General features: G+C 41.9%; 1 protein-coding gene and 1 long non-coding RNA gene across 8 annotated transcripts; both read right to left on the bottom strand.

Moving 5' to 3' along the window:
- Positions 1–5,716: 5,716 nt before the first annotated feature.
- On the bottom strand, positions 5,717–162,827 carry FAM135A (family with sequence similarity 135 member A). Of its 7 annotated transcripts, XM_054022144.1 has the most exons (23): positions 162,051–162,616; positions 144,220–144,302; positions 143,200–143,386; positions 141,028–141,150; positions 105,225–105,304; positions 95,875–96,014; positions 95,699–95,769; positions 95,048–95,221; positions 89,845–89,971; positions 87,592–87,745; positions 84,271–84,348; positions 80,816–80,865; positions 77,303–77,458; positions 54,560–54,633; positions 54,126–54,280; positions 51,541–53,872; positions 47,113–47,273; positions 37,017–37,108; positions 35,662–35,759; positions 26,276–26,427; positions 23,735–23,845; positions 7,886–7,999; positions 5,717–7,213 (listed from the first exon to the last, which is right to left on the bottom strand). In XM_054022144.1, the coding sequence occupies exons 4-23, from the start codon at positions 141,102–141,104 to the stop codon at positions 7,008–7,010; spliced, it is 4,602 nt and encodes a 1,533-aa protein (XP_053878119.1). In that variant the 5' UTR covers positions 141,105–141,150; positions 143,200–143,386; positions 144,220–144,302; positions 162,051–162,616; the 3' UTR covers positions 5,717–7,007. The 7 variants fall into 7 exon arrangements, with proteins under 7 accessions (XP_053878119.1, XP_053878118.1, XP_053878117.1 ...); XM_054022143.1 differs by lacking the exons at positions 143,200–143,386; positions 162,051–162,616 and adding an exon at positions 162,771–162,827; XM_054022142.1 differs by lacking the exon at positions 143,200–143,386.
- An 11,134-nt stretch (positions 162,828–173,961) lies between these two features.
- LOC128834926 (uncharacterized) lies at positions 173,962–208,232 on the bottom strand. Its single transcript, XR_008444527.1, has 4 exons — positions 208,151–208,232; positions 197,485–197,589; positions 179,163–179,232; positions 173,962–174,096 (listed from the first exon to the last, which is right to left on the bottom strand). It is a non-coding gene; the product is annotated as an uncharacterized LOC128834926 (long non-coding RNA).
- Between the last annotated feature and the right edge of the window lie 13,273 nt (positions 208,233–221,505).

Here is a 221,505-nt window from a genome sequence, read left to right on the forward strand (position 1 = left end):
CATGACTCATGCCTTGTCCCTCTTGATTTTTGAGAGGACTTTGCTGATGAGTGGAATTGGCGGGAAGGCGTACATCATGTCCCGACCATAACAGGAGAAAAGTATTGGAAAGTGAGCCTCTGCCGAGGCCTTGGAGAGAGCAGAACTGATGACGTTTTCTGTTCTGTCTGGTGGTGAACAAGTCCACTTGGGGAGTCCCCCACTTCTGTAAGAGCCTCAGACACCCTCCGAATGGAGTGACCACTTGTGGTGAGAGAAGGATCTGCTGAGGTGATCCGCCAGCATGTTATGAATGCCGGGGAGGTGCAAGGCTTCCAGGTGGATTGCATGCTGAATGCAAAAGTCCCACAGACAGAGGACCTCCTGACATACAGCTGATGAAAGCGCTTCCCCAGGCCTGTTGACATAGAACATAGAGGCCGTGTTGTCCGTCAACACCTGCACCACCCGACTGGACAGCTGGGGAAGGAAGACAGCACAGGCTAGATGAATGGCCCTAAGCTCCCTAATGTTTATAAGTAATGCAAGTTCCTCTCAAGGCCATAACCTCTGAGTCTGCAGGGTACCGAATTATGCTCCCCAACTGAGGTCAGATGCATCCAAAACCAGGGAGACCGTGGGTCACGGACTTGCAAATGGCACTCCTTCCAACAGCAACATCCACCACTGCAGAGAGGTAAGTACCCTGGGAGGGATCGTCATGAGCTTGTCCAGGTGATGTCTAGACTGACACCAGCCACATTTGGAGGGGGGGCAGCCTGTGTCTTGCTTGGCGGATAACATATGTACATGCTGCCATGTTACCCAATAATTTGAGACAGACTCAAGCCACGGTGAGTGTTGATGCTGGCAATGAGATCAGACATTGCCCTGAACCTGACCTCTGGCAGAAATGCTCTGGCTCGGGTAGAGTTGAGTACCACTCCAATAAACTCTATATCCTTTGGACAGGGATTAATGTTGATTTTTGTTTATCAGCAGGCCCAGAGCTTGACAAGTGGCTTGCAGCATCTTGATGCTGCACTGGACCTGGACCAGACCTTGATGAGCCAGTCATCGAGGTAGGGGTAAATCTGGATATCCCGACACCTGAGGTAGGCTGCCACTACCAACATGCATTTCATAAACACTCTTGGCGCTGTTGCTAGGCCAAAGGGGAGCACCACAAATTGGTAATGGGTGATCCTAGCTACAAAACATAGGAACTGTCTGTGACCGTGGAATATAGATATGTGAAAGTAAGCATCTTTCAAATTGAGGGCAGCCTATTAGTCTACCGGATCCAGGGAAGGAAAGATGGAGGCCAGAGAGACCATGCGGAACTTCAACTTCCTGAGATACTTGTTGAGGTTCCACAGATCGAGGATGGAGCATAGACTTCTCTTGGCCTTTGGGATTAAAAAAATAGCAGGAGTAAAACCCTTTCCCCCTTAAATGCAGTGGAACTCCCTCCACAGCTCCCATTTGCAGAAGGCCCTGTAGCTCCTGAGCAAGCAGATGCTCCTGAGAAGAGTCCCTGAAGAGGGACAGGGACAGGGGGGAGGATAGAAATAAACTGGAGGGTATATCCCCCTGCTACTGTGCTGAGGACCCATCGGTCCGATATTATAACGGCCCAGGCAGGGAGGAAGGGGAACAGGCGGTTGTAAAATAATAGGGGAGCAGGATCCAGGACACAGGCTGGAAGATAGTCTTTGAGCGCACCCTCAAATGCCTGCTTACCACCTGGTTGGTTATGGGTGGAGCTCGAGTGAGCAAAGCATGCCGGCTGATGGCCTTACTGGCACTTATAGCCTGTGCCCTTTTTGCAGAAGGGCTCTGATCAAGGATGGCTCTTGAACCTGTAGGTTTGCTATGGCTTAAACCGCTTCCTTGTTGGCCCCGGCGTGTACAGACCTAGGCAGTGCAAGCTAACCCTTGAGTCTTTCAGGCCATGCAATTTACTGTCTGTTTGCTTGGAAAACAGTGCCAGGCCATCAAATGGGAAGTCCTGGATGGATTGTTGAACCTCCATCGAAAGGCCCGACGACTGCAACCAGGACGGCCCACCTCATCGAAATGGCCGAAGCCATAAGTCTGGGCCGCAGAGTCGGCTGCATCTGAGTCTGCTTGGAGGGCTGCCCTGCCTTCACCGAGGATAGCCAGGAATTCCTTCTTTGGTTCCTCTAGGAGCGAGTCTGAGAATTTAGCCATGGACTGCCAGATATTACAATCATAACAGCCAAGCAAGGTCTGATGGTTGGCCACTCTCAGCTGGATGTAGAATAAATTTTCTACCAAAAAGAGATAGAGCCTCTTTGCCTTCTTGTTCTTAGGCGTAGATCCCGATTGGCCCTATCTATTGTGCTCATTGGCTGCTGACACAACGAGTGAGCTTGGGGCAGGGTGGGTATGAAGATACTCATACCCCTTAGCGGGGACATAGTATTTTCTTTCTGCCCACTTGGAGATGGGGGGTACCGAGGAAAATGTCTGCCACAGGGCCTTAGTAATTTTCACCACTCCCTAGTGCACTGCAATGCCACCCTAGAGGGGGTTGCTGCACTAGGGCTTCTCGGCTTCCAGCCCCAGGTTTGAGGCAACCCTCTTCAGGAGCTCCTGGTGGGCCATGGCATCATCCAGAAGAACTGGGTGAGAGGGCTCCACTATTACCTCATCAGGAGAAGATGAGGAGGACGCAGATATAGGTGGGTCTGCCAGTTCCGCCGCATCTGCTGTGGGAGCCTCAGCTGAGGCTGGCTGGTCCTGGGGAACCTGCTCTGACTCCGCGTCCAAGTCAGGGGGTCGGCAAGAGAATGTTGCCGATCATTTGTTGGATGCCCCTGAGACCAACCTATGCCCTAGCGACGGGTGGGGATATCCCCAAGGGTTCCAGAGTTGCCGGGGGCAGGCCAGTGGCCCTGGAACCAGACTGCCACTGGTGGCCCATCAGGGAATGCCAATGCCCCCGATGGGAAGCCCTGGCCTGCGAGTAGTGTCGCCTCCTTGCTGTCGGGAGCCTGAGGAGGCGAAGACTTGTCTGGGGGACCAGGTCGGTGCCAAGGCTGCCTGTTTACCCCAATCCCATCAGCTCTGGCTGCGGACCTCTGTTGAGGACCTGTACGAGAGTGATGGCTCTCAGTGCTGCAATCCCGGTGACCGCTGGCAGCTTTCAGCAAATTGGCGATGGTACCCTGGCAATCTATGCCTCATGCTTAGCAAGCAGTGCTACTTTGTAGAGCGGGAGTGAGAAGACTGAGATATCATAGACCATCGATCGATGCACCCATGGTGAACTGTACTGGCAAACTGGTGACCTGGGATGGGGCTCCAGGGATCAGCGTCTTGACCCACCGGAGCGGTGCCAGGAGCTGAGAGAGCAGCTTGGGCACTCCTGTCACCAGGGCTCTGGGGACTGGTGCCGTGCCTCTACGCCAGCCCACTGGTGATTGACGCCTAGAGTCTGATGAATGTTGCCTTGAGTCTGGGGACTGACGCCGGAAATTCTGGCAGACAAGCTGACCCGTGTCTCGGGGCTGGTGGCACTGTTCAGGCGAGCGCTGATGGGGTAACCCCTGCAGCGAGGAGCGGTGCTGCACTGATGGGGACCATTGAAAGGATCCAAAGGCAAGTTTACCCCTTGAACAGGGCACCTCCGTGGCCAGCATGGGTGGCACCAGCAGGGACAGAATGACTGAAATGCCTCCAGCATGGATGGCACCACCAGGTGCTGAGTGCCTCTGCTGCTTCCTGGGGTTGTGGGCAGGTCTTGGAGTCAGCTTGACCACTCAGTGGGAGTCGGCACCTGGCCACCATCTGGAGGGGAAGAGCTGGCCTGCGCGGGTCTTTGCTCTCCTCCATCTCTCTTTTTCTCTTTACAGAACATAGGAGAATGTCCCATCCCGGCCTTTCTTTGCTTTTTAGCCGGTATTGGGGATGGGGATCGGCGCCAGTGTGAGGCTGGTGCTGGCAGTGCACTCCACACCAGGGCCATGCTGCTAGGAGCAAAATCTGATCTGGTTGGCTCTGAGGCCAGTGAAGGGCCAATTCCATAAGGAGTGCTTGGAGACGAATGTCCTGCTCCTTTTTGGTCCACGGTCTGAAGCTCTTGCAGATGCAAGAGTTGTCGCTAATGTGGGTTTCCCCTAAACACTTCAGACAGCTTCTATGGGAATCACTGACTGGCATGGGTTTCTTGCAACAGTCACAAGGTTCAAAGCCCAGGGACCAGGGCATGCCCGTCCATAGGCTAAAGTCCCGTTCGGGACTAACAAACTATCACTAACTCTATACTAAGGGTACTATAAAACTAGCAAAATTTTTAGCAACTGTATACAAAAAGTTCACAACTAGGCAGTTGTGAGTTGAGAGGAGTAAGCTTGCCAAGGCAAGGAGATGTTCCAGCACTGTCACTGGCAGTAAGAAGGAACTGAGAGCGGCGTGAGCTGGTGGCGCCCCTTACATACACATGCCACCCCAGAGGGCACCAGAGCAGGTACCCTACGAATACCACTGAGGGATAAACTTCCGGCGCCAGTGCATGTGGCGAGCACATACACCTACAATGGAATGGACATAAGCAAGCATTCGAAGAAGAACCAGGGGATTGGCTTTTTCTCATTTCTTTCAGGACATCCCAAAAGTATACTGTTTCAGCAACTAGGGGTGTGCTCTTCAAATATTTTAGATAAGACTTGTTACAACTGGATTAACTCTGAAAGAGGATTCAAGCACAAAATGAATAATTCACCCAAATATTTAGATACACTACTCTCATTCTATATGCAGATCTCACAGTCATATTAATGGGAGTTTTTTGCAGTGACAAAGGTAGAATATTGCTGCCAACAGACTGCTGATTCATGGAAAAAGGTGTTATGGATCTCTCATTTTTTCTCTCATTCTAAAGGCACCTCCAGTAGTAGCATAGTGCCATCTTAGACCATGTAGGGACACTGGTTCAGTATTGTCTCATAAGAATAGGGCCTATGGAATTACCAGTACCATCCTACTACCTGCAACATCCGTTTTCCTTGTCATACAAATAGAAACGAGGTCCAACTCTGCTTAAACTTGTAAGATCTGCCATTGCACAGGAAGTAGATGTGTGGCTGCACTGTCTTCTGCTGGATTAACTCCACTGGAATGCGATACACTTTTAGTTTGCCATGCTATGGCCAGGTCTAAAGAAGCATCTTCTAACAGGTTTTAAAACTGTTTCTTCTCGTGTGTTAAAAATGGTATAATTTGATCAACATGAACCAGGCAAAACTATTTGCTAGAGTAGGTCCCTAAACTAATATTGCAGTTTACTGAAGGCCAAAATATTTTGTTTCTTGTTGACAAAAATAGCTCCAAACATAATTCAAACGTTTACTAGAACCTAAAATAAAATTTTAGAGTAATACGAGTGTAAAATACTATTTACAACCACTAATAAAATAGCCATTTTCACAGCTGAATGTATTAATTACTGTATTCTCTGTCAGCATCATAAGGACTTGCCTCATGCAACTCAATAATACACCATTCTTTGAAGTGATCAAATGGCTGCACTGCTGACTAGTCTAAGGTGGTCTTTTGAAGCTTGTAAACTACAGAGAAAAAATAATTTTACAAAGATTACAAGAATAAACCCTATCAAAATGCAAGGTTACTTAATTATAAACTATTATTGATATAGCTAAGTGAAATAATACAAAATATATACAGCCTCCCAATATTTTGGAAACTAGCAAAAGATTTCAATTTCTTTAATTTTCTAGTAGAGTCATTTGTTCATTTTATTAACACCAGATGCAATAACACAATGCTAAAAATAAACATGCATTAGTTATACAACCAATTTATATTTTTCAAAAAATTCTGTTCATTACAATTAGTGAATGCACATATTACCTCCTTTCCACATTTAGTGCATTACTGTTTTAAACAGATAAAGGGGTAGGGAGGAGGAATTGAACTCAATGCTATTCAGCACCAGTAAAAAGTCAACAGACCTTTAACATTCCTGTATATCAAAAACATTTTATCTGCATCACTAAACATGTAAAGTTTATAATTTTGTTCCATTTCAAGATACCTTGATTTATATTTACAATACTTTGTAATCAACAAAACATTTTAAGAATATTCAAAAATTATCTAAATTCATAAAAGTATTGCAGAAATTTATTACATTTACTTATTTTACGTACATACAAGGAAGTCCATGTAAAAGGTTCATTTGAAGAACTGAACTGACAGAGTAAGAGCAATTTTATTTAATTTGCAAAACCCCAATTATTAGAAGGCAGCTGTCGTTTAGTTAAACATTCAAAAATCCCTAATTGCCGCTTACTTCTGAACACTAAAGTTCCAGTAATATAAGTGAATATGTAAACCAACATGTTTTTGAGATCATCAGTAGAAAATGTATTTCCACAGGCATAACATGTTTAATAATGATGATGATTTTAAAGAAAATTATTAGGCTGTAGTGATATCTGAACAGACGACTCAGTTTGCTCATTAAAATAATGGTCTTTACCAGGATTTCAGATACAGCTGTTTTCAATGTATGATATTTTAGCAGCTAATTGTTTTTTCCAGTTAGACTTTCTACAATGCTAAAATATAACAATCAGATGCATAATACTTTATTAGAATTTTTAAATTCCAATTTATTTTGGCATCCATGCCTCTATTAAAATGTAGCCATATAGCATTGACTTTTGTAGTCTAAGAACCAATAATAAACCAACCAAATGTACATACTGTAATTTAATCTCCATTCAATTAGGTACCCAAAAATTAAGAAAAAGTAATAGAAAGGTAAAAAGAATCAAATAAAAAAATATTGCACAGCCACATTACCTAGAAAGTAAAATTGATGTTAAAAAAGCTCTAAACATGGATGATATAAATTATCTTCCATACAAAAGTATAAATATCTCTTAAAATACAGCTGCAGCTATACTTCAATACCACACATTATTTGATTCATCTGTTAATGAGGTAATAGTCAAGTCTCTTACAATGCTTTTCTTCTACTGGAAATATTTTAGGGCAGCAACCAGAAAGAACTTTTCTAAAAATATTTCTGAATCAAGAACAGCAATGTGTGCAGCTCTCCCTATGAGAGAATCGGCTGTATTGGGCAATGCATTGATGACATTGTAACGGACCAAATTACATTCCTTGTTTTGAAGAACTGGCAGAAGCAGGTTCTGGATCATTTCTGCATAAATTGGTCCTGTAAAAAAAAAAAAAAAAAAAAACCTGTATTACATGCATCACCCAGAATGAGCTACAGTTATGTGTCCCTGAATATGAAAATATGAACACATTCTAGAAAACAGAGACCTATTTTATATTGTCTCGCTACTAAGAGAACATTTGAAATCTAATTTCCATAAACGTAAAAAAAAAAATCTTATAACCCATACATTTTATTGTTTGCATTTCATAGTGAAATTGTGTTTACCAGTACTAATTTATGACGACTCCAGAATATTTTGTCTATTTACTTTTCAGATAGATAATGCTATAGTATAAATGTGCCATAATATCTCATCATGAACTATAACCATACATTTTTCCGACTTAGGAAGGATCATTAACTTTCTTTTCACTGCTAGTATAGAATTGGGCCTCTGCTAAATAAAATCTGCCACTTTTTTTTTTTTTAAATAAATTACAGACACTATTCTGTTCCAAAGTCAACAGCAAGGCTTCTGACTGACTTCAATGGGGATATGGTCGTGGCTCTACAATATCACTGTTTAAGTTAAAAAAAAAAAAAGTGAGAAATCTTACATAGAAAATTTAATTATTTGAAAATAACAGTTTATTTATTTTGACATTTGTTATAAAGTTATCCATGGTCTAAAACACACAGAGACTTCACAGGCTACTCATTTATTACCTGATTGTTTATCTTTCAAAGCTGTTTTGCACATCTCTATGCGAGCAGAGTGATAAGGAACATAACGATCCTGCAGGGATCCGACTAGCACTATGTTTTTGAAGTAATGAAGACCTGCAGGAAGGGAAAGAAATGGTAAATATAAACAATATGCACCATTTGAAAATTTCTGCAGGATAAACATAAAATAAAAAATTCCAAACAGAAACCTGAGACTTATTTATTATTAGATATTGTAAAAAAGGAAAGGAGATTGATTTCATTCATTAGTGCTAAAAAAATAATATCCAATCAAGTTACATTTCAACCCTTCCAAGAACCCTGAACTTTTTCAAACAGCCAGAAATTATAGTCCAAAACCCAAACGCCTTTCCAAAATAGTGAAATAAGAGACTTCTTGAAAGAAAGCAACCAAAGTGAAAGTTGTCTTTTGAAAGACTAGGCTTTTCCCACCCACGCAATAGGCGATGCCTGAGGCCCACAGACCCAAAAGAACACACGGTGGGCTTTTGCTTTCTTTGCTTTCTGGAGAGAGGCCTTCACACTTGACTTCCAAAAAGGTTCTCAATTTTTTATGCACTTTCTGGTGGAATTCAGAGATTTACAGCCAAGTGGCTCTAGGAGCATATATCCTGGAGGCAGAAGCTCCCTCCACTGAACACTCAAATCAAAGAGTTAATACCAAGACAAGTCCACACCCTCATGAACAGTCTTTCAAATAGTTGTGACAATCACCAGTTTAAATGGTTTAGATGCAGGACAACTGAGTGTTTTTTTTTGAAGCTGCCCTGAAAGCCCTAGTGGGCAGTTGGGTTTGCTTCAACCCTGAGTCCAGTGCTCAGCTTAAGGACTCCCCCCAGATCAGTGGTGGGCAACCTAGGGCCTGTCAGGGTAATCCGCTGGTGACCGCAAGACAGTTTGTTTACATTGACCATCTGCAGGCACAGCCGCCTGCAGTTCCCAGTGGCCGCGGTTCGCTGTTTCCGGCCAATGGGAGCTGCGGGAAACAGCGGCCAGGACGTCCTGTGGCCCATGCCGCTTCCCGCTGCTCCCATTGGCTGGGAACAGCGAATCACAGCTACTGGGAGCTGCGGGTGGCCGTGCCTATGGACAGTCAATGTAAACAAATTGTCTCACGTCCCACCAGTGGATTACCCTGATGCGCCGCGTGCGGCCCGGGGGTGCAGGTTGCCCACCACTGCCCTAGATGTTTGCTTTGAAGATTTTCCTTTCAAACACTCTGTGCTAGATTTTGAGAGCATTTAGTAGACTCTCTCAAGATGCCCTGAGGGATTTGATGTACTTCACGAAGTAGGGCAGTGTGGGTGACATCTCCAGATAGATAGGTCACCTTACACACGATATCTGCAGCAAGTGTGTCTGCAGTCATCTTTTGCTGCATGGACCAGGGTGGATAAAAATCAATGGTTTAACATTTTTTAAAAAAAAATCAGATTTTTTATTTAAATTGGATTTTTAAAAATTTAATTTAAATACAACTTTATATTTCAAAATAAACATTTAAATTAAACATGAAATTAACAACCTATGTTAAGACCTAAACTTACTGTCATGTATTAAAATCATTTAAATTAAATACAAAAAGTAATATTAAGCAATACATTTGCTGCCAAATTTTAAAGATAGCCAAACCACTGAACTGGTGGAAGTCCCTGACCAAGCACCTAGAAGTAGACTTTGTTGGTGTGCATGGTGAACAAACTTTCGACAGCAGTAGCCTCTTCTGCAGGTGGAGAGAAAATATTTTCTTCATTTCAATCATTCAACTAGTCAGTTCAATGACTAGTTCATTCAAATTTAAGAAATCTATTGGGAGTTGAAGAAGCAGGAAAGATTGTTTTCCTCTTCCAATCTATGAATAAAAACTAGGTATGAGAGGGAGTGATCCTACTAATTCTAAAATTTTGAAGGCCATGGTGACCAGAAACAAATCAGTTCACTGTATTTGCTTAATAAACCAATTAGATTTAAATAAAAAATGTGTGTTGATAAACTCTGGTATACTTTTTGTTCTTATATATTTAGCACTTTTATTTAATAAAAAAATTAAAATGCTGTTTTTCTGTACTTTAATTGAATTTGAATTTCTACGCAAATAGAACTTGACACAAATCCGTTTAAAAAAAGCTCATAATAAGAAATGCATCATTCACCATTTTCTAACATAAAAAATTAAGAATCTAATAGATTTAAATTAAGCTATTCAATTGCTTATAGCTTAATTTAAATGTATTCAGATTCTTTATTTTTTATATTAGAAAATGGTAAATGATGCATTTCTTATTATGAGCTTTTTTTAAATGTTGGATTTGTGTCAAGTTCTATCTGGGTATCCTGGTGTATAGGGTATCCTGCTAGTTAGCAAAAAGGAGGACCAAATTTAGCATAAAGGCTATATTTAGTTGCAAATAACATGATTTAATGGTTACCAACTAATAAGAATCAACCTTTCTGCCCAAAAGAGCAGAGGTATCCCAGAAAAACGTCCCAAAGTGGCGGGGGGGGGGGGGGGGCGAAGGGAGAGGGAGGAGAGAGAAAAATATGCTGAGGCAGAAAATCCTAGAACTATAAAGCTTGATACAGAGTATATGCATGGACGGAGAGTATCGCAGGCCAGGGGAGCCTAAGCCTCCCCAAACGTCAAGCGTGGCCCCACCCACACTCTGCCCTGAGGCCCCTTCCTGCTTCCCGCTCTTCCCCCATGGCCTGAGCCCAGGATGCTCCTCTTCCTACAAGCGGGCGGGGAGTCAGGGTGGCTGGTGCTGGTGCTTGGGGTAGCCAGTGCTGGAACCACCTGGGGCTTGGGGGTGCTCGGGCCGCCCGCCGAGCATTCCAGGGGCTAAGGGTGCTGGTGTGTGTGTGTGTGGCTCAGGCCGGTTGACAGGCTGGGACTCGAGGCAGGTGGACAGCTTGAGGCTTCGGGGTGGGAGGGGCGGGGCCTCAAGCAGAAGGGGTGGGGCCGGGGGCTAGCCTCCCCGAACGGGTGGTTCACGCGCCACCCACGAGTACACGAGATCTTGGCTGCAGCAGTACAAGATAGTTCCTAGCAGAAAAGAGAGTGTTAAAAGCCTGGGGATCCCAGCATGCCCCAGACAGGGAGCTTCCTTAATAACCTTGGTCAAAAAGAAAGTTAGTGGAAGGTTTCAAGGGCAGATAGTGATTGTGTGAGCAACCACCAATTTGGGGGTCATGGTACATGCCACTATCACTGCCCTTAGATACCAATAAACCTGTAAGAGCTCTGTCTGCATGCACTAGAGAAGTGAGATCCAGGAGTGAGAATCCTGCACAGATCATATCTTTAGAGAAACACTAAGATTTCTATAAGCAGAGAAGAAATGGTTCCTGAGAACTGTCCTGGAACGAAAAAAAAAAAAATAGTAATCCTACAAACTAGAAAAAACAAAAGGGTTCCTGTGCCCTGATGTGCATGGCTAAGTATGAGAGAATACCTTTGATGTTTAAGAATACATTGATTACAATTTAACCTGGTCATTTTTTTCTAGAACTACATTATGATTACTATACTTGTCATATGGGTTGGTTTTCCCTGCCCGGCCCCAATTACCTCTAGAATATGCGTATACAGGCGTATTTGGTTGGGAGTTTGGCACAATGGCCTTCTAGCCACTTTTCTTCTCCTTTCTTCTATTTTTTTGCCACTATTTTCTCTATTCTTTAGGCTCAAACACATCTGCTACCATACATCTGAGGGCAGAGGTATTCCTTAATGTTGAAAACCATAAATGTACAGTTTCATGTGGAGACCAGGCACTGATGCTATCATGTACAGTATATGCATGCCAGCCCTTACTATTTCACAGGGATAGTTTGTTTGGTTCCGTCAGTTCTGTTATATAATCTGAAAAAACATGTAAGCTTCCAGAAACAGAAATATCATCAGCAGGATCATACCTGTGCTCTGGGTAAAACAGCACATTATTATTAATTATATTTGAACAAAGAATTTCATTCTGTTGTTATTAGGTCTGCAGAGGATATCCCGGACTGAACCTGATCCCTCCCTTTCCAGTAAGTACTGTATATGCCGGAACCTATGTCTGGCTCTACCTTCAGTTTTGGTATGGATGAGTATCTTTATTCATATAATGTTTCCTTTAAGAGGAGAGGGAGCTTATTATTTCATTTAAGAGGAGAGGGAGTGGTTATTAACCCATTTTGTAGAATTCTACTTTTTGAAAAAAGGCTCACAGGGATGGGCAAGTAAACTCATATACACCATAGCTTTGCCTTGTCTGCTAGAAGCTTGTGCAACTCTGGTATGTTGGATGGGTAAATCAGGTATCTGGAGGTGAATGGGTATTACTGAGAGATGATGTAGTATAGCTTCATTTCCTCTACAATTAAGATTAAGGTCTTCACACTTTTCATAGGAAAGTGGATGGGACATTTTGAATGGTTTTGTCTTACTGTAACAAAAGATGCACAGTTTCTTCTGAGGATTATTCAGAGAGGTTTTCCTTAAAATAACGGTAATCCAAGAGATTTTTGTTTTATGGCTGTCAAAGCCTCTACCAGAGATGGTAGCACCAACAATCTTCATAGAAGGAGTTCAAAGTAGGCCAAAACTCTGCAGCCGCTTGCAGTAGCGGGCAGATCCTCAACTGCAATGGAGCTATGACAATTTACACCAGATGAGGATCTGCTCCTACGTCTTCAACTGAATCATCAACATTGTTTGAGGTGATGATGTCTGAACATAAGAATGGCCATACTGGGTCAGACCCCATGGTCCATCTAGTCCAGTATCCTGTCTTCTGACAGTAGACAATGCCAGGTGCCCCAGAGGGAATGAACAGAACAGGTAATTATCAAATGATCCAGACAACTGAACTACTCAGCCCTTAATAAGTCGGGTGGGAGAAGTCTTATAAGCCTTTTAAAATGTAGTTGACTTTTAATTTTTACACTGTATGGTATTTGGAAATCTGAGATAGATAGGTAGGTAGGTATTTGGCCATGTGAGAAACTTGGCCAGAAAGGACAAGTCAAATCAATATCACTGGAAAGTGACACTTTCCAGGGAAACCAGAGCTTGTCTACAAAGGCAGGAGACTTCTGGGATAGAGACAGTACTCTGACTGATGAGCTCTTAGCCAATGGACCAAGATCAAGCTGGATCTCTGAAGCAGTCAAAACTGACAGTTCGGAGCACTGTGAGCAAGAGACACAGACTCCCAGCTTTGCTGGACTGCACTGCCTCATCACAGGTCAAGCATTTACAAGGTATTTTTCTTTCACCTTTGTGGATTCATGTCATTTTCACTGAAATTGTAATTAGACTGGCTATAAAGTGTAGCTAAACTAAGGAATAGACTATTCTAGATAAAACAAGAGAAAGACAAGGACTTCTGTTTTGCACCCTGTACAAGGCAGAGTGATACTAGGGAAGCTGGGAGAAAAAGGACAGTGCAAAAAAAAAAAAAAAGTAAAAAGAAAAAAAAAAGTGCAGTTTCATTTGGGCTCCTGCCTATTCATTATCTGACTAGACAAAGCACAGTTAGTATGGACTGTCCTGAAACAATCAGTGAAATGATATATGTTAATATACTGTGATTAATTACCTAACCTGTCATATTTAAAAAGAAAAATAATCTTCGGAGTATTTTGGTAATAGATTTGAAAACATCTAACTTGTCTAAGTAATTTTTTACTCGTTCTTTCCCTATTTTAGCCTCTGATCCTACCTCATTTTCACCTTGTTGGTGAAAACCGAAACAAAGAAGTCATTAAGCACCTCTGCCATTTCCACATTTTCTGTTACTGTTTTCCCCCCATCATTGAGTAACGGGCCTACCCTGTCCTTGGTCTTCTTGCTTCTAATGATGTTACCCTTTATATCCCTAGCTAGTTTGATCTCGTTTTGTGCCTTGGCCTTTCTAATTTTGTCCCTACGTACTTGTGTTATTTGTTTATATTCATCCTTTGTAATCCTAGTTTCCACTTTTTGTAGGATTCTTTTTTGATTTTTAGATCATTGAAGAACTCCTGGTTAAGCCACGGTGGTCTCTTGCCATACTTCCAATCTTTCCTACGCAGTGGGATAGTTTACTCTTGTGCCCTTAATAATGTCTCTTTGAAAAACTGCCAACTGTCTTCTATTGTTTTTCCCCTTAGACTTGCTTCCCATGGGATCTTACCTACCAACTCCCTGAGTTTGCTAAAGTCTGCCTTCTTGAAATCCAGTGTCTTTATTTTGCTATTCTCCCTCCTAACATTCCTTAGAATCATGAAGTCTACCATTTCATGATCACTTTAACCCAAGCTCCCTTCCACTTTCAAATTCTCAATCAGTTCCTCCCTATTTGTCAAAATCAAATCTAGAACAGCCTCTCCACCAGTAGCTTTCTCCATGTTCTGAAATAAAAAATTGTCTCCAATACATTCCATGAACTTGTTGGATAATCTGTGCTCCGCTTTGTTATTTTCCTAACAGATGTCTGAGTAGTTGAAGTCCCCCATCTCCACCGAGTCTGTGCTTTGGATGATTTTGTTAGTTTAAAAAAAGCCTCATTCACCTCTTCTTTCTGGTTAGGTGGTCTGTAGTAGACCCCTACCATGACATCACCCTTGTTTTTTACCCCTTTTATCTTTACCCAGAGACTTTCAGCAAGTCTATATTTTTCTTTTATGTTGATAAGGTAATGCTAGAACATGTAAGATTCCATTTTAAATTTTCGTGTATTTTTCATCTTTGTAGCAAAGATTTTTATGCACTGAACAGCTTGCATGTTATTGTAGCTGGCAAGCTGCTATAATTTCTTATCACAGTATGAAACAGACAATCATTTCTAAGATCCCAGAAATTAATAGACAGACTGTGACTGCTAAAGACAGGATAGGCAGATTTTAAGGATATTATTCCCAAAAGTAACGGCAGCATTTTAAATATTACCATAAAGAGAACAGCAACATTAGAAAACTGATCATCATGTTTGTAATAACCTTATAAAATTATGATAGCAGGAAAATTTCATTGGGTTAATAATGGTTTAAATCCCTCCAACATATATTGGCTTGTCCCTAAAATAACTGAAAACACAAAAGCTAATAAGCACAAACTTGGACTCTTTTCCTTCTGAATTATTCTGTTGTTTCTCAATCCTCATCTGCAGATTTTAAAATGCTAATAAGTTTCAAGAGCTCAAACCCAGAATAAACTTGTAATTGAAGGGCAAATTGAAGATGTAAGAAAAACTATTGAGGTACAGAATCCTGATATAAAATATTAAAAAGTTTTCCTGGGAGACAATGGATTGGTGTTCACCAAGTGTCCCCCGTAAGTATCCCGCTGCAGCTCATCTGTGGTCTGGAGAAACAGACGATCTAACTAGTAGATCAAATTTAAGGATTATCACAAATTTCAGTCACTGGTCAAACATATTCCTGATAATGATTTTCTAGAAGTAGGTCTGGTACTTAAGGTCCTCCAGCTGAATATTGAAGGGTTGTCTGCTGCCAAATGGGAACTTATTGGTGTTCTGGCAAAGGAAGTTCTGACTGACATCATTTGTCTACAAGAAACTCACATTGTGCTGAATGAAGCACATCAGTTTAAGATAATTGGTTTTGATCTGTTAAGTCCCAATCTTCATGTGAAACATGGTAGAGCCACCTACATCCATAGTAATATATCGGATGCTATACATATTGAATCTTCACTCTTTTGCAACACAACTGAAGTTGTTGGGTTTCAATTTGCATATGTATATAAGCCACCAAATGAAACATGGGGTTCACAAGTCCTCCCAAGGCGTAAACATCCAGCAGTATAGGTTGGCAACTTTAATAGTCATCATAACAAGTGGGGGTATGCGACTGCAGACCCAAATGATGAACTGTTTGGGTGGGCAATAAATAATGATCTGGCACTGGTCTATGACACTAAACAGCGTGGCACTTTCCATTCAGCACATTAGCATAGGGACTACTGCCCAGACCTGTGCTGGGTCACGTCATTTGCCAATCACCCACAGCCAGTGGCATGTACTGTACTGTTATTTTCCACACAACCAACATTGTCCATCGTAGATTCAGATGGGAATGCGTCTTCCAATTATAAGGAGCATTCCAAAGCCTAGATGGAACTTCCAGAAGGCAGATTGGGGCTCCTTTAAAGAGGAGCATTGTAACCATCCCATTAAACATCATCTCCATGGAAGATGTAAACTGTCGCTTCTGTTGTGCCATTTTTAAAGCTGCAAGTGCAACAAATCCATGCAGCTTCCAACCAGTGTGCATTCCATGTTTGAACAAGGATTGTACAGACTTTCTGAGGCAGTAGAATAGTCAGGTGATCCGGAGATTGCTAACTATCTTATAGAATCATTGGATGCTGCTTGCCAGGCTCAATAGGAGGAAGCGACATAAGCTGAAGACTAGTTCAGTCTTGATCTGACTGCAGCATATTATACGGTTTGGCACACAGACCTTTTGGTGAAATTGTCTAGAACTATGCCAAGTTGATTAGTATGTGTGATGGCTCTGCTTTTGAGAAATCACCATTTCCATGTGCATATTGATGATAGAACAAGTGCTTGGAGGCACTAAAATAACGGCCTCCTGCAAGAATCACGCTTATGTCTAAAGTTATTAAACTTGTATTCAAATGACCTACCATATATCAGGTCTTGTAAGTTTGTTTATGCAGACGTATGTCTCGGCACTCAGTCACACTCCCCTTTGACATACTTGAGAATGTTCTGAATGCAGATATGGCAGCTATGGCCAATTATTGTCGTTGGTGGCATCTGATACCAAGTGGAAGTAAGACTGTGTCAAGTGTCTTTCACTTACATCATGCACCAGTGAGCCGAACACAGTTCTCAATGTTAATGAATAAAGCATTATTCACACCCAGTCTATCTAGGCATCACATTGGACATTGTGACCATCTTACAAAGACAACAACTAAGGTCAAAATGCTCAACAACCTGGAAAACTGGCCGGAAAGACACGGGGCGCCAACGCCCAAACATTACACACTTCAACCTTGGCACTCTGTTACTCAGCGGCGGAGGACTACGCTCCAGTATGTGCTCGCTCATCTCACACAAAGATGATTGACATACAACTTAATTCCACCATGCATATTCAGGCACACTTACTCTATCACTAGTTCTCCGCAATATTGCTCTGCCCAGTATTCAAAGACAGGAAAGTGTAGCAAAGCTCATGACGAAATTGTGTGATATGCCATATCTACTGTTAATTAAAATACTTGTTTAATCCACCACATAGTCGTCTGCCCTCACATCACCTTGTGTGAATAAGTTTACTGGGTGAAAGGATTTATAGTAGAGGATACGTGGTGAGCTCCATGGTCTGCAGAGAAAAGTGACAAATAATTATCTTGTCTCTGACCCCATTCAACTTCAACCTGGGTTTGATTTAGCATGAAGCCTTCTGAACTGGTTTTGTACCAGACATGGAATTTGTGCTGCAGCGCAATTTTGGTGGCGTTTTAGAGACAGTTCTCTATGTCAGTGTGGGCAGCCACAAACCATGACACACATTGCTGAGGACTGCAAAATGACAACTTCCTAGAGGTATTCGTGCCTTGAACATCATTGATAAGAACGTTGTGGCTTAGCTTTACCGGACTGCATACGCCAAATAAAGTTTTCCCGAATAAGATGGTTCTCATGAATTATTTTAAAAGCAGAATTCACAATTGATAATGTGGTCATAAAATACAATTAAATTCCTCTTTCCTCCTTTCAGTCTGCTTTTGTAACAAAAAATGTGTGTACACTAACATGCATTCAGAAACAAGTATCAGTTTGGACACAGTAACCCAGAACAAGGATTAAAAAAAAAATCATGTTAGGATGTCAGAATTCTGCACCTACAAGACAAAGTGTAAGTTTTGGTTTGCTTAGGCTGCCTCTTACAATAATGGCTGTTACACTGATAAGTCGTTAACTATACAATGAATGACATTAAGTTGCATTTGACTTTTTTGGGGAAAAATCCACAACTGTAGTAGACTCATTAAACCTCTTCAGAGAGGCTTATCAATATTTGTCTTGAACTTTTCTGAACAGATCAAATAATCTTTATTCACACAATGAAGTTATTGGCAGTGAAAATTCTATAATGCCATACTCGACATGATAGGCAATGACTAGATTTCGTATCTCGAATATTCAAGAGCTGTTATGCTGTCATCACAGGACACTTCACGCACCATGTACAAGTGAAAATAGTACTTGAACGCTTCTGTCTTGCAAGGGAAAAAGGTGCAAAATATTTTCATATTCGTTAAAATTGCATGACATTTGAGCCTTGACAAATATATCAAACACTTTACAGTTGGCAAAAATACATCATGATTCAGAGTCCCTGGGGTACATTGTGGGATATGGTTGCCTTCAGTTTGCTTTGAAATTCTGATGGGAAAGCTGGCATTGCAGATTAAAGGAAGTGCCTTTTGTAGCCCACTGACTTGAGTTCCACTTCTTTTAAAACATTATGTACATCAGCAGCAACTTATTAAGCAGTGTATCAGTGCAATGTTTCAGAGGTGCATTTATTTTTATTTAGATTTTTCCCAAAAATACACAAAGAACAGATAACTTTCAATACAGTTCTTGATTTCCATTGTCCTCAACATCTTACGGCAGTTTAATTGCCTTCTTTGAGGTGACTGAATTCTTTTCTGTCTTTCACACTGTCCCAATGCTATGAATGAATTGTGCTGCCTTGAGCAAGGAAAACCATTGTGATGGCAAAACACAAGAGGGCACACGCAAAACCAGTGGGCTCACATTGTTGCTCGCACAGACTTTTAAAAAATGCTCACTTTTGGCTGCTGGCCATGTTTAAATATTGCTGGAAAATGTACCACAAATTTGTTGATGTTGTGGAACTCATCTGTTCTGATTGCATGAACAATGGCTACATGCAAAAGATGAGCAAAACATGGAATGTGCTGCAGATGTGGATACATTTCTTTCAGGTGCTTTACAGAGTGTTGGATGTACATCGCGGAATCACTGTTGACTGACACAGTTTTCCCACATTTGGTCATACCCTGGCAACACATCTTGATCCAGACTGAAATGACTCCTGCTTTTCACTTAAGAACAACAGAGGATTTTAATATAATAGTATTTATTGATTTATTTTTGTCATTGTAGAACACTGCAATGATGTTAATTGTTGGCTGTCCAGCAATTACTAAAGAGACTTCCTCACCACTCAACAGATCCTTAATTGCAGATTTGTGGTGAGCAAAACGTTCAGGCAAGTATATTTTTACCAGCTGATGACATTCTGGGTAAGTACATGCTGCTGGTGCCTACATCTGAAGCAGAGCTAATAAAAAGTTCAAACCACAGACAGCATTCATTGGAATCGTCTCAAAGCACAACATATATAAACATACCGTGTGGAAAATCCACAGCTTTCTCTCTTTGTTTGGTCTCAATTCTTCCCAAATAGGCTTCCATTGAAGTCTGGGTTCTCTTTGCTTAACTTCCAACTGACGCTTACTGTCCAAATATTGAGCAGTATAATTTGCTTGTCAAGAGATTTGTTTTTACAAACTCTGCAGTGCAAAATGTACTCTAGACTTTTTCCAGACATTTCCAGACCTTTTCACTGTTTTAAATTTGAGGTGAGAGTATTCATTGCAATATTCTTCATTTGCAACCCATTATTGAAATAAAACAAAATAAAACTTGGCTCTGTTACTGTGTAAGTGCAATCGGGCCACTCACCATAAATATAAATGCATTTATACTTTTCCTCAATTTTGACCCCAACACACTAATAAATGCTGCATAATTATCTGCAGCTCCAGCTCCACTAATGCTGGAACTGACTGTTTTAGCAGAAATGTAAATACATGCTTTATGAAGCATTCACTACAACATGCTTAATATGCATTAAGAACTTAAGATGGGATTTTAATAAGCAGCATTTTTCTTATTTTGTCCATCTGTAAATTTCAATTATTATTAATGGAAATATTTTTCATCGGTTTGTATGTGTACAGTGAAATGACATTTACCAACATTTACTGATAAACATCAATTCCTAAAAAAGATGCAATGATGAAAGTAGGAAAACCCCACTCCCATGCAGGTGAAGACTCTATACTTTTTCGCCTCCCCACCTTCCAGTCTTCTGTTTGCAAAGGTAGCCTTTAGAATGTATATAGTCTGACTCTGCTGCCAGAAAAACAATAAAACCTGGTATGATATAAGTCTCTTCCAAGTGTATCAGTATATTTTAAACAGCCACATTTTATGAAAGTGTTTAATAGAAGTTTTAAATAAATGGTTAATTAATTATTACAGTCTAACAGGTCAACCATGGCTTATAATTATCTATAACATGTACTCTTCTTGTTTAACATGCTTATCTGAACTATTAATCATTTAACATTTTATAAACTACAGTTTAACTTCAATATAAAGTGTGACTAATTTCACAGTGGACTTTTTTAATGATAATTTAGGGTCAGACTGCAGACCAACATGAGGACTGACGCAGGGAAGTAAAGCGGTGTAGTACCGGGGAAACAGCCTCCACAGAGCAAAGCCATAACGTATCCCCTAAACAGAACTGTTATGTAAAAACCAAAACAAGAGCTTTTCCTCTTACTGCTCCTTTATGGAAGTATAAAGATTAAAATTATTTAAAATTTTAGGCAAAGTAAACTTTTATTTTCCGGTTGGTGTTTGCATTAGAAATATCAGGTATGCTCTCTTCTCTTTGATAGAAGATCTAGGGCAGGTTCTTTAGAGGACCTATATAGGGATGGTCCATAAAGCTGTGACCTGGAGGGAGTAGAGGAAATGGTGTCTTAAGTGTTTCTGGAGGTCCCCAAGACTCAGCCTCCTTTCCCTTCCCTCCCTTTGAGTTGAGAAGCAGGACAGCTGCAGCTCAGGTCACAGCTTCTAATGACATTCCTATCCAGACCCTCCAAATAACATGCCCTAGGTCTTCTATCAAAAGAAAGAGGAGAGAATACCTGATATTTCTAATGCAAATGACAATCAGAAAATAATGTGGTGAAAGTTATTAGACATCACAAAGAAGCAGTGAAGAGCACAAAAGGTTTTTTTAAATAGATTCAAAGATTTTAAGGTCACACAACCTCACCCAGTAAGTGCTGAATTAAGCCCATAATTTCTGTTCAAGCCATAACACATCTTTTAGAAAGACATCCACTCTAGATTTAAATACTTCAAGTAATGAGAATCCACTGCATTTCTAGGTAAGTTGTTTCAATGGTTTGCTCCTTGGAGTTAATCTTTAAATGCTAATAATGTGCCTTATCAGCAGTATAATTATTATTTTGTGTTAGTCACTTGTGAATGGAAAAACAGCAAAGTTTACTAAAAACCATACATTTGATCAAATTTCTACCTCAGCCATTATTTTTCTTTTTGTTCCTTGCCCTTCCTCACCCATTTTCTGGGACTTTCTCTTCTTGGAAAAAGTGGTTACTGACCTTCATAACTGGTATTCTTCGAGATGTGTTGCTCATGTGCATTCCACGTTAAGTGTGTGTGCTCACCATATGCACTGGTACCGGAAGTTTTTCCCTCAGTGGTATCCGTCGGCCAAGATGTCAAACAGGGTATCAGAGGGTTCAACCAGCTCCTCAGCTACCAACCCCAGATTTGCCACCACCCACATTAGCAGCTCCTGGTATGCCTTGAAATCATCCTGAGACACTCTCTGGGACGGTCCCGCCACTGCCTCATGGATGAGGAGGCAAAGACAGGGGAAGGGACTGGCTCTGCGCCCCTCGCAGGGGTGGCCTCAGCTGAGGCCAGAGGGTGCTCCTGGGCACCTGGCTTGAACCTTTTCCCTGAGTCCAGAGGAGGCAGAAGACTGTTGCCGACCGCCCCTCCAATGCCCCCGACACCGATCATTGCATCTCTGCCGCAGTGTCAGGGAGCAATGCCGCAAGGATGGGGAACGTTGCGTGGGCCCCAGTGCCGGCTTCCCTCAAGTCTTTAGCATGGATGGAACCTTCAGGTGCGAGGGACCTCTGCCACTACCCTGGATGGCTGGTGGATCCCTAGGAGGGCTTAACCGCCTAGCTGGCGATGGAGGTACCTGGCTGAGCTCCAGAGAAGATGCACTGCTACACGCAGGCCTATGCACCTCTCCAGATTTCCCCTTCCCAGTAAGGGACATCAGGGAGTGCCCTCTCTTGGTGTGCTTCTCTGCTTCTTAGCAGGCACTGTGGACAGAGATTGGTGCCAGGTGGAGACAGGTGCCGGCGGCGCACTTCGCAGCAATGCCACGATGTTCAGTGCAGAGTCTGATTGTGCTGGTTCAGAGGCTGGCGTGAGGGTCGACTCCATAAGGAGAGCTCTTAGTCTTCTGTCCTGCTCCTTTTTAGTTCGTGGTGTGAAGCTTTTGCATATGAAACATTTGTCGCTAACATGGGTTTCCCCCAAGCACTTCAAGCAGTTTTGGTGTGGATCGCTGACGGGCATAGGTTTTTTGCAGCAATCACAAGGCTTGAAGCCCCAGGATTGGGGCATGCCCCGTCCCTGGGCTAAGTCTCTCAAGGGACTATCTAATTTATCGAGAGCACTGTTAAACAAACTATCAAGAGAACAATAAAATCTACTTATCTAAGAACTATTTACACAATGGTTGATAGGAAAAAAAACACTGGGAAGAGAACGCTTGCCGAGGTAAGGAGACGCCTCAGCACCATCACTGGCAGTAAAAAGGAAGTAAGGGAGGGGGGAGCCAGTGGCGCCCCTTATACTGGCGCATATGCGTGCCACTCCAGAGGGCGCCAGATATCCCCTACAGATACCACTGAGGGAAAAACTTCTGGCACCGGTGCATGTGGCAAACACACACACCTAACATGGAATGGACATGAGCAAGCACTCAAAGAAGAACTTATCTTCAGGGAGAGGATCAGTTGGGCAAGTCAACCTTCTCCTCTCTATATGTTCTCTTTCATTTGCTCCCTACCAAGTCTTTGGGGCCAACTGCGAGGGGAAATGGCAACATCACGTGTGACTACCTTGACGGAGAAGCACCTCCTATTCTTTCTCTATACAGTACTGCATTCACCACAAGCATTCCACCTCAGTGCACGCCTGCCTGACACACATTCAGCAATGTTTACCTGATGTCCCCTTGAGCCAGTGAACCTCCATCCACTTCTCAAGGCTTAAAGGTGACCAGCCTATTAACATCTCAGACACCACCTAAACTGACTCTTTGCCATTCACTTAATTCATAACACAAACAAATGGGAGTGGGGAAAAGTACATGAAGGATAAAATGGGGATAGCTAGCAGGTTAGTGAAAGATTTTAATTAAAATCTTTAGGTACAAGTGATAGGTTTTTATTATGTCAATCTCCTCAAGGACAAACGAACTGCCTAATCAGTGATCTTGGAACAAATATTACAACAGAAGTTTAGCATCTGAAAAAAATATATGTAGGTTATCAAACAGCTCTAGAAATGAAAAGATGTAACCCCTGCTTTTGGTCCTTCACGACTGTATAATGCATTCAATCTTATGCTCACTGAAACCACTGACAACAGTGGTGCAAGATCAGGCCCAAATACAGGTTGGCTAATTTGTTCATTAATCAGAAAGTTCCCCGATGATCTACCTACCACAGTACAAACACAATGTCTGATTTATTTCGGAAGTAATAAATAGTATAGATAAATAATGGACTGTAGAGCTGACAGAATGGTAGAACATGCAATTATTTCTCTAAAAAATATTTTCTATTTTTTTCTTTTTATTGATATCTTGTACTTACTTGCCTATAAGATGAACAACATGAACAAAGCTTACCTGCTTTTTTACTAAGTTTGTACAAGAAGGTTTGCCGCGGGTCTGAATGATCTCGACATGTCAATTGTAATAAAGAACCCGACTTTTTCCACTTCTGCATAAACCAGAGACCTGTATGGTTACATACAGTGTATGTAAGTATATTTCAGCAGCAAAATAAGAATCACTAAATGGCAATTAAATGTGTAAAGTAAATGTCCATACATTACATTCCCCACTCTTTATTTTATGTTTATGTTAGCATTATCAAGCCCACAACCATTCTATAGTTCTCTCAGCCATCATTGTTTTCTATCTGATATGTATTAATAAAGAATGAATACTGTCCTTAGTTAAAACAAAGTTAATATTCTTGGTGTTAGGTGAAAAAGTTCTTTCACCAAAATATCAAGGTGTCTTTAAATATTAACCACACGGTAACATACAGACATACCCTCAACATTTTAAAACAATGTTTCATATGTTTTGATGCTGAAATATATAACCTGTCCAAAATATAAGAGAGACTCAAGTGTCACATCTCACCAAAACAAATAACTTTTTAGAATCACAGAGGTCAAGACTCATGGAAGGTAGGCAGAAAAGAAAGGGAAGGCATTCTCTGGACTGGGGAGAGGAATGGAGAAGAGGTCTCATTATTACACCCTCCTGGATGTTGTGCAGCATCTCTTTTTCCCAGTTGATAAGTAAAGCCATCCGTCTAAATATGACTTTTCAGAAATTCTTACAAGCCCTTGTTATCACTATAAAGCAGAAGAAAACAAACTACCAGGTATTCTCAAGTGGTCACATATAAATATATAGCTAGTACCCAACGTTTTAATGCTAGTCATGCTCAGTCCTAAAATGCTATATCACATGTAATTATTTGAGTTTTCTGGAATATTAACTTAAAATTTATAATCCATTAAACATATGAAAAGCAATGAGGGTTATTGTAAGAAAATGGTATCTTGAGAAGTGATCAACCACAAGCGGTCCAACTCTTTACAGAGTATAAACGCTTTCTGTATGATACCTAGAAAGGTCTAACTTTATTACTAAGATGACTACAGCCAATCAGACTCACTGCTATGAAAATACTCATATATCCACATCTCACATAATCTGGAATACTAAAAGCAAATAATAGGTTGTTTGTGCTTAGTGTGTAATTTTTTGGGATAACTTACGGCAAGACCTTCCCCCCCGCCACAGTAAAGCATGCATTGAGGGCTACATATTGTACATGCCAAGTTTCAAAAGCCCACTCAATTTCACTGATATCCTCACAACTCCAGCAAATTATATTTGGGCAAATAATGCACGACAATTTTCACCTTTTTTCTATTCAGAAAATGTATGCACACAGATTATACATTTTCCTTAACTGTTTATTTGGTCTGTAGATTGTTAAGAACACAAGAATGGCCATATTGGGTCAGACCATTGAACATCTATCCCTGTATCCTGTCTTCCAACAGTGGCCAATGCCAAACAGCTCAAAGGGAATGAACAGAACAGGGAAATTATCGAGTGATCCATCCTATCGTCCAGTCCCAGCATCTGGTAGTCAGAGGCTTACGGACACATAGAGCAAGGGGGTTGCATCCCTGATCCTCTTGGATAATAGCCATTGATGGACCCATCCTCCATTAACTTATCTAATTATTTTTTTAACCCAGTTATACTTTTGGACTTCACAACATCCTAGGGCAACTAGTTCCACAAATTGACTGTGTGTTGTGTGAAGTAGTACTTCCTTTTGTTTGTTTTACACCTGCTGCATATTCATTTCATGGGGTGACCCCTGGTCTTTGTGTTATGTGAAAGGGTAAATAACACTTCCTTATTCACTTTCTCTACACCATTCATAAGTTTAAAGAGTTCTCTCATATCCCCCCTTATTCATCTCTCTTCTAAGATGAACAGTCCCAGTTTTCTTAATTTCTCCTCATATGGAAGCTGCTCCATACCCTTAATCATTTTTGTTGCCCTTCTCAGTGCCTTTTCCATTTCTAATTTATATTTTTTGAGGAGCGACCAAAACTGCACGCAGTATTCAAGGTGTGGGAACACCACTGTTCAGTAGCAGTTTGTTGAGCGCATTTGATATTCAATATTTGAATTGTGTTGGTTAGTTTTTATGAACGCAAAGATCACAGGTTGTTTTTGTACATTGAATGTATGTGTGTGACTGTTTATAGTATTTGTTTTCTTTGAAGATTTGTTGAATTATATCATAGCTAGGTATTTATCAATAAACTAATCTTAGAAGATTATACCTTGAAAAATATTTTAACATAAAAACTGGTTCAAACAGACTGATGTGCTCTTATAATTGTTGTCTTTTTTCCAATTAAGGTTTTACACTTGCCTCTTTCTCCGTTTGTTCCTAAAAGCAGAGTGTGAGAATGTGCCTGATTTTCCTAATCCAAAGAATACACAAAGCCCTAGAAGTGCCTTTTATTAACATTTCAAAGGCAAGAGATGCCTACTCATTTTCTCCTTAACATATTTATCCTGAATTCATACCACTGAAAATAACGTTGAAGCTTTTACCTGTATTAACAAGAGCACTGCTGTTGTAGAGGGTACCAAGATGTGGTCCAGAGAGAGACAGGAAGGTGTGAAGTTTGTTGAGGTAATATTTAAATCGAGGTCTTGTGAGTACTGAACGGATTATTAAATTGCCCAGCGAATGTCCAATAAAACTATTTAAAAAGAAAAACAGTGTAAAATGAAACCTTGGGGAAATTATTTTTATTTTATTTTTCCTTAAAGTGAAATCTGATGCCTTTATAAACGTTTTAAGGAGTAAAGAAAGAAAGAAATGGAATATTTCCAATCTTTCCCCCTCCCCGACTTCATAATGTTAAGTAATAAAACAAAACAAAAAAAACAAACTACTATGTTTCAGTATTTTCCAAACTGCCCAACTAGCTTAGAGAGAAGTCTTTTGTGAACTCCTCAGAATTGTTAAACACATAAAAAAACCTATTTCAGTTAACACATCGACCAATTTTTTTCAAGTTTACTGTTTCAGAACCAGTTACACACCAACTACAGAGAAAATTTTTTAAATGTGATGTGAATGACTGAATAAGACATCATTTTGGTATTTAATAATTGAGGTTAGTGGGATGGATGCTTATTAGTTGCCAAGACAACCTGTATGATGCAGATTCTAGAAGTATTCCTGGGAGGAAGAAAATCTGGATAGATACTTTATTTTTGGTGGAAGCAACATCTCAGGTGGGTTTGCTTGGGGAATGGACTAAAGAGCTGAATGCTTAGCTTTATGGTTCAGTTGTCCCTCCAGAGCGGTGAACAAGTTGAGCTAGCTGCAAAATTAAGATAGCTACGGCTCACAGGAGTATATCAAATGTGTTACTGCCACTGGTAAAGAGGAGGGGGGCTTTTCTTCTTCACCTATCTGAAAGTTGGGCACACCTAGCAGGACAAGTATATCCCTGTCCTAAGCTCTATCGTACCATACATACACCATGTACATGCCTCTCCTCTTATACTTAAAGCAATTATTTTGAAAGGATTTTTCCATTAAATATGCTGCAAAGTAAACTTGGCTCAAACTTGGGAAAGAGGCGTGAGATGAAGAAGTTTCACCTGGGGTACCAGCTGCTTCGGAACCCAACTTGTGCGCTGCCAAGCCCCATGCCTTGCCCCCCCTGCTGCTGGCTCCTGCCTCTGGCACCCCACAGCTGCCAGCAACAGGGACTACTGCAGAGACTCCCCCAAAGAGCCCGGGCACAGGAGAAGGAAGGAAAATCCCTGGCTCTGGTTCTCCCTGATTGCAGCCAGGTGAGCTCTCTCTCCCGCAGCTGGCTGAATAATGAATGAACCCAAGGACTGGAAGCAAAGCGCAGCACCCTGGGCACAGAGTGCAAAGCCACCCCTCCATCCTGCTCGCATTGCGCTCCTTAAACAACCCCCCACCCTCCGCCTGCCACCTTTCAGCTCCCCTAATCTCCTAGGTCAACTCTGATTCCCTCTCCAGCTACGCTTGGGGTGGTCAGTTTGCTTGCAGAGAGGGATGTTTGCTGCAATCCATTCTGCCTTCATGGATTTCACAACATGGGCCCCTTCCAGCAACATCTCCGCTCTGGTGAGTCATTCCCTCTTAGTGAAGGCTGAATTATGCACTGTGTGATTCTGCAATCAATTACATTTAATTATATTGTTCCAATGGAGGGGACAATCAGACCGGGTGCTTTCTACTGTAAATTGCGCGCCTGACATGACAGACCTGACCAATAAGAAGCAAGTGGTTACCGTGATGGCACTCAAAAGCTAATGTTCGGAATCACATGAACGTCTTCCACCCAGCAAGCAGTAAAAACTGAAAGGGAGCATTTTGTTTCTAGACAATGTAAAATATATTTAATTCAAGAGATAAATTTGATTTTTTGTTATTACTTCAGTTAAACCTAGCCTATTTTACCCATTTGTACCTAATGCTTCGGCCACTTTCTTACCGGTACGCAGTACTGGCTTACTTTCACCTCTGCTCACAAGGCATTGCAAATTTCAAGAAAATTGCACAAGCATGCAGATTTTAGAGCACTTAGAAGCGTTGGCCTTTAAAAAAGAAGAATAGAGAAATAACGGAAGGAGATGGCTTTTCTACACATCCACATACAAGGCTCAGAAAGGTGTGAAGTGGTCCATTCATCTCAATGGGATGTTCTCAGCTCAGTGAGAACACCGAGTAGAGATTACATCTCGGCGCTATTGTTTCAGGTTGTAGCATGAACTTTTCCGTTCATCTCAGTGGGTGTTCTCATCCCCCTTCTGTTGCACCACTATAATAAGCATCAGAATCCTTTCATTTTCCACTTCAATGCTGACAACATCCTTTGTAATAAAAGCCCTACACCCTGATAACCTACATAATTCTGCATTTAAATGATGCGTACTGGATCCTGAAGATACACATGCAGCTCCTTCCTTTTCTTGCAAAACATGAGAGGTTGCAAACACAGATCTCATATCATAATCACAGCTCTGTCACATGCTTCAAAGTAATCTGCATGTGTTCTCATATCACAAACACATCTTTACCAAGCAAGCCCAATTACGGCTTCCACCATATTGACGTCACCTGTAGGGTATGCAAAAAATTCCCATTGGCTACTGTCAGCTCCAGGGAACCAGAGAGAAGATGACATGGGCAGCTCCTCCTTTTCTGTTTAGATCCTTTAGTAATGTTAGATGGAATCCTCTGGGTGAGAGCGAATGGGTTGTAAAAGGAGGTGAAGAGCTTGTACATTTCAACAACTGTGGGGTTGGCACAGTAAAGGTATGTGCATTAACAGGGCATATTGGGGCTTTGCTGAGAGAGGACAGAGTTGAGACTGCATGGGCAATCTTAACTGCATTTCCTGGTTTTCAAAAGTTGTGAGTTTTGCTCAACTCAGTATTCTGCAAGGGGAGGACATAACACCAAGCAACCTTAATTCTGCATTAACAGTTTTTTGCCACTGAATTCATAGTTACAATAAGTGCCTACAGATTCCACCCGAGATCATGGCCCACTGTGTCAGGTCCTGATCTTAACAGTCACAGAAATGTGGAGTTGGAAGGGACCTTGAGAAGTCATAAAGTCCAGCCCCCCGCACTATTGCAGGACCAAGTAAACCTAGACCACATCTGACAGCTATTTGTCCAACCTGTTTTTTAAAACTTCCTGTGATGGGAAATCAACAACCTCCACTGGAAACATATTCCAGAGTTTACCTATCCTTGTAGGTTGGAAGCTTTTCCTAATATCCAGGGGCGTGCACAAAGAGGGGAAAGCAGAGGCCTGGGTTTCTCCAATAATCGGTAGGGGCACAGAATTCCTCTGGCCCCGGGGCCAGGGCAGCTCCAAAAGCAGCAAAATTTAAATTCCTGCACACACCCCTGCTAACATCTAACCTAAATCTCGCCTGCTGCAGATTAAGCCTATTATGTCCTATATTTCCTTGAGTGGACATGGAGAATGGTTGCTCACCATTCTCTTTATAATAGCCCTTAATTATTTGAAGACTTATCAGGTCCTCCCTCAGTCTTCTTTCTCATGACTAAACATGCCCAGTTTTTTTTAACCCTTCCTCAAAGGTCAGGTTTTCTAAACCTTTTATCATTTTTTGTTGCTGTCCTATGGAATCTCTCCAATTCGTCCACATCTTTCCTGAAGTGTGGAGCCAGAATTGAACATAGACTCCAGCTGAGGCTCCCCAGTGCCAAGTAGAGGCACTGCCTCCCCTATATTACATATGACACTCCTCTTAATGCATCCCAGAATGATACTGGCCTTTTTTGCTGCTGCATCACTTTGTTAACCCAATCAATTTCTGATCCACTATAATCCTTAGTTCTTTTTCAACAGTACTAACACCTAGCCAGTTATTACCCATTTTGTAGTTGAGCATATGATTTTTCCTTCCTAAATGAAGTATTTGCACTTGTCTTTATTAAATTTCATCTTGCTGAATTCAGACCAATTCTCCAATTTGTCAAGGCCATTTTTTATTCTAATCCTGTCCTCCAAAGTTCTTGCAACCCCTCCAAGCTTAGTGTTATCTGCAAATTTTATAAGCATACTCTCCACTCCATTATCCAAGTGACTAATGATAATACTGAATAGTACCAGACAGAGGACTGATCCCTGCAGAACCCCACTAGATACATTCTCCCAGTTTGACAGCAAGCCACTAATAACTACTCTTTGGTATGGTCTTTCAAAGAGTTGTGCATCCACCTTACAGTAATTTCATTTAGACCACATTTCCCTAATTTGCTCATGAGAATGTCATGGGGGAGGTCATAAATATAAAGAGAAGGGTAACAACCTTTATGTATGCAGTAAAATAAAATTCCTCCTGGCCAGAGGTACAGAATCATTTTACTGGTAAGGGGTTAATCAGTTCAATTAACCTAGTTGACACCTGACCAGAAGGACCAATGAGAAAAGAAGATACTTTCAAATCTGGGGGGGGGGGGAGGGTTTGTGCTCTCTTTGTTGTTCTCTCTGGATAGAGAGAGACCAAGCAGGCAAATCGTCTCTTGAAAAGATACCTTGAAATAATACACAGAAATTGTAAGTAAAGGCAAGGAAATGTGTTAGATTATCTTTTGTTTTAGCTTGTGAATTTTCCCTATGCTAAGAGGGGGGGTTATTCCTGTTTTTGTAACTTTGAAGTTGAGCCTAGAGGGGAATCCTCTGTGTTTTAAATCTTTTTATCACCCTGTAAAATTACCTTCCATCCTGATTTTATAGAGGTGCTTCTTTTACTTTTTTCTTTATAATAAAGTTTTTCTTTTAAGAACTTTATTGATTTTAGTGTCCTAAAAATAAAGGGTCTGGTCTGTACTTTTATTAAAGGCAATTGGTTGGTATATTATTCTCAAGCCTCCACAGGAAAGGGGGTGAAGGGGCTAGGGTGGATATTTTGCGGAAATAGGAACTTCAAGTGGTCCTTTTCCTGAATCTTTGTCTAAATCACTTGATGGTGGCAGAAATACCATCCAAGGACAAGGAAAGGTTTGTGCCTTGGGGAAGTTTTTAACCTAAGATGGTAGAAATAAGCTTATGGGGTCTTTCATGCGGGTCCCCACATCTGTATCCCAGAGTTCAGAATGGGGAAGGAATCCTGACGGGACTGTGTCAAATGCTTTACTAAAATCAAGACATATCGCATTGACTGCTTCCTCCACATCCACTAGGCCGTTATCACTGCCAAAGTAGGAAATTAGGTTGGTTTGGCATGTTTTCGTCTTGAAAAATCCATGTTGGCTATTCCTTATAACCCTATTATCCTCCAGGTGCTTACAAATGGATTGTTCCATAATTTGTTCCAGTAGCTTTCCAGGAATTGGAATTAGACTGTGTGATAAATGAAGGGGGGGCATAGCTCCCTTTTATGGACACCCAGCCAGCCAGTTAGCTAGCTATACAATCCCTGTTAGTAGCTGTTCTCTACTCGCTTTACCTGTAAAGGATAAAAAAATAAGCCCATAGGTAAAAAGAAGGGAGTGGGCACCTGACCAAAAAAGCCAATGGGAAGGCTAGAACTTTTTAAAATTGAAACAAGACTCCCCTTTAGTCTGTTGTTTTTGTTTTCCAGAGAGCGGAGACACAGAGCAGCAATTTGTAAGCAGCTTTAAAACCAGGTATGAAAAAGCATTAATTCATCCCTCAAACCTACTTATCTGAAACCCCAGATATTTAAGTAAATCAGGGAATGTCTAAGAAGACACGATTAGGGTTATTTCTTTTATTTCTTATTGGCTTGTGGACCCCTTTGTGCTAACTCCAGATGATTTTGTTTTGCTTGTAATCTTTAAGTTAAACCTTAGCTATCTTGATTCTTAATTTTTGTAATTTTTTTTTTTTTTTTTTTTAAGATTTAGCAAAAAGCCTAAGTTTCAAATGTATTTTCTTGTTTTGGGGTTTAATAACATTTACCTTTTTTAATAACAGGATTGGATTTGTGTGTCCCTAAGAGGTTTGTGCATATGTTTTTAAATTAAATTAAAATTAAATTAATGGAGATATCCCATCTCCTAGAACTGGAAGGGACCTTGAAAGGTCATTGAGTCCAGCCCCCTGCCTTCACTAGCAGGACCAAGTACTGATTTTGCCCCAGATCCCCAAGAGGCCCCCTCAAGGATTGAACTCACAACCCTGGGTTTAGCAGGCCAATGCTCAAACCACTGAGCTATCCCTCCCGCCCCCCACAGCTAATGTTGTTTAATTAGCTGGTGGCAACAGCTTTGTTTTTTCCCCTCAGCTCTTCCCCGGGGAGAGGGGGAGGGGGTAAAAGGGCATGAGGGTACCTCATAGGAAGGAATTCCCAACTGTTCCTTCTTGGGTTCTCAAAATGGGGAGTGGGGGTTTACACTAGGTTGGTGGTAGCATCTACCCATCCAAGGTCAGAGAGAAGCTGTGACCTTGGGAGTTTAACACCAGCCTGGAGTGGCCAGTATTAATATTTAAAATTCTTGTGGGCCCCCACCTTTTGCACTCGAAGTGCCAAAGTGGGGAATCAGCCTTGACAGGCTGAGTAGCCTATCATTCCCAGGGTCCTCTGTGTTCCTCTTTTTTTTTTTTTTATGTTTGGCCTTCTCTAGTCTTCTGGGACCTCACCTATCCCCTAGGAGTTCTCAAAGATAATTGCTAATGGTTCTGAGATTATTTCAGCTAGTCCCCTAAGTATCCTAGGATGAATTTAATCAGGACTTGAATACATCTAACTTATCTAAATATTCTTTAACCTTTGCTAATAGCCTAAATAGACAAGACAGAGAAAATGTGGAAGAGAGGGAAACTAATGTACGAAAAATGAAGAGACTTGCCCAAAGACACACAGGAAGTCTGAGGCAGAACCAGGAACTAAACACAGATCTCCTGAATTCCTGTCTACTGCCTGAACCACAAGACCATCCTTCCTCCTCATTCTACTACTGTATTCCTAAACAAAAACTATGTTAAAATGGAGTTAAGGCTGAGAATACTTATAAGTAATTTAGTCTAAAAAAATTTCATGGATGTAGTAATTATCTTCAAAACAAGAATCATAACCCAGGAAATTCAGAGTTAAGGTTAAACTTAAAGCAAATTCCAATATCTTAAGATATAGATGTGCATACAGTTAAATCAATCAATCCCCTTGCATGCATCTGATGAAGTGGGTATTCACCCACGAAAGCTTATGCTCCAATACTTCTGTTAGTCTATAAGGTGCCACAGGACTCTTTGTCAATCCCCTTCACTCTTCCCTAACTGTGCATTTCTATACAGAGCACCTCACATTTTAAGGGATGATATTTTGTTAAAATCAGGATTTTCGTTTCTTACCAGCACAGAGTTTGACACATCTTTATATCATTTTAGATCATTTTTCCTACTGCAGTTCTGAGGTCTCTACTAGAGAATGCAGTGGCACTGAGTTAGGATTGTGTTTTTCAATTCAAGTTGTAAGGGAAAAAACTCTGTAACCTTCTATGCAGTCACATTAAGACAACAGTAGAGTGTTTGAAGAAGACGACACAGCCTTGCATTTACTGACTTTCTGAATAATAAAGATTTGAGACAGTTCCCATTCCCCCTATGATATGTTACGTGAAGCATACAAATAAGCCAGCACAACTTCTAGCTATGTTCAGGAAATGAATACCCAAAGTTGCTGCCAAAAAAAAAAAAAAAAGTTACTTATTTCGAAGAACATCACTTACTGTAAGGGAAGTAACCCCCGCCCCTTTTTTTTTTTAAGTGACTATCAATATGTATTCCACTCTTGGAGACTCCCAACTGTAGAACCATACAGGAAGAGGGATACTGGAGTCTCAGAAAGGTAAAGATTGAAGGACTGTCTTGCCAAATGAAACATCAAGTGCTTTGTAAATGTATGGACTCAACTCCAAGTGGCAGCATTAAGAAATCTCTACACTAGGAGTATTTTTAAGAGAAGTCACAGAAGTAGTCTGAGCTCCAGTAGAGTGAACTTTTATCAGACCAGAAGGATTACATTTAGCATTCCAATAAGAGAAAGTAATGCAACCGGAAATAACTCTTCCGGCATAGACCTCGAACAATCTGGATGAAACTCTGAAGGTTTTGTTTAAATAAAAAGACAATGATGCAGCAACAAGTAAGGAATGTAGACTTCTTTCACATCATTCATGTGGGGTTTTAGAAAATATATAGGTAAACAAGTTGTTTGATTAATGTGGAAATCAAAGACAATTTTAGAAATAAAACTAGGGTGAGACTGAACTGATACCATGTCTCTATGAAAAGCTCTATAAAGTGAACCTGACATTCAAGTCTGAATTTCCCCCCATTTTGCAGGCCAAAGAAACAGCAACTGGAAATGGAGTCCTCATAGAGATGATGCAGAGAATACGTGACAAATGACTAAAACGGTGGTTTCATTAAAGCAGCTTGTACCAAATGCAAACACCATGAAGGAGATAAGTTTTTAAAAGGATTAGTACACCTAAGACACCATTGGATGGGAACAGACCTTATAGTTTTGAACTTGGGAATGGGAAGCCAATATAACCACTAAATGAACTCTTATAGTATTGGAGAGGCCAGCTAACCTTAGATATAGCAGATAGTACAAAATAAATGGGCTGTCTGTAGAAAAAAGTGACCCAAGTGTAACCAATGCAGCAATGTCTGTCTGAGTTTGCAGAGAGCCTAAAACATTAGTTCTGAATTGTGAATTCATAATAAAAAGCATGAATTCTTTCTTAAAGTGCAAACCACAATACAACTTTAAATATGGAGCTGGCAACTGGTGCCTCCATGAGTATTGTCAGTTAACAAGGATTGATGGTATGGTATGGCGTCCATCTAGGAAATAAGATCCTCCTCATGACATATCTCCTCCTTGATGTTTTCAGACAGGTTACTGAAGGCAATAATCCAGGAGGGCCCAGAATACATTACAATCAGCCCACGATGCCTATAATGCAACAGCTTGCAGTGCTGTCTAAATCCTTACCATAAGACCTTAAAATGGTCTTTAAATACTTTAAATACTAAAATACTTTAAATGGTTCTAGGATTGCAGAGCCCATCACATAATTCCCACAGTGTATATCTAAAAGTTAATATATTATATTCTGAGAACTTTCAGTTACTGATGAAGAAATTTTCCTTTTAAGATGTTGCAGACTGTTACATTTTTAAACAGTCAGTAACCTGCAGCCATAATACTATTTATAGCTTTAATATTGTATATTTAAACTTCTTTTGTTTGTTTTTCATTTAGAAGCCCACATCATCTAATTTTCCCTTACCTTCATTTCCCCCCAACCTTCTCGTTTGTACCTGAATATCAAGTAACTGCATGACAATTTAGGACAACTCATGTACTTTCTAGTGGGTATTATATATTTTATAGCAATAAAGTAATATACAATATAGGTATTACCTGATTTTTGAAATTGTTAGGTTGTAAATTTGAATATATTGTATTATTTCATCTAAAAGGCGATCAGTCATGGAGTCAAAATCAGCAAAGGTATCATTCTGTAGCAAGGAAAAATAATTACATATGTTCCAAATACAGAGAGTTATTTTACATTCAGTATAAATTCTTATTCATCAAATATATAACAACTAAACCTACCTATAAAAACATGCTTACTAACTTTGATATCAGAACACAACACTGCAGCACCCCCCAGGTGGGGTTTTTTTGGAAGAAGGGAATAAACTGTCTGTACATAGTTTTAGAAGTACTTTGCTCTAAAAAGCATTAAAACTAATATTAAATAGTACCATTAGTCTAACCTCTATCACATATGCACAGTTCTCATCAGCTGGACAAAGAAAAGACAAACCACATATCCCAGATTAAGCCACACTGTATCTGAAATGATAATATGAGGCAATTTATAGTAAGCAACTGTAGAATTTACTATATGCACCTCTCTCCTATTTCAAAGTGTGAAAAGACGACCCTTATTTCAATCTTCGGCTCCTTCTCTACACTAATTAATAACAACAAGTTACAGTGGCTGTAGACGGAGATCAAACGAGTTGTTTCACCTTACATCCATTAATAACTGGCTATCTGAAGTATCTCTAGAACATGTATTGTAATTGGATACAAATAATATTAAAATGTCAACGATATTTTTTTCAAGCTAAAGTAATTTGAAAACTATTCTAAAAAAAAAAATCAAATAAATTTAAGATTGGTAATTGCTACTGATTTATCATCATCATGCCAATATTGCAATGCAATGACCAAAAGAAAAGAAAAGAAAGGCTGGCTATTTTGTGGTTCTCAGATTCTGGTCCATGAAACATTAGCTCTTCTTTCTTCCCACCCTGGGCTTCACTCTTGTCAGCTAGGATGGGGAAAAATTAGGTGTGTTCTAGACTTAATTGGTTATTATGCTGAGAAGAAGAGAGGATTCCAGATTACATTACTATAACTCTGAATGCACTGTAGAGTTGTATTAATTTATATAATAAGTATAAATTATAATATATATTTAATTTCAAGGTCATGCCAGTTTGTACAACTGCTTTAGTGTATAATAAAATTAAACCTCAGATTCTGCCATGGGATTCACTTGCATGGACCATTTTATGACCACTGAGTCTCCCTAATTACAATAGTTATCTGAAACGGCTAAGCAGTCTGTATATATGGATACTTCTGCAGGATCAGGGTCTATACAATACAATAATAATGGTAACTAAGAAAACATTATTTTTTAAAAATGTATACAATTTCATTTATTGTATGAAAATCCTTTTGTTGTTTACAAATACCTGGTTCCTCTCAGACATAAGAAAATCTATTCGTCCTCCAGGTAGTCCAAGCTCAATGTAAGTCTTCACTAATCTTAGATCTGCACTATTACCTTTAAAACAAACAAACAAAAAAGGTTAAAAGGTTTGCTATGACAAAAGTTATCTTGCTATTTAACAAGGTAAATATACTAATTTAGAAACAAAACAGACAAAATGGACAGACAGACAATTGCAGCACTGGCACTTGCCAGCAAACTAATGCAAGTTTTATATTTTACCATATCAAAATTAAAACTAATTAAGCCCTCTGATGCTGTAGTAGCAAAACCAAACACAATGATACAATCACAATCTACAGAAATGACACAAAGCTCAGTCATTTTGGAAAACCCAGGACTTAAGTAGTTAAGTTTTGGTGACTACGTATATAATATTTTACATTCCCTGGATGTTAAGCAAAAAGTACAACAATGTACTAATTTTGATAAAATTTAATTAAATGAACTCAGTCTGGGGGAGGAGTAAAGGAGGATTAGAGAATTTGAGGGATGGGAGAGAGGAGTAAGGGACCAGTTAGAAGTAGCACTACATAAGGATTAGTAAAGTAGAAAGGCAAAATGGATTATAGAAAAAGAGATTACTGACCTGTTCAGTAACTGTTGTTCTTCAAGATGTGTTGTACACGTCCATTCTACTCTTGGTGTCTGCGTGCCCTGCCGTTGGAAACTTTTTTCTTCTGTGGTACCCTTTGGGTGACTCGAGAGCCTCTGCTACTGTGCACCACTGTGTACACGTATAAAAGTCAGAGCTGCCCCCAGGTCTCCCTAGTTTCTTTTTGCTGGAACTTCAAAGTAGAAGGGTAGGAGGGCGGTTTGTGGAATGGATATGTATAACACATCTCGAAGAACAACAGTTATTTAAACAGGTTAATAACTTTTTTCTTCTTTGAGTCATTACACATATGCATTCCACTCTTGATGACTCACAAGCCATGAAACTCAGAGTCTATTTCAATAAAGATTGTAGAACTTGTCCAACTCTACCATTGTCACTAGTCCTAATGTGCATACATTCCTCTTCCCTACTCAAATGTGGCTGTGGGCAGAATACGGGTAAGTACATTGACTGGTTGATATGGAAAGAGGACACCACCTTTGTGACAAACTTCAGATGAGGACGCAGGTAAACTTTGTCCTTAAAAAGATCATATAGGGAGGCCCAGACATTAAGGCACACAGCTGTTCTTCTCTTGTGGCTGAGGTGATGGCAACCAAAAATGCCACCTTCATTGATAGAGGTAGTAGAGAGTAAGTAGCCAAAGGCTCAGATGGGGACCCATAAATCTTGACAACACTAAGTTTAGACCTCCTGGGAGAACGGGGTCTTGCACCTGATGATACAGTTTGACTAGATCTTTCAAAAACCTTATGGACATGTCATTAGAAAAAAAAACAGATCAGTTATTCATTTTAGGGTGGAAAGTTGAAACAGCTGCCAGATGTACCTTGACAGAAAACTAACAGCTTAACCTTGATGGTTTCAGGTCCAATAAGTAATCTAATAGGTGTTAAATGGAGGAATGGGAAGGAGATACTCTGTAATGGAGAGACCTGTTGGAAAAACATCTCCACTTAGAGAGATAAGTAGTCCTAGTAAAAGGCTTTCTACTATTTAGCAGGATCTCTTGAACTTCTTTTGAGCAAAACTGCTCTCTAATGTCTAGCCATGGAGCATCTATACAATTAAATGGAGAAATTGCAGGCTCTGGTGGAGTAGGTGATCATGATTTTGGGAGTGTGAGGGGGCGTCTGCCCCACACTGGCCTGTAAGGGGTGGGGAGGCTGTGGGGAAAGCAGCCAATAGGAGAGGGGCTGTGATGAGCAGCCAATCAGGGCCTGGCAGGCCCATATGAAAAGAGCTGAAGGGCAAGGCACATGCAGTTAGTTGCTCCCTGGAGCTTAAGGAGGGAGAACAGGCTGCCTTGTAGGAGGAAGAAAGCTAGCACCTTGGACAGAGCAGTGCTGGGCAGGATCAGGAGAGACAGAGAGAGAACTCCTAGCTGACTGCTAAGACTGGCATGCTGAGATCCTGAGATAAAGATGAAGAAGGTGCTGGAGCTGCAGGGAAGTGGCCCAGAGAAGTAGACTGAGAAGCTGGAGGGGACACAGCGTGTGGCTACCATCTACAGGGTCCCTGGTCTGGGATCTGGAGTAGTGGGCAGGCCCAGGTCCTCCCCTCATCCCCACTGAGGACGTGGCTGGACACTTGGACTGCAGTACATTCCCCCAGAAGGGGGGGGGGGGAGCACAGAGTGTTGCACAGCTGGAAGGCTCTGTCCTGAAGAGGATGCTATGGTCCTTGGAATGACATGGGTCCAGGCAGCAAGACATCACAAGAAGGCGGCACAAGTCCAGCCAATCAAGGGAGGCAGGGACATGAGAGGTTATCCTCACCACTGTCTCTAAATTGAGACAGCTCGGTGAGTACACTGAGACTAGCCAAACCTGAAGAATTCTATAGGGCAGTCTGGTGTATTGAACCATGTATGTCCCAGGAGCCGCCAACAGTTTTGTACTTTTGTGATTTGTTGAGCTTTGAGATCTATAATAACTGATCAAATTACCTGATACTTCGATTTCAGAAGAAAAGTTCTGGCTTGATTCAAGTCTAGTACAGCCCCCATAAACTCTATTCTCTGAACAGGGATGGGCCAGTCGGGGACCTCAGAGGAAACTTCTCTGCATTGACTAGCAGTCCCAAAGCAGTGAATGTTGACTACATCAGAGATACACTGAACCACACCTGCAGTCTGGATCAGCCCTCGACAAGCCAGTTGTTCAGATAGGGATAAACTTGGACTCCTGATCTTCTGTGGAAGGCAACTACTACTGCAATAACTTTTGTAAAGATCCTGAGAGCTGCTGACAGATCAAATGGTAGTACAGTGAACTAATGATGATTTTGATTCACCAGAAATCTGAGGTACTTCCTGTGAGCTTGGTTGGTTGCCACATGGAATTAGGTATCTTTTAAGTCGAGAGCAGCATACCAGTCTCTAGGGTCCAGGAAAAGGACAACAGAAGCTAGAGTGACCATGCAAAACTTTATCTTTAAGAATTTGTTGGGTTGATGCAGTCTAAAATTGATCAGAGACCCCCCCCTTTGCTTTCAGGATCAGGAAACAGGGGGAATAAAACCCCTTTTCTCTCTGGCAGCGTGGAACCTCCTCTATGGCCCCAAACTGAAGGCGAGATTGTACCTTCTGGAGGAGGAGCTCCCTGTGAGAGTAGTCCCTGAAGAGGGGGAGGGAGGGATAGACATAAATTGAAGGGTATATCCCACTTCCACAGTGCTCAAGACCCAGTGGTCCAAAGTAATTCAGGACCAAGCACTGTGGCAGTGGGACAGACTGTTTGCAAATGTAGCAGGAACAGGGTCTGGAAATATGAGGTCCCCGACTAGCCCATCAAAATTGCTGCTGACACTTACCAGGTATCTAGAAGGGCCCAGAGCTGGAGCTGAAGCAGCATAAGGGTGAGGCCGGCACCTATAACTTCTGGACTTCTCTGACGGAACAGATGAGGATTGGAGTGGGAAAATGGTGCATCTACTGAGGATGATAGTGCTTTCTGATTGGGGCAAGACTGTACAAACCCATGGACTTCAAAGTGGCTCTTCAGTCCTTAAGCCCATGGAGCTTCCTGTCTGTCTGATCTGAGAACAAAGAAGGACCCTCAAAAGGCAAGTCCTAAATAGTATTCTGCATTTCACAGGGGAGACCAAAAAACTGCAACCATGAGGCTCTCCGAATGGCAACTGCAGAAGCCATGGTCCTAGCTGCTGAGTCTGCCACTTCCAGGCCAGCCTGCACCAAAGTTCTCATTACTAGTCTGCCTCTGTTCTCAGGGAGCAGCTCTTTGAACTTCTCCATGGAGCCCCATAAATTAAAATCATAATGCCCCAGCAGAGCCTGTTGGTTGGCAATTCAAAGCTGCAATTCCCCACTCAAAATAAAACTTCATGCCAAACAAGTTCAGTTTCTTTGCCTCTTTTGATGGGGAGGAAGGGGGGGAAGAAGGGGGTGAGCCTGATGCGCACTCCCATTAGCCGCTGTAACAACTAGCGATTCTGGAGACGGGTGGGAATAAAAGATAGTCAAACCCTTGGGAGGACACACAGCACTTTTGCTCTGCATGCTTTGAAGTGCAAGACAATGAAGATGGGGTCTGCCATAGTATCTTTATAGGCTCTAATATCACCTCATTGATTGTCAGTAGCACACTAGGTGGACCTGTCACTGATAAAATGTCAATCAGGTGATGAGAGGACTCCCTGACCTCCTCGATCTGAATGCCCAAGTCTAAAGTCACACTCTTTAACAATTCCTGGTAGGTCTTGCAATCATCAGTAAGGTCTGAAGTTGCCTCCAAGGAAACAAACTTCTCCAGAGAGGATGAACATGAAGCCAAGACTGGAAGTAACTGAACTTCCGCAGGCTGCGCCTCGGCTTTCTAAGCGCCTCTTCTTGACACTCAGTACTAGGCCCAGACACTTGAGATGGATCAGCTTGGTGCAAGGACTAACCCACCTGGATTAGGGCACAGAGTAGGCTTGACAAGAAGAGGATGTAGAAGTGCGGGGAACCCCCATGGGTTCTAAAATGGCCAATGATAAGGAGCCAGACTCCAGTGACCTCCTGGCCATGTTCCCAGATGATGGAATGTGGAGAAGGAGATCTCGGTGGGGACCGGTAGATCCTGCTCTGAGGCTGAGAGATATAAGATGCCACTTTTGAGTCAGATGAAGAGGCTTCCCCTTCCTCCAATCATGGAGGTGCTGCTCCAGTCGATGCCGGGGACTGGTGCAGAAAACTTGGCGATGGGCAGAGAGTCGCAATCATTGCTGGCTTCCCCTTAGGACAGTACTGATGAGCTGACTATCTGGGAAATAAGCAGCTGGTGTAGTACTGCATACTGTATTGCTGGCGTTGGTGTCAGATGTTTCAGTAGTCCTGAAGGATGCGACTCCTGAACCACCAGTGATACCAGTACTCAGAGGCAGAGTAAATTCCTTGCTGCTGCCAAGGCCTCTGGGGTAGTTGGCACTGAGATCGTATTTGTCTGCTGCAATGCCGCTGATATTGACACTTTTAGCACTGGACTCGACGGTGTCTTCTCCAGCACACAGCCAATTGTGCTGAATTAGACACTGATTTAGAGGAGGCGTGCTTAAATTTCAGTTGCACTCTACTAGACTGCCTCTCACCCCTCTTTCCATGCTTGGAGGGTAGAGGTCTTCCCCTGGTCAGATATTCTTTGGAAGATTTATACTTCTTCCGAGGCACAGGTGAAAGAGTCCCAGGACTCCGACAGTTGTGGAGGTGCACTTCTAACTGAAGTTAAACACTTGACACCAGGTTGGACCAGGATAGCTCCGAGGATGGTCTGAGCACCACCTCCATCAGCAGCAACTTCAGCCTAGCCTCCTTATTCTTTGTTGTCCTAGGCTTGAATTCCTGGCAAATCTGGCACCACAGTATTTGCTCCTCCCTCACATTTAAGACAACTACAGTGTGGGTCGTACACCAGCATAGGTTTTGAGCAGGAGGCTCATGGCTTAAAGCCCAGCAACCGGGGCATGCCTCAGTGCCAGCAGCAGAACATATATATATATATATATATATATATATATATATATACATATATACACACACACACACACACACATATAATATTTTGTTTTTTTTAAAACAAAACAACTAACACTTACTAACTATAACAAGTACTAAACTACAACTATACCATATATACAGAGCAGAGACCCAATTGTTTTGGCAATGAACAGGGGTTCCTCCAATGACCATCATGAGGGAGGCCGAGGGCAGCTCTGCCCTTTATACCTATACGCAGTGGCACACAACAGCAGACGGTGCTTGAGCTGCCCAACAAGTATCACCGAGGGAAAAAGTTTTCTGACAGCTGTTTGTGGGCACACAGACACCAAGAACAAAATGCACAAGTGCAATCACTTGAAGAATTACAGATATGTTGGGCTGGAAGCGACCTCGAGAGGTCTTCAGAGTCCTTCCCCCTGCATTAAGGCATGAGCAAGTATATCTAGACCATCCCTGACAGATATCTGTCTAATCTATTCTTAAAAACCTCCAATAATGGGGAGTCCAAAAAACTTCTCTTACTAGTCTATTCCAATACTTAACTATCCTTATAGTTAGAAACTTTTTCCTAATAACTAACCCAAAGCTCCCTTGCTGCAGATTAAGCTGATTACCATACTTCTTTTCCTACCTTCAGTGGGCATAAAGAACAATGGATCACATCCTCTTTATAACAGCCCTTAACACATTTGAAAATGCTGCCTCAGTCTTCTTTTCTCAAGACTAAACATGCCTAGTTTCTTAATTTTTCCTCATAGGTCAGATTTTCTAAACCTTTTATCATTTTTTGTTGATCTCCCCTGGACTCTCTCCAATCTGTTCACATCTTTCCTAAAGTGTGGCACCCAGATCTGGACACAGACTCCAGCTGAGGCACCACTAGTGCAGAACAGAGCAGGACAATTACCTCCTGTCTTGGGGCTGGTCTACACTGGGGGGGGTGGGGGTGGGGGGATCGATCCAAGATATGCAACTTCAGCTACGCGAATAGTGTAGCTGAAGTCGAAGTATCTTGGATCGAATTACCTGGGGTCCACACAGCGCGGGATCGACGGCCACAGCTCCCCCGTCGACTGCGCTACCGCCGCTCGCTCTGGTGGAATTTCAGAGTCGACGGGGAGCGCATTCGGGGATTGATATATTGCGTCTTAACGAGACACGATATATCGATCCTGGATAAATCGATTGCTACCTGCCGATATGGCAGGTAGTGAAGACATACTCTTATACAACATTCCTGTTACTACTCCCCAGAATTAAGTAAGCATTTTTTGCAACTGCATGATGTTATTTGCTCATATTCAATTTCTGATCCTCGATAACTCCCAGATCCTTTTCTGCAGAACTACTGCCTAGCCCATTATTCCACATTTAGTGTTTGATATTTCCTTCCTAAGCATAGTGCTCTGCACTGGTCTTTAGTGAATTTCACCTTATTGTTTTCAGACTACTACTCTAATTTATTGAGGTCCTTTTGAATCCTAATCTTGTCATAGAGTCATAGACTTTAAGGTCAGAAGGGACCATTATGATAATCTAGTCTGACCTCCTGCACGACGCAGGCCACAGAATCTCACCCACCCACTCCTGTAATAAACCCTAACCTATGTCTGAGCTACTGAAGTCCTCAAATCATGGTTTAAAGACTTCAAGGTGCAGAGAATCCTCCAGCAAGTGACCCATGCCCCACGCTGCAGAGGAAGGCAAAAAACCCCAGGGCCTCTGCCAATCTGCCCTGGAGGAAAATTCTTTCCCGACCCCAAATATGGGGATCAGCTAAGCCCTGAGCATGTGGGCAAGACTCACCAGCCAGACACCCAGGAAAGAATTCTCTGTAGTAACTCAGATCCCACCCCATCTAACATCCCATCACAGGCCATGAGCATATTTACTGCTAATAGTCAAAGATCAATTAATTGCCAAAATTAGGCTATCCCATCATACCATCCCCTCCATAAACTTATCAAGCTTAGTTTTGAAGCCAGATATGTCTTTTGCCCCCACTGCTCCCCTTGGAAGGCTGTTCCAGAAAGCACTTGCAACCCTTCCCAGCTTGGTGTCATCTGCAAATTTTACAAGTACTCTCTCCAATCCATTATCCAAACCATTAATGAAAATGTTGAAGAGTACCAGATCCGGGACAGACTCGTACAGGATTGCACTAACTATGTCCTCCCAGTTTGACAGCAAACCATTGATAACCTCTCTTTGAATACAATTTTTCAACCAGTTATTGATATTGGAAGATAAAACTAACATTCCTGTAGTACTACAAGAGGGACATAAGGATCTGATGAAAATCCCTGGGTGGGTTGATGACCTAGGGATAAAAATACCCACATTCTGGCTACACTACGGCTTCCACAGTTGCTACCATCAGTAGATCTGCTCTAGTGGTGAATTATACATCTGAATTTTGCCAGGGAAGAGAGCACTAAAGGTACTGATATTTCTCTTTTTTGGTTTGAGGTTCACCATATAGTAAAAATATTGTAGGATTAAAAAAAAAAAAGGGTACTCTGCTGCCCCATTTAAATGATCAAATTTATTATGCAAGTCAGTTCCTGATAGGAAGGAAGTTGGCTAAAATCTCCAAAGTAAGTTTTTCTAATCATTTTTTAAATCAATAGACGAGGAGTGTTTGATATGAGGTACAATAGGGAACAAGGACATGGTTTTGGCAACAATTTATTATGGATGGGTTAACTGCTGTATAATTCTTGGCATTACATGGTGTTAGAAAATCTGGATGGGGGGGAAACAGCATCTCCCAGCCCAGTGCATAAGTTGAATTAGACAGATACTAATAATGAATGCTCCCTAGACAGAGTCATGAGTTGAATCTATTTGGATATTTGTTTTTAAACATGGAAATTTGATAGCTGAACATGAAGGATGATTATGGTATATAGGAATTGCTATATCAGATCAGACCAGTGCTCTATTTATTACACTATCTTGTTTCCTTAACTGGCCAGTACCAGATGCTTCACTGGAAGGTACAAAAAAACCCGATAGTGGACAACTATGGAAAACCTACCCATAGGTAAAGTTTCTCCCTAACCCACACCAGTTAGTAGTCTGAAGCATGTGAACATATATCTAAATTTTTAATCCTTCCTAATTTCATGGTGGATGTTCTCATTATCAGAATAAATGTCTAATCGTTTTTTGAACCCTACTAAGCTCATGGCCTCAATATCTTGTGTCTATGACTTTCACTGGTAAATAGCTGGATAAACACACTTTTCTTCTCCTTGACAATGTACCTATAAAGCTTTTAAACAACATCAACAAAAACAGTTATTAACCTTTCTGTTGTTCTTTGAGATGTGTTGCTCATGTCATTCCATGTTAGGTGGGCACATGCCATGTGTACCATCACCACAGATTTTTCCCTCAGTGGTATCTATCAGGCTGACTCTGGTGCCCTCTGGTGCTGCACGCTTATGCACTGCTGGCCCTGCATCCTCTCAGCTCCTTCTTGCCGGCTAACTCTGACTGAGGGGCAGGAGGTTGAGTTGTGGAATAGACATGAGCAAGACATCGTGAAGAACAACAGTTACAGAAAGGTTAGTAACTGTCTTTTCTTCTTCGAGTGCTTGCTCATGTCCATTTTACACGAGGTGATTCATAAGCAGTACCCAAGAAGGTGGGCTTGGAGTTCATACTCATGTAGATTGCAACACTGCTCTCCCAAACCTGGCATCATCTCAAGCCTGCTGTATGATGGTGTAGTGGGAGAAGGCATCATTAACAGTCTGAGTTTAATCTCCCTGTCCTTTGTCCCAGACCTGAGGGCCAGCCAGAAGTTGCACTTCTGGGGTACATGGGACTCCCCCAAGCAATGGACAAACTTAGACTGGCTGTAGCTCACAAGTAGAGCTTCTCAACAGGAGAGGTAGTATTTGAAACCTGGCAAGCCAGGCATGCCCGGCCAGGGAGACAAGGCTCCGAAAAGTGAAAAAGAGAGGAGGAAAACAATCCTCTCACTACTTAATACTAACTAACTTTAACTTATACTAACTAACCCTAACAAACAACTATAGTGTAAACTAGAATATGAAATAGCTGAGGCACTCTCAAAGTGGACATGCTAAAGCTCCATCTCAGACCAACGCAGTAGAGAAGGAACTAAGGTTGGTTCGCCTGTGCATTGCTATACAGCCCAGTGTCTGGGACAAGAAGGCACAGGGTGCATACACAGGCCAAACAGGCACTGCTAATGGAAAAATCTCCAATCAAGAGTTCAAGAGGTGCATGCACACCTGAACTGGAGCACTCATAGGGACACTGCTCGAAGAACATCACATTCTTAAATCAATTTGATGAATCTATTTCTTTCAACACGGTTTAACTCAGAACTCAAAACAACAAAACCAAAACTTCATCTATCATTCTCAATTGATCTGTTATTCAGTAACAAGCAACACAGCATACCATCTAGGCCATGAACACAGACTACAAGATGTATTCCATCTTCTGAACCTTCATCCTCTTCTGTGCTGAAATAAGGTGCTGATGAAGCCAGTCTGAGAACATCACTATACATAAATCCAGGGAGTTTAAGTTGCTTTAATTCCTCTTTAGCCTGGAGAAAACTGGAACAAAACAATGCTTACTATAATAATTCTGTTATATACCTTATTAAAATCTAATAAATGTAGGGTCTGCAAGAACATAATTTTCCACTGCTTTTTACTTAAATATTTCATTTATTTAGTTCATATAAAGCATAAAAACATTTATTCCAGACTTAGGCACCCATGACAAATTATTAAAAAAGTGCAATCCAAGATAAATACAAACAGTGCCAAGCTAACAAAAGAAGTCAGTCCCCAAAATCCAAATTTTCCACCTCAGGTCTCATGAAATCCTATTCTCCCCAAATAAAGTCCACACCCACAAACACAAGCTCTCCATCCTCCAAAGACCTTTGCAAATTGGTCGACTTTGAGGTATATCATAAAGGTACACAGGATCCTGTTAACTGCAGTAACCAGCATTCATCTAAATAAATTATTAACGGAATACAATTGGGTTTAATTCTTTCTTAAAGCCTGATCTGAAGCCCACTGGAAGTCAAAGTAAGTAGAGACTCCCATTAACTTTACTGGAGTTTGGATTAGGCAGGCACTTAGGCCTGGATGCACAAAAGGACGTAGGCGTTGCAATGCATCACAGCGACATAGCTACCTCCTTTTGCAGAGGCAAGTGTTGTTAAGATAATGGGAGAGCACTCTTCCATTGACTTATATCAGAGTAGCAGCCGTGTTAGTCTGTATCCGCAAAAAGAACAGGAGTACTTGTGGCACCTTAGAGACTAACAAATTTATTAGAGCATAAGCTTTCGTGGACTACAGCCCACTTCTTCGGATGCATATAGAATGGAACATATATTGAGGAGATATATATACACACATACAGAGAGCATGAACAGGTGGGAGTTGTCTTACCAACTCTGAGAGGCCAATTAAGTAAGAGAAAAAAAACTTTTGAAGTGATAATCAAGCTAGCCCAGTACAGACAGGTTGATAAGAAGTGTGAGAATACTTACAAGGGGAGATAGATTCAATGTTTGTAATGGCTCAGCCATTCCCAGTCCTTATTTAATCCTGAGTTGATTGTGTCTAGTTTGCATAGTTCTGAAAATCAGGCCACTTACTTAAATCCATATTTAGACACTGTAATGCCTGATTTTAAAGTACGTACATTTTTTTAAAAAATAGCCTATGTTCTTAAGAGTTTGAAATGGGATATGGGAGATATCTGGTTCAATTCCGCCTTCCACCTGAGGGGTAAAAGGAATTTGAATAGAATCTGCCACCTTTCAGGTGAGTGCTCAACCATTGGGCTGCGGGATATTCTGATGTGAGGCTCACTTCATCTCTCTTGTTGAAGCTGCTGCACTGTAGATAAATAGTGAATGACAGTCATTTAAGCAGAGAGACTGTTTCTTGGATGACTGCTCTAACCATCAGACTACAGAGTCATTCTCATGCTTGTGCACATGTGAGAGAGAGACAAGTGGGTGAAGTAACATCTTTTATTGGATCAATCTCTGTTGATGAGAGAGAAGCTTTCAAGCTTACACAGAGTTCTTCAGGTCTGGGAAATATACTCAGAGTGTCCCAGCTAAATACAAGGTCAAAGCATAAGTAGTTAACACATATGTCAAGGGACCATACAAGGTGAAGTGGCCAGTTACACCTCCCCAGTCGTGAATGGAAAGGGGAAGCTTGGGGAGGAGTTTTAATGGATTAGATTGTTGTAATAAACCATAAATCCAGTCTCTCTATTCAGTCCATGATCTTTGAGAGAGAAGGGGCAAGAGTGAGAGCACACAAGCATGAGAATGACTCTATAGCCTGGAGGTAAGATCACTCATTCAAGATGTGGGAGACCCAGGATCAAATTGGGGTTTGAACTGGGGGCCTCCCAACCTCCTGGGGGAGTATCCTAACCACTTTGCTAAAAGTTACAAGAGTAGTCCTCCCCTTTGTTGTACTTTTTGCCTTAACATCCTCTGAGCACACCTATTGGATTGGGCCTTCTAAATCAAGTGTGGGGCCCAATCCAATAGGTGTGCTCAGAGGATGTTAAGGCAAAAAGTACAACAAAGGGGAGGACTACTCTTGTAACTTTTAGCAAAGTGGTTAGGATACTCCCCCAGGAGGTTGGGAGGCCCCCAGTTCAAACCCCAATTTGATCCTGGGTATCCTCCCATGGTTAATGAATCTTCCCATGGTTTGTGAATCGCTCTGTGTCTTAGGCAAGAAATAGATATCCAGGTGCCCAGAGGGAGGCAACAGGGCACTTACTCAGAGGCAGAAACGTAGGTACCTAGGAAACTTTTACTGTAAAAATTTAGGTGCTGAGTTATTTAGGAATCTACGGGGTTAGGTGGCAGCTGAGTGGGAATTTTGTGCATCTTAGTGGAGCCTAAAACTTAGTAGGTACTTAGGTGCAGGGACCAGAGGGATAGGGAATGGTAGGAAGGCCTAACTCCTTTTGTGCATCCAGGCCTCAATCTCTAGGTCAGATGAGGATGGGAGACAATGCTTAGAATTGCCTACCAGCAGCCCTTTGGAACAAACTGAGGAATTGGAACTGATGTGCTCCAAAAGAAACCATGTATCATCCTCGTGACTAGAGAAAAAGATCATTATGTGAGGTCTCTCAAGTGAGAGAGTCAGGAAAACAGAAAAAATCACTTCACCATAAAAAACAACCCTATTCTAAGTGCCCTTTTCCATACTTATTTATATTTGATTACTGTACATACAGTCCTTAGTATAGATCCAGACTTTATGAATTACTGTTCATCTATAGCTCTAATAAATGTAAATGGAGAGTATTTTAATGCTCCCATTCTTTAACAGTAGGGGGTTGCACACATTGTAGCTTCTGTAGGCCAAGCACATTGCGCCCACATTGTGCTTCTTACATCCCTCCATTCCTCCCCCCAACCCCCACAAGCAGCTTGTATGCCACCTTCCCATGCCCATCCATTTCAGGGACTCTCTGCTAGTCCCATCACCCCCTCCCTCAGGGCTCTGTGCATGTCCCCCATTTTCCTCCTGGTATCTGTGTTCCTCCCCATCCCATCTCCAACTCCCACCACCACGACTACAGTGTCTGCTCCCACTTCCCAGGGCTCCTCCTCCTTCCCTTACCATCTCTCCTCCCCAGTTCCTGCTTTCTTTTCCCCAACTCTACTCCCCAACCCTGGGTCTCTGCTTCCATGCCCACCCAACCCCCATCTGGGTCGCTACTTCCCTCATCACCACCACTCCCTCGTCCCAACCAATTCCTTGAAAGTTCCTGCTTTGCCCCTCATCCACTCACCCATATTCTGGGTCTTGGTTTTTCCCCCTTCGCTTCCAGGTCCCTCCATCCACCCCCTCCCATTTCTCTCCACTTCTGATTCTACCACCCCAACCCAAACCCCAGACATCACCAGATCCCTGTTTTTCCTCCCACCATTCCCTATCCTCTGGTCCCTCCTGCTTCCCCCACTGGATCCCCACTTTCCCTCACCCCCTGTCCCCATTTCCCCCCAAGCCTCCCTGTAAAGCTCTCTTATTTCTGTTACAGTCTGGGCTATGCACAATATCCCCCATGGCAAGTTAAGCTGCTGCCTCTGATATATGTAGGTAGTAAGGGGGCGGGGACAGAGAATTTCCTTTGCCTGCAGCACCAGAGCAGTGTGGGGGCCCTGATTTCCCCCTGAATCAGCCTTCTCCAGTTTTCCAATCTGCTGCAAAAATTAATAGGTTTGTGCCCATGGATGCCTGGAACATTCCCTATAATTTGGGAATTGGAGGGATGTAGTGTTTCAAAGTTATTGTGTTACAGACAAACAGATGACTGAAAATTGCCATTGAGTTGAGCATTACACCTCACTTTGCTTGGCCAGTTGTGCTGGGCAGCTAGTCTTGTTGTCTTAAACAATTTTGTAACACATGATGTCCCTTTTCTTTACCTACTATGTTAAGTTTTCATTTTATAAAACACCATTTTTCTTTTCTCTAAGATCCTGAAATATTTCTATTCTGTAATTCCTCATTTTAAAAAATGTTTTAATGTACATTTATTCAATATATAAATCTCAAAGTTTTAATTTTGCTTTAAATTTGCAAACAACGTGAGATGAGTAGATGTGATAACTGGAATTCTGTGTTAACATACACTTTCTAACAAGCCTCTAAAACCTGAAAAGTTAGTTGTATGCGCAGGAGAAAATAAATCCATAATTCAGCAACCTGGAAGATATCTTGATCAAAGACCATGTTTCTTTTCCCTCTGAATACCATATTTTAAGTTTTTCAAAATTTAAAGAGACTTTGTTTAAAAAAAATCACTTACGCTAGCATTTGAGGTTTGGGGGAGCTTTCATACCAGGAAACAGATGAAGCTGAGCTGCAGGATGTGCTGCCTGGCTGTTTTGTTATTGCATCAGATTTGCTTTTTGAAGTACATATAACACTGCAAGGAGAGTCTCTCAGCACAGAGGGAAAAGACAAACAACCAGGAGTACAGATAGGAGCCATATTCATTCCATCCCTTAGATGTTCGCTGTCAATCCTTTCAGATCTCAAAGTTTTTTCTTCCATTAGACCATGATTCTGCTCAAAGTCAGCATTTGTATCTCCATCTAAAATATTACTATCATCCGTTTCCTCATAATACCCATTTTCAACCATTTCTTGATCCTGCTCCTCCTCCTCCTCATCATCCTCCTGTTGTGAAGAGCCAACTGTTTGTTTTTCAGATGTTTCCTTTTGAGGACTATCAGGATTGCTGTTGTCAGTAGGGCAAATATCAGAAATATCTGTACTGCTTCTAGAGCCAAAGTAGTTTTCTACAAGACCTTGTTTCACAATATCGATACTACTGGTTGATGAGAGATGATTTGCATCTGGGTGAGTCTCACTTTCAACTGTTGGCAGTTCCTCAATTGTTTGCCTTAATTCTAGAGGTTTGTTATGTTGTCCCTCATTTGTTTTCTCTACATTACACTTAGCATTACTAGATACTGAACCTGAAACAACACATGGTTCTCCCAGATAAATAACTTCTGAATGTAATTCAGTTGCTCCTTCTGTAGTGTTCTGTTGCCTATCAAGGCTTTGAGAGTCCTTAAAAACTGTGTCAAAGTTTGCACGTGAGCTGTAACTTTTCATCTCAGTAGATATATCTTCTTCTGAAGCAACCAACTGTAAAGAATCTTTTAAGTTTGAAAGTGAGGAACGTAGAGAGACAGTTTCATTGTCTGAATACCCTGAAAATACAACACACTGTTGCTGTAAAATGATATTTGATTTTTTATTGTCATCACATTTTGGCAAATCAATTGTTCCCAGATCTAATATAGTTTTGCTGTCACTTAGTTGGCATTCAGGTACAATCGATATCTTTGAATTTTCATCAGGTGAAAGCTCATCATCATCTGACGGTAGAGAATTTATGGATGTCAGGGATGACTGTATTTCGCTCAGTGCACTAGTACTCTCAGTACAATAGCTTTCTATTGCATTTTTTATGTAATCTGGTTTTAGTAAAAGCTGAGGAAATAGTTTTTCACTATTGTAAGCACTTTGCCCTTGAATGGTTTCAAAAAATACATCAGGGTTGGAGTGTGTTGCAAAAGAGCTAGGTTCACTTTCTACACCTGAATCTGAAAACCTAGATGAGGCATAAGTGACACTAACATCTGGTAACTTAATCGTGTCTCCACTTATGGCAACATGAGTCTCTTTTGTAGAAAGAGCAGAATGATTGCTTTTTACTCTTGTCAATGCATCTCCAGTATGTTGGTAGTTCGTTTCTTGCACATCATCCTTTTCAAGCACCAGTACCTGTTCCCCCGAGTTAGCTTTACTTCCAGATTCTGCAGTCTGAAAGTTGGGCACCTGTAAATTCTCTCCATCTTGCAGAAATTCTGCCCAGGATCCAATACGAACAGTCACTTTCTCCCCTTCATAAAGATTCTTGTTACTTGGTTTGACCTCAACTGTCCTCATTCCTGATGAAGTTGGCTGACAGCCAGGACAACCTTCAACTATGCTTGTAGGTGTCAAAATGCTATCCACCTGTGTAACTCCAGTACCTGCCTGGGAGATATTAACTCTGCCAAAAATGGTGGAATTTGCACAATTAGAGACCACAGGACTACACTGGCTTTGCTGAACATGGTCAGTTTGGGCAGATTTTTGTTCAGTTCTAGATGGCACACATCTAAGTTCTTTTTGACTTATTTGCCTTGTGCAGGTCCTTGTGTCACAAGCAAAGCCACCTATTGCAGGATCCAGTCCTTTCTGATGAGACGAAGGCCTGCCTTCATAGCATTTAGAGACTTCCTCTGGTGCTGTGTTTTTCAAACATTTGTAGCCTACTAAGACCACAGAGTCCTTAGAGTTCTGTTTTACTATTTTTTTTGTGTTTTCAGTTTTCATTGTTTTCATTAGTTTAGTAACCTTAACTTTGGATTTGTTTACATCTTCATTTTTCCCTTTCAAAGACTTTGTTAGCTGCTTTTCACTTTCTGAATGCCAAATGTTGGAGGCACCTGCAGGTCTGATTTTCAACTCTGGGCTAGAAAAACCAGCTACAAAACCTTCTTCGGCCTCAAATTTATCCAGCTTATTGGACTCTGACCTCTGAAGATTTTCTACTGCCAACCAGGGTACATCCAAATCTTTTACACACACACACACATACAAAAAAAAAAGTGAGAAAAGAAAAGCACAGTTTATAACAAGATTATGCAAATTACTAAAGCTATACAACTTTCATTACAAAATTTAAAAAACTTTACAGCTATTCAAAATATAAACTAGATAAACATTCAAAACATTTCTCTATTGCTAGAAAATATACAGAAAAATATACCTAATTTTTCTATAGCTTTACTTATTCTTCAGAGGAAGAACACACAAGCTTGTATTTACCTTCAGTAATGGAATCTAAATACCGATCTTCAAAGATTATAGGTAATGAGTTCAGGTCTCCATCTAGTTCACTGCATTCAATAGGAAGAGGTGGAAGAGAACTGCAGAAGGAGGTGTTTTTGATAGCTGTACACATCTGTAGATGACTCTGAGCACTGAAAAATATTACCTTGCATTAAGAGAATTGTAAGAGAGGATGGTAATCCTACACAGTAAATTGTTACTGTTAATACTTAAACAGAATACACTAAATCTAAACTCCTATTAAATTAGTTACACAAGTACATACAAGGCATTTTTGTAATCTGAAGCATATTAAAGATAACACACTTGTGACATATGTTGTGCACTACAAGCTGTTTCTGTGCATTTAGCAACACGATTTGGAAAAGTAATAAAAAAAGCCTCACTATAAACTATTTCAAGTTACTCACTGTAGTTCTTGATATGCAAGAGCAGCTTGCCTTGGATGCTCAAGACAAAAGAATGCTTCGGAAAACCTTCGTACCTGAAAGATTCCAACAATTACAACTAGCAAAATAAGAATTCTTTTTACATAGAAAAAGCAATTTAAAAAACCAACAACATTGCTATGTCACGTCAGTGTCACGCGTGAATAAATAGTAATGTTTTCATGAAATATTCAGTCATCAAATTTCATGAACAAGAGTGTCAGTTGATGTGTCTTTTTTTTTTTTTAGCACGAACAGATATAGGATTGGGGCAGATATTGGTTTTGAATGGGAAGCACGGTCTTGAACAAATAGGGCAAATGTAACATGCTCCAGTTGCCTATCTGGACACATAACAGAGACATGAACAAAAAAAATTAATATAAATTTGAATAAAAGGAAGTTTAGTTAGTATCATATGAGCAAGTTCAAAAATGTATGATGGTTGTCCTCAAGAGTGGAAACTCATCAAATATTCTTCAGTTCATGAGAATGCAGCAGGCCAGAATTATACAAGGGTGTGTATTTTGACCTTTTTCTGTCCCAGATTTCAAAGTGAACAAAATATAGTACAGATTTTACATTGCCTTTACCATTTCTCCTGCAATTTACAATGCCAAAAGTACTGTGCCAGCAATGATTACCCATTAAGATTTAGTTGTCAAAATACATGAATAAAATAAAGCAAATACAATAATAATTTTTTTTACAGCACAAAGGAGCTTATATTTACCTACTGTCAAAATACAAGAATGAAATATATGTTATTAATTTAAAAATGGAGAAATTGGAACTGTGGAATATACAGTAATCTATTACATGTAAAAAATTACAGTAGTGCAATGTTAATATTCCACACGTGAGTACACAATAGTCAGGAACATTAGATCTCCCACATTGCATATAGCGGTCTAACCAGTAACCTCAAGTCCTACATAAATGTAACATGGGTAAATTAACATTGTTATGAGAATTTTTACTTTTGCATCTCCTCACCACTGTGTTCACACAATTTTAATGCTGCATTACAATAGATTTTACCTAGTTTGGTTGGTTTTAAAGGAGATGCAGAGAAAGGTGTTTGGGTATAGAACAGCAGAGTTTCAAGCTACTCCATATGCTACTATCTTCAGCACAAACATGTTTTATTTACTGGATATATAATAATTGTAAGAAATGTTTGAAATCACTCAGCCATCTAATTGTACCTGTAGCTAGTCTGTTTAACAGTGTTTTCTTGCTACTTTCTCTTGCCCATCCCCTCTGAGTACTTGATACACTCATGGTCTCTCTCTTAGATTATACACTCTTCAGGGCAGAAGCTGTCTCATTATGTATTTGTAGAACTCAGTGAGGCCCAATCCCCAATTGATTCCCCTGGGTACCACCATTTCAGCTACACATGTACACCAAAAATCACAGCTACATACAATACAAGGAAAATCTAGTCAAGCACTACTGAGTTCTACAGCATGGGATTATAGCACTATGCAATTCATGTGTACTCACAGGCAATATTTAAAATGAAAAGCCAAAATGACTTTTTGATTTATGTGTAAAAGCCCATTTAAATGTTATTTTTCCTGCCAATAAGTGTTCACAGAAAATATTTCTCAGAGAGAACTAGCCATATGTCAAAATCTGATTTCAAGTTTCTGTCATTAGAGTTTTTTTTAATGGAAAAATATATCTTCCCAGTTGCATAATTCAGAAAAAGAAAAAAAAAAAAACCCACAGGATTTGAGTCACTTTACCACAAAATTCACCTTTAGGCTATAACCAAGCATGAAAAGGTTCAACCACAAGGGAAAGTTTTTAAAAAAAGTTATGGGGAAACAAAAACAGCAGGTTAAAAAGGAAACTGCATTGCAAAACTTAACTTATGGCTTTTCTTATAGCTTTTACCAGCAGAGAAAGCTCATCTATTTTTCCTGTCACATGGAATCATATTTTAATGATACACAAATGTCCCTGTGTGTAGAAGTAGACTTTCAGTTATACTGTCTCCTTAGATCTTAAATTTGCTACTCTTGGCAATCTTGGCTAGTTGGTCTTTGTTTTTATCATCAGACAAACCACACTTTCCACTTCATTTCTGTAAGAGATTGCGTCCCTTTGTTCTGGAAAAATGGTTAAAGCATAGTCTAACCCAGAGACAACCCTTAAAAGGAAAAGTTATCATGCCATGGGAAATATGGAGAAAAGATCATGTTAATATCCCTTCCCTGGAAGTCTGAGGGAGAGCTTGGATGGGTCTTCAAATGGGAAAGGCATAAATAAAACAAAACAAAAACTGCAATGAGACATTTCAATCAAACATCAAGGGAAAAGTTCTTTAGAAAGAAATTAACTCTTCCTCTTTGTCATAGGATCTGGCCCTTTCACATGAGTCCGGGACCAGCCTACCTGTGACAGGCTCCTGTAAGGGAGAACAAGCCAACTTGGGCCCACCTGGAAGTGGTAGGTTTATTATTGTTAGGATTATGGTGGCACGCACATTCACAGAATACAGTAAAACAGTCCCTGCACCAAAGATCTTGTAATTTAGGAAAGGAACCCAGTGCATCATATTAATAAAAGTGATATTATTCAAATTATACAAAATTAAAGTACAATTGATTTTTGTCCTAAACCAGTGATTAGAAATGGTGGAGAGCTTGTAGTGGGTTATAGATTGCTGTAATAAGCCATAAAACCAGTGTCTCTATTTGATCCACGATTTTTAGTGTCTAGCAAAGTTATGAATTTAAGCTTCCAGGTGTTGTGCGAGTTTCCCTTGAGGATGAGGACTGACAGGTCACATACAGAGTGATCGCTTTGTGAAAAGTGTTTACCCACAGGTGATTTGGTGTTTTTGTCTTTCATCATTTTTCTGTGTGAATTCACTCAAGAGCATAGTGACTGTCTCGTGTCACCCACATAATTGTTATTGGGGCATTTAGGACACTGGATGAGGTACACCACAAGTTGTGATAGGCATATGTAGAACCCATGGACCTTGAAACATGTGTTGTGGAGGTACTGATTATTTTAGCAGTGGGGATATGGCTGCAGATTATGCATCTGCTGTTCTGGCAGGATCTGGTGCTCCTTTGAGTTTCTGTGTCCTATTCTGTGGAGCTTGTTTCTGATGATGAGCTTAGAGAGGTTGGGGGTTGTTTGAAAAGTGGGTTCAGGAAAGATTTCTTTCAGGATGTAGTCCCCATCAAACATGGGTTGTAAGTGTTTAATGATACTCCATATGGGTTCCAGTGTGGAGTGGTAAGTGACAACTAGGGGTATGCAGTCGGAGAGGGTTTTATATCTGTTTTGAAGCAGGTTCTCTCAGGGTATTTGGGTGACCCATTCCATGATGCAATCTACTTCTCTAATGGAGTGTCCTTGTTTGGTGAAGGCGGTTTTAAGTGAGTTAATGTTTATATCCCTTTCTCCTTGGAGCATATTCTGTTTTCTTGGCATGTCGGCGGTGGTTACTGGATCTGTGAAGGTAAGTGTGGTGATTCATGGGTTTCTTGTATATAGTTGTTTTTAGGGTTCCATCCATGAAGCTGATCATGGTGTACAGGAAGTTGATGTTAGTGTGAGAGTGGTCTAGAGAGAGTTTAATGGATGGATGGTAGTTGCTGAAGTTGTGATGGAAACCTATGCGGGAGTTTAGGTCTGCTCAGAGGATGAAAATATCATTGATGTATCCTCAGGTAGATAATTGGTTTCATGCTGAATTTGTTCAGAAATTCTTCTTCAAGGTCGCCTATAGATTGGAAGAGATTGGCATATTGAGAAGCCGTCCTAGTTCCCTTGATTTCTCCCATGGTTTGGACAAAGGGTTTGTTGTTGAATATAAAATTGTTGTGGGTGAGGATGAAATGGATGAGTTTGGGGATATGTTTGAGGTGGCTATCTGAGTGTTATCCATTGCCTTGAAGATACTTGAGGCAGGCAGCAATGCCACCATTTTGACAGATGGTTGTGTATAGGGATTTATCATTGATGTAATGATATATCTGAGATACATCAATGATATTTTCATGGGTCCTACAACAGTGCACTAAATGTTTCAATAACAACTATGTGGGTGAAACGAGACAATTAATACACTCTTGAATGCACTCTCACAGAAAAATGATAGAAGACAAAAAACACCAAATCACCTGTGGGGAACACTTTTCACAAAGTCTATCTGACCTCTCAGTTCTCATCCTCAGAAGGAAACCTGCACAACACCCGAAAGCTTAAATTCATAATTTTGCTAGTCACAAAAAATCATGGACTGAATAAAGACACTGGATTTATGGCTTATTACAAAAGTGTTACCCACAAAATGCCCCCCCCCCCCCCCCCCCACACACACACACCAACCATTTTTCTTCCCTATGACTAGACATAAGTTAACTGGCCACTTCACTTTGAATGGTCTCTTACAATATCTGTTAACTACTTAGGCTGAACAATATGCATTAACTACTTATGCTAAACAACCTGTTCCACCTTGTATTTAGCTGTGACACTAAAAATTAATTTCCCAGACCCAAAGAAGAGCTCTGTATAAGGCCTCGGCTACACTTGGGGATTCACAGCGCTGCCATGGCAGCACTGTGAAGCGCGAGTGTAGTCGTGCCGCCAACGCTGCGAGAGCTCTCTCGCAGTGCTGCAAGTACTCCACCTCTCCGAGGGGAATAGCTTGCAGCGCTGCGAGCGAGCGTGCAGCGCTACAGGCGCTGATTACACTGGCACTTTACAGCGCTGTGCTCGGGCAGGGGGGTGGGGGAGTGGTGCGTTTTCACACCCCTGAGCGCAGCAAGTTGCAGCGCTGTACAGCGCCAATGTAGCCAAGGCCTAAGCTTAAAATCTTGTCTCTTTCACCAGCAGAAGTTGGTCCAATAACTGGTCCACCTTGTGTCTCTAATATCCTGGGACCGACAGAACTACAACAACAATGCATTATATACAACTGTTTATTAAGTGAATTTTAACACTTACGAAAGGAGCTGGATTAACAGATCTAGATAGTTCTCTGTATATGTTGTTGGCAAGCTTGATCAAACTGCCGCAAACTTGACTTAAAGGAATCAGTACTAGGGACGCAATGGTAGTTCAGTCTCTATGTCTCATTGATGTTTGACTTTTATGTACAGACTACAATAACAAGGATATCAACTAGTGCCCAATATCCATGAGGAAATCAACAAATTACCAACACTCATTTAATACATGACACCTACCAACCAGCAGATGGCAATGACTTTCTATCATTACCAACTTCGGATGACTTCATAATAGAGACTTAGCTGTGAAAGGTTTTGTACCCTGTTATAAGTCATCTATCATGAAGTCCCCCACAATTGTGTTTTATGGTCCTCCAATAAGAAATAAATAAATAAAGAGGAGGGATCTTTTTAAAAAAAAAAATCGTATTATTGTGGCGAACACATTGTTGCCCAGAGATGCGCAGACAGGCAATGTGAGATTCTTAGTTTTCTTAAAATTTTAGTAGGGACATCAGGCTGGAAGAAATAGTTTCAGGATGTGTTCAGGCCTACCAGAAGATGTCACCATAGAACAAAAATTTATCATTACAAAATGTTTACATTCTAGATTGATTGATTTATATTATAAAAAATAACACACACTAATTTTAAATCATTTTTTCACATAACCTACTTAACCCAAAACCTCATTAACTGTACATTGTAACTGTGTACACACAAACTCTCACTCAACAAGACTGTAGTTATTTTTGTAATGTAGCAATCAAAATCTGTTGCAATTTTTAACTCAGAGGGATGATGTCTTATTAAAGGTAATCTGCAAGAATTTTAAAAAATAAAATAATTGCATTATGTGCTGAATGTTTCCAACAACAAAAATGCAGCACAATTGCTTCAGAAATATTTATATTGCAATATCAAGACATACAATAAGCATAAAAACAGACCCAGATGTCTTTGATAAACACCACAAAATCCAGTATAAGGAAAATCAGTCAGCATAATACAGGTTTATCTCAGGGAGAGGTGATGCTTTGCAGAAGGGATGGTCTATAAATATGAGAATGGTAAAATTAGCAAAGATTAAGCATTTAATAGAGCACATTATCAAGTAACGTATTAATTTATTGCAATAAAAACGCAAAAGACTTTCTGTGCCAGAGAGGACAATAAATAGGATCTCTCATATCATAACTAAATTTATTAGCAGCCTGAAACCAAAAAGGCTGCACCATTGTACATGAGCAGATCAAATCATAAGTGAGACCCCTTTTCACTGCAAGCTCTCCAGCACAAGGATATCTCATGAATCCCCAGACCATAAAGACTCACACTAGTATTTAGTGCATAACACAAAGTACTATATTGTGCATCCCAGAATTAGGTTCCGAGTACACAGTCAAACATTCTCTGAAATCGATGCTCATAAATTTACTATTTCTTTTTAAATTTTAGGTCCCCATAACTCCAGGATTGTTGGCTGCTGCTCCAATATGTGAACAGCAGAGTGTCTTCTATGGACTGTAACATGAACTAGAGTTTTCTGCTCAATCCTGCAGCCAGCCTATATGGGGTCAATTAAGTGAACGTGGATTTTTGGTTATTTTTCATTAAAAGGCATGTGTTTGCACAGTGTTTCAGAGAAACAGTTTTTTTTTAATCTTTTGATATAGAAAACAATAAAAATCACCTTTGCAAACCAGTGCTCTATAAACTTAAAAAGTTCCATTTAACTGCCCCCTACAAGTTGGCTCCAGGAGGGTTTACTAGTTGATGGTACATCACCCAATTCATGCCCAAACGTGGCGAAAGAGCTAGACCAGAGGTTCCCAAAGTGGGCGATACCGCCCCCTGGGGGGCGCTGGAACGATCCAGGGGGGCAGTAGTAGCCTCGGGTGCAATTTGGGGGCATTGAATAAAAATAAGGGGGCGGTGGAAGCATAAAGAAAGAAGAGAATATAAAAAAATTTTGAAAAACCATTCGTACATGTTTCATCTGTTGTGTAACATAGAGTTAAAGTTGTAGTGATTACTTTATTTTCCAAATAAATTCACAAATTATAACCGATCAGGTGTCAAGTCCGCCAACAGCTCTTAACAAGCAAGCGTTGGCAGGCGAGCATGTCGCGCATTGTCGGGAAGTCCAGCATGCACTGGCAGGAATATGTGCGTGTAATGACTTGTTTACAATACGATACTATAAATAGGTGACATGTATGAAATCTAATTTAGATTGTTTCTGAATTGTGTAAAAAGCAGTTAACAATAGTGCAATAAGTATTTAAAAATTTTTATTCAAATTCGATACCTTTGATCTTTACGGATTATGGATCACATACAAAGCAAATTGTATTATTGTTGTTTCAATAAAACAGCAATTTACACGTGAGTATGTTTATACATTTTCTTACATATTTACCGTATGTTTCTGTGTCTCTAGTGCTTACTAATAATAAAATCGTAGCAGGCTTGTGTCGGTACAGTACTATTTGAAGTGTACAGTCAATATATTTGTCATATTTTTTATTACAATATTAACGAAAACAGGGGAATGCAATCGTAAAAAAACTGTTAACTATTAACATTTATTTATATCTATCAAATCATCTGTGTTAATTGGTAAATAAGGCGTGTGTTAATAAGGAACAATTATTTAAATAAGGGCAAACTAAATTAAAACTATTAACTGATTTTTAATTGCATATTGATTATTTTTAAATTAATTATTTCTTGATAAATTTAGTTTGCTATTTAACAATTTAATATCAAATACATATATCTAATGCTGAGCAAACAACTAGTTTCATTAGTATTTTAGTTTGGTTGTCTTTTGCCGTCTTACGCAAAAACCACCGTATACCTGATGTCGTGGGTGATATTCTAATAACACATCTTTCTTTACTATATTGTAGGACATAGGTAGAAATATAGATACATAAAAGAATGCAAATTTGTCACTGCATCTTTCTGTTTGTTCGCTTAAAGAAGGTAGATTTCCAGGGGGCAGTAATTTTTTTCTGAAAAGGGGGCGGTAGGCCAAATAAGTTTGGGAACCTCTGAGCTAGACCCAACAACTTGAGTTTGTCAGACCTAAAGCAAAAAGAAAAGTTTAATATTACTTATGTCTTGCATTCCCCTTTCACCCTTCGATGTCTGGATAGAGCATCTACTGTATGGGAACCTTAAAAATTTGTTTTAAAAATACTTGCAGATCACTTTCGAAAAGAGATGCGATTAGCTTAGTTCTTTTTAGCTATAAAAAGGGTCACCTTCAAGTACAGAGCTGTCACTTCAGAAACATGGCAGAGTGTGCATCCCTCCGTACGACACTACATTGTGGATAACATGGAATTATTCCATCCCAACTTGGGGCTGTGAATCTGGATTTGCATCTCTGGGAAGTATATTCCTGTAGGTACGTTTGAAGATCTAAAAGTCTGGTTTTCTGCCAAAAAGGTAAATTTGAGCAATGTTTATGCTCAAAATGATTCTGAGGTCAAAAATAGCTTGAAAGCAGTCATCCCTCAACTTCAAAAGACAGAACCCAAAGCAGGACCACGTAGTAGCAAATGACTTTATTAGTACACAGTACAAGTTCCTTTTAAATACATCAGATCCCAAATGGATATAAAAAGAATATAAAGATAAAAACGCTACTGTAAAACCATACAATGCTGTCAAAAATATGGAGGGGACCTCTATAGAAACTCTGTGGGACATTACAGTGGAGTGGAAGCCAGCAGGGATAGGGATCGTGCGAAAAAATGTTTTTGATTATGTGTATATCTCAACCCAGTTAACGGGGTGTTCAGCATATACTGATGAAGTAGATTGAAATTACCTAAAGTAAGTGCATCAATATTTAATTTTCAAAGATAACTGAGCTAGAAAGATAAAAAATAATTAAAGTCAGAGGATATTTAAAAACCAGATACTGCCCATACAAATAATTACCTAAAATATTTTATCGTTAACATCAGGGCTGAGGTAGAGAAAAAATATTTATATTTTTGTATTCTTATTATACACAGTCTGTAAACATCAACATACTATCTGGGCTCTAATACAGCTATTTCTAAGTAAGAGAGTCTTCCCCTTTATGTCCAACCTCAGAAATAATTTGGAGGATCCTCACTATTGCTACTGATTTTACATGGAAGGTGCTCAGATACTACAGTGATGAGTGGCAGTGTAAGACTAGGATAGAAACATAGTTGGGTGGGGTCATCAAACTACTAATAAAATATCCTCCCTACAGAATTAGTTTTGCATTAAGATTCAAGGCTTAGTCTGTCCAGGGGAAACCAGTTCCACAGCCATGAGTTCTTTCACTACGAAGGCAGAGTACCCAGCTCTTGTGCTAGGTATACACTGGACTCAATCAAAGTGTCCCTGATAGAAGACGGTTACTCACCTTTATAACTGTTGTTCTTTGAGATGGTGTTGCTCATATCCATTCCAATTAGGTGTGCGCGCGCTACGTGCACCATCGTCGGAGAATTTTCTACCCTAGCAACACCCGGTGGGTTGGCTGAGGAGCCCCCTGGAGTGGCGTCTTCATGGCGCTGGATATACACCCCAGCCAACTCAGTGCCCCCTCAGTTCCTTCTTGCCGGCTACTCCGACAGTGGGGAAGGGGGGCGGGTTTGGAATGGATATGAGCAACACATCTTGAAGAACAACAGTTACAAAGGTGAGTAACCGTCTTTTCTTCTTCGAGTGCTTGCTCATATCGATTCCAATTAGGTGACTACCAAGCCTTACCTAGGCGGTGGGGTCGGAGTGAGACATCGCTGAGTGCAGAACCGCTGATCTGAATGCAGCATCGTCTCTAGACTGCTGAACAAGCGCATAGGGAGCAGCGAAGGTGTGGACCGATGACCAAACCGCCGCTCTACAAATGTCCTGGATAGGGACTCATAGACTCATAGACTCATAGACTTTAAGGTCAGAAGGGACCATTATGATCATCTAGTCTGACCCCCTGCATGCTGCAGGCCATAAAACCGTCCCTACCCCTTCCCTGGACTCTGCTGTTGAAGTCCCCAATCCTGTTTTAGGTGACTTCAATCGGCAGAGACCCTCCTGCTAGAGATCCCTGCCCCATGCTGCGGAGGAAGGCGAAAAACCTCCAGAGGCTTGGCCAATCTGCCCTGGAGGAAAATTCCTTCCCGACCCCAAAAATGGCGATCAGTCAGACCCCGAGCATATAGGCAAGAGTCACCAGCCTGACCCCTGTCAGCCATTATACGATTTACCTACCATTGTTTGGTTTTCCTTGACTACTATGTTTTACCATTAAACCATTCCCTCCATAAATTTATCTAACTTAATCTTAAAACCAGACAGGTCCGTCGCCCCCACCGTTTCCCTCGGAAGGCCGTTCCAATATTTCACCCCTCTGACGGTCAAAAACCTTCGTCTAATTTCAAGCCTGAACTTCCCCACGGCCAGTTTATATCCATTCGTTCTCGTATCCACATTAGTACTAAGCTGGAATAATTCTTCTCCCTCCCTTGTATTAATCCCTCTAATATATTTAAAGATAGCAATCATATCCCCCCTCAGCCTTCGCTTTGTCAGACTAAACAACCCAAGCTCCTCTAGTCTCTTTTCATACGACAGGTTTTCCATTCCTCTGATCATCCTAGTGGCCCTTCTCTGCACCCGTTCCAGTTTGAGTTCATCTTTTTTGAACATGGGAGACCAGAACTGCACACAGTACTCCAAGTGAGGTCTCACCAGCGCCTTGTACAACGGGAGCAGGACCTCCTTATCCCTACTAGATATACCTCGCCTAATGCATCCCAAGACAGCATTGGCTTTTTTCACCGCCACGTCGCATTGTCGACTCATAGTCATCCTGCGGTCTACGAGGACCCCTAGGTCCTTCTCCTCTTCCGTTACTTCTAACCAATGCGTCCCCATCTTGTAACTAAAATTGTTATTAGTCATCCCCAAATGCATTACCTTACACTTTTTACTATTAAATTTCATCCTATTTCTGATACTCCAATTCACAAGCTCATTCAAGTCTCCCTGCAGGATATCCCTATCCTCCTCCGAATTTACAACGCCTCCCACCTTCGTATCATCCGCAAACTTTATCAGCCCACTCCTGCAATCGGTCCCGAGGTCAGTTATAAATAGATTAAATAAAATGGGTCCCAAAACCGAACCTTGAGGCACTCCACTAGTAACCTCCCTCCAACCCGACAGTTCACCCTTTAATACGACCCGCTGCATTCTCCCCATTAACCAATTCCTTATCCACCTCTGGATTTTCATATCGATCCCCATGTTTTTCAGTTTAACCAATAATTCCTCATGGGGTACAGTATCAAACGCTTTACTGAAATCCAGGTATATTAGGTCCACCGCATTTCCCTTATCTAATAAATCCGTTACTTTCTCAAAGAAGGAGATCAGATTCGTTTGGCACGATCTGCCCTTCGTAAAACCATGTTGTAATTTATCGCAATTGCCACTAACCTCCAGGTCCTCAACTAGTTTCTCTTTCAGAATTTTCTCTAACACCTTGCACACTACAGATGTTAAACTAACAGGCCTGTAGTTACCCGGATCACTTTTTTTCCCTTTCTTGAAAATAGGAACCACATTAGCTATTCTCCAGTCTAACGGGACCACCCCCGAGTTTACAGATTCATTAAATATTATCGCTAACGGGCCTGCTATTTCCCGCGCCAATTCCTTCAATATTCTCGGATGAAGATCGTCCGGTCCTCCCGACTTAGCCCCATTAAGGCAATCAGTTTTGTTTCTACCTCGAATACGGTAATCCCCCATCCCGAATGCCCCTCTGTAGTGGTGCTAGTATCCCTAATACCTTCATTGGCCTCATTAAACACCGATGCAAAATATTCATTGAGATATTGCGCCATGCCTAGATTGTCTTTAATCTCCTCTCCGGCAATAGTCTTCAGCGGTCCCACTTCTTCTTTCTTTGCTTTCTTCCTATTTATGTGGCTGTAAAACCTCTTACTATTGCTTTTAATTCCCCTCGCTAGGTCCAACTCTACACGGCCTTTGGCCTTTCTCACTCTATCTCTACATTCTCGGACTTCACTAAGGTAAGTTTCTTTACTAATCCCTCCCCTCTTCCACTCTTTGTACGCTTTCTGTTTTTTCCTAATCACCCCTTTGAGTCGGTCGCTCATCCAGCTCGGTCTAAATCTCCTGCTTTGTAATCTTTTTCCCTTTTTTGGAATGCAGGCCTCCGACAGCTCATGCATCTTTAACTTGAAGTAATCCCAGGCTTCTTCTGCCTTTAGATCCCTTAATACGTTTGCCCAATCCACTGCCCTTACCAGTCCCCTTAATTTGTTAAAATTGGCCTTTTTAAAATTATAAACCCTAGTCTTTGACTTAATTCTGTTACTCCTCCCATGTATTTTAAACCGAATTAGCTCATGATCACTGGAGCCCAAATTGTCCCCCACTAGCACTTCCTCAACGAGGTCCTCACTGCTTACCAGAATCAAATCTAAAGTGGCCTCCCCCCTCGTCGGTTCAGCTACCACTTGATGAAGGAATTGATCAGCAAGCACATCTAGGAACATCTGAGCCCTATTATTACTACTAGCGTTTGTGCCCCAATCTATATCCGGGAAGTTAAAGTCCCCCATAATTACACAGTTTCTATTAGTAATTACTTCTCTAAACACATTAAATAGTTCCTTATCCATATCCTGGGTCGATCCCGGCGGTCTATAGCACACTCCAAGCACTATCCCCGGAGAGGCTCTAGTAGTCCTATTACCCAGCGTGAGTATTGCCCAGACGGACTCTGTGTTATCTAATCCATCCACTATTATTTCTTTACAGCTTATTTCACTGTTGACATACAATGCCACCCCCCCACCTTTACCTTTGTTCCGGTCTTTCCTAAACAGCGTATACCCCTCCATACCTGTGTTCCAGTCGTGACCGTCATTCCACCACGTTTCTGTTATTCCTACGATATCCGGTTTCAGCTCTTGGACCAAGAGCTCCAATTCCTCCATTTTATTACCTAGGCTTCTCGCATTGGTGTATAAACACCCTAATGTATGTCGTTTAGCCTGTCTCTCATTAGTAGCACTATATGTTGCGGGCCTCCTTGCGCCCGTCCCCCCTGTCCTTCCTATGTCCAATCTCGTCTCCCCGGCTATGTCTCCTCTCATTTTACTCACCTTTTCCATACTGGAATCTGGCGTGGAGATTAACTGTGCATCTCCCAACCTTCTCCCCAAACTTCCTAGTTTAAAGCTCTTTTGATAAGATGAGCCAGCCTCCCTCCCAGAAGTCTATTTCCTTCCCTACTCAGGTGAAGCCCATCCCGCGAGAACAGGTGTCTGTCCCCAAAAGCCTCCCAGTGGCCATACATCCCAAAGCCCTCCTTATAGCACCACTCCCTTAGCCAAGTATTTATTCTCACAATCCTATCAGCCCTTTGCTGCCCTTCCCTCGGAACGGGCAGAATCCCACTAAAGATAATCTGAGCCTCTATCTCCTTGAGCGTCTTCCCCAGCCTGGCATAATCTCCCTTGATTCTCTCTAACGAGAACCTAGCCGTGTCATTCGTTCCTACATGAAGGATTATCAAGGGGTTCTTACCTGCTCCTTTTAGGATCCTTTTCAACCGCAGGTCCACATCGCGTATCTTTGCGCCCGGGAGACAGCACACCCTTCTGTTCTCCGGGTCCGCCCTGGTCACAGGCCTGTCCAATCTCCTCAGTAATGAGTCTCCAATTACATACACCTGCCTTCGCCTGGCAACAGTGCCATCTAGTAATCTAGTCTCTAATCCCTCTAGTCCTGACCTGAGCCTGTTCCTATCTTCCCTAATGCTCCCCCTTATGCCTTCCTGAATCCTCCCGGGGCCCAGAATTGGTGCTGTCTCCATCAACTCCTCCCCTCTCTCTCTCGGACTAGCCGCTCTTCTCTTCTTCCTCACTCTCCCACCTTCAGCCGCCACCTGCTGCCCCTCCACCTCGCTATCCAAACACTCGAACCTATTCCTGAGTTCTATTCCCCCCTCACTGGCCCTTCTTTTCCTTGGCCTGCTTCTGACAGTCACATGGTTCCACCTCCCATGCTCTCCCCCTTCCATTCCCCTATCACCCTCTTCTGCCTCTACCTGCGCCGCAGGGCGTTCTCCTTCAGCCCCTCCTTGCCTGTCCTCCATCAGCTGCTCAAACCCCCGCCTAAACTCCACCAGGGTATCTACCTGCATCTCTAGCCCCTTAATCTTTTCCTCCAGTAACACTATCAGGCGACACTTCATACACACATACCTGTGTTCCGGCTCCCCTGCTAGGACCATATACATACCACAGCTTCCACATGCAGCCATCTGCATTCTGTCTGCTGCTGCTGCGTGGCTCATGCCTGCTGGGCTCCCTGCCCACGGTGCCTGTGGACTCAGAGCACACACCACACCGTGCCCTCCTGCCTCCCCCCTTACCTCCCCCTGCAAACTCCCTCTCAAACTCCCCTGTTAGCCGCCCTGTTTGCTGCCTCCGGTGCCGCTGCTCGCAGCTGTGCCGCTGCCTGGCTGGGCGGCCGCTTTTATGGGCCCCCTAATCAGCCAAGCCCCGCCCCCTGCTCAGGCCTCGGCGTCCGTCCCAGCACCCAGCCCCTGCCGGCCCCTACAAACCAAAACAAACAAACACCCAGGAACACCCAGGAACACCCAGGACAGATGCAAATACAGGTACCTTCTCCTCCAATGAGCCAGGAAGGCAGTTGAGGAGGCTTGGGCCCTCGTGGAGTGGGTGGTGAGGCGTGGCGTCGGGGCACCGGCCAGGTCGTAGCAAACACGAATGCAGGACGTGATCCAAGAGGAGAGACGTTGCGAGGAGACCGGTAAGCCTTTCATCCGGTCGGCCACTGCAACGAAGAGTTGTGTCGTCTTCCTAAACGGCTTCGTACGCTCAATATAGAAAGCAAGGGCCCTGCGTACGTCCAAGGAGTCCATACGCTGGTCTTGACGGGTGGCGTGCAGCTTAGGATGGAAGACTGGGAGAAATATATCTTGGTTCACATGAAAAGCTGATACCACCTTGGGAAGAAAGGCAGGGTGGGGGCGAAGCTACACCTTGTCTTTATGGAAGACTGTGTACGGAGGCTCAGACATGAGCGCCCTGATTTCAGAAACACGCCTTGCTGAAGTGATGGCTACAAGGAAGGCTGTCTTCCAAGATAGGTAAAGGAGTGAGCAGGTAGCCAATGGCTCAAACGGGGGCCCTGTGAGCTTGGAGAGAACCAGGTTAAGATCCCACGCCGGAACGGGTTGACGTTGCTGTAGGTATAGCCGGTCTAAGCCCTTGAGGAATCTGACGACCACCGGGTTAGAGAAGACCGAGGAAGCGTGTTCTCCTGGGTGGAACGCCGATATAACGGCCAGGTGAACCCTGACCAAAGATATCGCTACGCCCTGCTGTTTTAGAGATAGGAGATATTCAAGTATAAGTGGAATTGACGCCTGCAAGGGGGGCGTGGCCCGCTGCTCGCACCAACAGGAGAAACGTTTCCACTTGGCTAAGTAAGTGGTCCGTGTAGAGGGCTTCCTACTTCCCAGCAGAATCTGTTGCACGGGATGTGAGCATCGTAGCTCTGTCCGATTCAGCCATGGAGCATCCACGCTGTAAGGTGGAGCGATTGCAGGTCGGGGTGACAGAGTCGGCCGTGGTCCTGAGAGATCAAGTCCGGGCACAAGGGAAGCGTGATCGGAGTTTGTACCGATAGCTCCAGAGCGTGGTGTACCAGTGCTGTCTTGGCCAAGCTGGAGCGACTAGAATCATACGTGCCTTGTCTCTACGTAGCTTGAGCAGTACCCTGTAGACCAGTGGAAATGGAGGGAAAGCATAGAACAGCTGGTCTTTCCACGGTAGCAGGAAAGCGTCCGACAGGGAGCCCGGAGATTGCCCTGGGAGGGAGCAGAACACGTGGCACTTCCTGTTGGCGCGTGAGGCGAACAGGTCGACCTGGGGAAATCCCCACCTCTGGAAGATGGAATGGATGATATCCGGGCAAATCGACCACTCATGCGTCTGGAAGGATCTGCTGAGACGGTCCGCTAGAGTGTTCTGGACTCCAGGGAGGAACGATGCCATGAGATGTATCGAGTGGGCAATGCAGAACTCCCACAGGCGAATGGCCTCTTGGCATAGGAGAGACGACCGGGCTCCTCCTTGCTTGTTGATGTAGAACATGGCCATGGTGTTGTCTGTGAGGACTGACACGCAACGGCCATGTAGGAGACCGAGAAATGCCTGACAGGCTAGGCGCACCGCCATCAGCTCTCGAACATTGATGTGCAGAGCTAGTTGGGATGCGGTCCACAGGCCCTGTGTATGGTGCTCCCCGAGGTGAGCACCCCAACCTAGAGATGAAGTGTCCATGAGGGAGGGTTGTAGGGTGTGAAATGGCACTCCTGCGCAAACTGCCTTGTGATCCAGCCACCAGGTGAGAGAGGTCAAGACCGAGTTCGGAACCGTGACCACCATGTTCAGGTTGTCCCGGTAAGGACGGTACACCGATGATACCCAGGCCTGAAGTGGGCGAAGCCGAAGTCTGGTGTGCCTGGTTACGTAAGTGCAAGCGGCCATGTGTCCCAACAGGCCGAGGCACGTCCTTATCATGGTGATCGGGAAGACCTGGAGTATGTGGATGATGTTTGTGATGGTGTGAAACCGAGTGTCTGGCAGAAGAGCTCGGGCGAGCCTGGAGTCTAAGACTGCCCCGATAAATTCTATTCTCAGGGTTGGCTCTAGAGTGGACTTTTCTTTGTTGAGTAAAATGCCTAACTCATGGAATGTTTGTAGTGTTATCTGGACGTGAGCTTGAACTTGCTCCCTGGTGTGGCCGCGCACCAGCCAGTCGTCTAGATACGGGAACACCTGTATCCTTTGTCAACGAAGGTATGCTGCCATGACAGCCATACATTTGGTGAACGCTCTCGGAGCTGCGGACAAGCCAAAGGGAAGGACGGCAAATTGGTAGTGCACATTGTTTACTACAAATTGAAGGAAGCGCCTATGAGAGGGGTAGATTGCTATATGAAAACATACGTCCTTCATGTTGAGGGCGGCGTACCAGTCTCCAGGATCCAGGGAAGGGATGATGGTCCCCAAGGAGATCATGCGGAACTTCAACTTTACTATGAATTTGTTGAGTTCGCGTAAATCTAAAATGGGTCGCAGACCCCCTTTTGCTTTGGGGATCAGGAAGTAGCGGGAGTAAAACCCCCTGCACCTTAACTCTGATGGAACCTCCTCTATGGCCCCCATAGAGAGGAGTCCAAAAACCTCCTGTGTAAGGAGATGCTCGTGAGAAGGGTCCCTGAAGTGGGACGGGGAGGGAGGGTAAGGGGGGGGGGGACGAAGAAAACTGGAGATCGTATCCCCTCTCCACCGTGCGAAGGACCCAACGGTCCGAGGTTATAAGGGACCAAGCACGGTGGAAACGGGAGAGGCGATCCCGAAATAAAGGGAATGGATTCTGGGTAGTGGCTAGCACGCCGTCCAAGAGGGCACCTTCAAAAATTTTGCCCAGGCCCTGAAGGTGGTCTAGGAACGCCTTGGTTCTGACCGGGTTGGGAGCCGGTCAACCTCCGTCTACCACCTCGCCCCCGCCTTCTGGGGAAGTCCTGTCTTGGACAAGGAGGAGAAGGGTAGAACCTTTGTGGCTGGGGCCTAAAGGGCCTGCGCTGGGGTCCTGGGACATGCATCCCCAGGGAGCGCATGATGGTTCTGGAGTCCTTGAGGCTCTGCAACGGAGAATCCATCTTGTCCAAGAACAACCCCTGGCCCTCGAACGGCAGATCTTGCAGGGTCTGCTGCAGTTCTGGCGGTAACCCCGATACCTGAAGCCAGGAAACACGTCTCATGGCTATCCCAGACGCTAGTGTCCTGGCGGCAGAGTCCGCTATGTCCAGGGAGGTCTGCAAGGAGGTCCTAGCCACCTTTTTACCTTCCTCCACTAGGGCCCCGAACTCCTCTCTCGAGTCCTGGGGGACCAACTCTTTAAATTTATCCATGGAATTCCATGAGTTGTAATTGTACCGACTCAAGAGCGCCTGTTGGTTTGCCGCTCTGAGCTGCAGACCCCCACCTGAGTAAACCTTACGTCCAAACAAATCGAAGCATTTGGCATCTTTCGATTTGGGCGCTGCCACCTGCTGACCATGACGCTCTCTTGTGTTCACTGAGGAGACCAGTGAACACGGTGGAGGGTGTGTATAGAGGTACTCATGGTCCTTAGAGGGGACAAAGTACTTCCTTTCTACACCTCTGGCAGTGGGAGGGATGGAGGCCGGGGTTTGCCATATGGCATTAGAGTTAGCCTGGATCATACGAATAATGGGCAACGCCACCCGGGATGGGGCATCAGCTGAGAGGATGCTCACCACCGGGTCCTCCACCATCTCCTCTGCCTGTAGGTCCACGTTCCGTGCCACTCTACGTAACAGGTCTTGGTGTGCACGGAGGTCTATTGGAGGTGGGCCAGAGGTTGTGCCCGCCACCGCCTCATCTGGGGAGGATGAGGAGGACGCCTCAGGGGGTAAACGATCCAGATGAGGGTCTGGCTCCAAGGGTCCCTGATGTGCAGGATCCCCTGCACCGGGGTCTGGGACCTGCATGGGTGTCGGCACGGGAGCCTCCATGCCCCCTGGGGGAGGACAGGCGATGGTGGCCTCAGGTACCCTGGGCTCAGAGTATGCCGAGCGAGAGGCCGCTGGTGGAGCCCCTTGAGCTTGGTGATATGTCCATGGGGTCCAGAAAGACCAATGTGCAGGGTCCTGTCTAGGGTCCTCTGCCCCCTCCTGCCAATGGCCCAAGTCGTCTGCAGCCTGACCCTGAGCAGGGTACGCTGATCGGGAAGCTCCTTCCGACGAGCGAGACGCCGATCTTGAGGGCCAGGGCGGTGCCGAGCGTGATTGCAGAGGCTCGTCCTGGAACGGTGCCAAGCGGTGCTGGTCCACAGGGAGCGGTCTCTGCGCGGTACCGGGGAGCGGTACCGGGATCGAGAACGGTGCCGATGCCCATGCCAGTACCGGGATCCAGATCTGGATCGCGAAGACGAAGACCGGCTGTAGACTCAGTGCCAGGAGCGGCCTCGCGAACGGGAGCAGCACTCATACCGGTGCCGGGAACTGCGTCTGGACTCCGACCGGTACTGATGCTCAGGTCAGTGGCGAGAAGTAGACCGGTGCCGGGAGGAAGATCTGGGCTGCGAGTACGACCGGCGCCAAGATGAAGATCAGTGCCTGGACTGCAAGCGACGTCGGGACCTGCTCCGAGACTGGGAGTGGTGCCGCGAGTCCACGCTCGGAGATGGAGGGCATATCAGGGCAGGCTTGCCCCTGGATTGCACCGTGCAAAGGGGATGCGGTGCCGCGGTCTGAGCTGGTGCCAGCTCCGTGAGGGCGATGAGGTATTTCGCCGTCCCAAATGTCTCCGGTATAGAGGGGAGACAGGGTTCAACCACAGGACGAGGCGGTGAGCCAGTCCGCACCGGACTCAATGGCCCTACATCCGGTGCTGGAGTCAACGGTGTTGACGATGCCTGCACCCTCTGGCGTTCCGAAGCCGGACGCGGCTCTACCACCAGTGCAGGGGGAGCCGGTGCCTGTTGGACGGCAGCGTCCTGGGTCTTGCGGGGTCTTTTATGTCCTGGAGACAGGGAACAGCGCCGAAGGGCTTGCGGCAGACGCGATGCCGACAGAGGACGGTGCTGTGGGGCCTTATCCGCGTCTCCTCGCGGTGCAGTACCGGAGGGTGCCGCTGGGGCGCTGCACACCGAGGCGCTCCTCCATGAGGAGCTGCTTAAGTCTAAAGTCCCGCTCCTTTTTGGTCCTGGGCCTGAAAGCCTTGCAGATCTTACACTTGTCTGTCTGATGAGATTCCCCTAGACACTTCAGACAAGAGTCGTGAGGGTCTCCCGTTGGCATAGGCTTAGCACAAGTCGCGCACGGCTTAAAGCCAGGAGCCTTGGGCATGAGCCTGGCTGCGCGCCGGGGGGGAAAGGGGGGATAAAAGCCCCCTTAACCCCCGCTAACTATTTATAACTACTCTACAAAACTATTAACAACAAACTACTAATCTATAAGTATATAACCAACAACTATCTACAAGAATGAACAAGTAAAGCTATAAAAAGCAACAGAGGGTCCTGTGGCACCTTTAAGACTAACAGAAGTATTGGGAGCATAAGCTTTCGTGGGTAAGAACCTCACTTCTTCAGATGCAAGAAGTGCATCTTACCCACGAAAGCTTATGCTCCCAATACTTCTGTTAGTCTTAAAGGTGCCACAGGACCCTCTGTTGCTTTTTACAGATTCAGACTAACACGGCTATCCCCTGATACAAGTAAAGCTAGGGAGAGTGGAGAACAGCTATGCCGCGCTCCACAGTTCCAACGACCGTCATGGGCGGTAAGAAGGAACTGAGGGGGCGCTGGGTCGGCTGGGGTATATATCCAGCGCCATGAAGGCACCACTCCACGGGGCTCCACAGCCGACCCACTGGGTGTTGCTAGGGTAGAAAATTATCCGACGATCGTGCACGCGGCACGCGCACACCTAATTGGAATCGATATGAGCAAGCACTCGAAGAAGAATCATAACTGTGGGGCCCAAAGAGAAAGGTTTTTGAGACAGCTGGGTTGTAGGCCAGCCAATGCTTTGTAGAGGACTAGAACTTTGAAATGGACTTTATGTTGGATAGGTAACTACTGTAATGTATAAAGCACTGGTATGATGTGGCATGATGGGCCAGTGCTGCTCAGCAGATCAGCTGCAAAGTGTTTTACCAGCTGCAGCTTCCAGGTGACTTTTTGTTTATCCCAGATATAGTGCATTACAATAATTTAGCATGAATATGACAAAGTCATGGATTACCGTAGTTAGGTGTCATTCAATAAGGTCTGACACCGTTTCCTGATCAGCTATAAACAGAAGAGGTTTCTAGCTACTCATACTATCTCAGAGTCTACACTCCAATTTTGCACATAACCTTGATAAAAGGGATGTAAAATACTAAACAATTAAACCGTTAACCCCCAGCCCGGCCGTCTGGAGCAGCCCCAGCTGTGCTGGCCCTCCAACCCCATCCCCAGCTGTCCTTGCAGGAGCAGCCCTGCAGCCCATGCTGGCCGGCTGGAGCAGCCCCTTTCCCTTTAATCAGTTAACCTATTAAACAACATAATTGTAATAATTTAAATGGTTAACTTTTTTAATGGATATTTACCTCCCTACTTGATAATTGAAGAGAGGAGGGAGAAAATACCTTCAATTTGAGATTCCGGTCATAGTTTTTGCTTATTCTTGAAAATATTTTACTCTTAACCAGCATCACCTCTGTTTTGCCTAAAATAAGCCCATTTTATAAAAATATATAATATATAAAATAAAATAATTTCATGTTCCAGGTTGTTTCTGATTTGTCTCTTCTCTTCTAAGATTCCCCATAATAGGTTTTTCTCTTCAAGAAGTTATGAATGATATCATTAATTAAGTTGCACATTTTGATTCATGACTGGCAAGGAATGCCTACATGTAACAGCAAGTACAATGGGTAGACCAGCTAGGTAGGACTCCTAAAGAAAAATGTATTATTCTGCACAAATGCTACCTCTCCAGAGCCTGAAATTTATCTTCTAAGCTGGATTTCTTATTCAGAAATGTAATTAATTGCTGCTTTGTAGTAAACATATGTGTCTTTTAATTACCATATATACTCGTTCATAAGCCAAATTTTTTTTAGTAAAAAAGGAAAGCACCAGAGAAGGGGGTCGGCTTATGAACGGGTATAGAGAGGGAGAGTTGAGACACAGGCCCTCCCCCCAACAGAGGGAGCCAGGAGAGGCAGCACAGCCAGAAGGGAAGAGGCGAGCACAGAGTCTCTCCTCTTCTGGCCACGCTGCTCCCCCCAGCCTCTGAAGCAGCTGCAGCTCCGGGGCTGGCAGGCTGCAGCCGTGCCGCTCGGCCCTGCTCCCCAGAGCAGGCTGTGGCCACGCCACTGGAGCATGCTGAGGCCGTGCCACCTGGCCCAGAGACATCCTTCCCTGGCCCTCCCCAGATAAGGTGGGAAGGGATGGTGGGATGGGGAGAGTGTGGGGGTCCCGGGCTAGGGGTGGGGTCATGTGGAGGATGGTCACAGGGGTTTACTCCCCTGACTCTCAGCTTCTCCCCACCAAAAGATTTCCCCACCAGTTGCTGTCCCAGCCTGTCAGCGTAAGCAGCTGGCGCACCGGGACACTTTGTTTACACCGTGCCTGCAGACGCTCGAGGTAAACAAACCATCTCAGCCCACCAGCGGCTTATCCTGATGGCCTGGGAGCCAAAGTTTGCTGACCCCTGAATTATAGGGTCAGCTTATGAATGGGTTATAAAAATTTTCTATTTTTACTTATCCACCGGGGTGTGTGTGTGTGTGTGTGTGTGTGTGAGAATAGGCTTATAAACGAACCGGCTTAAGATCAAGTATATACGGTACTTTTTAAAATCACATTTCACCAATTAGCATCAATAATTTAATCCACAATTATAAATGTAGTACAAAAGATACACTCAAAGTTCTACTCTTCTGATTTTCACAAACATAGCAGAAAAAAGTAGAATTTGTAATCTCATTGAAAACCTACCACTTTACAGAATAAAAAGGTCATCAATAAAGTTTTAAAAGATAGAATTTGTTCTATGTAATGCTCAACTGTCAGATTCAATACTTACCCTCAATGTGTGATGTTCTTGTGCTAGTAATGCTGTGACTTCCTCCTGCAAGGTAATGATCTCTAGAAATTGCCCCCACAGAGCCATCAGAAGAGAGCAAAGCTGTGCAAGATTCATGTTTATAAGTTCTGCCAGTTCATCAGGATTTTCCATTTTCTGAAGTCAGGAAAAAATATTCTTACTAAATCTATAAATGCTTGTTTATAGATGATGCCTTCACATGTACACAAAACCAATGAAATAAACTCAGTTTCATATGGTAAAGTATTTACCCTTGCAACAATTCTACAAAAAAAGAACTCTTAAATTATAGCTTTTTTGTCCAAACATCAAAAACAATTCACTTAATTTAAAGTTACATTACTAACAGAACACTTTTTGTGCGGTTCCAGATGTTACCCTGGAAAGTCTTTTAGAATCAGGTCACATAGTCTTAAATTACAATAAGAACTTGACTCGTGTCAACTGTAATTTTAAAATGAAGGCCAGGTTGTAACCACTGTACTTGGTAGTGTTCTAAACTACAGTGTGAAGTACAAAAACTAGGAATCAGGAATTAGAAACATGACACACTAACAAAAATTGTGTCACAGCCAATGATGGGTGTTGCAGGGATAAAACTGAGATACTGATGTTATCTTACAACTAGTTTAAAACAAGAGTCATCTCCTCTCCAGAACTGACCCCACTGATTAGGACCGTGTGGTACTTGTATTTTTAAGTCAGTTTGCTTCCTCAGGGCCCACTCTCACGAGGTGTTAATAACCTCATAGAACCACAAAAGAAAGATACATAGGAAATGAGACTTTCCTTCTTCATAGTTTACTGCATCCCTAGGACATTCTCTTGTAGCATGGTTCTATTAGAGTTAAATGTAATTTGAGTGCTAGGGATGGTGTCTTGGTTAGTATTCCCCACAATAAGGGATCTTAATAGTCCACTACTATGTATATTTTAACACTAATCTAAACTGATCTCAAAAATACAGCACCATACATTAAAATTGCTATTGGACCAGCTGCATGTTCTTGAAGCCCTACTATAAACATATGAATGGCAGGAGAAGTGGTAAAAGAAGGTAATTGAAGTGAGAAATGATCAAGGTATTGAGGCAAAGGTTTTAGCAGCTGAGTCAGTAAAGAAAGAGCAGATTTTGGTCATGTTACAGAGAAAGAAGAATCAGGAATTACATGTAGTGTGATAATGCACAAGTCCTTCCTTCTTCAGTTCCTTCCCACTATTTGTTGCTCTCATTTGACATTTTGTCTGAACTTTAGGCTGCATGCACTTCAGAGCACAGCCCAGGCTGAAGGAGGGGGAGGGGAAGGGTAAAGGCAGCTTCCATCTATATTTGTGCCTCCAAGATTCTGTTTTGGGGGCTAATACTGACCATAGTGTAAATTAGAGAAGTCTAATGGGTTGCTCTAATTTTACCTGGCTGGTTATGGGTAGTTTTGCAGAATTGGGCAGAACTGCCGGACCAGAGTGTGCTCCAATCACCTCCTTTCTTGCTGCCAGCCCTGCTATATTCTGACACTGTGAGGTAGGCAATTTAGGGCTGCATCTACTGGTCCTATACGCTGCCCTTCCCCAGGAAACTCTTTCTGACCTCTGTAAACCACTGTAGCAGCATAGAAATCATAGCAAGGAAGGCTTAAAAGGGACATTAAGGAGTCAACAAGTTTAGCCCGAGCTGAAGCAGGACCAAGTAAATTTAGATCATCTCTGACAGGTGTTTGTCTAACCTATTCTTAAAAACTTCCAATGACAGGGATTCCACAACCTCCCTTGGAAGCATATTCCAGAACTAAACTACCCTTCTAGTTAGAAAGCTTTTCCTAATATCTTACCTAAATCTCCCTTGCTGCAGATTAAGCCCATTATTTCTTGTCATATATTTAGCAGACATGGAGAACAATTTATCACAGTCATCTTTATAACAACCCTTAACATATTTGAAAACTTATCAGGTCCTCTCTCAGTCTTCTTTCCTCAAGACTAAATATGCACAGGGGTTTTTTTAAAACCTTTCCTCAGAGTTGTTTTGTTCTGAACTCTTTATCATTTTGGTGCTTTCCTCTGGACACTCTCCAATTTTGCCCGGAACTGGATACAATACTCCATCTGAAACTGCAGCAGTGCCAAGTAGAACTGGATACGTACCTTCCATGTCTTACATAAAACACTCCTTTTAATACACCCCAGAATGATGTCACATTGTTGACTCGTATTTAATTTGTGATATACTATAACTGCCCCAATCCTTTTCAGCAGTACTGCCACCTAGCCAATTATTTCCCATTTTGTAGTTGTGCGTTTGATTTTTCCTTTCTAAATGTAGTGCTTTGAGATATCTTAGACATATTTGGAGACACAAGACTGGAGAGAAAAGACAAAGGACAGAGATTTGGTAATCATTAAGGTGAGGATGAGAGAAGAGATGGAGAACAGAGACAGAATCTCTAAGTGATACTAATGGATAAGAGAACAGGAGAAAGGAAATGATGAGACACCTCTGAAGAAGATTACATGGTGATCACAGCGACGACGCAGGGGAAACCAGAAGAATGCAGAGGTGAGGAAGCTGACAGAGGATCTAAGGAAGAGAGGTGTGATCAGCTATGCCCAAAGAAGGAAAGAGATAAAGAAGACTACATAAATTTAAGAAGCTTTCAGTATGTGAAGCAACGTTGGCCTGTGAAACACTTCCTAGTGGTCCACAGAGAGCTGGCTAGTCACGTGGTGCTGACTTTCCTTGTTTCCAGCTTTCACATCATATTAAATACAGGAAAATATTTATTTTTAGCAAATGTTTCTTTTCAACCTAAGCTATACTGCTGTATGCAACTGCCTCAGTAATATTATGCTATTGAGAATGAAGGGGAAAGTGGACTGCATATTCCTGAACAACAGGGGAGATGGACCACACTAAGAAAATATTTGTGAACTCCTGCTTTAAGCTTTAGGAAAGGAAATCCAAAGGCATACTTGAAATTGTGTGTGTATTAGCAAAATAAGGAAAGTTGAGTGAATGAAAGTAGTGAGGGAGACTGGGGCAGTTGTGGGATAGTAGAAGGAAAACATCAGAACCTGGAGAGGAGGTAAAGTAGAAAAAGAGAAGGCTGTTGAAAGAAAATCTTGTTTTTTTTAAATTTTCTCAGATTCTAGTCAGAGAAGGATTAGAAAGAGAAGAAGACATCTTAGAAGAGAGTAGAATGGAAAGAAGAGTTGGTAGAGTTTGGCAGTGAAGAGTCCATCTGGAGGAGAAAAATTATCAAAATTAAGATTGAGTCAGTAATCTTTTGCATTTCAAACACCACTAGTAACCATATCTCTCAACCTGTCACAATCCATAAGTGGGATACAGCATCTCTTGGAATAAGCAACAAACAACACAGAAAATAAATTACCAAAATCAATAATTTTTGTCTGCAGCAATCTATGAAATACTGATAGAAAATACTTTGCTTTTAACTTATTTTACATTTATTATGAATAAAAGACAAAAAGTACCTTTACTTCTTCACACAGTTCTGTAAGGCGAGCTTCTACATCTATGTTCTCTGGAAAGATTAGGATGCATATGCATGAAATTATATTTTACCAAATTCACACCCATATTTTCCAACTTGTAGAACAAATCAACTTCCCTCATAAAGCAATTTAATAAAAAAGACTCAAAGAAAACTTGATGTCATTTAAAGTAGTACCATTAATTTGAAATCTAGTACATTTCAAAATCTGAGCTACAACGTTTCAACTAATTATTAAGGCCCGGAGTCTTTATGTTATTGTTTCATTTTATTTTATAATTACATTTGCCTGTTTTTAAAAAAATCTCTCCTGTAGCTGTTTGAAAGACTTATAAAAACAATGGGAAATGAGTAACTGACAATACTGAGGGAACAGGGACACATGGTATGCTGACAAATACACAAAGAAAACCTATTGATAAAGAGAGAAAAAAATTTCCTTTGATCTTAGTAACCTTAGATATTACCTATTACAACTTAAGGTAAAACATTTTCATACAGAAGTGTGATTTTTTTAATTGATGATATCCCTTTAAAGTAAAACAGCATAATAGAATGGAATTGACATTTGTATCTTAGTGATTTGAAGTTCATGATTTAAATCAAGACTACGGTCATGATGATGCAATCAGATCAGTGTGGCTGGACCCCTGCACAGCCTCACTCACTTCAATAGGACTCATTTTCATGGATTGGATTGCAGGATCAGGGCCTAAGGGTTGATTATATGATGTACATTCCTTCTTTCAGGTAACACACAGGCCTCAATCCCCTTCTAAATGTGAAAAACTAAGCACATAAGTAGTCCTGTTGAAGTTGGTGGGATTGCTTGCATGACTAATACTCACACGTGTAAGTGTTTTCTGGAGCTGTTTCACAGTTATAAACAGTTATTTTCTGAACTTTATAAATTGTTCATTTTTCTCAACTAAAGAAAACTTCTGGACTAAAATGCTTTCATATCAATAGACAATTTTTGAATAATTAAAACTTTAATTTATTCTTTTAAGAAGTCTGTGTAGACACTGTTTTGTATGTACATAAGCATTTGTATTGTTGTACATCTAATGTACATATAATTTGTATATGTATTTATATACTTGATAGTGTAAAAATAAACATTTCGCATAAAATTTTCTAAAGCATCTAAATGACTTAAGAGCCTAAGTCTAATTAGAAAAGGGGCTTACGCACTTTTAAAATATTTATTCTTTAAAACTATTCTTTTAAATATCTGCCAACTGACGTTATCAGAAATACTGCAGCTCTGAAATAAATAACAATTAGAACTATTTTCTCTATACATTTGGAATGGCAGCATTTTTTCTTTTGAAAGAGTTATGCTCTAAACAGTAGAATCTGATCATGTGCAGGGCTGAGAATGGGACACAACCTATTTAAATAAAAAAGAGGGTAGCAACTGAATGCCAAGAACACTTACAAAACAACTGCATATTTCTCACCTACTCAAAAAGAATCTATTTTTAAAGAATTCTCTCAGATGAAATACCTTGTCAAATAAGTTGGCCAGGCTACCAAAGTTACCACTTTTGTTACCTTGATTCAAATTATTCAGGGAATACATATTTGTTCAAAAAGAACTACTCTTCATCATTTCAAGTTGTCAATATTGTGAAATCACACATGACAGCAGCTTGAAATTAGATCACAAAATGTGGATGACTTATTTATAAACATTCTACTTTTTGGACATTCTTATGTGCCATCTTTACTCACACTGTTTAATAAGAATAAATTTAGTGGTGAAATTAACAGGACTGTTTGCAGAGTAAGGTCCAGTTCTTACAAAGATTTATGCATGAGCCTCACATCATAAACTCTCAGTAATCTCACTGATTTATATTGCCAGGAGATAATTTATTTCTTCAATTGTCCTTGATTTTCATGATATTGTAGGTATTTCAAAAAATGGAATACCAGATAACTACCCTAGACTAATCTGTATACAGACACTAATTTAGGGAACATTCTGCCATCTTACTTCAGGCTGCATGAATAAGGATGGCAGAATATACCGCAAAATTAATTTTTGTGTTCAATTTGTATGGTTAATTCCATTTTTGAAACATTGCAATATCATAAAAATGAAGGACAGTGAGGAAATATATGAGTTAACACAAAACCTCCTGTTATAAAAATTTTAGGATATACTTAATATTTACAGAATGACAAACATTTACTTAATTTATATTAATGAATTTCTTACAATGTTTTGGGTAAAAATGTATTTAAAATACCTATTTTCAAAAAAGCTTGAAAGTAACACCAAATGACCTAATCTACATAACTAAAAGCCTATTTCGTTTTGAGAAACCAAGCTTTCAATTTGTAGTAATGCAAGTTGTCAGAAACTAGTAAAAAACAGCAATTAAAAACAATTACATACACTCGTATAATCTAAATGGCTGATAAAGATAATTATCCCATTCTCACAACAACTTAAATGAAAATTTGTCATCTGAGATACATTTTCAGTTGTGTGTGGGACCATGCAAATTCAGTTACTTGTGAAAAAAATTATTTGGCTTATTCAACCATCATCATGCTCAAGGTTTATCATGCATGTCAACTGCAACCCAAAATTGATTTTACACCCCAATTATAAAACTTTGAGGAACAAGCTGAAAGATGAAATTGAAACTGTAATACTATAATTAGCTGAATACAACTAACCTTCAATCATATCACCTTATAAAGTAAAATATTCTGTAACGGTAATGTTCATCCAGCAATGATTTGATAGGATTTCGCTGGATCGTTGGTTAAAAAAAAACAGTAAAAAATTCCAGACAAAACACAGTCATACTTGGTCTACACTAGGCCTACTAGAACTCTCTGCACTGCCATGTAAGAGACCTGTGACTGATTTGTGGACCAGTTTCTCTCTCCCCACATCTGAGCTGGAGTGTGCTACAATATCATCCTCCCCTGGCCACTTATGGAACAGTGCTGACAATCTCCAAAAAGAGAACAGCTGCAATTTAAGCCTTGAGAACAAGTTGGTTTAGAAATAAGAGAAAACAAGTCGGGAGGGCTCCAGCAGAGACATGGAAGATTCCCCAGGAAGAAAATACATTCATCTTTAGAAATTTAAAGTTGTACCAATTAATGAAGCTAAATGAAATTCTTGTTTTCTCCAGTTATTTGATTTCAAATCAGCTGAAGCCATTTAACTAATCAATCACTTCTATTTTATTAAACAGAAAGAAACTAAACTGCATATCAATAGTGGTAGCTCATTCCACTGATATACAGTGCTAGATTTAGTCCAGCCACTGTTTTCACTGGAGTTCCACACACTTGCATCAGGGTTCAATTGATTAGTTTTTTTGCTCTTCCTTAAACCTGAAACAAAAATACTCTGCACTAATAATAAAAATCTAAGGGATTATATCACCTGCTTTAAAAACATACCTAGACAGGCGTCTCTCTGGGTTCGTGGATATTTTCTTCTGAGAAGGCGTTCATAAAGGACCTGCATGCTGGCCTTGGCTAGTTATAAGGATTGCACACAGATGACTAGTTACTACACTCTTTTTTTTTTTTTTTTTTTTTTCAATCTGTGCTTATTTGCCTTAAAGTTAGTAAGAAAGTTTATTGCTAGCCTAGAAATTAGTGCAATTAGAATAGAACATTAAAGCATATAATTTTAGTAAAGTTTCTAGATTAGGTGTTACTCATGATGTACATTAACGCTGTTTTTGAAATTTTCTAATGCCTGTTTTGTTTTTTAAAAACGAATATTGATCAAATGCTAACAATTAAGTTTATTTATAAAGTCCAACAGTATTTTTCGTATGCTGTTGCAAATTCAATTTGTTTAAAAAAATACAGATCAACATTTTGAAATGAATAAAAATGTACATCATAGAATTAAGGGAACAAAAGAAACAAAATTAAAGCAAGATAAAGACATTTTATTTAAAACAAAGAATAACAATACTTTTTATGAGATCTAAAAAGGATTTGGGATTTTTCCCCCCAAAAGTCTATTTGAATCTCGGATATAAAATATACTTTACCATGTAAAAACTCAAAATAAACAGTAATAACAAATGACAAAAATAAAACGTGTATTATAGAATGTGAAAATCTAGTGTGAAAGGTTTTTTTTAGTTTTTACAGAAGTGCAGTTGTCTCTGATTATTGCTAGTTTTTAAAGAAAACAGTCCTTGTTCTTAGCTATCAGTAATGGTTATTTTCCAGAAGCAAAAAGTGAATAATGTTAGCAATGTTAGTATCTGTATAAACAGCTTTAGTCACTATTGTCATATAGTCCAGATATAGGTATATACAATATAACAGAACTAACAGAAAAAAAATTCACAGACAAGAAAAAAGAAAAGATATTACATACTAAACTGTAAAGATTGAGAAAAAATTAAAATATAGAAAATATCATCAATAAATGTATAGTATATATAGAAGACAAGTCTATTTTCAAAGCACTAAATATATTATTTTTGATTATTTCTGTTCAAACTTGTAGAATCTCAAAGTAAATTAAGATTCTGAAAGTAAGTATGAGCCTAACCCACGTAACACTATGGGAAGCTTTCCACTGACTTCAATGGGCCTTGGATGATACTCTACGGTTGTATTATTCAAATCCCGGTTTCTATTTTATTATATAGAAATTTTGTGTTAGGGAACTGAAGGAAAAGCTGTGATTCATTCAGGAGTTGAATCTGGAGTTTCAATTAAGTAATTTTGGTATTCTAAGCATAACTTTACATAAAGAGTAAAACCAATAGATACTATTTGGCACATAAGGCGTTTCCTTACTAAAAGCTGAGTCATTCACATAAAAAGGGTGCACCCCGCCACAGGAGGATTAAAGTAATTGGCACACAATATACTATGCACTGTGACTATAAGCACTGCTCCTGTTCTTGTTGATAGAAAGCCTAGTTTCTAGTGTAAATGGTACTTTAATGAACATAAATTTTTATGCAGGAAAAAAAAGACTATATCAAATAGATTACAGTAGAACCTCAGAGTTATGAACACCATGGGAATGGAGGTAGTTCATAACTCTGAAATGGTCGTAACTCCGAACAAAACGTTATGGTTGTGCTTTCTAAAGTTTACAACTGAATATTGACTTAATACAGGTTTGAAACTTTACTATGCAGAAGAAAAATGCCTCTTTCCTTTTTTTTTTTGGGGGGGGGGGTAGTTTACATTTAACACAGTACTGTACTGTGTTTGCTTTTTTTTCTTCTTCTTTTGTCTCTGCTGCTGCCTGATTGTGTACTTCCAGTTCCAAATGAAGTGTGTGGTTGACTGGTCAATTCATAACTCTGGTGTTGTAACTCTGAGGTTATACTGTATTTATGGGGTATTCCTCATATAATAAATTCTTTTCTTTCATTTTTTTTGCCAACACTTTTCATGTCTCAAAGTCCTGCATGGTAAATGCCTACTGATTACTCATCCTATAATGTTAACAGACAAAGCTAATTAACAGTAGACGAAATGGTAACCCCTATCAAATAACATGGATTCCAAAATGTCCTCCCCCCCCCATTTTTTTTTAAAGCCAAAAAGTTTTGATGTTCAACACAAACATGCTTGATGTAAACTCTAGTGGTCTTTAAGAATGCCAATGTATTATCCCTTTACACCTATGCCATCTTTTTGGTTCTACAACTCAAAACAGACATTATCTTAGTACTAATCTTGCATGTTAGAGTATGTCTACACTTAAAATGCTACAGCATAGACATTGCCTACACCAATGGGAGGGGATCTCCCATTGGCACAGGTAATCTTCCTCCCTGAGAGGGACCTAGCTCTGTCTACACTGAGGGTTAGGTCTGTATAGCTATGTCTCTCAGGGGCATGGATTTTTCACACTCCTGAGAGTCAAAGATATACTAAAGTAAATTCCTATTGTAGAACAGACCTATTATTAGAACTATATTTTTAAGCAGTATTTCCTTAGCTCCATTTGCAAAAGGTGGCTGATTCAAACTCTAGTCAGTCTCTTTAAAATTAATAAAATTTATCGAGTCCCCTTGCATGCTTTCTCATCGTAGAAATATGTTCTCTAACTGTTCAATTTTAATCATGACGAGAAAGTGGCTACTCTCAAAACTAAGCATAATCTTACTGACTGTTCAGTTACATAGATTTAGTCCATAGTGTAATCTGTTTTTCCGAAGTCTCAGACAATTAATATTATGTCAATTTAAGAGCATCCAGCCTTTAAAAAACAAAAAATTGACTTAGAAATAATTTCTTCTTGAGGCCTTATTTTCAAGTTTTCCTCATGATGTTCTTTTCAAATCAAAACTTACAGCATTTAGAATTTTTTTTTAGAATCAAACTTTAAACTTACTTATATACAACAATCATGATTCCTTACAGCATGCACATAGGCATAATACAGTATTTAGACTAGGGTGGGGATTTGCTTCAAATATTTTTAGTACTAATGTAATGATTTGAAAAAGCTTCAAGAAAATAATTTAATATAATGTAAAGCCAGTTTTTAAATCTTATTAACTTGATGGTAGTGTTTTTTGTTATATTTCTGATCATTACTATAAGACTCATTTCAATTCCAGTAGTAAAATAGCAGGTGCACAACAGGTACAAGATGTAAGATGAATTATATTTCAGTCTAGAAGAAGGGAGAGAAAACAGGCTTTTCTAAGGAGCACAGCAAGAAGACAGAAAATATCTTTGTGATAGAAAATAAAGTGATTTATTTTCTTGTGTTCAGCATACCCAGTTCTATTCGGTGAGAGGAGGGGAGCTCCTTTGCTACCATGATGAAATAGCTGTGTAACCCTTTAAATGCAAGCAGCAAACTGGCACAAAGTGTATAGTGGAGATTGTAGGCATGATTCAGGAAGGACTCCGTAATCACAAAACTGCAACCCTAAAAAAGGATTAGTATACATATTAATTACATACTATAAAATTGCACTAGCAGAATAACTAAAAAGATTTTCTATAGATCATTCTCCACCCCAAACTCATCTGAAACTGAAACTCATCCATGGGCCTGCAATTTCCACTGGAGTGCAATCTCACAAAAAAGATAAAACACACTAAATTAGAACCCTGGGTTTAGCAGGCCAATGCTCAAACCACTGAGCTATCCCGGGCGGTCAAGCAATTAAAAAAATTAACCACGATTAATTGTACTGCTAAACAATAATAGAATACCATTTATATAAAAATGTTTGGATGTTTTCCACGTTTTCATATATATTGATTTCAATTACAACATGGAACACAAAATGTACAGTGCTCACTTTATATTTATTTTTATTATAAATATTTGCACTGTAAAAAACAAAAGAAATAGTATTTTTCAATTTACTTACTATAAGTACTGTAGTGCAATCTTTTTATCATGAAAGTTGAACTTACAAATGCAGAATTATCTACAAAAAACAACTGCATTCAAAAATAAAACAATGTAAAACTTTAGAGCTTACAAGTCCACTCAGTCCTACTTCTTGTTCAGCCAATTGCTCAGACAAACAAGTTTGTTTACATTTGCAGGAGATAATGCTGCCCACTTCTTGTTTACAATGTCACCTGAAAGTGGGAACCGAAGTTTGAATGGCACTGTTGTAGCCGGCATTGCAAGATATTTACCTGCCTGATTTGCTAAAGATTCATATGTCCCTTCATGCTTCAACCACCATTCCAGAGCACATGCGTCCATGCTGATGGTGGGTTCTGCTTGATAAGATCCAAAGCAGTGCAGGCCAACGTATGTTCATTTTCATCATCTGAGTCAGATGCCACCAGCAGAAGGTTGCTTTTCTTTTTTGGTGGTTCAGGTTCTTTAGTTTTCACATCTCAGTGTTGTTCTTTTAAGACTTCTGAAAGCATGTTCCACACCCCGTCCCAATCAGATTTTGGAAGGCACTACAGATTCTTAAACCTTGGGTCGAGTGCTGTAGCTATCTTTAGAAATCTCACATTTGTACCTTGTGTTTTGTCAAATGTGCAGTGAAAGTGTACTTAAAATGAACAACATGTAGGGTCATCATCCGAGACTGCTATAACATGAAATATATGGCAAAAAGCAGGTAAAACACTGAGCAGGAGACATACAATTCTCCACCAAGGAGTTCAGTCACAAACGTAATTAACGCTTTATTCTTTTAACGAGCATCATCAGTGTGGAAGCATGGCCTCTGGAATGGTGGCCGAAGCATGAAGGGGCATACGAATGTTTAGCATATCTGGCACGTAAACACCTTGTAATGCCAGCTACAAAAGTGCCATAAGAATGTGTGTTCTCACCTTCAGATGATATTGTAAACAAGAAGCGGGCAGCATTATCTCCTGTAAATGTAAATAAACTTGTTTCTCTAAGTGACTGGCAGAACAAGTAGTAGGACTGAGTGGACTTGTAGGCTCTAAAGTTTTACACTGTTTTGTTTTTGAGTGCAGTTATGTAACCAAAAAAAAAAATCTACATTTATAAGTTGCGCTTTCATGATAAAAAGATGCACTATGGTACTTGTATGAAGTGAATAGAAAAATACTATTTATTTTATCATTTTTACAATGCAAATATTTGTAATAAAAATAATATAAAGTGAGTACTGTACACTTTGTATTCTGTGTTGTAATTTAAATCAATATATTTGAAAATGTAGAAAAACCCAAAATATTTAATAAATTTCAATTGGTATACTATTGTTTAACAGTGCAATTAAAACTGCAAATAATCACAATTAATCTTTTAAATCGTGATTAATTTTTTTGAGTTAATTGCGTGAGTTAACTGTGATTAATCAACAGCCCTACACTAAATATTTTAAGTTTTCTATAAAAGGGAACTTGAAACATATATCTCAGCCTTTTGGTAAAATTCTTCCCTTTATGGCATGTCACTAGGCATAGTAAAGTGCCTTTAATTACGTTTGCCCTTTATTACCATTCAAAAAGAATTATTACCCAATAAAGATCAGAAATATTATAAATAAAATAGTCAATCAATAATATTCTTACATCTGCTGATAATTGTTTTGTATAGTTATTGCCGAAGACCACACTTTCAAGAGTAGGAATCACAGTGTCCCTGTTCTGTGCTGGTGTGTTCCTGTTTAACCAAGTATTCTTCATGGGGCGGGGAAAGCTGCCAGAACCATTTAAAAACAGAGAAAAATATCCACTTGATTATAAACACAAAGTGAATTGAACACATGTAATAAGGAGTGTATGCCACAATTATTTATCATAGTAGCAGAAATTCTTAACACAAATCATTTGTGTTCTTAATGAAAGTCAGAGGGAATCAAGATGTTCAGGTAATTACTGGTTTTGAGTACGTTCTTACAACAACTGCAAAGCTTGTTTGTTGAAAATTTCTTGAAAAGTATTTAAAAAGGACACCTTGGGTAATTAGATTTTTAAAAGTATTTAAAAATATTTCTGGGTGAACTGGTAACATTCTGCTCCAATGATGACTATAGCAACATGAAAATTTCTACTTCATTTTAGTGTCTTTTCACATTATACTGAGATGAGATATAAAGTTAAATTGCTCCATTCACTCACCACTGTAAGAGCCAAAACTGGGAGGAAAAATTTGTACACACAGAACACCAGCAAATTCAAAATTTTTGCCAGTATTGTATAAAGGTGCCATGGAAGGATATTACCCTGATTCTCTGAAAACATCAGACATACAAATAAGAACAGTTTTTGCTAGCAAATATGAAATTTGTGCACCATAACTAAGGGGATACTGCAGCTTAAATAATAAATTCACCTTCCTGTAATATCGTTTTGAGGACTGACATTTACACGTGTACACTGTGCATTGGAACTCATGAGGAAGAGTTCAGGGAAAGAGAAGGAGCTGGCATGGAGTATTTGAAGATTTGGGGGGAGGAAAGCAAAGAAACATAATTTAAAGAAAAATCTGTGTTTAAGAAACAAAATCAGTAGTATTAGTGTGATGCTGTTTGTTTTTCCACCCACCACACTTGTTTTTGACGTGTTCTGTAAACAAAAAAAATTTTGATTCTCCCCCGCCTCCCCCCTCCCAACCCCATATGAGGAACAGTTTAAGAGAACTTGGGGAAGGTGTTTGAAGACAGAATCTATTGACTCCTGCACATTTAGGAGACTAGGCAAAGGATGACCAATAAAAAGGCAGGGCAGAAGTTAATGCCACTGTGGCAGTGACAAGAACCTCAAAGAAAAAGGTCAGGGACAAGGTCAAGGCAGCAATGACAGCAACCGCAAGTGCACTAATAGCAGCTGCTGCAGGCACCTCCTTGTCTATTGGCCATTAACCACATTCAGCAGCTAATCCTTTTGGCTTCTGCGTTTGAACCAAATAGTCTTCTTCCAGTAAATCACTACGAGTAGATGAGCCACCACTTTCTCTGACTAGTCTGCAGCATAAACTGCTGTATTGCAAGAGAAAGTATAAAAGTCACCTACTAAGGTCAAAGACATTGACGTAATATATCTACTTAGAGAACTGCATAAAAATGAACTTTAACAGTGTTTCTGAGTTAGTCCCAGACTCAGCACCATTGTTGACTTGTATTGTAAAACTAATAAAGAAGATGTGGTCAGGGTCACAAACAGAATGTATATTCTAAAAAGGAGATGGTAAAAGGAGGATGATCTTGTCGTTAAGATGCTGCTCTGAGATTTTGGTAATCTGGGTTCAGTTCCCAAGCTCTGTTGCAGACTTTCTGTGAAAGTTGGGTTGGTCACTAAGGCTATGTCTACACTGCACACCATGAGTTCCAGAGAGCAGGGTACAGTAACTCCTCACTTAACGTCATCCCGCTTAACGTTGTTACATCGCTGATCTATTAGAAAATGTGCTCGTTTAAAGTTGCGCAATGCTCCCTCATAACATTGTTTGTTCGCCGCCTGCTTTGTCCACTGCTTGCAGGAAGAGCAGCCTGTTGGAGCTAGCTGGTAGGGGCTTGGAACCAGGGTGGGCTGGCAGCCCCCCATAAGCTCCCCCAAGTTCCCTGTGCGGCAACCGCCCAGCAGGCTATCAATTGCTGGGCAGTTCTGGTGTCCCTCCCCCCATGCCGTGTGCTGCTCCTGCCCTCTGCCTTGGAGCTGCTCCTGGGAGCCTCCTGCTTGCTGTGCAGGGGACGTGGGGGGGAGGAAGGTGCTGATGTCAGGGTGTCCCCCTCTCCCCGTTCCTGTACCCCATCTCCACAGAGCGGCGAGGGGGACACAACAGGACTCAGGACGGAGGGAGCTTGCTGGCAGCAGTTGCTGTCTCAACTTGCTGATCTACTTAAAATGGCAGTGTACTTGGGGGGAGGGGTCACGTCTTAGAGGGAAATGCGTGTCTCTATCTCTCTCTCTCTCATACACACACACACACACGGTGTGTGTGTGTCTGTGTCTCACACACACACATGCACCACCCAGCACTTTGGAAAGTGGAGGGATTGATGTGCTCCAGTTGGATAGCGTGAGTTCATCATCACGTTCAGTTTCCGCAGGGAATGTTTGCGGCCACTGCCATGCATCTATTGTGTTTCCTCCCTCCATTTGTGCTGCCTTGTAGAGTGTGAGGCTATATTAACAACGTATTAACCCTTAAGGGCTCATCCGAGTGCTAAGTATCAGGGGGTAGCAGTGTTAGTCTGTATCCACAAAAATGCATCTGAAGAAGTGAGGTTTTTTACCCACAAAAGCTTATGCCCAAATAAATCTGTTAGTCTTTATGGTGCAACTGGACTCCTTGTTGTTATGATCTGAGTGCTAGTTCAACATTTAGAGCAAGGCATTCCCTGGGAAATATCCCACCCTCTTTCACCTTCTCACTTCACACCTCAACCAAGCTTCACAATCATCACTGCTGTGTACACTATTAAATTGTTTGTTTAAAACTTATACTGTGTGTGTGTGTGTGTGTGTGTGTGTGTGTCTGTCGCCGGAAAAAAATTTCCCTGGGACCTAACCCCTGATTTACATTAATTCTTATGGGGAAATTGGATTCGCTTAACATCGTTTTGCTTAAAGTAGCATTTTTCAAGAACATAACTACAATGTTAAGTGAGGAGTTACTGTATTTGTAGCTACACACCAGAATGAAAAGCAAGTTTCATCCACACTGTGGCTTGTAGCTACACAAGTTAGTGACGGTCTCTATGGCAATAGCGAGGTAGCAGGGGAAGGGGCTGGCAGCTCCCTGAAGCAGAGAAAGGCTCTGGCAGCAGGGAGCTGTCAGAACCTTTCTCCAACACAAAAAGAGAGACTCTGGCAGTGGGGAAAGGCTCCCACAGTGGGGAAGAAGCAGGATACTACACTGCTAAAAATAGCAGGGTACACAGGAGAGGCACTACTTGAGAGCATAGAGAACCATGTAGGGTACATACCCTAAGGGTTCTGATGTGTCTTTACTAACATAAGCAGTGCCTCACTGTCTATGTTGCTATTTACAAACATTCTAGAGGGACATGCAGTGTATGTATTCTACACATTGCTGTAAGGAGTGTGCAGTATAGACATACCCTTAATGTTTCTTTCCTCAGTTCTGATCTTTGTAATGGCAAGGGAAACAATACTTTCTTTCTAAATAGACAAGACAAAGGGTGAACTATAGTCTCTTAAAATGTGTATGTACAGCACCAAGCACAATAAGACCCTGCTCTCATTTGGGACATCTAGGTACTACTGTAATACAAATAATAAATATTCAAATAAAACCATGCAGTAGGTTCTCTTACTGCAATAATGGTAAAAGCTGCTCAGTTAAGTCCTATTTTTGTTGTTGAGTCACAATAGTACAGATGTAGAATATAAATGTAGGCTACAGAGCATGATATTGCTTATTTGTATGGGGGGGGGGGGAGGGGAGAGGAATAGATGGTTGTTTTGTTAATTTGGCATTATTAGTTTAGTTTACCTGTTTGCATAAATATATATACTACTTTAAAAAAAGGTTGGTTTGTAGGTTTTTCCATAGCTGCAGACAACCTAACACAACACTTTTAAAGCTCCATCAGTTAGATTACTGAAATGTAAGTTTCGTATGGTCATGTAAATAAGAAAAAGAAACTCTTAAAATAAACACTTTAATTCAACACATACTGGTAAGGCCATCAGAAAGGTACCAGTAGAGAATACCACCAAATACAGGGTCACTCCAAACCCTGCTAGAATGAGAATGTACAAGCCCACATACCCCTTTATTCATTATTCCACAGTGTCTTCCTGCAAAAAATAATTATAACATAACACTAATAATAATTAATAATAATAATTAATGGAGATATCCTATCTCCTAGAAATAGAAGGGACCTTGAAAGGTCATTGAGTCCAGCCCCCTGCCTTCACTAGCAGGACCAAGTACTGATTTTGCCCCAGATCCCAAAGTGGTCCCCTCAAGGACTGAACTCACAACCCTGGGTTTAGCAGGCCAATGCTCAAACCACTGAGCTATCCCTCCCCCCACACTGGGGGGGAGGGAAGTGGTGTTACTCTCCCAAGCTCCTCCACCCAGGACAAAATGAAGCATCACATGCAGTAGACTATGCTCAATTCATAACAGGATTATCCCTCTTCTTTCTGGCATATCCTTTGATAATCTATGTAATAGTTAAAGCTGATGTGGATAGTGTCATTATGCTTCAGAGTTAACTGTCAATTTAAATAATCAATGGAAGTTTACACCTCAGCTACTTTTTCAAGCTGCCTGAACACTCAAAAAGACACTATCATACTGGTTATACTGTGTTCACATTGTATAGCTTTTCTTCACATCTATGAAGGCTAGAGATGTAATAAAAAAATGAAAGCAGATTCTGGAGTACAAAGTGTAGAAATCAGGAAAGAGTACTAGCTCAACAAGCCATTGAGAGTCAGCTCAATTCAAATAAAATGGATAAAAAAGATAAATAAAATGAATAGATATCACCTCACGCTAACTACAGATTATATGAACACTAGCAGAGGGTAATATTGCTTGCTCTCTACTTCTTTTCTCTTGGGTGTATTAAATTACTACAGTTAGCTGTGTTTTACCACCTGCACTCCTTTTATTCTAGCACAAACTAGAACTCAAAATTTCACAGTTTTAGGAAAAAACAAAAAACCACCAAAACAGCTTCTAATCTAGAACATCATAAAGCACAATACATCATAAACATAAACTTACTCAAGTAAGTTATAATAACTAATAATCCAATACATTAATTGAATCTTATTAATGGGATATTACCTTATCAATGGCTGGTGTAGAGCAACCAAAGAAGCATGGACTGTAACAGATATGACAGAGAGGTGGAAGTAATCAAACATAACATTGACGTAGTGATGAAGGCCCTGGTGTAAGCTAAAGTGCAACTTTAAAGTTCGGCTACTAATTAGTTGCAGTGTGCTCAGATCATCTGGCCTTGAAAAAAAAAAAGTGTAATTACTGGAACAATGTTTTAAGTCATCCAATAATAAAATCCCCAATACAAGAAACAGCAAGCCATTATTTAAACGACACAAGGCCACAGCCATATTGGTCTTCAATAACTTTAATATATTAAATATAGTATTGTTTTATACCATATCATTTATAAATATAATTACATCTCTAAAAGGGAACAGCAGGATGAATAGGTAAACAACAAGAAATCTCTCCTAAACACAGTAATTAAAGTCTGCAAGCTGTCTCAAGAGATTAACCAGATTTTCTTGCCCATACAAATAAACTTCTAATATATGAATAGCTGATTTAAAATAAATTAAGCATTCTAGATTTTAAAAATGTTTGAGCAATATTTTGTATGCAAGATGTTATAATTTTAATCTCTCCATTTAAAAAAAGCAGTTAACAGGCATTTCACTTATTTAATAAAATATATATTATTTTTAAACTTACGAATAATCTGTGTCTGTGAAGTATAGATCTAAGGATAGCAGGAAATTCATTTCATTAAGGGATTCTTCAATCTGAAAAGGAGTTAAAAACATGACAATTATGTTCAGTATTTTGCAAATTATGCCTAAAGGATCTGAAGTATCTGAATAGTTAAATATACTTGAATGGCAGATTACCTTCCGTTCATCTAAGAGCATTTTAATTTTGAAGATCATAACATCATTCACAGAAACCTCCTCATTTTTGTAAAGAATTTGAAATGTTTTACTGCAAATTACATTGTCATGGACTGAAGCTGGAAAGGCAAGATCAGCACCTGAAAATCAAGCAGACATTGAAGTTTTAAAAGACTACAGTGAAGATAATGAAAATATTCTTTTGCTCTACTTTGAAACCTATGATTATTTTACAGCATCCAAATGTGTGCTAGACACCTTACAGCAGCCAAGGTCCTAATCTCGAAGAATTTCTATCAAATTTCAGATATGATGCAATGAAGTGAGCCAATAAAACCAGAGAGAGGGGACACTGCAGGAAGAATAGGGGGTTACAGCAATCAGATTACAGAGTTACTGAGCAAAGGTGTAACCCAGTGCAGTCAGATTTTTTTTTAATTAAAATTATATTATATAATGTAATATACAAGTGTATTTGTTGATTCACTTCTTGTGGCACTGGCTTAGAAGTGATTCTTCGGGAGTGATTTAAAATGAGAAGAGGGTAGTTAAATGTTTGCTAAACCTGTAATATATTACTTCCTCTTTGTTCCCTTATAAGATCCAACAGTCTCATGCTTTTTTTTCTCATTGGAAATCATAAACAAACAGTACAGTTAAATTCTTCAATCATATACAAATATGTACTACTGATCAAAAATGTGGTGGATTGAGGACACTAAACTATTTTTGCCTAATTAATAAACCAAATAAAGTAGTGATATGTAATGATGGGAAGCACACTGAGATTGCCTGAATCTTCAAAGCAATGATATTTAGCACTTTTCATCTCCATATTGTTTTACAAACTTTAAGTAATCAGTCCTCTCAGCATCCTGTGAGACAGTTACGTATTACCCACATTTTAGAGTTGGCAAAATTCAGGCAGAGAGGTTAACTGACTTGACCAAAGCCACCGAGTGAATCAGTGGATGATCTGGAATTAGAAAGTAGGTGTTCTTGGCTTCCAATTATGTGCACTTTACTGTGACTACATTACATCGCATCCAAGTCTTATATTTGTTCAATATGGCACATTTACTTTAAGGACAGGATGGACTGAAAAAAATGCGTGAACAGAAATATGGCAAGAATGGTTAGAGAAGTGGAGAGACTGACTTGAAAGGAAAGATTTAAAAAGTTGGGTAAGTAATGAATAGTCTACAAATATTTGAAGGATGTGACCAGAATGTAGAGGATTCATCCAGCAAACAGAAGGGATTTAGCTAGGAATAAATGAGATACAATTTAAAAAGCAAATATTTACTGATAGTGAAATGCATTAGCCTATTGAATAATGACCAAGGAAATACACTGAAACTAGAGTAGGCAAAATAAGAGTAAATGCACTGCTATGCAATAAGGAACAATCCTCAATGGGCAGACGGGGCTATATCCTAATAGATGTTTTCCACTTCTAGAGTCTGTGAGTGTGGCAGACAATGCCCTTCTATAACCCTGATAACATTTTAGTTTTGCCTTTTGCAATCTATCAGGAACTAATATAAGTATTAGTTCATTGAAGTGTTTATATCTACACATTCAAGTTACATTTATGATTACTATGAGCTCTATCCAACTCAAATTCAAGTTCTCTGTCTCCTGCCCTGCAAGCTCTCTGCATTCTTCTTGGATTAAACAGCTATACAAGCTGCATCCTATCAATCCCAAGGGATAGTCACCATTGATAATGACTTCAAAATGAGTCACATTTTCAGCTTTACACAGGTGCCCAAATCTTGTCCCTTTTATAGACTGCACCAATCCAGAATGGTATAGGAGAATGATGCTGAGGATGCACTGAGCTTACATGAGTTTGGTGGTGAGAAAGAATAGATTCTTTCAAGGCAGATCAACAGTCAGCAAAGAAGAATCTTTAAAGTCCACACACGGACAAACACAATGTAGTACCATGAGCACTCCCTCATGGCGCGAAGTCACTCTCCAGCACCTTGGGTTGCCAACTGTCTAATCGCACAAACCCAAACACCCTTTCCCAGCCCCCTTCCCCACCCCCTCCCCCAAGGCCATGCCCCTGCCCTGCCCCTTCTCCGAGGCCTCGCCCCCGTTCACTCCAGCCCCCCACCCCTCGGTCGTCGCTCTCCTCCACCCTCACTCACTTTCACTGGTGGTGAGGTAGGGAGTTGAGGTGTAGGAGGGGGTACGGGCTCTGGGCTGGGGCCGAGGGGTGCGGAGTGTGGGAGAGGGATGAGCCTGGGGCAGGGGGTTGGGGTGCAGGAGAGGGTGCAGGCTCTGGGAGAGAGTTTGGGTGCAGGAGGGGGCTCAGGGCTGGGGCAGAGGGTTGGGGTGCGGGAGAGGGTTCAGGGTGCAGGCTCCAGCCGGGAGGTGCTTACCTGGGGCGGCTCCTGGAAGTGGCAGCATGTCCAGCAGCAGCTCCTAGGCTCAGGGATGTCCAGGCAGCTGTGCATGTTGCCCTCACCCGCAGGCGCTGGCCCCGCAGCTCCCAGCCAATGGGAGCTACGGAGTCAGTGCTGGGAGTGGAGGCAGCGTGAAGAGACCCCCCTGGGCCTGCCTGTGCCAAAGGGCAGCAGAGACATGCTGGCCACTTCCGGGAACCGCAAGGAGTCAGGGCAGGTAGGGAGCCTGCCTTAGCCCTGCTATGCTGCCGGACTTTTAGCCGCCTAAAACCACCCGGATTGGCTTCAGTAGCCTCCGGGAGATCGAGCCCAGCCCCAGCCATGCCAGCCAGATCGACCCTAGCCCCAGCCGTGCCAGTCAGCCCTTTGATCAGTTAACCACTTAAAATATTTTTAATCATTTAAATGGTTAACTTTTTAAACGATATTTACATCCCTACTTCCCAGTATCTCTTGACTGGAGTTTGTCCTTCTCCAGAGGCCTTTTCAGACAGGCTATTCCAGTCTAGCCCTGCAACTTGGGCAGGGTCTCTCATAGGCTTCCCTGCCTGGAGAGCTTTCTCCTGAACTTCCACAGATTACTGTCAGGTTTCCAGCCTTTGGCAGTTTCAGTTACTCTTTCAACCACACTCCCTTGCAGCTTCCTGCTACCTTTTCTATTGGAATCCCCTGATTCCACTTACAGGAGGCTCATCTTGTAACCAGGGCTGGCTTAGCCCCAGGATCTCCAGCCCACCCACAAACCATTCTGTTACAAACACATATTCCTGTGAAGAGTCCTTTTGAGCTGATTCCTCAAGCCCAGTTATCAAGTAGGGGCCTATGAAAGCATCGTCTACTGCATCATCCTCCCTCACATTTACATGATTGGGACAGTTCTCTCTCCTCATTCCTCCCCGTTAATAAATAAATAAATAATAAAAATCAAACTCAAAGAGCAGTGATTGTGAGTGAGACCCGTTACCTATGTATGGAACCCAATGTGACAGAGGACTCGACAGACTTGACCCAAGTCTTGGCAGCATTGGCAGAGAAAGAAATTACTCCTTTGATACCCAGGCAGATACTTTTTTTTTTTAAATAACTACAGACTCTTCAGACTAGTCTCTCAACAACCTTCGATACACTCCAGGGAGTTAATTCCTGTGGGTTATGCAGTTTCAGGGTGGGGGAGACTGAAAGATCAAGCTAGGGAATCACTGAACAAAATCAGTGGAGAATTCATTCATTCATTCTTGTACAAACATGGAAGCAGCCAGACCATCCCTAATCTGATTAATCTTTTCCTCAAAATAACAAGCAATTTCCACACAACAGGAAGGACTCAGAGCAGCTACTGAACTAAAACTGTCCAGATTTATTAGACTGGGATAGTAGGCACTAATAATGTTAGAACAATTCCCAGGGGCATATGACTGTATCCCTTTCCTTACATCCTTTATATAACAACTGGTCTTAGATTGTAAACTCTAAAAAAAAAAGGAACCGTGTATTTCCACAGTACATTGCACAATGAGACTCAAGCTTGATTGAGGTCTTTGGGCATTTTTTTAATATTATGTCTACAAAATATATATTAAAAGAACGTTAAAGTTGCAAAATCAGAAATTATTAGGAAATACCAGAATTATGGTTGCCTATTGCAAACTTAATTCGTCCCCATTGAGCCATTATGGACTAGGCTTGTTGGAATTTGATTTTTATTTTCTTTGAATTTCGTTTGATAATATCTGTTTATTTTTAATTTTTTTAAATTAATCAATTTAAATTTTCACAGTTGCAGGAAATTATGGTTGTGTCAGACAATAATTACTTAATGAAGGCTCTTTAGACTTTAGACGTTAAGATTCAAAAAGTTAAAACTTTATAAACATTAAAAAACAAACGATTGTCAACATCATATGTCAAAATATACAAAGTAAATAGCCTTAAATCAAACTCTAAGAAGTTTTCAAGTAGGTTTTTCATACTTTGCCTTGCTGTAAATTTTGATCATTATTGATGGAATTAATGGGTGTGGGTGGTGAAACTGATATTAAGCTACATTTACCAGTAAAAAACTAATCCCTCCAAGCCTAGTTATGACACAGTCTTTACTTACACATACATTACTTTCACAAGACCCCCTGCCCTATTCAATGAATGGGTAGTTATTCAGCTTTTCTTTTTATCCTCCTCATTCAATGTGCAGCCCCAAACCTTCTTGGCTGGGAACACTATCCACACCATCCACTAGATACAAAATTGCTAATATAGTATCTATTTTTAAGAAAGGGGAAAAAAGCGATCTGGGAAACTACAGGCTCATTAGTTTGATCTCAATTATATGCAAGGTCTTCAAACAAAGTTTGAAAGAGAAAGTAGTTACGGAAATAGAGGTTGACGGTAATTCAAATAAAATACAACACAGTTTTACAAAAGGTAGATTATACGAGACCAACCGGATCTCTTTCTTTAAGAAGATAACTGATTTTTTAGACAAAGGAAATAGAGTAGATCTAATCTACCTGGATTTTAGTAAGGCACTGATACAGCACCGCATGGGAAATTAGTTAAATTGGAGAGGATGCAGATTAATACAGTGTGAGAATTGAAAAGTGTACGAGGAAATGGTTAAAGGGGAGACTACAATGGGTCATACTGAAAGGTGAAATATCAGGCTGGAGGGAAGTTACTAGTGGGCTTTCTCAGGGATCAGTCTCGGGACCAATCTTATTTAGCATTTTCATTCATGACCCTGGCACAAAAAGAAGGAGTCTGCTAATAAAATCTGCAGATGACACAAAGTTAGGAGTTCTTGACAATACAGAAAACCGGAACATCATACAAGAAGATCTGGAGGACCTTGAAAACTGGAGCAATAGAAATGGGATGAAATTTAATAGTGCAAAGTCATGCACTTAGGGATTAATAACAAACATTTTTGCTATAAGCTGGGGACATATCAGTTGGAAGCTACAGAAGAGGAGAAAGACCTGGCTGTATTGGTTAATCACAGGATAACTATGAGCTGCCAATGTGATGGGGCCACGAAAAAGGTTAATGTGATCCTAGGATGCATTAGGCGAGGTATTTCCAGTAGAGATAGGGAAGTGTTATTGCCATTATACAAGGTACTTGTGAAATCCCATCTGGAATACTGTGTGCAATTCTGGTCTCCCATGTTTAAAAAAGATGAATTCAAACTGGGACAGATGCAGAGAAAGGCTACTAGAACGATCAGAGGAATGGAAAACCTACCTTAGGAGAGGAGACTTAAGGAGCTTGGCTTGTTTAGCCTAACCAAAAGAAGGCTGAGAGGAGATATGATTACTCTCTATAAACACATCAGAGGAATAAATACCAGGGAGGGAGAGGAGTTATTTAAGTTAAGCGCCAATGTTGACACAAGAACAAACAGGCCATCAACAAGTTTAGGCTTGAAATTAGATGAAGGTTTCTAACTATCAGAGGAGAGAAGTTCTGGAATAGCCTTCCAAGGGGAGAAGTGGGGGCAAAAAACCTAACTGGCTTCAAGACTGAGCGTGATAAATTTATGGAGTGCATGGTATGATGAGATGCCTACAATGGCATGCAGCTTATCTATGACTGCTAGTAGCAAAAAAAACCAATGTTCGGAGATGGGGCACTAGATGGGGAAGTCTCTGAGTTACTACAGAGAATTCTTTTCCAGTTGTCTGGCTACTGGGTCTTGCTCACATGCTCAGGTTCCAACTGATAGCCATATTTGGGGTTGGGTAGGAATTTTCCCCCAGGTCAGATTGACAGAGACCCTGGGTTTTTTTTGCCTTCCTCTGCAGCACGGGTCACTTACAGGTTTAAACTAGAGTAAATGGTGGATTCTCTGTAACTTGTAACTCTTAAATCATTATATGAGAACTTCAGTGACACAGCCAGAAGTTCTGTGTCTATTATAGGAGGGGTGGGTGAGGTTTTGCGGCCTGCAATATGCAGAAGGTCAGGCTAGATGATCACAATTGCCCCTTCTGGCCTTAGAGCCTGGGGCTCAAAAACAGCTTCACTGTTGTAGTTCAAACTTTCAACAACAACAGCATCAAAATTTCAGTCTGAGGCAGATATCCTACATGGAAAATATCTGCTCAAACAGTTAAAATTTGACCAAGTTATAAGCAACTGAAAAGGGGGTCTTAAAATGGGAAGTATTAAGCAAACTTATGTTAGGAATTCAACATGGCACACATTAAATGGATTGCTAACTGATAGGTCTCTAAATCTAATTGTAGATGGGGCATCATCAATAAACAGCTGTGTTTCTAAGTGGGGTTCTAAGGGTTGTGTTCTTGGTACTACACTATTTAACATTTTTATCAATAATCTGGAAGAAAATATAAAGTTTGCACATGACACAAAGATTGGGGGAATGGCAAATAATGAAGAGAACAAGTCACTGATACAGAGTGATCTGGATCGCTATGTAAGACGGGCACAAGCAAACAATATGCATTTCAATACAGCCAAATAGAAGGTCAGACATTTAGGAACAAAGAACATAGGATACAGTTACAGTATAGGGGAGTCTACCCTGGGAAGCAGCAACTCTTGGGGTTATGAGGATAATCAATAGAACATGAGCTCCCAGCGCGATGCTGTGGCCAAAAAGCCTAATGCAATCCTTGAATGTACAAGGGAAGCTCGAGTAGGAATAGGGAGATTCCTCTCTAGTAGTACCTCTGTCTTCAGCACTAGTGTAATTGCTACTGGAATATTGTGTCCAAAATTCATGAAGGATGGTGATAAATTGGAGACGGTTCAGAGAAGAGCCATGAGAATGATTAAAAGATTAGAGAACCTGCCTTACAGTGAAAGACTCAGAGAGCTCAATCTATTTAGCTCAACAAAGAGACTTTTATACTCTTGTGATCAAATCACCCCATAAGAATCTATTTTCGGAATAGAAATTTGATATAAGAGGGATTTTCATTGTAGCAGAGAAAGGTATAATGCGATCCAATGGTTTGAAGTTGAAGTTAAACAAATTCAGGTAGAAATAAGGTGTAAATTTTTAACAGTGGGAGTAATTAATCATTGGAAAAATTTACCAACGGTTGTGGTGGATTCTTCATCAGCAGAAATTTTTTAATCAAGATTCGATATTTTTTCTAAAAGATATGTTCTAGTTAAACCAAAGCTACTGAACTTAAAGCAGGAATTAATTGAAGAAAATCCTCAGGCTTGTTTTATGCAGGAGGTCAAACTAGATGATCACAATAATCCCCTGAGTTTAAAATCTATGAATAGTGCCCCTTTATAATTATAAGCAGGAGAGGTAACACCACCTAGTAGGGTTGCCTCATACTTCCTATTGCAAAACCTATTTACAATTGCTTATAACTTCGCCCAACTTTAACCATTTGGGCTGAAATTTTACATGCTGATTGTCAGCCTCAGGCTGACCTGTTTTGGGAAATTTCAGCAATAATGGTTCACCTATTTGCAAGAATGAGGTTAAAGAAAATACATTGTTTTGCCCATATTAAATTCAGGCAACCTTTTCTGAGAGAAGATTCAGCACCCACATGATGATCTGAAATTTGGCCAGGTTCAGTTGGGGAGGGGAAGCTTTTTTGTGTGAGAGTGTATGTGTGTATGTCAGCGATGTGCCTTTTGCCATTCCTATGGAAATCCACCCAGATTTGGCCAAGTGTGTGGAAAAACTGCAGTTTGTACATGCTCAGTAGAGAGTAGCTAGAGCTTCAAAACAAACTTCCCTGAAGAGTCCATCAGCCCAGGGCTGAGCCAGCCCTTCTCTGAAACCGCAGCTATAGGCGACAGGCTGGGCTGGATCAGAGCACCAGAACTGAAAGCAGGAAGCCTGTCTCCCTTAAGCTCTCAGTGATCCCTTGCTTACACCCAAGCAAGCATGGAGGAGGACTGCTACCTGATTCAGCTGACAAGAGCTGGACTGGGGGTGTGGGGTGAGGAGGAGAAAGGTATTAGATTGGGTCAGGGAGCCTGGGGTTGGGTGGGTGGAGAGACTGGGACTAAAAGCTCTTGGGGAGGGAGTGGGAAACTGGCACTGGGAGCTAGGTTGGGGAGAAGACTGGAACTGGCTGGACAAAGAGGCTGGGACTGGGAGTAGGGTTGCAGGGGAGGAAGGCTGGGACTTGTTTTGCAAGGAGACTGGGCAACACAGATTGGACAAGGAGATGGAGGAGGGGAGACAGACTGACTGGAAAAAGAGACTGGGATTGGGTGTGGGGAGGGAGACTTTAGGAAACAGTTATTTAGATGGTATCGTTAAAAGCTATGTCAGTAGGGCTACCCTGATTCTCCTTCCCCACTTCAGAGCTATGTTGTACTCTTGACTTTCAAGGTTTACACCAGGGGCAATAAATTCTTTTTCATCAGAATAATATAATATATATAGCATTATATAAAGGCAATGATAATTATTCAAACAAATGGACTAAAATTCTAATCCCATAAGTATATCAGAACATTTTCCCTTTCATGTGTGGGTCCACTTAAGGCTACTAGTTACTTTTAATAAAGTCATGGTGATTGAGGTCTCTCAATGAGTCTACATTAAATTTGCTCACTTTAAAAGCAAAAAGATGTCTTTCTACTTGGCAACCCTGCAAACTCAACACAAAATCTGAAAGTCAAGCTGTTTTATTTGTTTCTCCCGTATCATTTCCAATAATAGAGTGTACAGTCAGCTTCAATGAATAGTTCTGTGAAGATGAACAAGGCAGATGATTTACATAGGTCAGCACAAAAAGAGACTTTTTATTCTCAGTTACTATTACAGATTTTTTTTTAAATTATGAAATGAGGAATGTGAAGCATTGCTGGTGTTTAGCTTATAATAATTATAGCAAGTCAGACTCTGCACCTAAAAATCCTGGAGGTGTCCTCTTAATTAATGTAGTCAAACTAGACTACATTCACTATAAAAATTCCTGTACTTACCTGTCACAGGTAACAAGCTGGCTTCTAATCTGTGCGGAACTCTTGGAGGAATTTTCATAGATGCACGAATCTGGTAAAAACTAAAGAAAGAGACCAAAAAATCATTTGCAAACTATGAAATAAACAGTCACTCTCATATATTTACCAATATACAGACACACAAAAATTCTAATACAAAATACATATTTTCCTTTCATGACCTTCTTTAAGTTTCACACTTTTAAAAGTGGTGAGGAGGGAGGAGAGAGAGAGAGAGAGAATTTCAAACCTTAAAATGTGAGGTTACAATTGTAACTTTCTTTTATTATCCACATGATTACCTATCATTAACTATAAAGATAGGTAGAAAACTCAAATACATTCTGAAGCCTAAATTATACAATTCATTTCCATCTTTATTTCATCTTCTGGTTCTCTCTTCCCTATTTTATTAGTCCCTCCATCCCGTTCTAGTTCCTTATTGATACTGATTTGGTTTTGGGTCAAAATAGCTCAAGAAAATGTATCTTCAATATTGCTTTTAATCTACTGAACTCCTACTGATCACATCATCATGACATAAGAATCTAAAAGTATACTACATGATCTTTGTTCTGTCTATTCCCAGTTTTCATCATCATGGAAAGACTAGCCTGAAAGGTTTTACATTTAAACCAGCTCATTATCAGATTATAATCTCTTTAGGACAAGGACTGTGTCTACCTCTATTTTTATATAGCTCTTAACTTGGGAATTGCCACACTGCATTCAACCTAGTACTCTGTCTAGTCTAGTATCCCATCTCTAGGACGAGGTGCTTCTCAGGAAGGTGCAAGAAGCTCTACAGGGGACAATTAAGGAATAACATGCCCATAGCAGAAGCTTCTTCATAGAATCTCAGAGGCACAAAAATTGGTCCTTTCTAATTAAAAACAAATCTCATTTAATTCTCATCTAACATAATGGAGAATTTCTGATCATCCATATCAATGTCTAATCCTTTTTTTGAATCCCACTAAGATCAGTCTCACTAACATTTTGTGGGAATGAGTTCCACAAGTTAACCATTCATTGTGTAAAGAATTTATCTGTATCATTTTTAAGTTAGCTTCCTTTCAATTTCACAGACTGTCCCCACATTCTCATATTATGATAAAGGATAATTAGCAGTGAATGATTTATCATTTATATTCCATTCATTATTGTATGCATCAGTCATATTCCTTTATTCATCTCTTCTCTAAATGAAGCAGTCACAATCATGTCAATCTCCTGTGACTCATTTAAGTCACCCATCCTCCTCTATTTCTACTACATCTCTTCTGAAATACTGTGACCAAAACTGAACACAACAAGGCTCCAGTTACAGACACAGCCTCTCAATGCTACCGTAACATAAGAAAGAAGTAGGCAACTAAAATCAATTCTAAATTTTAACCCTGACACAAAAATAAGTTAAAAGAAAACTTCAGTTTGGCCAAAACTGTGTGACAAAAATAGTGAGATATTGGAAGACATTGTTAATAACTAAATGTTGATAATGTGTTCAATACTTGTACAAGAGATAAAAGGAAGAACATCTCTACCCTGAAGAATTTACACGATCTAGAATATCACCATTTTAAAATGTGATAAAACAGCACCCATATTACATTTACAAGCTTTGTGATTTTTCAAAAACCTGCAATGAAGCTGTAGAAAAAATAGGTATAAAAATAAAATACTCAAAGAAATGACTCATCACCTGTCAAGCATGAGTTAAGAATGATAATTTTTCATTAACTACATAAAAAATACATATAAAATATTTAAATTAGATATCCAACATCTTGTTCTATTACTGTAAGGAACTGAGGAGATTATTTAACTAAAGGAGAACTCTTCACAACAGAAATCCAATTGGGACGCATTGTAATACAGGAACTTATTTCTCATCACTGGATCAGCTATGACTTTGCAATAGGTAATACTGATTTCAGTTAAACCAAGTAGAGGTGGCATACTATTGTGAACTCTATGATGGCCTCATCAAAGGCCATTATCTTAAACATACAATATAGTCAAATGTATGTAATAATTTCTGGATCCAAATATAGCATTTTTCTAATTACCACCTAGATCTTGACATGTTATTCTAAATATTACTTTGGAATTTGCTCCACTCCTTGGTCCAAAATAACTAGACTATGAAGGTGATCAGGAACAGTCAACATGGATTCATCAAGGGCAAGTCATGCCTGACCAACTTGATTGCCTTCTATGATGAGATAATTGGCTCTGTGGACATGGGGAAAACCAGTGGATGTGATATATCTTGACTTTAGCAAAACTTTTGATACGGTCTCCCACAGTATTCTTGCCAGCAAATTAAAGTAGTATGAATTGGATGAATGGACTATAAGGTGGACAGAAAGCTGGCTAGATTGTCGGGCTCAAAGAGTAGTGTTCAATAGCTCGATGTCTAGTTGGCAGCCAGTATCACATGGAGTGCCCCAAGGGTCGGTTTTGTTCCAACATCTTTATTAATGATCTGGATGATGGGATGAATTGCACCCTCAGCAAGTTCGCAGATGACACTAAGCTGGGGGGAAGAGGTAGATACGCTGGAGGGTAGGGATAGGGTCCAGAGTGACCTAGACAAATTGGAGGATTGGGCCAAAAGAAATCTGATCAAGTTCAACAAAGACAAGTGCAGAGTCCTGCACTTAGGAAAGAAGAATCCCATGCACCGCTACAAGCTGGGGACCGACTGGCTAAGCAGAAGTTCAGCAGAAAAGGACCTGGGGATTACAGTGGACGAGAAGCTGGATATGAGTCAGCAGAATGCCCTTGTTGCCAAGAAGGCCAACGGCATATTGGGCTGTATTAGTGGGAGCATTGCCAGCAGATCGAGGGAAGTGATTATTCCCCTCTATTCGGCAGTGGTGAGGCCACACCTGGATATTGTGTCCAGTTTTGGTCCCACCGCTACAGAAGGGATGGGACAAACTGGAGAGAGTCCAGCGGAGGGCAACAAAAATGATTAGGGGGCTGGGGCACATGACTTATGAGGAGAGGCTGAGGGAACTGGGCTTATTTAGTCTGCATAAGACAAGTGTGAGGGTGGATTTGATAGCAGCCTTCAACTACCTGAAGGGGGGTTCCAAAGAGGATGGAGCTAGGCTGTTCTCAGTGGTGGCAGATGACAGAACAAGAAGCAATGGTCTCAAGTTGCAGTGGGGGAGGTTTAGGTTGGATATTAGGAAACATTATTTCACTAGGAGGGTGGTGAAGCACTGGAATGGGTTACCTGGGAGGTGGTGGAATCTCCAACCTTAGAGGTTTTTAAGGCCCAGCTTGACAAAGCCCTGGCTGGGATGATTTAATTGGTGCTGGTCCTGCTTTGAGCAGGGGGTTGGACTAGATGACCTCCTGAGGTCTCTTCCAACCCTAATATTCTATGATTCTAGGGGAAAGCATCTCCTTACCCCATTTAAAACTGGGGGGAATTAGAAAGGTAGGAAATTGCTGACGGTGACACTGATACAAACTTTTAACTTCCCTGTCTCACCTTTGGTGGGTTATAGGAAATTGTACTGCTGCACTGAAGGTATTATTTGTGATATATCTATCAATTATGTCAAAAGCACCTAGAGTATATGCCCTTCTTAGCATTTGTTTAAGTCTACTATTTATTTAATTCTAAAACAGCTGCTCTCAAACTGTGGTTCAACACAACTGGTAGTTTTCAAACTCTTGCTGGTAGTCCACCTCAGATTTTCAGCAGAGTAGTGCACTGTTTAAGAAATTTAGGTTTTTGAAGTAGCATGAAAAATGTGTGTACTCTATAGAATAAATATTTAGTTTTACGGTTTGGAAAGATGTCAGCCACCTTACTCAGAGTTCATCCCATTTGAATCTTTACCTAGAAAACTGATTCTCTAACACACACTGAGAATCATGTGCGCAGATCCTTGCATCTGCACAGTTTTCAATGCAGGTTCAGGACCATAGGTCGCAGTTCAGCAAAGCACTTTAAGAACATACTTAACTTTAAGAACTTTGCTGCATAGGGATGGTTTGCTGAATTGAAACCTTAATTAGTCCCTTTGGCCAGAGGCAAGCAAAAAGCAGAAAGAGTACTGAAAAGAAAACGGAATTTGGAAAAGGTATGTTTTAAAGGGGAAAGAGAGATTTCTGAAATCTTTAATACTTCTTTTGCATGAAATAATTTAATTCACCTTAATGATACCACTTAATGACAATAATGTTTACAATCCAAGTTCTAAATTATTTTATGATAAATGTATCCATAGATTGAGGGATGTATTCGTTTAACAGTTAAATTGATTAAATGAAAAATACATTGCATCATCTTTATTTTTCCTCCCATTACTCACTTCCAATTCAGGAAAACTCCACATACGATTACCTGCACTATGTAGTTCAATTTAGGTTAGCTGAAGAGGGAAAAGCGTTGTTTGTTTGTTTTGAAGACAGGTGGCCTCATGATACTCAGTACAGATTTTTATACTTTAAGTAGTTTTTAATACATAAAACGTTTACCTTCTAATCCTAATATCAAAATCTTGTAGGGGTTCAGCTCAGGGCAAAGTATGTAAACAATAAATTAAAATCTCATCCCCTGATTTTTGAAGTAAGTAATGACTTAACTACAGTGATGTGAACATCCGCGTGCGTGCGCACACACACACACACACACACACACTCTATTTACCAAAACTGTAAACACACACACTCTATTTACCAATACACTGCCTTACTGATTTGAAAATACAGTACTGTGAATATTAAGGATCTAGCTGCAGACAAAGAGCTACAATGTGAAAAGGTATTCCAGTCACTGAGATATATGCATAACCTAGAAACTCTAAAAGAAATGTTACATTATTTGCCAGACTAAAGAAAATTATACCCTCCTCACTCACAAAGTATTTTGTTGCCTTTATCTCTCACACCCACTCTCTTTGCTCCACCCAAGCGTCACTCCTGACCACTCCCCTTTGCCTCTTTCGCCCTCTCCTATCTTTCCTGACTTTGTGCCTTCTCTCTGTATGCTTGGTTCAACTTCCCAACTAATTTATGCCAAGCTCCTTCCAGGTCTATTTTCAAAAGAATTTCTAACAATGGCCCACTCTATTAAGCATTTAAATGATGATGTTCTGTTTAAGTACTCTACTGTATTGCACCTGCTTGTGCCTCTAGATTACAATATTGCAAGGCAAGGACCTATTACTTGTCTGGCACAGTTCACCAGTTAAACTAGGTACCCTTACATTTCTTTATAAATCAGATGCAAATATGTGCATGAATTTACCTCCTATCTACCACAAGACGTACACAACATCTCAAACAGAAAATAAATAAATAAAAATAATAGATAAAACTTTGTAGGTGACCTTTAGGGTCTAAAAATTGTATGGATAATTAAAGATTAACATAATAGATTTTTTTTGATGAATAAACCAGGTTACTGAAAAGTAACCTATTATGTCAGAATTTGTGTATTTTGCTTATTTACATTTTTTCCTGACTATATTAAATGCTGTTGGATGTAGTTAAAATTTTAAAGATTGCATGGAAATCAAAAACAATTTGTGATAACACGATACGATGTAATCAAGGGAAAGTTACTCATTTTTTAAGAAAGGAAAGATCAATGCATCTTAGGACAGTCACTCTACTTTATGGTAACTGTGGTTCCTCGAGATGACATCAGTGTGTATCCTATTGTAGGTGTGAATGTACTTCAAGTGCACAAGTCTGTTTTTTTTTTTTGTTTTAAACAGCTGTGACCATCAGGTCACACATAAACTCCTCATGCTTGGGAATACAGAGACAACCAGCCACGACCCTCATTCAATTACCTCACAATTCAAAGCCCATGGTAGCTGAGGACTCAGAAAAGGGGACAGAGAATGGGTTGTGAGATTCACACTGATGACATCTTGAAAAGCCATAATTACTATCAGGTAAGTCACCATTCTTTCTTAGATTCATAGGTTATAAGACCAGAAGGGAACACATGTTCATTTGGTCTACCTTATGCCCTTGAATTATTTCCTGCTTCAAAATCCAATAGCTTTGGTTTAACAGGAGCATATATTTTAGAAAAACATCCTATCTGGATTTTAAAATGTCCAGTGATGGAGAACCCACCATGACTCTTCGTAACCTGTTCCAATGATCAATTACCTCCACTGACAAAAATCTGCACTTCATATCCAGTTTGAATTTGTCTAGCTTCAACTTCCAGCTACTGGGTCATGTTACACCTTTCTCTGCTTGATTGAAGAGCCCATTATCATACAAGTATGGCCTACGTTCTTTGTTCCTATATGTCTGACCTTACATTGGCCATACTGAAATGTATAGTGTTTGGATGCACCCAGCATACCAAGCAATCCAATTCTCTATGTATCAGTGACATGTGCTTTTCATAATTTACCACTCCTCCTTTGTGTCATCTGCAAACTCTGTCAATAATGATTTTACATTTTCTCCAGGCAACTGAAAAAATGTTAAATAGGATAGGGCCAAGGATGGATCCCTGGTGGACCTCATTAGAAAAAACAGTCACTTGATGATTATTTCCCATTTAGTAGAAGGGAAGGTTGGAAGAGGTTACAGAGTGATTCACAACTCTTGACCAACATATCACAGTGGACATTTGGACAATGATGAAAATTGTGTTACTGTAATCACAGAGGTTGAAAGTCACTTTTTCTGAAACATAGGCCCCTTTCAAGGTGGGTCATATGATCTATGATAAGTTGGAAATGGAACAGGACAAGATATCCAGACTACCTGAACTACTGTATTTTATACTGTATTTTCTTTTATTTGCAGGAGTGTAAATCCTGAGTGAGCAAAGCATTACCCTTGAATCTTTTAAAGAATGAAGAGATTCATCTGCAGTGTCATTGAACTGCTTTGTTCCATCAAACAGGAGATCTCTGACAATATTCTGCAGTTCTTTGGGGATTCCAGAACATTGCAAACAGGATGTATGCCGCATCACTGTTTCTGTTGCCACTGGGTGGGATGCAATACCCTCTGCATCCAACAAAGTTTGCAATGATGCCTTAGCAATAAGCTGATCCTCTGTAATAATTGTCTGGAATTGCTCTCTTTGTTCCTGAAGCAGATGTTCAATAAAAAGTGTGAACTTACTATACTGAATGTAATTGTATTTGGCAATGAGAATTTGATAATTCACCACTCTATATAGCAGTGAGGCCAACTAAGTCTAGACATTTCTGGTCTCTGTCATGAAAGGTGGACTCACAATGTTGTTGTTATGGTACTTATCAGCATATACCACCAATTAATTCAGTGTTGCATGTGCAAGTAAATAAATAAATATTCTGACCCTTTTTCAGGCACATAATATTTCTTGCCTGCCCTTTTACACGTTAAGAGGTACTGCCACTGGGATTTGCCAAACTGTTTTAGCCAGTTGAAGAAAAGCTTCATATGGTAGAGTTACTTGACCTGAAGCAGCAGTATGGAGTAGGTGAAACAGCTTATGCTCCTTTACTTCCTCTCTTCATGAGGTCCTGAAACTGCCTGAAGTCATCTGTATAGGAAGGAGGCGGCAGCAACATCACTGCCCCATAAAGCGAAGAGGAAGATATATTAGTTGATACTGCTTCCTCATCTGTTCTTCTTTCTTGCTCCTCAAACAACTCCTCATATTAAGGAGATTGATAGGAAAGATCCTGTGGTAAGGTGGTTTTCCTCTCTCATTCTCCCTACCCAGTTGTGTAGGCACCGGAGGAGAGTATCCTATTTGTAGCCCAAAGGGAAAAGGTGGGACTGCAACGCTGACTCGAACACAGAGATTGTTGGGTGGCCCATAAGTGTTTTGATCTTACAGACTCTCTGGGGGAAACTCAGGAGAAGAAGCCCAAGGAGGACATCTAGGTGAGCCCTGAATAGAAATCTGAGAATCTGAAGAACTCCCATCCTCAGACTCCAAGGGAGGGGCAGTAGACTGTGGGATGGCTAAAGACATAACTTCTGACATACATGGTACCAGTGAATGTGTCGGTACCAGAGACAAACAGGAGTCCCATCTTGAAACAGTCCCGGTACCCAAGAGTTGGCGGGATTCTGATTCTTTGGGTATCAAAAAGTCCTTAGATCAGTGGTTCTCAACCTTTTTTCATTTGCGGACCCCTAAAAATTTTCGAATGGAGGTGCGGATCCCTTTGGAAATCTACTGTCTGTATATATAATTGAATATAGTTGAATTCTGTTCAGTCAGTTTTCAGTCTAAGTCTTTCGCAGACCACAGGTTGAGAACCACTGCCTTAGATAACATGAACCTTCCTGGTAGTGAAGCTAGTAATGAAGAGGAATCCTGGAAGGATGGGCCCTCACAGGCTCTCAGTGCTGAGGGAGCTGCAGTTTTTTATTATACCAAATTCTCTTACTACAACAAGTGTTGGGCATATTTGAAGGTACATTCAGTACTGAAGATGAGGTATTTGGGTACCACACACTTATGCCTAGTCAAGGAGGCCTCCTTCGACTTCTGTTAACTGAGTACCAAACTCAAGGTAGCCACCAGTGTAGACTGAGGCTATGTACCAAGAAACTCAGGGCTAGGCGCACTGCTTGACACCCTCTTAGCCAATATGGGTTTATTGGCAGTGATAGATCTGGGAGCCTCAGCTGCACCCTTGCTTCCTCAGCTCCCGGTCCCAGATAAAGAGAAAATGAACATGAAAAAGAAACCAAGCCATCAACCCCAACTTAGCTCAGCATATACCCCTATTCTCTCAGGGAGGCTTCTATGACCCCTTTGTCAGGAGCCTTCAAGGTAAGTCTGTCCTCCCCCCAGCCTCCTCCTCCTGTGTGGGGTTGCTTCCTTTTCAACCCTGTTTCTGAGCCCAATACTGTGCTTTATCCCTTTCTAACCCAGTGTGGGGTTTGTATACCCCATCACAGAATGCTATAATAAGTAGTCATGAGGAAATTCTAAGAGAATGTGTTGAGTTCTAAAGATTTGAATTCCAATATCTATGTGCACACCAACTGTCTTCATTATATGAGGTACAGTTATAATAAATGGTGGAGGGATTAGTTATTACATTAATTACGTGTATTGCTGTAGTGCCAGTGACTCTAGTAATGGACAAAGGACCCCACTCTGCTAGGCCCTATACAAACAGGGAACGAACAACCGCCTGCCCCAGAGAGTTTACAATCTAAGCGTAAGAGAAGAGACAACAGATGGACACAAACAGATAGCCAATACAAAGAAACAATGAAAAATATTGCTCAGAACATCAACAGCCTAACCATTGTCAATTTTTTAGGCACCACAGAAAAGGAGAGAGTTTTGAAGGTGGATAATTAGCTGATTTTGCAGATATTCACAGGGATCTCCCCACATGGATTAGGGGTAACATCAGAGGAAGCACAAAGGTGATTTAACAAGTGGGTGATGGAAGCCAACATCATAGGCCAATCAAAGGCAAAAGTCGACATCTTGATTGTGAATGAGAGATAAGTAGGGTTGAGATAGGCTGAAAAGGGCCTTCAAAGTGAAGGTAAATAGCGTATGTTTGATGCCATGGAGAAGGGGGAGTCAGTGGAAAAATAAAGGGAGAGGGGTGACATGGTAACAGAGTCAGGATAGGGAAATGATCATTGCAGCAGCCCTCTGAATGGATGCAAATGGGGAAAGATTGCATTTGTCAAGGCCAGCAAAAAAGATATTGCTGTATGAGAGACATGAAGTGATGAGAGCATGGACAAGAGTTTTAGTTGCATAGATTAACAGAAAAGGCAGCATCTTTGAGATGTTACTCAGAAAGAAAGAATCAACAAGATTTAGACATAGCCTGAGGACCTAGAGAGCAGTCTGAGTTAAAATGAGATTAAGATTACAAGCATGGTGTTGGAACCTGCTGGCAAAACTGTTACTATGATATGACAAGAGGTGCATGTATACTTTGGAGGATCATGTATCCCTCATTTCAGCACTGAGTTCTGTAGATTTTGTCAACAGCAGTGCAAGGAGCTCTTGTTATATGAATTGTCAACAGTCTGGTGGCATACATGACAATGGCCTCTGGGGATTACTGAGGGGTAAATGAAGTCAGTGTCTCAGAAAGAATCCTGTGGGCAGAGTGAAGGGGTTCACAGATTCCAAGGCCAGAAATAACCACTGTGATCATGTAGTCTTTCCTCCTGTATAGCACAGGTCACAGAACGTCCCCAAAATAATTCCTAGAGCATATCTTTGAAAAAAACATTCAATCTTGGTCTAAAATTGCCAGTGATGGAGAATCCACCACAAACCTTGGTAAATTGTGTCAATGGTTAATTACTCTCACAGTTAAAAATTTAAATCTTATTTCCAGTCTGAATTCGTGTCGCTTTTACTTTCAGCTTTTGGATTATGTTGTACCGCTCTCTGTTAGACTGAAGAGTCCATTATCAAGTATTTGTTCCTCATGTAGGTACTGTGGCAAACTGCTGGCACTATTATGAGGGGTCCCGCACTTTCTCCTCTTGTGGGGGTTCAGGGCGCCGTTTCTCACACCTGAACTGGGGTATCAACTGTCCCACTAGTGTCCCAAAGAAGGGGAGTGGAGAGGGAGGTACCCGGGCCCGCCCTCTACTCCGGGTCCCAGCCCCCAGGGGCCCTAAGGATAGCAGCAAACCACTTGAACTAGTGATTCCTTCCCCTGGGCTACTTCCCTCTCCGGCCCTTCAGCTTGTGGGGTTTCCTGCCCTCTCTCTGCTTGGGCCACGTTTCTCCCAACCCCTTGTGCCTATAGAGTCCCTCTGCTCTGCACAAGCCGGGTTTCCCTTTACCTAGGGTCTTGGTCTTCTGGCCCGCCACAGCACTTCTCCAAACTGCTCTCCTCCCAACTGCTTTCCACTCCTACAACAAATCACTCTGCTTCAACTCTTTCAAACTGCTTTCCTCCAAACTGCTCTCTGATCCAACACCAAACCACTCTGCTTCAACTCCTCCAACTGTCTGATTGAAGCAGGGGGGTTTTAGCAGGTGACTGGCTTCAGGTGCTCTAATTGGCTTAATTGGTTTCAGGTGCTCTAATTAATCTGTAGCAGCCTCTCTTCCCTCTACAGGGAATAAGGCTCTCCTCATCCTGGGGCTCACATATCTCCCACCTATCCCTCTCCTGCTGCCCTCTGGCCATGCTATATCACAGTACTTATAGTCTGTAATCAAGTCACCCCTTAACCTTCTCTTTAACATTTACACTCAGTAGACTCAGGGCATGGCTACACTTGCAGATGTAGAGCGCTGGGAGTTAAACCAGCCTTCGGAGACAGCAGCAGAGAAAGCGCTGCCGTGTGTTTACACTGTCAGCTGCAGACACAGTGGCGTGGTCACATTTAGCAGCTCTTTAACGCCACAGAAAGCAGTGCATTGTGGTAGCTATCCCAGTGTGCAAGTGGCTGCAGCATGCTTTTCAAATGGGGGAGGGGGGTGGAGTGTGACAGGGAGTGTGTTGTGTGTATGTGGGGGGAGAGACAGTGTGTTTTGGGGGGGCACAGTGTGTGTCAGCATGCTGTCTTGTAAGTTTAAACAGCAGTAGGGGGAAACCCTGACATCAGCCCTCCACCCCCCATCTCTCTCACACACACACATGCACAAACGCCTGCCTGGGCAGCAGCAGCATTCCACGGTGATGGTTTGCTTTGTGTCCCGGAGCAGATAAATATGCCGGCTGTCAGAAACAGAGCTTTGAAAGGGGATACTCGCATGCCTGCAACCAAGTTCAAAACAATGACCAGAGTGGCCACTTGACTTCAGGGGATTATGAGACGTTTCCGGAGGCCAATCACAGCGCAGTAATGTAAGACATCGTCCACACTGACACCTGGGCATTTCAGCCAGGGCGACGCAAGCTTTATGCTTCTCATGGAGGTGGATTACCAGGGGCGCTCAAGCTGCAGAGTCCAGGTGCTCTATGTGCCTTGCTAGTGTGGACACTTCGGGAGTTAGGGCACCTGGGGCTGATTTAATGTGCTCTAACTTGCAAGTGTAGCCAACCCCTCAGTGTTTGAGCATAGGCCATATAGGCTTCTCCAGTCTGCTACACCTAACCTAAACCCAAGTTTTACCTTAGCAAAATCCCTTGACTAAATGTCCCTGTGACTTGCTTTCCTCAGTTCCAGTTGCCCAGGATGATTATATTAACTTAACTGCTTTCATCTTCCCTTTATTTAGTTATGCTTATTTCTTGACTTCTAAAGTAAAATAAAGTCTGCATGTGGATTTTAGAGCACTCTAGAATATCACTCTTAAACCAGAAATTTTCATCTCAGGGCAAAAATTCCGAGAGGAGCCCCTGCAGTCAGAGAACACGAAATATGTCTAACACACATTCTCTGCTGCCAAGGGTAGAGCTCAAATGCACAGTGCATGGCTGTAATACAGGTTTAATTACTACAGCATGTCTCTCAGAGCCACCCAATTACTAGCCTCCTCAAGTACAATCCCATCCAAAACCCAAGGCAAAGGGCAGCTAGCCCATCCTGAAGTTTGTGCTGCTGCGGCTACATGTGGTTTTCAGTGCACTAGCTCAAATCATAGTTAACGCGACACTGTCTCTTCAAGCAGGAATTTACACTTTTCTGCTCTAGTATATACATACCCTAAGTATTGTGGGAGGGGGAGGGAGAAACTGCACAAGGAATTCAGGGCATGAACTGATTTCCAGGTAGGGATCACTATCTTCAGTAAACTTTGCATGACCCATGTTAAGACATCACACAAAAAATGTAATATCAATAGCTGAAAAAGCTGCACTACTTGTGCCCAACCTAAAAATATAACATTTATGCCTAGCAATCATTCTCAAATGCCAACCAAGAGCAGGACTCAAATTCATAGTCAATGAGTATGACCAGGGTTCAATGATTATCACCCTGAGTTATTCCAAGTCTGTGATGTCAGATAGACTTCCACAGACTCTTCCCTATCTCAATACAGTGCGGACCTATTTCATTCTCTGTGAATCAACCCATATTTGATTTGGAAACTTTCGTTTGGGAAATGTCCATTAAGGCACCATACACTGCATTATGGTATACAGAGCAATTGTTCAAAATAAATTAAAAAATTTATGGAGATATCCTATCTCCTAGAACTGGAAGGGACCTTGAAAGGTCATCGAGTCCAGCCCCCTGCATTCACTAGCAGGACCAAGTACTGATTTTGCCCCAGATCCCTAAGTGGCTCCCTCAAGGATTGAACTCACAACCCTGGGTTTAGCAGGCCAATGCTCAAACCACTGAGGTCTTTTAAATTAACTATGCTACTCTAGAGGAGTTTCCAAACAGTGAAAAACCTCTATCCCACTTTCATAGCAACATGCCCAACAACCATTCATACATATCTATGTAGAATGGAGGTGTAATGTGTTATTTATCTTTCAGAAATAGTTAGAGCCCCTTTTAAAAGTACTTTGCAAGCCACATTCCCCTAAAGTATAAAACTCCCTTGCTACAGATACGAAGAGGCAACATGGCCAACAACTATTCTCAGATTCCAGATGACACATTTGAGTATAGTTGGAGTTCAATGACTACAGCATGTCACCCTGAGCTGTTCTGCGACCAATGTCAGGTATGTTCAGGGCCATCTGTAGACATTTTGGTGTCCTACGCAGCCCCCACGTGGGGTGGGGGGGACTAGCCCCAGGCCTCCGCGGGGGCACAGAAGCAGGCTTTGGAGGCAGGGGGGAACTGCCCCCCACCACGAGCTGGCGGAGCAGAGTGGGTTGGGTCGCTCCACTTCCTGCCGCCTGGTGAGTGCAGGGCAGGCCCAACCCCGCACCCACAAGGCGGTGGGAAGTGGAGTGACTTGGCTCCAGCCCACTCCATTCTGCTCCCCCAGCTCCCAGGCTTGGGGGAAGGGGGGAAACCGCCCCACAGCACTCACCGGCGGCGCAGCTGGGAGCCGGTGGCACAGAATGGGCTGGGTCCAGGTTGCTCCACTTCCCCGCGCCCTGGTGAGTGCGGGGCGTGCAGCACCCGACCCCTGGGATGTTGCAGTCCCCTGGGACGTTGCTCAGGGGAAGGGGTGGAGTGGGGGCGGGAAGAGGCAGGATGGGGGCAGAGCAAGGGTGGGGATTTTGCAGAAAGGGTGGAGTGGGGGCAGGGCTGGGGTCGAGTGGGGGCAGGAGCCATGGGGAAGAGGCGGAGCTGGGGTGGGGGCACCTTTCCTGGGCGGCTCAGCCGGCTGTGGGATCGGGCTGGCTGCTGGAGCAGTACACAGCTGCATAGGGCACCAGGAAATCTGGGGCAATTTGGTGGCCCAAATTTCCTGGTGCCCTACGCAGCTGCGAACTTTGCATATGGATAAGGATGGCCCTGGGTATGTTTCACCATTCTATTCCTAATCCCAACACAGAGCATACTCACTTCAATCCTTTAGGTGTGTCAGTTTGATACATGTCAGCCTGAAGTTCCCAACTGAGTAACTTTTTCAACATTGCTTCCCCAAAAGGGCAATGGGAGCTGTGCACTAGCGGACATAAATTCCAAGCAACTGAGATCAGTTTGTGGAAGATCATAGCCATTGTTGGAACCCCAGATGTGCACAAAGAAAACCTTCAGAAAAACAAGGCGATTTTGTAAAATGCAAGGTAACTCGGGAATGCTTTGCTCAAATTACTCAAATTTTGAAAACTAGCACTGTCACTACTCCCATGTGGCACAGCAAATTTCAAGGCAATCTGAGTCAGAATGCAGAGTTTTAGAGTACTTAGAATAGTTGACCTTTAAACCGAGTGACACTTAACCTTAACTATAGCAGATCTGGTGTTCCACTATAATATTTTCAAAGAAACAAGTAATTTTCTCTCCTTTAGCCACCATCAGAGGATGATGCCTGTTTTGTTTGAGGGATTTTTTGGCTTTGGTATTTGGAAACTAAATTGAGAACCATATTCATCTTGGCTAGTATGGAGCTATTAGGAAAAATAAATGCTGACTCTCCTTTGCTTTGCCAGGAACCTTTCTACTAGAGATTCTGATGGAAAGGAATACAAGGGAATCCTTCCTTTATATAAAGAAAGCATCCCATCCCATCTTTTTGTGGTACTGTAAGTAGGAAACTAGTATGTTCTCATGGGGTAAAGGAAAAAGAGATACAAATAAGAGATATAAAACAACAGGGAAGAGATCATAATGCTAAAAGAGACAACAAAAGCCCCTCCTAACAAATGTAAATAATTATTTCCAACATATTAAATCTGACAGAAGAAATAAATGAATAGTAAAATAAACCTGTTTAAAACCTGAGGAATACCCTAGGAATAAGAAAGAAATACAGCCAAAAAGTTGCCTGGTTATGGCTACTGAAAGGAGCAGTCCAAGAAAGCTCCTCAGTTATTAGTTGCAAAAAGGAACCAACAGCTGAGATCAACAGTTGGCTGGTACCACTAACACAGCAAGGTTGAAATTAGAGCTAGACAGAGAGAAGATATGAATCCCTATCTCATACCTCCCAAGTGATTGCCTTAATCATAGAATATCAGGATGGAAGGGACCTCAGGAGGTCATCTAGTCCAACCTGCTGCTCAGAGCAGGACCAGTCCCCAGACAGATTTTTGCCCCAGATCCCTAAATGGCCCCCTCAAGTATTGAACTCACAACCCTGGGTTTAGCAGGCCAATGCTCAAACCACTGAGCTATCCCTCACTTTCTCTCTTTTTCTTTGGCCCAATGAATCTTTAAGTATTTATGCTGACTGGAACAGCTCACAGGAGAGATTGAGTGTAACCAACCCCAGAACAGCAGATAACCTGGTGGTTAGGGTGCTCACGTGGGATGGGGGCAGATCTGAGTTGATCCAGAGTGAGGATCAAACCTGGGTCTCTCACATCCCAGGAAAGAGCCCCAACCACTGGGCTAAATGTTATAAAGTGGGAGAGACAGATGCATTGACAGATGAGGACTCACAGGCCTACACTACAATGGAACACTCAAAGCATGGAGTCTAGGAGCCCACGTCAGCTGACTTCGGCTCATGAGGCTTGGACTAAAAATTGCAGTGTAGACATTCAAGCTCTGACTGGAGCCTCCTCACTTGTGAACTCTCAGAGCCCAGGCTCCAGCCCAAGCCCGAACATCTACACTGCAGTTTTTAGCCCCACACCCTAAGGCCTGGTCTACACTAGGAGTTTATGTCGAATTTAGCTGCGTTAAATCGAATTAACTCTGCACCCGTCCACACAACAAAGCTATTTAGTTCGACATAGAGGTCTCTTAAATTCGACTTCTGTACTCCTCCCCAACGAGGGGAGTAGCGCTAAATTCGACATGGCCAGGTCGAATTAGGGTAGGTGTGGATGGAAATCGACGCTAATAGCTCCGGGAGCTATCCCACAGTGCACCACTCTGTTGACGCTCTGGACAGCAGTCCGAGCTCGGATGCTCTGACCAGCCACACAGGAAAAGTCCCGGGAAAATTTGAATTCCTTTTCCTGTCTGGGCAGTTTGAATCTCATTTCCTGTTTGGACATCATGGCGAGCTCAGCAGCACTGGCAACGATGCAGAGCTCTCCAGCAGAGATGGCCGTGCAATCTCAGAATAGAAAGAGGGCCCCAGCATGGACTGATCGGGAAGTCTTGGATCTGATCGCTGTGTGGGGCGATGAGTCCGTGCTTTCGGAGCTGCGATCGAAAAGACGGAATGCAAAGATCTACGAGAAGATCTCCAAAGCCATGACAGAGAGAGGATACAGCCGGGATGCAACGCAGTGCCGCGTGAAAATCAAGGAGTTGAGACAAGGGTACCAGAAGACCAAAGAGGCAAATGGACGCTCCGGATCCCAGCCCCAGACATGCCGTTTCTACAAGGCACTGCATTCCATCCTAGGTGTGGCCGCCACCACTACTGCACCACTGACCGTGGACTCTGAGGATGGGATATTGTCGACGCCCGCTTCCTCGGAGATGGTAGTGGACGGGGAAGATAAGGAAGGAGATGAGGAGGACGAGGCATTCGACAGCGCTTACAACGCTGATTTCCCAGACAGCCAGGATCTCTTCATCACCCTCACAGAGACCCCTTACCAACCGTCCCCAGGCGTTAACCCGGACCCAGAATCAGGGGAAGGATCAGCCGGTAAGTGTTTTAAACATGTAAACATTTATTGAGAACAGAACATTAATATTAACTGTGGGTTTTTCATGATTAGATTGTCCTAGGCACTTAAAGTTTTAGTCTTTGGCAGTGCAACTGCTGCAAAAAAACCCCTAAATGTCCGGTATATCTTGATTGGTTTGCCCTAGGCGCTCTATTGTTTAGTCCTTGTCAGTGCAGCTACAGTAAAATTCAGTCTGTATGTCCTGGGATAGAGCAGAAATCCTCATGGGACATCTCCATGAAGCTCTCCTGGAGGTAATTGGAAAGCCTTTGCATGAGGTTCCTTGGGAGAGCGGCCTTGTTGTGTCCTCCGTAGTATGAAACGTTTCCGCGCCAGGCTATCATCAAGTACTCCGGTATCATTGCCTTGCACAGCATGGCGGCATACGGCCCTGGTATTTGCAGGCTTTCACGAAGCATGCATTCTTTGTCGCTGTCTGAAATCCGCATCAGAGTGATGTCGCTCATGGTGACCTGCTTTGAATTAGGGGAATGTTAGTATTGGGACTGCTTGCCTGTTCCTTTACAGAACTGTAACCGGCGGTTTACAGCCATGCGGTGGAGGTGGGAGAGGGGCAGCAGAGAGGGATCTTTCCCAGGGACAGCCACGAGGGGGTGGGACAGGGGCAGAGTTCATGCTTGCCGGATTGCTGGCAGCAAGAACTGGCCAACGCTAGGAGCATTGCTTTGAACGTCAAAGTAGGGCAGTGCTATTATTAAAGTTTTAAGGTGCCACAAGTCTACGGCTTACCATGTCAGCCTGCTACCCAAATTCCGCTGTCCTGTTCCGCTTCTGTGATCTGCACTGCAAGAACCCAGGGACTGAATGCGAAGGCTGAAAATTCGACCTTGTCCCGAGTGCGCATGTGATAGGTGCTATGAATGGTCTTGTTCACAGAGAAAGACTATTTTCTTTGTTCACCAAAAAATTTATCTTTCTGAGGAATTCACTCCCTTTTTCCCATCCCACAGCTGTGACTGTCTCCTGACCTACCCGGTCATCAGACTCCCAGAGGCTGGCGCAGATTAGACGTAGAAAGAAAAGGACACGGGACGACATGTTCTCAGAACTTATGGACTGCTCCCGAGCTGAGGCAACCCTGCAGACTCAGTGGAGGGAGAACATGTCCCAATACCAGGGAGCACACAGCGAACGGGAGGAGAGGTGGCGGCAGGAAGACCAGCAGGCAACTCAAACGCTGCTTGGACTAATGAGGGAGCAAACAGACACGCTCCGGCGCCTTGTGGATGTTCTGCAGGACCGGAGGCAGGAGGACGAGCCCCGCTGCAGTCTATCTGTAACCACCGTCCCCCACCACAAAGTCCCATACCCCCCTCACCCAAAGTACCAAGAAGGAGGGGCAGCAGAGTCCGTGAAAACTGTCACTGTACCCCTGCAGACTGCTCAAGTGGCAGAAGGCTGTCATTCCCCAAAATTTGATAAGTCCTTTCCTTCCCGCCTCACCCAAGCCCCCATCCCAGTTTCATCCCCTGTCTAGTTGCTAATAAAAAATATGTTTCTGTTAATTACTGTTTCCATCATGTTTTTTTAGAGGACAGTCTGTTTGAAGCGGGGGAAGGGAGTTGGTACAGACACGGGGGCAGGTTCAGCAGCAGGTCACACACACAGTGCAGTCACTGGGCACTCTGGTCAGTCTGGGAGGTGGTTTTCATTTTCTGTGGGGGGGGGGCTATGTGACTTTGTGGCAGGGGAGGGCGGTTAGAGATCTTAAGCAGCGGTCCTTATCCTTGATCACAGAGCCACGCAGCAGCGGATCTGTAACCATCCTCCCCCTGCCACAAAGTCACATAGCCCCCACACACAGAGTCCCGAACAGGTGGGGGTGGCATGCTCCATTGAAACAATCAGTCCACCAGTGCGGACCACTGTAGAAGCAGGAGCCTGTCATTCCTCGAGTTTAGAAGCGTCCTTTGCATCACTACACTACACCCGCTCCCCACCACAGTCTGCGCCCCAGTTTCAACACTTTACCGCGAAAACAGTAATAAAGACAACATTATTCATTAACAAATTTTCAGTGATTTTATTTTTAATCGTGGGTTGGAAGGGGGTGAATGGGGTATGAAACTGGAGAGGATAGTGAAGATTCACTGGGTAAAGAAACGGGGGCAGGTTCAGCTTCTCTGTAAAAAAACTTAATAGTCACAGGTTACCCTGCTCACTCAGGAACCTAGGTTTCAAAGCCTCCCGGATGCACAGCGCATCCCGCTGGGCTCTTCTAATCGCACGGCTGTCTGGCTGGGCGTAATCAGCAGCCAGGCGACTTGCCTCAACCTCCCACCCCGCCATAAAGGTCTCCCCCTTGCTCTCACAGAGATTGTGGAGCAGACAGCAAGCTGCAATAACAATGGGGATATTGGTTTCGCTGAGATCAGAGCGAGTCAGTAAGCTTCTCCATCTCCCCTTGAGACGTCCAAAAGCCCACTCCACCATCATTCTGCACTTGCTCAGACGGTAGTTGAAGAGTTCCTTTTCACTGTCCAGGGCGCCTGTATAGGGCTTCATGAGCCAGGGCATTAGCGGGTAGGCTGGGTCCCCGAGGATCACTATAGGCATCTCCACATCCCCAACGGTTATTTTGTGGTCCGGGAAGTTAATACCTTCCTGCAGCCGTCTAAACAGACCAGAGTTCCTGAAAACACGAGCGTCATGAACCTTGCCCGGCCATCCGACGTTGACGTTGGTAAAATGGTCCACCAGTGCTTGCAGCACCATTGAAAAGTAACCCTTTCGGTTAATGTACTGGCTGGCCTGGTGGTCCGGTCCCAGGATAGGGATGTGAGTTCCATCTATAGCCCCACCGCAGTTTGGGAATCCCATCGTGGTGAAGCCATCTATGATGACCTCCACGTTTCCCAGGGTCACTACCTTTGACAGCAGTACATCAACGATTGCATTGGCTACTTGCATCACAACAACCCCCACGGTAGATTTGCCCACGCCAAAGTGGTTCGCGACTGACCAGTAGCTGTCTGGCGTTGCAAGCTTCCAGAGGGCTATGGCCACTCACTTCTGGACAGTCAGGGCTGCTCGCATCCGGGTGTCCTTGCGCTTCAGGGCAGGGGACAGCAACTCACAAAGTTCAAGGAAAGTTCCCTTTCGCATGTGAAAGTTTCTCAGCCACTGGGATTCATCCCAGACCTGCAGCATTATGCGGTCCCACCAGTCCGTGCTTGTTTCACGTGCCCAGAATCGCCGTTCCACGGCATCAACATGACCCAGTGCCACCATGATGTCCACGGCGCGGGGTCCCGTGCTTTGTGACAGGTCTGTGCCACTCTCAGACTTCATGTCCTCATTGCGCTGCCATAGCCTCCTCGCCCGATTTCTCAGCATCTGCCTCTGGAAAATGTGGCTGATAAGGTGCGAGAGGTGTTGACAACGGCCATAACTGCAGCGATGGTCACAGCGGGCTCCATGCTCGCAGTGCTGTGGCGTCCGTGCTGTCACTCAGCAGAAAAGTGCGTGAATTGATTGCCCGCCGGCGCTTTCAGGGAGGGAAGGCGGGAGTGATGGTTGGATGACGACAGTTACCCAAAACCACCCTCAACACATTTTTTCCCCCAGCAGGCATTGGGGGCTCGACCCAGAATTCCAATGGGCAGCGGGGACTGCGGGAACTGTGGGATAGCTGCCCACAGTGCACCGCTTCCAATGTCGACGCTTGCCCCGTTAGTGTGGACTCACACAGTCGAATTACTGTTCTTAGTGTGGATACACACGTTCGACTTTGTAATATCGATTCCACATATTCGATTTAAGTGAAATCGAACTACTCTCGTAGTGTAGACATACCCTAAGTCCCATGAACCCAAGTCAATTGACCCAAGCCATGCATAACCATGCCACTGGGTCTTTTATTGCAGTTCAGACATACCCACAGATGGTATACTGGCCTGGAAAAAGTTTTTCCCAGCAAAAATTAATTGGGTCAAATTCAGGAACAATTTTATGTTGGCTAAACCTGACATTTTCAGTGCATTTGTCTGAAAAATTTTGCCCAGCTCTATCTGAAGTGTTCCATCTCTTAACGTGTGCAGGCTACAAACCTTTCACCTTTGGGACTTCTAGATGGTGTTTGCACAGAGTAAGAAATCCTGAAAAGATGGTCTTCTTCAAATACTAAACTATTTTTCATTTGATTTAAAAACTGAGAAACGAAACCCCCCACAGTTCTACTACTTTTAGGTTTTCGTCAGATTGTACAAGACCTACATTTTGATTTAAAAATCAATCTAACAGTGCCCCTTTAATATTGAGGCAAAGGTATTAGTCGCCCATTCCATTGTCCTCTGTCTCTTTAGAGTTCAGAGAATTCTGGTTTAAATTTTCACTTTGCTATCTTTAGGGAATCCATTTGCATCCTGTGTTGGATCTAATATCTTTAAAAGAATCAGAAAGGACATACCCTTTGACATTTTGGGAAGCTCTAGATTTTTCATTGGCTGTAACAATTTAATGTGTGTGTGATGTGGGGCAGCTTGACACTTTTGTATCCTGTTTATTTATGAAAGTGTTTCAAAAATAGACAATAATGCCTTGCGTAAAATTCAGCAATAAAAAGTATGATGAAAACCAAAATGATTTACAGACAAGCAGAACAAGAGCTCCTCTTCATTCATTGTGCATATCAGTCCATGGGAGGGCTTATAATGTTTAAATCAGTTCAGTCAAATCATGACCCCACATTAACTCTTCTCAGATGTTAGGGCAACTACATGTCAGTTATTGGGATAAGCTAAGCTACTTATTGGTGGACCAACAGAATGCTGCAAACTTTAAGTATACCTCCATTTGGCAGCCCTGCTTAAAAATGCCAGAATGAGATGTGACACCAAATCTTGGTAGTTTCAGGCTCTCTTCTTTAGCTACTGGAATATAACAACATAAAGCTTACCCAGGGCTGGCCTTACCATGAGGTGAACTAAGGTGGCCACCTCAGGTGCCAGACTGTGGGGGGGGGGGGGCCACTAGGACCCAGAGTGTAGAAGATTGTGTCTGCTGCTGGTGCATATGTATTCTCTCTGCTCTAGATGCATAAAGATAGTGGAGTGCTGTGCTGGAGGAAGGCAGGCACAAGAGACATAACAGGCAGGCAGGAGAAAATGTGAGAGGGTATAACAGAAAGCAGCAGGAGCCTCTTATGTACTTCTCTAGCACCCCCAGGAGCCTGGGCTGATTAACACCAGCTTCTCAGGGAGTTTCCTGTTTCCTGCTGCTTCCCTGAACCCACTTGAGGAGAACAGGCAGTCAACTAAAGAAGCAGGAGCCAGTTAGGCCCTTAAGACGCTGATATCCTCTCTCACTCAGGCCCTGCTACCAGCCTGCTTATTTGTCCCCTTCAATTGAGTGTTGAGAGCCACTATAGCTGGCACAGAACAGCAATCAGGAGTGAAAGAAGAAAATGCGCCTCTGGGGCAGCATTCAGAAAAAGAAAGAAAGCAAAAGAAGCTTTTCTATCTAAGCAGGAAGGAGCTCTCCTGAGATACATAGACACAAATGTTCACAGTGAGCTTTCCGGCCCCAGTGAGGACGTGAGTGGTGAGGAGATGCCTGATCTTCCAGTTAGTCAAAGTGCAGGTGACCTGGCAGCTACTGCAGCATCCATATCTCGATCTCAAATGGATGTAACCATGCACATTCCTGAAGAAAAGTGTAGATCAGAGAACAGTGTGGTGGAGGTGCAAGAAACAGCTGCTGGTCAGTTTAGTTCCTTAAGTCTAGATGATCCAGGACTGTGGACCCACTTGAGCAGTAGCCTGAGGGACTTCACAGCAAGTGAAAAACTTCATGTTCCCCAAAGACAATGAAAACAGAAGTTTCCATCCAACACATTACTGACATGAAATCCCCAATGGTGACAAAGTGGAGAGGCCATGGCTTATGTACTCAAAAACTCAGAATGCTGCATACTGTTTTTGTTGCTAACTCGTCCAGTCTAATGTTCCAGCCACATTGGGTTTTACAGGAACAAAGGACTGGAAGAATCTGGCTAGAAATCTGGCATGCCATGAGAAGGCAGCAAATCACCAGAGAGCATTCCATACGTGGAAAGAGCTTGAGATGAGACTAAGGTTAAAGGCCACCCTAGATGATCAGCAGCAAGAGAAGATTGCATCAGAGTCTCTTTACTAGCAAAATGTTCTAAAAAAATCTCATTGCCATTGTGGGAATGCTTGCTACCCAAAACCTAGCACTGTGTGGCACTTCAGATCAGCTGTATGTGCCAAACAATGGAAACTTCCTTAAAATTGTGGAGCTGATGGCTGAGTTTGATGCGGTACTCCAGGAGTATCTAAGAAGAGTCACCACTACCTTGGAAAAACAATTCAGAATGAGATCATACAGTCACTGGCAACAAAGTCAAACAGAAGATTGTGGCAGATCTGAAGTCAGCAAGATATTACGCTGTTATTCTAGACTGCATACCTGACATCAGCCATACGGAACAAATGACTTTAATGGTGCGTTTTGTAACAACAACAGAACTTAGTGAAAATGTCTCTGCAATGGTGACTGTCAAAGAGCATTTTCTAGAATTTATTGACAGGGATGATACTACAGGAGCTGGTATGACAAATGTGCTTCTTAAAAAGCTGGAAGATACGGGAATTGTGATAGCTGACATGAGAGGTCAGGGCTACGATAATGGTGCCAACATGAGAGGAAAAAACAGGAGTGCAGACACGGATCCGAGAATGACACCCTCGAGCTTTGTTTGTCCCATGTAATTCTCGTTCATTCCACTTGGTGGTCAGTGATACAGAATCAGCTTCTAGTGAGGTTGCTGAATTTTTTTATGTCGTTCAAAGCATCTATGTATTTTTCTCTGCATCAAATCATCGATGACAAATTTTGAAGTAACGTCTGGGAACATCCTCTCTGACACTGAAACCACTGAGTGCCACACGATGGGAAAGTTGAGTGGAGGCGATAAAGCCTATCAAACACCAAATTGGGAAGATGGATGATACCACAGTTGCCATTATGGAGGATAATGCTATGACAGGAACTGTTTGTGGGAGAACAGTGGCAGAGGGAAATGAAATCACCAGAAACATACATAACTTCAAATTTCTGCATGGCTTAGTGTTGTGGCATGACATACTGTTTGAAATAAATGTTGTAACAAGAGACTCCAAGGTGTTGACCTTGATATATCTGGAGCAATAGAACAACTGGACAAAGCAAAGTCATACCTACAGTCTTACCGGTCAGATCAGGGATTTCAAAAAATTCTGAAGAGTGCACAGAAATTGGCAGACGAACTTCACACTGAAGCTATTTTTCCACCCATTCAAGAATACAAGAGTCACTGAAGAAGACGACATTTTGATTACGAGGCACGGGATAATCCCATAAGAGACCCCAAACAACAATTCAAAGTTGAATTCTTTAACCAGGTGCTAGATTGTGCAACACAGTCAGTTGAAGAATGTTTCGTGCAGCTCAAGGAACACAGCAGTATATTTGGGATGTTGTATGATAGCCCAAAACTCCTCACTATACCTGAAGAAGACCTACCCCAGCAATGCAGGACACTAGAGACAGTGTTGATACATGATGATATGCGCGATATTGATGTGAGCGATTTAGGTGATGAACTGAAAGCCCTTTCAAGATACATTTCAGCAGGATCAACTCGAAAGGCTGTTCTGGAAAATATGTGCACAAATAAGATGACCACCCTCTTTCCAAATGCTTTTGTTGCTCTGCGCATACTTCTAACACTTCCTGTAACAGTTGCCATGACACAGGAGAGGCTGGTCGGCCTTGCAACCACCTCAATAGAGCATGAGCTGGCCCAGACTGTGGACCTTCAGGAAGCAGTTCAAATCTTTGCAACCAAGAAGGCACAGAAAGCACCACTTTGATTATTCAAACAGATAAAAAATGCCAGTGTTTACTGTGCAGGCAAGAAAAGTTAACTTTCAAACGCCTGAACAGCAAATGTAAGTGTTACTTAAAATTTTTGAACAAGGCATTTTAAGTTGTTAGTTCTCCTTTATTGGGGTAGGTAGCAGAGCAGTACCATGAGAGGAATAGAAGAGGAAGAAGGCAGAACTGAGACCTTTCAAAGTTTTGGCCCAAGCTGGGGAGCATGGGGGCGTCATTTGAGCTCCCCGCCTCAAGTGCCAAAAAGTTGTGGGCCTGCCCTGAGCTTACCCAAGATGAAACCAGGAGGGTCCATCCTGCCGAATGAAGAAACATAGGACATGACATAGCTGCTGTACATAATCACTGGACATAGCTGCACCCTGAGTTAGTGTGATTGAAGCTGATCAAGGTACTAAGCACAGAAGAAAAAGTTGCCTATCTTCACCTGGTTAAAAAGTTAAACTGCCATATGACCCTAATGGCAATGATATTCAGACAATAGCCAAAGTGAAGGAAGAAGAAGCCTATTGAACAGGTGTGTATACTTTTGGGATTTGATTACTAATTAAAACATCTGTAGCAAGAAACCAGTTAGGGGTAGGCTGGGAAAACTATCCCAGTGCAGTGAAGAGATATCTTGAGGGATACTACTATCTTCTTTGTTCAGTTCTAGAAAAAAACAAATCTGCCCATCACACTTTACCATTGTCACATGACAGTGGGATAGTCAGACAAGAAAAACAGGAAAAAGACAACTAGACATATTTCTAACATCACCTCAAACATTTAGCTTGTCTGTTGTTGGCCTATTATTTGTCTGTCTTGTCTATTTAGATTAGACTATAAGCTTTTCAAGGCAGGGATAGTGTTTTTGTGTTTGTACAGCACTCAGCATACTTTGAATGCTATCACAATACAAATAATTATTGTTAAAGCCCCACATGTTGAATATGATTTGCATCCAAACCTAACAATGTTACAATACAAACCGTATTAATTCTACAGACTAACTAGGAAAGCGGCATTTTGATCCACACCAGACACACTAGGGAAATGTATCCATGCCTTATGTGAAAATTTCCTTTCTAGGAGCAATGAGGTCCACAGATCATAGCGTTATGTCTCTTTTCTACGCAGTTTTGGTGGCAGACCAGACAAGGAAGGTGTATGTCCACCTCTGAGAACTCAGCAGTTGGGACACTTCCACAGCCAGGAAAATCTCTAACCACTCTATACACCACTACCTCAGTATAACGTGACCCGATATAACACGAATTCGACTATAACACGGTAAAACAGTGCTCCGGGGGGGGGGGTACATATAGAGTACCTATCTATCAAAGGTAACACCAGATGATGACTGGATATCCAACTGGTAGAATCTGAAGAAGGCATGGACAGTTAAACAGGCGGCTGCTTTGTATATTTCCTTGTTTGAAGCAAGTGATCTTTATGTCCATGAAGTTGCCAAAGCTCTGAAGGAATGATCTCTCATTTTGGAATATGGTATTATGTTATTTTGGCTTGTTTGCCTTTGAGATATATATAATCTCTTTTCCCTCTGGAAATTTTGATTTTGAGGCCTTCTTTCCCTTCCACATCACGTGATAAAGCACAAAGAAAGCATTCACCATTCCAAACTGAGCTGTGCAGTGAATATATACTTTGGAAGCTCTGTTAAAGTATGCCACAGTTTCTCTTCAAGGTGCACTGAAGCTGGGCAGAAGCATGGAAGGACAATTTCCTGTACTCTGTGGGCCAGGAGCTAATCTTTGCTATGAAGGCAGGATCAATTCTGAGAATCACTTTATCTTTATGAAAGGTGAAATACTGAGGTTCCAGAGAAGGAGCTCCTAACTCAGACCCTTTGACAGCAATCACCTTTACTAGTTTCTGGTTTCCCCTTTCTTCTTAGCCTTTTCCCACCATGCTGTACTCCACCATGCTGTACTCTGCATGGGTGAACAGGTACAGAGTCCTAATGGGGAGAAAAGGAATTCCTTGTGCCAATAAAGGCAGACCTTGAGAGCCTGGAAATTTTAAGCCCATTGAAGCTGGTTTTTTTAATTAATTCTGCAGCAGAAGGAGCTGGTCTGCCTGCCTGCAGCTGTGAAAGCAGGTGAAAAACTGCAGCTCTCTCTGAGATGGAATCAGACCTCTCCTGCCACTGATTGGCAAAGTTGCATAAAGACCCACTGTCATGGATCTGTGAACCTCATTATGAACAGAAACAGTGTTACAGACTGCTCTCTCTAGTACTGGAAAAATGATTGTCAAAAGCACAGTTCTGGAAGAATCTTGCTTGAGAATCATTTCTGAACACAGCTACAATAGCTAGCACCATTCAAATTTTATTACCCTCTAAACTAGTGTTGTGGGAATCTGGCAGACGTAGAGGAACAGAATTAAGGCCAGTTTAATCCAGAATGAGAGTGTCCATACAGGGATTTAATGCCGTTTAATTAATCCACTTTAAATTCACACTTTTAGTTAATTCAGATTAACTTTTCTGAGTGTCCCTGTGTAGACAAGCCCTCAGTTTGTTAGTAAATGTACAAAGGACCATTATATCATAATGCTAGGCAATCAGCTGGATACTTAGTTCAAAAATAAATCACAAGGACTATACTGGATGAAACTTTCTTCTTAGGGAAAGAATGGAGACGTTACTCACCTTGTGCAGTAAGCAGGAGTTCTTTAAGATGTATCCTCTCATGGGTCCTTCACTTCAGGTGCATTTGTGCTCTTCACCTTTGATCAGAGATTTTTGGTAGCAGTGCTCATTCAGCCCATGCATATACCCCACATATCCTCCTGCCCCCACAGGAAAACCCCCTCAGTTCCTTCTCTACCGCAAAGTCTCATAAGGGCGACTCTGAAGCAGAACGAAAAGAGGGCGGGTAGCAGAGCACTCCCAGGAGCACACATCTCGAACAACTGCAGTTACTGCACAAAGTGAATAACCTCTCCTCCTTCCTCCAGCATGTTCCTGTGGATGCTCCACTTCAGGTGACTGCCAAGCAGTATCCGCCTAAGGAAATGGGAGGTTTGCAGCAGAGTCCAATACTGAAGAGAGAATTGTGTTGCCCACAGCCACATCTGATCTTGCTGCAGGCACGAAGGCACAATGTTTAGAAAGGTATGAACAGAGGACCAAATTGCTACTCTACATCTGTCTACTATTGGTGCCTATTTAAGGCTATCGATGTATATAGTGCTCTTACAGAATGTGCTATCACTCTTAAAGGGGTTTGGACCTGAGCTCTCTTGTAACAAGTCTCAATACAATGGGAGATCCACTTTTACAACCTCTGTTTCAAAACTACCAAACCCTTGTTTCTGTCCGCAATGGATACAAATAGTCTAGGAGATTTTCTCAATAATTTAGTCCTGTCTAGATAAAAGGCTAATGTCTTCCTGAATTCTAGAGTATGGAATATGGCTTCTTGACTAGTCTGCTGCGGTTTTGGGAAGAAAACCAGAGATGAATGGTTTGATTAATGTGGAATTCTGAGGACACTTTAGGTAAGAATCTTGGATAGACCCATAACGACACTTACTTTCTGGAGAACACCATAAATGGGAGGTCCATCATTAAAGCCCCCAATTCTCCTACCCTTTGGGTGGAAGTGATTGCTAACAGAAAGGCTGTCTTCATAGATAAATCTAATAATGAACATTTAAGCTAGTAGTTCAAATGGATGCTTCATAAGGCATTAAGAACTAGGTCCTGATCCCAGCTAAGAGTAAGGCTTCTGAGCTGTAGATAATTGTCAAACCTTGCAGGAATCTTGCCATAGCAAGATGATAAAAGAAAAGAAAAAGAAAAAAAACTATGGATACGTGAAAGGCTGTTATTGCCACTAAATGAACCCTAATAGAATTCACAGAAAGACTTGATGTCTTCAATTACAAACAGGTGATCCAGTACTCTAGGAAAAGAGAGCAAGTTGGTGAAATCTGATGACTGTTACGCCCAAGATGGTATCATTTCCAGAGATATGTATTTCTTGTAGATGTTTTTCTATTATTTAATAAAACACTGTACAAATGAGGAACAAGATCTCTCTATCCCTAAGAACCATAGAGGAACCATGCTTGGAGCCACAGAATCTGTAAATTGGGGTGAAGTGTTTGACCTGCTGTGACGTTATTGACATAAACTGTGACCATATAGATCATTGTTGCAACCACTGTTATATATTTGCAACAAATATTGTACAAAGGTTGTCGTGTGAGGTGTCTATAAAAAGGTTATGATTTGCTGGTTATGATTACGCTATCTGTATATGTGTATCATTTTTGTAGTTGAAGTTATGAATATTAGCTATGTACTTTGTATCTCAATGTGTTTGATTCTAAGTAGCATTAGTGAAGCATTTGGTCAGCTTCTTGAGAAAGGAATTTGCAGATTAAGTGTCCAATCAAGAAACACTTAACTGACAATGGACCATGGGAGACTCCAATCCACATAAGAGAAGTCTTCCTGGGACGTTCAAGGTAGCATGTGAGCAATGGCTGCCACCTGCAAACTGAGTCATGCATGAACATGTGACTTGCCCAAGTGGTTACAAACTCCATCTTGTTGCTGTGATTTTGCACAGGAGAACAAAGGGGTTTCTGCCAACAAGAGAAAGAATATAAAAGGCCCTAGAAACCCCTCCATTTTGTCTTCAATCCTGCTTCTTACCTCTGGAGGGACTTTGCTACAAACTGAAGCTCTAAACAAAGGACTGAATGACCCATCCAAGTTGTGGATGTACTCCAGAGACTTGATTTGAACCTGCAGTTTATTCTATCACTGCTATGCCTGAACCAAGAACTTTGCCATTACTGTATATAATTGATTCCATTTAACCAATTTTAGCTCTCATCTATATTTCTTTCTTTTTATGAATAAACCTTTCGATTTTAGATTCTAAGGGATTGGCAACAGCGTGATTTGTGGGTAAGATCTGATGTGTATATTGACCTGGGTCTGGGGCTTGGTCCTTTGGGATCGGGAGAACCTTTTTTCTTTTACTGGGGTATTGGTTTTCATAACCATCCATCCCCATAAGAAGTGGCTGCTGGTGGTAATACTGGGAAACTGGAATGCCTAAGGGAATTGCTTGTATGACTTCTGGTTAGCCAGTGAGGTGAGACCGAAGTCCTCTCTATTTGGCTGGTTTGGTGTGCCTTAAGTAATAAAGGACACCCAGCCTTGGGCTGTAACTGCCCTCTCTATGCAAATTGTCCTAAATTGATATTCTCAGTAGTGTCCCACCGGAGGCCGCATCGTTACACCTGTATCTTAGGTCAGTAGGTAAGGACTGATTGGAAGCTTCCATGAAGAAGAGGTGAGTCTGATGAGAAAGGGATACCAGACTTGTTTTGGCCACCTTGATGCAATTAGTATGACTCCGGTCCAGTCTTACTGAGAATCATCAATAGTAACTGTGTTAGTAGATACATGGATGAAAGGACTTCCCTATGTGTGATGAGAAATGCATTTCCTAGAGACAGGGGATCAAGACTCCCTCTGGAGCAGTAAGTGATGCATTTTGCATTTGCTGCCATGACAAACGGATCAACCGCCAGGAACCCCCACACTGAGAATATCATGTGAAGGACTCTGGAGTTTAGTTCCCATTTGTAATTTAGAGAGAAATGTGTGTTGAAGTCATCTGCCATGGCGGTTTGAATACGTGGGGGAAAGAAGCTGGGATGAGTATGTGGCTGATTATGCACCAATTCGAGTTTTATCACTTCACCACAGATTGGTGGAGAACTTGCTCCTCCTTGATGGTTGATAATACATGCATGACATGTTGTTTGTCATTATCTTTACTTACTTCAATCTGATTAGAGGTAGAAAGTGTAGTTAAGCATTTCTGAATGCTCTCAATTCCAAAAGGTTTATGTGGAGAAGCTGCTCTTGTGGATACCATTTACCCTGCTCTTTGTGAGGTCCCAAGCACAATGTACTACAAAGACACATGCAAATATGTCCCAACAGTTGAAGGCAATCTTTTACTGTAATTTTCCCTTGAATCCTGGAGATGTGGTTCACTAGTGTGAGAAATCTGCTGGATGGTAGCTATGCTGTGACTATCAAAGCATCCAGGAAAGCTTCTATGAAATCTAGACACTGTAGTGGAGTCAAAATTGAGTTTCTGGGGTTGATTTGAAGGCTCAGGCTATGAAACAGAGAACACATGGTCTCTACTGACGCCAAACCTCCCAACAAGATCTGCTCGTTATCAGCTAATCATCTAGACACGGGAAAATTATTATGCCCAAACGACAGGTGGCCAGCAATTACTGCCGGAATCTTTGAGCATATCCTTGGTACAAAAGATAGTCCAAAAGAAAGCACCCTGTATTAGCAGTGTTCGTTGTTGATTTGGAAACAAAGAAACCTCCTGTGTGATGGGTGAATAGCAAAATGAAAATATGCGTCTTGTAGGTTGCGACTTGTGACCCAATCTCCTAGCTGTAATGATGGAATTATTTCTGCCAGGGTCATCCTCCTGAATTTTAGCTGTTTTATGTTTATGTATCTGTTTAGCAGCCTGAATTCTAAAACTGGTCTCCATTCCCCCTTCTTTATGGGTATCAGGAAGTAGTTTGAGTAGAATCCCCTTCTTCTGTGTTGCTCCTAAACTTAACAGTGAGGTCACTTCTTGTTCTAGTAACTGACTGTGAGAGGAGTCCCTGAAGAAGGACAGGGATGGGTAGGAGAGAGAGAGAGAGAGTCTTGAAATGTATTGTGTAACCAGAGATTATGGCTTCCAAAACCCATTTGTCTGAGGTTATACGCTCCCATGCATCCTTAAAAAGGGGAAGAAGCAGCATCCAAAATGTAAAGTCCCATTGACTGGATGGTTAGAGACACTCAACCAAGCCATCGTAATTGTTGACTGAAGGACATGGATGGCTGGGAGGATGTTGTTGAGTACCTTGGTCTCTTGGCCAGAGGTTCAGAGAGCGTATGGTACGTTGAATACAGGGCTGGGCATGCTCTTTATGCCATATGAAATCTATAAAATCTTCTCCTATTTACAGGAACATAGATTCAAAAGGATCTCAGTGTGACTCTTGAGTCCTTTATGTAAGCAGAAATCAACTGAGTCCACAAAGGGCTTGCAACCGTCAAAGGGGAGATCTTCAAATGGTACTTTGAACCTCTCTCAGAAGTTCCAACATTTGCAGCCAAGACGTTCTTCTCATGACCACACAAGTGGATATAGACTGTGCTGCAGTATCTAAGGAGGCTTGGAGGAATGTTTTTGCTAGAGGTTATCCCTCCTGAACAGTGGCTTTAAACCAATCACAGTGTTTCTCTGGCAGATGTTCAATAAAGAAACTAAATCTGTTGTAATTTACATAGTCATATTTGGCCATGAGCACCTGATGGTTTATTATTCTGAACTGAAGTGTGGCTGAAGTGTAGGATTTGAGGCAAAAAAAAAAAAATAGAGCTTCTTACAGTCCTTGCTGTATGGAGTGGACTTAGAGCTATGTTGCCTGCCCCTTTCATTAACAGCCTCTACCACTAGAAAGTTCAGAGCTGGGTGAGAGAATAGAAATGCCGATTCCCTGGCAGGAACATAATACTTTTCATCCACTCTTTTGCAGGTAGGCAGTATTATAGCTTGAGTTTCCCAAACTGCCTTAGTGGGCTCCAAAAGAGCTTCATTCACTGGAATAGCAATTCTCATCATGATGAGGTGTGTGGTGGGACTCCTGAACATCCACCAAGGGAATCTGAAGTGTGTCAGCAATTTGCTTTATCACTTCCTGAAACTGTCTGAAGTCATCTGCCACAGAAGGTGGTGGAGGCATGATACATCAGGTGAAGAAGAGGAAATATTTGAAAGAGGTGTCACCTCCTTGTCTGCCCTTGCATCTTTCTCCTCACAGGTCTCTTCCTCTGGCATGGGTGGTGACAAAGAAGGTTGAAGATAATGCCTTCTTCTCAGTTTCCTCCAATGGTGTGAAAACCTCATCACGAATTGCTGGCGTTAGAACACCCACAGATCCCAGCAAGGCCACTGGGAGGCCAAAAGGCATAGATGGAGGCATCCATCTGTGTTCCTGCCAGGAGGGTGTCATTTGAGGTCTATTCTCCTGTAAAATATCAGTGCAAGAGGGAGAGTGATGTGTTCTAGAATAGACAGGGGAACCCTACACCAAGACCTGAGAATCTGAAGAGTCTTTTTACACATTCTCCGGGAGTCAGGGAGGGGAGCTGTTCAATTTGCAAAGTAGATTAGGACAAGCCTGGTTCCCTATTTGTTACAGAGATCAGTGATTGAGAGGATCTTGATGCTGACAAACCCCCAATACTCGTTAATATGGTGGACTCTGGCTCTAGAGACTATCTAGTGTTTAGGGTACCTAAACTCTTGTGGTACCGACCGTAACAAAGATTGGCCCAGGACAGAGCCTATGGAGGATGGCTTTGGTACTGATGTAGCCAGCACTGAGCACTTGGCCTGTGAGTGCATTGGCTCTGACCTCCTCAGTATTATATGGGGTCTAGTGGTCTCTGGTACAGTTGACTTCCTTGATATCGATACCGAGTGCTGTTCCGGGACACCCATGTCTCTGCCAGTCAGGATCCAGATACCCAAAGTCGGTCTTAGACTGAGTTTTCTTCTTTGCTTTTGCAATACCTGCATCACTCAGAGCCTACACTGAACTCCCCTTGGGACCTGAGGTCTCTGTAGCCCTGTTGTGTGTTGGTGACCAAGATCTTCTTGGAGATTTACACCTCCCTCCTTCTCTTTAGAGGAAGATGTAAATGAGGACTTCAGTACCACACAAGTATTCAGTGACACAGTACTGCCTACGTCTCTAAAGGTTTCCGATGACCGAGATCTTGTGGGGCATTAGGAGTACTGAGAGGTCTATGTACAGGGGGGTTCTTCTGCCTCTGGATCTGCAGCTGGACATAAGGCTTGTTCCATCATTAGTAGTTTAAATTTATCTCCCTATTGTTTTTCAAAATCTACCCTTGAAAGATGTGCAGATCTTGCACTTACTAGGAATATGGGTATCACATTAACAGTGGAGGCACTGAGAATGCCTGTCACTGATTGGAATAGCCTCACAGCAGGAGAAGCACCTCTTTGAATCCTGAGGAACCTGGCATTCCTGAGAAAAAACAACAAAAGAGACAACCCCAAGAAAGGGAAGTTCTAAACTACTATCTAACCATATCTAAGAATAAAAGGATTTTATTTTTAGGAGAAAACAGAAAAAACAACTGAAACACAACGAGGTAAGTAATTATACCTTATCTGACTCCTAAAAGGAGAACAGACACATGTTGCAGACTCCATCTCAGGACAAAGGCAGTTGATAAGGAATTGAGAACAGTTCACCTGCGCAGCTCCAAATAGCCTCGGCATGGGGCAGCAGGATGTGTGGGACCACATTCATGGACCAAATGGGCACCGCTACCAAAAATCTCTGATTAAAGCACAGGGCGCACACACACTTGAAGTGGAGTACCCACAGGGACACTACTCAAAGAACTGGATATTTTGTAATGGTTCCTACAAGAACATTTTACTATATTAAATAAAAAAGTATATTTTATATACACACACACATACACACACACTTTTTAAAAGCTTAGACACATACAACGATCAGGGGGGTGATGGATCCCAGTCTCTGCAGCTACTTGCCAGCCTGCACTGTGGTGTCTCCCCCAGGCCAGAGGGGCCTGCTGTGGGGCTCGCTGGGCTGGGACTCCTAGTCACCGCGTGGTCAGCACTGCCCCTTCTCCCTACCGGCTGGATAGAAAGCAGCAGCAGTGGTCTGGGCTGGAGCTGCGCTCAGAACAAACTGATCCCTACCCCAGGTCAGGCTGGGTTGGACGAGCCAGCACCATGGGGTGAGAAACCTCCCCATTCGCCCACTCTTCCTGGGATAGGACTGGCCCACTAACCTCCAACGAGCAGCTGCAGCCTAAGTAGGCAGGCAGAAGCAGAATACCTACTTCCCCCTCCCCACTGGGGAGGGAGAGGGCCTTCCACCTCCCGCTGGGTAGGGAAAGGACCTGGGGGCTGTGCATATCCTGTGAAATTGGAACATTTACCCATGATACTACTGTAATTTTTTTTTAAAACAAATCTGATTTTTTCAGGGCCTGATGAAGTAGAAGAACCCATGCAGGTGCTAATGGAAAAAATGGACAAGCAGGCAAGAGAGACGTCTGTCTTGAGGCACGATGCAATGAGATGAAAGACTAGATAAACAGGAGACGCAGTGGAGGAGCTCGCATTGCCACAATAAGCTAGGAAGATGATTTTGGCAGCAACATTTTAAATGGACTTGAGAAGACAAGTTAAAACCAGTGAGATTACAGTAGTTAAGGTGGAGGAGGGCAAGGGCCTGGACAAGAGCATAATTCACATTTAGAATCTGTAGCCCTTTCACCCCTCTCCAATCAGACTATAAGGATTTGATATTAGCTGAAGTTCTATGCCTAAGATTTTTGAACCTCTATGTAAACCCCAAGAAGGTAGCTTTCCCCAGCTATCTTTCTAATAAGCAGTAAACACTTAATTTTCAAGTCACCATACAGAACTAGTAATAAAACATGAAACGTTACTATGGCAAAGATAGGCATATCTATTGAACTTGGTTTACAAAGCCAGTATATCCACATACCTTAAAAGAATAAGTATACTAACAGAACTTAAACATTAAGATTTTTCAGTAACATCCATCCACTACAGTACAATTTCCTCTTCATTTTGAAAGAATGCAGTACCTACCCTCTTTGAAACAAATCCACATTGTAGAATTTGTGGAGCTCCACGGAGAATTCTACCATAGCCTGTACTTCACTCATTTTTATGTAGACGCATAAGCCAAAATTGTTGTCTGCACCTTAGTTACTGGAAACAAACAGAGAAAACAATTTTTTTTTTTTTTTAGTCAGAGGCAAAAAGACACCTTTTTTCTTTTCAGGACCAGTATGTGGCATGGGCTGTGTATAAGTTTCCACACTGCCCCTCTGCACTTTGAGTCTGAGTGCATTAGGGGTAAGCAGATGTTGCATGCCAGCAGTTCCTACTGCCACTCCTTGATTCAGCTCCACGTCTCCACTCCAAAACATACTTGGCTAGTGCAGCTGAGCCAGCATGTGGGATGGGGGGTTAGTAATTTAAATATAGGTGTTGGCCAGTAGCAAATTACTACCCCCAAAGCAATGTGAGGGAAGGGAGTCTTGCTTCTCTAAGGCACAATGCTTTCCCTGCATTGCTCCTAGGTCCAGTGCACCTTCATACCATCCCATACACAGGGCTTCTGGCAAAACCACTATCTAGTCCTTTTAAAAAATGATTTTATATTTCTTTTCTAAGAAGTCTTCTCATCCATTTGCAGCCACAAAAATAAAATGAAGAATATTGCTAGGACCCCATTTAATCCTAACCACACAGAACACTATTTTGACATTCCTCTGCTTAATTCACTTTTTATGATGGTTATCAGTTTTAAAAACAGACTGAATCACTATGTTCCACTTCAGTTTAAATCATGTCAGTGCAAGCAAGAACAGTGTTTTAAATGTCAACATTCTTCCTACTGTACAGTTTTAAAAGTTACAAATCAGTTACAGATTGTGTAGGGTTGAGTTTCTTCTCCAACAATGTTTGTTCATATCTATGATTTCTGTTTGTTACATATGTTGTAGCACCAAAAAAGCTGAAGTAAAAAGAAGAAAACAGAACCTTAAAAGTGTTTCTTTGCACATGGCCAAAACCTGATACCATTGAAATCAACAGCTACATTTCCACTGACTTATTGGGCCAACTTCTGCTGGAGAGAGACAAGTGTTTGAGCCACACAGAGCTCTTCTTCATACCTGTGTGGCCCAAAAGCTTGCCTCTACCACCAAAAGAAGCTGGTCCAATAAAAGATATATTACCTCTGTGACATTGCACTCCAAATGATTTTATGAAAACATGCTAATGAGTGTGAATATAATGTAACTGGAATATGCTTCATGCAAAAGGTCTCTTGTAAGGAATCATTACAAAGTTTATAATCTACTGAGTGTGTTCATCCTATTTGTATGAATATATCATTCTTGTATATGAAACAGTAGTCTCTAAGGTGCCACAAGTACTCCTGTTCTTCTTTTTAAGAATATAAAATATAACTCTGAGTGTGGGCCATTAATGGTGGTTTAGAATCTGGATGGCTCCCATTAACTAGGGCAATTGACTGTAGATGGCTCTGTTTACTTGCAAGCCTTCCTGTGTGTCAGGCTGGGAAGAATGAAGGCTTGGGATTTCACAGGACCATGTCACCTGGTACTAAAATCCATTTTAAACCTGGTGCTTTTCTATTTAGAAGGAAGGGTGGGGATCCAAAGAGACAAAAGATTCCTGCCTTGTGCCAAAGGTATATAAGCGGGTGGAACAGAACAAAGGGGGTGCAGTCATGAAAAAATCCGCTAGCTACCACCTGAGCTGGAACAAGAACTGTACTGGGGAAAGGATTGGGCCCAGACTAGAAAGGAGTCTACTGTGTGAAAGAAGCTTATTGGAACATCTCCGAGTGCGAGGTTTCATCTGTAACCAGTTTCTTACTGTACTAGGCTTAGACTTGTGTGTTTTTGTTTTATTTTGCTTGGTAACTTACTCTGTTCTGTTATTACTTGGAACCACTTAAATCCTGCTTTTTATACTTAATAAAAATCACTTTTTGCTTATTAATTAACCCAAAGTAATTCATTCCTGGGGGAGCAAACAGCTGTGCATCTCTATCAGTGTTATAGAGGGCAGACAATCTATGAGTTTACCCTGTATAACCTTTATACAGAGTAAAACGGATTTATTTGGGGTTTGGATCCCACTGGGAGCTGGGTGCTATAGATAGGAACACTTATTAAGCTGTTTTCAGTTAGGTCTGCAGCTTTTGCGGGACGTGGTTCAGACCTGGGTCTGTGTTTGCAGCAGGCTAGCGTGTCTGGCTCAACAAGACAGAGTACTGTAGATCCAAGCTGGCAGGGAAAACTGGTTCAGAGGTAGTCTCAGTACATCAGGTGGCAGTCCCCAGGGGGTCTCTGTGATCCAACCCATCAGAACCTCATCCAATGTGTCTCTCTAATATCCCGAGCTACACCTACATTGCACACAACAGGAGTCAATGCAGTTATGTAAACGTCAGACACTACAGCAGACCTTATGATGAAAGTGAAGTGTATCATAATGCAAAGACCAGAATTAATGCAAGGTTTTAGTAAAAGTACAGTAGCTAGTACAAAGTACAGTAGAACCTCAGAGTTACGAGCATATCGGGAATGGAGGTTGTTCGTAACTCTGAAATATTCGTAAACATTCGTAACTGAACAAAACATTATGGTTGTTCTTTCCAAAATTTATAATTGAACATTGACTTAATATAGCTTTGAAACCTTACCATGCAGAAGAAAAATTCTGCTTTTAACCATCTTAATTTAAATGACACAAGCACAGAAACAGTTTCCTTACCTTCTCAAATCTTTTTTTATTAAACTTTTCCTTCTTCTTCTTCTTTTTTTTAACGTTTACGTTTAACACAGTACTGTACAGTATTTGCTTTTTGTTTTTTGACTCTGCTGCTGCCTTATTGCATACTTCTGGTTCCAAATCAGGCGTGTGGTTGACCAGTCAGTTCATAACTCTGGAGTTCGAAACTCTGAAGTTCTACTGGACTGTGTCTAGTTCTTTTACACAGGTAAAATCTGAAGATCATTTTGAAATCCAATAGAATTAAGCACTAAGAATGGAAATGCTTACATCAAACTAAATTAGTGATTCAGATGTCAGTTACAATCATTCTATTCTATGCTAAGAGCCAAAATTCTGCTTTCATTTACACCTTTAATTCTCACTGGCTATAGTAGGAGTTGCATGGATGTTAGGTGACAAAAGAGGGTCAATAAACTATTAGAAGAAAAAAAACTTTGTTCTTACCTCTACTGGTAAACAATCCATTTTAATATGTGAAATAATCAGTCTTCCAAATCTCCATTACTGCTATCAAAAACATGTTTGCACTAAAATAATAATAATAATAATAATAATTAATTGTACCTCTTAATGTAAGCACACATAGCTCAACATCCACTATTTTTCCTAACTTTTCCTCATGTGTTTGTTAATCTATTACCTTCAAAATGTTAGTGAAGAATAATTCTATCTCCACCATATTCGTGAACAATCCAGGCTGTTAAACAAATGAAAGTATTGTCAAAGACTTTGATTTTCCCAATCTGCTTTGGATTTCAGGCAGGCAGAGAACAGGATTCAGACATATTTCAATACACTGAACTCTTACTTCTTTTTATTAAAGATAGTTCAAACAGATAGCAGTTTTCCCTTCTGTATCTCTCACAACTGCAGAGAAATAGTGCCCAAACTTACGTCTGTAGGGTTGTACAGCTGTAAAATTTAAACTGTTGTTGCCTTAGCTTCAGAGGGGGAAAAAAAAATCAAGAAATAAAAGTACAGTATAAAAAAATATACATGCAATTTCTTAAAATTGGCATTATTATTTGTTGGATCAGTCTTAACGCAGTGCCTTTAAATCCCAAGGATTTTGTCAAAAAATCCTTAGGTGAAAGCCTGCTCCCACTAATGTCACTGGCAAAACTCCCACTGACATCAATAGGGCCAGGATTTCACTTCCTTTGCTTACAGAGTGTGTAATACATATTTCCCCACACTCATTTTTAAAAAGGGTTTAAGATCTAAAGTAGGATAACTGAACTTGGAAAAAACTCAAGTTGAGTAGTTGACACTTTTAGTCCTAAAATCCTACAGATTCAGTCACAATTTAAATTTTGAGGAAGTAGCTGATCATCTCAGCCATTAAAACACAGTGAGAAGAGACTGAACAGCAGAAATACATAAAACGATGAAGGGAGGAGAGAAGACAGTAAATTACACGAGTTTGTAATCTCGTGGTACTCCTATGTCTCTTACTGCTCCTTCAGTGAGTCCTGTGGAGGATAGTCCTCCAACTTTTTGGGGGGACTTCTACAGGCCTCTGTTCTTGGTTCCCCTCTCTTCTCCCTCTACACCTTATGCAAACACAAATTCAATTACCATCTATATGGCTGACAACTCACAGATCTACCTCACTAATCCAGAACTATCTTCATGTGCCGTAACCAAAATCTCAGCCTGTCTGACATGCCTCATTGACATCTAGCCATCAACTCAAACTAAATATGGCTAAAACAGAGCTACACAGTGTAGTACTGCAGAGTACACTTATTACAGCAATGGAAGAGGTTTTTTTGTCACTGTAGTAGCCACCCCAAGAGGCAGTAACTAGATCAATGGAAGAATTCTTCCATTGAGCTAGCAGTCTCTACATCGAGGCATAGGTCACCTTAACTACATCTCTCAGGGGGGTGAATTTTTCATACCTCTGAGCAACATAGCAAGGTTGACCTAAGTTTTAGGTATAAGCCAGGCCTGAGATACTGCCTTTCCTATCCACCCACATAGCTAAAACTCTCATCCAGAACTCATCATCTCACATTTTGATTACTGCATTTGTCAAAGCCAGAGAAAAGGATGGCACAACTTGGACCCGGCACATCCATTCAGAATCAATCTTTTTTCTAGTCTGTTGATTTGACCATGTCACCCCTCTCTTTGCATCTCCCCGTTGGCTCCCCCTTCTCTATAGCAAATACAAGCTACTAATCTTCTCTTTCAAGGCCCTTCACAGCCAATCCCCACCCTACCTATTATCTCTCATTTACTATCAAGATGTCGACTCCTACCTCAGATGAGCCTATGATGCCAGACTGTAGCCCACTTGCTAAATTTTCAAACAAGCACCTTTGGGCTTTTTCCCCATGCTGACCCTGACACATGGGAGGAGTTCCCTGTAAACATCTGCAAAGCTTCCTCATTATCCCCTTCAAAACACTCATGATGCCTATGCAAAACTTGACAACAGTTAAGCCACTGATGAACTGATACCCTTGCCTATCATACAGGCCAATACTGTCTCATTGTTTCCTTTTATTCCTCATCCATCATCATCTTTTCTTATATTTAGATTAACAGGTGCTGGAACTAGAGGTGCTGCAGCACCCGCTGGCTTGAAGTGGTTTCCATGATATACAGGGTTTACAGTTTGGTTCAATGGCTCTCAGCACCTGCACTTTATAAAAACTGTTCCACCAGCCCTGTTTAGATTGTAAGCTCCTTGGTGCGGGTGCAGTCTTTTTGTTCTGTGTTTGTACAGCACCTAACACAATGGGATCCTAGTCCATGACGAGGGATCCTAGGCTCTATGGTTACATAATAATCAGCAATAATACAAAAATGATTATTAGAGTTTTACAGAGGCTAAAAAACCCTCATCATTTCAATCTTCCTACTTTATTGGTTTTTGTGACCATTATTCTGAGATTTTTATGACAAGTTTGTGAGAGCTTGGATATTAGAGGGAGCTGATCTCTAACCAGTGTTTGCACCTTATAATCGCAGCTAACTACGAATTGAACAAACACTCTAGTCTTTAACGATTGTGTATATATATATATACACACACACACACACACATACACACACACAAAGATGATATTTCATATTCTAAAAAGTGACTGGTTCAGTTAGGAGATATTGGTTATCTGTGTGTACTTAGAGTCAAATCTATTTTATTGATAAGTTTTTACTATGTTTTACTCCTGATAACCCTGCAGAGCTATAAACAACTCTAAGAACAGGTTTACATTCTGGTCCGCTTATTACCGCAACCTTTGGCTAAGTTCAAATGGCAGAATTTTATTTTTTACTGAGTATAAGACAGTTAGAAACAATCTTGTTTTACTTTCAACTCTAGGGCAAATATACAGGGCAGTGCAATTAATTAAAGACCCAAACTCTCAACCATGCCATCTTTTTAATAGTTAATTGATTAAATAGAATAGAAGCATTTAAAGACACTAAATATGGAACCCCACAGTGCCTTTTATATTATATATAACTATGGACATATACTATAAGCACAGTCAACATTTTTGGAAGAGTGTAAGATGATCTTTAAAATACAGCAAGATCTGTCAATGATTTTAAACCAACTTTGATCCAGTTTTGGGCCCCACACTACAAGAAGGATGTGGAAAAATTGGAACGAGTCCAGCGGGAGGGGACAACAAAAAATGATTAGGGGGCTGAAACATATGATTTAGGAGAAGAGGTTGAGGGAACTGGAATTATTTAGTCTGCAGAAGAGAAGAATGAGGGGAGATTTGATGCTGCTTTCAACTACCTGAAAGGGGGTTCCAAAGAGGATGGTTCTAGACTGTTCTCAGAGATACCAGATGACAGAACAAGGAGTAATGGTCTCAAGTTGCAGTGGAGGAGGTTTAGGTTGGATATTAGGAAAAACTTTTTCACTAGGAGGGTGGTGAAACACTGGAATGGGTTACCTAGGGAGGTGGTGGAATCTCCTTCCTTAGATGATTTTAAGGTCAGGCTTCACAAAGCCCTGGCTGGGATGATTTAGTTGGCGATTGGTCCTGCTTTGAGCAGGGCGTTGGACTAGATGACCTCCTGAGGTCCCTTCCAACCCTGATAGTCTATGATTCTATGATGATGCCCCATTCAGACGAAACAATGAATTACAATGCCCAGCAAAATTCAGACTTGCTAAAGGAACACTACCCTTTTTTCATGCTATAAACAGTCAAGAATTATGCATATTGTAAAGTGAAGCTGCTGACTGACATTTACAAAAAATAATTTGACATGATTGACATGAAAAACTGAGACTGAAAATGTCCTAGATAAGATTCTTCTATTTAACTGGCCCTATCTATATCCTTGGAATGTACCTCAGTTTCATAAATGCATAGGAGGAGTAGTCTCAGACAGCAAAACAAAGACTTGTTTAAACTTCTGCTACCGATTTATTAAATCGGAATACTGCACAAAATAAAGCAGAGGTGTTGCAATTTCCCCCAACCCAAGCACATCCACTGGAAAAAACAAACAAACATTTTTATTAACTGAAACACAGAACACGCAGACTATGTGATTCACTTTGTAAGTACAGTTATTCCTCAAACATAAAAAGGCATAAATTATCCAAAATGAAACTCTTACAATGCTGGAAGTACAACACAAAAGCACAATAATGTCTTCAATCTAATTAGTTAAGCCACTCACTTCTACCAATTTAGGCCCCAGTCCTGCAATCAGATCTGGGGGTGGATGCTTGTGCGGAGCACCAGTCGTAGGTGCCAACTCCAAGAGTGCTCCAGGGCTGGAGCAACCACAGAAAAAAAATTAGCGGGTGCTTAGCACCCACCAGGAGCCAGCACACCAGCGCCTCGCGCCCACCGGTGGCCCTGCCAATCAACTCCTCCCCTCCCTCCCACCGCAATCACTGTTCCTCGGCGTGCAGGAGGCACTGGGGTGGGAGAGGAGAGGAGAGAAGCAGGGATGAGGCGCACTTGGGGGAGGGGGCAAAACTGCCCGGGAAGAGGCGGGGTGGGGGCAGAGCAGGGGCAGGAAGAGATGGGGTGGGGAATGGGTTTTAGGGAAGGGGTGGAGTGGGGGTGGGGCCTCGAACAGAGCAGGGGTAGGAAGAGGCAGAGTGGGGGTTTGTGGAAAGGGGTAAAGAGGGGGTAGGACCGGGGGCTGGGCGGGGGTTGAGCACCCCCAGGGAAAGAAGGAAGCCGGCACCAGTGATTCCACTGAGACTTCATGCAGGTGCAAGGGAACGCATAAATAGATATGAGAGCTGGATCAGAGCCTTATTTACTTTTTCACCACCTGATGTGCTAAAACATGCCCAATTGATTCTAAGCTGTTTGTATATGAACACAGGCCTTTTAAAAATTGACAAAACTCTGAATTCTGTCTTCCATACGTACCCAAACACACATACGGAGATATTTCATATTCTAAAAAGTGACTGGTTCAGTTAGGAGATATTAGTTATATGTGTATACTGTTCCGTCTTATGCAATTTTTCACCATTTGGATGGAAAGAACTTTAACACAACATTCTCTGCACACACATTTAGGTGTATGGTTTTAAATGCTAGGAGAAAAGAGGAACGAAGTCAGATTTATATTTCATTAGACACACAGCCTTTTTATACTGTTATAGACTCAACCTATGACCTTTATTTGGTATCAGTTATGGTGTTGCCATAGCATCTTCATTTTTTGTTATTAATTTGATCAAATCAGATTTCTGCTGAAGCTATAATAATAATAATAATAAATAATAATAATGTAATATGTTCTTCAAAGTCCAATGTCAAAGCGGAGGAGAGGGACAGAAAGGAGGGAGCTTGCTGGAAGCTGTTGCTTCCTGTCTGTACTGGCTGATCTGCTTAAAAGGGCAACGTACTTGAAGTGGGGTAAACATGCACGTCTCTCTCTCTCACTCATGCACGCACCCCCCAGCACTTTGGAAAGTCAGCACTTGTGCAGCCGTGCATGTGCTGTCAGGAGGAAGGAGTAGTGCCCTCCAGCTGGATAGAATGGGATCATCATCATGTTCAGTTTTTGAAGGGAAGTGTTTGCAGCTACTGCCTTATATCTAGCGTGTTTCCTCTCTCCTGCCTCAGTCCATGCTGCCTTGTAGACTGTGAGGCTACATTAACAACAGTGTATTAACCCTTGAGGGCTCAGTCAAGTGCTAGTTCATCATTTAGCAGCAAGGCATTCCCTGGGAAATATTCCACCCTCTTACTCCACTACCTCAACTAACCTTCACAATCATTCATTGCTGTGTACAGTATTAAATTGTTTGTTTCAAATTTATACTGTATATGTATATAATGTCTTTTGTCTGGTGAAAAAAATTTCCCTGGAACCTAACCCCCGCATTTACATTAATTCTTATGGGGAAATTGGATTCGCTTAATATCGTTTCGCATAGAGTCGCATTTTTCAGGAACATAATTACAACGTTAAGTGAGGATTTACTGTATATGTTTCAGAAACAATGGCCTTGAAAACGTATCAAACTTAATGACCAGCTCTAACACCTTCAACAGACACATTTAGTCACATAATTGGTGATCCTGATGAATCCAAAGGAACCAGTTTTCTGTGTTTTTTGAGAGGAGCATGAATCCTTTTAATGTTACTATTTAAACTACTGACGACAACATTTACATTAGAATAGTTATCTATTAATTTGATTTTTTTTTCCTACTATTTACTTGTTATGTTGAATCTGAAATTCACACACTGATTTTGGTAAACACCAGTTTACAGCTTTTAAATTTATTTCAGTTAGAATGAGAAATGACCTATTAAATACAATGTTATGAAGAATAAAAAATAAACTGAACTGATGTACAGATCCAGGTTATTAAGAAGCCCTGCTCACCTTCCAGGTATTTAGATTTTAGCAAACAATGCCCACCTTATCACTCAGTTTCACACATTCCCCTCCAGAACATACAGACAGCTGATCCTATTCACTAGCAACATGCCCCTCTATCAAATCACCATTGACTCCACACATTCTTCTTCTCATGTAGGCTTCTAAACAGTTCAATAACTGTTATTGTTTCCCCAACAGGAACAAGAAGAAACTCAATTATTTTAACTTTTTTTTTTTAATATTTCCGTTCATAGTCTAAAATTAGAGTCTAATGCTTGAAGCATCAGAACACTTTCAAATATAAGGAGTTTTAAAAGGTAGCATGTGTCTTTTGTTCTCCTCCACACACACAAAAGATCCTATTTTTAAAAGTTGCCAAGTAAGGGAAACAACCACCCTAACTTTGACTACATAAGGCTACCGAGGCAACAAGAACATCCATTAAGGATGGTAGTGTGGTCTAACAGAGTAAGCACAGGGTTAGGACTAAGTGAGGAAGACCCAAGTTCTACCACTCTCTGTGTAGCTTATTTCCATAGGCTGTGGCTGCATGTATCACAGATCTTGTGCACTTTTAGAGTTTGCCCATGGGCTTTAGAAAAATTATCCATGTTTTGAAACCTTTCTAAAATTAAAGTGTTCCACACTTAAATAGCTATGTATAGTTAGGAAAGCCACATAGTTATAATAGCTTAAAATGACCATATTCACAGGGACCTTGACCCACTGAACAAAAAGTGTAACACTAAAACAGAGAAATATTAGAAAATTATCAATTTTAGTAGAGACATATATTGTTCATGTGGCATGGTTAGCAATGATGTGTACAATAGTTAGGCATGGCAAAATTCAATTTTTATTTTTATAAATTCAATGGATAATATAGGGTTACCATACGTCCGGATTTTCCCGGACATGTCCGGCTTTTGGGGGCTCAAATCCCCGTCCGGGGGGAAATCCCCCAAAAGCCGGGCATGTCCGGGAAAATCGGGAGGGAGGGCTGGGCCGGGGTCGCGGGGCCGGGCGCGCGGTGCCAGGCCGGGAGCCGGGCCGGGGCCGCGGGGTCGGGCCGCCGAGGGGGTGCGCGGGGCCGGGGGGTCGGGCCGGGAGCCGGGCCGCCGGGGGGGTGCGCGGGGCCGGGAGCCGGGCCGCGGGGGGGTGCGCTGGGCAGCGGGGCCGGGAGGTCGGGCCGGGAGCCGGGCCGCCGGGGGGGTGCGTTGGGCCGCGGGGCTGGGAGCCGGGGAGTCGGGCCGGGAGCCGGGGGGGGTGCGTTGGGCCGCGGGGCCGGGAGGTCGGGCCGGGAGCCGGGCCGCCGGGGGGGGGGGTGCGTTGGGCCGCGGGGCCGGGAGCCAGGGGGTCGGGCCGGGAGCTGGGCCGCCGGGGGGGGGGTGCGTTGGGCCGCGGGGCCGGGAGGTCGGGCCGGGAGCCGGGCCGCCGGGGGGGTACGCTGGGCCGCCGGGGCCGGGATCCGGGGGGTGCGCTGGGCCGCCGGGGCCGGGAGCCGGGGGGTGCGCTGGGCCGCCGGGGCCGGGAGCCGGGGGGTCGGGCCGGGAGCTGGGCCGCCGGGGGGGGGGTGCGTTGGGCCGCGGGGCCGGGAGCCGAGGGGTCGGGCCGGGAGCCGGGCCGCCGGGGGGGTGCGCTGGGCCGCGGGGCCGGGAGGTGCGCTGGGCCGCCGGGGCCGGGAGCCGGGGGGTGCGCTGGGCCGCCGGGGCCGGGAGCCGGGGGGTGCGCTGGACCGCCAGGGGCCGGCTGGCAGTGCTGGGCGGGCCGGGGGTGGTCGGCCGGGGGCCGGGGCCGGCACCCCAGGGCCGCAGCCGAACCAGGCTGGAGCCGCCGGGGGGGCCAGCCTGGGCCGCACCTCCTCCCCCCACACCGCCCCTTACCTGCCCAGGCTTCCCGCGAATTAAATGTTCGCGGGAAGCAGGGGAGGGGGCGGAGACTTTGGGGAGGGGGCGGAGTTGGGGCGGGGGGAGGGGGCGGGGCTGGGGGCGGGGCCAGGGCCCCGTGGAGTGTCCTCCTTTTGGAGGCACAAAATATGGTAACCCTAGATAATATGTTTATCTAGGCATTTGTTTCCATTTTTATTTTCATAGTTGCAGGAAACTGGGGGAGGTCAGACAATTTTATGATAAATTTTATAATGATAATGGACATAGAGATTCAAAAAGTTAAAGCTTTATAACCACTGAAACACAAATTGCCAAATAATAAAAAGTAAATAAGACTCTAATAAACTCTCAAGCTGCATTTTTCTTACTTTGCCTATCTGAATATTTTGATGATCATCAATGGAAATTTTTTGGTCAGTTTGTGTGTATATGGTATGTGGGATAAGTATGAAATTAAAGAATTAAAGTTTGCTTAAATTTGGTTAAGGATCTAGATAAGTATTGTAAAGAAGGCCCCAACCAGGAAGTAAAAGAAGGCTGTGAGAATAATAAGTACTATTACTTGTAGTGGATGGGAAGGATGTATGGCTCTAAAAGTAACTAATAAAATAAAGAGCTATAGTAACAAGACAATGAAAAACTGTCTAAAGAGAAACAAGCCCAAATCTTCCCATTGTTCTGTAAAACAGGGTGATGGGGGGGGGGAGGGAGGGTTAGGGGGAGATAAGAAAGGAAAGGCCTTGGGAAGAAAGGATGGTGTAAATCTTATCTGGATTAAAACTGGCAATAAGCATGAATTGTCTCAAATTGGTTTTTAGCTCAAGTCAGCAATTGGCAATGACATCACGTGTTTGTTAAACGGTATCGAAAGTAAACTCTTATCAGGTTTATTGTTAATACCTACCTGACTATGCTGGAGCCAACCAGTGTGGATCTAAGCACTCCTGAGATTAGCCCATTTGTAAGTATCTTGATCAAATGCTTATAAATGTTTTGTTACTGTTTGAATGTAGTAAATTTCTTACTAGTTAGGCTTTTTAGGTATGTTTAGAGCAATTGTATAAATACCATTTGGCCTTTATTAAATTTAAAGGAATTTATGGTTAAATTGGTATTTGGAGATTTTCCATATCAAGATTAATAATTTCAAATATTAATAATTCCAACATGGTGAAATTGATGATTATTGATACTTACCAATAAAAATCAACTCCTTCCACGCCTAACAACAATTGTGCATAATGTGACTCTTGATCTGTGGTGATGATCGTGGGACAGAGTTAAGGTTCCTGAAGTTAGCATTCTTACTTACTCCTGCATTGTCTCCTGACTGACTTATGTTGTTTTAAGATGGGTATCTCTAACTTTGCACTTCTCCTATCCTTTTTGTGATGCCCATTTGCAATTACCCAGCTAGGCTAGACTCTGCTAACTGCAAGGAGAGGCAGAGGCAAACCAAGACAAAGGGATAAAGTTCTAAAAATTTTAAATTATAAGGGAAAACCCAAAAATTGTACCAGGAAGCTAAATACTTACTACTGATAATAATGAACTATAGGTTACCAACACATTAACCTTTGCGAGTTTGTACATGCTACTCTTCCTTACTCTGTGCAGTAAATAGCAAATGCATTATTAACAAGAATAAAAGAGATTACTCAACAATATACTGCCATTTCAGAGAAGAATCAACTTTTCCTCTCCTTTGCTGTAAATCCAGCTCCATTCTTTCTGTACTGTTCTTTGCTTTTCTTTGGCTTGAAATGCTCCTTAGATTTGATGTTCCTGTAGCTGTACCTCTTTGCATCAAGTTTATTCAAAAGCAGAGTTTCTTCACCTAGTGGGCTCCCTCTATTAGGTACCTTTGAATTGTATTCCATCAACAGAAGTTCAAACAGTCATTCTCTCTGTTCATATACTTTAGATTATTCATGGGTGGGCTTGTTATTTACTGTTTTCATTATTTGTTTTCATATAACAGCGTTTTGATCAATTTCTTTTTTCACCAATTATATTTCCTTTCAGTTATTTTCCTTGAGACTCTCTAGTATGTCGGTAGATTTTATTTTCCTTTACCTCCCTTCTCTAAACGTGTCTGCTCACACACCCAAGTTTATTTTTTTTAATGTTTCACGTGACCTGAAACCATTCCTACTTTCCTTCTTCTCACTTCCAAGTCTCCTACTTTTACTCTCCTGTTCTTTTATCACTTCATCTCCTACCCCAGCTTCAGTTCATCCACTGGCTCAGCATCTAGATTTTTCTCCTTTCCTCCTTCTTTTCTAATAGCTTTTTCCAGCTGCCCCTTCGGGGCAGATTCCAAACCCCATCCTCAGATCAAGCTGCATTCTCATTGGTTGTCTCTCTCCCCAGGACAGCATTCTGTGTTGCTACATCACAGCTGCAGCAGGTGCCAGTGCCAGTGTTACTAGATAGGTTCTGTGGCTTAAACAGTGGAGACTCACCTACAACATGGGGGGGGGGGGGGAGAGAGAGAGATTCAGGCATTTTCAGGCCAGAAGGGATCACTGCATCATCTTATCTGACATCCTGCACACCAAGGCCAAAGAACCTGTATTGAGCCCAGTAATTGGACATATTTAGGAAATTAAGAAGACTTGTAAAACAAAGGCCATGAGCTGATTAGTGTGAATGGGTTGATTTTGATAAACAAGATAGCTCCATATTTCAGAAGTGTCAAAAAAAAAAATCACAAAAAGGAAGGTTCCTGCACAATTGATTAATATTATAGAAAATAAAACTCTACTGTGTTGTTTCTAATATGAAGGATGATCGTATAAATAAATAACAAGATGCTACCACATTCAGAAAAATGTTAGACGGTAAATATGCTGCTGGAGGTACTGTAATTGCCCCTTTTAATGATTCTTGAGACAGGAAGAGAATCCAAGATAAATCACTCAAAATTAAAATAAATACAGAACACTATTTTTAGTTTTCTTTATACAAATCCTGCAAAGGAGGAAAATAAAAATATTGATGAGGAGTTCTCTGTATTCTGTTTCTGACAAAAGTATAACAATAAAACTTTTCTGTTTTGAGATATATCCTCCACTCCAAAACTTCTAAGAGTGATGAAAAAAGGAAACTGAACACAGACTATAAGATATAACTATCTGGTGAAGATTAAAGTGACTGATGTGGTTTTATTCCCTCTGTCAAACTGTGTTTATATTTGGTATATGTCAATCTGTGTTCAATCTACAAACTGCAGTCACAGATGTTTCATTCTATTCCCTGTATTTCCATTTGTGTTTGTCACAGGAACTGTGCTGTCATAGTTTTCTATTTTCTGGTTAAAATAAACACAACTTGCTCCCCTGACTTCTCACTGACCCCAAAGAGTGGAAAAAAACTCTTCCTCCCTTCCTGCTTCCTTGTTGAAGGCCCTGTTACTTTTATTGTTGGATGCTTTGTGCATTGTTCTGTGAGAAAGAGAATTATTAAGAAAGACTTTTCTACAAGTATTTATAAAATTGCATTTACTGTAACAAATATCTGCTCCCATAGTTAGAAATGAGAGAGTGTGCATCTCTATTTAACTCCTACTTTCATATTTTAGAGGGTAGGGGGAAAAAAGTCTGTATACAGTTTACTTCAGGATGTAAGTGAGAAAGTGTTCTATGCCAAATAGAATATCTGCGTAGACCCGAATATAGCAAAACATTAATCAAGCACTTAAATGCATTTCTGTTCAGCAAAGCGTGTGCTTAGTCTCACTTCAGTGGAAACTTAAGCACATGCTTAAGTGTTTTGCTGAATCAGAACCATGGAGCTTGACCCTGGAATCACTGATTTTTGCTATGGATGTATGGAAAGTTTCCCTGATGCAAAGTCACTTTCTAGGAGTCACGAGATTTTCTACAAAATCAAAAAAATTAAAAATAAACAAAAACAAAAAGCTCATACCCCTCCCTTCCTAACTCTTACAATAAGGAAAAAAACAAATGTCATATCATATTTATGTCTACTGAATATGTGGCATTGGTTAATATGCAATTCATGAAATTTTTAATAAGAACGTATGTTGTCTAAAAGAAAAATCAATGTGAAATCAAATGTATTTGCACTAGGGCTGTCGATTAATCGCAGTTAACGCACGTAATTAACTCAAAAAAATTAATCGCGATTAATTGCAGTTTTAATCTCACTGTTAAACAATTAAATACCAATTGAAATGTATTAAATATTTGTGGATGTTTTTCTACATTTTCAAATATATTGATTTCAATTACAACACAGTATAAAAAGTAAACAGTACTCACTTTATATTATTTTATTACAAATATTTACACTGTAAAAATGCAAACAAAAGGATTAGTATTTTTCAATTCACCTCATACAAGTACTGTAGTGCAATGTCTTTATGGTGAAAGTGCAACTTACAAATGTAGATTTTTTTTTGTTACATAACTGTACTCAAAAATAAAACGATGTAAAATTTTAGTCTACAAGTCCACTCAGTCCTACTTCTTGTTCAGCCAATCGCTAAGACAAACAAGTCTGTTTACATTTACGGGAGATAATGCTGTCCGCTTCTTATTTATGTCTCCTGAAAGTGAGAACAGGCGTTCCCTTGGCACTTTTGTAGCCGGCATTGCAAGGTATTTATGTGTCAGATATGCTAAATATTCCTATGCCCTTTCATTCTTTGGCCACCATTCCAGAGGATGTGTGTCCATGCTGATGACGCTTGTTAAAAAAATAATGCATTAATTAAATTTGTGGCTGAACTCCTCGGGAGAGAATTCTATGTCTCCTACTCTGTTTTACCCATATTCTGCAATATATTTCATGTTATAGCAGTCTCGGATGATGACCCAGCACATGTTGTTCCTTTTAAGAATACTTTCACTGCAGATTTGACAAAACACAAAGATGGTATCAATGTGAGATTTCTAAAGATAGCTGCAATCACTTGACCCAAGGTTTAAGAATCTGAAGTGCCTTCCAAAATCTGAGAGGGATGCTTTCAGAAGTCTGAAAAGAGCAACACTCTGATGCAGAAATTACAGAATCTGAACCACCAAAAAACAAAAGCAGCCTTCTGCTGATGGCATCTGACTCAGATGATGAAAATGAATATGCATCGGTCCGCACTGCTTTGGATGGTTATCGAGCAGAACTCATTATCAGCATGGACGCATGTCCTCTGGAATGGTGGTTGAAGCATGAAAGGACAGATGGATCTTTAGTGCATCTGGCAAATAAATACCTTGCGATGCCGGCTACAGCAGTGCCATGCGAACGCCTGTTCTCACTTTCAGGTGACATTGTAAACAAGACGTGGGCAGCATTATCTCCTGCAAATGTAAACAAACTTGTTTGTCTGAGCGATTGGCTGAACAAGAAGTAGGACTGAGTGGACTCTAAAATTTGACATTGTTTTATTTTTGAATGCACTTATTTTTTGTACATAACTCTACATTTGTAAGTTTGATCTTCATGATAAAGAGATTTCATTACAGTACTTGTATTAGGTGAACTGAAAAATACTATTACTTTTGTTTTTTTACAGGGCAAATATTTGTAATCAAATATAAAGTGAGCACTGTACACTTTGCATTCTGTGCTGTAATTGAAAACAATATGTTTTAAAATGTAGAAAATATCCAAAACTATTTAAATAAATGGTATTCTATTATTGTTTAATTGCGCGATTAATTTTTTTTAATCGTTTGACAGCCCTAATTTGCACTGAATGTAAATGCCTACTTTGGACATTTGTGGTCTAGCGCAATGAATTTACAAAATCGACTATTTATCACATATAACAGTGGACTAGCAAAACTGTCAAGAGCATTTACCTGCTCATACACAAAAAATGCTGCTCATCTGCCCTTATCAAGATAATGAAAGTTTAATGATATTTTATGTACCCATAAAGTAACTAAAACTCCCACCCCTTGGTTTATTGAGAGAGTAGAATTTGGTACAACTACATTACAGCCTTTTGGGATTTTTGACTTAAAAAAAAAAAAAAAAAAAAAAAGCACAAAAGAATTCCGAAACAAGCGGCAAAAAGGACAAAAAGGCGGGTAGGTCTGAGATCACAAAAAGAGAAGGCAAATTATTTAGATTTACAAGTGAAGAAAGAATGAGGGGCATTAGTCCATACAAATAACATTTTTAATAAAGGATGCTGGTAATAAAATCTTTAGTTCTAACTTCCTCTGCTGCAATTAATTTTAATCTTGACCTTAAAAGGTCCACCCTCTAGTAGAAAAAGCAATTCATCCACTACATTAGCTTAGCCCTTGCATGCTCCCAATCATAATCAACTACTATTCATGCCAAATTCTAACAATGACAACATAAATGTTGTATTTTTCACCTGAGTTAGATTTAAGGATACCATATTCATTTCACTAAAGGCAGCATCTCATTCTCCCTATTAAAAAAACTAATACCTTTCATTCACTATATCAGTCAGTTTCTGTAACTGGATTAAAGTACTACATTTCACATAAGTTAATTTAAATAATTTCAAAGAATACTTTCTAACTCATGTTCTATTATTTTAATCAGTTACAAGCCAGTACCGAGGGCTTGTCAATGCAGCGGCATCGATTTAGCTCAGTGATTCTCAAACTTTTGTACTGGTGACCCCTTTCACATAGCAAGCCTCTGAGTGTGACCCCCGTCATAAATTAAAAAACACTTTTTTTATATATTTAACACCATTATACATGCTGGAGGCAAAGCGGGGTTTGGGGTGGAGGCTGACAGTTCGCGACCCCCCATATAATAACCTCACAACCCCCTAAGGGGTCCCAACCCCCCAGTTTAAGAACCCCTGATTTAGCTGGTCTGGTGAAGACGCGATAAGTCAATGGGAGAGCGGTCTCCTGTCAACTTCAGTACTCCGTTTCCCCAAGAGGCGGAAGGTGAGTTGGCGGGAGAGCATCTCCTGCTGACACTGCGCGGTGTAGACACTGTGTTAGGTCGATGTAAGCTAAGTCACTCAGGGGGGTGATTTTTTCACCCCTCTGAGTGATGTAACTTACATCGACTTAAGCTGGAATGAGAGATGAACTATGCTGTGAAAGAAACCTAGAAAGACGGGGGTGGAAGTGGGGGAGGGAGCAGAAGTAAGGATGAAAACAAACACAAATTAAGGCACCCTGTCTGGTGCAGATTGGTGGTGTATTTCTCTCGTGTGGATGTTCAGAAAGTGACTAGGGTAGTCACTAGGATTTAGATGGAGAGAAGATGATAGGCTTATACCTCATTCATACAAAATTCAAAGATACATCACTGAGGTCTGATTTCTTGTTTGCTTCTTATAGAACAGCCCTTTCAGGTTGAACAGGCTCAAGGAATTTTTTGCAGAGGCTATACATGTAGGTTAAAGCACTTGATGCACTATTCCATAAACCAAGAATTGTTCCAGTATGACAAATAGCAATGATGCTCCCGCAGAATTGATCCCTTACTGATTCTGATTGTGTTAGCATCCTCCAACAAGAGCCAGGCTCCCTTTTGAGTTGTTTTTCACACGCATAATGTTAACAGATTTCCGTATTACCAATCAGGGTGCTGGAAGCATCCCCTGGCTTTAAGTGGTTTCCCTCATAGAGGGTTTACAATTTTGTTCAATGGCTTTCAGCAGCATCATAAAAATTGTTCCAATGCCACTGTTAGCAATACAATTTAATCCCTTCTACAGTAATAAGAATCACCTCAATAACACTTTCACCCCCTGCCAGCTCAAGAAATGAAAAATTGAATAGGATTTGCATTTTGATCCCCGAAATAATAATGCAAATGCATTCAGATTAACTAAGTGGGCTGATTTAAAAAAAAAAAAAAAAAAACACAAACAAACAAACAAAAACAAAAAAACAAAAACCCCAAAACTTGTGCCTTGTCCACTGATAAGGTCAGACTCCCAAACTGAAATAAGTTTACCCTCCAACACTAGCAGGAAACACAGAAACAGAATAGGTGGACCTTAAGCAAAAACAAACAAAAAACCTTTTTTTTTAAAAAACAGATGGTTTTAAAACTGACATTTTCTTACTTAGAGCACCACCACTCCCGATTATCATAATTAGATTTTTTTAAAGTTATTTCCATTTATTTGTTATGTGTGCTGTGCAATTTCTCTCACAGACTAGAAAAATCTAGTAGTCACTTCTGTATGGGGTCAAGTTTGTACTCAAATTCACATTCAGTGTCTCATGCACTAGCATGAAGGGAATACTTGTTTAAAAGCAATTTTCAACAGAATTCAGAAAAACATTTATATTGATCGTAGATTTCATATAATATTTCAAATAACCTAAATATGATACAAAATTTAACAAAGAGTCCCATTAAGTAAGTCTCTTTAGCCAACTCTTATTAATTAAGACTATTCCCAATCCTACAACATTCAAATTCACTATAATTGTGCTAATATTTTGATTTATTCTCCCTTTAATATACACACAGCTATTCCTGATGCTGAGTGAAGAACAGATCACTTATTATAATATGAGTAAAGTACATTCATTGTAATACAAATATAATTGCACAGGTTACATTTTTTTTTAAACAGGATGGAAGTATGCTTTTGTTTCTGCAGCAGGAATGGTAATAACATATACTTTTTTTCCATAGAGAAGCACATTGCCCTATGTGAAGTTTCTGCAGAGCATTAAATGATGGTATCCAAATGTATTTGGCAAGTCCTTCAAATGCAATTCCTAAGTAGCTATGTGTACCAGGAAATAGCTGTAAAATATTCCCAACCCACGTCCAACAACTTCTAGATTACACGAGGAAACAACATTCAATTAGCAATGCTGATAATTCTTCAAACAGTGGGGCAATATTAAGAGCTGTCCTCAGAAAGAACCTGAAAAAATTCAACAAAACCAAGGAGTTCATCTAAGTGTACACTAACTCACCACATTTTGATTTATTTCCAATACTTTCTTTTACTCAGATTAAACACATTGAAAAAAATCCTACCCAGGCATAACTTCTTCATAGACAAAGTACCAAAGCACTAGAATTATCCATTAGCTAAAGAAACGATAAAAGAGGAAAAGGGACAATGTAAATGATTTCACGCCTTCTGCTACAGTGAAAGAGGAGAGAGCACTGAAGAGTTGCTTGCCGTCAGTGCTGCCCAGGGGGACGCGCAGAGGGATGGAAAGGGCACCCATCCGGGGCCCTCCGCGTCCCACAGGCGGGGATAGGAAGGGAAGTGCCGGAGAGTTTTCCTTCTCTGGTTTCCTAGTCTCTCCTGCTGCTGCCCCATTACGAGGCGGGGTTACTATGATCATCGCAGGCCAGAAGGAAACAAACAAGCCCCTGCTGTTAGGGTCCGGACTTCCCGTCCCAGGGGCACAGGCCAGACCCAGGAGGGCGGTAGCAGGCGCGCTCGCTGCTGATCAGAGGAGCTTTCATTCGCGTGCTTTGAACGCAGACACCCTTACCCCACCCCAGCTGCGGTGGGGGGCCGCGGCGAGGGGATCCAACCCTCCCTCCGCTCTGACTCCGGGTCCACTGCACAGGCCCGCACCAACCTGAGCCACAATGAAGCCGCCTCTGGTATCCGGAGATCGCCCGCCCCCTCCTCGCCCTGCTCTGCTCTGCTCTCTTCGGCGGAGTCCAGGCCTCGGCAGCACCGGGCTGGCGTAGCACATGCATCCGACGCCAAAGCCTACTGCTGCCGGAGCGGCCCGTGTCGCCGGCCGGCGCCCCAGTCCTCTGGGAGGGCGGGGGCTTGCTGGCCGGGCACACGCCGCTCCTGCTCCTAGGAGCCGCGCGGCGGCCGGAGCCCAGGAGGGCTGCGCGGGGGGGCAGAGGCCGGCGGCGGTTACTGCCCCGCTACCGCCGCCACATCCTCGGTTCCGCGTGCCTGGGTCTTGCCGCGGCCGCGTCAGGCTCGGCGGCGCCGCCAGACCCTCCCGCTGCTCCCGGTTCCTGTTCTCTGCTCCGAGCCGGGCGCCTGCTCCCCCTGCGGCTGCTGCTCGGGCTCGTGCTCCCCCTGCGGCTCCTCCGAGCCGGGCTCCTGCTGCTGCTTGCGAGGGAGGGTCGGACTGAAGCCTGCTCTGTGCTAGTGGCGCTGCGGGCGGGTGCAGCTGTCCCGGCCCGAGAACAGGGGAATGACCAGGGCAGCGGGGATCGGCTGCCACCCAGACGCCTCTGCCAGCCGCAGGGCGGCTGGGCTGGCCTCCCGCTGCGACTACTGCCCGGGGAAATGGGGGGGGGGGGTGAGCCGATAACAAGGGGACATTACTCACACCTAATTCTGGCTCGGAGGCATCGCAGGGACTCCCCCCGCGCTGGGTCGCAGCTCCGTGGGCGACACAGCGAAGGCTCCTCGCCAAGGCTTGAGACTGTCTGACAGCAGCGGGCGGGGTAGTATAAATCAGGCCCCCTACTGGCCGCTCATGGCCGCCCCTGTCACTCACAAACGCTGCCCTCCAAACATGCCACTCCGCTCCTTGGCTGGAGACACCAGACTCCCACAAGGAATAGCCCGTTTAAAATAATCAACATTAGATCTGGCCTAGAGGTCGTACACACACCAAAGTTCAAGAGAAAAGCACCTCAAAAGAGAGAAATTCTGAAGAGGGGGGGAGAAGGTGAGCCAGAATCCTGCAAGATAGTGGCTTCATAGAAGCAGAATTAAAGATGATTAGTCTTCTCTAAGGACGCTCACCAGGCAGCATTCTCACTCCTGGAAAGAATTGAGGAAGGTACTGAGAGAAAATGAGAGCACATCTGCAAAAAGAGGCAATAACAAGAACAACAGTGCTACTAGGAAAGCAAGGGGGCTAAGATGCCTCTCAAACTCACTAACAGGCTCCATTCAGATAGGTAACCCACCGGCCCCCAAAGGTTGCTTAGTGAAAATAAGAGATATTCCCTGCCATGGCCCAGAAAACAAAATCACTCTAACTAACCGCTCCTCCTACCTCCATTCCCCAATTTCTTTAATGATGGGACAACTTGGCCTCCCCTGCCTTGGAAACAAGTTCTGTAGATGCAAACTTGGATTTCTGTCTGAAGTCCAAATCCAACATGTAGCTGCTTTGTAGATGTTTGTGTTGGAAATGTTTATAAGACAGGCATGGTTGGCAGACCTGCCTTTAGTCTTATAAACCTTGTAGCCTTCCAGCTTCATGCCAACCAAGTCATCACAATGTTAAATATGATCAGACCTCCATTTAGATATGGTTGTTTTGGTAATATTTTCCAGTGAACTGTTGTCAAAAGAAATAAAAAGATGAGTTTGGAGCTGTAGTCTGCTCCAGATAGAAACCCAAGAACTTCTTCGCATCAATCATATGGCGGAAAGCCTCACTGGGATTGGCATGGAAAGAACGCTAGCAGGATTATAGACTGATATTGGTGGCACTCCAAAAGCACATTTGGAGAGGAATCTCCAGTGAGTCCATAACACCAGTTTATCCTTGTAAAATCTGATCAGAGATAACTCAGACACTATGTCCAGACGTTTATTCACTCTGCAGGCTGAAGTCACAGTCACCTGCAAGATGAACTTCCTTGTAAGAAATTTAAGTTCACAGGAAGTAAGTGACTCAAGAGAAGCTTACATCTGCTTTATCAGGACCTCATGACTATACCAGGGGCTTGTTATAATGGAGCTTTCCAAAGTGTCAACACTGACATTCAAACCTGACAACATGAAGTTAAAATGATACTGATTTACCTTTGACTATTTCATGACAGGTTACATTCAGACATATGAGAAAGGTACTGAAACAGTTTTTGTGCAAGGCATATAAAAGGGTGTACTTGATATTGATTACACCACACAACAAATCTTTTCCACTTGGAGATGTAGGTCTTTCTTATAGATGATATCTGAGAATGAGATACCAGAAGCACACAAGCAACCTGCCCAGAGAAATCATCTGTATGGATGCTAGGAACCAAAGTATTGCGAGAAGGCTCCTGTGTTGTAATGTAGAAAGGTATCCTGATTCTGAGTAATTATCCAAGGCCAAACTGACACTATGGTAGGATTAGATTTGGATATTGCAACAGAATTAAGAAATATACCTATCTGGACTATTATATCTTTGTCTCTCCTGAGCTTTTCTAGAACTTTTGTTGCCAGACGAACTAGTGGATAAGTGTACAGGAAACTCCTTAGTGAAAATAAGAGATATTCCCTGCCATGGCCCATTCACCAGTGGATGGAGAAATAGTTTCTTCTAACATAATCTTTTTTCAAGCATAAGCAAAAGACTGATAGCTTCTTCAGATGAGTGGCAGAGATTCATCTCCCACCAGAGAGATCTAATTTGCCATCCCCTGGTCCAGAGAGAAACTACTTGTCAGGATCTGTCATAGATCGACTCAATCTATGATCATGTTCTTCCTTTCTAGGTAAGTGGCAATGAGTTTAGGACAGAGCCCACTGCCATTCTTGCTGTGCTTCCCAGTACAGAAGGTGTGCAATCCAGTACGTCATTGATTGCTTATGTGAAGTAAGGCTTGACAGTCCTTTTTAACAAAGAGCACCCTTTGGGATACCAGCTTTTTGAAGGTCCTGACTGTGTACAGAAAACTGCCCTCACCTCCAGGGCATTTCCATGGAACTGCTATACCTGGAGAGATTAAGTTTCCTGGTTGTAGAGTCCCACTGAATGGACTCATCTAAGGTTGGATGCATTCATAGATATGACAGTTGAGACAAAAGGTGTTTGGAACTTCATTCCTAGTTACATATTTATCCCATCAACCACAAGGCCAGAGAGGCCTAGAAGACATCATTACTTGGCTGTAATGCAAGAGTCCCTTTGCTGCCTGCTTCTGCTGGGATCTCAGGTTACATTGAGGCACATCTCAATGTAACCTGAGATCCCAGCAGAAGCAGGCACTATGCCTGAGATCCCAACAGAAGCAGGGAACTATGACTATAGGTGCAGACATTAAACCCAACAATCATAATACCATCTGAGCTGATAAAACCCAGGTTGGCTCTTGCTTGTTCTTTCTATCAGACTGGTAATATCTAATGTACTGAGAAGGAAGTCTTTGAGTTGAGTCATATCTAGCAGAACTTCTATGTTTTTCAGTTTAGGGTTTAAGTTGGGCTGGGTCAGCAATCTGCTGTGTTGTTTTTGTTTTTGCGGCAGCTATCTTGTTCTTTGTAATCTCATATTTCATTTAAAAATTAGTCTCTAGGCTTTATAGCTCTTAGAAAACACAAAAATAATCTGACCTGTAAAACCAGAAGGCCAGAGGAAAGGAACAGAGCCCTTGGACCCATCTGAACTCAATCAAGAGGGAGTAAATTGCAGAATCCAAAAGGGTATCCAGAATTCCAGCGACCCAGCCCCACCCCTACACTAACAAGGATCTGGTGTACTCTGGTGTTAGGCGTGAGGCATCTGAGACCAGGTTGCTTCTTCCCCAATTCAAATTGCTGCTGCATGCTTCTCTGCAGGCTCAGGGAGACACAATTGCTTCAGTTACATTCAGTTCACATCTTCAAGCTTTTCTTTGCAACTATGAGGGCTAGAATTTTGTTCTAAAACGAAATCTGAGATTGATGTTATTTGTACTAAAGCTAGGCCATTTGTACCTAGTGCTAGTTTAAGCTACAGATATTTCTCTTGGGAAAGAAAACCAGTCAGGGTTGGAGCCATGATCTGGTTAACCTTTTATCTAATGTAATCCCTGTGCTACAGTAATGTAGTTGTCTAGGGTAAATTTCTTAAAAATGTGGTCAGTGGTCCTTCTGGCCATTTACACCAAGCAGCTGTCATAGACACAGTGAGTTTTGGGGAAGGATATAAATTAACTGCCACCAAGACTGGGAGAGGTGTGACAGATCTCTTACATTATAGGTCCAAAATAGGATGCAAGAGCACATTACACCTTCTGCAGATGGGTTCCTGGCCAGATTGTAGTCCTTGTAGATTTCTGAACCGGTGTTAACTCAGAATCAGCTGTTTGGACAGCTTCCATAACAAGGGGTGAATGCTAGTAACTATCTTTTTGTTAAAAGAACAGGAGTACTTGTGGCACCTTAGAGACTAACAAATTTATTTATTTTATTAGAGCATAATGCTCTAATAAATTTGTTAGTCTCTAAGGTGCCACAAGTACTCCTGTTCTTTTTGTTAAAAGCATTACGCTCTAATAAATTTGTTAGTCTCTAAGGTGCCACAAGTACTCCTGTTCTTTTTGCGGATACAGACTAACACGGCTGCTACTCTGAAACCTATCTTTTTGTTGTGTTGCTCCAGGCACGTACTTGCAATCAGAACTTTCTTTCATCTTAGCTAAGCCCAACAGCAATTCTCAACAGCTGATCTTCTCCATACTCCTCCTTGTGGGAGGAGGGATAGCTCAGTGGTTTGAGCATTGGCCTGCTAAACCCAGAGTTATGAGCTCAATCCTTGAGGGGGCCACTTAGGGATCTGGGGCAAAATCAGTACTTGGTCCTGCTAGTGAAGGCAGGGGACTGGACTTAATGACCTTTTAGGGTCCCTTCCAGTTCTATGAGATAGGTATACCTCCATCTATTTATTATTGTTATTTTATCAAGAGGCTGGAATTGTCTAGACAAAAAAGAGACCTGGAACATCAGAAGTGTGAGTCAAGGGAGATAAAGAATGTGTAATCAGCTGTCAAAAGCAGCAGAGAGGTCAAGGAGGATGAGGATGAAATACAAGCCCTAATATTTAATCAGAAGTCAGAGACCTTGGAGTAAACATTTTCAGTTAAGAGAACTGACATTATTATTTTGATCACAAGTGTGCAGTATTTCAAAAGACAAAAAATACACAAGTCAAATGAGTCAGGTACAAGAGAAGAAATTTGTCAAAAACTGAATAAAATATTATATAAAAAGTCCACAGAATGAATACCACAGATAGAGAAATGTAAAAAAAAAAAAAAAAAAAAAAAAAGGCCCCTGGCCCTGTATTAGCTACCATTTATAAAAAAAAGAAAAAAAATGTAATTTATAGATTGCTGACATAATATAAAAATAAAACCTAGAGAGATTATAGAAAATAAAACATTGCAAAGTATTATGGTTATTCAGGAAGCAAAGATGTATCAGATTTCAACATCTGAATCCAGTAATTACTAATAATCTCATTATATCTAACAACTTTTGTCCCTAATAGGGAAACACTAAAATAAGGAATTGTGACAACAGAAGGATACTCAAGAGCAAGCTTTCTTGGGCAGCAACAGGAGCAGAACTAGATCATTTACAGGGTCATAGATATACTCAACCTCTCCCATGTTTCTATTGGAAATAGCTTTCTTCATATATCACTTGCTGGTCGTAATGCTCCCAACTGACTCCCTACTTCTTTCTCTGACTCCAGGCTTCAACTGCCATGGAACCCTCTCCCCCAAGATTCAGTGACAAACAGTCTCTGCTCTTCTTCAGTGCTTTGGCCAGTCTACTTTTAAGTTATTCAGGTGTTGGAGACTACTATCATATCTGTTGGGAGAATATTTTGGAGCTTTACAGGTCTCACTGCTAGAAACTATTTCCTAATATTCAGTATTTTCCTTTGTGCATTTTCACACTACTGTTCCAGGTTATACTTTCTTCTGTCACCATTTCTCCTCTTATGGTGTTTATATGCTGAAATACCTATAGATAGTTATATTTCCACCCCAAATCTCTGGTCATCATTTAGGCAAGCTATACATACTTCTGACTATTAATCTTTCCTCATAAGCAAATACCTCCAGTATCTCAATTTTTTGCTCTTCTCTGAATTCCTTCGGAGTTTTCAACATCTTTGTGGTATTGGTGTGGAACAGAATATAGTATTTCAGGTGCAATCTCACCAGTATATGGAAAGGGCTATTGCCACCTTATCTGTGTTCTAATGCCACCAAGTATGCAGGTCAAAACGGCAATGCCTTCTCTGGGCCATATCAGATTGGAAGCTTGCATATGATTTGCTATCCATTATCACCGCTACATTAGGGATCTTTCAATATTTCTGCTTTCCATTGAATATTTCTGTTTTGAATTATTTTTCTGTAGATGTATTAGCTTGCATTTATCCAGGCTGAATCTCATTTGTTATTTTCTGCTCATATATCTAATCTCTTTAGTATTCTTTTGTATTCTTGTATTCTTTCTTTGCCCTCACTTGTGTTCCCACTTTACTACCACTTATAAATTTAATTAATATACTATTTACCTCTACTTCCAGAATATTAATGAAACTGTTATTAAGACCAGACCTAAAATCAACACCTGTTGTAATACTCAACTAGATGCTTCTCCACAGGTCTATGCTTCCATTTATCATTGTCCTTGGTGTACAGTCCTTTCCCCAGACTGCAATCCCCTTGCCGTTGTAAAATTTTGTGCAGCCCTGTGTAACAGGGCTGTCTGCCCCTTTAAGGGCTGAGATAAGTCTGGGCCCAGACAGCCCTGATATGAGGCAGAACGCCTTTAAAAACAGGTGTTTGGGCCTGGTAATTTGCACAGAAGATTATGAGACTAAGCTAGAAAGGGTACAGTAGACTGAGTCTTGATTGCCTGCTAGGGCATATGAAGAAGTGGTCCCAGCTCAACCAGAGAGAACCTGGAAATAGGAGGGAAATAGGGAGGCTATCCTGAGTGATGGAGAGCTGAGCAAGGCAAAGTCTTTGGGGTTGTAGCGTGTTTTGGTCCTGGGAGTTACTTTGTTTTGTGTTACTCATGAATTCATGTGTTTAAACAGTAAACTGTGCTATGAGGCAAGAGCCTGAAATGGACTTGGGCATGGCATGGCACTAGTTTCTTCTTGGGCAGATGAGATAGCCCACCAGCTTACAACCTGTACCAGAAGTAGACTTTTACATATTCAAAAGCACAAATGTATTATGGAGATACAGTAGCCTCTCTATAGATAAAATTGCAACTGGGGTCACTTATAAGACTAATTTTAACTTACCACTGCAAGCAATGCATTGATCATAGCCCTTGGAGAGAAAGCAAAGCATAGGTGCTGGGCTTTTGGGCAGTCTGGTTTACTGGGGATATCACAGTTTAAGTCTGGGAGCTGGACAGCCTTAAAACCCTGCCCAGGAGCAATGATGGCTGGGAGTGGAAGCCTTTAAGTGGGTGCCCACATTGGACCATGGAGAGGGAAAATATAGGGGAAAACTGAGACAGAAGTATCTAACATCTCTGTGACCTTTACCCAGTGAAATCACATTATTTACCCAGTGAAATTATATTATTATATCATACAAATAAAAATTAAATGGGTTTTAATATTGGTTCATGCAAAACAATTTTTAAGGACAATAAAAGCAATTAAATGAAGGGAAAAAAGCATTCCAGTAGACAATATTTTTTCAGTCAACATAAAATTTTCATTGTCAAAGCTGATATATCATCTGCTAGAACCCACTTCATCAGATGTCTGAAGTAAAAAATACAGGAGCAGGTATAAATACATGAAAGGATGGAGGTGCTTTACCAAGTGTGAGGTCAGTCTAACGAGATAAATCAATTAACAGCACGATACCAAGGGAGGAAAAATAACTTTTGAAGTGGTAAGAGAGTGGCCCATTACAGACAGTTGACAAGAAGGTGTGAGTAACAGTAGGGAGAAATTAGTATTGGGGAAATTAAGTTTAGGTTTTGTAATGACCCAACCACTCCCAGTCTTTATTCAGGCCTAATCTGATGGTATCTAGTTTGCAGTTCATAGCTGAAATACAGTAATTCCTCGCTTAAAGTCATCCCAGTTAACGTTTTGTTGTTACATTGCTGATCAATTAGGGAACATGCTCGTTTAAAGTTGTGCAATGCTCCATTCAAATGTTATTTGGCAGCCTCGTGCTTTGTCCACTGCTTGCAGGAAGAGCAGTCCATTGCAGTTAGCTGGTGGGGGCTTGTAACCAGGGTGGACTGGCAGCCCCCCTATCAGCTGCTCGCTCCCCTAAGTTCCCTGTGCAGCAGGCGCTCAGCAGTCTATCAATTGCCGGGCAGTTCAGCTGTCTCTCCCACTGCCATGTGCTGCTCCTGCCCTCTGCCTTGGAGTTGCTCCCAGGTGCCTCCTGCTTGCTGTGCATGGGGAACTGGGGGGGAAGAGGGAGGCTAATGTCAGGGGTCCCCCTCCCCCCTGCTCCTGTCTCCCGCTTATCCCTTCTCCATATAGAGCAGGGTGGGGACACGGAGGGAGAGAGACAGAGAGAGCGTGGGGCAGCAGCTGCTGTCTCAACTTCCTGATCCACTTAAAAAGACAATGCACTTAAGAATGTGTCAGCTTACTTAAAGGGGCAGTGTGCATCTCTCTCTCTCTCTCTCTCCCACACACAAGGTGTGTGTCTGTCTCTGTCTGCTATGCTGTCTCCCCTCCCTCTCCATTTGTGCTGCCTTGTTGAGTGTGAGAGGCTACATTAACAACGTGTTAACCCTTGAGGGTTCAGCCGAGTGCTAGTTCATCATTTAGCAGCAAGGCATTCTCTGGGAAATACCCCACCCTCTTCCACCCTCTGACTACACCACCTCAACCAAGCTTCACAATCATCATTGCTGTGAACAGTATTAAATTGTTTGTTTAAAACGTATACTGTGTGTGTGTGTGTATATATATATATATAGTTTTTTGTCTGGTGAAAAAAATTTCCCTGGAACCTAAACCCCTCCCCCCCCCCATTTACATTAATTCTTATGGGGAAATTGGATTCACTAAACATTGTTTCACTTAAAGTCGCATTTTTCAGGAACATAACTACAACATTAAGTGAGGAGTTACTGTACCTTCCTGAACTGACTTGAAGAAATCCATAATATTTTAAATATTATGCAACACAACTGAGGGAGCAGCAGTGATTTTAGCTGTTTGTGGAAAAAAATAAAACTTTTGCAATAAAACAGTGGTCCTCAGACTTTTGTACTGGTGACCCCTTTCACATAGCAAACCTCTGAGTGCGACCCCTGCCCCAATATAAATTAAAAACACCTTTTTATATATTTAACACCACTGGATGCAAAGCGGGGCTTGGGGTAGAGGCTGACAGCTCGCGACCCCCCATGTAATAACCTTGCAACCCCCTGACGACTCCCGACCCCCAGTTTGAAAACCCCTGCAATAAAAGGTTGTCTACTCAGGCTTACTGGGAGTGGAGGAAGAATTACTCCGCTGCACTCTGGCCTTGCTTAGTTGGGAAGATAAGTCTAGGGAAAAAAGGTGAAGGGGAAGTCACAGCTGAAGACAAGTGCTGTTTCATTATTACTGCATCCTGCCTACTTCCAAGTTTCTCTGGCTGCTGAAGGCTTCTCTCCATTTACCACTGGGGCTGTCAAAATACTGTGAGGTTCAGTTGCCCTGGTGACTGCTTCATACAGAGATTTGAAAAAGAAACAAATTCTGTGTTTGGGTGGGTTGCATTGCCTAGCCCTGAGAAGAATGCTTATTTATTTTTCTCTTTTATTGTCTGGTTTATCAGCTATTTAAAAACACTCCCTAAGGCGGGACATCTAACTAATCTGATGGAAAAACTCAGGTCCCGAATCTGTTTCCACTGAAATCTGTAAAGATTTTTTTCCATTAACTTCAGGAGGATCTGTAGAGTGAGCTGTGAGCTGAACTCAGACTAGGAGGAACTTGTTCCTTCTTTCTCTAGAAATAGACCTTAATGATTTTTTTGTACTTTTATTCATTTAACTATAATTTCATCAACTCTGTCTCCAAAAAAGACTGTTGCTCATGGATGCTTCATCATCTTTCGATAGTATAGCTTTTTATTGCAAATCACATGATATTTTGTGTTTTTCTTAAAGATCCAGCTCCTGGAGACATGCAAGTACATAAAATCTCAGCTTTTATAAAAAGAGTTTCTAGGCCTCATGGTTGTGGAGAAGAGGCTGAAAAAAATGTGAACCCTAAAACCAGAAAAACTGTAAGGCAAATGAAATTAAACCACAATTTGAATGTGAACCCTAAAACCAGAAAAACTGTAAGGCAAATGAAATTAAACCACAATTTGAATGTGAACCCTAAAACCAGAAAAACTGTAAGGCAAATGAAATTAAACCACAATTTGTTATTTTAAAAATCTCCTGATTTTGAACCCACTTCCTTGATTTTTTGAGCTGGCAATACTGCAATTTAGTATATGCAGTAACCTATGTTTACATGCAGGTAAGATAATTATAGGCTAGATCATGAGTTACTACATACCAAGCAGGGGAAGTAAGAACCATGCCCTTATGCTCCAGTTGTGGGGACCTGGACCTTGGGGTCTGAGCACCTGCTTAATCTTTCCCCAAAGTAGGTGAACAGGGAATGGGCAGTGCCTTGACTTGACCCCTCCTATTTGCTATCCATACAACTGAGCCAGAAGCAGGGTGTCACGATATGCTCTGGTACAGACCTAATGCAAACTACTACCCACCCCTTCTAGAGCAAGGGTTCTCAAACTTCATTGCACCGCAACCCCCTTCTGACAACAAAAATTACTATACGACCCCAAGAGGGGGGACAGAAGCCTGAGCCCCGCTGCCCCAGGAGAAGAGGCCAAATCCCAAGCCTGAGCCCTGCCGTCCATGGCAGGGGGCCTGTAACCTGAGCCCTGCCACCCAAGGCCGAAGCCTGAGCTCCCCCCAGCCTAGCCCAGGCAGTGGGATTCGGGCTTCAGCTTTAGGCTGCCCAGGGCCCCAGCAACACCAGCCCTGGCGATCCCATTAAAATGGGGTCACGACCCACTTTGAGCTCCTGACCCACAGTTTGAGAACTGCTGCTCTAGAGAATACAGAGAAAGAATTGTGACTTAAAGGTTCCTCCAAGTCACAATGGCTCCTGGGCCCGTTGCAGTTTACACACACCATCCTTTGTTCAAACTAGTGCCTAAGGCTTTGTCTTCACTTAATTTTGCCTTTATCTGTGCTACATGGCACCACAGTCTGAGGTACACAGCAGACCCTGAGTTCACTTATCCCACATATTGCTAGCTTGAAATAACTGCAGAGAAAACATGAAGCCATGGCCAATCACAACAATCAATATATATGATGGTCTTCCAATCCCTTTCCCTAAGGCTCTTGGGCACTTATTCCATCTAGCCATCTACCCATGCACTTAAAGCCAGGGAAAGCTCCTTGCAAAACTGCGGGAATGTGGCTTTTCTCGTACTAAAGTTCTGGGCCCACAACTAGTCATTCCTCATTTCCATCACCATGTAGTTTCACCAGTGTGTGCTTGTGGTGCTGGTCCAGAAGTGGCAGTCTGTGTAGAGGGTGTCTGACATGAAAAACAGCATCAGCTCAATCCATGCCTCCATGTCCACATTTTCCCATTCTGTTGTTGGGTGTCTGTTTGTAACTGCAAACCGCTGCCTCTATGTCTTCTCTGAGTCAAAAGCAGCCTTGGAAACACCCATCACTGTCTCTTAGCAGCAGCTTCTGCAGAGGCATGCCAAAAAAAAAAAAAAAAATTGAATCCATAAAAAGCAGCAGCTATTGATCTTGGTTATTAGGGTGAACGGGATCCATACCTTCAGTATGTAACAGCATAGTCTGAGTCCTTCCACAAAATGAATTCCCTGGGTTTAGGTAATTTCCTCCCACAATCCCCAGAGTGGGCCGACAGGTTGTCCCACAACACCCTACAAATGTGAGCATACAGTGACGCAGTGAGTTGTGGCTCTATGAATCATGAGATACAGACCCAGATTGCTAATGAAACAATAGCAAGCAATACAGCTATGGATAAAGCTGAATACAAGTAAAGTTGAAAAAGTGGAACTTTATTAAACCCTTTGCCCTGCTCTGTAGTTATGGCTGAGTTGCTTCCAGCCCATTTCCTCAAATTCCCTATTTTCCTGGTGTTCCATCAATAACAGCCCTTCCAGGGACACTGGCCCTCTGACTCCAGTTCCACTGATCATGATACATTTCCCCTATTTTACAAAAGTTTTAACATAAACATTACAAATAAATAGTTGACGTCCAGACCCTATCCTCTATCCCTTCTGCCAGAGGATGCTAGCACATAGCCAAGTTGGAGTCTCGTCTTTACCACAGACTCAGCGGGTTACAAAGTCTTGGAGATAGTTTGGTCTCCTCAACATGTGACCACACATGGTGTGACCTATCTCTGTCATTTCTCTCTGAGTCTAACAAACTCTCTCTGGGTGGAGTCTCCTCTCTACCTGTGAGGTTGGCTTCCAGATGGTTCTCTGTCTCTCCATTTTGTGATGATCTCTGTAGGCTCATAAGGGCCTTCTGTTCCTTCAGGTCACTTGTCCCTCTTGTGTAGTCATCTTGTGTGACGTGTGTGCTACTGCACCCCTCACAACTCCTTTAGTCCACTCTTACTGCCTCTCTGATGGCTGGATACTCACAGGAGTGCCTGTCTCCAGGGCCAGTAGGTCCTTGCCTGCTTTCTCTGATTGTTAGCTATGTCCTCTCAGTGGTGTCTCCATCCTTCTGGCTGCAACAGGTCTCTCCTCATTAGTAGCAGGCTTTGGGTACTTTGCCCTATCAGCGCCTGCGCTGGACTATTTTGGCACCCCTTTCAGAGGGTATTTTTGTGTGCCAAAAATACTAGCAAGGCACCTGAACTAGAAGAAACAGCCTTGTGTAAGAGTCTCTTAGCTGTTTTCACAGCTGATTCCACATTACCATTACTCTCTGGGTATGCTGTGGAGAAGGTGTGGTGGTCAAACTCCCATTTGTGAGCAAATTCCTTGAATTCTTCTGATGCAAATTGGGGTCTGTTGTTGGTGCATACAGTGTCTGGAATGCCATACTTCACAAAGTAGGCCTTCAGTTTGGGAATCACTGACTTGCTTCTTGTATCAAGCAGGGTGTTGACCTCCCAAAAATCTGAATAGTAATCAAACACTGCTTTTCCTTTAAGTCTGCTCCCTCCTTTTCCAATGGAGGGCTCATGTGGTAACAATCTCTTTCTGTTGGTAATTATGACAGGATTGGCAGGTGTCACCCCCTCCTATGAAGGAACAGAATTGTGTATTCATTCCCAGCCAGTAGACACACTCTCAAGCCGGTCTAAGACAGCTGTTAATGCCCATGTGTGAGGCATATATTTTTTTGCATGACGTGTTTATGTAATCAGGTGGGGAGAACAGCTTTCTGTCCTCAAAATATAATTGCATCCTGTACACACAGCTCATGTTTGATTTGAAAATATGGTTCTGTTTCTACCCGGTACTTGGTTTTTGTCTTCTGGACACCCTGCTAGCATTGCTGTCTTGGCTGCCTGTAGTTGGTTGTCCTTTTCCATAGCATCTTTAATTTCCATCAGCTTTATTCTTGAAATGGGAAGACAGAGACAGTGCAGCACGTTAATGGATTCAGCGTCCGGATACCCACTATCAGAGAACTGGGGGAAAGGTATACAAGTCCTATTCAGGGTATCAGCTAACACCAATAGTCATCCTAGACAATTTCTGATCTCTACCTGGTAGTCCTGGAATTGTATCAACATGCACGGCAATCTCTTTGGAGCACTAAGAAGGGGCTTTGCCATGTTTTTCTCGAGTTGTGGTTTGACTGCAGTATTATGGGATGTCCACAGGTATACTGATGGAATTGCTCCACTCCAAATACCACTGCCAGAAGCTCTTTTTCAGTCTCCGAGGGCATGTCTACATTTACCTCTGGAGCGATCGATCCAGCAGGGGGTCGATTTATCGTGTCTAGTGAAGATGCAATAAATCGACTGCCGAGCACTCTCCTGTTGACTCCGGTCCTCCACCAGAGCGAGAAGCGTAGGCGGAGTCGATGGGGGAGTGTCAGCAGTCGACCCACTGCAGTGAAAACACTGCAGTAAATAGCTCTAAGTACGTTGACTTCAGCTATGCTATTTTCATAGCTGAAGTAGTGTAACTTAGACCGATTTAGCTTGCCCTCCCCCCGCCCCACTCTGCCGGTGTAGACCAGGCCTGACAGGGTTCTGCTGGCATAAGCAACAAGTTGCTCCTGCAAAAGAACTACTCCCCTGTTCATTCTCTGATGCATTACACCAAGTGTCAGTAGCTCTCCTGGCTGGTAGTACTTCAGGACAGGGAAATCCGTTATTCTTTGTTTCAGCATGTCAAATGATTGCTGTTGGGGACTTGCCCAGTCTGACTCAACATCCTCTTTTGTGAGCGGACGTATGGGTTCTGCTATTGCAGCCAGGTGTGGACAGCACTTGGACAGAAAATTTATCATTCCTATGAAGCACTGTACCCCTTTCGCATCTCTAGAGTTGGCGTTTCTGACTGCCTTGATCTTGTTGGGATCTGCTTTCAGTCCCTGTGCTGTTAGCAGATGTCCAGCGTATGTCACCTCACGCTGTTTGACTGGCATTTTTTCTGGATTGAGTTTTATGTTCTTGACCCTGCATTGGTGTAGGAAAGCTTGTAGTTGTCTGTCCTGGTCCAGTTCATCTTCTGTATCAGTACAGAATGAACTACAATGAGGATATCATCTGCAATTTTCACCTCAGGCAGTCCTTCCAGCACTTGGATGAGTCTTCTTTGGAACATCTTTGGTGATGGACTGATGCCCCTCAGCACACTCAGCCATCTGTAGTGACCATTGGTGTTGCAAAGGTTGTCGTCATGCTGGACTCTCTAGTAACAAACCTGTTCCTCACATCACAGACCCTACACATTTTGGCTTTGGAAAGTTCTGGCATGATGTCATCCATTGTAAGAGTGGACAGTGACCTTTTCAATGCCCAGTTCAGTGGATTTGGATCTATGCAGATGCATAATTTCTCTGATGGCTTCTTTACCACCCCCATGCTGCTTACTCAGGCTGTACTGGCCTCTACAGGCGCTATGATGACTCTGCTCTGCAGACTTTCAAGCTCCTTGCATGCTGGATTACATGGTGCTACTGTAATTTTCCTTCATGGTAAGCCCACAGCTTCCACTGTGGTGTCTACTTCCAGCCATAGCTTTCCTTCAAGTCTATTTGCTTTGAAAACATCCCCATATGCTTTTAAAATGATCTCCACTGTCCATAGAATCATAGAAACGTAGGACTGGAAGGGACCTCAAGAAGACTTCTAGTCCAGTCCCCTGCACTCAAGGCAGACTAAGTATTAGGGTGTAAAAGGGACTCTTTCTTTTGCTTCTTGAACTGCAACTATAAAATTTTGATGCTGCAACCTGACCAGACCCATGACTTGTATGCCTGTATTCCCCAAGAGGTGTGCATGGTTCTTACTATCCACTACCACAAATTTCAGTTGTTACAGTCTGCTAAATTTCAGGTTAGTTACTAGATGGTCACATATGCCTATAGGCTGCATTATGCATTCATTGTACATAATTAGATTGTGACCGCTCTTTGCAATGGATGTGTTAGAGTCCAATTCACCCCAAGGAGGCCCCGCTATCCAGCTGAAATTGCACATGCCATTACCCTATTACCATTGTTGCATATATCAATGTTGGTATTGTCCCTTGTTGCTTTTCTGCCCCAATAGCCTGAACCCGCTATGCTCTTGGACTCAAGGAAAGAGTTATGATATCATCATCATCGTTGTCTGCCACTCTCCTTTTGTACAAGTCTGAAGGAATCTTTCTGTGAGATTCTTCTGCTCTCGTACACACTGCTAAAATGGTTCAACTTGCCACATTCCTTGCAATGCTGTCCTAGTGTGAGGCACTTCTCCTTTACCTGCTCTTGGTGTCTCCCACAATAAGTAAATCTCACTATGTGTATAGAACCATGGCCACCTGCTCTCCTTTGCTCTTGTCTCATTACATGTACTTCTGGAGATGTTGGGCCTCCTAGGGCTTTTATTCTTTCTTTTTAGGCTTCCGCTGCATGCTCCATATCTAAGCATCTGTCTAATGTGAGATTTGCCTTCCTGGAGCAGTTGCTCTCACAGGTGGAGATCCTAAGTACTGCAGACTATTATGTCTTGAATCAGGGAGTCTTGTCAAGTCCCCAGAATTACACATAGCAGCCAGTATGCATAAGGTAGTAATATATGGGTCTATCCTCTTCCCTTCAGATTGGTCTCTAGTGAAAAACCAGTGTTGCTCCACAGTTTCATTCTGCTTTGGGGACCAATAGGTCCCTGGGACTGCTGTGAGGTTTGAGGCTGTGGTGAGCTTCAAAGGAGCACAGACCTCTCTGCCTTGAACACCAATCATGTAAAATAACAGTTTTACTGTCCTGCTGTTGTCGTCCTTCCATATGTCGTCTGGCCTGGTATGTGCTCAAATTCCTCCTTCCACTGGGTTAGGTTTGTGTCTACAAAATCCAGGGCTCCAGGTGCTTCAGACCAAGTTCCATGGCTCACACTGCCAGCTGCTGCACTTTAGAGAACTCACAGCTCAGATGTGGTCACCATGTTTCATTATTGCAGAGTGAAGCTGAATGCAGGTTAAGTCGAACAAGTGGAATTTTATTAAACCCTGTGCACTGTTCTGTTCATACGGCTGAGTTGCTTTCAGTCTAACTCCCCATGTTCCCTGTTTTCCTGGTGCCCCATCACTAGCAGTCCCTCCAGTGAACATGGCCCTCTGACTCCAGTTCTACTGATAATGATATAATCACGACCAGCTACAGCACCAGTGTGGACAAGGGGCATGACATCAGTGTCCTGATGTCAATAATACAACTGTGCTGTAGTGGGTTAGGCTACCGCGTGTTAATATTCTGCAACTACTTAACCTGTAATTAGCAAGCAATGAAGACATACCATAGTCACAGGGCTAGACTGTGACTCTTAGGGTGTGGTTCCCAAACTTCATTCACAAATACCAGGAGACCTGTTGGAGAAGGAGAAAAGAGGTGGATGCGGGGGTGGGGGCAGACTGTTCTGTTAAAGAGGTCACATTGTTTTCAGAGTCTACACCCACTAGAATTCTCTTCAGAAAGGTCCTCAGCTCTTTGGGGGTGCATGCTCAAAAAGACGAGCTTCACAACAAATCACAAATAAAAATATACAGCTAGAAAATCCTCTCACCCAGAGAACAGAGACACATTTCCTCTATAAAAAAAAAAAGAGCTGCTTTCTGCTCAGTTTACCTTGTTATATCTGTTCCTAGTAGAGGGGCTCCAGCTGCTACAGTTGATTGCAATGTTCTGCACATGAGAGAGCTATTCCTCTGGTCCTAAGTTCCCATTTCTCAGTCAGGCATTGCCTGTTTTTATAAGTGAAACTGGATTGTGGCAGGAACCATAATACTGAGGACCCCATTTGGGTCCTGAGGTGTCTGTTTTCTGTACCTTAGTATTACCAAACCCAAACATTCAAAAATCATGAGATTTTAACAAAATAATCCATTTGGGTTCTTTTAGCTTGCTAACGGTTTTTGAGCCTTCGGGGGAGGGTGGGGGGTGGAGGGATGTCACTATTTCCAGCTAATATCTGTAATCTGAACTAAAAACATACTTTAAAAAAAAATGAAAGCTGAGATTCTCATGTAATAACCTGTCTTTGTGAGCTTGTTTTTTAGAAAAAACACCAAATAGCATAAGACTCATGTTACCACAAGCCCTAACCTAAGGCCTCAATTTAGCAAAGTGTTAAAGCATTAAAGTACATCCCTTTTAAGCAATAATACTTAAGCACATGCTTAAGTTCCAAATGCTTGAGTCTAAATAGTTACACCTTGTCAGGGGGTTGAAGTCCAAGCCTGACAGCACCATCCAGTGGTGAGAGTCAGTGGCTGGGGTAGGGAAACCTGGGCCCTCTCTGCTCCACCAGGCTCCAGCCCAGGACCCTGCGAATAATAGCCCAAATACATGGCTTAGAGGCAGGTGCGATGCCAGTTCCTTGGGCTACTTCCTACCCCGGCTTTGGTTCCTCTATCTGTGACAACGGTCTGTTTCTTGATTCCCCCTGGAGTTCTCTCTGATCACGCTCTGGAAGGTCTTCCTTTGTCAGGAAGGGCCTACGGAGGTTTGTCAGTGGGGGGGCCTGGTCTCAGCTGCGCAGAGCCCTGGCGGCTTCTCTGCAGGAGCTTGCAGCACACAACTGCTCACTGGCTTTGTCCATCCAGACTAAGCTGAGCTGCTCCCTTTTGAACCCAGCCTTCAATGTCAGCATGCCCTGCAGGTGAGACTGAGCAGTGCCTTCTGGGCCCAGAGCTGTTCTTTAAACCAGTGTGGGGCTCGTACACTCCATCACACACCTTATAATGTGTGTAAAAGTGTGCACATGCACCATAATAGGATGCATGTGTAACTTTAGAGGCCATTTAAAAAATCTTAGCCTTTGAATTATAGGAAACTCAGGATATAATACTTTGTGGAAAAAGGAAGGAAGTTAACAAAATACCATGCTTCATGTAAAATAGAATAAAGCCATCCATAAAATGTGTTTCCTTGTGAAAATCATTTCCATAGAAGTATGAATTTATCTAATGAATTTATGTATTATTTTATTAACTGAAATAGCAGTACCCACCCCTTTGAGGTTCCTGCACAGACTGAACAAAATTGAAGTATAGGGAAGTGACATACCAAACACTTTGTGGTGTCCCATAAGCCTAGAGCTCACTTCGGTTTTCTCATATCACTATTTCTTTCTTTTTATAAAAATAAGTTCTTTGTTAAAAAGCACTAACAGCTGAGAAAAATATGTCGCTACCATTGTAAAATGTGTATTTTTCCTTAGTTTGTTCATGTTACCAACTGTGTTTGTTACCAACTGTGTTTCTTTAAGTGATATTTTCCCACCCATCTCATAGAGTGTATCTGTCATATAATATATTATCACGGTGAATTCTTTTTAGTATTTGTTTTGCTTTATTTATTACTGAAAAGGCTGTTAAATGGTTACATAAAAATCTGTAGAAATGACCAAAGTTACTCTATCACTCTCCTTGCCTTTTTGGTGTTATTTTAATTTATACAAGTATTTTTCTCTAGCCCTTTATATTTTAATGGACAGGCTAGTGTGTATGTGTACTACTGCTCCGCTGGATGAATCCAAAGTGTTCAGTTCTTCATCATAGGAAAATGACTACTACTATCTAAAGGAATTTCCCCTTTAGTTCAAATGTTATAGGCCAGTGGTTTTGGAGTACCGAGTAGCTGAGTTTTACGATATGACCACCATCTCTGTGAAGTTCTGAATGGCCACAATGACCAGCACAGTGACAACAGTGTAGTTCTAAGTAATTACAGTTTGTTACAATATTCTGGAAATACTTCTGGACAATGGGTATATTAACTCATTATAGTAACTTTATTAATGTTTATAAGCTGCCAAATAATATTTTAAATAATATTTTAAAGAAAACCAGTAAAGAAATTCCTCTTTGTCAGAATATTCATTCTTGCTCATATAGACTAGTACCAATAGTAAGAGGAAGTTACAGTGTAAAAGGGAAATAAAATAAATGTGGTTTTTATTGTTTATCTTATTGCGTACAAAACAGAGATGCTTTGGTAATATTGTATTGTATAGTGAAATTAATACAAATTACTTTGTCTGTAATCAATTTGAGAAGTTTCTTTAATAATTTAGGTCCAATCTACATTATAAACACAGTTGTGACAGGGGTCCATGGCTAACCCAGACCCAGTTACAACATATTAACTTTTGTACTGTAGGAGAGATCTTAACTATGTTTTGTAACCACGCCAAGGTACACTCCAAAATGGAACTGTGTGCTAGCCAGATCCACTGGTGTGTATCTGTAGTTTCAATGGGGCTTTAGGCTCAGTCCACATTGGGGTTCAGTCTCAGTTTGTTGAACAAGTTTGAAACAAGGTGTTAAAGCAGCTCAGGCTAACTTGTTTTGGTTAGGCAGCCAACATAGATAGTTCCAAACCATGTTTAGAATTTCTGTTCTACCCTAGCATTTGTGCTCTACCCTCTCGTGTCTTAAACCAATTCAAACCTAGTTCTTGGCACAGCATAGGCAGGGCTTAAAAGATCAAAGCATTGTCCCCCTAGGTTGGAACATGACTACCAAAAAGTCTACCCACAGCTTATAAGCAAACAAACTGAAGCTAAATGTCAAATGAATTTATTTCCAGATGGGTGATACAATTATTAATAAGCCAGTAATCAAGTCCTCAAAATAATATAAAATGCACAGCACTACCTTTGACATTTTGACTGAGATTAAAGAGTGCAATTTAAATCACTGCAAATTCCTCATAGATTTCTTATATCAAAATTCTGGACAGTTACAATTAATGAATAACTAATTTTATATATTTTTAAAAAACTGAGCTTAGGCATTGACATCTGTTTCTGCCTATGGTCATTCATTACTCAGTATAAAAATTTGGTATGTTCTAGAACAGAACAAGGATTGTTCTGTTTTATTTTTGAAAGTTTTATGTAGGAAGATTTGTGTATTTTGCATTCCAAAGACTAAATTCTCTAAATTGTACCACCCAGATAAGTATCTGAACTTAGTTTAATACAAAAGCATTAAATAATTTTAGAGTCTATACCTAAAATCTATACTATTTTCAAGATTAAAAATATATTTGTGTGTAAGCTCTATGGGGCATGGCTTGACTCTTCTCTGTGCACAGTGCCAAACATATAGTCAGTGTTTACTAAATAATAATACACCAGTCAACATGCTTTCTCCTTATCAGCCAGCCTCATAAATAAAACTTCTAGGCTGCTTTAACTTTTCTGAACTGCTAAATCCACAGAAATATATATATTTTAAGTTTCAAGCATGATATCCAAAGTATCCAAAGATCTGTTTTCTCTCTGCTCCCACATTTTTAATGTACTGTGATCTGATCAGTGAAGAAAGTGGCAAACTACAGGATTACTATAGAAACATATTATTTAAATACAACTGCTTTTGTGCACTTTTAATTTATTCTATAGGTGCTGGTGACAGAGTGAAATTAATTACGGTCTAGTAGAAAACCTATTCAGTTTCACATGTTATCCTGGGGCAGTACAAAAGCTGTTTCAAAATTATTAATAGATAGTAATTCCTCTAAAATTTTGCTTGTGTCAAGTTTATACAGCTGATTTTGACTTTGCTACCCCTGATTTCACACAAACTCAGTCTTCTTGAAATTTCTCATGTGTGCTTCTCTACAACAGGATAATTTTCTTTGAAAATTTGTGGAGGGTGGGGAGATGGATGAGGAAGGAAGTAATGGATAAGTTGTCCATTAGAGATGATCAATTGAAAAAGCAGAGGCATTTCACTTAAAAAAAACCCACCCTGTTCTAACTTGGGGGTGGAAGGGGGAGGAGGAGAGGGCTTTGTATTTCAAAACCAGCTAGGCCTAGACACACCGTTTTTTTTTTTTTTTTTTAAGTTGGATTTAGTGAAGACTTATGTCTTTGATTACATTGTTTTTAGAAAGGTTTGATGGTTACAATCACAGTTTTTCAATCCTGATTTATGCATAGGAAGAACGTAATAAATCAGCAGGTAGTGGTTCTTTGTGTATCTAGCTTCCCCCCCCTGTGATGACAGTCCCAGTGTATGCTGTCTTCAAAAGTACACTAATATCTATTATTCTATTTTGAAAAAAAATCTTAGTAGCAAAATTTGATGTTCTACTGACATTTCATGTGTTTGCATTCAAATCAAGTTTACTATTTCTGTGAGAACACACCATGGCTACATCCGCTGCCATATTAAGGAGCTATAATTCACCATCATTGCAATTCTACCAGTGTTAATAATAATGTAGGCTGTAGTGTACACAGGAAGTTGTGAGTAAACACATTTGAGATGTGTCCTATGTCCTTTATAGCTAAGGCACAATGATGATCCCATGATTAAGGCACTGGAGATGTATTAAGATGAATGATTCCAAATAGGGATGAGTGGGAAACAGTTTTCTTATTATGCAAGAGTTTGAGTTTTTTTCCTGTCCTGAATCGGAAAAAAAGTCTAAATCTTGAAAATGTTCACAAACTGACAACCCAGAAAAGTTCAGTTCAGATCTGTCAAAACAGTTATTTCAATAAATTTGAAATAGTTTGTTTACATTTTGACCTTTATTCTTTTTTTAACCATTTTTAGTATAAATTAAGATAATTTTTTAAATAAAAGTCATTTTGAACTAAAGACCACAACTTGGTTTAGAAAATATCAAAATGGAACATTTAACAAGTTTGAACTCTTTTTACCATTTTCTTTTTTGAGTTGGAAAGTTCGTTAAAACTGATCCTTTCCCATCAACAATTTTAGTTTAGCTGAATTGGCATTTTTCAGCAAAAACGTGTTTCTTTGAAAAATTCCTCACCAGCTGTAGTTTCAGTTCTCAGCTTTGTCAGACTTCTGGTGTGACATGGACAAATCACTTAATTTCTTTCTTTCACATCTCAGACAGTATTATCCCTTTTTGACAGGTGTCCAATACCCTATGTACTTATCATCTATCCAGGTGGTGTTAGGATATACTAATTAATGTTTGTGAGACATTCAAATAATGTAGTAATTGGGTCCTGATAGATACAGAGCCAGCCTGATAGATTAACTAAAGCAAATGTAGAGACCCATTAGACCCATTTTTGATGAGTTTTGTTAATGTTTCTCTTTAAAAAGACAAGCCGAATGAACTTAATAGTAATTAGGCTCTTCTTCAATAAATTATCTGTAGACAGTAACAAACTTACCATTATTTACTATCATGTCTTGAAACTCTCTTTTTTAAAGAGAAGGTAATTGAAAAGGTGTTGGGGGATTCCACTGATTTCTATTAATAATGTGTTTAGACTACAGCATGGAATTAGAATTGTATTGATTTTCTTCTAGCACTGGAAAAGGGTAAGGAGTTAATGTAGAATCTATTCTTTCAGCTTCTCTTGATACTATTAGCCAAAGTTTATTCATCTGCAAAATCTTTCAGAAGAACTTGGAGTTGATCTTCACTAGCTTCTCTTTCTCTCCAAGAAGTACCAGAGGGTACTGCTATACATTTCTTCTTTCTCTATATCCTCTGATTGTGGGGGTCCCAGGGTTTTGCTATCACCCTTCCTGTGTTTATAAGAAGCCTCTAGGTGAAAAAAATTAGATATTTTTGGCTGCAGCATCACCTATTTGCTGATTATTGTTGATTCTATGTTCACAGAACCCGTATTCTCCAGTCTCAATCTCCAGGGATGAGATCCTCAACCCCCCTGGCTGCTTTATGTCAGATAAAAGGGTCAGAGTGATGTAAATAGGTCCCAAAAGCCCTGGTTCCAGCTGATGCAGAATTCTGCGGATCCCTTTGTGAGCCATGGTGTAGAGGTTTGCTGGGGGGCGGGGTAATTAGGGGCAGGAAGATTGTGTTGCGGTGGGAGGTTGGATGCTGTAGAGATTCCAGGCAGTGCTGCAATCCATCAGGCAGTGCTGCAATCCATATAACAGCCTCAGAAGGCAGCCAGAATTTAGTCAGGCCCCCGGGACTGTCTAAATTATGCCAGGGACCTCTCTGGCCCCAGAACAACCTACAATCAGGACAGAATAAAGGTGGCTCAAAGTCACCTTACATCCCCCTCCTCCTTCTCCTATTAGAGAGACAACACATAATCTCTCCCCTGGGTGTCTGATAGAGAAGGATCTAAATTACAGTAAACTGGTTATGTTTCAACCCAGAAAAAGACAAAGGAGAGTTAGTCTGAGGAAACATTTGCCTTGTAAAAGGCAGTTAAGATCCATTGAGAGACTCTTGCAACTAGTTCCTAAGTTTCACTACTACATGACCAGTGCAGTTTTTCTGTTGAGGCTCTGCTCCCTCTGCAAATTACCCTTTTTGGCAGACCATCAGAGCCAGAATCTAATGACCTTCAGGGCACATGCAAGAGACATTTATTTTGTTGAACAGTTGATTGACTGTTTTTGTTTTTGCTAACGGCATACCTGATTTGTGTTTAAATTCAATGCTTAGCTGCCTCAGCAACAGGCTCTGTAAAAACTAGTAAATAAAATATATAAATTTTATCCCTGCTTTTTGCCATTGAGCACCAGTTATAATGGATTGTTGTTATTCTCCCCATTTAGTTTTAATATCAGTAATGGACAAATATTATAGCTTGTTTGGTCCTCTGTATATTTCCCCTGTGTGGCAGGTCCCAGCTCCTCACAGCATGGAAGGCCCTGCAGGCAACTCATCCTCAGCCCCTTCCTAGTTCTCCCAAAAACTTGTTTGTAGTCCTGAGTACTTAAAGCAATGGTCCCCAAACTTTTGAGGGTTGTGCCCCCCTCCTGTCTGTACCCCCCCGTCCCCTCCCCGGAGGCAGGCCAAGAGCAGGGATGTGGCTCGGGGGGTGGGGGAGGTTGGACGCGAACAGTGGTAAGAGGGCTGTGCCCTGGGAACTGAGCTATGGCCAGAGGCTGAGGCTGGAGGTGGGGGCAGGGCCAACAGTCAGGAGCGGAGCCATGCCGAGGCTGGGAAAGATACAAATATCTTCTGTTGACATCATTTCATTCTTTATATATTTGCTAAAATATGTTTTTTGTCCCATACCTAAAATTGCCATGATTTTTATAGAATTCCAGAGCCGTTTCCACAGGCTGTAGGGATGATGACTACATTATATTAAAGGGAAACTGTCAACTTGAAAGCTAGTAATTAAAAAATAAAAATAAAAAAAGAGTTTGAAGTAGTTTCAGGTAATACATTTGCCCATAAATTTCTCTAACAAGTTTTGTGATTTTACACTCTATTTTTCCTGTTTTAAAGTGTTTTTATCTCCCCTGTTGCAGTGAAGAGCTGCACAGTACAGGTCAAATTTACCAACAAAGGCCCTGATTATGCAAAAACTCATGTACATGCTTAACCTTAACCTTGAAGTCAATGGAGTCTTGTATGTGTAAAATTAAGCATGTCTTGGCAGGATCAGGCCTGAATATGGAAAAAAACTATAAATGACTGCAGTAAGTGTTGTCAAATTCACAAAGTGAATACATTGAAAAAGAGACTTTTTTCTTTTCTTTCATCTACAGAAATCATAGGCATTATTTGTAACAATAGCAGAGTAGTAATCAGAATGTACTTTCTAAAATGATTAATGAAAAGCAGTGAAAACTAACTTGCAAACTAACCTTCAATCTGAAACTTTTTTCAAGGAAGATTGTCCAGTGTCTTCTCAGAAATGACGTATTTGGTTTCTTTTAAAAAAATGATTTAAACATATATGAAAAGTATGTCTGTACTTTTCATGGAAGATCTTCCATGGTTCTGATGGAAGAAATAAGTGTGGTTTCTGTGGAAATCCAAGAAATTATAAGATATTTTCCATAGAAACCACAGAGAATTTAGACTATTTTTAATAGTTACCACAGAAAACATATTATGAACCATTATTAACTGCATCTGACTATTCAAGTCAGAAACCAGTACACCTTGAATTTGTGGCCTAGATGGATACAATCATCAATGAGATTGTAAGAATAAGAGGGAATAACTTTAAAAATGAGGATATTTATGGAAAAGCAATGTACCGTGGTGGTAGCTTTCTGCGTTTTCTCAGTTCCACAGATGAATATTTTTGTTTGCATAAGGGCTTTCACCCTCTCAGCCCATCTCTTTCTACTGCCAGATCCTACAATTAAGTTATCAAATCTACATCATGCCAATGGGTCATAAGCGTGCCTCTTGACATTTATGATTATCACTGTAGTACAGGTCTTCAATCTCTTCCTGTTGCTTTAAAGTTTAAATAGATTAAAAAAAAAATTCCCCAAATACCTTTTTACAACTGGCTATGGAGGGAATTTCTTCCTACCCCTTTCATTTAGCTTATGCCTTGAAGAATAAGAGTTTATATATATTGCTTATAAAAAAACCCATCTAATGTAATTAGCTAGTTTCATTCTATACAAAATGGATTTTTATCATCTGTCAGGGAACAAAATTCAGCTCACGAGCATTAACGTGGCTACTGACTCTATTGTTCTAGGCTCTGCAGACTGTTGAATCAATGGGAGTTAGGCCCCTAAATGCCATCAATAATCTCACCCTATGTGTATTCTGCCTGTTTTTCAGGGTGTTCTTCTTTGACAGTTCCCCCCACCCATGTTCTTCTAGAGCTCCCATTTGCTGCTGCCATGTAATAGTCTTGCAGCCTTCAAATGCCTAACCAATCGTTCCTATGATAGCTGAGTGGTCACAGAGGGTTTACAATGTATTTGCCAAAATTTAAAACAAAGAGTCTTCACTCCAGTGTGTGGCTGGGTCTAGCCCTTCTCCTTGAGGGTCTATCTTTCTGCTCTCTATCCAGCAGAGATGCACAGGGCTTCTTACCTGGAGTCTGACCTCCCCTTACTCTTCTTCTTTTTGTGTTTTATGGCAAAGCAGACTCACTTGCTGAGTCTATGACTGCCAAGCACTGGACACCATAGATAATTCAAGAATTAAAGCCTTTCACCTTTCCCAGTATTCTTAAAGCACTGCAATATTGCTTATTTTTATAGGGCCCCGTTTTCCTGATGCTCTTACTTGGCATTGCAGTGAAAATTTTGATACTTTAAGGCCAATACGTTTTTCATATAAATATCCCCTTTTAATGGTATACTCTTTGCATGCCCAAAGGAGATGATCAACTGTTTCCTGGACCTTGAACATCCCATATCATCAACCTTTATGTTTGTTTCTTAGAAACAAATTACTATTTAAGCCACAATGGCCAATTGAAAGTCTAAATAGAGCCACTTCATTCTCTCTCTCAGGGCCTTGCAATATATCAGCATTTTTTACTCTTGGGCATATTTCCCAGAATATTTCCCCTCCCCTCATTTCTTTTGTCCATATTTCCTGCCATTTCTCTCTCAATTCATTTTTAATTAAACATTTTAAACTCCAGTTTACTTAAAGGGATCTCTAAATCAACTTGGTCGTGTTTGACAGCATTTTTTGCCACTTTGTCTGTCAGCTCATTGCCCACTACCTCTACATGCGCTAGGATCCAAGCTGTTACTATGATTACTCCCAACTGTGTCAATTCTGTTGTTAACAGAAATATTTCATTAATACGTAATTTCTGCTATCTGAAGTGCCATTTCTGACCACCAGTAGTCCTGATTGGGTATCAGACAGGATGACCACGGCAGCTGAACACACATCTATGAGCCAATTTAATGCCATCATTATTCCTGCCAGTTCAGTCATCAAAACAGTACACAATTTGATAGACTTACAGCTTTCTTGATTCCAAGCAAAGGAACGCAAAATGCTGTTCCCACTCTTCTAGTTTTTACATCTTTGGAGCAATTGGTATTCATTTGGCATTTATCACAAATGTATTGATTTGCTATATCTTGCACATTTAACCCTCCTTTTTCTCTTTTAATTTCATTATGCAATTCCATAGTTACCTCAGGAGGCATAATTTTCCAGTTATAACACATTTTCCCAAAGCTATAGATTTAAACCTCTTTGAGTTTTTCTTTTCCCTAAGATCCTTTGTTCATGCTTTAACCCTACTTACTTTAGGCATTTTGAGCTTTTGCCCTACTCATCGACTACTTAATTCCCAGGATTCTCATATATTGGCTTAGTGTTTCCATCTTCTAGTGTTTCTAATGTCTTTCACCCAAAAGGTTAAGTTTAAAAGTTTCATTCTTAAAGTAATAGGCATTTCACCCACAGCTATTTGCAGTACACACAAGAGCATTGTGAATGAAGGCACCACATGCAATTCACAACACCTGAGCTTGGCCTGAGTCAAACTTTTTCAGATTTGTTTTTGATGCCAAACTGAAAGCCTGGCACCCATACTCAGTAAATAGTGCCAAGTGAGCTTATCATCAAATATCACACCTAAAAATGTGAAGCTTTTAACTATATTTATTTGCTTTGCATACAGATACAATTTATAATCTTTTTAAATTTTGTTTTTAATTAATATGATTCCCTTAGTTTTGTCAGTTGAGAATTTAAAGCCCCGTGTTGTCCCATTCCAGACCCTTCCTTAGTGCTTCATTTATTCTTTTAGGAACTATTTCAGGGATTTTTTTGGTCCATAGGGCACAATTGTCAGCAAATAAAGAGATGCCTATTCCAGCACTCCTCTCTTTGGAAGATCATTGAATGATTTTGAATAAGGAGAACTTATGACACTCCCCTCTGGAGAGCCATTTCCCCCTTACTCTTCCTCTGCTCTTTTCTCTTCCTCCCAAAGGCCTGATTGGGTCACATGACCCACCGGACACATTGCCACCTGGAGAGGTGAGCTAATTGTGTCTCAGGAGGGGCTCGGCCTATCTACCCTAAAAGAGGCCAGCCACCCTGTGACAGCCCCCTCGAAAATTCCAGCGCGTAGTAGTTTTTATGCACTGAGGTACCATTTGTTGAAAATGTATGCTCTGGTGGAAATGCCATTGATTCCCAGTTAGGTGAGCCATTGTTAATTTTAGGAATCCTGCCTAGGCACATCTTTGTGAAAATTTAGCCCAACATCATTTTTAACACATTTCAATACAAAGATAATGCCTAAGGGCTTAGTCCTGCAAACACTTATGCATGTTCCTAACTTTATACATAAGTGATCCCACTGACTTCAATTAAACTATTAACATGCATAAAGTTATTCATGGTTGTTTACAGGATTAGAGCCTAATTTTGTAAAAGATTAGTTTGTTTAATTTAGAGGAAATCAAAAAGATATATAAATTTATTTGTATTTAAAACACTACTTCTGATTTTTTTTTTAAAAATTGGCAATAAGAAATATGCATATGCGCTTGGTTAGGAACTATCTTCTTTTTGTGTTTGTACAGCGCATAGCACAATGGAGTGCTGGTCCATGACTAGGACTCCTAGGGACAACAGTAATACAAATAAACAATAATAAATAATAAGAAGAATGCAAATGGTAAGCTAAGGGTAGGGAGTTGTTAGGAAATATCTATGGATTTTTAATGCACCAGGGTGCTATATAGACAGTTAAGAAAAAGCAGTCGGGGCAGTCAGGAGACTGGGCGAGTTGGGTAGGGGGTGGAGTCCTGGGGGCAGTTAGGGTGAGGGGTCTCGGGAGGGGGTGGTCAGGGAACAAGGAGCGGGGGGGGGTTGATGGGTTGCAGGTTCTGAGGGGGGCAGGACGTGGATGGGGGTCGGATGGGGGGAGGCACATGGGGCTTGTACTCACTGGGTGGCGCTCTAAGTCTTTGGCGACACTTCGGCAGCGGGTCCTTCACTCACAGGCCAAAGACCCGGAGCGAGTGAAGGACCCACCGCCGAAGACCCGGTAGGGAACCGGTTGTTAAGATTTTGGCAGCTCATCACTGATCTTATCTCCAATAGAGAGCCTGCTGTCAAGAAGAGCTGATATTAATTATTCAAGTCCCCAATGATTACAGCTGTCACGGTGGATCTCAGAGAGAAAGTTTTTGAGACAGCCAGGCTTCAACCTAGTGAGAACTTGAATAATTAATATCAGTTCCTTGAAGCAAATCTTGAATCAGATAGGGAGCCAGTGTTGTGGATGGAGCATCAGTCTCTGTACTTACTAGGCAAGTCACTACATGCTGGTCCAGAAGAAAGACAAATGATTTTCATGGACAGATACACCTAGAGTGTTTTGCTGTCTTGTTGGAAGTAAAAAGGCATGGCTCACACATTTAGGTCTACATCTGATAGGAAAGGGACTTCTCTTCTAGATAGCTAAAGACGGAAAAGGCTCTACTGGACACTGTTGCTATGTTATCTGGTTGTCTAGCAGCTGCAATTAGTCCAGAAGGACCCCAAAACTGCACACCCACTTTAAAGCCAAAGGGCACAGAGTTTCAATAAAAAACAAGTTTTTCTCTCCTACCAACATCATTCACCACCGCATCTATTTTAGCTGGATTGAGCTACGGACGGTTGTTTTTCATCCAGATATTTATCATGCTCAAGCATTGAGTCACCCATGTGATAGCATTTTTTGCGCTATGAGAACAAGATATAAATATGTCTTCAGCATACAGTTGACTTTGAAGCCTGTAGTGTCTCACTCTTTCCAAGTGGTTTCACATATACTTTGAATATGCGGGAAATATTACTGATGTTTGTGGAATACTCATAAAGAGTTGTGTATGTGAAGTTGACTGTCTACAATCAAAAGTCTGGAGGAATTGGTTGATACTGATGAATAAACTAATAATTCTTCTAGAAGTGTTCCACTTTATTGTCAGTTGTATAAATTAAATGGGGCATGGCTAAACAAATACCGGTAAGTAATGGAATACAGAGCCTGGCAAATTTGACTCTGATAAAAGAGACCAAAAATCATTGCCAGCTGATGGCTATTGGTGGCCTATATGAAATGAGTTAATGGTCTCAGTCCATATCCTAGTCAGTTAATAGACATCACACATCAGAAGAATCCTCCCCATATTTGATGTAATTCCTGTGAGGAAAAATTCAGAGAATAGATCAAGGGCTCAGTGTACATAGGACCCAACCCTGGTGCAAATTTGTTGTAGCTATTGAAGTTATATGAGAGGTGCCTTGGGCCCACTGACTAACCTATATGCTCACCCTTGAGGCTGTCCTCCTCAGGGGAGCACACTGGTTGGGCACGGTTTGGGAAACTGCTTACTCATACTTTACTTGTTCTGTGGATAATAAAACAGAACTTAAACTCCAGGGGTTTCACTCTGGTATCTTTTAGAAGCACTACATTCGTATAAAACTATTTTTTTTTAAAAAGCTGTCTGTAATCATTATTGGCATATACATCTGACTTTACTAACAATTTTCAAATGCATTATTTGTAACTGGAACAATCACTGTTCCTCTAGTCCCTTCTCTTTTTCAGCGTGTCATTTATTTGTATAGTGTCAAGGGTTCCCAAACAGAGAAGATGCCTTATTATGCTAGGTACTGCATAAACAAATAAACCAACAGGCCCTGCCCCAAAAAGTTTACAATGTACACATCCTTGTGTTCTGCATCACTGCATAATAGATACTCAATGGCTACTTAAATGTCCACATGGTTTACATTGCTTAAAATTAAAATGATAGAAAACATATTTACAGAATGACCTGGAAGTATGTAAAGCACAACAGACTCTTTCAGCAGAATCAGATATAAATTAGATACCACAGTAATGAGTGCCTTAGAAATACCTAATATACCTAATTTTTTTGTATGAAGACACAATAGAGAATAATCTCAGCAGCCACTGTATAAAACAGTCCATGGTGATTCAGATATGATCATGAATGCAAATGATTAACACACCCATAATTAACTCTGCAGAAGTAAATTCTTCAGAATCTGCCTCAGTGTACACATGAAAAATTGTGTCCAAATAGGTACAGTATGTACTGGAGTTCAGCCTAACACTTATATAAATTTCCTGTTGAATATTCATTGAGGGCAGGGACTGAAACCTTCTGTTAGATAAGTGCCCAATCACCAGGCTATAGAATCAGTCTGTTTGGCCCAGTGACTAGTCAAGTATTTTATACAAAGTGGATCAGCTTCAACAGGAGAGACGGAGAGCAACCCAGCCTAGAATAGCCAATAGTCTAGTGGATAGGGCACTCATCTGGGCATGAGGAGACCTGGGTTTAAGTCTCTGCTCTAGAGTATCTCTGACATACCAGGTGAGTGACAGGGCTATTAGGAATAAAGAGATGGGGCAGCACTGACAGGACCACTGCTAAATCCCCTTGTGAATCTAGTCTGGAAAATTGAAACTGTTCATTTAGATATTTCAGAAAAAAAACCTTCTTTCATTTCAAGCAAAACAATTAGCCAAAAATCAACACAAATTCGCAAAAATTTTCAGTTAATCCAAATCTGCATTGTCAGAAAACGTTTTGGCCAAAAATACCACCCAGGTCTAATTTATATTGAACATTTTTTAAATGTTAAACAACAAAACAAAAAGAAATCATAAGGATTTCTCGATAGATGACTTTCTCCTCCCACTCTTATACACTCTTCAGATCAAAGTATTACATCACAGCAACCTTTCTTGAGCGAAGAAGATTGGATGAGGCGTCCTTAGGAGAACACCAACACCACTCTCATTTTAGCCAGTGGTTGAGCAGTTCATTGATCTTTGTCTATATTTAAATAATAATGGAGATTTTCTCACAAAAATGCATTTGAACACATTAACACTAATTAAGCAAACACTATAAATATGTGAGATATTTAAAATTATATATTCTTTTGACTTGTGTGTATATTCAGATTATTTAGTCTAAATCATTGTTGCAGGCTAAGAATCATTCTATAAATCTCCATTCATATTGGCTAAGGAAGCCAGGGAGTTTCTATAGTATACTTTATATAGTGAGAAACCAAGTCCTCTACCAGTATGGGTGTTGGCTAGATAGCAGGACTGGTACATTTCTGCTGTACACATGAATAGGGTGTGGAGAACCCATACAAGCAGTCTGCACTTCCTGTGAGCTGCTGAGCTGTCATCTGCAATGACTGCCTTAGTTCTGACATGCAAGAGTATTATGAGGATGGCAGCTGGCCAGGGGAGAAGTGCAACACTCTTCATTTCAAGGATGAGATGTCTATTCCTTCCAGCTATGGAGGAACCAAGTTTGGAATAATATATGCATTAGATGGGCAGAAAGCAGCCTTTGATACTTTGAATGTTTAATACCCATGAATTCTTCCATCTCTCAAAAGTGTATCTTCCCTGATCCCCACACCCTACGGGTTTGTAAGGGCAGGTCTCCCACATGAAGCATGGCTTTGTTCCAAATAGGTGGCTTCAGCTAATTACCTACTTTGTTTGTATGCTACTCCCTGAAACAGGAGACTCATGAGTCAATATAATAAGCATAAATTACAGCCAATCTGCAGTAGAATAATTTATTGTGTAAACTTGATTATGACTCAGATACCCTCATACTTCTTGGATAAATCTTCTAATTTATTCATTTGGATACCACACGAAAGGACAGGAGAAAAAGTAAAAGAATAGATTTGGCACAAAGAAGGTCACAATCAAGATTCATAGGGCCCATCCAAATTAAGGTAATCTGGCGGTCTAGACATACTCTACATGGGGATCCCTTGGCCCTACCCCAGATTGAGGCACTGATCACACTTCCTGATCTGACAGCAGCTTTCAGAGTTAAGCAGAACAGGGTGGTTCATACTTTGTGGAGCTATTCTTTCAAGCATCACAGCAAGTCTGAATTACACTTGGGTCATGTTTGCAAGCTTTTCTTTGCAGTCATGAAGGCTAGAAACCTTGTTTTAAAATGAAAGCTGAGATTCTGATTTTATCATTCAGTCCTGAACCCAGCACAAGCTTTTGAAGCAGTACCTCCTATGTCCCCAAACCCAGTAGTTGTTTCTACATCATGCCCTGGGATCATGTACTTCAGCTCCAACCCCTTCCCCAATAGCTTTCCTTCCCGTTGTTTCTGTCTCCTGAGAAAGGGCCCTCAACAGATTACTCAGAACCTGAGTTACTTTCCAAATTTACCCTGTTCCCCTGGGGTTTGCTTTATAGGTGACTCAATATCACTAGCATAACATAAACCTCAGCCTAAAGTTTTCTCCCCAAGATAAGCTGTTTTTAGGATTTTCTTACAGGACCTTCTCCAGTCCTGCCCCATTTATATTCTTGTTGGAGCTAACTTGACTCACTGCACAGCATGACTGAACAGTACTTACTTTGAATTCTGATGTAGGGTTTTAGCACCTGGATCTATGATGACTACACAGGACAGCCCTACTCCTATACAGGGACTTAATCTGCCACCCTGTTACATTCTCCCTGGGTGTTTTTATTCCCCTCCTTCCCCCTGCATTCTACTAGACATCTGCACTCTTCCAGCCAGTTCGCCCCCCACTGTATGCACACCCATACTCATCCAGGTACTCACACTCTTGCACATTCACCTGGCACCCCCACTCACCCAGATCCTTACACTTGGAGAAGAGGCTGGAGCTCTAAGAGGCACCAAAGGAATGGTAAAGAGGAAGCATAGGTGCATAGAAGAGTGGGTGCTGCCAGCTGAGAGGCAGTGGTGTAACCAGGTGCAGTTCCTTCTAGCAGTCAAAGGGATATTGCTTATTTGCCTCAGGCATGTTGTCCCACTGAGATCTAGGAACTAGGAGCTGGGGTCTGCTTTCCACAGCCTATCACCTTGTATACACTGGTATAAATAACTATACACTTATGCCAAAGCAAAGTGAATTTCAAATGGTGGATAAAACTCTACTACTCTGATATAATAGCATTTTACAACCACTTTGATCCAGTGTAAATTACTATACAAAATGCAGGGCAGTGGAGACTCATGCTCGGGGAGTTCTAAGAGGAATACTCCAAATCTGGAATTTTACTTCCCTCTTGCCCAAACAGAGCTCATATTTATTGACCATCGAGGCACATTGCAAAGCCTAGTAGGTTACCCAGATTTTTCAGGGAGTGGGAGAAAGTTTCCGTTTTTGTAGGTTGGGAATGTGTTAGCATTGTCATGCCAACTTTAATTAATTTGTAACGTATCATTAAATATTGTTCATGCAATCAGAGCTGGAGGATAGCTGCATTGTATTATTCAAAAAATAAATACCGGTACATTTCCCCTTGCAGTTCTCATACACCATCTATGTGAACTACACTCTAAGTGAATGCTTAAAGTAGGTTAAATTCTTATGTTTAAAAGTTTGTAAAGCACTTTCAGATCTTTTAGGATAAAAGGTGCAATATATAGGTGTCTTTCACCCTGATTATTCAGTACCTAACACAATAGAGCCCTGACTGGGGCCTATACTACAACCAACAAATATATATATATAAATAAATATACATATATATAAAACTTAATTATATTGCAAGATATTATTTTACTGAGATAATCAGAGAATACATTTATTCTGGTTTTTAAGCAAATTTCAGCTCAACACTTTTATTTTCATTATTCAGTCCACAATGGTAGAATAATTTTTGTCTGAGCAGAGGTTGCCATAATAGGTATCTAGTTCAGTATTTGGTCTCTGATGCTGACCAGATGCTTCAGAGGAACATGCAAGAAATCCCATAGTCTCATTCATTAATTTGTATCCCTTGGTCATGTATCCTCTTATTCATCTTCTCTCTAAACTAAACCATCCCAATCTCTTCATATGGAAGTCTTTCCATACTTCAAATTATTTTTGTCACTTACCTCTAACCTCTTTCTATTTCGGCTTGACTTAAATGCAATCAGTACATTTTATTCAGAAATATATCCCCAAGTTACTGACAGTGCACAGTTTTCCCATTAGGTTTCCTAAAGAGGCAAAAAACAAAAACAAATCAGAAGTAGGTCAATAGTTATTTAAAAGAGAAGACAGGCTTCTTGATCTACTAAATTAATTGTAACTCACTTCCATTCAAATTGGTAATTTACCAGTATAGAATACACACTAAACATGTCAGCAATAAGTTCTATTATAACTGGGAGAGCAATGTCACTTTATCTAGTATCCAGACTCTCAGGAACAGTATTTATATTCAAACTAACTAATTGCTGGTTATTATGGATGAACTTAGCAAGTATAGACATAAAAACTTGAATAGGTCATTATTTTTGGAACACACATGTAGGCTGTGAATTTTCGCAGTTCAGTTTACAGAAATAATCTGCACCTCTGACTTTTTGAGGTAAAAAATTAGAGCTGAATCCATTGGAGCAACAGCTCCAAAGCTATATGTTTTATTACATTCAGGGCCATCCCTGGGAGGGTGCGGGGCCCGGGGTGGAAGTGACGAATCTGTCACTTCTGGGACCGACCCGTCATTTCTGGGACTGATCGCACTGGCCAATCACATCAGCCCACGGGGCCCCCCAAAATGAGGGGCCTGGAGCAGTCACCCTGATTCACCGTACCCAAGGGATGGCTCTGATTACATTACAGTACTGAATGGTTTTCCTTTTTGCCTGAATGGTTAGCCAGTATTCAGGATTTTGTGGGTTGTTTCCATTAAGAACCGAAATTGACCAGGGAATCAGGTATTTCTATGATGCAACCCTGTTTATATACAAAGCACACACAAAGTCCTGCTTCCCCAAACACCCCAGGAATCAAACAATAGGAGGCAGTTTCTTTGCTCACAGCTCTAAGTCTCTTTCCAGATAGCATTCTGGCCAAAGAGTTCTCTTGCTAAGTTCTTTCTCAAGGCCATGCTCCTAATGCCTTTCTGGCTGTCTCTTTGGCTTGACTGCTGCTTTCTCTTTTTGTTTCTTAACTGCTTCTACTTGCAGACACGCACATCTCTATCAAACAATAAATAGCAAAACCACCCCACCCACATAGCTAAAACAATAGGAGCCACATGAAAGGGCAGTCAGAAATTCAGCTATCTTATGCCAAAAAAAGAAGTTTAAGTGCTTCTGACATTTATCATGAGTGCAGCTTTCAAACTCATCACATCAGCTCCATGGAACAGTCATCTAGTAGGCTGAAATTTTCCAGCCCTTATCGCTGTCGGAAGGTGAACTTCTTTTTTTTTTTAAATAAAATTTTGAGCCAAAACAGTTAAACCATTTTGAATTAGGAGAGAGAGAGTTTATTTGTTTGGGGGTGGGTGGGCGAGAAGCACTTTTCTCAATATAAAATAATTCTTATGACAGTTCTGTGATCAATCCTAACACAGAAATATCTGAAGTTGAAAGTTAAAATATACAAGCCATCACTGATAAAAATTGCCTTTATGCTTTCTCCTGAAAATTGGTCAGGAGATCATAGAATCATAGGACTCCAAAGGACCTAGAGAGATGTTCTAATCCAGTCCCCTGCACTCATGGCAGAACTGATTATTATCTAGACTATCCCTGACAGGTGTTTGTCCAACCTGCTCTTAAAAATTTCCAATCATGGAGATTCCACAACCTCCCAAGGCAATTTATGCCAGTGCTTAACCACCTTGACAGTTAGGAAGTTTTTCCTAATGTCCAACCTACACTGCCCTTGCTGCAATTGCAGCCCATTGCTTCTTGTCCTATCTTCAGAGGTTAAAGAGAACAATTTGTCTTCCTCTTCCTTGTAACAACATTTTGTGTACTTAAAAATTATCATGTCCCCTCTGAATCTTCTCTTCTCCAGACTAAACAAACCCAATTTTTTCAATCTTCCTTCATAGGTCAATTTGTCAATTTCCTAGACCTTTAATCATTTTTGCTGCTCTTCTCTGGACTGTCTCCATTTTGTCCACATCTTTCCTGAAGTGTGGCACCCAGGTCTGGACACAATACTCCAGTTGAGGCCTAATCAGTGGAGAGTAGAGCGAAAGAATTACTTCTTGTGTCTTGCTTACAACACTCTTGCTAATACATCCCAGAATGATGTTTATTTTTTTTGCAACAGTGTTACCCTGTTGACTCATATTTAGATTGTGATCAGTACTCCTTTCTAGGCAGTCATTTCCCATTTTGTATGTGTGCAACTGATTGTTCCTTCCTAAGTGGAGTACTTTGCATTTGCAGATTCAGATTTGCCTGTGTTTTATGAACCTTTGAAAATCATACAGTGGCATGTCATTTTTTTAAATAACGGTATTTTTTACATTTTACCTAATGTAAGCAGAGTCAGGATGAGCTCTTCCCTGACATCTGGTGGTGAATTATGGCGAGTGTGGAAAAGAACTCCAGGGGCTGATCTTGTTTGCATAGGCACACCCACTCGCCTGGCATGAAACAACAGCAACTCAAAGTGGTTACTTTGGCTGGTGTGGGATCCCCAGTTTCTTTGTTATTGGGGCAGGAAGAATAAAGTTTTGTTACCCTGATTCTGTGAATCAAGGGCAGTGAACCTGTTGTATGACAGAAGGACTGAGTGAGTCCATCACCATTACCCTAGTAGCACTTGCTTGACAAGGGGCATGGGGTACAAAACCCAGGGAATAGAGAGAGGATGGGGACAGGTATTTGTACCTGATGGTATGGCCCCCTCCCTGAGGGGTTGAAACACCAATTGCACTACCTCCTCTCTCCACTGTTGAATGTCAGAGCTAACTTTGATTCCATTAGAAGTCTAATTATAGACTGCTGAGCTGAATTCACTTTGGGCCAATGGTGCACTAGCACTGGGGCTCCCCTACTATGAGCTGAAATCACAAAAGAGCTGAGATCGCTGAGGCTGTGTTAACTAGTGGGGGAGCCTGAAGCTATATTGCTAAGCGGCTGGCAAAGCAGCTAGCAGAGTGGAGCCTCATGGGGATGGTTGGAGCGGAGCTGAGCGACTCACAGGTCGGTGAGCAGGGCGGAGCAGCTGGAGAAGCAGCGAGCAGAGTGGAGCGGAGCTGAGCGACTCACAGGTCGGTGAGCAGGGCGGAGCAGCTGGAGAAGCAGCGAGCAGAGCGGAGCCTTGTGGGAGCGGCCCAAGGAACGGCTGAGGTGGAGCAGAGCTGAGTGGCTCACAGGTCGGTGAGCAGAGCGGAGCAGCTGCCAGAGCAGTTCGTGGACGGCGGGAGCGGCTCGTGGAGAAGGCTGCGGCGGAACCCCACGGAGAGGCAGCCGGTCGGCCTTGGATCACGTAAGGTGCCCCTTAACACCCTGCGTGCCTCCCCCCCCCTGCTTGAACTCTGGGGCTGCACTGACCAGGGACAGAGACTTTGGGGGGTTGTTGGACTTTGGGGACTTTGGTGATCCTTGGGTTGCTGGACCCAAGAGACTTTGGGGGGTTGTTGGACTTTGGGGACTTTGGTGATCCTTGGGTTGCTGGTGTCAAGAACCAAAGGGAAAGGACACAGCCCAATTTGCTGGGGTGAGTTTTTTTGCTCATGAAGCCTGTTTGTGGTGTTTTTCCAATTTAACACTGATGTCGTTTACCTCATGTTATTAAACATTTTCTGTTACACTCAGACTCTGTGCTTGCGAGAGGGGAAGTATTGCCTCTTAGAGGCGCCCAGGGGGTGGTATGTAATTGTCCCAGGTCACTGGGTGGGGGGCTCGAGCCGGTTTTGCATTGCGTTATTGAAACGGAACCCCTAGATACAGAACCCGGCCCTTGTTGCTGCCAACTTAGATGGGCAGAAGGGTTACACTAATATTCAGGATGAACATAGTCTACACTGTGTACACAGATGTGTGTGAATAATTATCTGTGTACTAAAAGGTACTGAAATTTTGTACATCAAATGGGCAGGATTCCATAGGGCAAAAGGAACTTGTGAATTTGCAGAAGTATGACTTTGTGTGGTTAATGGCATGGAGCTCAGACACATGTTCCTCTTTCGCTCTACATGGTGCTCCCCTGCTTTAGTTGTCACTCAGCCTCCTGGAGCTCATGTCTGTGTAGGGAACTGCTTCTAGATGGTTCATGTGCATGTTTCATGCATTTGGATATGAATATTCTTCTGCATATCTTCCTTAGCTGCTTGAGCACATGAAATAATGCAAAACAGCCTTGCTCCAGCAGATATGTACACTTTAGCTCTGTTTACCTGCCCCTTAGTTGCTAATTTTATGTGTGAGATCCTCATCGTGGCCCCTTTTATACTGGGTAAACGGGATAGAGTGGTATAAAGGGGCCTTAAATCCCTCATACCCAGTCAGAGGAGAACTTTCCCCTAGCATATGCACTGCAGAAGACAGGTGTCAGGCTTCCTTCCAAGGGTCTGCATGCAAGCCTCACTATTGGGGGTGGGATGGGTGTGTTAGGGATGGAGCCACCACACACAGAACTGCTGAGATTCTGGGCGGTACTGTCACCTATAGGACAGGCCTAGGAATGAGGCTGCCATAACTTAGGCTCCTACGGCTAAGTTATGTTGAGTCTCTCCAGCCTCTAGAGCAGCCCAGGATTGGGAAGATGCAAAGGTGGCCTAAAGCCATTATAGCCCCTCTACCCTCTGGGCTGGGAGTTGTGTGGTGCACCTTTTACAGGCAAAGCACAGAATCTCACCCTATATTTAGATCTTGTTCCCATAATTCAAATTAGGAGAATAAATCATGGTACTGAATTTTTTCAGTAGATTATTATGGGTGTGGGGCAGATAAATTTCAGCAGAAGTATTCTGGGCAGTAATGTTAAATTGGGATGCAATGATAATGTTGTGCTGCTTGCATCCTCTTTTGGATGAAAAGCTTTCAAACTGGTTTGTCAGGAATGAAAACAAAACTTAAGAATAATTGTTGCTCCTGCCTCCCAAAATCTTCATTTTGTACAGTAGGTTTAGAATATGAATTACAGGTGTGGACAGTATCTTTTAATGGCTAATTTTTAATTAAATAATTGCCTATGCTCTTAGATGCCTCTAACTGCCTCTTACATCATCTGAGGGCAGAATTTGGCTCTAAACATTTATCTAGGGAGAAAAAAATTCACCTAAGAAGGAATTACGTAGATTGTGCAAAACAAACAGATGTAAGAAAAATAAAATAGGTCAATTTTTGACCCTACCAACTTTGACTGTCCTTTTAAGTGATTAGGAGTAGATGAATGAAAAATAATATCTGACAAAAGTTAAAGTGGAGAAAAATAATTTTTAAAATTACATCTACAGCACTGGCTACAACAAGCTTTCAGGCACCACCTTCTAACTTTTTTTAAGGAGTCAATGGTACACATTGACAGACCTCAATGATTTCCTGATACTTATGCTACATTGGGATAATGAGCTGTTTTAGAAAACATGTTAACTAATAACACACTGTTAAACACCACTCTGCACCTAGTAGACGGAATCAGTCCTATGTTAGGGTTAACTATGACCAGCTGATATGTCTTTAAACATGACTGTCTGTCCACAAGTAGATGATAAATATTGTTTTAAAACATGTTTATCATCAGCATCCTTACTTGTATTAGAGTAGCATCTAGAGGACCCAACAGAGATCAAGGTCCCATTGTGCTAGGTACACACGATAAAGACAATTTCTGCCCCAAAGAGCTTACAATCTAAATACGCCAGGCAGACAAAGGAAATAAGGGAAAAGGGGGAAATAGACATAGAAAGGTGAAGTGATTTTGCCCAATGTTACATGGCATGTCAGTAGCAGAACTGAGAGAACATGTTTTCTAAAACAACGCATTGCTCCACTGTATACAAAGCCACAGAAGGGAAAATGCCTCAGAGCTTCCTGGGGTTAAAATATTGGACAGACAAAAAACTGTTTGAGTGGAACTAACCAACACTGTTTTTAGCACACTCTAAAGAGTTGAGAAGGCCTGCATATACCATTAAAACTGAACTATCCTCTCACCAAATTTGTCCTTCCAGGGGAGAGTGAAGGTATATCACAAAGCAGTATGGAGACACTGACACACTCTCTGCCAATGTTGTGCCTATTGTAATCAACCTGCTGGCTCAATACCAGGCAGTGTGCAAACCCTCTATGCAAAATCTAGCTACCAGAAGATCTATATCCCTCAGAGTACAGGAAAGGGAAGTACAGTCTGAGGTCACAGGAAATTAGGCTAGAAAGGAAGCAAAGGTTGCATGAGAATAAGAACTGCAGGGCCAGAGGTAGCAGTCTGAGAGTTGGTTGAAGAAGGAAGTATGGATAGCAGGTGGCCTAATAGCTGGGACTGGAGAGCTGGGTTAAGACATATCCTTCTGCTGGTAGGGGATCAGCAGTAGCCACAGCAGAAGTCACAGGACAATGGCCTGGAGGCAAGAAGACAGGGCTGAAGAGTTATTCTGGAACCTTACCATCTTTTATTTCCCCTTTAGACTGGAGTGCCCCCAAAGGCTGGGTTGGGAACTGTTGAGGCATATCTGTTTTTTTATTAGAATCATAGAATATCAGGGTTGGAAGGGACCTCAGGAGGTCATCTAGTCCAACCCCCTGCTCAAAGCAGGACCAATCCCCAACTAAATCATCCCAGGCTTTGTCAAGCCTGACCTTAAAAACTGATAAGGAAGGAGATTCCACAACTTCCCTAGGTAACCCATTCCAGTGCTTCACCACCCTCCTAGTGAAAAAGTTTTTCCTAATATCCAGCCTAAACCTCCCCAACTGCAACTTGAGACCATTACTCCTTGTTCTGTCATCTGGTACCACTGAGAACAGTCTAGCTCTATCCTCTTTGGAACCCCCTTTCAGGTAGTTGAAAGCAGCTATCAAATGCCCCCTCATTTTTCTCTTCTGCAGACTAAATAATCCCAGTTTCCTCAGCCTCTCCTCATAAGTCATGTGCTCAAGCCCCCTAATCATTTTTGTTGCCCTCCGCTGGACTCTTCCCAATTTTTCCACATCCTTCTTGTAGTGTGGGGCCCAAAACTGGACACAGTACTCCAGATGAGACCTCACCAATGCCGAACAGAGGGGAATGATCACGTCCCTTGATCTGCTGGCAATGCTCCTACTTATACATCCCAGAAGGCCATTAGCCTTCTTGGCAACAAGGGCACACTGAGTCATATCCAGCTTCTCGTCCACTGTAACCCGTAGGTCCTTTTCTGCAGACTGCTGCCTAGCCACTTGGTCCCTGTAGCAGTGCATGGGATTCTTCCATCCTAAAATAAGTGCACCTATGGTATAGGCCCTTTTATTTCTGGCAGCTCTTGTAAAGGAATCCTCAATGTTACTTGCAGTAAAGGTTAGATCCTAGTGCTTGGCACACCCATAGTCCTACCTCCAAGCTCATACAGTATTGCCAATGCTACATGTAGAAAAATCACGAGTCAGACCCTCCCCTTCACAATCATGGGATTGGCTTTAAAATAATGAGATTTCCTAAAAATAATACATATGGGTAGAAGGTGTTATTTGCCTTCTGATTTTTGAAGCCTTAAGGGGAAGCCACCTGCCCCCAAAATGTCAGTGTGGTTTCCAGGATCAAAATCCAGTTTTAAATATACATGCTAAATGCATCCTTCCCACTAGCTGTTCAGAGAGGAGCCCCTTACCGTCTACTAGCCCATGGGTATTCTATGCCTCTTTCACACCCATCACTATCCTCTGCACCTTTCTCAGTCTCTTCCTGCTCCTCACATAACTTTTCCCCTCAGACTCCTCCTGCTCCCCATAATCCTGCAACCCTACATCTGCCTCATGCTCCTTTTACAGGGTCTCTGCTGTGCCTCCCAGTTCCTGTCTCCTAATGGTGTCCTGGCTAGTATCCAAGCCAGAAAGTAGCAGCAAATCTTGCCTATGGACATGCCTTTGGACATGGACATGCCTATGGGCATGCCTTTGGTTGTTAGGGACAGGCTCAGTCCCACATCCTGACAAATTGTGGGGTAATGGTTGCCATCTTGCTGGCTTCAGCTCATTGACAGTAATGGGGGATGGTAGCCATTTCAAAAAAGAGAAAATTCACAAAATGGCAGCTTTTCTTCATATTTTCATGAGACAAGTAAACACCACCCCAAAAACCACTAAGGTCATGATAAACTTGTGAGATATAGCAACACTGCCCATGGTACACTCAGCATGCTACCAGGCACCAGGGGACTTGTGTACCACCACACTTCATAATGACTCCCTGCAGCAGGTTCAGTTACACTATCTTGTGGCTAAATGACTGAGTTTAACTTCCAGGGTTGTCATTATGCCACTTTTCTTGAGCACTAAATTCACAATTAAAAAAACCCCACAATCTTTCTTCCCACCTCATCACACCCCCAAAGAAAAGGTGATGCTACATAGAAAAAAGACCCAGGATGGAGGCTATAAGAAAAACAATGTTGCAGGAAACTTTAAACAATGTGAGATTAATTTGTCAAGCTTATACATTTTGTTTTTAACTTTGGTGTCATGATTCTGCATAAAGTGAAATAATACCAGGAAATAAAGTGCAAAATGCAAAGTAAATTTACCAGCTACCATTGACTAGGTTGATGACTACTTATAAGTGGTCTGGGTAATCACAGGTAGTTTAGGCCCGACTTCATTTTAACCTAGTTCTTGCCTCACACACTTCCTGTTTGTTTATTCATCTTTCACTATCTTAGACTGTGAGCTCTCTGTGGCATGGACTGTCTTATGCGTTATTTGTTTGTATAGTGCCTAGTATAACAGGAAACTGATCCATATTTAGGATCATTGCGCACTACTGAAATAGCGTAATAAAGTGGGTCTGACCACTTGAGACCCACTATTTAAAAAAAAAAAATAATCAGAACTTTCCTACAGTTATCAACTAGTAGTCATTTATAGTACTACATTCAGCCTATCTGCAGAAGACGATATTTGTCATAATAGCTGGAAAATATTTTTAATGGTTTATACTAAAATGAGTAGCTAGAGATAACGGCTTCCAAAACTGCTAAGCTAAACAAGAAGGTTAAGTAAGTCAAAGAGAGAACTGAGAAAACTGAAGGAAAGGTCTGGCATAAATTTTACATGGATTGTAAACACTACAGGGCAGGGAAAGTCATTTAGTTTTATATTAGCACTGCTAGGTCCTGGTCTATGGCTGGGATGCCTAAGCACTATCACAATACAAATTAATAATTAATAAACTGCTGCCTCAGATAAAATACTTAGTGAAAGTACTCTTGTCTTTAAATTTGAGTTGAGCTGTAGCAAATTATATTTATTGTGGAAATATGAGCATAATCAGAGCCCCATTTGTGAAGGAGTCTCTACTGAGTATTTGAAAGTATTGTTGGAAATGAATGAAAGGCAGGAAATTAAATAGGTAGACAGAACGAAGCAGAAAATTAATTGTCAAGCTGACTGGTACCAAGAACAGTGAGACAAAGCTCCTGGCTAAGAAATAAATAAAAACAAACAAACAAACAAAAAAAAACAACTTTTTATCTTTTCTCTGAGGATAGAAGATTTTCATTCTAACACCATGCCATGACTCAAAAGCAAAGGAAAAAAAAAGTTAGAGATTTTAATACAGAGCTGTACTGGTTCATGGAAAGGTATTCTAAATCTTCCATTCTGTGGGAAAATTGTTCCAAAATTACCTAAGCGACTTAGGAGCCAAAATTCTATTAACTTTCAAAGTCAGTAGGACTTAGCACTATTTTTTAGCTTGGCCTCTGACACACTTTGTGGGTATAGGATTTTTTTTGTTACCCCTTCCCAGAAATGGGACCTCATGATCCAGCTGTCCTAGCCCCCAAGATTGGTCCTGACCCCCACATGGGCTACATCTACACTACAGGGGGGGGGTCAATTTAAGATACGCAAATTCAGCTACGTGAATAACGTAGCTGAATTCGACGTATCGCAGCCGACTTACCCCACTGTGAGGAAGGCAGCAAAATCGACCTCTGCGGCTTCCCGTCAACGGCGCTTACTCCCACCTCCGCTGGTGGAGTAAGAGCATCAATTCGGGGATTGATAGTCGCGTCCTGTTGGGACGCGATAAATAGATCCCCGAGAGGTCGATTGCTACCCGCCGATTCAGGCGGGTAGTGTAGACCCAGCCTTAGTCACCTCAGCTGCTTAAGCACACTTCTTCTCAGCGCTCCAATCTTGTGGGCCCTCTGGGTTACAGTTGAGCTCTCCAGGAACATGGGATAGGTTAGCACAGGGGTAGGCACCTATGGCATGAGTGCCGAAGGCGGCATACGAGCTGATTTTCAGTGGCACTCACACTGCCCGGGGCCTGGCCACCAGTCCGGGGGGCTCTGCATTTTAATTTAATTTTAAATGAAGCTTCTTAAACATTTTAAAAACCTTATTTACTTTACAGACAACAATAGTTTAGTTATATATTATAGACTTATAGAAAGAGACCTTCTAAAAACGTTAAAATGTATCACTGGCACGCGAAACCTTAAATTAGAGTGAATAAATGAAGATTTGGCCCCTGGTTTAGCACATAATACACAGATGTTGATTCCCAAACCAATCATCCATTACTTTGCTAGCACAAGAGAAATACAGATAGAGACAAAACAGTAAAACATCTATACACTCTTCCCTGACTCAGTTTCCTCACCATTCTGAAGCATTTTTGGGGATTTGGTCAGAGTCCTCTAGGATCTGCCCCCTCCAATATATGGCCTCTCCTTTGAATTGTGGAGTCTCTCTCCAAATCCAGCCAGCTTTCTTCTTCTAGGTCCCACAGTTAAAAAAACAACCCTCCTGCTATGAAATAACCCCCCTTTGTTCCTCTCTTCTGCCCACGCTTCCTCTGTTTTGAGAGTCTATCTGAGGTTTTAAATCTTAGCACAGACATCTGTTTTTTTGTGTGCTGCTTCTGGGGAAATTCCATTCCTTCAAACCCCAGCCTGCCCTTGCAGAGAAATTGACGAAAACTGGCTTTATTTAGGATGCAAGTTTTTTTTTTTTTTGTTCTCTCCAGGTAAGATCTATTCAGGGGCTGATAGTCCAGTTATAAGAAATAAAGATAAAGGCAGTTCAAAATCAAACTGGAATTCATATGTTGTACATAGATTCTCCAAAACATCATACCATGGTTAGGTCACCTGATTACACTTGGTTCTCAATGGCCCTACCTCCTTTATCTACAGGAAGAATTGGTCAAATACCTGAAAAACTAATCTGTTGAAAAAAGTTATTAAATTGAAAAAGGCAAAAATCCATCAAATAATTTGACAAATAAAATCTGAACACCTCTGCCTGCAGACAGGTAGCACTCAGATACTTGCCTGCATTTGAAAACATCAACTAAATCACTTGTGATTGCTCAGTGGAACACACAGCTGTAAGTATCCAAGTACATCTACACCAACAGAAAATGGCTTTTGAAAAATAAACTTTATCTATGTAATAATGAAGACTGCTACAAGAACTCTGAACTCTATTGTACAGAGGTATTTTGCTTTCTTTTTCAGCAGATCACTAGGATCTGGAGTCTCTGTTGGAGCTAGCTATGCATGGTGTATGATGTAATATAATTCAAAGCATAATAAACAAAACATTTAAAAGATTCAGATGGTAAGGTATAAGGTAAGGTATAAATACCATAATCTGGTTGGAAGGCAAGTTCTCCCCACTTACAAAACATGTAATCCTGGACTATAATCTCCTCTAAGGCGCAGGCAATGTTCCCAACCTTGTGGTAATTAAGAACTTGGGGAGCCAAGGAGGATGTATTTGGGGAGACTCAGGACTGGAAGGGCTGTTGGTGTCACTCTGCAAAGAGTAACTGGGCAGGCAAGAACCAGGGTGAGACCTTATGCTTGCAGGCTGTCTACAGGTATCAGGGATCTGAACCATAGCTGTACAATATAAAGGCCTCCTAAGGTTACAGGGCAGATGGTTATAGAACCCCTTAGCCATGTGGGTAGTCGCCAAAATATCACAATGGCATAGTCAGCACTATTTCAATACAAAAATCCCTACATTGTTGGGCACAGACTCCCAAGCAGTACAATTCCTGGGGGAAAAACACTGTTCAGCACCTCCTTTCCAGTGAACACCCTATGCAAATGCTGCAACAAGCTGAGGGATACAAATTTTTAAATGAATAAATTATTGTAATTTTCATTCTTCAGTGCTTGAGTTTTTAATGAGAGAGAGAAGATGGGTGAGGTAATACCTTTTATTGGACCAGCTTCTGTTGGTGGAAGAGACAAGCTTTCAAGCTTCACAGAGTTTTCAGTGTCAGTTGTGTTTGCTTTGCATTTGAGAAAGATTTTATTTGGAGTCCCAAATACTAAACAAATCCCATTTTCAAAGCTAGATTGAAACAGCTAACCAAAGCTAAAGGGGGATAGTAACTCTGATTAGTATAATAAATCAACAGCAGCACAGAAGTTTTAACTATATTTGGGGAGGTAGAATAATATAGAGATATCTTAGATCATACATGATCAAAGTTGGTGTGATAAAAATCTAACTATATTGAAAGATAAGCAAAAGATTATAGAATAACAGAATCTTCAGAGCAAGTTGTTTATATAAGACATATGAAATATTATGTCATACAGAAAAGCTGACTTGCACATAGACACTGTTTCTCTTCTGCCCCCGCCCCACTCCCTTTTGTTTTTGTTTTAATTGTTGTACATAGTACAGAAGAATTTTGATTTTAAACACAGAAATGTGACAGCAGAGACCTTGGAAAGGAACAAGAAGTTATAGAAAATAAACCTGATAAAGATGGGTGTGCACTTGGAAAGTGCTGAAATAAGGATATATAACATATTCCTGTAATATTTTTTGCCCCCAAACTCTTTTTGCATGGTGAATCTATAATTTCAATTCTTTTCATGTCATTGATAAAAATAACTGATTATAACTGATCAAATATATCTACAATTGCATAACTGGATCCGTGCCATTTTGTCATAAACGTTTCAACACTTAATAACTGGATTGCAGTACTATTAACAAGGCACTCAGATACAAATGGGAAGGGAACCATATAAGAACCCGAATAAATAGCAAATGTAACATGGTCCTTAGTACATACTATGTATACATCTGTCCATCTTTTTGTGCATCTTCATGTTCCACAAAAACACTATTGAACTGTTCATAATTTTTCTAAAATCAGAATTTTAGCACTAACTGTACAGTATGGCTTTTGCTCAAAATACTGCAGGCTGCATAGCTGCCTAAGAGCTCAGCAATTCTATATTGTAGTGGTTTCATTTTCAGACACAAAGCATTATGTATGTGCAGAGACCATGAGTGAGTGTCTCTAAAAATGCCTGAAAGGCAAACTTGATTGAACAGATATCAAGCTCTATTTGAGCTAGAAAAGGCATTAAATGTGGCCGTCTGAGAGTTTGTATAATAAGTATGTAGGTGACATAACATTGTTTAATATTTAATTTAGCCTATTCAGGGAAGACTGTTTTATTTTAAGATTTTTTTGTTATTGCTTATGGAAATATATAGACATATAAAGCATACTACGCTTTATATTATTGCCTATGTTTACATATAGACATATTAGTACACTGACATTAGTACTACAGTGTGCGTATGTATGTGTGTATATATACACATTTTACATTATAAAACAAAGAGACATATTATAGATACATGAGTTCCTCTGTAAAACAAAGTATATTTCCCCCATTTCTTTCTTAAGAAAAATGAAGAAAACTACAATGTACACTATTTATATTATTCAAAGTTACATAAAAAAGATGGCAAAACAGCTAAAGGAAATTGGGAGATAGGTTGCATTTTAATAATAAAAGAACTTTCAGAGCCTTTTGAATCTATGACAGGTTTCAGAGTAGCAGCCGTGTTAGTCTGTATCCGCAAAAAGAACAGGAGTACTTGTGGCATCTTAGAGACTCTAAGGTGCCACAAGTACTCCTGTTTTTTTTTAATCTATATTATGCTACACTGTATATAAGCATGCAATGAATATTAATTTATAGGGATTTTAAATTAATTTGAAGACATCCTTCAAACACAACTTAGTTAACTTGAAAAGTCTAGAAATGGGGGGGTTTTATGAATAATTTGTGTTTATATTTAAAAATACAGGTAATCAATTTCATATTTGGAGTTTCTCACTGTTAAATACAAATGCAATAACTATGGATTGAGCCTGCTATTTAATGGGATAATGTCTAAGAAAAAATACTATGTTCAGGAGTTTATAGGATCAGGCCTGTAGTTTTTAAACACATTATGTCACTTTTTATATGTAATTTTGCTTTATGGAGTGCAACTGCTATACAATTTTCTTCTGGTTAAAGTACAGGAGTGAGAATCAGGCAATTTGAGTACAGTTCCAATTTCTGCTGCAGACTTGCTGTGTGACCTTAGCAAAACAACAATCTCTGGTCTTGATTTCTGCAGAGATTTTTTATTCACAGATATTCACCTACCCGTCATGTGAATAAATGTCAATTTATAGGGTGTTTGCAAATGTTTCACTTTGATTACTTATTCTTTGCCTTTCAGAATGTGTGATTGTTCGCCTAAGTCATAGGCTATTCTTTTTGTTATCCAAGTAGCTGAAGAAAACTGTTAACTTGGAGAAAAAGGAATGAAAAATAACCAAGAATGAACAGTGAATACTCTTGCTCCCAAACATTTGTACAACAATAATTTTGTATGAATAGTTAGAAAGATATGGTACTGAGCGAGGAGGAACTGAGAAGACAATCAGAATTCCAATGAATGTATGGGACTTCTATTTTTGCAGCATTTGACCTACTCTAGTTTTAAAGTATATTTTTTACTATTAAGAGAGGATCTAGTCACTTGCTTATTATTTCTTGCAGAAGCTAGCTCACTCCTACTTAACTTTGACAGTAAATAACAGCAAACGTTACTACTAGATATAATTACACTGGTAGAGAGAGTGAGTTACAAAGAACCTTCTGGATATTTTGGAGTGTCTATTAGTCAACAGAGTTCACAAATGTCCAGTTTTGGATCAGAATATCCATTTCCATGCTATCCTGTTTTCATAATTTGTTTTTCTGATAGAAATTATGTAAGTTACAGCACTGGGCTTTATAGCAGGATAATGTTGTATGCATGTTAAATTCACCAGAGGTATTTTTTTTAATTCCCTCTTTATGTTGGTGAAAGTCTTTACATGGCTTCCCTGATGTTTACAGAAGTCTGGTCTTTAGAACAGAAGGTTGCTAGTTCAGGTGCCATAGCAGGTACTGCACTCATATCTTATTGGTAAACTAGTACTATGATAAAAAGAACAAGAGTACTTGTGGCACCTTAGAGACTAACAAATTTATTAGAGCATAAGCTTTCGTGGACTGCAGCCCACTTCTTCGGATGCATATAGACTCATAGACATTAAGGTCAGAAGGGACCATTATGATCATTTGGTCTGACCCCCTGTATGCTGCAGGCCGCAAGACCCTTCCCTGGACTCTACCGTTGAAGTCCCCAATCCTGTGTTTTAGTGACTTCAATCGGCTGAGACCCTCCTGCTAGTGATCCCTGCCCCATGCTGCGGAGGAAGGCGAAAAACCTCCAGAGGCTCAGCCAATCTACCCTGGAGGAAAATTCCTTCCCGACCCCAAATATGGCGATCAGTAATACCCCGAGCATATAGGCAAGAGTCTCTAGCCTGACCCTTGTTGGCCATTATGCTGTTCATGTACCATTGCTTGGTTTTCCTTGGCTACTATGTTTTATCATTAAACCATTCCCTCCATAAACTTATCCAACTTAATCTTAAAACCAGACAGGTCCGTCGCCCCCACCGTTTCCCTCGGAAGGCCGTTCCAATATTTCACCCCTCTGATGGTCAGAAACCTTCGTCTAATTTCAAGCCTAAACTTCCCCCCGGCCAGTTTGTATCCATTCGTTCTCGTGTCCACATTAGTACTAAACTGGAATAATTCCTCTCCCTCCCTTGTATTAACCCCTCTGATATATTTAAAGATAGCAATCATATCCCCCCTCAGCCTTCGCTTTGTCAGACTAAACAACCCAAGCTCCTCTAATCTCTTTTCATACGACAGGTTTTCCATTCCTCTGATCATCTTAGTCGCCCTTCTCTGCACCCGTTCCAGTTTGAGTTCATCTTTTTTAAACATTGGAGACCAGAACTGCACACAGTACTCCAAATGAGGTCTCACCAGCGCCTTATACAACGGAAGCAGGACCTCCCTATCTCTACTAGATATACCTCGCCTAATACATCCCAAGACCGCATTGGCTTTTTTCACCGCCACGTCACATTGCCGACTCATAGTCATCCTGCGGTCCACAAGGACCCCTAGGTCCTTCTCCTCTTCCGTTACTTCTAACCAATGCGTCCCCATCTTGTAACTAAAATTGTTATTATTCGTCCCCAAGTGCATCACCTTACACTTTTTACTATTAAATTTCATCCTATTTCTGATACTCCAATTCACAAGCTCATTCAAGTCTCCCTGCAGAGTATCCCTATCCTCCTCCGAGTTTGCGACTCCTCCCACCTTCGTATCATCCGCAAACTTTATCAGCCCACTCTTGCAATCGGTCCCGAGGTCAGTTATAAATAGATTAAATAAGATGGGTCCCAAAACCGAACCTTGAGGCACTCCACTAGTAACCTCCCTCCAACCCGACAATTCACCCTTTAATACGACCCGCTGCATTCTCCCCATTAACCAATTCCCTATCCACCTCTGGATTTTCATATCGATCCCCATGTTTTTCATTTTAACCAATAGTTCCTCATGGGGTACTGTATCAAACACTTTACTGAAATCCAGGTATATTAGGTCCACCGCATTTCCCTTATCTAATAAGTCCGTTACTTTCTCAAAGAAGGAGATCAGATTCGTTTGGCACGATCTGCCCTTCGTAAAACCATGCTGTAATTTATCGCATTTGCCATTAACTTCAAGGTCCTCAACTAGTTTCTCTTTCAGAATCTTCTCCAGCACCTTGCACACTACTGATGTTAAACTAACAGGCCTATAGTTACCCGGGTCACTTTTTTTCCCTTTCTTGAAAATAGGAACCACATTGGCTATTCTCCAGTCTAACGGGACTACCCCCGAGTTTACAGATTCATTAAATATAGTCGCTAATGGGCCTGCTATTTCCCGCGCCAATTCCTTCAATATTCTCGGATGAAGATCGTCCGGTCCACCCGACTTAGTCCCATTAAGGCGTTCTAGTTTTGTTTCTACTTCGGATGCGGTAATCCCCCATCCCGTATGCCCCTCTGTAACGGTGCTAGTATCCCTAATACCTTCATTGGCCTCATTAAACACCGATGCAAAATATTCATTGAGATATTGCGCCATGCCTAGATTATCTTTAATCTCCTCTCCGGCTATAGTCTTCAGCGGTCCCACTTCTTCTTTCTTTGCTTTCTTCCTATTTATATGGCTGTAAAACCTCTTACTATTACTTTTAATTCCCCTCGCTAAGTCCAACTCTTCCCGGCCTTTGGCCTTTCTCACTCTATCTCTACATTCTCTGACTTCACTAAGGTAAGTTTCCTTACTGATCCCTCCCCTCTTCCACTCTTTGTACACTTTCTGTTTTTTCCTAATCGCCCCTTTCAGCCGGTCGCTCATCCAGCTCGGTCTAAGTCTCTTGCTTAGTAATCTTTTTCCCTTTTTGGGGATACAGGCCTCTGACAGCTCTTGCATCTTTAACTTAAAGTAATCCCAGGCTTCTTCTGCCTTTAGGTCCCTTAATACGTTTGCCCAATCCACTTCCCTTACCAGTCCCCTTAATTTGTTAAAATTGGCCTTTTTAAAATTATAAACCCTAGTCTTTGACTTAATTCTGGTACTCTTTCCATTTAGTTTAAAGCGAATTAGCTCATGATCACTGGAGCCCAAGTTGTCCCCCACTACCACTTCCTCAACAAGGTCCTCACTACTTACCAGAATCAAATCTAAAATGGCCTCCCCCCTCGTCGGCTCAGCTACCACTTGATAAAGGAATTGATCCGCAAGCACATCTAGGAACATCTGAGCCCTATTATTGCTACTAGCGTTTGTTCCCCAATCTATATCCGGGAAGTTAAAGTCCCCCATAATTACACAGTTTCTATTAGTATTTACCTCCCTTAATACATTAAACAATTCCTTATCCATATCCTGGGTCGATCCCGGCGGCCTATAGCACACCCCAAGCACTATCCCCGGAGAGGCTCTAGTAGTACTTTTACCCAGCTTGAGTATCACCCAGACGGACTCTGTGTTATCTATTCCATCCACTATTATTTCTTTACAGCTTATTTCACTATTGACATACAATGCCACCCCCCCACCTTTACGTTTATCCCGGTCTTTCCTAAACAGCGCATACCCCTCCATACCTGCGTTCCAGTCGTGACCGCCATTCCACCACGTTTCAGTTATTCCTACGATATCCGGTTTCAATTCTCGGACCAAGAGCTCCAATTCCTCCATTTTATTACCTAGGCTTCTCGCATTGGTGTACAAACAGCCTAATGTATGTCGTTTAGCCTGTCTCCCATTACTAGCACTGTATGTTGCGGGCCTCTTTGTGTTCGTCCCCCCTGTCCCTCCTATGTCCAATCTCATCTCCCCGGCTATGTCTCCTCTTATTACACTCAGCTTTTCAATACCGGAAACTGGCGTGGAGATTAACTGTGCATCTCCCAACCATCTCCCCAAACTTCCTAGTTTAAAGCTCTTTTGATAAGATGAGCCAGCCTCCCTCCCAGAAGTCTATTTCCTTCCCTACTCAGGTGAAGCCCATCCCGCGAGAACAGGTGTCTGTCCCCGAAAGCCTCCCAGTGGCCATACATCCCAAAGCCCTCCTTATAGCACCACTCCCTTAGCCAACTATTTATCCTCACAATCCTATCAGCCCTTTGCTGCCCTTCCCTTGGAACAGGCAGAATCCCACTAAAGATAACCTGAGCCTCTATCTCCTTGAGAGTCTTCCCCAGCCTGGCATAATCTCCCTTGATTCTCTCTAACGAGAACCTAGCCGTGTCATTCGTTCCTACATGAAGGATTATCAAGGGGTTCTTACCTGCTCCTTTTAGGATCCTTTTCAACCGCAGGTCCACATCGCGTATCTTTGCACCTGGTAGACAGCACACCCTTCTGTTCTCCGGGTCCGCCCTGGTCACAGGCCTGTCCAATCTCCTCAGTAAAGAGTCTCCAATTACATACACCTGCCGTCGCCTGGCAACAGTGCGATCTAGTAATCTAGTCTCCGATCCCTCTAGTCCTGACCTGTGTCTGCTCCTATCTTCCCTTATGCTCCCCCTTATGCCTTCCTGTATCCTCTGGTGGCCCATAATTGGTGCTGTCTCCATCAACTCCTCCCCCCTCTCTCTCGGACTAGCAGCTCTTCTCTTCTTCCTCACCCTCCCACCTTCAGTCACCACCTGCTGCCCCTCTACCTCGTTATCCAAACACTCAAACCTATTCCTGAGTTCTATTCCCCCCTCACTGGCCCTCCTTTTCCTTGGCCTACTTCTCACAGTCACATGCTTCCACTTCCCTGGATCTCCTCCTTCCATTCCCCTCTCGCTGTCATCTACTACTGCCTCCTCCTGCACCCTAGAGCCTTCCCCTTCAGCCCCGCCTTGCCCATCCTCCATCAGCTGCTCAAACCCTCGCCTAAACTCCACCAGGGTCTGTACCTGCATCTCCAGCCCCTTAATCTTTTCCTCCAGTAACACTATAAGGCGACACTTCATACACACATACCTTTGTTCCGGGTCTCCTGCTAGGACTATATACATACCACAGCTTCCACATGCAGCCATCTGCATTCTGTCTGCTGCTGCTGCTTGGCTCATGGCTGCTGCAGTCTCTGCCCACAGCACCTGGGGACACAGAGCACACGACACACCCCGCCCTCCTGCCTCCCCCTTTACCTCCCTCTCAAACTCCCCTGTTAGCCGCCCTGTTGGCTGCCGCTGCTCGCAGCTGTACCGCTGCCTGGCTGGGCGGCCGCTTTTATGGGCCCCTTGATCAGCCAAGCCCCGCCCCCTGCTCAGGGCTCGGCGTCCGTCCCAGCACCCAGCCCCTGCCGGCCCCTACAAACAAACACACAAGAACACCCAAGAACACACAGGACAGATGCAAATACAGGTACCTTCTCCTCCCATGAGAACTCCCTCTCAAACTCCCCTGTTAGCCGCCCTGTTGGCTGCCACTGCTCGCAGCTGTACCGCTGCCTGGCTGGGCGGCCGCTTTTATGGGCCCCTTGATCAGCCAAGCCCCGCCCCCTGCTCAGGGCTCGGCGTCCGTCCCAGCACCCAGCCCCTGCCGGCCCCTACAAACAAACACACAAGAACACCCAAGAACACACAGGACAGATGCAAATACAGGTACCTTCTCCTCCAATGAGAAATTAAGTAAGAGAAAAAAACTTTTGAAGTGATAATCAAGATAGCCTAGTACAGACAGTTTCACTTCAAAAGTTTTTTTCTCTTACTTAATTGGCCTCTCAGAGTTGGTAAGACAACTCCCACCTGTTCATGCTCTCTGTATGTGTGTATATATATCTCCTCAATATATGTTCCACTCTATATGCATCCGAAGAAGTGGGCTGCAGTCCACGAAAGCTTATGCTCTAATAAATTTGTTAGTCTCTAAGGTGCCACAAGTACTCCTGTTCTTTTTGCGGATACAGACTAACACGGCTGCTACTCTGAAACCTAGTACTATGATGGTACCACCTAATATTAGTCAATGCCACCCACATACACCAGAGCTTATGATTGCTCTGATGTCATCTTTCAATGGTATACAGAATAAATCGCAAATTGAAAAGGTGAAATCCTAGCCCTAATGAACTCAATGGAAGTTTTGACCCAAAGGATTTTTTAAACCAATTTAACTGAGAGCTGAATCAGTCCCATAGACTTTACAAGCCAGATTCTCCACTGCAGTGGTTTTCAAACTTTTTAGGCTGTGTACCCCTTTCAAAATAATATAGTCTACTGCATAACTCCATCTGAGATAGGGTCATAATATATCTATGAAAACAGAAAAAAAAGGTCTGTAAGGGATAACATGATGCAATACAACACATAAGCCCTGGAGAGTGTTGCCCCAGAGCACAAATTAAGCACTGCTGCCCCACCTCCCATTGCCCTGAGCTCGCTTATGCAGCCTCGCACCCCAGGCCTGCCCCACTCCTTGCCTCTTGACTATGGCATGTCCCTGACCATAGCACCCTGTGCAGTCCCATGTGGTCCATCTGTAAGGCCAGCACTGCGTCCCCTTGCCCTGCCTGCCTGAGCCTGTGTAGGGGAGTCTGCACAGGTGTGCATCGTTCCACTCCCTTCCCTATCCACCATTAAAGGATTTTTCTCCCATACCCCCTGACGAGAGCTCGTGTACCCTTAGGGGTATGCAGGGCCAGCTCTGGCTTTTTTGCTGCCCCACGCAAAAACACAAAACAAAAACGTGCGGGACGGCCAGAGCGGTGAAGCAAAAAAAAAACTATGGAGGGCGGCCGGAGCCAGGGTGCACTTACTTGGCAGCTCGCGACTGCTTCCCCCGGCCGCGCTGGCTAGCAGGACTCCCTGCGCTGCAGACGTGCCCCAGGCAGCGGAGTGCGTGCCCTGGCTAGCAGTGGGGTGGGTGGGGGAGAGAGAGAGAAGGTGGGCGGCCAGGGCTTCCTTCAGCCGGGGCGCTCACCACTTGGCCCCTCCTGCTGCGCCGCCTGCCGGGATGGCTCCACGCCGCTCCCGCCTGCAGGTGAATTGAAGGTCGATGAAGGGGAGGGAAGGACGTGGGCTGCCAGGCTTGCTGCAGCCCTGACACCGGCTGGGGCAGATGGAGTGCGCAACCCGCTCCCAGCAGGGCGCTCCCCACCAGTGGAGCCGCCGCCCCCTACAGGGCAGCCGGAGCAGCGAACCAAAAAAAAAAAAAAGGAAAAAAAAGGGCAGCCGTGCCACTCTAGGATTGGACAGAATGCCCCCCCTTAGAATCTGCCGCCCCAAGCACGAGCTTGCTTGGCTGGTGCCTGGAGCTGGCCCTGGGGGTATGCATACCCCAGTTTGAAAACCAATGTTTATTGCACCAGAGCAGAGAGATGGGGCAGTCAGGGAGATGGTAGCTGCTTCCTGACTTTCTGCTCCAGTGTTGACTCTGGTGTAGATTAAAAAAGCCTGGAGTGGCCCTAAATTGTGCTAGCTAACAACAGCCTCTAAGACCACCGAGCTCTTTGCCCATGAAATGGCTCTTTACCTAGGGGTTGTGGGGAAGGTGATTTAGAAGCTAGCTATCTTGGCTCTGTGATCACGTGGGAAATATCCTTAGCAAGAGTTAAGGCTGGATTTTCTTTTTCTGCCTGAGTGGGGCAAATGGACAATGAAGGCCAGAGACTCTGGTCCTCTAATAGATTTGACTAGCTAGATTGTTTAATAAAATAAGCATCAAGGCCCCTATAAATGACTTATTCATCCTGTTTTCTTTTCCTCATTTTAGCGTTATGTCCATGTACTTTTCTGGAGGTCTGAACTTAAAATGATATTATTAAAGTGTGAAGATAAATTAATACTACCTTTGCATGGTATATTTTTGTAAGTCCTCAACTAAATGTAAAAAGAAATTGGCTTCTTTTTGAACAGTCATCTGATAGGCTTGCTTAATGGCTCTCTTTTGCAACACTCCTGATATACATACCAAAACCTCATTTCTAACCACTAAACCAGAAAATGACACCATTGAGAGCTGCAGTACTTCGCAACTCACTGAATGTGGTCTCTAGCAATAGGCCTTATACTATAAATGGGTAATATTTTTCTATAACATTAAAGACAAATTTCACATCTGGGATATGTGAATTTGGCTCCTGGAGTCTGAGACAAAGATGTATGTTACTGTATAATAATTACAAATTGAATGCAATTAGAAGAGTGACTCAAGCTTTATCACCTATAAAGCATACGGATCTGTGATTTTTGACCAAATGTACAGTTATGTTCCTTTAAATGGCAATGCTGCAACTGTAAAATTGTAATTACACACTCCAGATTGCATGGTCATTGTAATTTTTACTTCCTTCCAGCCAAATCCTGCTCTAAACCTCTCCAGAGGTACAGGAGGAATGAAAAGCAGCAGGATGTTTGTTTTCCTGCTGCACTGAAGGCAGTGCGAGCAGCAGAGGAGGATGTAGGAAGGCTGCAGAGGGGTGTCATGGTAGGGGTCTACTACAGACCACTTAACCAGGAAGAAGAAGTGGATGAGGCTTTTTTTAAACAGCTAACAAAATCATCCAAAGCACAGGACTTGGTGGTGATGGGGGACTTCAACTACCCAGACATCTGTTGGGAAAATAACACAGCAGGGCACAGATTATCCAATAACTTCTTGTAATGTACTAGGGACAATTTTTTATTTCAGAAGATGGAGACAGCTATCAGTGGAGAGGCTGTTCTAGATTTGATTTTGACAAATAGGGAGGAACTGATTGAGAATTTGAAAGTGGAAGGCAGCTTGGGTGAAAGTGATCATGAAATGATAGTTCATGATTCTAAGGAATGGTAGGAGGGAGAATAGCAAAATAAAGACAATGGATTTCAAGAAGGCAGACTTTAGCAAACTCAGGGAATTGGTAGGTAAGATCCCATGGGAAGCAAGTCTAAGGAGAAAAACAATAGAAGATAGTTGGCAGTTTTTCAAAGAGACATTATTGAGGGCACAAGAGCAAACTATCCCACGGCGTAGGAAAGATAGGAAGTATGGCAAGAGACCACCCTGGCTTTACCAGGAGTTCTTCAATGATTTAAAAATCAAAAAGGAGTCGTACAGAAAGTAGAAACTCGGTCATATTACAAATGATAAATATAAACAAATAAAACAAGTATGTAGGGACAAAATTAGAATGGCCAAGGCACAAAACGAGATCAAACTATCTAGAGACATAAAGGGTAGCAAGAAAACATTCTATAAATATATTAGAAGCAAGAGGAAGACCAAGAACAGGGTAGGC

This window comes from Malaclemys terrapin, chromosome 3, assembly GCF_027887155.1.
Source record: "Malaclemys terrapin pileata isolate rMalTer1 chromosome 3, rMalTer1.hap1, whole genome shotgun sequence".
In the NCBI taxonomy this organism is placed as follows: domain Eukaryota; kingdom Metazoa; phylum Chordata; order Testudines; family Emydidae; genus Malaclemys; species Malaclemys terrapin.

What these genes read in the sequence shown, in the direction of transcription:
- FAM135A (XM_054022143.1), bottom strand. Translation starts at nt 141,104, where the DNA reads ATGAGTGAAGTACAGGCTATGGTAGAATTCTCCGTGGAGCTCCACAAA. An exon ending in TGCTCTTAGATGAACGGAAG is followed by an intron (nt 95,770 to 95,874) that starts GTAATCTGCCAT and finishes ACTCCTTTTCAG; the next exon opens with ATTGAAGAATCCCTTAATGA. An exon ending in CCCAAACCTCAAATGCTAGC is followed by an intron (nt 47,274 to 51,540) that starts GTAAGTGATTTT and finishes GTTTTGTTCCAG; the next exon opens with TTTTCTCCAGGCTAAAGAGG.